The sequence below is a fragment of the Monodelphis domestica genome, chromosome 4 (assembly GCF_027887165.1).
Source record: "Monodelphis domestica isolate mMonDom1 chromosome 4, mMonDom1.pri, whole genome shotgun sequence".
In the NCBI taxonomy this organism is placed as follows: Eukaryota; Metazoa; Chordata; class Mammalia; order Didelphimorphia; family Didelphidae; genus Monodelphis; species Monodelphis domestica.
In genome coordinates this window covers 68,836,151-69,124,484 of record NC_077230.1, presented here as the reverse complement: position 1 = coordinate 69,124,484, position 288,334 = coordinate 68,836,151, and the positions used below count along the sequence as shown (strand labels likewise).

Here is a 288,334-nt window from a genome sequence, read left to right as displayed (position 1 = left end):
TAGGTTTTTTTAAAATAATAGAGAATGCTATTGATATATTTTATTTAAATTTTAGCAGAAAATTTGATAAAGCATCTCACATTATTGTAAAGGAAATGGAGATATTTGGACTAGGTGATAATACATTGAGGTAAATCCAGAACCAATTCAATGGTTCAATTGAGAGATTAGACATTTATGTTTCCAGCTCACTAGGCAAGAGGTCTTCAGTAGAGTGCCTTCTGGGTCTTACATCATTCAACATTTTTAGCAGTAACTAAGATAGAAACATAGAAGGCATGCCTTTCAAATGTATAGATAATGCAAAAACAGGCACCAACAGACCAGAAGAAACTGGATGACAGAGTCAGGAACCAAGAAGATTTTACTAAGCAGAAGCATTGAGCTGAATCTAAAAAGATGAAAATCAGCAGGTTTAATTATAAAGATTTGCATTTAAGTTAAAAAAATCAGTCTCGTGTATTGAATGAGGGAAGAATGATTAGACAATGGATCATTAGATTATCTTGAAAATATCTGGCAATTTGAGTGCACTACCAACTTAATGTGTCCGCAATGTGCTGTGCCAGCCAGAATAAGCTAATGTGATCTTAGGACATGTTAAGAGAGTCATAATTTCCAGGAATAAGGGAAAGATAGTCCTCTTGTATTCTGTCCTAGTCTGACTATATCTAGAATTCTGTGTTCAGTTTTAGTTGTCATTGTTTAAAAGGGACATTGATAAACTGGAGAGTGCTTAAAGGAGAGGAATCAGAATGGTGGAGTATTTTCAGATTTAGGGGGGGGGAATATTTTGCTGATTCTTCTTTACTGAGCTCTTTAAGTAAATGCCTTTGTTTTCAGTTAATTATATCTTCTGAGTAATTATTGAAAGGTACATCAGTAGAAGCTTGTAAGCTTATAATTTTAGTAATTTGGATCCATAGAATACTTTGAACCTTTTAAAATTGTTCTTCCCCTACCCCCAGGAAACTCAACCTATAAATATAAGTCAAAAGGAGTATCCCTAGGGGACACTACTCATATCAAGTTAAATTCACCTCTTCAACCCCTACCTATGTTGTTCTTACTTCTGCCCTTAGGAATCAATTCTTCATTAATTTCATATGGTAGCTTTTGAAAAACTGAAAGGCATATTACATCCCCCATGAATCATCTTTTCTCCATGAAAGACATCCTCAGTTCCTTCTGTGAATCCCCAAATGGCATGTCTATAGTCCTTGTGAATAACATCTGGGTTGTCCTCTTCTACAGACAGTTCAACTTTTCAACGTCCTCTCTAAAATAAGACAAAAAGAATCGGAGACAATAATTATTGATGAAAAGAATCCTCTGAATTTCCACATTTGTAACAAAAATGGCTCTCATGTTATTAATATGATGTGTGAGCTTGTCTTTTAGAGCAAAGCTCTTTAGAATAAGGTATTATTGATGAGATAACTCTTATCGATCCTTTTTACAGCATTAACCAAGCATTTTGAATTTATAGCAACTATAGCAGAAAACATTTTATGAAAACAAAAATGTTATATAGAAGTAAAATTTGGATCCTTTTTTTCAAATGAATCACATTATATTATTCCCTACTAGTCAAAGCATAATACTATTTTCAATTCCAAAGTATACTATCACAAGACAAACTTATTAACTAATTTTATTCAGATATAGATAGATTGCATGCATCATGCTTTTTCCATAACAAATGGATTCTATATACATTCATATTTGGAAATATGTAGGTCAAAAAATGAGAATTACTTCCATAAAATGGGTTTTAATAAACTGATTAATAACAGAATTTATTTATATTTCATTTCTGAGGCATATCTTTCTATACTGAAAAATAGACAAAATCTTGGTTTTAAATCATTTTTTTACCCATTGCTCAAACTTTTCATAAAGGAAGACACATTTTATATATCAAGATATAATTTTAGGGCATTTAATTGATTTAGAATACTCAAAATTTTTAAAATATCTATCAAATATTCAAGTTGCAGGAAAAAATAACTGTTTTTAAATTAATTTTCTTCCTTTTATCTTTAAGGAAAATGGTAATTTCTTCTTATGGTTCAAATACTCTCTAAAAGTCTCTAGCATAAGAAAGTCTGTTTGTTTCTCAATAACATAGAAGTGTGTTATATCTACTTTCATATTACATAATTTTGCCAAGAGTTTTCCTTTTATTGGACTTGTTTACTATTGTAACCATTTAAGAACTCTATGAGACTCCCTCACTTATATTTCTCAATAAAAATGACTGCCTATAATATGTCCAACTGAGCAGGGGGGCCATAATTTTGACCAATATTTATAAGCTTGCATTTTGTCCTGATATCACAGATATCACAATAGTGCAGAATCCAAAAATAATGCTCCCACATTATTTTATTTTCATTTTTAAAATCTGCCAAATATATAACATTTTCTCTTGATGTGGCAGTCATCAATAGATGTTCCAAATAACAAATCTTCATTATATTGGTTTCAGGAAATAACCAAATGAGTTCTTAAAATGTTTTATTAGTCTCATCCTCTTGCAATGCAGAAAATAAAAATTTTATTTTTTAATTACTTGACCAAAAAAGTCTTTAGACATATGAGCAATGCTTCTCACCAAAGCATATGCAAGTGGGCTTATTTAAGTGCTGCTTTTCATATAATATCCTAAATATGATCTTGATCATACCAATAGCTATAGGAGGCATTGATGCTTAGCCACTAAATGAGATATTTTACTTTTAAAATTCTGTAAGAGCCTTCCACAATGCAAGAATTACTTTTGATGTCACAAACATGGTTTTGAAACAATTTGGTTTGGCTCATCAAAACCACATGATTTTCTTTTTAAAAAATTACTTTGGCTTATCAATGTCCACTTTCACAATGTCATTTTGGTTTATTAGCTTTTTCTCCCCTACAGTTAAAGTATTTGCAGAAAACTAACACAGTGGTCCTTCCTCTTCATTATGTATTTGGACATCACAATGACAAACATAGTGGATGGTATTTTCTTAGTGGAGCTTTATTTTTCCTTTTGCTTTTCTATATTTCCCCTACAGTAGATGGTCTCTAATATCTATGCTTGTACAATGTTTAGCTTTTTCAGCAAACTTTCTTCTCAAATTAGTCATGCATTTATCCATTATGAAAAAAGATTATTATAGAGAGAGTGAAGGATGCCCATGAAAGACAACAGCACGCAACCCAAGCAGAGTTTTTATCCATCCTACAAACTATAGTTCTGGGACTTATAGTTTGCATCTGGGGAGCACAGATGTTTCAGGCCTGGATAATTCAGACCAGCCTACAGAGGGAGGTATAGTCATGGCCAATGTAGTCATGACCTCACCATAGACTAGAAGAAGGGTTTTGCTTTGTGAAAGGAGATTGTTATTCAGGAAAAGAGATTAACAGAAATCTTCATGAATAGGTCTTTTCTGGAAATCTGGCAAAAAGTTTGAAGTGAGGAAAAATGTTACCTTGTACAAAAGTCACAAAAACAAGCAGAGAATTGAAGCTATTAGAAGGGGGTATGGAAGGGTCTGAAATGTGGTCAAGAAAGCTAGAAAATCTGTCAGAACTCATTGAATCTCAGAGATCTCAAATCTAAAATATATAGAGAACTTTATCAAATATATAAGAATATAAACCACTCTCCAATTGATACATGATCAAAAGATACAAACATAGTTTTTGGATAAAGAAATCAAAGCTATATATATGCATATATTAAACTATGAAAATGCTCTAATTCATTACTGATAACAGAAATGCAAATCAAAACAATTCTGAGAAACCTTATCATACCTAACAGATTGTCTAAAATAATCAAAGGGTAAAATGACAGATGTTGGGGGGATGTTGAAAAATAGGGACACTAACACATTGTTGATGGAACTGTGAACTGACCCAATCATTTTGGAGAGCAATCTGGAATTATATTAAAGGAATATCATTAAATAAATTAAAAATAAATAAATATAAATAAAAATGTGTATATCTTTTGACCCAGTAATGTCGTGATTAGATTCATTTCCCAAGGTGATCAGGGAAAAAGGAAATGAAACTCTATGTTCTAAAATATTTATAGCAGCTCTCTTTGTGGTGGCAAAGAACTGGAAACTGAAGGGAGGTCTATCAGTTGGAGGATGGCTAAACAAGTTGTGATATATGTTTGTTATGGAATCCTATTATTCCATAATAAATTACAAACAAGATGAGCCATAAAAAACCTAGAAAAGCTTACATGAAGTGATGCAAAGTGAAGTGAGCAGAACCAGTAACAATAATGTATGGTGATGATCTGTGAATGACCTAACTATTATCAACAAGGGAAGAATCCAGGACAACTCTAAGAGACTCATGATGGAAAAGGATATTCACCACCATAGAAGGAGTCCGAATGCTGACTGAAATGTATCGTTCTTCACTTTATTTGCTCCATGAATTTTTCTCTAGTGTTAACAATATGTCTTGTTTTACATGATGAACATGAAAATGTATATTATATGATAATATGTATATCTTGCCTTCTTGGGGAGGGGGGAAGGGATTGAAAGGGGAGGAAAATAAAGGTCTCTGAGCTCCTTATCTTTAAAAAAAATTCTTATTGGGAACCAAGGAAGTAGGAGGCTGGGGTATCCAGTTCCAACAGGTCCAACCAATTCCGCTTTGAAAGGATGTAAATGCACATTGGATGCCTTTGGCGTGACTCAAAAGACATGCCCAGGACTTAGAAATAATGGCATCTTAAAATGAAATAGAACCATGAGGTAACCTCTTAGATACCAAGCTGATTTTTTTTCCCCAAAATGCCTAGGAGGAAGGTCATTTTTCTTTGTTTCTGATACCACCCAAACCATAGTCTCTGCTTCAGCAGTGAACCAATCATAGTTCTTCCAATGTTGTGCATTGTGGTCTTGGTTTGTATAGCCTATTTCTAGGATAGACTAAACTCACAAATTAAGAAGGTCTTCCTGACAGATTAAAAACTGAATGGGTCTTCCACATGGCTTCCTCCACTATAATCTTTGAAAGGATCCCAAATCCCCCAAGGTAAAATTCATACTTAATAAAAAGTTTATATACTTTACAAAAATTTATATGTAAAATCTATGTCAGATTGTTTGCCATCTCAGGAAGGGGAGAGAGCAGGGAGAAGTGGTGGGAGAGTCAGAAGAAGGGAGAGAATTTGGAACTCAAACTTTTAAAAAAGGAATGTTAAAAAAATGTTTTTACATATAATAGAGGAAAAAGTAAAATGCTATTTTTTAAAGGACCCTTGCCATAGAGGATGCACACTTGAAATATGAGGAAAGTATACTTTGGAATAGTTCAGGCTGTTATAGTAAGGCTACATGAGACAGCAGGGAGCATGTTCTCAGAGCTACCATGGACCCTTCTCCACTGAAACTTATTGAGATTCAAAGGACATGTTGACTGCTTTCTTGGGACTTTGGGGATGATGAACTTTCTGAATGGTTATGGCCATGCAGCATTCCCAATCTGAAAGGAATTGATGTTTTGGAACAACATGGAGGATGTTGAATGGTTCGTTGGTCTTTGCTCCCCTCTCCTCCATTCCTGTGTAGAAAAGAGTCTTTTCTACCCCTCATAAGAATGGCATATTGCCATGTAAATAGCCTCAGAGGATCCAGTTAGATCCTGTTTCTTCTCTTTCTGTTTAATTCAATAAAATACATTGACATTGTACACATTCTCTATTGATACAGATGGCAACCAATTCCTGCTTGTCCATTTTGTGCAATTTTTGCTTATCTCCTTCCATAAATTCTCCATGAGAGCTTTAAGCAATGTGCTAAGGGCGTTCCTCTAGGTCCCTTGACATTCTATGTATACAAATGAATTAAGGAGACACCAAACCCAAGTTTATTTTAAGAAATAACTTACTAACCTGAATATGAGGTCTCTGAGGCAGGGCTGGCCTTCTAATTCTTATCATCTTACATAGCATAATATGTGACACCAAAGATCTGGGGTTTCTTGGTAAATCCTCTGATATAGAAACTTCTCCCTCCACCATAGATGATAAGCCATCTATAATGAGAAAAGTCCTAGGGAGCCATTGGAGGCAAATGGAAGCTAAGTGATTGGCCTAGTTTCAAACCACTAGTATCCATCAGAGACAGGATTTGTACCTCTATTTGCATTTACCTATCTTACCCTACAGAGAAGTACAAGGTGAATAAGAAACTAAGAAATGGGGTGGCAGGAAGGGGAGTAATATAAGGGAGGGAAAAGGGGGGAGTGATCAAAAGGCCCTATAGAGAAGTAGGAGAAGAATAAGAAGGGAGGTGGTGGGAAGGGCAGTAATATAAGGGAGGAGGAAGGGAGGGGACAAATTAAAAGCAAAAAACTGGAGAGGAGGGAAAGAGTGAAAGCAGAAAGGTCAGAATTAAAAGAGGAAGTAAAAATGGAGGGGAATACACAGATGATAATCATAACTGTGAATATAAACAGGATGAACTCACCCATAAAATGGAAACAGATAGCAAAATGAATTAAAAATCAGAATCCTGCCATATGCTGTTTACAAAAAACACATTTGAGACAGGAAGACACACACAGAGTAAAGGTAAGAAGTTAGAGCAGAGTCTACTAGGCTTTGAGACAAAGAAAAGAGGAGTAGCAATCATGATCTCTGACAAAGCTAAAGCAAAAATAGATCAGATTAAAAGAGATTGGGAAGAAAATTACATCTTTATAAAAGGCAGTATAGATAATGACGAAATATCATTACTCAACATATGTGCACCAAATGTTATAGCATCCAGATTTTTAAAGGAAAAACTAAAGGAGCGTTAGAAGGAAATATATAATAAAACTATACTAGTGGAGGATCCTCAACATTCTGCTATCAGTACCAGATAAATCAAATCAAAAAGTAAATAAGAAAGAAGTAAAGGAAGTAAGTTAAATTTTAGAAAAATTTGAGTTAATATATATCTGGAGAAAATTGAACAGGGAGTCACACTAATGGGATGCATCTGACGAGAAGAAAGTTCACATCTCTGGGAGGAAAGGGTTCCTTTACACATTCAATTTCTTTTGGCTACAACTTAAAGATACCATCTCTACATACCATCATCATTACTCCTCCTTCACCAGAAAAGTTCATATTGAAAGCAATGGTAAGCTAAAGAGAAGAACAGGCTTGTTATTTATTAGTATAAAGAACTCCCAGAGGAAGAGATTCCTTCTGCCAATGCAAATCTTCTCTACAACTTGGAGTCTTAAGAGTTGCTCACAGCACTTAGAAGTTAAATGGCATGACCAGAATGAAACATTCAGTATGGGTCAGTGGCAGGACTTAAGGTCAGATCTTCCTGGATTTGAGGCTAGCTGTCTAACTGCAAAACTATGCTACCTTTCAGGAAGGATTATGGAAAGAGTTTAGTGAAAACTTCCTTGAAAATCAAACAAAGCTGTTACATAATTTTTTTTTAAAAACCCTTACCTTCTGTCTTAGAATCAACACTAATTATTGGTTCCAAGGCAGAATGGTCAGAGCTAGGGTACAGGAGTTAGATGACTTGTTCAGGGGCACACACCTAGGAAATGTCTAAGACCAGATTTGATCCCAGGACCTCCCCTCTGTAGACCCAATCTTTCAATCCACTGAGTCACCTAGCCTCCTTTGTTGCATAAATTCTTAAATTAGATTGCTGATCACCCAGTTTTAACATTTAAAGAAAACTTCAACATTTTTCAAACTGTACAAATCTGATATTTGAGAAAATGAAGGAAAAGGGTCTAATGTCTACTACGTTCTCTGCACCAGATGAGATGAGATGATCTAGTTGATTCCCTGAAAGCTGTTACCAGCTGCATTGGCAAGTGTTATAAGGTAACTGGAAGAAAGGAAAAAATATATATGTATACATACACACTTAAATATATTTATGCTTCTAATTATATGGGATTATATCCTCAATAGTGAAGCATTAATGTCTTAGAAGTAACTAACAGATAGAGTACAGTACTTGGCACCTGGGAAAATTAGTTCAAATCTGGCCTCAAACACTCACTCTCAGTGAGACCCTGAATGAGTCTCTTAACATCCTTTGGATTCATCTGTAAAATGGAATAATAATAGCACCTGCCTCTATGTTTGTTATAAAGATAAAATAAGATGATATGTACACAATGCTTCAAAAACCTTAAAGAACTATATATATGATAGTGATGATGATAATGAAAAGAAGAGATCAAATCAAAACAAAACTGGATTCCAAATCTGAAGCTTTAACCAAAAAAATGGCCAAAAGGGAATAAGTTATAAAAAGACTATAAACCTTGAAGAGAATGTGGAATGCACTAATGTGGGAAGCCATCAAGCCCATGCTGTCTGACATGGTCACACATGAGTTCCAGAGTTGCAAAGCAACTTTCTGGAAAAATAAGGCAACCACAGAACCCCTCTCTGTGTGACCTCTCTCTAATGAAATTGTTGTGATTATTGTTCTCTCCCCAATACAGGAGAAATAATATGAGAGCAAATACTTATAGGTTGACACACATATATACCAACTTAATCCTCCAGATTATTACTCTAAAAGATTACATTCACAGAATTAAAATCTAAAGATCATTACCCATTATCCTCCTCCTTTCCCTCTCCACAGAGTTACATTCACTTCCATTATAAGCCAGGCAAGTCAAGAACATTAATCACCTTCAAGCCCAGATCTATGGGACACACTCCACTGATTTGTTACATAACAACAAAGCAACCTTGCCAGGTGTCTGAATCAAGCACAAGAAATATACAAGTTGGAAATTGAGGAAAATCCCAATTCTAGTCTGTCTTAAATTACCCTCTAACCCTGTACTTAGCTACGAAATGTTTTGTTACTCATCTCCTAAGTAATTGTGATTGAGTGTGAAAGCTGACCAAAAGTAAAAATGATTCTCCTAACTGGTCAACCCATAAGTCAGGGAGAACTAACCTCCACATCACCCTGTTTATGTCATTCATCAATTTGTGTCATAGCAACAATGTTTCTTGACTATCTCCTTAGGCTTCGTGTCTGTTGTTAGGTTCTATGGAAACACATGTGTTGAGAAATTATTGTGTGCTAAGAAAGTATGTACTCACTGAACCTATAAAATAAACTAACCCCTGTGCCATGGCAGAGGACTGTGTAATGCCTGTCACACAGGAATAAGCATTCAGTGCCTCTCACGCATTATTTGACCGAATCGTCACACTTAGACAGAAGGACCCTCCTCTCTGAGAGACTGCTGGAACAGCTCTCAAAGCACTAATAATTCTCAGAAAGCTGGCCAAGAAAGATGAAAACTTTGTTTTTCTTCCTCATTAGAGTATAAGCTGCTTGAGAACAGGGACCATTTCACTGATTTTATTTGTAGCCTCAGGACCTGGCACATAGTGGATGCCTGATAAATGCTTGTAAATTGGTTAAAACACAGCATGAAAATAATTTCAAATTGGCATTTGCTGATATACCTGAAAAGAGTAACTGCTATTATAAGTAATATTTTACCAAATGAGAGTCTTTTCTTATAGCTAAACAAAATTTTCTTCTCAGTTGGCCTGAGATATTCTGAAACTCCTCCCTCCCTCCTGTGATAGTCAGATAAAAAGAATGTTATCACAAGGGCCACTCTACTCCCTACCATCACCCCTTCTTGGATTGCCTGACTTTGCAGAGTTTGAATGGGATGGCAGTCAACTACCCCACTGCTTACAATGCATTGGAGAAGCACCAGGTCATAACTTATGCCCCATCACTGTCTTGTAAGATCCTCCACGCTTTGCCATGTACCCAGCTTCAATGCTCTGCAGTACCCTAGCAATGCCATATTAATTACCTCAGCAATTTAAGGATATCTGAACCCTGGAATATACTCCACCATAGAATCCTTGGGACAGCTAGGCTTTTCTATTTACTTGCAACTAAATCTTGTTTTATGTTCTTTTTTCCTTAGAAAAGTATGAGCTCTTTGAGAGCAGAGGTTGTCTAATTTCTTCTATTTGCATCCCTAGTACTTAGCACAGGGTTTGGCACACAGTAATCTCTTAATAAATTGCTTTTTTGCTCATTCATCCATTCATTTAAAGTAAACCAGGAATGTAAGCTTTCCAGCACACTGGTGTCCTCTCTGACTTCAGACCTTCCTAAAGACTTGTAAAACAAGAAAGAAGAAAACAAGAAAGGAAGGAAGGAAGGAAGGAAGGAAGGAAGGAAGGAAGGAAGGAAGGAAGGAAGGAAGGAAGGAAGGAAGGAAGGAAGGAAGGAAGGAAGGAAGGAAGGAAGGAAGGCCTATGACCACAAAGATTTTTTCCTTTTTTCGAAAATACTTATTTTTATGAGCATTTACTTATATCTCCCTCTCACTGCCTTCTCCGTTGAACAATTTAAAAAATCAAAATAAAAAATAAAATTCTTATAACAAATAGGCACAATTCAGCAAAACAAACAAATCACCACATTGGTCCTGTCCAGAACTGTCTCTCATTCTGAATCTTAAGCCTGGCAAGAGGTAGAGGGTTGGGAGGTGTTGTGACCACAAAGATCATAAATATTTAAACCAGGATTTGAATTCAAGTCCAAAACTGTCTATTAATGAACAATAGAATGGACAATTAAAATCTCTCCTCGAGACTCCTATATCAGTACTTTAACAGAAAATCTGGCTTGAATGCTTCCCCTAGCTATTTATTCTCTAAATTCACAAGTCCCAAAGTAAGGCTCCTTCCCTCTCCCATTTTTTGGGCACACATTTATCAGGAGGTAGAGAGAGGAGTTGCCATTTACTCTAATAACTGATATTACACTCAAATTAACCCACTCTTTTTCTTCCAAAATCACAGGCATTTACTTGGCTTTCTCCTTTATAATCCAGGGGCAGGGAGTGATGAAAATAACCTCACAGGACATATTTCCCCAGATCATAAATTATAGGTATGGGACATTTTTAAGCCCTTTTTAAACCTTTATCTTCTGTCTTAGAATCAATTCTGTTTTGGTTCCAAGGCAGAAGAGTGGTAAGGGCTAGGCAAAGGGGAGTCAAGTGACTTGCCCAGAGTCAAACAGCTGGGAAGGGTCTGAGGCCATATTTGAACCCAGGACCTCCTATCTCTGGGCCTGGCTCTCAACACAATGAGTCACCCAGCTGCCCCCATTTTTGTGTTGTTTTGTTTTAAGATTTTTTTTAAAGATTCATACCAATTGTTTTTGGGATTGGAGCTACATATACTCTCTGCTGATTGGGAAATAAGAAGCTACTCAACCTGGTAATTTTAGCTTTTCTGATAATGGCATTTGTGTGGTACATCCCAGCGTGATGTCTGGTTTCATGCCACATGACCATCCTTTGCCACATTTGCAGGCATATTTGGTGGTAATCACACAAACCAGGGACCTGATTTCTTGCTGGGTTTGCCACCTTCCCCATGCCAATATCAGGTCAAAGGCCCTGTGAGCCTGCATAGCCCACCACATACTTTGGGAGGGAAATACTTGCTGTGGCTGTCATGTCCAACTCTTCAGGTGCCATTTTGGGGTTTTCTTGGCAAAGATATTGGAGTGGTTTGTCATTTTCTTCTCCAGTTCATTTTTACAAGTGAGGAACTGAGGCGGAGTTAAGTGACTTGCCCAGGGTGGCACAGCTGGTAAGTGTCTGATGCCAGATTTTAGCTCAGGAGGAGGAATCATTCTGACTCCATGCCTGGCACTCTCTACCCTGCATCACCTTGGCTGCCCCAAGGGATGGACTGTCACCCTGGGCAAAATCTGTCTGTCCTACTAACCCACCCCAGGATGAACTAGAACTCCTCCAATAAGAAGAAGATACAAGAGTTAGGCTTTATCACCAAAGTGTACATGGGAATCAAAGATCTCACAAGGAGCAATGGATGCACACGTCTGGCCTTGTATATTATTGCTACAGAATGTGATGATGAAAGACAGCTGGGTGGCTCAGTGGATTCCAGGCCAGGCCTGGAAATGGGAGATCCTGAGTTCCAGTCTGACCTCAGACACTTCCTAGCTGTATGACCCTGGGCAAGTCACTTAATCCCTATTGCCTAACCCTCACCACTCTTCTGTTTTGGAACCAACGCTTAGTATTAATTCTAAGACAGAAATTAAGGGTTTAAAAAACTAAAAATGTGGAGGGACTGAGGTACTTCCCCCTGGTGTAATGTTTATTTATTTTTAAAGAAGTCTCCTACGACAATTCAGGTTGTGGGGCTTAATTCTCAGACCCTTCTCCATCCATCCAGTCAGCCATTTGAATCTCTGCTGTCCTGGCCTTCATTTTCCCTGGGCCCCCAACATTCAAACCCTTGGTCATGATCCACAGTCTTTCCATAACTTTAGACGTAATAGCAAAGGAAACTGGCCTAGGCCATAGAGGAAAAATTCACCAGCATTCATTAATTCATTGTCCTGACTGAATGGTCAATCACTAAATATTTAAGTGCCCACTTTGTGCCAGGCACTATTTTAAGCCCTAAAAATACAAAAAAACCATCCCTAACCTCCAGGAACTTCCAGTCTAGTGGAGAGACATCTTGCAAACAAATACAACTGGACCTCATTTTACACAAACTCAACACATGGCAATTGAGGTATACGCAGTTGGTAACTAAAATAAAAATAAAGTCAGAAAAATATATAAAATAAAAAAATTTAATTATGCACTAAATCTGCACCATTTCCCCAGGAATCGTAAAGTCTCCATGCAGCTCTGAGAAGCATTGGTGTTAGTCATTCCATTGTTTGTGTGCCAAACATTAGCTCACACATCCGTCTTTGTCCAGAGTTCATGTTTGTAATAAGTCGTGTCTGCATCAGAGCAGTGCTTTTCTTTGTTTCATTAATGCTATTGAGTTATTAATATTGGCCCAAAGTACAACAGTAACGAGGCTGGCAGCTCTGATAAGCCTAAGAAAAGCCCTAAAGTGTCTAGGTATGTTCACATAAAAAACACTTATTAAATAATGAGATTTTCTATTATGTGTGATTTGCAACTTACACAAAAGGTCTTGGAATGAATTGGTCACATAAAAACAAGGTCCTACTGTATATCCAAAGCAAGCTGTATACAAGATAAATAGGAAATAATTAACAGATTATATATGTAATGTAACACATTATACATAATATAACAGAATAATAAACAGGAAATAATTAAAGATTATATATATAATGTAATATATTTTATATAATGTAACAATAATAAACAGGAAATAATTACAATTAAGAGGGGCTGGAGATAGCTTCCATTAAAGATGGGATTTTAGTTGGAACTTAAAGGGTTTTTTGTGTCATTAGACTATATGTTAAATGAGGGAAAGGAGACTTAAAGGAAATGGGAATGCCTCCTTGCCAAGACCTCAAATTACCTTTGGATTAATACCCCTAGGAAGATAGATCAGAATATGAGAATAAGCTACCAAGTCCAAGGTTTGCAGATCCCACCATCTATTTGGCCTTTTCTCCTGGTTGTGGTTTGGTTATGGAGCAGAATGGCTCAGAACAGTCTTTCAAAGCATGGTAATAATTTCAGCAGGAACTCTCCCCTCCTGCCCATGCCTTCGGTGCACCATCCCTGGATGCTCAACCACTCAACGAGCCAACCTCTTGAGTGTTTGTCTCATAGGTGTTCATTCCCAACATGGAAAAATGGTGACCCATAAACTCAGCATCCGTAGTGATGAGAAGAGTCAAAAGGGTGGGTATTTTGAGGACTAGGTTCTTTAGACAAAGCCCTAAGAAAGATAGATAGCCTATCACATTTACCTGTGTACTGAGACATTTTGAAGCAACTAGTTTAGCAAGTCTCAATTGTGCAAGATGTATAAGGATTAAGCATAACTACCTGATCATGGAGCATCTCTTCTTCATGCTCTCTCCCAACCCACTGGACCATACAAAGAGTTCATGAGGCCCCTAAGGGTCAGGAGTAGGAAAATTGTGGTTGTCCATTGGTTTCAGATGGAGAAATCCCTGTTAGTTTACCCAGATACTCCAAATGTTTCAAAGTTGCCCTATGTCAGGATCTCGCATCTCATTTAGAGTTTCTCACTGGACACCACCATTTGCTGTCGGTAGGGCTGGGGAACCACAAGCCTGAAAAATAACAAAGCACTTGTCTTACCTCTCTTTTAGTGCTCTCTCTGTCTCTTGGCTTCAGTCTTGTTTCCTTGATAGAAGTATTTCTTTGATAAAAGAGGAAGGGATCCTGGGAGAAATTATTTGATGTAAAAAAAATTGCATAGATATATTTTCTATATATGCACAGATATCTATGTGTATATACATATATGTATGTATTTAACTATTCTTATTATAATATATTGTTATTAATATAATTTAACATATTGACACTATGTATAAACATATAAAATAAATATTTTAAATAATTATTAAATTAAACCATTTTATTATGTGATTATTTGTTATTTTAATATTGATTGTTAAATAATTGCTAAATTTAGATGATATATAAGATTGCTATATGATACTAGATGATATTAAAAATTCTATTAAATATATCATTTTTAAATAGTTCTACATAATCTGGCTCCTTCCTATTTTTCCAGTCTTCATACAATATATTCCTTTCTACCTACTCCCTGAGCCAACTACACTCAATTACTTGCTATGCCTTTACGTATTGATCTAAGTCTTGCCTGTGATGCTTTTGACATTGGGCATGCAGTAAGCCTGGAATTCTCTCCCTCTTTGATGCCATCTCTTGATCTCCCTGGCTTCTTTCAAGACTCACTCCAAATCCCACTTTCTTCAGGGAATCCTCCAGACACCAGAACTGCTAGTCCCTTTCCCATATCACCTTCCATCTACTCAGGATATCTTTGGAATGTACTTAGTTGTTCAAATGGTAGCTCCCTCATTTGAATGCAGTCTTCTTGAGGGCAGGACTTTGCACTGTCTGATATATAATAAGAGCCTTATAAATGCCTATTACTTGGTTGACCACCACCCCTCTGCTTCCCAAATACACACTCCTGCCTCCAATAAAATTCCTCAACTGCCTAGTCACAAGACTTCCCAAAATGTGTCAAATTGCCCGAGACCTGAAAGTAGGAAACCTGAAGCCCAGGAAGCAAACAGCAGGAATATAAGGGTCAAAGGAACTGGTTCTCATAGCAGAAAGGAATATGAAGCCTTATACTTTCTCTAATTCTCTGTACGATAAGTGTGGCTGCTGCCTTTCCCAGAACCACACACTCCCTGGATGTTTACTCTGTTCTTGCCCCAAAGTAGCTTATCACAGCTGGTTGACTATTGCTTTGAAATGAAGAATTATTGAAGAGGAAGGAAATGAGGGTGTTATTCCTCTGGTCACTCTGGACACTCCTTTGGACACTTACCTTATGGTCTTGCCCCTGAGAGGCTCATCACAGCTACTTTAAGTTCTTTTGAAAGTAGAGTAGATCAACAAGGAAGAAATGGGGATATTATTTCCTTGGCCATAAGGTGATCTGTTTCATTGTGTATTTAGTTGAGCCAGGGTGGACTGAACAACAAATTCCATGACCCATATAAACCTCCTGCCCATCAGACTCTACCCAGCTTTGCTCAGGTGATTGAGAGGATTCTCCAAGCTTTCTCCATTCACCTTCATCGAAGACTGGCATTCTGGAATTAAGAGCACCTATTTATTCTTCACTTTTGCAGTCCCTGCTATCTTCTGAGGGAAACAAGGAGGCACCTTCTTCACTTTCATCAGCTTTTGTCTTTCTCCCTGCAGAACACAGCCTTCTAACAAGATGAAACCTGCCTTCTTTCTCCTGCTCATCCTCATCCCCCTTCTAGCACTGATGTCCCCTGGCCATGCTGACTGCGCCTTAGACTCCATTGTGGACAAGAAAATAAAGGAATCTCTTACCTCATTAGGTAATAGACTTTGCAGGAATCAGAGTATGGAAGCCCAAACTCTTGATCCTAGATCCCAATCCCATCCCCAAACCCAAATCCTTCAGTCCAAGATGACCTTCCTGTTGGTCCTAGGGTACAATGTAAAACCCCGAGGGTCCCTGGGGCCAAGATCCAGTGTCCAGTGTGGGGAAACAAGAGAATGAATGAGACTTGTAGAGGGAGGTTAAGCAAGGAACATCCTAACCTCTCTTTGCCTGCCTTTCAGAGCTTGGATTTCAGGCTCTCCTTTCTTGTACAAGTGTGACCACTAGAGGCACACTGGCCACTTGCCCAGCAGGTAAGTGACTAGAGTAAAGATACTCTTTTTTCATCCTCACTTCCTGAGAGCCTTCCTCTGCTCCAATTGTTCTAATGCACTGGGATTTGGGATTGATTTATTCCTCCTCACCAAATACCTTTGCTGGCTATCTCCATTTTGTCTTGGAGGTTGATGCTGGGGATGTTTGCTCTACACTTGCCCTCTCACTCTCCTGTTTGTCCTCTCTTATATCTCTTTATAATTCTTCTCTTTTCTCAAACCCCCTCTCCTAGCTTCTTCAGCTTCTCTGGTCCCTTCTTTCTACCTGGCTCCCCACTCCATTCCTTCACCCACTGGTGCAGTTTGGCTCTCAATGAGGGAGAAGGGTAGCAGGGACCTATGCCAGGTGGAGAGAGAGCTCTCCCTTCTCCTGGACTCTAGGAGCTCACAGTGTTTCTGTCTCCTTTTAGGGTTTATAGTCACTGGCTGTGCCTGTGGTTATGGCTGTGGCTCCTGGAATGTTCGAGGGGACAACGTATGCCATTGTCAGTGCTCAGGCATGGACTGGACCAGTGCTCGTTGCTGCCAATTTTCCAAATGAGAGGAAAGTGGGAACATGGCCAGGCTTGACCTTGATTTGCTGACCTTGAATAAAATCATGATCCCACAATTCAACCCTGATATTGTCTTCATTACTGACCACATGACCCCAAACTCTCCTTAGAGCCAAGCATGTCTGCTTCCCCAGTTTAGAATTATAGTCTCTGTTCCTCAGTCTGTCTAGGATCCTTTCCAGGGCAGGAGTTATGATGAAAGAAGATAATAAAGAAACTGAGACTCATTATGCTAAAGGGAAGCTTGCAATAGGAGGAAGAATTACAAAACCCCTGTGGGGGGCCACTGAGCAGAAGGCAATCCAGGTTACTTCTGGGGCTACCATCTGAGTAACCCACTAAAGATTTCTCCCCACCTCACTCCACCCTGACAATTTAAACTTGCCTGACCTCGTATTCCCATACTATACATTCCTAATGTGATCCAGGATATCTTTGGTAGAGGTCCATTTTGCTATAGCTTGGAAAATGTGGTTATACAGAATATTAAGCAAAAGGATGACTAGCTCTTGAAAACCCAGTCCTACCTGGATCCTTCCCTTTTATTTGCTCTCTTCTTTAAGAAGAAAGGATCTTCCAAATGAACTGGAGATTGAGAAGGAGTTCTGTCTCCTGTGGAAAGATAGCAACTGTCCATCTTGGAACCACCTGGCTAGATACTAGGGACAAAAATTACCCCAGGAAGCTGTGCCACTTTCAGATTGCTTTAGGGTAGGATTTCAAAGCCTGATTCTATAGTTCATAAGTTCTATACTCTCAAATTCTTTCATTTTACTTTCTCTTAGCTTCTAATAAAATGATTTTATGAAAATCTTGCTTTGTTCTCAGGTGAACTAAGGGGAAAGATAAGGAGCAAGAGGCTAAGATTTGGGGGGAGCACTGAGGGAAGGGTTTGGGGTACAGCCACTGGAATGGCCAGATGGAATGGTCATGGAACAGAAGAAGGAGGCAAGAATTAGAAAAAGGCATTACCTCAGCAGCTCTGGTCTATGGCATACATATGAGAACCCAAGTGAGACTGTGCCTAAAAGGTGCCTATAAAGGCTTGAAATCATCCTGCTTGTGGCATTTTTCTTTTGCAAATATTTATGGAAAGCTGTGAAAGTCTATACTTTAAGACGGGTAAATTAAAGGTACTCAGCTAAGTTAAGAGAGTTTGCTTGGCCCAGCTGAATTCTTTCAATTCTAGCCCATTACACTCTCAAGCTCACTTCTTTATCTCCCCTGGGGCTGATCCTTGGGAATACAGACTTATTTCTTGAGGGAAATGTTGGAAGCCACTCTACTCTAAGCAAGTTAGTTACACATTTCCCTAAATTCCATGACTGGATTTCTCTGATAGCCTGTCACTGGCCCAGCCTAAAATCCGACTTCCAAAGGGCTCCTCTTCCAAAGGCTTTTCCAAATTTTTGTCCCCAAACTTGGTTCTTCAGGAGAAGCTGACTCTCAAGAAAACAATTCTTTTGTAGTCTGCAAGTTATTTGAGGTCAGTATAAATTAACGTTCCAAAACATATTCATATTATTAAGAACAGGTGGTACAGCAGATAGAGTATAGAGATTGGAGTCAGGAAGATTAGTTCAAATCTGGCCTTAGATGCTCACTAATGGTGTGACTCTGGGTGAATCATGTCATCCTCATGCCTCAGTTTCCTCATGTGTGAAATGAGCTGGAAAAGGAAATGGCAAAACACTCAAGTCACTTTGTAAAGAAAACCCCAAAGAGGGTCATGAAAAATTTGCCATGACTGAAAAAAGACTGAACAGTACCTGAATGCTTCCTCAAGGTGTTTGTAGAAGATCTTAAAGGACTTGGTGGAAAATAGAACTTTATCCATGGAGGCTCTTGAGACTACAGATATCCCTGAGAATGTAGTAACATAAATAGTCAACCAAGGCCCTCCGTTAAGAGTTCAGGTTTAGGAATAAGGAAATCTAGTTCTTATAAAGTCTATGATCAGCCCTTATTACTCAGATCAGAGTTAATTAATCAGGTAGACAGGTCAACAGATCATTAGAGAACTGGGTTATTTGCACTGTCATCCTACTAATTTCTGAAGTTCCATAAGAAATTGACAAGGTGGAAAAAAAAAAGAAAGAAATTGAAGAAGTGGTTACATAATTAGTCAAGTATATATAGTATTAATTATTAATCATGACATATTGGTTAATAGTCATGTATTTATATTATATGTGATAAATAGCAATGTTGATTATTAATATTACTAGCTGTACTTAGTGATTTTAACAACATGCTATATATAATAGTCCTTGGTCATATTAATTATTAATAGTACTTGTAAACCTTAAAATTCCTTAGACTTATAAATGTTGGAAATTTCACCATTGGGAAATTTTATACTTGGAAAATTTCTTACTGATAGTCTATTGGAATGTGAACCCCACTGGCATGGGAGGTTCCTCCTCCTCCCTTCTTAAGATTACTTTAGGACAGAAACCTTTTGCTGAACAATGGAAAGGACTTTGACCTAGGCTTAAGCATAGAACAGGAATTTCTTTGAGTCATGATTGATTTTAGAATTGATACAATGGAGATACTTGGAATCAATCTCCACCCTACTCAGTCCTAACAGGATTGAGGAAGGGCTGTAGCAAAGGATCAAAGATTTAATTATTTGAAAATATGACCTTCAACAGACATGTGCAAAGCCACAGACCTCTGGGCGGTCCTGGGTTAAGCTAGAGCCTCCATTGGCACAGGGAAATTGATGGACAGTGATTGGTAGATGTGAGAACTGAGGGGAGGCAACTTGGATGGTTTCCTTAAAGATAGAGGGGTCTGAAGACTGAAGGTGGTGGTTGAGGAGTTGGTCTGAGTGGTTGGAGTGTGCTCTGAGAAGCTTGCTCTGAAGGAAGCTGAAGGTGGGGGCCTCTGAGACTGTTTCTCCATTTTGGTCACGTGAGTAATAGGGACTGATCTCTTTTCTTTGCCCCAGCTATCTAAGGGCTTGGGCCTTTTGCCCAGCCTAAACAGAAGGGGTATTTAAGCCCTATTCCCTTCTCTCCCCTTTCTCTCTCCCTCTCTCTCTCTCTCTCTCTAATTCCTTTCTTCCTCCTGTTTGTAATTAAACTCTATAAAGGTTGACGGCTGACTTGAGTTTTCATTTAGGAATTACATAGCTGAATTCCTTGGCGACCTTAAATTAATATATATCAGTCTTTTAAAGTGATTTCCTTGTCACATACTGTAATCTAATGTAATGGACTTCTCTACTAGCAGCAATGCAATGATCCAGGACAATTTTGAGGGACTTATGTAAAAGAATGCTATCCACATCCAGGGAAAGAACTGTGGGAGCAGAAACACGGAAGAAAAACATGATTGACCACATGGGTCAATGGGGATATGACTGGGGACGTAGACTCTAAACGATCACTTTAATGCAATTATCAATAATATGGAAATAGGTCTTGATCAATTACACATGTAAAACCCAGTGGAATTACACATTGGCTATGGCAGGGGGGAGGACTGGGGAGGAGGGGAGGGGAGGGAAAGAAAATGAATTATGTAACCATAGAAAAATATTCTAAATTAATTAATTAAATAAAATGTCAATTCTCAAAAAAATTATTAATAGTGTTGGCTATCATTGCTATCAATAACATTGCTATCACTGCTATTAATAACTACTTATAATAATTAATAGTAACATTAATTTTATTAATACTATAATTATGATTACTATATATTTATTAACTATGCATAGCTTTACTGTTTATATACGTATATGCAGCTGTTTATGCATGTCTCATCATTATATAGGTGCATATTATTTTATTTTACTATTATGCTTATTTGTTTGGATATCCATGAATTACCTGGAGCTTTGCATGTAATATGATGCACATGTAGTTAAGAAATGTAGTCATAAAAATATTTTATGGAGTAGAGTGGAGTAATTGGTTGATTTAATCCACTTCTACCCTGATAATAGCATTATTTGGACATGTATCACATAATCTTTTTTTTTTTAACCCTTAACTTCTGTCCTAGTATTAATTCTAAGACAGAAGAGGAGCAAGGGATAGGCATTTGGGGTTGTGACTTACCCAGGGACACACAGCTAGGAAGTACCTAAAGTCATATTTGAACCCAGGTCCTCCAGACTCCAGACCTGACTCTATTCACTGTGCTACCTAGCTGCCCCTTCTTCCCACATCCTTTCCCAAATTATAAACCATTGAGTTTATATTGAGATCTTTTTCTTTTCAGAATTTTTTTCTTGCTAATATTCACACTTCTAGCAATCAGTCTACAAACACTTATTAAGCATCTACTACCTGCCAGATATCATGCTAGATGAGGAGACAAAGGCAAAAATTGAAGCAGGTCCTATCCTCGAGAAGCTAGGAAATCATTGTGCATAGACAACAGCAAGATAGAAATCATGATCAACTGTGAAAGACTTAGAGGCTCTGATCAGTACAATGATCCATGCAATTCCAAAGGCTCATGATAAAAAAAATTTTTTTTTAATTAAAAAAAAAATTTTAAGCCATCCACCTCCTAAGAGAGAACTAATGAACTCTGGGTGCAAATTAAAGTAAAAATTTCTCACTTTCTTTATTTTTCTTGCTCTTTTTTTAAATATAGCTAATGTGGAGGCAGCTACACAGCACATGTCTGGGGTTAGAAAGACTTGGGTTCAAATTTGAATTCAGTACTTAGCAGTGTGACCCTGACCAAGTCATTCAACCATGATTGTTTGGCCCTTGCCATTCTTCTGTCCTGGAGTTTATACTAAGACAAAAGATAAAGTATTTTTTAATAAAATTATCTATTTTACATCTTACAATGATTTCTATTTCTTGTTGATTCATAAATTCATCTCTAATCCAAAGATCCAAGAAGTAATATGTTCTCTGTTCTTCTAATTTGCTTATAATTCCTCCCTTTGTGCCTAAGTCCTGTATGCATTTGGATCTTATCTTGGTAAATGGTTCAAGATAATGTTCTATATCTAGTTTTTATCACACTGCTTGCTAGTTTTCCCAACAATTTTTACCATTTAGTAAATTCTTATTCCAAAAACTTGGATCTTTATTTTTTATCAAGTACAAAGTTATTATAATTTTTTCTGCTGTTTGTTGCATGTCTGTTCTGTTCCACTGATCTAATTTTCTTTTTCTTAGCCAGTACCAGACAGTTTTGACCATTACTGCTTTATAATATAGTTCAAAATCTGGTACTACTAGATCTCCTCCCTTTATATTTTTTCATTAATTCCTTTGAAATTCTTTTTTTTAAACCTTTACCTTCTGTCTTAGAATAAATACTGTGCTTTGGTTCTTAGGCAGAAGAGTGGTAAGACTAGGCATTGGGGGGTTAAGTGACTTGCCCAGGGAAGAGTCTGAGGTCAGATTTGAACCCAGGACCTTCTGTCTCCATGTCTGGCTCCTGATCCACTGAGCCACCCAGCTGCCCCCTCCTTCGATATTCTTGACCTTTTGTTTTTCCAAATGAATTTTATTTTTTCTAGTTCAATAAAATCATTTTTGATCATATAATTGGGATGGCATTGAATATGTAGGATTGTGATTTTAATTATAATGCCTATGACCAGCCACAAACAATTAATATTTCTCCAATTATTTAAATCTGACTTTATATAATTCATATAGTTCATATAGTTTCTGGGATACTAAGATATTTTATTCCATCTATACTTAGTTTAAATGGATTATCCCTTATTATTTCTTTCTGCAGGGCATTGGTGATACATAGAAATGATGATGACTTATTTATGTGGATTTATTTTATAACCTGCTACTTTGTTAAAATTATTGATAGTTTCAACTAATTTTCAGTTGAAACCTTAGGATTTAAAAAAGATATGTGTCATCATATTGTCTGTGAAATACATAATTTTATCATCTCTTTGTCCGTTCTGATTCCTTTAATTTCTTTTTCTTCTCTTATTGCTAGCATTTCTAATACAATATTAAATGATTTGGTGATAATGGGTAGCCACGATATTAAAGAGGCAACTGGGGTTCAGTGGTTAAGAGCATCAGGCCCAGAGTCAGGAAAACCTGAGTTCAAATCTAGCCTCAGATACTTACTAGCTGTAGGTAAGCTGGAAAGTAAGAATTTTAAAATAATAATAATAACAGTGTAAAAAAAAACCCAAACTTCGGAAAGACTTAAGAACTCCAATCAATAGAGTAACCAACCATGATTCCAAAGGGCTAGTGTTGAAGCATGCTACCCATCTCCCACAGGAAGGCGACAGACTCAAGATGTAGAAGTGGGCATACCATTTTGGACCCAGCCAATGTATGAAAATAAATGCTTGTCAATTGAAACAAAATAAAATCAAACTATTTTAAAGGGTGCCTTCTGCTGAGCACTGGGCTGTGAAAAAAGGGAATCTCTGATCTCCCAAAACACACTCAGAAATTCACTGCATCTGAATCTTGAAGAGGGAACACCAGTTTACAACAAAGGAAGTGTGCAAATGCAAACCAAGACCATTATGAATACAGGAGCTCTTTAATTCTCCTTAGCTCTGTAAACTTGTTATAATTTACTATATATAACATGCCCCAAAGGAACTGCAAGCTTGCTCTGACTCTTCCAGGATAATTAAGACCATCAGATCACGATCACTAGCATTACTGAGTGATTGAATAAAATATTGGGGCAGCTAAGTGACATAATAGAAAGAGTGTTGGGTCTCAAGACAGGAAGACTTATCTTCATGAGTTCAAAACTGGCCTCAGATACTTACTGTATTACTCTGGACAAGTCACTTCATCCTGTTTTCCTCAGTTTCTTCATCTTTAAAGGAATCTGGAAAAGGAAATGGAGAGCCATTCCAATATCTTGGCAAACAAAAAAAATCACTAAGAAGCAGACAAACCTGAAAATAACTGAACAAAGTAATATATAGGTTTTTATTTAATCATTGCCATTGGCGATTAAAGAGAAGCAGCTAGCTGGAACCCCAGGGCTGCCTGGGCCACTTGGTCTTGCATTGTTTCATTTATATGATGATGTTGCCACCTCTACCTTTCTCAGCCAAGATCATTCAACACTCTGGCTGTTTGTTATGTCAATATGAGATTATATCATCCCTGTCCCTCATAAAAACCCAGAGAAATTTGAGCAAAAAGGGCCTTAGAAATTCACTAATCCATTTTTACAGATGACGAAACCAGGGCCCACAAAGAAGAAGCAATTTGACCAAGGTAATTGTCCTATCTCACCTGACCTAGGTTAAGTGTCCAGCCAGAGATGAAACTGGTTAGAAAAGAATTGTGGATATCTTCCATGGCCATATTGAGTCTAGAAGTCATTTATGGCAATAATCATTGTCCATAAAACAAGTTCGTGGATCATTTAAACAGGCGAGTAAATAAAGTTGGTACACAGAGTATTCGATCATAAAAACGGGTAGGCAAACATATTGGTGTAAAGAACTAAAGGGAAATTTGAACTACTCTATCTACACTACCCACTATAAAAATTAAAATTATATCTCAAATAATAAAAATATTATAGTTTAGGAGGTTTATTAAATGATCATTAGAAATCAAGGAATAAAGAGGATACAAAATAAAAACCACGTGCCCATAGCTGGTTAGCCATTTTCAAAATCCCCACTCACCACCATCACTGCTGATTGCTGTATCATGCCCAAAGAGAAGACATGGGAGGAGTTACCTCCAGTTAAATACCAATAATGTGATCCCACCAATGTGGAGACGCAGGAGAGATTATAGGGAATTTGGGGAAATACTAAGGACTTCTGGGGAATGAAGTCAAAGGTTCAAAATCTCCATTTATACACCACTACATATATAGTTTAAGACAGGGATCAAAGGACTGGTCATATTTCCCCACTGACGGGTCACACAACTCCCCATTGCCTAGCTCTTACAACTCTTCTGCCTTGGAACCAATATACAGCATTGATTCTAAGGGGAAAGGTAAAGGCTCAAAAATATTGTAATGTTTATTGAACCAAAGCTTTGCTAACAGTTATTATTTGGATATAAAAAAGCCTTACTTTGACATTCAAGGTCCTCTACAATTGGTCTCCAATATAGCATTGTAGTCTTAACCCATAAAACAATGTAATTCAGTGGATGAAAAGCTGATTTGGAAGTCAGTGTAAGAATGTAGCTAAGGAATAAAATAAATTTCAGGGATTAGCTTTAAAAGGAAAAGAGGTGAATTTGGCTATAAGCCCTGTGAGGACATTCTGAGGAGAGAAGGACTGTGGGAGTTTGTACTGGCATTAACAGTCACTCTCTCCCCTGTTTTTGACTGAGCTGGAAGAAGGTTTCATTCTGGCAAATTTTCCCTTGGTAGTCCTAATCTCATGGAAAGATTAGTGATACCTTGGTTTGAGAATCTGCCTTGGAGTGGAATGTTTTTCCTGAGGTACAGAGAGCATCTGCCTGTAATCCATCTGCCAAAAATCCACTTGGCCATGGTAATCCTAAAAGGCTTGTCACCTGGGACTTTGGATTATCTAGTGAAGCCAACCCCAGGCTTTAGGTAAGGGCTCAAATACACCTGTGAGTCCTTTCCTCTTCCTCTTTTTGTTCATTCATATTAAGTAGGTTAGTTTATAGTAATATGGCTTTTGGGTCTTAGATAATAGCAGGGAGATATAAAAAGGGAGATATAAAAAAAAAAGATGAACCCCATGGGGAGGGGGGTGTAGATTGAGGGGAGGAGCTATAGCTGGATAGATGTAGAACTGTATTTATCTATTTCCCTAACCTTAATAAATTTGTTTTTAATAATTTTCAAGGGTTGTGCTTTACTGGCCCTGGAGATGTTCCTAGGTGGATTTTATCATCTCCCATCCATCTAGGAAGGATTTTTATATCAGTCAAAAAGATCTAGATTTAAAACCGGCTTCTGATACATACTGGCTATGTCACCTCGAATAAATTGTTTACTTTCTGAATGCTCTAGGAAGAACTTTAAGAATACAAGTTGTAGAGAAGGCGCCAATCAATACTGGTGTAAGAGGTGTCCTCATCTGGAAATTCCCTATGCCAATAAAATCATGCATATTTGCAAATAAGAAATATATTGAGGGAGCAATAAATTATTTAGATGGATCATAGAGTATACTAAAGGGAGTTTTTATGGGATAGGAAGAGGGACTGGCCCTGTGATTTTATTGGCAAAAGGCAATGTGTACTGATAGCTGTGCAATCCTTCCATCTTAGCCATGCCCAGCATCTTCTTGCCTTCAGGGATCTGTTCAATTTATGGTTGGACTGAATATATTTAATTAGTCACCAGGGATTTAATTATTAAATCCAAAAAATGAATCACTAAAGTCAGAATGGAATTTATGGTAGTTTATTTTACAGTAGAGGGAAGATATTAAGGAAGAAAAAAGGAGAAGAAAAGGAGAGAGAGAGAGAGAGAGAGAGAGAGAGAGAGAGAGAGAGAGAGAGAGAGAGAGAGAGAGAGAGAGAGAGAGAGAGAGAAGTGAGATCTGGCTTCCTCTGAGCCAGGTAGCAATTCAAAGGCCCCAGTCAAGGGAAAGGAGTCTCAGGATGATGAGTCTTTCCAGAGGCTGATGCCTCCAGAAAGGCCAAGGAAAGGAAGTCAGCCTTTACACTCACTACATGTCAGTTCAATCAACAGATTCTTTATCAGCCTCAACTCCAGTAGAACTGCTTCTTACAGGAGGTTCCACTCCAAGTGTCTCTTCAGTCGAAGTGTCCCTTCACTCCAAGTGTCTCTCTTCACTCCAAGTATCTCTATGTGACTGTGTTTCCACTTTTAAAGACCTTTTTCTCTTGTGTCACTTCCCCTAAATTTTTACATCTACCAATCACTGCCAATGCTCCTCTCCAGGACTGCCCACTCTTTCACACATGGGTCACAGACCACCCACTCAATGTATGAAATGGGTGTTCATACCTTTTTATGGTTAAAATCCAAAATGGGTAGATCTCCATACTCAACTTTAAGTACTGTGCTTACATTTTGGAGGATTAAAATCTAAAAATAGACAGGGGATTACAATTTAATCTTCACAATCAAGGAAGAGCTAAGTACCTTCATTGTTACAATCAGGGGAGAGCCAAATCCAATCTTCACAGATATCAATCCAATGACAGTGCCCCCTACTTGGAATGCACTATGCTACAGGTATAACTGGTATGCCTCTTTATATACCACATGTTCACTTGCTACCCAGTCTATAAGATCTACTTTAAATACATCCTCTTCTATCAGAAATGATCTTTTACCAAAATTCTCATAGCACTTTGTTTGAGCCTTTGTGTTACATATTATATTTATTTATGTCCATGAACAAGCTTTGGGAGGGACATAGAATCATAGATTCAGAGCTGAAAGGGATTTCCAAGGTCATCTTAATCCACCATTTTCATTTACATATGAAGCAAGTGAGACCCAAAAAGAGATATATCATAACCATTTTTATATCTCTGGTTGTTGTTACAACTTCTTTCATGACAGAAGCTTAATAAGTAATTGCCGAGTTTTTATGTTTATTTTTTTATCTATCAGTTTTTAGACAAAATACTGTGCATAGAATAGGCACTGAATAAATATCTGTCATATTGAAATAAATTCATTAGAAACAAGTTCATATTGAGATTAGTTACCAAAGGCCACTCTGTATAACAGAAGGTCCTATTTTCATCAATTGCTCCACTGGTATCCTAGCCTGCATTTCTCACTTTAAATCACATTTTATGCTTTCCTTTAGCTTCTTTGCTCTTTGCTCATCCCTGCCCAAGATTTCTGCCTCCTTGCTCCTTATCAGGACAGGATGTTTTGTAGGGCAGCCACTTGGACCATGTTTTGAGACATATGCTTAAGAGTCTTCAAGAGCTTAATTAAGGAGGACTCTAATTTACCAGATTTAACCTCCCTTGAGGTGATGATAATTGCTTCTCTGGCTCTGACTAGAATATAAATTTATGTCTATTTTGTGATGAATGACCACTCCTTGAATACATCCTGATTTTTCAAAGAATTCTCCTCAAAAATTTCAAAGTAAGAAACATTGCTGATTTACATACATGTGTGTGATGCATAAAGTGAATTTTGTAAATCATTGTCATCCTCTCCCAATACCCCTCCAAAATGACCTCTAGACCTATTTAAAAGTCCCTGTGATATGGGGGCAGCTGGGTAGCTCAGTAGATTGAGAGTTAGGCCTAGAGACAGGAGGTCCTAGGTTCAAATATGGCCTCAGACACTTCCCAGCTGTGTGACCCTGGGCAAGTCACTTGACCCCCATTGCCTAGCCCTTACCACTCTTCTGCCTTGGAACCAATACACAGTATTTGACTCTAAGACGAAAGGTAAGAGTTTAAAAAAAAAAGAGGTTAAAAAAAAGTCCCTGAGATAAAGGACCTATTTCAGTGAATGGAAAGGACATAAAAACATCAGTACATCTGATGCAAAACAGATATGAATGACATGATAGAGTTTCACATAGAATCCAGGATCTTATTCATCAAAAAGATATTACTTTGCCAGATTCCTTGCTGTTGTAGTGGAGGGGAATACTGAGAGATGGAGACTGAATACATATTACCCCAAGAAGATTTGAATTTTCCATGTTGTATTATATAGGGTAAAACAATCTTAGCTTTTGGATTCAAGTTAGGTCTTTTTCCTAAGGGAGTATGCACCAAATAGCTTTTTGAACTTTCAATTAGTACAAGTGGGGATTTGTCCATGTCTGTGAGATTGTCTACATTGTATGTAGTTTTTTAAAGATACATCTGCAAAAGTAACCCTAGTCTGTGCATCACATAATTGCTTTGGTGCAGCGAATTGAAATTTTGTTTCTTTATTTTTGTCATCCACTTGTGATTTTGTTGATGTAAATTTCTATAAATTTCTCTTCTCTCTTGTTCAATCCCTGAACCCAATCTGCACTCAAAGAAATTTTCCAGATATGTTTTGATTTGTTCTTTACTCTTCTCTTGACTGATTACTATACTCCTTTTGTATGAATCTCTAATATCTTGTCTCATCTCTGCTACCATGTTTGATCTGTTTATCTTGTCTCATCTCTGCTACCATGTTTGATCTGTTTTTCTATCTTCTTAACTGTCTCTGCTTTTCAATTATATTTTGGTTTGATTCTTCATTGGAAACTCTCACAAACCCTATAAATTCATTTTTAGGCACCACCCATTTAATTTCTTCTCCCTTTTTGTCACTAGATTTCAATCCTGTTAGTCCCTTATTATGCCTTACACTCATTCATTCCTTTCTCTCATGCCCATTCTTTGCCTCAATTATTTTAAGGTCTTGGCTTCATGCTGAATATTTTCCCTTAGTTACTACATCTGGGTATCTCAGCTTAGCTCCAGATTGTATAGCCGATTGCATACTCTTAAGGTCTGGAGTTTCAGAGTTCCTTAGGGTACAATGATCAAAGCATCTGTTGGTATTGGATCTATAATAAGTTCTTCCTTGATTTCTGGTATTTTTGTTGTTTTGCTCATACTTTTTCTTTAGGTAACAATCTTATACTAAGTGGCCTACTCTGTGATAAAAGAAGCACTTCCTTGTCTCTTTTTGACCTCTCTGTTGTTGATAGGAGGGTCTAGAGTATGTCCTAATAGTTTGTAAATTTTTAATTTCTTCAATCTCTTTTTGCTTCAAAGATTCCTCAGTGTGGTATAATTTCTGCTTTAATTTCTGTTTTTCCTGTTCTTGTTCCTTTTGGTTATCAAATAGTCATGTTGCAGTGTCCCTCCACTCAGTTATTGATATGGTGACACATTTTGGGAAAAAATTCCTGAAAATTTTCTTTAAATGTGTATTGCAGCCCCTTAGAAATTGCCTTCTTATATGTGCCACAGATTCCTGAGAATCTTGATTTAATCCCATGATAGACTCAATGGTCTCAGATAGTCTATCAATAAAGGTGGCTGGATGTTCATCTTTCTCCTGGGTCATTCTACCAAATTTGCTCCAAGAATTAGGCTTGGAACAAAACGATTTAATAGCCTGCAGAAGGTCTTCTCTGCACTTTCTGAGATAGGCTAAGCTTGATGGACTAAAAATCAAAAATCCTCTCTCTCATCTGCTTTTGGCCAACTTGTCAGGGAATCATAGTCTTTTCTATGAATTGCTGGTGTTCATGAGGGCTAAAAACTTCAGACAGAATAAGATCTGTAACTTCAAAATCAAGCTTGAAAAATTTAAAGGCCCATTTCAGCTCTTTGAGACATGTGTAGGGCTCACATAGAAATTTTAGAAATCTACATTTCAGTGAGTCTAAGTCCTGTGTAGAAAATGACTTATGGACTCTAGAATGAAGAACACTAGCCCTGTCCATTATCTTAGCTATGTCTCTCAATGGTAGAATTTTCTGAGCTTCTGTAACTTTATCTGTTATTTTTGTCCATTTCATTTATCTCATTCTTAACTTTGTTGCTTTGTTATCTTTATGAATATTCCCTGTATTCTCATCCATTTTTGCCTTTTTCCTCAGACTTCCTTATTTCTGTCCTTTTTCCCTGTGTGCCAGATAGTCAGAGCACATTTTTTAGACCATTTGTTTGAATTTATTGTCAAGAACTAGGATTTGGGCAGCCTTCCTAGGTGTAACTAGTCTTAGGACATTCCTGAGGTAATAGAGAGTCTAAATCATCACCATTATGATCACATAGATTTGTGTGATCACTTGCCACATGATGGTGTGTTGGAGAAAGGCATCATCATAACAAATGAGGTAGAGCTGGCTATAAAACTCAACGTGTCCATCATAACTACTGTCACTGTGATATAAATAATGTTGTAGATCCAATATACTGCTATTATTGCTAGTACAGATGCCCAGAACATTATCTGTAGCATTAGTCTGGGGTAGGTTCAGGCTGTTTCTGGGTGCCAAATTGTAGTGGAGGGGAATACTGAGAGATGGGAACTTAATAGATGTTACCCCAGGAAGCAGGCTGAGGAAATGGGGACTTGATTCCAAGGCACACTTTCCTTTTTGTTCTCCCTGCTAGACAGCCTAATGAAGTCCTTGCCTACCAGATGGTGAGTCAGCCTCTCCCTCAATCTTCCTTTTGAATATTTAAATTCTCCCTCCTACTACAAAATTAAAGACAGCTTCTTATAGTAAAAGATCTAATTTATTCTCTTTTGGGAAAGAATGAATAGGGAAATTAACAGGAGAAAGGGAAAGGGATTTTCCTAAACTATAAATCCCCTATCTCTCATAGAAGGCTTCAGTTCAAAGTCCTTTCTATTCAGTTGAGCTCTTCAATGGGCAAGACTCTTTCAATTCATCCAGGTCAAAGAGAATAACAGCCAAGCACCTCTTCAGCCTTCCTCTTTCAGAGAGGTAGGCCAGAGAGAAGGGGTCAAGTGATGTAGGAAATAGACCACACCAAGAAATCCAAAAGTCATCTTGGACTAACTGCCCCTCCTTTCCAACCTTCTACAGAATCTCTCCCTTCCCCCACTGGGGTCTGTAATGTTCCATCATCTTTCTCTTGAGCTCTTCTGCTTTTGCATTTCATCTCTTCTGTCTGTGCCCATTTCTCTCAATCACACTGTGGATAATGATAAAATCGTCAGACTAGAGATATATCACACATTGTCATTCCCCATTAGCCCTGGGACTTAAAAACTATAGAAAAATTTTACTTTTCAAAAATTATGAATAATGAATTGAAAAATTAACTGTAATGAGTCGATTTTCCAGCTTAACACAAAAGTACAAAACTATACCAAGTAACAGATATCTTGAATATTAGAATCTACCACATAGAAATTGACTCCATATGACAATAAGAAATAGTAAAAACAAGTCAAAGAATGAAAAAGTAAGTATAAAAAAATAAAAAATAAGTGACCTAGAAAATAGATTGAGAAGTAATCATTTAAGATTCAGTGTGTAATATTAAACCCTGTTACAGACAAAAGAGTGGTTGCCATAAGCTGTGACCACAAAAATATGGGTTCAAGACTTTGAATTGCCAAAAGCATAAAGATGATTTTTAGTGTCTTGATTTAAATCAAAAATGAGTGGTCGCCATGGAAAAAATTCCCAAATGTGAAATACCCAAGTCAGCTGGGTTTTATGGAGATTCTAATTAATACAAATCAAGTAATTAAAGAAAGGGAGAGAGACAGAGTAAGAGGAAATAATAGGAAGGCTTGGGCCTAGGCCAATGGCCTAGGCCTTTCTTTTAAGAGAGAAAACTAAGTCAGTCTTTAATCACACACCACAAGATCTTTCCAAGCAAAACTCCAGTGTTCAGAGAGACCCTCCAATTCAGCTTTCAGAGCTCAACTAAGTTCAGCCACCAAGAGACTCCAGTTCAGCTTCCTAAGTTGCACTAAGTCCAGAGGCCTCTGACTTCCTTTTAAAGAGAATTTTCTCCTATGTCACCTCCCCTAAATTTTCACATCTACCAATCACAGTAGATGTTTTCCAAAGGACTGACCATTCTTAATTCACATCTTGTTATCACCTTCTCTGGGTAGACTAAAACTTCTGAGTAATTAACACCTCTTTGCTAAGGTTGTCCCTTGTAAGTTGCTTGACCTTTTAGTGATTAATTTAACCTTTATAGGTACTTAGCACCCTTTTGTATTAGATCTAAAAATAGACCTAGCTTAAGGGCTTGGCCTTATGGGTTGGGGACTTTTTTCATTGTTCAGTAAAGAGTTTTACAACTTTATCTTCCCCTTAAGGTATGCCTAAATATGGGTAGAGTAAGGTTAAGTTCTCAATACATTCCTGACCAAGTACCTGCATTGTTTAAAATGGGGAATAGCTTAATCAAATCTTCTGAAGTAGAGTCTGAGAAATTTTAAGATTCACAACCCTCACCTACCAAAGCAGAATAATCCTTTGGAAGTGAGTGGGATGAGAAGAATGAGAACAAACCTTAAATTAAATAGAAGACTCCAAAGAATTCCTGATGAAAAGATTGTTATGGAGTAGAAATTTTGAAACACAAACATGGGAATAAAGAGAAACACAAAAATAGTCAATATAAGCGAACAATTGGGAAAATTTTACAAGGATGAAATGTTTGCATTTTAATTCAGAGATTGATCATCTTATAACTATGATGTCAGTAAGGGTCACAAAAGGTGTCAAGATAGAAGACTGGAAGTTATTTTTCTTATGTTTTGATTATCTTCAAAGGAAAGGGAAAATAAAAACAAACAAAAGGATTAACTAGAGTTGAAAAAGGAAGGAATGGGGGAGCATATTTATTTCTTAAATGCAAATACAAGAAAGGAGGAAAAGGTGTGGGGAGCAGGCATCACTTGAATCTCTTAATTCACTTTGAATTAATGTAGTGCAGAATAAGATGAGTTAGGGAAATAATACTATAATAACAACATTATACAAACAAGAAATTTTGAAAGGCTTACAAATTTGTATTGATCAACCATAACTCCGGAGGACTGATAATTTAGAATGCTACCTGCTTCTTTTTTCCCCCCAGTTAGCCAAGGCTTTGTTGGTATAACATGGTTAGAATGTTTACCCATACAAAATCCAAGTTCTCCCTCAGGTATATATGCCATCAATGGGGAGAATGAACAAATCTAGAGTACAACACATGCAGAACACATGTGGAAGAGCAACTTGTATCTCCAATACCTCAGGCTCATTGATTTCTTCTCATGGCATTCTTGAGCTCTTCCTCAGTGGAAACAGTATGTGTCTTGGATTAGTCAAACTTTTGGGTTCCTTGGGCCTGTCCCTCATTGTACATAACATCATTAGTGGATGTATTTAGTGTATTTCCCACAAGGACATAGCATTTGTGTCAGGTGGCACATGAGGTTCCACCACTGTCATGGTGGAACTATCTTTAGCCTCAAGTTCATTTGAGATCCTAGCCTTTGGGACTGCCATGTACACTAATGTAGTATGCATGTGACTTCTAATCCAGATATATTATGAACAGCAAGCCAATCAACTGCTAAAATTATTGGAAAAATTAACTAGATTGTGGTAAGAGCAGGAATCTTTAACCTAGGACCAGCAAGAGCTTCCCCAGATTGGCTACCCACTTCTTAACAGTGTTGATGGGCTAGATACACAGTGAGACATGCATCTGGATATGGCCAATGGAAATGTGTTTGCTTGACAATGCATGCACATTTGTTGCCAATATTTCCAGGGCCACTTGGAAGCCAAAATCAACCTTGAAAGCAAAGGCAGGACCCCTGAGACATTCAGCTAAACATTTGATTCTTCTTAGCAAAAGGTTTATCAATCTGACCAAGAATGGTATCCAAGATTCAGTGGTCATCAACCAAAGGCTTCAATCATCTCACCTTACGCTAATTTCCACCCCCAAGCAATCTAATCTGCCAAATATAAATGGTAAAAAAGTAATTTATAAACCTTTAACACAGAAGGATAAGGAGGAGGCATGACAGTGATGAAGATAAGGATGGAAAATATCATGTCACTAGCATAGAAAACTCCCAGATCAAGCAATTCCCTTTACTAAGTCCATCCCTTCTGTGTAAGGTACAGTCTTAAAATGTTGGGATGGCTTAGTGGATAGAGTCAGACCTAGAGATGGGAAGTCTCGGGTTCAAATTTGTCTCAGATACTTCCTAGCTATGTTACCCTGGCCAAGTCATTTAACCCCAGTTGCCTAGCCCTTACCTCTTTTCTGCCTTGGAAACAATATTTAGTATTGGTTCTATGACAAAAGGTAAATTTTTTTTTAATATTGCCTAGAACACCAACAAGTTAAGCCATTTTTTGAGGGTCACACAGCTAAAATGTTTAGAGGTGGGGTTTAAACCCACAGTTCCTTATCCACTAAACTACTCTAACTCTACCAAGAGATCATATGCTAACACCATGATTCTTCTTCACCTCTTTATTATGAAGTATTTGTTGTAATCACTTTAGGATTCCTGGATTATAAATATCCTACAAAGCTGGCTAAGTGCCTTTAATAAGCTATAAATGTTATCAGGCTAGTTGTGAAGTGCTATTTCAAAGGTTATTATAATTCATCTCTTTTAATTTCTCTCCTTTATTTGTAAAGTTGTAAGAGTGTTTTAATGCCAACCAGAAATTATTGCTAGTTTATTACCTGCTCTATCAAAACAAATTGGGTTAAGTAAATATTTGAGGCCTTTCAAGGTCAAAATAATAGGATTCAAACCCTTCCCCTTTCCTATGATGACTGTGAAATTTTAGAAGGAATCATTCATAAAACATACTCTGCAAAATCAATGTCCTTCTGAAGTAATAAAGAAGGATGAGAACATTATTTGGGGTACATGCTGTTAATCTACTTTATACAATTTTAATGTATACATTTTAATACATTATTATATTATGTAGCTAATTTTTTAAGAGCCTCAAGAGAACTGGACCTGTGGCGAGGATGACAGCATCAGGGTGAGCCTTGGTGAATTTCATTAGTTAATATCTCTAGGTATAGGCAAGGATAAGGGAGAGAGTTTCTCTGGTCACCAGGCATCTCAAAATGTGTCAACTTGCTCCAAGCCCTGAAAATGGGAAACCTGGAGTCTAGTAAACAAATTCAGGGATGCTTTGAGTCTGGACGTGGAAGGAAACCAGTTCATATACCAAGGTTACCGAAGAAAGGATTAGAAGCTTTTGCTTTCTCTAATCCTGAGTACTTGTAAGGGTGGCCTTTCCCAGAACCAGACACTCCCTGGATGTTTGCCCTGGGTTCTTGCTCCAAAGTGGCTTATCGCAGCTAGTTAAATATTACTTTGAAATGAAGACTTATTGAAGGGGAGGAAAGTGGGGGTGTTACTCCTCTGGCTTTGAAATAACACTCTGAACACTCCCTGAATGTTTACCTTATATTCTTGCCCCTCAGTGACTCATTACAGTTGCTTTTGGTTCCTTTGAAAGTAGAGTAGGTCAACAGGGAAGAAATGGGAATGTTATCTACTTGGCCATAAGGTGATCTGTTTCATTGTGTATTTAGTTGAGCCAGGGTGGACTGAACAACAAATTCCATGACCCATATAAACCTCCTGCCCATCAGACTCTACCCAGCTTTGCCCAGGTGAGTGAGAGGATTCTCCAAGCTTTCTCCATTCACCTTCATCGAGGACTGGCATTCTGGAATTAAGAGCACCTATTTATTCTTCACTTTTGCAGTCCCTGCTATCTTCTGAGGGAAACAAGGAGGCACCTTCTTCACTTTCATCAGCTTTTGTCTTTCTCCCTGCAGAACACAGCCTTCTAACAAGATGAAACCTGCCTTCTTTCTCCTGCTCATCCTCATCCCCCTTCTAGCACTGATGTCCCCTGGCCATGCTGACTGCGCCTTAGACTCCATTGTGGACAAGAAAATAAAGGAATCTCTTACCTCATTAGGTAATGGACTTTGCAGGAATCAGAGTATGGAAGCCCAAACTCTTGATCTTAGATCCCAATCCCATCCCCAAACCTAATCTCAAACCCAAATCTTACTCCTTCAGTCCAAGATGACCTTCCTGTTGGTCCTAGGGTACAATGTAAAACCCCGAGGGTCCCTGGGGCCAAGATCCAGTGTCCAGTGTGGGGAAACAAGAGAATGAATGAGACTTGTAGAGGGAGGTTAAGCAAGGAACATCCTAACCTCTCTTTGCCTGCCTTTCAGAGCTTGGATTTCAGGCTCGCCTCACTTGTACAAGTGTGAAGTCCAGAGGCACACTGGCCACTTGCCCAGCAGGTAAGTGACTAGAGTAAAGATACTCTTTTTTCATCCTCACTTCCTGAGAGCCTTCCTCTGCTCCAATTGTTCTAATGCACTGGGATTTGGGATTGATTTATTCCTCCTCACCAAATACCTTTGCTGGCTATCTCCATTTTGTCTTGGAGGTTGATGCTGGGGATGTTTGCTCTACACTTGCCCTCTCACTCTCCTGTTTGTCCTCTCTTATATCTCTTTATAATTCTTCTCTTTTCTCAAACCCCCTCTCCTGGCTTCTTCAGCTTCTCTGGTCCCTTCTTTCTACCTGGCTCCCCACTCCATTCCTTCACCCACTGGTGCAGTTTGGCTATCAATGAGGGAGAAGGGTAGCAGGGACCTATGCCAGGTGGAGAGAGAGCTCTCCCTTCTCCTGGACTCTAGGAGCTCACAGTGTTTCTGTCTCCTTTTAGGGTTTATAGTCACTGGCTGTGCCTGTGGTTATGGCTGTGGCTCCTGGGATGTTCGAGGGGACAACGTATGCCATTGTCAGTGCTTGGGCATGGACTGGACCAGTGCTCGTTGCTGCCAATTTTCCAAATGAGAGGAAAGTGGGAACATGGCCAGGCTTGACCTTGATTTGCTGACCTTGAATAAAATCATGATCCCACAATTCAACCCTGATATTGTCTTCATTACTGACCACATGACCCCAAACTCTCCTTAGAGCCAAGCATGTCTGCTTCCTCAGTTTAGAATTATAGTCTCTGTTCTTCAGTCTGTCTCTCTCTTGTTAGTCATCTCTTCTCCCTTTTGGATGATCACTATTTATTCCCCTGAGTGAACCTACCTGGAGCAAGATCTTTGCTGGGCAAAGGGAATAAAGTAATTCAGGCTAGGACACAGGAATCCAAAGTCTCTCATTATGGCTAGAGGGAAATTTGTAATTGGGGGAATTTACAAAACCTTGAGAATAACACTGAGCAGAAGGCAATCCAAGTTTTCCTCTGGTTACTTCTGGGGCTACCATCTGAATAACCCATTTGTACCCCATCCCCTTAACTCAAAGTATTATCATAGGATTGATCCTATATTTCTATACTGCACCTAGGGCGATTCAAAATATTTTTGGTAAAAGTCCACTTTACTATAATTTGAAGAATTTGGTTATATGAAGAAAAAGGGAGATTAGTTCTTGAAAACTCTGTCCTACCTGTAGCCTTCTCCTTTATTTGCTCTCTAAAAAAAAAGGCCTTCTTTAAGAAGAAGAGATCTCCAAACTGAACTGGAGATTTGAGAGGGAATTGTGAAATGCAGTTCTGTCTCTTGAGGAAATAGACTGTCCAATTTGTGAACACCTAGCTAGATAGTAGGGACAAAAATTAGCTCAGGAAGCTTTGCCCCTTTTGGTGAACTAGATTAAGATTGTTTTAAGGTATAATTTCAAAGTTTAGTTCTTTAATTTATCTTCTCTGAATCTCAAATTGTTTTATTATACCTTCTCTCTTCTTGACTTCTAAACTGATTTTTTTAAAAATCTTGTCTTTGTCTCAGGCGAATTAAAGGAAAATATAAGGGGCAATAGGCTAAGAACTTGGGGGGAACTAGTGAGGGGAAAGATGGAGGTGCGGTCATTGGGATAGCCAAGTGGAATGGACCAGGTAAAGAAAGAGAAGACAAAAATTGGAAAAAGTCATTACTCCAATAACTCTGGTCTGTGGCAGATGGAGAATGAGAAAAGGAAAAACTTCCAGAGGGACTGAGTCTAGAGGATGGCTATAAAGGCTTGAAATCATCCTGCCTGTGGAGATTTCTTTATACAAGGAACATACATTTATGAAAAGCTGTGAAATCCTATACTCTAAGATAGGTAAAATAGAGGTACTCAGCTAAATTAAGAGAGTCTGCTTGGCCCAGCTGAATACTTTCAATTCTAGCCATTTCACTCTCAAGTTCACTTCTTTATCTCCCCTAGGGCTGATCCTTGGGAATACAGTGGAAATATAGCCCAGCTACAAACCCAAAGTTCTAAGTCAAAGCTACTTCTTGGAAGCCACTCAAGCCCTGGGCAAGTTATACACATTTCCCTAAACTCCATGACTGGTTTTCTCTGCACTCCTTACTCTGGACCACCCTAAAATCTGGCTTCCAAAAGGGCTACTTTTTCTAGGACTTTTTTAAAAATTCTGTCCCAAAACTTGTATTCTTTAGGAGATGCTAACTTTCAAGAAAACAATTCATTGTTCTGTAATCTAGGAGTCATTTGTCTAACATTCAAACTTCTTGCAATCAGTCAAGAATTATACATTAAGCACCCACTATCTGCTAGATAAATGAGGAAAGAAAGTCAAAAAATGAAGCCATTTCTGTCTTCAAGAAGCTGACATCCTGTCGGTGGAGGGGGAGAAACAATATCTACACAGAAAAGACTATAGGCGTATACATAAAGTGCTTTGCACACTTTCAAGGGCTAGTGTGTGTGTCTCTGGAGTAGAAGCCATGTGCAGAGTGGTGGCCAGAGTAGTCACTTAGCTTTTGAGTCCCCTGACCCACATCCGCCAAGTCTTGGGTAAGTCTTTTCCCTGCTTCATCATACTCTGCAGTTCAAAAAGAGGTAACCAGGATCCAAACATTTCCTGTGAAGGAAATATTTCATTTAAACACATAGCTTGCCAGGGTGATACTACAGAGAGTTCTTATGATGATGTTGCTCTCCTAATGGTGATTGTAAAATTACAGGGTTTTTATAAAACATGATACAACCCTGGAGACATGTTCTAAATTAACCTGAACAAAATGAGGTTGGGAAATAAAAGATTACCAACAGCTATACTTTTGCCCTTTGGAAAATATTGATTGGCTGCCATCAATGTTGATGTAACAGAAGACTGCAATTTGATTCTAGTCTGAGTAAAGGTCTCCCTATTCCAAATCTTGTTTAGCTTCTACATCGTCCAAGGAAACAAACTGGAAATCAGTTATTCAAGCCACAATCACAGTTTCTCTCAAAAATCCCAAAGACAGCCTCCAAGAAAATGCCATTGGCTAACCTCCCCATCAGTTCCTGGGGATCCATCCCAAGCTTATTCACTTTTATGATCCAACCTCCTTGGTTTTTAGCACTTTCAGGCTCTTGAAATTTATTTTGTATCACTTGGGTACATGTTGTATTCTGCCAGAACACAAACTCTTGAGGAAAGGGATTTCTTTGTTTTTGTCTTTTTATCTCCTTTGCTTAGCAGAGTGGCGTGCACCTTCTGGTTGTTTCGTTCAACAAAATTTGTTGAACTAAATTGAAAATTGTTTTGCCAGCCAATAGAATTTTGTAAAAATATCATCTTCAAAAAGAGGATCACTGTTCTTTACATAGATACCAATGGAAAGAGACACTTGGGAGATTGATTTAGATGTCTAGGCAGAAGACATAATAAGAATAACAGCTAACATTTACAAAGCACTTTTGTTATTGTTCAGTTGTATTGGACTCTTCGTGATTCCATTTGGAGTTTTCTTGGCAAGGATACTGAAGGGGTTTGCAATTTTCTTTTTTGGCTCATTTTACTGATGAGAAAACTGATGCAAACAGGGTTAAATGACTTGTTCAGAGTCACACAACTACTAAGTGTCTGAGGCTAGATTTGAACTCAAGAAGATAAATCTTCCTGGTTCTAAGTTCAGTGTTCTACCCATTGTGGCATCTAGCTGCCTCCATACTAAATGCTTTACAATTATCTTATTTGATATTAACAACCTTGGGAGACAGTTGTCTTCTTTTGGCAATGGAAGATACTGAGACAAATAGAGGTTAAATGATTTGCCCAGGTGAGATTTTCCATTGAGAAGACAAATGAGAGGACAGTGAAGCAACCTAGAGTTGGGGTTTAGCAAGGGAGCCTGGGAATAGCATGGAGTTAGATTAGGTAACTGTAGAGTCAAGACTTCAAAGGGCACAAAATATGAGTGATGAAAATAGAATGATTAAAATTGTGGTTAGGATGAGGAATGTTGTAAACTGAGGCACAGACTAGACTTTGGAAGGGGAGCTACACCTTAAAGCTCTGTGTCAAGCACAGGCTTTGTAATCAAGGGTTAAGTCTCTAAGTATAGAAAGAGAAAAAGAGTGGAGACCTCCCTTCTCAAAGCAGGGTTCGGGGGAGACAGCTGATGTAATGGAGAAAGGATTGGAGATGGTAAAGGGAACAGGATCTAGGAGAGGACAGCTGATGTTTAGGGTTGGCTCAGAGAGAGGAGAGGGGGTTTGAAGATTTTTCCCCTTCTGCCTCCCCCCCCCCCCCAGCTATGGCTGCTTTCCCAGATTTGCTCTTATCCCTCTTGTCCCCCCCCCCCCTCCTCCACTACTCAAGACCAAAGTATTTCTTCTTAGGAAAATGTCTCTCCTCTTGATCTGCTCACTCACACTTGATTCACAGCTTGAGGAAAAGATAACTACTTTAATGTCAATTAACTCAATCAGGGTAATACAAAGGAATAACTGGCAGGGGAAAGAAGAGAAAAGTAAAGTGGGGAAAGGGGGGGCCCTGCCTCTATCTAAAACCCTTTTCCCCCCTTCTCAAGTTTGGGAGGCTTTGGCAGCCTGAGCCCTCTGAGAGATAGGTTGGCTGACCCTGGGTTTGGCCCCTTGGCCACAGTTCAGACCCAGGGCAACAGGAGCTGAGGTAAAGTCTGACAGAGATTCAAAATGCCTTTTCTCAAGTCTTTTCAATTGGGAAGTGTTGGGGGGAAGGATTTCTAGTCTCAAGCAGGAAAAAATGGGTAACCCTCAGGAGAAAGTCTTCTTCAACCTTCTCTCTTCTGCTTCTCCAGGCTGAGAGAGCAACTGCTTTTCCAGGCAGAATCTTCTGCTCCTCAGGATTCCAATCTCCTGGGGGCGCTCCCCCGTCGAGGTGATCAGATCCACACACTCTTCAGCCTAGCACTTTTTTTTATGTGCCAGCTTCTGTCACAGCTTTGAACAAGTTCTTTCTCCCACTTTCCGGGAACAATAAGAAAAACAAGAGATATCAAGTGCCTGAAAAACAGTATTAAGCAAGGGCATATGTATGTATGGGAGCAAATTGATCTAAAATAAAAGAGCCCAAAGTAGAGTTGACCAGCAGGTACTTTTATAATTCTTAAGAAGGGAGAGAAAGGGGCTAGAAAGGGCTGATCCAGGGAGGGTTTGGGTAGCATGGGCACAGAGTTGCCAGGGACAGCGGTGCCATATTACCAGGTACAAGGGGAACAAAGACATCTTTGACACATATTTTTGGGATGCAGTAGTACATTCTTTAATATGAAAACAAACATGAACTAATCCATTCCCATACTTGGGAATACAATACGGTATAGATTGGCAATACCAGCAAATGACTCATCATCAAGATTAAATGTGACCATGAATAATACTGCAATAGCCCAGTCTGAGATGAGTGTGGGACCAAAGAGAGTTTTGTGACCAGATACCAGGTTTGAAACTAGACATGTTGATGTGAAGCCCAAGAACTCTTGGCTAGTTCCTCCCAGAGAAGGTGAGACCTAGTCCAGAATGAGCCAAAAGAGATGGAAACACAACTCAGTCTACTCCCATGGCCACTGTGGCCAGGCTGTAATTTTCAGACAGCTAGTTTCTTCAGGTTACTTCAGTTCATAAAGGCAGTCCTTTTCTCCAAACCACCATGAGTCCCAGGGAGAGTCAATCTTCTTCACACAAAGAAGGGCAACTCTAGCTTATCAAGAGTTATTGAGATCATTTACATATGGCTTACCAGATAGAAGGGAAACTGAGAGATGAAAAAAAAATAGGTTTGATCAATAGAAAAATTTCAGTTTGGGGTCATGGAGATGGAGCTCTTAGGGGAGATACTTGTGGCCAACATAGAGTGATAGTATTTATTTTTGGAATGGATGAACTCAAAGGCTAGTGTTTGAGGGGATATCAGTATGCATATTAAGTTCCTAGGAATGAGGGCTGGGGTTGGAATGGAGGAGACTGTGATCCAAGTACCAAACCCCTTGAGAAAGAAGGAATTAGTCAGGAGCTATTAGGTATCAACAATCAATATCCAGATAAGGGAACAGAAGTGCGACAGAACCTCAAAAAAAAAAGGAGATTCTCCGTTAAGGAAGGTCTGGAAGAGGCCAGGAAAAGGAAGGTGTATTTTCCCTAGGCATTGGGAAGCATGCGAAAAAATAAAACCAAAATTGTTTTTGGTTTTATTTTATCCTAGAATGTAATGTCTTCTGGAGGGGAAGGGAGAATGGAAAATAGAGAATAGAATAGAGAATAGGAGAATAGAAAGTCAGGTTCTAATGAGTAAGAAGATGGGAGTTTGTGAGATAAAGCAGCCTTTGTTAACATAAGAACAGAAGCTTTGGAAGGAATAATGTCAGGCTAGAGGAGAGAAGGGCAGAGGGGAATGGGGTACACACAATTCTAAGGGATGGAGGTTTTCACAAGACTGAAAACCAACTAAAAGTGACAGAAATGAGAAGAGGAAGTAGTGGTTTGCTAGACATAGGAAGGGAAAGGTAAGTATCCTTTGAAGCTCAGTTCACCGAGGGTGATGTCAATTCTTACTCAAGCATCAGGGTAGAAGGGAGAGAGGGCAGGGCATCGTTTTATAAATTCAGGGTATTCTGAAACTCTTAGTGACTTAAACAAATGGCAGGGAATGCAGTGGGATTTCCTGTGGCATGGAGCATATACTCACTCAGTTCCCAGTTAAAGGCATTAAAGACTGTAATATATGGCCAAATGGGAACACCCACCCACACAAACACACAAGGGAAATGGAGGGAGAAAGGACAGAGATTTGAGAGGATGAAGAGGACATTCTCCTCTCATCCCCTTTGGGGAAGGTAGCCCGGGCTTGCCTCCCTGAGGGAAGGAATATGTCTCCTCAAAGAATGGTTTGGGAGATGGGGATAACAGCCAGAGGGATAAGCTATGGTAAGATGCCACACTGCCTCCCCTTTGGTCCCAATTATTGCCAGATTACAAGGCCCTTCTCAGATGAGGTCCTGGTGGCCAGAGGTCTACAAGTTGAAGTTCAGCCTTCAGAAAAGGTCATGGTGAAGACAAAAGAGTTATCTGAAGTTCTCATCCCGGGTAAATCAGTGACAACAGAGCTGGTGTTCAGACATCCGATGGTTATGGAAAGCTAATGGGTTGCTTTTCTCATATGATCTGATTGACCAAGGCTGAATGGCCAGCGCAAGGTCCAATTCGGCTGTGATGAAGGGCTGGAACATGGTCACAGTGATTTGGACAGAGATGTAGTGAACTGAGCAGTGTTCCTCCGTGGAAGAGGAAGTCGGAGAGTGGAGCTTGACCTAGGGCAGTGATGGGCAACCTTTTGAGCTTGGTGTGTCAAAATTCACCAAAAAACCAAGCATAACTCGGGTGGTGTGTCACTTCAAGAAAAAAACCATAATTTCATGATATAGTTTAAATAACAAAAATGTATATCTGTATTTAATAAACCAAAAACTAGTTATTTAACTTACCTGCTTTGTGACTTCTGTGTTCATCTGTCAGTTGGTTGCTTTTGTTGGTCTTGATATTATTTAACTTGTGTGGGGTGCCATGAACTAAGATAGGGGTACTAAGATAAGGAACTAAGAGGGGGAGGGGCAATTCTTTAACTAACCTGCCTATTTGTGACTTTTTTGTTGCTGAATTTCATTGGCTAAATCTTCAATGGAAGGTTGGCATTTTGTACCCTTCAAGCCCAAGCAAGCACTACTAACTTCATCTGTCAATCTGTTTCTTTTGCTGCTTTTGATGTTATTTAACTGCTCCTTCCTCACATGTGCTTCTCCTCTCTGCCCTTGCGGGAGCCCCATATGCCCCAGCCACCTGGCACATGTGACCCACCACTTGCCCCCCTCGCCCCCTTGGCCAGTGGGTGGAGCAGCACACACACACACACACACACACCTCCTCCATTGGGACAGGGCATGGCCATGGCTGTGTGGCAGCTCCCAGGCCCCTGAGGCACACTGAGCCTGCATGTGGCCACGTGTCATCGAAAATGGATACGCGTGTCAGTGCTGACATGCGTGGCATAGGTTCGCCATCATGGACGTAGAGTATCCATCCTCACCAGTTCTGGGATGAACATAGAGCATGGATCTGACTCCCAGTGTCTAGGCTCAACCTTAGGGATATTTCCTTGGAGCTCATCTAACCCAACCCCATCATTTTTTAGATTAGGAAACTAAGGCCCAGAATGCTAAGAGACTTGTTCAAGTTCCACAGGTACTTGTGGACTAAGCTAGGGTTTGAGTCCAGGCCCTCTGATTCCCAATTCAATACTGATTCCAAATCCAATGTTCTCTCTCTTCTATCACCCATTTCCATCCCATCTGCATGTCTGTTCTCAGCAGCAAAATGGGAAAAATTAGAGCACTCACAGGACTGGAGATTCCCTCAGTGTTGTTTTTTGTTTTGTTTTCATTTCAAACCCTTGCCTGCTGTTTTAGTACCAATTCTAAGGCAGAAAAGTAGTGAAGTATAGGCAATTGGGGCTAAGTGTCTAAGGCCACATTTGAACCCAGGTCCTCCTGATTCTAGGCCCAGTGTGCTTACTACTGAGGCACCTAACTGCCCCATAGGTATTGTGAGAAAAATATACAATAATAGTAGAAACACAACATAAACGTCAACTATTATTACTCTGTAAGAATAGATGACTCGATTTCCTTTTGAAAATAAAAAATTCTGGTTGCAAATACTCATGCCAACACTTTAAAAGAAAGACTCAGAGAGAATTAAAAGTTTAATGACACATTTGGTCTAAAGCATACAAGAAAAACTGCTGACTTAAGGTCCACTGGTAAATAAAATTAAGACTATGACACAAGAAACATTCATCTCACAAAGGAACTGAATTTTTGTTATTCTGGAGCTGGTACAAAGGACCAGGCCTTAACACTATCTTCACTTTAATAGGAACAGAGCTCTCAGTTACAATTATAACAGTTTTCAATGTTAAGATTTGGGTGATGAGGCTTAGCCCAGGTATCCATTGTTATAAGAGTATAACAATACAATGAATAGTTAGATTCTCCATAAGGGTCAAATAGGTGAAATTTGGAGATTTTTTTAAGGGAGGAAAAAAGACTCAGTGAAGGCAGGTCTATAAGTGAACATATTATCAATTATTCAACTATTTTCTCCTTTTTGGATTAATTTTGTGAGTCCCTCCTTCCACGAACTATCCCTCCTCTGCCTTATTTGATAGCATCTATTTGTGAAGTTATTTTCATGAAAGGCCCTGTTCTAGGGACTGTAGTTGATACAGAATGGAAGGAAACATGCCAGCTGTTGTCCTGACCAGATTTGTAACTAGAAATTCCACACCTAAGGTGGATTGTTGGGGAGCAGAGGGTTTTAGAGTTGGACCCTGACAGGTTGAACAGAGATCACTGGAGCTAAGGAAGTTAAGGAACTAGAAGGCATGGCTATCAGGAGAAGAGGAGTTGTTGGGGGTAGGGAAAGCAATAAGCTAGCTATGAAATGCACTATGGCCAAGGGAAAGCAACTAGAGTGATAACAAAGAAACAGCAGCAGCAACAACAACAAACACCCAGGACCTGGACAGCATAAAGTGAATTTTAAAAGAAGAGGAGCTAGGTCCTGCATGGTGGCCAAGAAAGGGTCTGAAAATGGCAGTGGAGAGCAAGAAATATACCAATTCCTCTTGTCCCTGTGCAAGAGGGAGTATGGGAGAAGCTAACTTTGTAGTGGATGTCAAGAAGTCTTCAGAACAGGGAAGAAATGCAAGGAGATGAGACTAGAATGAAGAAATTTGCTAACAAGAGTGGTTCCAAAGGGCAGAGGAGAAGTGGAACTAGGCAGAGTTAGAGCTGAGGTGGAGAGAGAATATTGGAGGGGGAAAGGAACTCAAAAGTGGGGAGAAGGAAAGTGGACTCAGTAGAGGTAGCCCTACTTTGAGTACTCATAGAAGAAAAGGGAGGACCTAGCCTCTTCAGTTCCAGCAGTCCCCCTTCTCATCCACCCAGTGCCCATGAGAACAAGTCAGTAGAGGACAACAAGGGGTGGAATTTATTCTAACCTATTCCAGTAAGAAGGAATGCATATCCCTAGGAAGGAAACAATGCCTCTTCTAAGGCTTTGCCAAAGAATTTATGGTCCAGTAGTAAGCATAAGAAAAGTTTAAAAACAAAAATAATACAAAGTGGAAGTACCACAGAAAAGTAATTTTAAAAAACCATGTTCAGGTTCAGATATGGGAGAAATCACAACTGACTGTTAAGAGGGTCAGGGAAATCTTATAAAGGGGTTGGCATTCGAACTGGGCCTTAAAGAATGCAGAAAACTTTGACAGGTACATAAGGTGCCTGGTGCTAAGGCATTCCAGGTAAGGGGAGTAATGTGCACATAAGTATAAAGGATAAGAAACATAAGAAATAATCATTAAACAGGGAGGGAATAGTCCAGTCTAGCCAGAAAAAGGAGGTTATGGCAGTAATACAAGCAAGAGATAACAGGGACATGAACTGGGGAGGTGGTAATGGAAACAGAGAGAGGGTGGAGGGTAAAGATATTGTGAATGAAGAAATGACAGGACTTGGTAACTGATTAGATGTAGGGAAAGAAAAAAAGACAGAAAGACAGGGAGAATAGTGAACCTATCAACAGAAACATCAAAATCAGGAAAATGATCTGATTTGGGGTAGAAAATGAGTTTTTGATGTAGAGTTTGAAGAGCTAATGGAACAATGAGCTGATGACCAGCTAACGGTAGTAAATACAGAAATGAGGTTTAGGAGAAAGATGAAGGTTGAAGGAAGGCACAGATTTCAGTTATCTATTTAGAATTATTTTTTTGTGAGAGTGGTTTAGGATATTAAAGGTGAACATCTAAGTAGCAAGAGAATGGGGTAAAGGGAAAAACCTGAAGAAACACCTATATCATGGGGAGTTAAAGGGAGCAGAGGAAAAAGAGATAAAGATCATTTTATTTTACCACTCTGTAATATATTTTTAAAATATTTTGTATTATAATTATCTGTGCTTATATTTTATTCATCCACTAAACTGTAAGAGCTATGAAAGGAGTGACAGTGTCTTATCTAAACCTGTTTTTAGTCTCCCCTAGAATCCAGCAAAGTGTTTGTTCTACACATAGTAGATGCCAAAAAAAAAATGTTGAATGAATTACTGAATGTATAGAAAAAGGTAGAGAACTAATGTCACAAAAGCCAAAGGGGGAGGAAGAGACTGGTGAATAGTGACAAATGCTGCAGAAAATTCAGACTCCTGGAAAGGATTTGATAATAAGGAGAATATTGATGGCCTTCAAGAGGGCAAGTTGTTAAAAATTAAGGAATTAGAGGGTGATGAGGCATTAGAAGTTGAAAGTGCAGACTTCCTCCTTACTCTGATTTTTGGTTCCAATTAATTCAGAACTTAAGAATCTCCAACAGAAGATGAAGCAAGGAGGAAAAGCAAAAACTCAAATAATTCGATTGTGCTTCTTGCTTTTTTTGCTATTAGTATTAGAGATTGAAATTAATGAGAGAGAATTTTTTAGATAATGTGTGAATTTCTTTCATTCACAGCTTCTGAATGTGCCCACTTCTTCACCTCTCATTTTCAATCTCCTGCCTAAGTTTATCTTCTTCATTTATAACTAGAAGGAAGATGGCAGTAAATTAAAGCAAAGAACTTAAGTTTGAAAAGCTGGCACATTACAAATTGTTGCATTTAGAGAGTGGAAAGGTATGCTTACTGAAGAAAGGGAAAGTATAGAGACAGCAATTTTAAAAGCCAAATTTTGCCTAGATATTATGAATGCAGACTGAAAACTTCGAAGATTTGATATCCTCTCTTTGGTTAGCTAGTTCCTCTGCATTGGAACTGCTGTGTGCATTACTTCACACCTCCTCATGACATCGGATAGTAAGGCAAAGCAGAATTCTGGAGTCTAGAAACTGATCTCCTTTGACACCATCCATTCCCTTGCATCAGATTTTGGGTATGTGTCGGCTAGGAAGACCCGGGAATTCTTCTGGCAGCACAACATAGAGTCTGCATGTAGGACATGTCCCTTGTTGTTTCAGCCACAGTTTAATGCACTACAAATGAAAAAAAGACAAGCCCATCAGTGATATTCAAATAACTCCTATACCAAAGGAAGCTTTATCTGTATTCCCCAAGTCTTACTTGACAAATTACTGAGATGGTTGTTCTTTCATATCCCCTTCTCTACTGCCATTAGCCTCATCCCACTCTGCATCCATGCCCCTCTCTTATCCTAGGGGGAAGGGAATGTAGTTGGCATCAGTGTCCCTACTTTCCCTGCTCAAGAAAATGTCAATATATTTCTACTTTTTTCCTCGCTCTAATTTCCAAGGAGATCTCAAGGCCACAAGCACGTTATATCTCTCAAATCCCGTTTAGGGTTTTCACTAGCCTGTCTGGAACAGCGAGGTTCAGCTGACAGAGCTCCAGGCCTGGAATCAGGAAGATGAGTTTAAATCCAGTCTGACACTTAACTGTGTGACCTGGGTAAGTTACCTAATTTCTATTTGCCTCAGTTTCCTCATCTGGAAAGTGGGGATAAAAATAACATCATCTACCTTTTGGGAATGTTGTAAGGATAAAATGAAATAATGTTTGCTAAATGCTTGGCACAGCAGCTGGTACACAGAAGGCTTTATATAAATAACACCGTCAGCCATCATCATCATCCAGCCGTATCTATCACTTTGAAAACTCTTACATATATACCATCAAGACATAGGTATAGATAACTATCGAATACACATCTTCTTTATGCTTTGATCAAAAAATACTTCATAAACTTACTCAATACCTATCAACAAAAAGGGCTAATGTTTTAATTAAAAATCCCCCGATGATGGATGTATTTCCAAGACTGGCTGTTCATTGGTGACAGTGACAGAATAGGCAAGTGGTGAAAAACCTTCCTTTAAGACTTCTTGGACATGAACTGGCTATTAGTCAAGTCAGCTTACTGGACTTATTGGCTATCTGTCTTATATTTATCAACAAGAGACAGAGAGAGAAGTAATGAGTACATATGTCAGAGAGAAGGGAGGAGGGAAATGGAAGGGCAAAGTAGAAAATATAGGGCCATTCATTCCACCCCTAAAAGGTAAACTGAATGACCTATATTCTACTCACTGAGGCAACAATATCTATTATACTAAGTTTGTATGAAAACTAATTTCCTAAGTTTCTAGGCTCTCTTAAAAATTCAAGTGATTGTTCAAGATTAGGAATCCTGTGTATCTCTCTTTATAGGAGTGCAGAGATGCAAATTGTAATTCCAGTCTGGGTATCTTATATCTTTGAAACAGTGTTTTATGGGTAGGACTTGAATGAGTTGGCTATTATTCACTTCCCTGAGAAAACTTCGTATAAGATGATCTTTTCCTGTGTCAAATTATATCTCTGCAACAGAAAGTCCAGATCACAAATTGTATTAGCAATAGTGCTTGTATAGCAACAGGGCTAAGAGTTAGATTAATCTATATAAATGCCAAGAATCCACAAAAGGCCTGCCTGCCTGCCTCATGTTTTTCTAACATCAAACACTCAGGTTCTGAACATCTTCAACGGCAAATATAAGCAGCACAGATACCATGCTCAGCTGCTCTTGTGTTCTGTAATCATAGGAGGCCATCATTAAGCTGGGGATGTGATCCTCTGGCTAAAGAATGATATAGAATATTTACATCCCAACTTCTGCCACTGAAATGTTGCTTCACCATACTTGCAGGGGCCTGCCCACTCTGACTCTTACTCCTGGAGCTGTCTTCATTGCAGTATTAGTTTTTCTTCAGAGTAAAGCATACGAGAATATGAAGAGAATGCTTGACAGCTGGTGCCTCAGAACAATGCAAGTAGGATACAATCATTAGAAAGATTTGTGAGTAATAGCACATGGCATAGTATATGCAGGCAATGGAGATCAGAGACATTAATGGATAAGGAGGAATAATCAAAAGCATTCTGAGAAGACGAAGTTTGGTTTGATAGAAAGAATGTGCGAGAATCAGGAGACCTGGGCTTGACTACCACCTCAGATACTTACTTAAGTAAGCTAGTTAACCTCTCTATAGCTCAGTTTCCTCATCTGTAACAAGGAAACAAGAGTAGCTCTTACAGCACAGGAAGGTTAAAAAGATGATGTAGGCTGAGTATTTTGCAAAGCTCTGTATAAATCTCTGCTACTCTAATGACTATCTTTCTACATCCGTAAGATGATTTAGGGGAACTAGTCAAGTCTCTAGCCACTCGTATTTTAGGAGCCATGCAAAATCCAGTTTCTTGTGTAATGGAGCATGGTGAATAGAACTTGTCATAGAGAACCCAAGGTGACTGGAGTAGTCTTGTGCAGAACTTAATGTAATTATATGAGGAAATGATATATCAGCTGATGGTGCTGAATGGAATGGTCCCCTAGTGTTCACAATCCTGCCGCAAGGATGGCATAAAAGGACAAGAAAATGACCTAAGAGTCATTGCTGTGCCCTGAATGAATGGCGTGTCTGTCCACTAAGAATCATAACATCTCAGACTTGGAAAAGATCTCAAAGATTATCTAATCCAACCCCTTCTTAAAGTGAGAATCTTCTTTATTTCATCTCTTCACATAATTTTCCAGAATCTTCTTTAAGACCTCTAGTATTGGAGAACTCATGACCTCCAAAAACGTTGCATTCCATTGTTGGACAGCTCTAATTTTTAGGAAGCTTTTTACTTTTTATTCATGTTTTGTTGCCACATTTCCCCCTCTTTCTTAAATCACTGTCACAATTTTTACATTATAGCAAGCTAAATTTGTCTCAGGACTTCTGTCTGAGTATTGGTTTAAGTCATCCTTGTGGAAGTGATAATTGGAGCCAGAAAAATGGGTGAAATTACAGAGAGGAGAAGAGATAAGAGTCAAAGTCAATGAGATACTGTGAAGAGCAAAATCTGAAGTAACTTAGGAACCAAAAATCTGAGCTTCCAAGCATATTGATTTATTAAGCAATGTGTGTCAACTGCCTAACAAATCGGGACCAGGCCTCTCAGCTTCACACTGGACACCAAATACAAAAGGAGATAGATTTTTATGCACTTAGAGAAAATAATTAACAGGATATAATCTAGGATACAAGATTAGGTAATATGATTTATAACTGGAAGAAAAATTAGGTCAAGAGTTGGGAGAGAAGAAAACAAGCAGGTAGATTTTCCCAGGTATGAAACAGGATGTCACTCAATTCTCACAATTAGCAAGAAGGTGGAATTTAAGGGAAACCAAAACTTTGGTCTCAAAGCAGAGTCAATTTTACAAGATATGGAGTCAGTCTAGTTGACACAATTCTAACAGTTCTCTAAATTCTCACTTTTAATAAGGAAAAGCACAAAGAGCTAGTGAAAGAGATGGAGAAAGAGCTGTCAGGGGGGCAGGGGAAGCACAAGAAAACAGTGCCATGAAAACCAAAGAATGAGAGTATCAAGAAGAGGATGGCCAACAGCATCAAATGCTGCAGAAAGGCCAATGTAATCAAAGAGGACAAACCTCAAAAAGACACACAAACACATACCTATATGTACTTCTGTCTGTGTATGTGTGTGTGTGTGTGTGTGTATATATATATATATATATATATATATATATATATATATATATATATATGCATTTGGTTTTCCTTTGTGGTATACTGCAAACTAGAGAGCTGATGGCAGCCTACCAGGTACCAAAATAGCAAACTGGAAAATTAAAACAACTTACCTGAGGATGAAATTTATGAGCACAAGCCAGCACAGATAGGTTTTCTGGAGTGAGATTATCATGGCAGATCACACAAGGCTCCTCTTCATCACCCTACATGAAATGCATGCCAGTATGTCTTAACTTTGTTATGCTATACCACCTAGGCCAATGTGTACAGAATCAGTGGTTCTAGATACTAATTCCTCTTCTTTTTTTCTGAGGATCCTACTCTATTATTCAATCCCTATTTCCCATATATCTTCAACTTTTCTGCTGATCCTTCCTTCCCACTGGCCTACAAACATACTTATCCTTTCTACTGAAGCTATTTTTGTCCTTGACTTACTTCTCTCTTAGTTTTGTTCTCTTCTGAAAACAAACTTTTAGAATATTCTATATTCCTTATCTCAACTCATTCTCTACCTGCTCTCTCCCCAGCCCCTTATGATCTAGTTTCCCATCTCTAACTCTAATGAAATTACTCTCCAAGATCAAGAATGACCTTCATTTTAACAAAATTCTTGGCCATTTTTCAGGACTCATTCTCTTTGATCCCTTGTATCTAACACTACTGACCATTCTCTATAAGTCACACTTTTATCTCTTAATTTCCATGGCATTGGACTAGAAAGTTTCTCCTCCAACCTCTTCAACCAAATTTTTTGTCTTCTTTATGGACTCTTCATTTTCTTATAACCTTGCCCACTGGTGACCCCCAAGATTTAATCCTCGGACCACATCTTTTCTCTCCCTAAATTCTGTTTCTCAGATACCATGTCCATTATCAATTCTTTAACAATCACTTCTATAAGGACAACTTCCAAATTTTAATCTCTATCCCCAAACTTTATTCTTACTTTATAAGTCAATCAATTAAATCAATCAACAATTATTTATTAATCACAAACTAAGTCAGGCATAGTCCTGTTTATAATTGCTGAATTTCTCTCCCTGGATGCCTCTTCAGGATCTCAAATTCACATGTCAAACTTATTTCATCCTTTTCCCCCATTTATTAACACATTTTTATTAACTGCCCCAATATCTTCATATCAATTACATGTGAAATAATCTTAGACTCTTTCATATTCCTCATCCTGAAATCCAATCAGGTGCCAAATCCTATCAATCTGCCTCTGAAATTTATCTTTCATCCATACACACTCAATCTATTCCCAATGCTACCACTCCGGTTAAAGCCTTCAATACCTCTCACTTGGCAAGTATAATGGCTTCAAGACTACTCTCTCTCTTCACATCAGTCCACTTTTCACATGGATGACTCTGTAATCTTTTTGCTCCAATTCCCTAGCCACATTACTCCTCTATTTAAAAAAGCAAACTTACTAACTAAATCATATATAAACTCTTTGTCCTAGCATTCAAAGCCTAGGATAATTTCTTTCTTACTTTTCTAGTCTCATCTCACACTAGTCTATATTCTGACTTAGTGGGACTTATCATCATCCCTCTTTCCTTATCTTGCCTTCTCCTATTTCCAAGCCTTTGCTCCTACCACTGGCCTTTCTTTCCCCAGCCCCCATTTCCCTGACTGCCATGCTTTAAGTGGACTCTCTTCCTAGCCTCCCTTCCTTCAAAGTTCAAATTATATATAACATTCCCCCATGAAGTCTTTGCTTCTTCCCCTAGCTTAAAGTGGTCTTTCTCACCTGACATTTCACATAACACCTTATCTGAATGTCTTCTTTAAGCTTATGACATCCTGCCTTGTTTTAAAATTAGTTCTGTATATTTTTAAACTACTCTCCCACTGTTAAACTTTATGCCCCTAGAAATTAGGAACAGTCTTGTATTCCCAGTGTCTAACACAGTGTAGGTACTTAAATAAAAATTTGTGGAATTGAACTGAGTTACCAAATTTTTGGTCCCTTCCCATGCCACAGGGACTTGTGGATTGAGTGGTCTCCAGGCAGGGCGTGGAGGTTGATCAATGTTGGGTTTAGACTGAGGGTGGCTAGAAGGAATAGAATCAGCGCTCTGTACTCCTTGTACTTGATTCTGAAAATTAAAATATCATTATGAATATTCTGTGTCTAAGATCCAAAAACATTTAGAATTTCTTGAGGTATATTGGCCCTATGGCATGCAGAAGATTAAGAGAGAAAGTATTTTTATTTTGGCCCATAGATTCCTGATAAATTCAGCCACAACATAGGGGTTCTTTTTGTATCTTCAGTGACAAATTTCAAAAAATAGTAAAGAAAACAGGAAAAACATGGAATTTGAATCTTCATATTCTATATAAAATGAGTTTTTCTAGAAAACCAGTAATTTTATTTTCCTTTAAGATAATGTAAATTTAACTGAGGATCAGCTGGTTTGGTTTTTCACGATGCCCAGTTGCCACAATCACTGTATCAAGAATAATGCTAAACTAGTTAATTTTTTAAAAACTATTAATGAATAGCCCAAAACTTCTAGGAAAAATGATTGATTTCCTGAGTTTCTGAAGTCAATGTGATTAAATCTATTAATATTCTTGGAGGTCGCATAGGGCCATGAGCTTCTTACCTGAGATCTTTTAGGTTCAACCATTTGGGACACTCTGCGAACTATTTCATCAAATGTCAGCCCAATCAAGGATCTACCATTGGCATCCTTTAGTTTTCTTAAGAGGTCTGTGAGTTCCTTCCTGAAAGAGATCAAAAAGAATGAGTTCCAAGGATTCTTATCATCCTGTAAGTATGTGCCCTCTAATCTTGACATGAAAACATCTCACAGCCTTCACATTCAGTGTCCAGAAGAGAGAGAAACATAGGTCTACCTGAAAACCTAAAAATAAACAGAATCTTTGATATCATACTACAAGAAATTACCCAAGAAAACTGCCCTGATATTCTTGAACAAGAGGGCAAAATAGACATTGAAAGAGTCCATAGATCATCCTCTACATTAAATCCTCAAAAGACAACCCCCAAGAATATAATTGCCAAATTCAAGAGCTTCCAAGCTAATGAGAAAATACTATAAGAAGCCAGAAAGAGACAATTCAGATACCAAGGGGCACCAGTCAGGATTATGCAGGATCTGGCAGCCTCCACACTAAAGGACCTCAAGGCTTGAATATGATATTCAGAAAGGCAAGAGAATTGGGTCTACAACCAAGGATCACCTACCCAACAAAACTGACTATATACTTCCATGGGAAAGCATAGGCATTTAACAAAATAGAAGATTTCCAAGTCTTTGTAAAGAAAAGATGAGAACTAAACAGATGTTTGAATATCAAACTCAAGAGAAACATGAAAAGGTAAACAAGAAAGGGGAAAAAACGGTTTTTAAGGGATTCAGTAAGGTCAAATTGTTTATATTCTCTATAAGGAAAAATTATATTCAGCATCATGGTAGTTAGAAGAATTTCTCAGTCGTAGGATTTAAATCAATGTCCAATACTCCAAGTATTATATTTTTTAAACTTTATTAATATAATCACTTGAAGTAAAGGAATAAAAAGGTAATTATCTAACAAAAGATAAGGTCACATGAGTTGATTCTCCTACCACTCACCTCATACCACCTCCACCAAATGGGATCACAGAAAGAGAGAGCAGGAGGTGCGGCTACACAAAATTTATATCCTGCCTATGTCAGCACATAACAGGAGGAGAGTGGGGGGCTAGGAATAGTTCTGGGGTTCATATTCCAATTGCAAAATTGGTAGAGGTTGGGGTACTAAGTGGTTTAAGATGATATGTAAAAAAAAGGGGGGGAATAAAAGATTGCATCAAGAGAAACTTGAAGGAATAAGAAAAATAGGATAAATGATACCACCTAAAAGAGGTGCATGGGAGGGGGAGGGGAAGAATACCATATAATAGTATTCATATATATAAAATACTTCTTATAAAGAAGAGAGTGCTAATAGGTAATACTTAAACCTTACTCTCAGTGGAATCAGCTCTGAGAGGAAAGAGCACCTGGATCCACTGGAGTATCAAATTCTATACCCTATGTAGAAGTTCAGAGAGAAAAACCAAAGGGGGGAATGGGGCAAGGAATACCAAAAGTGAGGGAAAGAGAGGGGGAAGGGGATTTAATAGACACTAAAGAAAAATAAGAGGGGAATAAGAAGGGAGTGGGTGGGAAGGAAAGTAAAACAAGGGTAGGGATTAGGGGAATTGATTAAAAGTAAAACATTGGTATAGAAGGAAAAAGTGAAAGAAGAAAGGGCAGGACTAGGATAGGAAATCAAAATACACAGGGCAATACACAGGTGGTAATCATAACTCTGAATGTCGATGAGATGAACTAACCCATAAAACAGAAACAAATAGCAGAGTGGATTAGAAATCAAAATCCTACCATATGTTGTCTACAAGAAACACACATAAGGCAGGTAGACACACACAGGGTATAAAGGTAAGAGGCTGGAGCAAAATCTATTGGGCATCAACTGAGAAAAAGAAGTCAGGAGTTGCAATCATGATATCTGACAAAGCAAAAGTAAAAATAGATATAGTTAAAAGAGATGGGGAAGGCAATTACATCCTGATAAAAGACAGTATAGACAATGAGGAAATATCAGTACTCAACCTGTACCAAATAGCATAGCATCCAAATTTCTAAAGGAGAAACTAGTGGAGCTCAAGGATGAAATAGATAGAAAAACTATACTAATGGGAGACCTGAACCTTCCTTTATCAGATATAGATAAATCAAACCAAAAATAAATAAGAAAGAGGTAAGAGATATGAATGAAATCTTAGAAGAATTAGTTAATAGATATGAGGGAAAAAAATAAATAGGGACAAAAAAGGAATACACCTTCTTTCAGCAGCACATGGTATATTCACAAAGATTGACCATGTACTAGGGCATAAAAACATGGCAAACAAGTGCAAAAGAACAGAAATAATAAATGCAACCTTTTCAGATCATAATGTAATAAAAATAATAATTTGTAAAGAATAACAGAAGAAGAAATAAAATACTTAAATAATCCCATATAAGAAAAAGAAACTGAACAAACCAAAGAACTCTCAAAAACAAAAATCCCAAGGGCCTGATGGATTCACAAGTGAATTCTATCAAACATTCAAAGAACAATTGATGTCTTAAGCCCAGGCCTCTGTTCCTCTCAGGACAGAACCTTTTTGTCCATGAGGTCATGCTGTTTCTCTTCTACGAGTTTCTTCTCAGACTCTTTTCTTCTCTAGGGGAAGCAAGCTAGGAGGCAGGTCAGAAAGTACTGGTCCTGGACCCAGAAAGACCTGAACTCAAATCTGACTTCAGACACTTACAAGATGTATGACCCTAGGAAAGTCACTTGCCCTTTGTCTGTCTAAGTTTCCTTGACTGTTTTGAAATGGGGAAAATAATAGCACCTACTTCCCAAGGTTATAAGGAGATAAGATTTGTAAAGCTCTTGACATGGTGCCTAGCACACAGTAGATACTTAATAAGAGCTTTTTAAAAATATTCTTTCCTTCTTAATATTTGGTAAATAAAAGGATAGGCTTCTCCAATAGCAAAAGAAATTTATTTTAAAATATGTCACCAAAGTAAACCAACATTTAACAGCAATTAGTATGATTTGTGTCTATACTACCTGCTATATTCTGGAAAGGCAGTTTTTAGCTTATCCATAATCCTCTCCCAGCTGATCTTGATGCGTTCATTTCCCATGACTGTCTCAGAAATTCTGGTTTCCAAAATTGGCACTTGTGTAGGTTGGGCCATACCTGTCACCTAAAAAGATGATATTGTCATTGGCATAGAAAATCTTCTAATTCACTACAACAAACATTTCTAACATACTTAAATACGTATATATGAGGAAAACTCTATGCCAAGGGCTGGGAGTACAAACAAAAATAGTTCTTGGCCTTGAAAATCTTACATTTGGTTGGGCTATTGGGGGGAGTACCACCAGTTATAGAAATCTGAAGAAAGTTAAGGACTCTAAGATGCAGAGGTAGAGAATGCACATGGACAGGAGAAAACATGTGCAAAGGTGTAGGAATGGGAGATGAACATCGAGCTAAGGGAACAAAAAATAGTGAGATGTCAACTTAACATCAAAAAATCATTTCCTGATAAATAGTTATTTTTAAAAATGCAGAATTGGGTCCCTCAAATGATAATGAGATCTCCATTTCTGGAAGGCTTAAATCAGAGGGTGGAGCTGAAGGACCAATTGTCAGGAAATGCTTCAGAATGAATTTTAATCTGGAATTAGGACAGGTTGGACTAGAACAGGAATTCATAACCTGAGGTCTGTGGATATATTTAAAAGGATCTAGTAACTAGGAAGGGGAAAAAATTATCTTTATTTCAATATAATTATTTTCCTTTGTCAAAGAGGTCCACAGCACAAGAAAAGCTTAAGGACTCCTGGATCAGATGATCTCTGGAGTCCCTTCACACTCTGAGACTCCATGATTTAATTTTTCAATTGTCTTTTGGAATTGGGTGAAATCATTTGATGAAAATAACAAATGTTGGGGCAACTAGGTGGCTCAGTGGATTGAGAGTCAGGCCTAAAGATGGGAGGTCCTAGGTTCAAATCTGGCCTCAGACACTTCCCAGCTGTGTGACCCTGGGCAAGTCACTTAAGCCCCACTGCCTAATCCTTAACACTCTTCTGTCCTGTAGCCAATACACAGTATTGACTCCAAGACAGAAGGTAAGGGTTTTAAAAATAAATAAATGATTAAAAAAAAGAAAATAACAAATGATTTTGTTCTCTAGTGCAACCCTTATTCCTCCATTTCCTAACAGTTGAAGAAAATGGAAGAGGAAACAAAACATAAGTCCTAAAAAGACCACAATAGCAACCACTCTAAAGGATTTCCCCAGAGCTTACCTCTGCTATAAAAAAGAAAATTTCCTATATATCTATTAAATAAAAAACTTCATTTACCAAAGGTGGTCTAGTCTGGTTAGTGGTAGAACCAACTCCAGGATATGATGAAGCAAACTGAGGAGAATTGGGGATCCCTCTCAAGGGATTTTCTTTCATGATGTGTTTTCCCAAGAAATGCTGCATCTGCAATGAGAGAGAGAGAGGGAGGGAGGGGAAGAGAGAGAGGGATAGTGAGAGACAGGGTGGTGGTGGGGAGAAAAGTGAACTATATTTTGGAGTAAATCTGCTTGATAGATACAAAACATGCAGCACATCAGAAATAAAATGTGTTTGTATAAGAAATGAAAAGGCAGATTAGAATATTAAATACCTACTATGTACTAGTTACTAGGCACTGTCAGGAACTTGAGAATACCAAAACATCTGTAAAAGCTCTGTGTGTGTGTGTGTGTGTGTGTGTGTGTATGTGTGTGTGTGTGCACGAGTGCATGTGTGCGCATGAGCGTATTGGATTAAATTTCTAAGATGTCTTCAGCTCTAATAGTCTTTCTTTGAAAAGGAAACCCTGATTACATCTCAGGATACCAACAGGATATTTTCAATAAGTCTGAAGCATCCATTGAATCACAGAATTTTAGAACTAGAAGAGATCTTAGAGATAGCCTGGTCCACCTCCTTCATTTCATAGCTGAATGCCAAGTCTATTAAAAGGTACCCATTTTTCTCGTGTGTGTTAGGGAGAAGTCACAAACACATGCGAGATCTCCAGTACCTATTGGCCTTTCACAGTTAGAATGGGAAGGTGGGAAAGGTAAAGCATGGGAAGAATGCTTCTGAAGCTTTCCTGCAGTGACTTTGAATGAAGAATGCTCACTGATTTCTCTGGTCTTCTCAGAGGCTAAATAGACTTCTAGGATAAAAAACTAATTCCTTTGCCAACAGTTGCTGGCTTAAGGTCTTGAGACTGACCCTACTGTAGTAACAAAGAAGGGGCCTAAAAAGGAAGTAGAAGAAACACTCAGGCTTTGGGGATGTTTGAGACTAGATGACTTACAGAAGGAATTCCAGTATTACATGAAATTAGACTAGATGACTAAGTTACTGTTATTCAAACCCCTAAATATTAAATGGTGTATAAGAAAAACAAAAATAAAAACAGTGAGTTTGGGCAATGATTAGCCAACACATCTAGCTGAAAACTAGCCTTGGATTGCTTGCTGTTAACAGCAATGTTAACAGACTTCCCAAGTGTATTACAGTCTACAGTCTGGGCATTATTTATTATTCCTCAATTTGCAACAAAAATACAACAAACCATATTATGTATGTAAGATAGATATGGGGAAGCTGGGCGGGACAGGCTTGTGATTTTAGTGTAGGGAACTCCTGTTGCGGAACCTCCCTCCATCAATGCAGGTCAGCAACCTGTCAGTAATGTAAACTCTTGAAGGCCTACCTACAACACTATGAAGTTAACCAATTTATTTGCAGTAATATAGTTCCAGGTGTATGGCAGTTAGTCAGAGGAGGCAGGTCTTTTTGATTCCAAAGGGTATCCTCTCTCCCCTACATCCCACTGCCTCTCCATAATAGCAACACTCTTTATGTCGGTATAGTGCTTTATAGCTTACAAAGCATTTTCCAAACAAATTAACTCATCTGATCTTTACTGTAGCCCTGCAATGTAGATACAGCCAGTACGCTTTTCATTATTTTATAAATAGTAAGAATGAGGCTAATTAAGGCCTTTGTAATTCACATAGTAAATTTGTAATAGAATAAAAACCTGAACCAAAATCTTCCAACTCCAAGCTCCTGGCTCCTTCTACTATACTTTTATAATAAAAACAAAAACAAAAACTCTTACCTTCCATCTTAGAATCAATACTATATATTGGTTCCAGGGCAGAAAGAGTGCGAAGAGCCAAGAAATGGGTTTAAGTGACTTACTTGCCTAGGGTCGCACAGCTAGGATATATCTGAATCCAGATTTGAACCCAGGACCTCCTATGTCCAGGCCTGAGTCACCTGGCTGCCCCCAATTTAATACAATTCTAAACAGGACAGAAGGCTGTACCAGACTAACCCAACTCCAACATTAGTAAGGAGGCACTGCTTAAAAGAGAGGTTCATGGCTGAGTCTTCATGGAATTTGCCACAGTAGCCTGAGCTATGGTAGATCCCACCGAGCCATGAATGCTGTCTGGGAACCCAGCTTTGCTAAGTTTAGAGTGTCATGGACACAGGGAGATGGCCTGTTTGGCCGTGGCAGCTCTCCAAGGCCATCTTCTATGTTGTAGAGGATCTGAAATCAGTTTTGGTGAGGGATGACTCACCTCTGAAATCATGATCTATTATAGTAATATTAAAAAGTGAAAAACACTTGTCAATAAGGACTTTAACTGACAATGTCAGCTAACAGAAAATAAGACTAGACGGGCAAGTGGTAAAAGGATGGGAAAGTCTTGATTAGAGGGGTAGTAATGTTAAAGAGTTAAGGAATATAGAAATATAGAATAGTCTGGGGTATAAGCTAAAATCCAACCTAGCATTGAAGTGGGAGGTATTTGACAAATAAGGAATACAAAAAATCTAGAAGTGTCTCCTAAAGGTAGATGTATAAGAGAAGTTGACTGAGAATGAGTGAATAAATAATTTTTTAAAAAAGGATTTATTAAGTGCCTGCTATATGCTATCCATTATGATAGGCACTTGGGTTACAAATGCAAAAGTCAGACACTTTTGCATTTCTACTTTAAGGAACCCATATGCTAATGGAAGGAAACACATATGAAGAACAGGAAAAGAAGTTGCAATTTAGAGAATCTCAGGAATTGTGAGTGGAACCAAAAGACAATCAATTTGTCAATCCTTTCTAGTAGCAATGATCTGACTGGAATTCCAACAATAAGAGGTAGAAAATTGGGTACGACGGGGAGGGGCGGGGGGTGTGTGGAGGGGGGGTGTCGGGTAAGCAGCAATGTTTAATTAAATTTTTTCAGATTCTCTAAATGATGAAGATATTTTATACAGATATAACCTAATGCATTATGATAGTTTAGTAGCATAAGTTTACTATCTTTAAGTGTAAATAGAGACTCTTTACCATCCCCTGATGTGTGTGGATATATTTCTCCCTAGAATTCACAACATGTGCATCTTCAGTTCTGGAGTACACAAAGTCTGCATTTTATAGCACTGCCATATTATGGCATTACATGCTTTATCAAGATGAAGATGACTGAAAAACCCAATATTTTTTTACCAATATATCAGGACTGGGTGGTGGTGGAGGAATCTGTACCAGAGGCAAGCAGTTTAGAGGAAAACCATTCTTCACCAGAGCAATTTGTTCATTATACTGTGTCTGGAGAAAGAAGAAAAACATAGTTCAGAGGATAATCTATTCTGAAAAAACAGGGTTTGAAATTAATTTTGAGTTAGTTTACATTCTTAAAAGTAGAATAAGACTATAAATATTATGTAAAGTGTGACAGTCTACTTTAAAAATTGCCTTCTGTTAGTGGAGGGAAAAATTAATATTAATTTAAACATCTCTACCAATATTATGTTCGAATCAATGGCTCTCAGTCACTCTCTGCTAAGGCATGAATTCTTAAATGTGACTCCAAAACCTGAAGTTTAACATAGTTTTCCTTTCTTGGTGACTTTGCTGATATCTCTGTTTATTCTGTATTATATTATTCCTCATGTTGGGAAAATGTGGTCTTTTAAAAGAAAACATTACATTATTGCTTCTGTCCCATCGAACAAACAACTCACATAAATTTATATAGCACATTTGGATTTACAAAGAACCTGCACCTCACAAGTTCACAGTACAAAAAAGCCAAGTAGTAATGAAAACTATTTTCCTACCAATATTATAGGTATGAGGATGGTGAACCTGAAAGAAAGCATGTTTGGAGAATAAATGGGATATATTAAATGATGATGTTGTTCATTCCCAGGATGGAGTGGGATTGACAGATCATAGATGGGGGGCGGGGGGGGAAAGATGAGGGAAGGTACAACAGGAAAAGCTTGACAAACTCAGCACTTCTAAGTCAGTTCTTCAAACAAAATAACCAAGATGTTCTATGAATTATTATAAATTTCTAGATGCATTTACCTTTTTCATGAAAATACATTTTGATCATCCATGATGCAGAATGAACTGACTGAAGAAATGGAAACTAATAAGCTTACTTGCTTTCACTTTATTTTTCTCCCCATTCATAGTAATACTAAAAGCCAAGTCAGTTGTTTATTTCTAGTTTATTTATTTATTTTTTTGGAGTTAAGATTTTAAATTCTATGGAACTAGATGTAAAGCACAGCATGTTATTTCATCATTTCCCAGAAGATAAGGAAAAAAATGAAAATTTAAGAGAGATTGAATGTGAGTATGGCATGTCTTCCATAGATCAATTCTAAGTCCAACCCCCCCCTCACTTATCCATTAAGTGAAATGATTTAATAAATACAATGCAAAATTTTACTTGTATATATTCTATAACCATTTCTAAAGAAACCAAATTTTACTTTAAGACCATCAAATATGAGTTACACAGTTTTTCCAAAAATATCCTTACCTTGCTAAATGCAATTTTGTTTCTGACGTCTGTCACAATGGTTTCCCAACTTTCTACAGCTGCTTTTAGCTGAAGTGATTCTGGATCTCTGGTACAGAAAACAAGTGATACATGATAAACCAGCCTCATTTCAAATACCATTTAAGTTTCCCTAAAACTGTCTATATGTTCTTAGGTGAAAATATCACTATTGAAGTCTGAGACATTATAATGATAATATGTAGCTGAGAATGCAGGACTCAGAGGCACATTTGTTCAGACTGCCAACACTTTCACAGATTTAAAACACTTCATTCTGGGATCTCAGATGAAATGGTCCACAATAATAAATGCAAACCAACAATGAAAACACCAGCCTAAAATCCCTTTTCGAGTGGACAAAAAGTTGCTCGGAAAGTTTTGCTACATTTTAAGAATGTAAAATATGGAGGCTTTTACTAGAGCAAAACTAATATGCTTCCAGGGATCCAAGGTGTGATGTTTTGTATTGTTTAATTCAGTCAAAGAATTCCTTTAGGGTAAATGGTCCTAGATACTTTTCTACCCATTACTATTCCATCACTGGGGAGAGGGAAGGCAGGGACTGCTACAGGGAGAAATGTCCTTGCTAAGGAATGAATGGGTGGATTCCTGACTGATGGATGATATGACTAACTGGTTATAGTCCACTTTCAGTGCTCAGCCTAGAGCCCACAAGTATTAAAGCAGTAGACAATTCAAATCTATCACTTCCTCTCACAGATGTAAAAGTAGCCTTGGAGAGAGCTCTCTTCTTATTCTTCAAAAGGCACTATGGAACTCTTTATATAACAGTTCTCCTTCAGTACCACCCAGCTTCCAGGAGGCAAGGGAAGGAGCCTGGCTACCTCTTTGAGCAATAAGTCATTAATAAGAGCATCCACTTAATGGAACCCAACATGATCTCAATTTCAATAGTTTTTTCTTTCCACCCTGTCTCAACTTTAGAGATTCCCCATGAAGGGATTAAACTATTTCCTAACCACCAAGGATGAATCTATCATCATAGCCCAGGGTGGACCAGACTTCCAAATGTGACCTTAGGTATGAGTGTTACCCTCTTAATGACAAGAAGGGAGTCAGCAGGCTTTCAAGCACAGACCTTAAAAGTAATAATCTTTAGAAGAAAGTTTTCCAATTAGCATGCATTCTGTTCTGAAAATGTTTAGTAGGCATGTACATCTAGAGCCTCTATTGCAGGCTCTTGATTTATTTCACTGGTCCTTCTAAGGGAGACCCTGCTGTTTCTCTGTCCATACTTATTGTTCTTGGCCGTCAGCTATTATTACACACCAGCGGACTTCTCAACACTCCAACAGAGACATTAGAACCGACAAGAAAGTGATTAAATGACTTGCTGGCAAAAATCACTTCCTCACTCCACTCGTATCTACATAAAAAAATTACATATGTGTGTATTTGTATATTTATGTAGCTATGTACACTTATATACTATATATGAATATGTATTTTATATATACATTCATTTTGTTGACATTGTCTGGAGTTAAGATGCCCTGAAGGAGGGAAAGGGTTACCTTGTTGCCATGTTTTTCACACGGATAAGCTGAAGCAGGCACTCCCTCTCAGTCTGTTCCAGCTGATGGAGGCCAAAATCTCTGCGACTCTGAAGGAAGCACACCTAAAAATTTTGAAGTTCAAAGGGAAGAATCTGAAGATAGCCTTTCATATCTCGAATGCCCCTTAGCCCCCTTCCTTTTAGCCACACACTCAATAGAACAGGGAGAGCCCACTTCCTGGATCTCCCTTTACACCTGGATCAATTTCTCAATCATTTCCGGGTCAAGTACCTAAGTCATTGTCCATCCCTGTAGCTTTAGCAGTGCAGAGACACAGGTAGGACCCCAATGCATGATGCCAGGAAAGGGTTCCCTTCACACACACACAATTCACTTGGAGTGCAGTTTTAGTGATTTTTCTACCTTTGCTTCTAATACTCTTAATATCACAACTCTTAAAACATTAATAAAACCTTAGTTTCTTGTCCATTGTGCACACCTGACATGAACAAACTTGTCCATGATGGAGTTTAAAGAATATAATCAATTCCATGCCATACTCTGATGATTACAATTTTACTGAATATCAAGTATGGTAGAGGCAACAGGGTATGATGTATGGAGAGTGGGCTTCAAAGTCAAGGAGGTTCTAGAGTTCAAATTCTGCCTCTGATAAAACATAGTAAATACTAGTTATGGGATCCTAGAAGAGTGATTTAACTTTTCTGTACTCTAAATATTCAGTGCTATCAACTACTGAGGACTAGAAGTTACAAAGGAGGTAAATTATAACAAAAATAATTTAATAAAAACTTGTCCAAGGAAGGGGGGATATTTCACCTAGAGAAGTCTTAGAAGAGGGGCATGACAATTGTTTTAAGTAATGAAGGTGCTGTCATCCGGGATAGGAATTAGATCTGTTCTGTCTGGCTCCAGAAATCATAACCATGAACAATACAGATATACATTGCAAAAAGGCAACCTTAGATTTGATGTGAGAGAAATAAAACTTCCTACCAGAACTATCCTAAAGGAAAATGTGCTACCTTGGGAGGTGGCAAGTAATTCTTATTGGAGTTCTTCAAGTAGAAGACTCATTGGGTATTTTGAGTAAAGAGTATCTTTCTAAATAAGGACTGAATTGACAGACTGAGGTTCTCTCCAACTCTGAAGTTTTGTGATAACTGTGATGTGTTTCCTTTAAGAAAACTCTATTCTCATTAGTGGCCCCTCTGCAAGATCAAGCTGTACTAGGCTTTGCTCATTAGGGTCTGAAAATGAAAACTGTACTCTGGAAGATGTAGCAGCAGGAAACTAGTTTCCCTGGAGGCTTTGTCCAGTTGCCTGACATGGAAATATTCCTAGTTTCTATCTGTATTCTTATATGTTGCAATACAATGAGAATCAGGTGACGACAGAGAAAGAACTTGGATTAATTTGAAAGACATTTATCAAGAATATCATTATCAGGAGTTTTTATTTTATTTTTTGTGAAGTAGAATGTCTTCAATAGCATTTACTAAAAAGGTAGAGTCTGCAAACTATCCAGACCCATAAGTTGGGGTTATAGCCCCAAAGTGGGTTTTTTAAAAATTGTATTAAGGACAGGGCAGCCATTATTTAACTTATTAGTGTGGCAATAAGCAAAGCTCAGTTAAAAACTTTATTTCCCATGCTTTTTTTACCTCTGCTGTTATAGCTCTATTGGCTTCAACATTCAGCTTGCTCAGGCACTTCTTTGCTTTGGCTTCTAGTTTATTTTTCTCTCTTTCCCATTGAGATCTAAAATATGAAAATACTTAAGAGTTAGTGATAGACTGAAGGGATAGTTTTCAGTATTGTTATTTCATTAGAAACATTGATGCAGTCAGTATGCCAACCAAGGGATGGCTTCTCAGAGGTGGTGGTGCTTGCATTCTCCTGACCCCATCTGGAGTGGAACAGCAGCAAAGCCATTAATTAGACTTGGGTACTCACTGTCAGGATCTTGGTAATTGTTTTCAAAAAGCTAATATCTTACTAAATTCACAGGCTGTTTCCCCAGAAAGCAAATGATCTCCTACAAAACCTGATTTCTAGAAATATTTTCCTTTTCAATGACAAAAGCAAGAGCAACAAAAGATTAGCCTGATTATTTCAGTGATATTATTCAGACTCTGTGTGTGTGTGTGTGTGTGTGTGTGTGTGTGTGTGTGCGTGTGCGCGCGCGTGCTTGGACATGTGCATGTGAAGGAACTCAATGGGACTGAATATCTGCAAATTTAACTATACTGGACTTTCCTAGAGGAAGCCCAGCTTTAACAGGTAAACCAAGCATGTCTCTAATGAAGACCTGAAATGAAAAGACTATCATTTTATCTCCTTGGTCTTAGGAGGAACCTTTAATGTATGAGATGGTCAAGAACCTGTTGCAATCAAATGAAGTTATCCTCTCTTTCTAGTTCTTTATAATTCTCTAGCCTCTTCCTTTGCAAAATATGAAACTGAGACTTTTAATGTACTTACCATACAATCTAAACATTTTACATATTATTTGACAAAGCTTTCAAAAACCCTTCCATTCTTTCCTACGATAAAACACTTGGACTCCTAGATATTTGGAGTAAAGTGATGGTTCTCTTAATGAAAATCAAAATACAACATGATGTAAAGTTTTTGGAATAAAATATGAACTATTTAACAGGATACAGTACATACAGGCTAGAGGAATAAATTCTTCATTGTATTACCATAATCACTTACTGGTTGTGAGACCCTGGGTAAGTCACTTAACATCTCTTTACTGCCAGCCAATTCCAAGGTGATAAATTGCCTGGAAATCGCTGAGCTGCATTGGTAAGAGAATCTTTCCTCACCTAGAGTCTATATGTTGAAATCATAGATATATACCAAAATGAAGCATAAATACTATATCTATCTATACACACACAAACACACACACACACAAATAACTTGTATGTATGTATATTTGTATGTGTTTACACATACACACAATAAAAAATAAAGTTTTCTAGAAGAAATATACCTATCAGATTAACACTTTTCACTCCCAGTTCTGGAAAGCATCAAAGTACCAAATGGACTTGACTTGGGATTGAGTTCCAATTCTTACAATCCTTTGCTGTGTGGGACTCAATAAACTAGTGTAATGGGATTGACCAATGAGAGCCCAGATCTTGTGAGCATAAGCAGCATGCTCAGTTGATGCACTTACCACACGGACTTTGAGCAGACATTGTCACTAGAAGAACAGGACCATTTACAGAAAGTCTGCACATCCTCCAAAATCCGTGTGGAGACTGCCATCAGCAAAGCGCACTGCACATGTGCATACGGACTGTCTATCACTGGCCAAGCTCAGTCACTTCTCTTATGATGATTTTATCTATCTATGTATCAATGTCCTATCACAAGTGTTTGACAGACTGAAGTTTCAAAGAATTTTATCATCATTCATAACAAAAAGTTAAGTAATAAAATATACCTTTCTGAAGCAAGTTTCTCTTTCAGCTTCCTGATTTCAGAATCTTTAGTCTGCATTTCCTGCTGTAATCTAGGCAAATAAGAGATAATGTCACCAAACAGCAATGATCATTCATTATCAAAGTTGGAATAGTTATGTCTTTCATCAAGAAGGAATAAAGTACATCCACTTGAGACTACAACATTCTTAATTTGAAATTTAAAGGGAAATGGTTCCTGTCTGAAATAACCCTTCTTAAACTAGTTTTTTCCCTTCTATTTTTTAAAAACTGCCCAGGAAAAAATGTCTTATGACCAAGGAGGTGGAAAAGTGTGGCATCTTCTCTTGTGTTCCTAAGTCAACAAATAATTCCTATAGGGACTGAGAAAGAACGACTGCCTTCCTTTCTGGACTTCAATTTGTCCATTACTAAAGTGAAAATAGCATCTCCTGATACTCCAAAGCTTCTCTGAAGATTGAGGACATTAAGCCCCTCAGGAGGAAGACACTATATCAAACCATGTAAATTAGTCAAGGTCCAGGGAAATCAGGTTGGACCTGAAAGGAACAGTATTGTAAGCAAGTAAGAATTTTAATTAAAAGTTAAAATATAGCCCCATGGCACTGGTACTGAAATAAAAGTCAATTCCATCAAATATTTATTTGAACCTTGGATGAACGTGCTGAAGAATCTGGACAAGTGATATGCTGACAAGTTTTTCAAAGTTTGTTTGCAAGAATATAACATAAAAATACAAAGTGATTAAAAACTTACTAACTGTTTGATTCAAAACCTATCATCATCCTAGACATTTTTCTCTCTCTATACTCTACATAAGTGATCTCACCAGATCCCATGGACTGACTTATGAAATGAGTTTCCCTTAGATTTCCAGATGCAGCCCTTGTCTTTCTCCTGGGCCCCAATCCCACATCACCAGTTACGTACTGGACATTTCAAATTTGATATCCTGCAAACAGCTAGAACTCATTGTGTTCAAAGAAGACCTCATTATCTTTCTCCCAAACCCACTTCTCTCCAAACTTCCTTATTTTGGTTGAAGGATCTCACAGTCTCTCATCATAGCCTAAGCAATGTCCCCAACTCATCCCTCTCCCTTACCCTAGCCAAACCCTGCTGATTCTACCTCGACAACATCTCTAGGGCTACATTCCCTTCATTCTATTTACATGGCCACCACTCTAGTTCAAGCTCTTGTCACCTCTTATCCAAACTCCTTTAGTGATCTTCCTAGATTTCTATGATTTAACTAAGGAGTCAAGCTAAAAGATCAAGCCCTGGATCCTGGCCATTAGCAATACTAAGAATCTTACTAGGTTATTGCCACCATCAGAGGGCTCTGCCAAGTTCAGCAAATCTCCCCATTTAAATCTAAGTGATTTGGTTTATAGCATCTCTGACACCAGAGGCTAAACCACTACCCATATACATGCACAAAACACAAAAACCTGATGTCAACGTTTTATTTAAGAGCACAAAGCCACGAGAAACTTCTACTTCTCACAACCCCCTTAACATTAATATGAAATGAAAGCACTGGTCTAAATTATATCAGACTATTTATCACTCTTGGGGACGGGGGGGAAGAGAGAAGGAGAGAATTTGGACCATGAAATGTCAGAAAACAATTGTCAAAAATTGTTTCTATATATAATTGAAAAAATTTTAAGTTAAATAATGAAACATTGAGAGAAAAGCTTCAAAGTTCATATCCTTCCCCAAGTTTTCTTCCAATACCATATGAAGTAATACAAATCTTGCATAAAAGGTCTGGCCCTAAAAAATGCAAAAAAACAGCAACAATCAATGTTGGAAATGTTGCACTAACTCTCTTATTCCTCGAGCCACTTATTAATTCAAGTCTTTTGCAAAATGATTTGGAGTCAAGTAAGAAAAGTCACTATATTGTTCACAACTTTTAATGTATAGCTCCTATATACCCATAGCAGGTATGAGACACCAAAAAAAAAAAGTATGAGACACCAAATGTTCATGGCAGTGTTTTTTTGTGGGGAAAAAAACCACGAACAAGGTGGGTGCCCTTCTATTTGAGAATGGCTGAAGAAACTATGATATATCAAGTAACAGAAAACTGCAGCAAAAAAATATAAGGAATTCAGAAAAGCATGGGAAGACATACATGAATTAATACCAACCAAAGTAGGCAGAACCAGGAAAGCAATATACATTGATACTATTGTGATATAAATGAAAAGAACAGTCAAACAAAGTTGAACAATATACAATTATGATAATCAATGTTAATCCAGAGAAGAAATAAGAAAATGCATCTTTCTCTTTTCCTGACACAGATGGAGGACTATGTATGTAGGCAGAACATAGCATACATTTTGGGATGCAACTGCTGTGTGGTTTGGTTTTGTTCAACTGGTGTTATTTTGTTTAAATTACAAAAAAGCATCAATAAAAAGTTATTTTTCTAAAAGTTATGCTCTAATCTTTTACTGTAATCTTTTACTGTACTCTCAGACATAGCTCTAGAAAAGACAACAGTTCTCAAATTATTGTCCAGTACTCGCTTTGGTAGCACAAATACTAAAGAAAATTATTGTCCATAGTTTGATATTGTGTGGTACTTCATGTGCCATAATTCAATTAATTTTGGTGAACTTTATTGTTTTGTTTGTTTCTAGCTGTTGTGAGGATGAAAGGACAGTTCATTTTGCCTGCTTTAGCTAGCCAGGGGCCAAAAATATTGGCAAAATAAAGGTTGAGGGTAGCATGAACTCAAAAGCAGAAAGCACAAAGAGATGATTAGTAGCTGGTCTTCCTGAATTTGCTTTTTAAAAAAAAATTTATTCATCGGTCTAAGCACTTGTTGCTCAACTGACTTTATGATGTCTGTGAGGAAAGCATCCAAATAAGAGAAACACATTATATTTGTTCCATCCTGTCCAACTCTTAGTGACCCTGTGGATCACTGCACACTAGTTCTATCCATAGAGTTCTCTTGAAGAGGATACAGGAATGGTTTGCCATTTCCTTCTCCAGTGGATTAAGGCAAACAGAAGTTAAGTGACTTGCAGAGGATTACATATCTATTAAGTGTCTGAGGCTGGGTTTGAACTCAGGTCTTCATGACTCCAGGCCCAGTGTTCTAGCCCCTGAGCCATCTAGCTGCCTCCCTGTATACTGACAGAATCAACCTACGATCAAGTCACATATAAGACAGAGCCACGAACTGAAAACTAATTAGCTCCCACAAATAAAGCTATTATCACTATGCTTTCCCTACACATGAAAAGCCAGATGCATAGAGAGATCAGTGACTATGAGCTCCTCATCCAGCTGGCTGCGCAAATTCTGTGATGATTTTTGCTTTGATGAGATCCCAGATCTGGTAGCAGGCTTACTAACATGTGGAGTCACAGCGCCACCTACGGGGCAGACGTGGCTTTTCTCTTCTACATCCTGTCCTGCAAGGAACCTTATTGCCCAGGCTTACCTGCAGCTGTCAGGCACTTACTTGGAAACCTTGTGGTTTCCGGAAGAAATCTGTTGGTTAAGACCGGCAATCATTTTCTCTTTCTCTTTAATCTGTACTTGCTTCTGTTGCCACTGGACAGCCATGGCTTCCAACTGTTTTTTGAAGTCCTATTAAAGGAAAGGTCATCAAGAAAAGGAAGAGATGGCAAATGCTATTTGAAATATTAGTAGTTGTTAACACTGCTAATAATAATTAATAGCAAACTAATGATAAATTATATAATTTCCAATAAGCAATATATATTGTTATAATAAATAACAATAACTTTTGTTGATAGGAAAAATGAAAGGAAGGGAAAAGGAAGCAGGAAAACATTTTATAGGCATGATCACATCTGAATCTCCTTTACCATCACTAGCCCCTTTCAGATAAGAAAACTGCCTCAAAGAGCTTAAGTGGCTTGACAATGAGATTCTCCGATTCCTCTCAGAAGTAAAGTTCTGTATAATTATAATTAATTATAAATAAGCTATAAATAAAAAACAGAGAAGAAGGAATTCTACTCACTGCACATTGCCTCCTTGCTTCCCAGAGTTGCTGCTGCAGATCCCTGGTTTCTTCTGGACTTTTTACATGTTTTATGGTTGGTTTGTTCCTTGAGCCCTGTGAGGGGAAAACTAGTTCAACTGAAACTATACATTTTTCTCCCTAGGAAAGAATTCTTACTTAAGTTCTTTAAAGTAGTGAGACAATGATGGGTCGACCAAAGGTGCTCTGACACACTGATTTGGTTTTGCGTTTGTTGTGGCTACTGAATGGGAAGCATATACATTTCATCATGTCACTGAAGACAGAGTCACCATTTAGTCTAAAGCGATAACCAAGGCTGGCAAAATTATACTCTACTTCTAATAGGTTTGTTCCGCTCTCACAAATGAAAAGGAAAGAAAAGTATGACAATTAGGTAACTGCCACTATCATTCGGGGGGGAATCAGTAGTTGTGTCTATTAACTATGATAGTTGTGTCTGTCGTAGTAGTTTTGTCTGTTATCCATGATAGTCTCAAGAACGTATTAATGTTTTCACATCCACAAATGCCATACCATTAATAACCAGGATTCTGGTTATTAATAGAATACTACAAGCACAGTCATCTCTCTATAGAGTCAGTACTCAATTATCCTTAGGAGGGACATTTCCACATTGCCTTCAAGGAAAAAGACTTATAATTATTTATTAATATTGTCATCTACTCTGCCTAATTAAGGCATTTGTTAACATAAATTTTCCTACCTGCTGAAGTACAACTAATACACAATCAGGTAATTTCATTATAAGCAGAGACTGTTGCCAAGCCAGGAACCAGAGAAAGCATCTGTTGTAAATATTACCCAGGATATAGATTGTAAGCTAAAAAGGACATCAAAAGCCATATAGTCCAACCCTTTCATTTCAGAGATGAAGAAACCGAGGCCCTGGAGGTTAAATGACTTGCTTAGGTCACCTAGGTGACCTAAGCTAAGTGGCCAATCTAGGAATGGAGCCCAGGTCCTCTGACTCATATGTAGTATGATTTGTACTGCCTCCCCACATCTCTACAATATGTTTTCTTAGAGATAAAAAACATACCATTATAATGGGTCTCCATAATGGAAATGACTTCTGTTTATAGTACCCTTAATGTTAATGGTATTTGCACTGATGGGATTTGGCTAGTTTTTCCTTTTAATGGATAGAGATCCTATTTAAACAATTAAGTTCTAATTACTTCTTCCTAACAGTAAATTACAACCATTTGGAATAAGAAACATTTTGTTCCTTATCTCTCCTATTGATAAACACCATACAGGTTATTTGAACTAAATACTTCCTAGAGGACCTAGATCTGTGTTGTCAAAGATGTGGCACACGTGCCCCTGTATGCCACAGGGGGCTGCTCCATTCCCACTCTACACTGGACCTGAGGATATTTTTTGCATGCCCCACTTCTCTGCCTAGCAGTCCAATACAAGCACTTCCTCCCTCTGCTATCTAGGGTAAAGCATGGGGCTCACAGGCAGCTTGAAATTGCAGTTTGGGTACATGATCTCTAAAAGGTTCACCAATACTGGCCATAATCTAAACTGGGGGGGGAGGAGGGGGCAGGGGTAGAAGCAGAGGTTACAATGTAAAATACATTTGTGACATAAATAAAATGCTATTGAACTGGATTGGCCTGGGTTGCCCCAGTCTAGGTTTTTAAATTATAGCTTTCTGCATTTGAAAACTATAACCCTTGTGCTATCATCTCCAAGAAACTCTGAGCCTTCATTAGATTTCCTGGCATTTAAAATATAATATACGAATTTTGAAAAGTAATACCAAGAAGCACTGCTCATTTGGTCCCTTTGTAATGCCCCAGAGTTTGTCTTCTTGCTCTGAGAAGTAACTTGACTAATATTGGCAGAGTTTAAAAAAAAAACTTCTTTCACAAGAAGGGAGGTAAAACCATGTCTTTACACAAGCAGACAGAGCTGGGCCAGTCAAGCTTACCTGATCTGGGAAATCTGGGGCATCTGATTGGGCTGGGCTACAGGCCTCTTTTTCAGCTGCAGGATCACGTTGAAGATCACATGGGTTCTTTTTCTCTGTTCCATTACTCAGCTGTGGATTTAACTCTTGAGCTTTTTCTGTCTGTTCTTCCTTTCTGAGAATATTTGGACTACGGAGAAATATAATTTTTAAAAATTTACATCAATGTTTTTCATCCAAATATTCCTGCTCATTTTACCATCACAATTTCCCTGAGAGGTAAGCTGGAGTATAGGAGAGACTGATACCCCAGTGTTCTGTTGGAGGAGTTGTGGATTGGTTCAGACATTCTAAAAAACAATTTTGACCCTGGCAAGAAAACTATATTTATCTGTGCATAACTTAAATCAGCAAAACCATTATTAGGCGTATACCCCAAAGAAACCAAAGAAGAAGAAAAGGACTTGTGTATATAAAAACATTTCTAATTACTCTTTTCATGGTAGCCCCAAAATTGCAAACTGAGTGTCCTCCTACTGGGAAAGATAAAATATACTATATGTACAAACGTAATATTATTGTGCCATAAGAAATTATGAAATGGACAATTTCAGAGAAAACTAAGGAACCTTTAGGAACTGGTACAGAGCAAAGGGAGCAGAAGTAGGAGAACAATTTATACAATAATAACAACATTATGAGGAAAAACAACTCTAAAAGGCTTCAGAACTGATCAATATGATGATAAACAAACCCAAAGAAATGAAGGTGAAACACACACTCACCTCTTTTTTATTTTTTAAACCCTTACCTTCCATCTTGGAGTCAATACTGTGTATTGGCTTCAAGGCAGAGGAGTGGTAAGGGATAGGCAATGGGGGTTAAGTGACTTACCCAGGGTCACACAGCTAGTAAGTGTCTGAGGCCAGATTTGAACCTAGGACCTCCTTTCTCTAGGCCTGGCTCTCAATCCACTGAGCTACCCAGCTGCCCCCTCACACTCACCTCTTGATAGAGATGTGATGAGACCTTAATTTCCAGCCATAATTAAGGAGGGATTTCTTTTGCTAGACTATGTAAATATGTAGATTTTAAGAATCTTTTTCTTTTTTAAATGCTCAGTGGGGAACAGGGCGTAGAAGGTAGGAAAGATTAATTTAAAATACTTGCTATTTAAAAAATAAAAATAACAAAGCTGAAAAAATAAAACATTATTTTGCTTGCACTGTGGATAGGGAAAATGAGACACCAAGGGATTAAAAGACTATGGTCACAGAATCAGTGGCAGAAATGACCCAGGTTTTGTGAAGCTTATCTTTATGCTGCCTCTATTCAACTACATTAATAATGTGCATTGAATAGAATCGTGACAGGTTAAAGCTAAAAGAAACTTTGTACTTTTAAATAAGAAATCTGAGGCCTAGAGTAGGCCCTAGGCTTCCCCTGCTATTAATTGTTCAGAGAACTCAAGGCAAGGCTTTTCTGCAGGCACATTCTGAAACATCAATATTCCAAATTCTGTTTGAAAAGCTTGGAGCAAGTTTAAGTCTGAGTCCCCTAACATTTAAAATCTACTCATAGTACACCAATCTACTTCCCAATGCAGTGGTTCCCAATTTCTAAAATGCATTCTCCTTTCTATTCCTATTCAGTTTTTCCAGAGGTCTATCATATGGAACTTTTCTAAAGTTCTATTTATCTCCTTAACACCTTTTAAATTTATTTTTTGGTTGGATTTATCTACTTCTGGGAGGAGAAGGTTGAAGTTGAAATTTATTCTCAACTTCTTTTTTTTTTAAACTTTGAACGACTAATTTATTTAACTTTTAATTTCGTGAAATTATAGGGTTTCCCTGACTTAAGAGTTATGATTTTTTTTAATTTTGTTAAAAAGATAGATTGATATTTGTCCCAAAAATTCAACTTCTTAATCACCAGAGACCTTCTCTTACTAATTACTCCGAAAGCTGCATTCCTATTTCATTTAACCTTCCTCTTCTCCAGGTATATTTCAGTCTAGCTTCACCTCCAAGACCTTACATTTTGCCCTTTGGAATCCCTGCTACAGTTCATCAAACACCTTTACATCCTTGAACTTTTTAACGTTCCTATTCCTGTCCCCTCACTTTGATTGAAACCTAGCTCTTTCCTTAGAAAATCATATCCCTTTCAATGCTCTCAAGTGGAGACCACACTTCTCTTATGATTCAACTCATAAAGCCAGAAGGAAGAGTAACCATATATACTCCTCATCCCCCACTTCCGCTCCAAGATTATTCATTTATCCTCCACCATCAATAGGAGTTCTTTCTAAATACAGGGAATGAGTTTCTAGCACCTACTCCCCATCCTTGTGTTGTCATCTACCACCATCTTCCAGGCAACTTTCTGAAATTGAACCTAAAACTCAAAGAGGTCAATTTGATTTTGATTATAGTGAGTCAGCGTACTAAGAGAAAAAGTTAAGAAACATATCAATTCATCCATTCAGTGATCAGATTATATCCACAGTGATATTTCTGGCATTGTTTGATACATCTTCTAAGTACATGATATAAGCCTTATTGGCTTAAATAATATCTGAAAAGGTCTAAACTGCTTCTTATATTTCTTTTGGCCAGATAACTTGAGGGTTTACAGTTTTGTGATCATATAACTGATAGTTTTTAAAAGCTAAATTATAGAATGTTTACATCTTTTTTATGAAATAGGCACTGTAGAGGAAGAACTAAGATTAGGGGTAACTTTTACTTGTACTTCTGAACTGCTGGGAAATTCAAGCAGCTTTTAGACTTAAAGTCTCTCCTTATTTCAGTACCTGCTGCATTCTGGCCCCCACACCTGACCACTCAATCACTCAACTCCCTCAATTCCAAGACAAATGAAACCTTTTTGTCCACCTCACATCAGTCATATATTATCATGGTTATTCCCTTACAATTCACTATCTTCTTATCTAGACTATTTAAATTCACATGTATCCCCTTAGCATTATTCTCTCTGCTATCATCTTCATACAAGCCCTTATTATAAACCACTTAGTGTCACTGCTATCTTGATGAAGTTTTAATAGCAAGATCTGCTTCCACATGTCAAGACAAAAGAATTGTTAAAAAATTTTTTTTAACTTGCTTAAGAATACTTTCACACTGTTCTCTCATTAAAAGGAAGCAATTGCTTCTTGAAAGGTCCTATACTTTCTCTGTTCTTTCTCAATACTAATTCATCCTTGGTATCCCTATTGAAAGAACCTTTCCCTTTCAAGGATCTGGTTATGCCATATACCAGCACTGGTGAAGACATGGCACCCGTGGAAAGCTGGCACAAGGAAGCTACTCCATTCCCCCTCTTCCCAGTGCCCGAGGACATTTTTTGCATGCCCTGCCCCTCTGTTCTTCCACCCAAAGCAAGCACTTCCTTCCTCAGCACTCTCTGGTAATTCAGGGGGTTCACAGAAAATTTGCATTTGCCCTCTGGGCACTAGAACTCAGAAGAGGTTCACCAATGCTGCTATACCCACTCAAGACACCTACAGTAGATTCTACTACCTATCAAATTAATTGAAAATCCATCATCTGGTATTTAAGATTCTCTACAATCTAGAATCACCCTACCTTTCCAGGGCAGCTTCTTCTCAGTTCTCTTCTATACATTCTACACATTTGTCCAATGGACTAATTTTGTCCTGTTGACATAGTCAGTTCTTTTCTGCCTCTGTGCTTCTGTTCAAACTGTTCCCAGTATCTGGTACGTTTTTCTCTTTTCACTAGTTTAATTCCTACTCATTCTTTTTCCAGATTACATGTTAATACAATTTTTAATAGTTGTTTTCTGACACTTTGCAATCTATGTTCTCTATGTCCCTCCCACCTACCTCTCTTCCCAAGAAGGCAGGTAATATGATATAGTATGTACATATATTATCATATAATACATATTTTCCTATTTGTCATTGTAAAATAGAGATTGTTTCCACTAGAGAAAAATTCAGGAGGAAATAAAGAATGATATGTTTCCATCTGCATTGACTCCATCTTTCCTTCTAAAGCAGTGGATAACCTTTCTTGTCATGAGTCCCTTGGAGTTGTCCTAGATTCCTGAATTGCTGATAATAGTCGTCATTCATAGCTGATCATTGATCAACATTCTCCTAGTTCTGCTCACTTCAATTTGCATCACTTCATAGATGTCTGTCTAGCTTTTGTGATTATCTTATTTGCCATTTCTTATGGCACAATAGTATTCCATTACAAACACATACAACTTGTTTAGTCATTTCTCAATTGACGGACATCCTTCAGTTTCCAGTTCTTTGCTACCACAATAAGAGCTGCTATAAATATTTTTGTACAGGTAGGTTCTTTTCCCCTATATTTAAATCTCTTTGGGATACAGGCCCAAAGGTCTGCACAATTTTATGGCCCTTTGGGCACAGTTGATACAATGGCTGTATCAGTTGTATCAGCTCCACCAACAGGGTATTAATATCCAATTTTTCCATATCCCCTCCAACATTTATCATTATCCTTTTTTATTATATTAGTATGATAGGTGTGAGGTAGTATCTCAAAGTTGTTTTAATTTGCATTTCTCTAATCAATAGTGATTTGGAACTTTTTTTCACATGAGGCAAAATAACAAAGTATATAACCATACTTAAATCTGTCGGGCATTTGTTCACCTGATGTATAGACAAAACTTGAATAAAACACTGCCACCATGTCCTAACTGGTACATTAATAAGAATTAATGTTGGGGGGCAGTTAGGGACTCAGAGTAGAGTGACAGGCCTAAAGACAAAAGGTCCTGAACTCAAGTCTGACCTCAGACACTTCCTAGGTGGGTGACCCTTGACATGTCACTTAATCCCCAATGTCTAGACCTTACCACTCTTCTATCATAGAATTGATACACAATATTAATTCTAAATGGAAAGTGTTTACAAAAAATCAATGTCCTTTGTGAAGAAGAATAATTTACTTTCTTTAAAAAAAAAAACTTTACCTTCCATCTTAAAATCAATACTGTGTATCTGTTCTAAGGAAGAAGAGAAGTAAAGGCTAGGCAATTGGGGTTAAGTGACTTGCCCAGGGTCACACAACGAGGAAGTGTCTGAAGCCAGATAAGAACCCAGGTCCTCCTACCTCCAAACCTGGCTCTCTAGCCAATGAGTCACCTAGCTGCCCCAGTTATTTATTTTTCTAGTCATCAAGTATTAAAGTCTTTCTAGTCAAAAGGCCCACTATGAGAAGTGAGAACACTACTGCTCAGGAAGGATGTATTTTCAGTTTGCAAAATTTCCACCAAAATCAAAAGCATGACACCACTAATAATGTTAAGTATGTTGTATGTTATGTCTTTAAAAGGAACTCTAAGGCCACTAAAGTCTAAGTATAACATTATTAATGAGGATAAAAAAGGATCATTTTTAAGACACTAATTACCATTATCACTGTCTCTTCACAAAGTTACTTTTTTCTTCCCTCTATAATTGAACTTCTAGCAAATGAAATGCAAAAGTGTTTATCATAGTTTTTATATTAAGTTATCCTTCAATAATTAACTTTATTAACAAATAACAAAGTGTCAAATAATATTTTACATTTCTACATTTTTCATAGTACTTTCATACCCATGTTTTCATTTAATTCTCAAAACTGCCCTATGGGCTATATAAAGAATAACCATTTATTTATACATGGGAAAATTAAGGCTCAGGGGTGTACTCTATTTGCTCAAATAGCTAATAAGTGGTGAAACCAGAACTAGAATCCAGGTTTCCTGGTTTCTAGTTCACTGCTCTATTCTCTAAATCATACTGCTTCTCCATCCAAAACAAAAATTCTTTGTTAACCATGGTAATAAAGTTCTCTTTATTGCAAAGGGGGCAGGGATATGTAAGCATTTGGGACTGGTAATAAGAACCGGTAAACTGAATCTCATTACCAGGATCCATTCTCTAAGAACAAGGGCCATGTCTTGTTCCTGTCCCCAACATCTACCCTAGTGGCACAGCCCCAGAGTCAGCTGCTCCATAAATACTCACAGAGTAGAAATGAACTGAATTGTGCTGAAAGGAATTCTTAACTGGAAGTTAAGTACTTGAATGTTAGCAATTAAGATTAGACTGCTCCTTAGTAGCTATGAAGAAAAAGCATTAGCAATTCCATTCTTCTAGAAATGATCAGCAATCCTCTTCTCCTAAGTCTCAGTGAAAAAGTTAAAAAGGCAGAAAAGAGTTAGAAAGACAGCTATTCTCTCCCCTGCCCTCAGTGGAAATACTTCCTAAGTCCAGGACAGTGGGACAGTGCCTAGGCATTCTTTGCATGCACTCAAAAACAATGAAGAAACTGAAACTTACCTATGTTCTTTATTCAGCTCTTTATTCTGGGGGGGGAAAAAAAGCACAAAGAATTAGGAAAAGATTCTCAGCTATGTCAGGATAGGATGATGTGTGATTCCAAAGGGTTATTGTTTGTCCCTCCTTTTTGAAGAGAGCCAATGACATCACAGGATGATGTGTTGATTTTGTATATGAATTGGATTTAAGTGAGGCAGAGCCACACAAAGTCATCAGCCTCACACCGTCTTCAGATACATCTAAGCCCAGTCGTGGAACAAAAGTCAGAATGATTGGTGATGGCCCAGGATGCCATGCTGACTCTGGCATCTTTGATATCTGATTAGGCTCTGGGTGCTCCACAGAGGCTGCTTCAGCTACCTTCATGGTCACTGGAACAAATTGTTTGTAGCCACCCATTCTGACAGGGGAGTCTCTACATACTTGAGGCAGACCCTTCAGTTCCCCCCAACTCGCTTTAGCCCATCTGCCTAGATGGGTGTATGGCCAATGCACATGCTATATATATAAAATAGGCCATCGTTAAATGTCAGGTAGGCAGCAAAGGTAGATGAGCAATTGTGGAAGGAGCTGGGCAAGTCCTCAAGCCAGGGGTTCTAGACCTCTCTGAACACCTATACAGCCTGACAGCTCTCTGTTGGTACGGGAAAGCTACATGCTAAGATTTAACTTTCAAAACTCCACTACCCCCAGAGAATGGGCGTGTAACATTAGCACACCTACAATATGAATAACTGTGTGAAAGAATCAGCATGCGGTAGTAAGTATCTACTATGTGCCAGGAATTGCGTTATACACTAAGGATGCAGATATAAAAGCAAGCCAGTACTTGCCCTGAAGGAGCTTCCATCCTAATAGGTAGATTCTTAAGACCTAGACGAATGGGAGCCAATGAAGAGAGTTTTGGTCCAAGAAAACCAGTGATTTCAAGTGGAATCAAAGAACAAAAATGAATAAAATGGATCTACACGAGGCAATTGTAGTCTACACAGTCAGAACATTTCGATATCAGTCATTTCCTCCATTTGGATAGGTAGAGTCATGTACCATGTGATCTTGAGACTAGAATCAACTTTACCTAATTTCCAATATGATCCTCTGCTAGGGTGAGTCATCATGTTCTAATAATATTGACCCTGATAGTATTCCTTTAAAATGAAAAATCTCAAAATTCTGAACAAACATTTTTTAAAAATTGTTTTTTGCAGAGGCAGCTGGGTGGCTCAATGGATTGAGAGCCAGGCTTAGAGATAGGAGGTCCTAGGTTCAAATCAGGCCTCAGATACTTCCTAGCTGTGTGACCCTGGGCAAGTCACTTAACCCCCAGTGCCTAGCCCTTACTACTCTTCTGCCTTAGAACCAATATTCTAAGACAAAAGGTAAATGTTTAAAAAAAATTTTTTTTAAACCTTCACCTTCCATCTTGGAGTCAATAACAAAGTAGAAGAATGGTAAGGGCTAGGCAGTGGGGGTTAAGTGACTTGCCCAGGGTCACACAGCTAGGAAGTATCTGAGGTCATATTAGAACCTAGGACCTCCTGTCTCTAGGCCTGACTCTCAATCCACTGAGCCACCCAGCTGTCCCCTTCCCTTTAATTTTTTTTAAGTGTTTTATAATATTTGTATTTTTAAATTTTATTTCTTCTCCTTTGTATTGCACTTCATCATATACTATTGATATCAATTTTACTATCGTATTCTGGGCTTGTGTGACTAGTGACAATGAGGCACAATCTGAATTTTTTTCCAGATGATAGAATAAGAAACAACCTGCATAATAGTCCTGCTTTTTGGAGGTAAAATGGCATGTTTAAATGTGCAAGTAAGTGGTATGTGTCCAAGTAGAATCATAAGCTTTACTGTAATCCTAGCTTAGCTTTTTTCAAAGAAAAGAACATTCCAAAAGGAAAATCTTAATTTAAGGCTTTTAAATCAATTACATTACTTTTAAGAGTTATTAGGTAAAACAGTTAACTTTGTAATATACTAAATTATGAAACAAAAAATATAATAGCAATTACAAAAAATGTTTTAGTCTGACTAGTCTATTAACACTTATTTATAATTTGCAGTTTAACTCAATAAAAGCAAATGATTTATTTTTAAATTGGCTTCACTTTTTTCTTAATCTCAATAGTAATGCTTGGGGCTATTCTATTTGTGTTTTTTACAAGAGTCTGGCCAGAGAGCAATTAAATACTCTCATTCACACTGTACTTTGACACATACGTGAATTTTAATAAGATCTCTATTTCTTTCTTATACAACCAGTCAGAAAACAATTTTTCTCATTTTCTCAGCCTTGAGTCACATTGTACTTCCTAAGAGTATATGAATCTGGATCTGATTACCTCCAAGCTCCAAGTTCCATTATCAAATCAGGTGCCTAAAAAGGAAAGAGGGCCCACTGAAGGGAGGCATACTTGAGGAGATGGGATGAAGGAAGGCTGTTTTTTCTTTCACACCTATAAGAGTAAATTCTTAGCACCCTCCCAGATATAAAAAAGAAAATCAAGGTTTCCTAAAGGTTTGAGATAATAAATATCTGAAGTGAAAAGTGCTAAATAAAAGATGTTGCTATAATGTACATTTTTAAGGGTTTAGGATTTTTAACTATCTCTAGAGAGGAAGGGATAAAACTTTCCAAGGGATTTTAACCTAAACACTACGAAGACTTAAGCATGACAATATACAAAGTTGGATATAATCAAAACATCCAGATTAAACCATTTAGGTCCCCGAAGGCCAAGACTGTTCAATAAATAGACAAAAGAATTCTTAAGCTGTTTTAGCTACCTATCTACCTGAATTGATTTTAAGATCAAAGAGTTGAAAAGATGTATTACGTTCAAGTGTTCAGTACAAATATAGAAAAAAATAGCTGTTTCAAATTCTCTTGGTTTTATAATCTTACTTGTTAAAAGTGACAGTCTAGGATTGGTTTTGCAATGACTGATCGTTATCTTGACAGAGTACCTCTAACTTGACAAATCTGACTTGGTAAATAATACTTTATTTTAACTGTGTATCATCAAGCCATAGGGCTTAAAATATTTTTATAGGTCAACTTATCACTTGAGGGAACTGTGAGATCTTGGCATATATAAAATAACAAATAAAATGTTTCTTTGTTAGGAATTGCCCATGCTAACAGTCTCTTCATACAGTATTTCACAGACACTACTTAAAATATGGCTACTATTGCTGCTTACCTTCTTAGTCTTATTCTTTTTCTTCTTCTTTGATTTATTGTTAACTCGAGCATTCTGTAACGGAATTGTAATTATAAACAAATCACTATAGCAAACATAAAACCACAAGGGAATATTTTGTTATACATGAAGAATTTTAGCCTTATACCACATCTCAGGCGTTTCACGGGAAATCAAATAATTGCAACCTCTGCTTTTCAATTTTTTTAAACCCTCACCTTCTGTCTTGGTTCCAAGGCAGAAAAGTGGCAAGGGCTAGGCAATGGGAGTCAAGTGACTTGCCCAGAGTCACATTGCTAGGGAGTATCTGAGGCCACACTTGAACCCAGGACCTCCCATATCTGGGCCTCTCAATCCACTGAGCCACCTTAGCTGCCCCCAACCTTTACTTTTCTTTTCTAATGTTCTACTGTGGCCATGTTGCTTTTCTAGATTGAGTGAAAGCTTCTATTGCTTATGTTGGAAATCCCATAATATCACCTGTTCCAGAGAACACAATGAAGAAAACAAAAGGAGTATTACTAAATATGTATGCCCTCTTATGTGTTTTTGGTCCTCACCTGCAACAACAGTTGCAAGTGCCACAAATGGGAAAGGTGCTTTGTGAATAATACTTGGATTTAACAAAGAATTCTGGGGACAGCTAGGTGTCTTAGTGGATTGAGAGCTAGGCCTTGAAATGGGAGGTCCTGGGTTCAAATCTGACCTCAGATACTTCCTAGTTATGTGACCCTGGGTAAATCACATAATCCCCATTACCTAGCTTTTACTGCCTTAGAATCAATACATAGCAATACACAGTAAGGGTTTTAAATAAATAACTACAAAGAGCAATTTAAAAACTTATGGCAGTACTTTCTGAACATAAAAGGCATTATCAAGTCTTTGGGCAAAAAAATAAAGAAAAGTTAATCCTTAGATTATTCCTTCAACACTTTTCCACTGAATGCAAAACACAAAGAAGCATTCCTCTTACCAGCACTCCTCACTCATTTTCTCTTCTTCTGTGCCTCCTTTGGCCTCTTTCCCTTTCTGCATTCTAGCTCCAATGAATGAGGAATTAGAGTTGACTACAGACATAAAGCTCAGGGGATAGGGGTACTGGAAATGGAATCTTTCTCATTTTTTTGCTTCCCTACCCACTGAAGGCAGGTTCACTTAAGATTCTGAAAACAAGATCTGTCTGGAATATTTTGGGCACAGTTGCACATGGTGGCAAAAAGAGAGGCTAATACTATTGCTGGGTTTGTAACCCAAAGAGATAATAAGGAAAAACATGTGTACAAAAATATTCATAGCTGCACTCTTTGTGGTGGCCAAAAATTGGGAAATGAGGGGATGCCCTTCAATTGGGGAATGGCTGAACAAACTGTGGTATATGTTGGTGATGGAATACTATTGTGCTAAAAGGAATATTAAAGTGGAGGAGTTCCATGGAGACTGGAACAACCTCCAGGAAGTGATGCAGAGCGAGAGGAGCAGAACCAGGAGAACATTATACACAGAGACTGATACACTGTGGTACAACTGAATGTAATGGATTTCTCTACTAGCAGCAATGCAATGATCCTGGAAAATTCTGAGGGACTTATGAGAAAGAATCTATCCACATTCAGAGAAAGAACTGTGGGAATAGAAATGCAGAAGAGAAACATATGATTGATCACATGGCTTGATGGGGATAAGATTGGGGATGTAGACTCTAAATGATCACTCTATTGCAAATATTAATTATATGGAAATCAGTCTTGATCAATGATACTTGTAAAACTCAGTTGAATTGCATGTTGGCTATGGGAGGAGGGAGGAAGGGGGAGAGAGAAAGAACATGAAACATGTAACCATGGAAAAAAATTCTTAATTAATTAATTAATTGATTGATTTTTTTAAGGGAGGCTAAATGACTTAAGACCCATCAAATCTCATGCTTCTATAATTAATAAGAATTCATACCTCCTGGACATCTTTAACGGATTCTATTGAAGATTCACTAGGTGCCGATTTTTCATGTTTAGGAATTTCTGCTGGCAGTTCTTCTAAGTCTGATTTCATATCTTTAATAGAGTCTACTGGAGATTCATTATGTTCTAATATCTCATCCTGAAGGATCTCTTCTGGATTATAACCTAAATATTAGAGACAAAGAACTAGAAATCTAGACACAAGTAAAAGGTCAATTTTCATAAGTTGAAAAAGTATTCGACAAGGTTTTTTGCTCTACTGACACTACTTACTAGATGGGAGACCTTAGACAAGTCATTTAAATTTTCTGAGCCTTGGTCTCTCCTCTTTAAAACAGAGATCATGGGGGCAGCTGGGTGGCTCAGTGGATTGAGAGTCAGGCCTGGAGATGGGAGGTCCTAGGTTCAAATCTGGCCTCAGATACTTCCCAGCTGTGTGACCCTGGGCAAGTCACTTGACCCCCATTGCCTAGCCCTTACCACTCTTCTGCCTTGGAGCCAATACATAGTATTGACTCTAAGATGGAAGGTAAGGGTTTTAAAAACAAAACAAAAACAAAAACAAAAAAAAAACAGAGATCATAATACAGGTATCCTTTCCACATCACAAGGGCTAGGCATGATTTGAAAAATCCTTGCAAAATTTTTTTGGCTCTCCTTTCATACCAGAGAAGAAGTGTGAATTTTTTTTCTTTTTCTTTCATAGTGTGTTTACAGTAAAAGTTGGGTTAAGTATTTGGTCAGAAACTATATGTAGGTCAATGTTAACATTACTAGCCTTTCTGTGTCATCTCCTGGTTTTCACATTCTTTTTGCAGTTTCTCTTTTTACATATTTTAACTTAAAAAAAAGAAATTGTATATTTATGGCATTAGAAGATAAAATATATTGATATATGATACTATACATATATCATGAATTTATGTTTCTAAACTGCATTGTCTACTGGCCTTCATATGTCACCTGCAGCTTCTGCAAAAGACCCTCAAAATCCCCATTTACTTTTTTTATGCTGACTGCCATATATCACAATCACAATGGGAAAAATTGCAATGTGGAAGGGGTTCCTATGTATGCCTTTCATCCCTCACACCATCATTGTGAAGACTGCAAAAGTGCTTTGTAAATTCTAAAGCAGTGCCTGCCACATAGGAATTACTTAATATTTATTGAATTGAAATGAATATTATGACAATAAACAAGCGCTATGTTATTGAATAGGGATGCAAAGACACAAATAAAACAGTCCCAGACCTTAAGAAGCTAATGATTCAGAGGGCAGAAGAGAGGCATATGTACCTAAAGTACAATATAAGGAAAACTGAGACGAGAGTACAGATAGCTGGAGAGTAGAAATGAAGGGGAATGAAGAAAGCTTTATAAAGAAGGTATTCATAAGGTAGCATCTCTGCTGAGCCTTGAATGAAGACAAAGATTTTCAAGACACAAATAAGGAAAGCATCTTTTCCAGGCACTGAAAATGGCTAATTCACATTTAGGAAATGGAGTACTGAGAGCAAACTGCTTGAGGAAAAAGTTAGAAAGTGGAGTGGCATGAAACAAGACTGGAAAAGGAGGTAGGAGAGCCAAATTACTTAGTCTCACATATTATGGAACTTATATTTTATATTATAAGTAATGGGGAGGCACTGAAAGATTTTTGAGCAGGTTAAACGGGTGCCTTTTAAAGAAAGATCTATTAAGATATATTAGTAGAGTAGGTGAGAGGCAAAGAAGGTCTAAAGTAGGATAGTGAGAAAGAAATGGATGCGAAATATATTATAAAGTTAGAATTAACAATGGTGATGATGAGGATGATGAAGCATCACAAAGAATAAGTAAATTCCTGATGATCAATTTATCAAGGAGAATAAAGTTTCCAATTAGGAGTTACTTTAAGTTCCTTGAAGGCAGGAACTGTGTTATATTTATCTTTCCATCTTCCCTAGTATCTATCACAATCCGTGTCAGATAGTGGCACTTAGTAATGCTTGTTCAATGAATAAATGAATAGTTCCTAAATATACTTACTATGAGAATTCAGTTCTGATTTCACAGCCACTCCTACAGTATTAAAAAAGAAAAAAAAAGTTCAGTTGGATATGCACAGAAACATAAACTGGAATAATGCCAAAGATGTCCATGTGTGCTTCATTCTGCAACTGGTAACACTCTGACTCTTTTTATTCACCCCCACTTTTGCCGAGGGGCTCTCTTTAGACTTAAATATCAAAGTCACACAAACACAATTAGAAAAGAAGACATGCAAAGAGTTTTGACCTGCTCCACATGACATAAAGCTTAAGGATACAAGGAACCAAGGGGCAAGCTGTTGGTTTATTGTTGCAGTTTATTTGGGGCTTTTTGGTACCATCATGTGCAAACTGACAGCCATAATGTAGAGACCAGGCTGTGAGGGGAAACAGGGCATTAGCAAGCACAGGCGCAGTGGGTCAAAGATCATGGTTCCCAGCCTAGTCCAACCCCCTGCATTAAGGAGCATGAAGGGGGTATGGGGGGGGGGGGACATTCCCTCCTCTCAGTGTCACTCAGACCCCACCCTTTTATTCCACTTGAAGGGGAACCCTGGGAATACTTGCCACAGCCAGTGAGATAAGACAAGGTTAAAGAAGGAAAATGGGTTTCCGATGATAAAAGTCGGAGGAGCAGATTAGAACGGAAGAGGTGAGGGGCCAGAAGAGATACACCGGAGGGCCGAGTTGATCCCAACCTGGCCACCTGGGGATCTTCTGGCAGAGGCTGGCCTCGCTGAGGGGAAGTGCTCCCCAGCCATTGGCTGAAAGAGCTACAAGCCCGCCCTCTTCTAGGGAGGGGCCTGCTCCCCACAATGGCCCTGATTGGTTAGAGGAACTGAGTGGCAAATGGCGCTAAGGGCTGTCCAAGATGTGAACAGAGCCTACCCGCCCAATATGCACAAGGAATAGTGTGTTGCATGTGGAAATATCCGGAGGCATGAAGGGGTTCATTCTTGGACCTCTTCTGAAATGAAACTTTTAAATGCATATAATAAAATACAAGGGGCAGCTGGGTGGCTCAGTGGATTGAAGGCCAGGCCTAGAGGCCCAAGGTCCTAGATTCAAAATCAATCTCATACCCTTCCAGCTGTGTGACCCTGGGCAAGTCACTTAACTAAAATAGCCTAAGTATTAAGGCTCTTCTGCCTGGGAAATTTCCTTGGTATCAATTCTAAGGCAGAAAGTAAAAGTTTAAATAATTAAAACTAAATACTTTGGATTATGAGGAAATTCTTATTAAAGTGAGCTAATGAAAAATACTATCCACCTCCAGAGTTGAAAACTGAGAGCAGAAAATGAATTATGCTTTTTTTTTCCACTTTACTTTTCTTAAGGGTTTTTTGGGAGGGCAACATGGCCAATATGAAAATGTTTTACATGCCAACATATGTATAATTGATAGCTTAATGTCTTTTCAAAGGTTGGGGGTGGGGGAGAATTTGGAACTCAAGTTTTAAAAAATGAATGTTAGGGGGCAGCTGGGTAGCTCAGTGGATTGAGTGTCAGGCCTAGAGATGGGAGGTCCTAGGTTCAAGTCTGGCCTCAGCCACTTCCCAGCTGTGTGACCCTGGGCAAGTCACTTGACCCCCATTGCCTAGCCCTTACCACTCTTTCTGCCTTGGAGCCAATACACAGTATTGACTCCAAGACAGAAGGTAAGGGTTTAAAAAAAATAAAAAATAAAATAAAAAAAAATGAATGTTAGATTCAAATCTGGCCCTGGAGCTGTATAACCCTGAGCCAATCACTTCACCACTATTGCCTAGCCTTTATTGCTCCTCTGCCTTAGAAATGATACTTAATATCAGTTAAGTAAGGGTTTTAAAACTAAAAATTAAATGTTAAAAAAAATTACATTCAAGTAATATTTAATAAACTAAATAAAAATATAGTAAAAAATAAAATTAGCCCTCCAAAAATTCCCTTTTTTTATATGTTCATAATCTCAAGGCTAAAAAGGTCCTACAACTAAAAGGAAGCTAAATTGTAAGTAATTACCAAACCATGAGGAGCCAACAAAGGACAGATAATGACACTTTATTATTTATTATTATTATGGGGGTAGGGGTGGGGTGGGAAATAGTAAAAGCTTAACAACTGGCTTTAAAAAAAAATTGTGCATGCAGGATACATTTTTTAACCTTGATTTACTCTATTAATGCTTAAGTCTCGATAATCAACAAAAACTAAACCAAGTCGGGCTATGCAGTCTATACCTTTTTTCAAAGGGGTAAATGCTCACATTAAAATTTAGCCATCAGCCTTTTCAAGGTGTTATGATCTGGCCCACACACACCCCTGCAAAACCTCCTTCTTCATAGCAGAGAAAAAAGGGTGTTCCAGGGCAGAGTGCTTTATGTGTTGTCAAATGTGGTCCTGTATTTGGGGTTTCTTCTTAATTACTGCCTTTGACAAGGAAGAGTATTGAAGATTTATGAGGGAAGGAGTTTCCAAAATTGACTAACATAATGTATAAAAGAATATGCAGTTATTGATCACAATGTGCTAGGCACTGTGCTAAACATTAGGGATAAAATCGAGCAAAGAAAGCCCACCATGTGTTTTAGAAATGCTCAGAATGTGAGCTACAGTCCTGGTTCTGAACAAAATCTGATGAAAACATGGTCCACGGGCCAGAGTCCAGCAGGAAGGAAATCAACCAGGAAAACAAGTACAGGTTACAGGGTTTACAAGTGACCAGGAAGTGGGTGATGTGGGGGGGTCTGTTTTGGGGCAAAGTAAGGGTAAAGCTGAGCTCTTGGGTGAAAAAAAGTATCAGTAAAAAATATTCCCCACTCTGCCCCCAGGCAGATAGACAAATCCATAAATAAAAGACTATAGGGAAGAAAAGTAGAATAATAAGAGAACTAAAAGAGGCCATGTAAAAGGCTGAGCCTGACAGCTGAAAGACGGCAGGGGATGGAGGCCTGAGGATGCTGAAAGCCAAAGAGAAGAAGCACTTGTGGTCCCTGTCCCAATCCAGGTCCCAGAGAAGTGCTAGCATCTGCAACAATAGGGTAGCAAGGTCTCTTCTTGGGCAAAGACCAAAGCATAGGCCAGAGAGTAATAACCAAGCCTCTCCCCAGATCACAGCACCTTAAAAGCCTTGAAAACTTGCCAACCTCCAGAATTAGCTCAGAAAATAGCAACATGCAAAATTCCAAGTGAGCAAGGACCGTCGTAAAGTTCAAAGCTAAAAAATAGGCAAGAAAAATGAGCCCCACCCCAACCCCAAAAAGGAACTTGACCATAAAAAGCTATTGAGGTGCCAGGGAAGAACAAGAAAAAAACTCAGAAGAAGGCACCATGAAAACAGCTATGAGCAAAGACTCAAAGAAAAATACTAACTGGACACAAGTCCAACTAAAAGAGTTAGATTTGCACAGGAAAAAATGGGAAAAGAAATGAGTGGCACAAGAAATTATAAAAAGATAATTAACAACTTGGTAAAAAAAAAAGAAAAAAAATTCGCAGAAGAAAAGAACTTCTTAAAAAGCACAACTGGCCAAATTGGAGGGGGGAGGGAGAGATGAGGATAAAAGCTCACTAAAGAAAATGATTCCTTAAAAATTAGAATTGGGAGTTGAGGGACAACTAGGTGGCTCAGTGATTAAGAGCCAGGCTCAGAGATAGAAGGTATTGGATTAAAATCTGGCCTAAGACACTTCCTAGCTATGTGTCCCTGGGCAAGTCATTTAACTCCCATTGCCTAGTCCTTACTGCTCTTCTAGCTTGGAACCAATACTCAATGTTGATTCTCAGGCATAAGGTAAGGATTTTTTTAAAAATTAGAAATGGGCAAGAGGAAGCTAATGAATCCATGAGACATCAAGAAACAATAAAACAAAAGTCAAAAGAATAAAAAATAGAAGAAAATGTAAAAATATCAAAAAACAACTGACATGTCAAATAGACCAAGGAGAGATAATTTAAAAATTATTGGATTACCTGAAAGCCATGCAAAAAAAATAAATAAAGAGCCTATACAATGTCTAAAGAAAGTATAATGGAAAACAGTCCTCATATTTTAGATGCAGAGAGTAAAATAAATAGAATAAAAGAATCCATAAATCACCTTCTAAATGAGACTCCAAAATGAAAATTACCAGGAACATTATACTCAAATTTCAGAACTCCCAGGTCAAGGAGAAAATATTGCAAGTAGCCATAAAGAAGTAATTCAAGTAGGGCAGAGTCACAGTCAGGGATCATGCAAGATTTAGTAGTCTCCACCTTAAAGGAGCAAAGAACTTAGAATACGATATTCAGGATGGCAAAGGAGTTAGGATTATAAGCAAAAATAACCTGAGTGTAACCATTCAGAGGGAGAAAATGGTAATAAAATAACAGACTTTCAGCAATACCTAATGAAAAGATTAGACCTGATTAGAAAAATCTAACTCAGATATGAGTCAAGACAAGCATAAAAAGAGAAATAGAAAGAGAAATCCTAAGGGACTCAATAACTTTATATTCCTATATGAGAAGATAATAGCTGTAACTCCTAAAAACTTTATCATTATTAGGAGAATAAAATGAGGAGGAGTCTATTTTAAAAGGAAAATGTGAGTTGATTAATCTGGGATGATCTCAAAAAGATGAAGGGAAGAGGGATGGTTGTACTGGAAGAACGGAGAAGGGCAAAAGAATTGGGGAAATAATCTTACCCAATAAGGAAGCAGGAAGGAAAGTGAATAAGATAATGAGAGAGGTGATAAAAGGGAAGGATGAATTAAGGGAGGCAAAGGCAAAACAGACTTTTGAGGAAGTACAGGGTAAAGAGAGAAAGAGAAATGGGAGAAAATAGGAGGGAGGGAAATACATATTAATAACCATTTACTGTGATTATGAATAGGATGAACTCACCCATAAAATAGAAGCAGATAGAAGAATATCTAAGAAACTAGAATCCAGAAATATGCTAATTAATTAGAGACACATTTGAAACAGAAAGACATACATAGAGAATAAAAATAAGGAGCTGGAACAGAAACAATTTTATACTTCAGTTGAAGGAACAAAGGCAAGAGTAACAATCATGATCTCAGACAAATCAAAAGCAAACATATTAAAAGAAATAATCAGGGAAACAACATTTTGCTAAAAGATACCATAGATAATGAAATTATATCAAAAAATATTGCAGCAGGTTTATTTGTTAAAGGTCTCATTTCTCAAACATATAGGGAAATGAACCAAATTTATAAAAATAAGAGCCATTTAAGAGCAGCTAGTTGGCTCCGTGGATAGAAAGCCAGACCCATAGATGGGAGGTTCTTAGATCAAGTCTGAGCTTAGGAATTTTACTGCTTTTCTGCTTTGGAACCAATAAATAGTATTGATTCTATAATGGAATCCTACAGATTAAAAAAAAAAAGCATATGGGTCATTCCCTTTGTTGATCAAAGGATATAAATAGGGTTTTCAGAAGAAGAAATCAAAGTTATCTGTAGTCATATGAAAAAATACTCTAAATCATTAATGATTAGAGAAAGTTAAACTAAACCAACTCTGAGGTATCATCTCACATCTATTAGAAATGACAGGGGGCAGCTGGGTAGCTCAGTGGATTGAGAGCCAGACCTAGAGATGGGAGGTCCTAGGTTCAAATCTGGCCTCAGACACTTCCCAGCTGTGTGACCCTGGGCAAGTCACTTGACCCCCATTGCCTAGCCCTTATCACTCTTCTGCCTTGGAGCCAATACACAGTATTTAAAGGGTTTAAAAAAAAAAAAGAAATGACAAATACTAGAGGGGATGTAGGAAAATAAATATGCTAGTGAACTAGTCTAGACATTCTACAGAACAATCATGAACTATGCTCAAAGCTATAAAACTGTACATACACTTTTGACTCTACTAGATAGATACTATCACTACTAGATCCATATTCAAAAGAGATAAAAGAAAAACGGAAAGGGCCTCAATGTACAAAAATGTTTATAGCAGCTCTTTTTATGGTGGCAAAGAATTGGAAACAGAGAGGATACTCATTAAGTGGAGAATGACTAAAAAAGTTGCGGTATATGACTGTGGTGGAATACTACTGTGCTATAAGAAACAAGAGATGGTTTTAGAAAAACATGGGAAGACCTCATATAAGACTTAAACTGAACCAGAAGATCATTGTACACAGTAACATCAATATTGTAATGATGATCAACTGTGAAACACTGCACTACTCTCATCAATACAATAATCAAAGATAATTCCAAAGGATTCTTAATACAAAATGCTATTCATCTCCTCAGGGAGAACTAATGAACTCTGGGTGAAAAGTGAAATATAATTTTCTCACTTTTGAAACTTTTCTTGCTCTTTTGTGACATGAGTAATATAGAAATATATTTTGCAGGATTTCACACATATAACTGATATATTACTTGCTTTCTCAGTGGGTAGAAGAGATATTGCAGGGAGGGAGAATTTTTAAAAGAAAAAATTGGACACAGGAAAGAGAAAAAGCTTAATTGGAAAATATGATTCTGTTTCAAGCAAAAGAAGAAATCAAAGTCTCTTAGGTTACTCTGAAATTTTATATATTTTAGTATTATACATATTTTTTCCAGGAGGGAGGTTAGCACAGCCTGATAAGTAGTCTGCCTGACAATATCATTACCAACTATAATAACTATGTCAAGCAAATGGAAAAAAAAATAATTATGAGTTCTTGAGGTTAGCATTTCATTAAAACAAAATTTTGAGAAGATAAGTCTGCATCTAATAAAAGAGAAGGATATTCAGCACTAATGCTATTTCACACATGTGATTTCCCCCTTTAGAGCTGTCACAGTTTTGGTCATGGGAACTCCAGAAATAAAAATACAAAATGGCCCTCATTCCTGTATAGGTCTCCTTGTATTTCTGCAAAGATGGGCAGTGGGGTGATTTAAAATATTGAATGATGGTGTTAAAGATATTTTTAGGGTTGTGACTGAAAATCTAAATTAAGTTGGTTGTCAAGTTTCCTGGGAATTTGGGTATTTCCTAACTAAAATACCCAAGTCAGCTGAGAGAGAGAGAGAGAGAGAGAGGGGGGGGGGGGGGGGGCAGAGAGAGAGAGAGAGAGAGAGAGAGAGAGAGAGAGAGAGAGAGAGAGAGAGGGAGAGGAAAAGAGTTAATTTAAACTGCTCCGGCTCAGGCTGAGCCAGGCAGGAGTTCAAGGCTTTGGCCAAGGGGGCCTCCCAAGAGCCAAGGGAAAAGGGAGTCAGTCTTATCACTCACTATGTGACCATCTCAAGGAAGCTGTCTGAGGGAGTTCCTCCAGGCTCGAGTTCCAGAATCGAACTGGCGCCATGGCCTGCTCACAGGAAGTGACCAGTCAGAGCCACCTCTTCGAGGAAAGAGACTGAAGAGGGGAAGTGACACACCCTATATAGACAGTTTTACATCATTCTCCTGCATCTCATCTGTACCAATGGTAGCTTCAGCTTGACTTAGAACAGCTCAGGGGTCTGCCACCTGTTTCTGCACATGTCTGTTGAAGGTCATCCTCCTAAATACTTAATCCTTAAGTATGAGTATAGACATTCCTGATTTTGTTAGACTAAGTATCTTCCTTGTTACAATCAGGAGATAGCTAAATCCGATCTTCACAATGGTCTTAAAATTTTGTGCCTCTCAGTTTTAAGACAAATAATAACATTTAAGTGATACTCTCATTGTTCAATCAACATCCAATATCCAGCTTGTTGATTTCCTACTAGAAGAACTGAACCATAGCAGTTATGACATTTTCACTATTAGTATGTAAAGAAGTTGTGACTAAATGGAAAGACAACTTGGAATTATGGAACCATAATATGCCCAATGATATTATTTGGAGGACATTCCATCTGACTTTGCATTGCTTAAAAGCATAAATAAGATGGGGCAATTATATCTTTGTGTGGAAGATAAAGCAATGGAGAAGTTTCAGTAAGAATTTGTAGACATTACAAATCTATATTTTGATGCTTGACAATTTCAATTCAAAGGTGGGCACAGGAGACAGCAAAAGATATGCTGAAACATATGGTTTGGTTTCAGGGAATGATAGAAAAACAAAGGATTATGGGTCATTCTGAAGACATATATATATATATATATATATATATATATATATATATATATATACTGTGTGTATTTTCCTCTAGGAGGGAGTTAGAAGGCACTAGAAGTGGTTAGTATTAAACAAGATAATTTTTAAATGAAATTTACTGAAATTTAGCAGAAAGCAAATGAGTTTTTAATAGATATAGTAGTCACTTCAAAATTAGCTGTCTGTGTATCATCAGATCACCCATCAGGTAACCAAAACAAAGTTTAAAATAAACAGCAAATAAAGATGAGAAGACACTATGAACACTTGCAACAGTTCACATTTGATCTGTTTAAGTAAGCAGCCAACTCAGAAACATGGAGAATGGGGATAAAAGTGAAGATGCTGATTCTGAAAATAATAGTTTCTAAAAAAAGTTAATCCACTGCAAAAAGTTGACAAAAACTCATGATGAAACATGCTTCCCACCTCCTGACAGGGAAGTGACGGACTCAAGAGAGCAGTAGAGAAGGTATGTGCAGGTATAGATCTGTGTATGTATGCATATGTGTGTAAGAAAGAAAACAAAGTCCCTGTAACAAACACGGATAGTCAGGAATAACAAGTCCTCACTTTGACCACATCCATGTGTGTATGTGTGCACATGCGTGTTCACTGTTGTCACTCAGTCATTTCAGTTGTGTCTCCTCAATTACCATTTTGAAAGAACTAGAGAAGAGTATGGTAGAAGGCTGTGAGCAAAATTATCTTTCAAGATAGGGTCTTTTTTAAGGAAGTTGAAGAGAAAACAAGTCTGAAAATTTGGGAAAAGATCCAGCTAGCCCAAATTACTCCAAGAAGATTTACAGATGAAGCTAGAATGTAAGATCCCTGAGAGTGGAGAAAGTCGTAGTCCTGATATCTGAGTCTTAGCACCTGGAACACTGTTTGGCACATAGTGGAAATTTAATAAAGGCTTGATGAGTGATTGTGGATAAGCACTACACTTGGGAGAGCCAGAAAGATCTAGGTTCAAATTTTACATTAGACATTATTAGCTGTGACCCTGAACAAGTCACTTAACATCCCTTGGTCTCTATTTCTTAATTTATAAAATGAAGAAGTTGGACTAGGTGGCCTCTTTCAGCTTTAAAACTATGTTCTTAAGATAAACTATACAAAATGGAGCTGATCTAAAAGTTTGTATGTCAGTAGTTCTCATTAGTAAAGATAATGTAACCAATGCATTGGTTTCTATCCCCTCTGTATCCGATGCATGATGGGAAGAAGTGGACATTGGCAAAGTTTGGAAAAATGTGTTAAGCCTGACCAAATACATATAAAAGAAATCTACACAGAAGATGACTTTTTTTTTAAAGAATTCAAAGATAATTTAAACATATATCTCTAAAAAGGCAAAATTTCCAAAGAATGGAAAAGATCACAAACAGTATTTTTGCTAAAAAAAGGCTGGTCAAGAAGACACTGGCCATCCATTTCCAGGTTTCTTATTTGTGTAAAATTCTAATAAAAAGAGCAGTGAAGAGGTACATCGTACACAAAACATTCTGGAGTATGCTACCAACAACTTGTGACTTGCCTAAAGACACAGATGGTGAGTGTTAGAGGCTGGATTTGATTTGAACAGAGATTTTCCTGACTCCAGGCCCAGCACTCTATCCACTGCACCTCCAGAAACTTAATAACTCAATAAGTTAAACATAAAAAATTAGGCCCTTTGCAAATTTAAAAATTGGAACAAATCAGTAATAAGAAATTATTACTCAAAAAGTTGCAATTTACATGGGCCTAGAAATATACATTGAACTGGCATTCTCTATATAGAATATCATGGCAGAGAAATGTCCCTCCATAGAAAATACACTGCAAATTAGCCCTCTCGTTTGAGATGCCATAGATAGATTAATCCAGAAAGAATTCTTTTGCTACTCCTCGTTTTCATGGCCTTTCCAAAGGAGAGCAATGAAAATAATATTAACTGCTGTAGCATGGGAAATCAATGAGGATTCTGTCTGTGGACTTGTTTTGCATGAAGTTTCAAAATCTGTGTCCTATTACAAGATGGAGTTTTAATTAATTTGGGATCACATATTAAAACAGCCTCACTACATCAACATTTTTGCATTATCTAGGTGTAAAACAAGCATAGGGCAACTTATCAGAAAAAAAATTAGATCAAAAATGAAACCTTTTCCTTTTAAATTTAACTTCAGGATTTTCATACCTTCAGTGACTGGTAGAGTCTTGAATTTTTTATAATAGCTGCAAGTAGAAAAGAAACTTATTTAATTTGCTATATGCAAAAAGAATCCCAAAGTTTCTGCCTGCACTAGAATGGGTAATGGCAAAGAATGGCAAAAGAATCATCCAGTTCTAGAATTGGCCCCCCCTCCCTTCACCTCAAGGGCACAGCAGGGTCAGAAATTAAACTACCTACTCACTTCCTACTCAAAGAGGAAACTTCAATTTTTTATTATAGTCCGTGAAGCCAGAGACTTTAAAGTATATTTCTATGGTTACAGCTCACCTAAGGGATTTCTTAAAGGCCTAAAATGCAGTGTAAATGAAAATAAAAGCCTCTTATGAGGATACACATGTCTATGGTTAAACAATGCTATTAACCTATTTCTTTGAGACACTATACTCATAATAAATCACTGCAAAGTTGGAATTTCTTGATATAGGACAGGCAATATGGTATAGTCAATAGAGAACTATCCTCAAAGTCAGAAAGCCCAGGATTCAAGTTTTGCCACTGCAAATTATAGGCTGTATGACCCTGGGCAAGTAATGTAACTTTAGTCTCTTAAGTTACAGAGAAGGCAACAACCTGCCTTAGCAGAGGGAGTTTCCTCATTTTGGAGTTCCCTTTACAAATGCAATTACAAGCCCATCCCCATTCTCATTTCATATATATCCAATAATCAATACTAGAGAATCTGAGAGACGGAAGGGACCTTAGAGACCATCTCTCCCATTTTCTTTAATTTACATTGTTTCATTCATTGTTCTACCCAATATCACAAAGGGAGAACAAAAACTTAGGCACTAGAGAAACCGGGAATTCTAGTATCCAGGGCAAATGCAGCAGAGGAGAAGAGAAGCAGTTGAAGAAAATGTGCCCTGAGAGATGGGTGGGATGATACAGGTTCCAGTACGGGTACAAAGTGTACTTCTAAGGCATTGGCACCTTTCGACCAAGCCCCAATATCACCCTGCCCACGTGCCAGTGAAATGCTCTTTCTTCTATACAGGCTGTCTCTCTCAATTTATTTTTATGTATAAATAGGAAGAGTCAGTGATGGGCTTCATGTCATTTTATATGCACATGAAAAACTTGCCAAACTTTAAAGTACTTTATAAAAAGCAACATTTATTATTGTGATGCAATTTTCTCTAACACATTTTTTTCCCCACTCAAATAGCATTTATACAGAACTTTAAAGGTTTGCAAAGCACTTTGTACATATTTGTTCATTTTATCCTCCCCACAACAGGAGCTATTATTATCCCCACTTTACATATAAGGAAATTGAGGCAGATAAATGTTAAGTGACTTACACAGGATCATACAGCTAATATCTGAACTTATCTTCCTGCATGGATGGGGTCTACTACTCTACCTACTGCACTGCCCACGTGCTGTATTTTTGCATAACTGATATTATTCTCTAAGTGAATATACTCTAAGGCCAGGTAGAGGAGGCCTATTCTGATCTGTGCCATTACTCGTGCCTTTTCCACTCCCCAGAAATTATTTGCAACTTTCTTTGTATATTGCATACATTTATTTTTTCTGTGTACATAGTTGCTCCCTCCCAATCAGATGAAAGCTTCTTGAAAGCACGGGCAGTCCAACTTTTACATTTGCATCCCTGGTACCTAGCACATAACAGACATTCCATAAATGCTTGCTGACCGCTGTATAAACTATCTCCAGAATGAGAGACAATTGCATATCCCTCCTAGATACATTCCTCTCCTTCTTCATTGTTTGCCTACTCTACTTTCTTATCAGGTTTCCGTCTCGGGACACAGAGGGTTGTGACTATAACTATGCTATACTCGGTATTTGAGTGATTTGTGAGAGCTCATGAGAAATTTAGCATCAGAGCGTTCCAATCTAGGGCAAAGTACACAGCATATATGCCAGGAAGCTCACACTAACTAATCAGAAGCCCTGAGTTGGAATTCTGATCAGAAACTTATTCTCCAAGTAACTTAAATCACTTCCTATCTGTTTCTCAATTTCTTTCTCGGTAAAATAAGAGGGTTAGAATAGACGGTGTCTCTCAAAATAAGGAAATGTTCTAATTCCAGGAAAAACTCTCCTAGCCTACTCTCAACAAAGGTAACTTTCATACTTAAGGAAAGGCCATTTCTAGATTTATCTTTTCCTTACTGAAGTATCTGAATGTTGTATAAGTAAATGGGAATTTCATTCGAATGGTCTCATAAAGAGAATCCCTGGTAAACTCCTAGAACTCTAACTATGGAAAAGATGTGGAAAGAAAAAATTAACTACGATAAATTCAAACCACAAATAGCTACAAAGATTCAGGGGATTGTGAGTACTTACCTTTGAATACATTCGTCCTTTTTCACACCTTCATACTACCCAGAGAAGGAAAAAAAAAAGGAAAAAAATTATTCACTTAGAGAATAATATCAGTTATGCAAAAATACAGCAGGTGGGCAGTGCAGTAGGTAGAATACTAGACCCCATCCATGCAGGAAATCAACAATAATATACAATTTTAAAAAATTTCTCCTGTAAAGAAAGAGAACATCAAATAAAAGGAGGAAAAAAGACACAAATAATTAGTGTATATACCCAGTGCTAGTTTTTTTCCTGAGATAAAATCCCATTTCACATCGTGAACATTTCCAACCAGAAGAGGCATTTTAAACTCAGCAAATCCAAGACAGAAATTATCTCCCACTTCCTTCTTCCTAACTTTCTTTTTTCTCATTTAGAGTCCTTCCATCTTCCCGATTCCCAGTGTCAGTGTGTTATCTTCAACTCTTCACCTTTTCTCCATCACTAAGTCTTATTGATTTTACTTTGACAATTCTCACTTCGGCCCCCTCCCTACTCACCAGGCCATTGCCTTACTTCACCTTGGGCTACTCATTTAATCTGTCTGCTCCTCTGCTTCCTCGTTTGTCAGGAAGGGTACTAAAGGGCCTCCCGATTCTAAATCTCTACCCACTCTGTTTCAGTCTGTGAGATCATCAGGGACAGGGCAGAGAGATCAGGAGAAACGAGTTACTTTCTCATGTCTTGTCTTCCCTATCAGTGTCCAAATGCTTTTAAAAAGTATAAAGATTGGGGGCAGCTGGGTAGCTCAGTGGATTGAGAGCCAGGCCTAGGTTCAAATCTGGCCTCAGACACTTCCCAGCTGGGTGACCCTGGGCAAGTCACTTAACCCCCATTGCCTAGCCCTCACCACTCTTCTGCCTTGGGGCCAATACACAATATTGACTCCAAGATGGAAGGTGAGGGTTTAAAAAAAAAATTCATGAGATGATCTCTAAGATTCTATTTAGCTTTAAAACTTATGATCCATTAAAGTCTCTCATTTAGGCCCCAAACCACAACACTGTGGCTAAAATCTGGATTTCTTCACTGATAATATCTGTGAAAGCCCAAGATTGAAAGAAAAACAGTGTTTCAGAACTCTGTATACTCACCAGATTATTAAAGACTCCGGGTTCTTCACATTTTTGCATCTTTACAATGTCACCAATACATCCTTTTTTCAAACATATTCCTCCAAGAAAGTTCTAAAAATATTTTTTAAATGAAAAAATAATTGATCAATGAATGTGTTCACCCCACCCCACCCCACCTCAGCATAGTATCTTGCATAACAAATGCATAATAAATGTTTCTTGAATGATGAATGAATGTCAGTGATTATCAGAGACTGTGCTAATAAATCTAGGTAGGCTTCAACTTTTCTATCCTAAAGACAAGATATGTCAGTTTACACTTCGGAAATGCATGGAGAGATGGATGGGCACCTTCTTCACTCAACTGTTTCATAACTGCCTCCAACTCCACATCCTTGAAACAAAACTCCTTAAATCTTCTCACTAGCCACACCTCATAATCGACTCCTCCTAACTTCCCTATTTTTGTGGAAAAAATTACCATTCTTCCCATCTCCCACTTTAGCAACCTTGGAGTCATCCTTCACTCTTCATTCTAACTACCGCCCATCTAGCCGATCAGTTGGCACATCTCCATCATCTCAAACTCTTCCCTTTTTTCCTCCTCCCGCAGCAATCTCTTTAGTTCAAGCCCTCACCACCTCTTGCCAGGAAATGCTCTGTAATGCGCTCTCCTCACCATCACTTCTTAGCCTCTCTGGCTGCCTTCAAGACTCCGCTCAAATCCCATCTCTCACCCAGGATGCCTGTCCTGGTTCCTCTCGTTGTCAGTGCCCTTGCCAAAATCACTGTACATTCATTAACTTTGTATATATCCTGCATTTCTCTAGCGTCACCCCGGGAGAATGTGAGAACAAAGATTGGCTCTCTTTTGTTAGTCGTCCCAAAACCTAGGACGGTGTCTAGGGATTTGCGTGGAGAGTAAGGTCTTAATAAATACTTGTAGTGAACTGATACATTCTCAGTGGACTGTTAAGATAATTTACATTACAGAAATCAGTGTCACTTCCTATAAAAAGGGAAAGGTAAGAGGAAAAGAACTGGGGGCCCTAAATTTGTTTCTGATGACTAACGTTCTTGGGTAATGCTATTTTCTCTCTCTTGATTTCTCTTTCCCCATTGGAAAAATGGGAAATATCTACCCTGTATCCTTGAGATATGCTAACCACTTTAAACTCCTTTAAAAAATGAAGTTCCATAAATCTGAAGTACTTTTGTTAAAACTCTTCAGGGTTTAAAATGTATTTTTCTTCTTCATGAACAACACAAATATTACAGGCTCCAAATTATGGTAATTAGCTCACTGAAGAGGATAACTGCTATGGGCTGGGGTTTTAGACTTCTAAATTAACTCCAATGGTAGAGAACTAATTTCAGGGTTGTATGATTTTCAATATGTGATTATGGATTTGCTTTTGAAGAATAAGTTAAATCAGAATTTACCACTGTGCTCCACTCACAGGGAATGTTAATATAGTTTTTCTCTATATATTTATCTAGGGACAAATGACTATTGTTGATGTGCCCTTGATGCTTTTGGCAAAAAAGTCATGGTGTATCTCCTAAACTATAATTTACTACAAGTCAGAATAGAACCATTGAATCACTCTGCAGAGCAACCAGCAAAGCAGCTCACACAAGGTAGTACTGAATGAATAGACATAAAGAGAAGCAAACTTTATTCAAGTTTTAACAATAATAACCAAATGAAATACCTGATCACTTTTCCCAGAATACTTTAAATCCTTGAGCTTTTCCCAACAAATTTTATGGAAGTAAATTCTGCAGTTTTCACTGCAACTGAGATGAACAAAACCCTACCAAAAAAAAATGTCAATATAAGTTTTAAATTATGGATGTCACCACTGGTGACAAATCTGGTTTACTTTTGTTCTGATTCCAATATTAACCAAAAAAAGCACTGCTAAGCATAGGATGATAAAGGGTTCAAACCAATTTGAGAAGTTGTAATTGAGTATGTATTGCTACATTTAGATAAAATGTCCAATAAATTAGTACAAAGAAAAAAAAGAAAGGTAGTCATTCATCAACAACTTTCTAAATGAGTTGGCATGCAGTATCTTATCTACAAGAAGAAAGCAGAAAAATATTGGAAGATGGTAATATTGATTTGCCATAGATAAGGGATGTCTTTATTTGATTTCAGAAGAGACTTGGTGATGCTCTCTCTCTCTCTCTCTCTCTCTCTCTCTCTCTCTCTCTCTCTCTCTCTCTGTCTCTCTCTCTCTCTCTCTCCTTCTCCCTCTCTCTCTCTCTCTCCTTCTCCCTCTCTCTCTCCCTCTCTGTCTCTCTCTCTCTCTCTCTCTCTCTCTCTCCCTCTCTCTCTCTCCCCCTCCCTCTCTCTCTCTCCCCTTCCCTCTCTCTCTCTCCTTCTCCCTCTCTATCTCCTCTCTCTCCCTCTCTCTATCTCTCTCTCTCTCCCTCTCCTTCTCCCTCTCTCTCTCCCCCTCCCTCTCTCTCTCCCCCTCCCTCCCTCTCTCTCTCTCTCTTTCTCTCTCTCTCCCCTTCCTTCTTTTTTCTTCTTCATCACTATTTTCTCTATTCTTCTCTCTTTCTCTCTATTCTTCTCTATTCTTTGCTCCCTCTCTCCTCATGATTTAAGGTACAGACTAAAGACATGGAATTGTTAAATGACTCATCTGGAAAATACATCCATAATTTTGACCTTTTTGCCTGATGTTTCACCAAAAATAAGTTCAATAGTTATAAACCTACTTTGAGAGGATCTACTAGCATATTTTATAAAATGGCCATTTTTTTGTCAAAATCAGAAAGAGTAAACTTCTTCAGTAGCAGGAATTCTGAAACATTTTTGGCATGGACCCCTATGGCAGTCTGGTGAAGTCTAAGGCCTTGTTTTCAGAATTAATTTTCAAATGCATAAAATACATAGGATTATTATCAAAACAGCATTTTTTTTAAAAAAAGACATAGACATCAGGTTATGAATAGAGAGCCAAGCCTGGATTTGGGAGAACCTGGGTTCAAATCTTATCTTAGACACTTTTCTACTAGCTGTGTGACCCTCAACAACTCACTTAGCCTCCACTGCTTAGCCCTTACCACTCTTCTGACTTAGAATTGGCACTAAGGCAGAAGGTAAGGGATTTTTTGGTTGTTTTTGTTTTTAAAGGAGAACCTCTGCTCAATTGGAAATAATAATTTAACTAATCCAGACAAGCCAGGGAAATAGATTTTCTTAAGCATCTCCAGAGATATCACCTAACATATGAAAACAAATAATCAGCATACAAAGATGCTAAAGGAATAGTTGTTGCACCTTTTCTTGAATATCCTGATACGGCAGCTTCCCTAAGCAAGGGGTCTGTAGACACATACAGTATTTTAAACATCTATCTCCATCTCTTTTAATCAATATAAAATACTGAGTCTGTAGGGCATTTGATTCATCATATTAACAAAAAATTCCAGATCTTGCCCATCTTAGAGAGGAATGGAGCTCTGGTTTAGAAATCTCATGTTCTATGTCTCCTGCTCCTAAAGGTTATGTGATGGGCCTCCTCTTGCGTCACTGACCTCGCTTAGCAACAAGGCTTCATCCCAAGGCTTGCTGCTGCTGTATTTCTGTCTTTTCTCTTCTCTGTCCTATTCTCTACCTCTTACAGTACCGACTTCATTCTGACTGTTGGCGTGCCAATTCATGATAAACTCATTGTACCAATGTGCTAATGAAAGAAGATTAAAGGAACTCTTGAAGGCCCTCACTCTAATTCTGTATTCTAAGATATTTCTGCAGATAATTATTTAGCCTTTCTCTTGTATTGAATTATGCACATAAAATATTAAAAATTAATAAGACATTTTAAAATTGAATATAATCCAAGCATGAAAACTAGTCTTGCCATGAGTCAGAGAAACATCAGGCATTTGATAAATACTTTTAAGGCTTGATGTAAGTTTTTTTTTTAATTATTGGGTCTATTCAAAGTCCTTTTCTTCAAAGAATGAGGAAGTGAGAATTTGCACCTATTTGGCAATATGGTTTCTGATAACATCTTGGCAATGTGATATAGCTCTAAAACCACATATATATAATTACATAGCCTATTTACCTATTTAATTACATGAGTTAATCATCTGTTTTCACAGATTTCTTGGGCCACTTTCACTAAATTTTGATCAGTAACTGATTTCTTTAAAAAAATGGAAATCTTAGCATGAAAACTTTGTCTACTGATATAGATCAGCAACTCATCCCTAACTTTATAATCTTAGAGAGCTTCCTGAGGAACTGAGAACGTAAGTGACTTGTTCAGAGTCAAGCAGTCAACAAATGTTTGAGCCAGGAAATGAATCCAACTTCTTCTTGTCCTGAGGCCAACCTCCATCTATATTGCCACATTTCCTATCGCTTTGTTAGTATTCTGTAGCTGAGATTACAGAAACACTAGAAGTTCATTCCCTGAGCACCATAGCAACAGACTCGAGCTTCAATCTGGCAGGACAGTAAAACAAAAAAGCCTAGCAGTAATATACTAAATCTAGACTTCTTTCCCTACCCTGCTGTTAATAGGTTACAATGATTCCTAACTTTCATTTGGAGTTTGAAAAAAATTATTTCAATATTTTAACATCTAGATTTCATCTCAGTTTCACCAACACGGAAAACTTCTTCCCTTAGAAATGGGTCTCCATATTTTGCAAAAACATTTTTACCACTTAAAAGGTCAACCCTAAAGTTTATGGTGATGAGCTTCTTCAAATTTAGTTAGGCTGGACCACCTGAAATAGATCATCAGTACAAAAATACAGGACAATCAGAAAAAAAAATTTATATATATAGCCATTATTTCAGCTTTTCTAAGGCATTTGTCATTCAAAGTTCTTCCAATGATGCTGTCTCCATGTCCACAAAGCTGAAGATTGGTAGACCTCAAATTACAAGTTCCTCAGAACTTTCTGATCATTGATCCTTTTAATAATTATCTTATTCTATTCTGGGCAAATTATCCAAGTTTCTTTTCATAATATGTACATTTTCTCACTAGTAAAGAAAATTAAATGTTATATATTTCATTGCTTTAAAATAACAGGTAGTAAATTTGAATTATGATGAAATCAAGGGTTTTAAAAATAATATTTTAACTAATATTTGTTTTTAACCTACTGTACTTAATTCCAAAATTTAATAAATTTCAAGTTTCCTCAATTTTATAAAAATGACAATACCTTATATTTGGATTTCTTTAAAATATCAGACTCGCAAGACCTCTCACAATCAGGAAAACGGCAAATAGTCCCCTGTTCTATGTGATTTTCATATTTTTTAATATAGTCATCAAGAAGATCCTGTTTTTAAAAAAAGAAAATTAATCCATTGACAATTATTTATAAAGGACAAGAGACAAAGAAGAAGAGTGGGATGAGGAAAAAGACAGTAAGAGGGAAAAGGGGATGGGGGAAGAGAAAAGGAGGATAATGAAATAAATTAATAAAATATTTTTAAAGGAAGAAAGGAGTAAGGGGAAGTAAGTAAAAGGTAGAGGCCAGAAAAATATTTCATAGTCTTAGATTTTACGGACTCAAAAATCTCAGTTGGAAAGGATCTCGGAGATTTATGTTTATTAACTAGTGTCTTATGTCTCCCCAATCTCTTTTCCAAATAACAATGCTAATTATTTTTTCATCCTGCCCCTAATCCATACAAAGCCTTCTTTCATTGGCTCTTTTCACTTGGGAAGTGTTTTACTTCTTCCTTCCTACTACTGAGTTTTCTTCTGAGCTCAAAGCAAATTATTTTAGCCAAATATAACTGAACATTCACTTTCTGTGTGAGTTAAATGACAGATGTTGGTCTGTACTTCAAAAGAGGTATATATTTGTTAAAAGTGCCATAGTGAGAGCAAAGCTTTAGGAGTAGCTTTTTGCATAACAATAGAGTAAAAATTACTAAAGCTCAAAAATGTTAATGTTACCTAGTGTTATCAACCTCTATCTCTAACGTAAATCAATTAAATTAACTTTGAACTGGTACTCTCGTGACTTGTGATTTAGGAATTTTAGTACATATACTCCCCTCCTACTACTTAGGATATATTCATAGATTGCCCTAAATTCCTAGATGGAGGTTTGGGTGATTGCCTATTTAAACAGCCCACATCTAACCTAGATATCTGTTTATAACAGAATTCAGCACAAAGTTTGTGTACCCCAACTTCATTTTTGGCAGATGATTTTAAACATTATGAAATTATAGATCTCTTGGACTTAAATATTTTCTTACTTGAAACGTTTCAGGTAAATCTTCATTTTTTATATGGTCTATATCATACCAGTTTTCATTATTATCTTGTATTTCTTGCTTGCTTTTCTGAAATTCTAGTAATCCTCCAATATACCTAAAAGAAATAATGTTAAAGTCTATTAGTTCAAATAGATGCTATATATTTATACATATGCATATGTATACCTAGTCACAGAGAAAATCTTCTAGAAATTAACTTTAAAGTCTTGTTATAAAATAAAATGTTAAAGGAAATAATTTTTATCAAAGAAGTATTTTAATAGCTTTATTGAAGAACCCCAAGTTTAATGCTATGCATCCTTTTCCAGTTACACTTAATCAATTGATTGATTAATTCAGGGGTAGCATTCTATTGAAGTGCAGACTGGCACAGCAGAAAGACTAGAGAGAGAACGTTGCTTCTGACCCTTTCTAGCTATCACTTAATCTCTCAGAGACTCCTACGTCACCTGTAAAATGGGACCCCTAATACCTGTATGTCTATACCTACCTGACAGTCCCGCTGTGAGGAAGGTGCTTTGCAAACTTTAAACTACAAATAAAGGTGAGCTATAGCTCTTAACAAACAGGTAAGCAACAACGATGTCTCTCCCTACAAAATACTACTGCTATTTTCTCTCAGCCATCCAATAAGTAGTTGTGAGAATACATGGAAGCCAGAGGACAGAGCAGTCTTCCTACTTTTTCCCTTGTGTTTTGCAAAGAGGAGAGATGAGCAGAGGGAAAGGGGGAAAGAAGCATCCATAGGACAAAAGCTCTTTCCATAAAGCTACAGACTCAGAGTATATGCCTGAAAAATACCAAGAACGGATTGGTCTGCCACAGAGCCATAGGGAATACCAAAGGACTTTTGGGAAGATGGCAGTGATGAAAGGAAGAACTGCAGCGTCTAGGAGATGGCAGCAATGAGGAGATTTAGGCTGTGGCAGTGGGCTGAGGTAATAACTGCCAGCAAATTTTCTAGGAGCTCCTAAGGACAAGTGAGGAGCTGCAGAAAAATTCTGGAAAAGATAGCCACAAACAGGAAAGCCTAAGACAAAATGAAAGTTCCTAATTAGGAGGATGACATCAGTAGCAACACGGAAGTCACCCCAAGGTCCACAGCAAGATTATCATTATAATGAGCAGGATGATTTCCAAAAAAGCTGGAAAAATCGCTTCTTGGACTTTTGGCCAAGATCAAATATAGAAAAAGCTGCAAAGATCTAAATGAACTAATGTAAGCCATTCTTGGAATCAATTAAGAATTATACTAAAAAAGTCATTCAATTGTGCATGCCATTTGACTCTGTGATAAGAGAAATTGATGAAGGAAAACTCTTTTGTACAGCAGTTTTTTTGTGGTGACAAAGAATTGGAAGTTGAGGAATTACCCATCAATTAGGAAATGGCTGAACATGATTGTAATAGAATATTATTGTGCTATAAAAAATGATTAGCTGGATGCTTTCAGAAAAACATGGAAAGACATACATGAACTGATGCAAAGTGAAGTGGGAAGAACCAGGAGAACACCGTACACAGTAACAACATCAATATAGGATGGTCAACTGTGAATGACTTAACTCTTCTCAGAAATACAAAAAATCCAAGCCAGTTCCAAAGAGCTATCAAAAATATTTATTAAAAACACTATCCACCTCCATTGAAAGAACTGAGGGAATCTGCAGTTCAAAGAAAACTTTTAAAATTTACTTTTTCATTTTTAAAAATCTGTTTTCTTTTACAACAGAACATATGAAAATATGCTTTGCATCAGTGCAAAAATATATAATCTATATCAAATTGTTTGCCTTCTTAATGACAGAGGGGAAAGAAGAAAGAGAAAGAATTTAGGGAACTTGTTAAAAAATTAATGTTAAAAATTAAATTTACACATAACTGGAAAAAATAAAATATTTTAAAGGAAAAAAATTGATATATAAAAAAAATATTTATAGTAGCTCTTTTGTGGAGGCCAAGAACATTGTCGTTACCTATATATAATTTTGTTTCAGGGAGAAGGACAGGGTCATTGAAAGCACAGCACAATTTCCCAAACTAAAACACTCTTCTTCCTTTCCAGTTAAGTCTAGTTTATCATTTATTTGCAGGATCCCTCCAGGATATATGTACTGATCGACCAATCCTAAAGTCTGTTGTGAATCTAACTACAAACTAACTACATGACAATACTGCCAAAATAATCAGCAAAATACTCTATTTTGGTATTATCTTTGTGTCTAGGAATAAAATTAGTTAAAACCTGTGACATGTATGCCAAAAAAAATTTTAAAGGCTTTGATATTATCATCAGAAATCAAACTTTAGATTTAGATGCCAAGGCAGGATCCAGGATAACAAAATTGGCATTTCTGACATGTTACTTTAAATGGTTATTTCAGAATTATCATTAGAAACTGCACATCCCAATGCTTAGCTAATGTTTTGCAAATTTGTAATACCCAATTGAATTAAGTCTGCATCAGTAGTTTTATACAAGATTGGCTCTTAAATTCAGTGAACCCATCTGGTTCTTAAATGAAATCATTGCTCTTCCAAATGAAAAGTCAGTTTGCATATGAACTTCCTGAGCCACTATGAACACTATACCTTAACAACATAAAATTCAGCAGACTAAGCAGCACACCAGTGTGAAATATATAATAACCTTTGACCTCTAAAGTTTCCATGGCATGATTGGCCTTTATGCTAAATATGATCTCATATTTTAAACTTCATTAGGTAATGCTATTTGGGGAATGATAATTTGAAAATAAGCAGCTGTGGCATAGTGGATAGAGCACCAGGCCAGGAGTCAGGAAGATTCCTCTTCCTGAGTTAAAATCTGGCCTCAGACACCTCCTAGCTGTGTGACCCTGGGCAAGTCACTTAACCCCCATTGCCTAGCCCCTACCATTCCTCTGCCTTGGAACCAGTACACAGTACTGATAATGGTTTTAAAAAAAAGATAAAGAACTGGAAGTCTAGAGCGGGATGATTTTAGAAAAACCTGGCAAGACTTAGATGAGGGAGAACCAGAATACTGTACATAGTAACAGCAATAGTGTATGATGAACAATTGGGAATGATTTAGCTATTCTCAGCAATAGTGATCCAACACAATCCCCAAGGATTCATGATGAAAAATGCCATCTACCTCTGGAAAAAGGCCTGAGGGAGTCTGAATGCAGAACGAAACATACTCTATTTCACTTTCTTTCTCCACTTTGTGGTTCTTATTGCGGTTCAAGTTCTCTTCTACAAAAGGACTAATATGAAAAAATGTTTATACATGTAAAATTTCTATCAGAATTTTTGTTATCTAAGAGAGGGAAAGAATTTGGAATTCAAAAAAATTTTAACAAATGTTAAAAATTATTTTTTGGTGTAATTAGGGAAAAAAAACAAAATATTAAAAGAAGAATCCCAAGTCTAAAGAAATGTTTCTGTTTTAAAGGTAATTAGGGAAAAATCAAATGTTTCTTTTAAAAATCTTGAAAAAAAACTTCAAGATTTCTTTTATTAAAAAAAAAAGAAAAAAGAGGGGGGAAAAATTCAAAGAGGCAGAAGTGAATCCTGACTGGGACTGTGAGGCTGGAGGGTGTTTGAGGCTCAGAGAGCAGGCAACAAAGAAGGATGTCTGAATACCTAGGGCCAAGTAAAAGGTGAAAGATCTTCTCATGTAGGAGTGAACTAGCCACTGTGAGACAGAAGTGACTTTCCTATGTATATTTCAAGAAATGATGACGTAAATCCACAGATGTCTTGGGGGAAGAGAATATCCAGTCAGGATCAGAGAAAAAAGAAGAGTGTTTGTGGTTCCTGATTCCCAGCTAAGGAATCAAAGTTGACAGGATAATAGAGCTCTAATGTCTACCTCATTTAAGTATCTGGGATACACTACAGAAGCTCCCAAGACTTGTTCCACATGATGACCACTTTGAGTAATTTATCTGGATTAAATTGGGACGATGACAGGTAGCTATAAATTACTCTGGATTATAAAGTCTAGGAACTTACAGCTAATATTTTCACAATTACAACTAAGAAAGCCAGATTTGGGAAATTTGATTAAGAAAATGTCTTGGAACAAAGTTTGGGTTTCTGGACCGTAACATAAAATAGAGGCACAGTGAGAACCTAATAATCTGCCTGGCATCTTGTCCTGTGGGAAATTCCCTGGGCCCTGTGCTTTTAAATATGTTTATTATTGATTTGGATGAAGGAACAGATGAAATGCAACACTTGCTCATTTGTAAGTAAAACAAAATCTGGAGGTATCACTAACATGGTAGATGACAGTTCATATCCAAATAGATCCCTTTAGGCTAGAATGAAAAATCAAATATAGTTCAGATAAAAGCAAACAGTAGCAAATGAAAACTTATAAAAATCAACTTCACTTGTACAGGATAGCAGAGATGTAGCTAGATAAGTTCCTGTGGAAAAACAAATCTAAGTGATTTTCTTGGACTTCAAGCTCAGTGAGTCAGTGGTAGAATATAGCCTCCCAAAAAACCCAAACGAATGCTATCTATATTAGGCTACATTGAGAGGCATAATCTTCAGGACAAGAAAGTAATAGCTCCAAAATACCCAGCCAACAATTCTGAAAAACTTGGGACAAAAAATGCTCTCTACCTCCGAAGAAAGAACTGTTGGAGTCCGAATGCAGATTAAAGCATACAATTTTTCACTTTAGTTTATTTGTGTTTTTATTTAGGTTTGGGTTTTATGAGTATTTTCTTAAAACAATGACCAATATGGAAGTATATTTTGCATGATAATGCATGTATAACCCAGATCAAATTGCTCACTATCTCTGGGAGGAAGGAAAGAAGGGAAGAGAGAGGCAATTTGGATCTTATCAGTTTGGAAAACTTCTGTTGAAAATTGTTATTACAGGGGGCAGTTGGGTGGCTCAGTGGATTGAGAGCCAGGCATAGAGATGGGAGGTTCTAGGCTCAAATGTGGCCTCAGACACTTCCCAGCTGTGTGACTCTGGGCAAGTCACTTAACCCCCATTGCCTAGCCCTTAGCACTCTTCTCCCTTGGAACCAATACACAATATGGATTCCAAGACGGAAGGTAAGGGTTTAAAAAAAAATAAGTGGTTGAACAAGATGGTGAAAAGAATAAAGAACAAGTCATACTAGTACTGGTTGAAGGAACTGGGGGTATTTATGTGGAAGAAAAGAATTTGAAAGGCATTTGAAGAGTTGCCAAATGAAAGAGGGATTAGAACTGTCCTCCTTGAGTAGTAAACAGAGTTAGGAGCAATGGGTGGAAATTGCAAAGAAATAATTTAAGTTTGACACAAGGAAATAATTCCTAACAAAAGCTGTCCAAAGTAGAATGGGTTGCCTTTAAATATGATGTGTTTGTTCTCACTGGAGGTCTTTCAGAAAAGGCTGAATTGTTACTTGTTGCTTAAGGTAAGATATGAGTCCAACTAAATTATCTCAAAAATCTGTTCCAACTCTGAGATTCTATTTTTCCCTGAAACAAAGCAAGACCTGAAGAGAAGGAAAGAACTATCTGACAATATGTACACCAAACTAGAAACCAGACAGAGGAAGTGTTATGGCATACATAAGAAGAAAAATAATCCTAGAAATGTTCAAAACTTTGCAGGAGACAAAATCCAAGAAGCAATCCAAGCTATGAAACCCCTTGGTCTCAGATATCTTAGACAGAACTGCATGAATCATAGGAAATAAGGTAAACTATAGCTCCTAACAAAAGGAAGCAAATTAAATCAGACAGTAATCAATAAGATGTGGAAGAATGTGATGCATGACTGGAATATGAATTTGGAAGGGTGTTCCTTAATGAAAATGAGCAGAATAGGCAAGAGCCTGAGCAGTATCATATATTAAAAAGATCTATTCGTGTGGAAATCCAAGAACTAAAAGAATCATGGTGGAGAATATTTAAGTAATCAATGCAATGAAAAACAGAGGGAATATTGTTATGGGAATATATTACAGAACACCTGAACAGAAGCAAAAAAAAGGTGAAAATTTTGTAAACTGGATCACAAGCCTATGACAAGAGGTATTATGCAATAGTCATTTTCAATTATTTGGAAATCAAATGAAGCTCTTCTCTATTCCAAAAAGAGAGATCCTGATAAATTATTGGCTTCCCCTGATGGTGATTTTATTCTTTAAAAGGCAGAGGAAAATATGATGGAAAAGTGGAAATGAGTAGATAATACATAGTAACCAATGTTGGTAATACTTGAATATTGGTAAACACAGAGATCTAAGCCTATGGCACAAGAACTCACCATACTGGGAGAACTGGAAAGCAATATGGCAGAAATTAGGTATAGATAAGTATCTCATACCATATACCAAGATAAGGTCAAAATCAGCACATGATTTAGACATATAGGGTGATAACAAAGCAAATTAGGGGAGTATGAAATAGTTTATCTGCGGGATCTATGGATTTGGGAAGAATTTATGGCCAAACAAGAAACAGAGAGCCATGCAGGATATAAAATGGATAATTTTGATTACGTTAAATTTTAAGGTTTTTGCATATACAAAACCAATTTAACCAAGATTAGAAGGAAGGCAAAAAACTGAGGGGAAAACTTCATAGCATATTCCTCTGATAAAAGCCTCATTTCTCAAATATATAAAGTGAGTCAAATTTATAAGAATACAAATCATTCCCCAATTAAAAGTCAACAGATATGAACAGGCAGTTTTCAGATAAGAAATCCTTAGGTATATGAAAACACTCCAAATCACTACTGATAGAGAAATGCACATTAAAATAATTCTGAGGAACCACCTCACACCTCCCAGATTGGCTAAAATATGATAGAAAAGGAAAATAATAAATATTGGAGGGAATGTGGGAAAATTGGAATATTAATACAGTGTTGGTGGAGTCATGTACCAATCCAACCATTCTGGAGAGCAATTTGGAGCTTTGTTCAAAAGGCTATAAAATTGTGCATACCCTTATACCACTACTGGGTCTGTACCCTAAAGAGAGCAAATAAAAATTAAAAAGGAGCTATATATACCAAAATAGTTATAGCAGTCCTTTTTGGGATGGCAAAGAATTTAAAATTGAGGGGATGGCCATCAATTGGGGAATAGCTGAGTACACTGTGGTATATGATTGTGATTGAATACTGGGTTATAAGAAATGATGAACAGGATGCTTTTAGAAAAACCTGGACTTACATAAACTGATGCAATGTAAAGTGATCAAACCAGGAGAACATTGTATACTGTAACAGCAATATTGTATGATGATTAGCTGTGAAAGACTCAGCTATTCTCAGAAGGAAAAAAAAAGATCCAGAACAATTCTTAAGGACTTACAATGAAAAATCCACCTTCAGAGAAAGAAATGAGGGAGTCTAAATGCAGACTGAAGCTTATTCTTTTTAATTTAATTTTTTGTGGGCAACATGACTAATATGGAAATATTTTGCATGACTGCAAATGTATGGCCTATATCAAGTGGTCTCCTCAAGGAGATGGGGAAGAAGGGAGGGAGATAATATGGAATTCAAAATGTTTAAAAACTAAGGTTAAAATTTGTTTTTACATGCAATTGAAAAACATTAAAATATTTCAGTTGTTCAACAACCCCCAAAAATGTGGAGGAAGTGACAAGAAATACAGCTATCCTGACCCCAAGTCTAACTAACACAAAAGAACTGGTTGTTGAATAATGGAGAAACAGAGTCAAGTGACCACTCCAACTCAGAATTTCTCAATAGAGAAGAATAGAGAAGTTTTTTAAACAAACCTTTACCTTCTGTCTTAGAATTGATACTAGATATCAGTTCCAAGGCAGAAGAGCAGGAAGAGATGATCAACGGGGGTTAAGTGACTTGCCCAGGATCACACAGCTAGGAAAGGTCTGAGGCTGGGTTTGAACTCAGGACTTCCCATCTCTAGGCCTGGTTCTCTGTCTACTGAGCCACCTAACTGCCCCCAACTCTAACTTTCCAAAGAGTGGATTTCAATGGTAGATAAAAATGTCCAATATGATCATATAGCCCAAATTCCTAGAGGGCAAGTCAGACTAAACAAGTGTAAGATGAGGAAGGCACAAGTGGATAATAATTCCTGTTACACCAAAAAAAAACAAACCATGCTAAATTAACTAAATAAATAAAATTTTCTCAAGATAAAAAATAAAAAATAAACATCTGAATTAATTAAAAAAAAGAAAAAGACCATGGAGTCTTTGTAGAGGCTGGGTTAGGAGACAAAAAAGATTGAAGGACTTTGAGATTATGCCATTTGAGAATCTGCTGAAAGAACTAGAGATAGCCTAGAAAAGACAATATTTAACAGTGATAAGAAGTCTGAATGATGCACAATTTCATCTAAAAATCAGGCATTTATTGGTAATTGGAAAAATTAGATTTGTTCTCGTTATCCCCAGCAGGCAGCTCAAGGATCAATGGGCAAAAGTTGTGGAGATGTAGGTTGCTTGAAATGAAGAAAAAATTTCTAAGAAGTAGAGCTTTCCAAAAGTAGAATGATCCACCATGGGAGATAACCAGTTAGTCCTCACAAAAGGCCTTCACGCCAAGGCAGGATGGTCACTTGTGGTGGATACAGCTGAGAGGATTCTTGTTCAGGTTGTTAACGACAGTCCTTTCAGTTCTCTTCCAGCTCCTACCATCTAGGATTCTGAATCTGACTCAGCTATTTGCCCCTGAATAATTGGGGTCAAAGTCACTACTCCATCTCCGGCCTCAACTTTCTCAGCTGAAAAATGAGAGGGCTAAAGGACTGCTTATCCCCCTTCCATATTTAAATCCCACCACCCTGGGAAATACTGGTATTGAAATGCCCCAAATTCTTATGGTGTAATAAGGCAACAAATCTAAATTCTTCTTCATCAAGAAGCACCCCAGAGATATACATTAACAAATTCATGAATTAGGCTCAGTTGTGTTGGACGGATTGTTAAGACTAAAATGCTTCCATCTGGAACATCTATTTATGGTAGGTACAGTTCAAAGTTTCATGAGTCATAGCAGGAGTACCAATATCTCCAATGTCATTGAGCATAATTTTAAAATGTGTCTGAAGTCAATGCAAAAAAAATGTAAAAAAGGTGATTTTACTATTAAAGTAGAAAAGAGCCTAAGGAAAAGAGGAAGAGGAAAACGATTTCTTGCAATGAAAAAAAATACTCTTTACAGAAATCAGAAATACAGCCTCAAAGTCAAAAGAGTTAAGTTGGTAGACCAGCTCTGGAGCTTACTCGACATGGGAACTTGGGTAAGTTACCAAATTCTGAGCTTCAGTCTCCCCACCTGTCAAATGGGGAAAATCATGCTTGGTCCACCTATGTCATGAGGATCAAATAAGAAACATCTGAAAAACTTTGTGAAATTACAAGTATAGGGTGTTCATTGTTATCCTGAATATTCGTTCTCACAGCAGGATCTTTTCTATCTTCTTATAGAATCACAGATCTGGAATATGAAGGGACCACAAAGGTCACCTAATCCAATCCTCTCATTTTATAGATGTCTCATAATTGTCTCAAACCTAACACATCAGGAAGACAGAATAAAGCAAAGGAAAGAACATGGAATTTAGTATTAGATACTCTAGATTCTATCATTCCTCACTCCCATGGGATCTTGTCCAAGTCACTTAATTTCCCTTGACTTTAGAAACAACTAGATGGCACCAAGGCAATTGGGTAGCACGGCAGATAGAACACCAGGCTGGCTGGCAAGAAGATTTGAGCTCAAATCCAGACTGAACAAATTACTTAACCCCTGTCTGCCTCAGTTTCCTCATCTCACAGATGAGGATAAAAGCATCAGCTTCCTGGGGATGTTACAAATGAGATTAGTAAATCCCTATGCAAACCTTAAACTATATAAATTAGGTGCTTAAAATTTTATGAAATTGTTTTTTTTAAAACCTATAAATAGGGGGAAGGTAGGTACCTCAGTAGATGAAAACCAGATCTAGAAACTGGCAGTCTTGGGTTCAAATCGAGCCTCAGACCCTTCCTAGCTGTGTGATCCTGGGCAAGTCACATAGCCCCCCACTGCCTGGCCCTTACCACTCTTCTGCCCTGAAACCAATAATTAGTATTTTTTTGTAAGGCAGAAGGTAAGGGCTATTTTTTTTTAAGCCAATAAATAAGGGTGTAGGTGACTTCTACTGTCCTTTCTATCTCTAAATCTATGATCCTGTGTCCAAATCCTAATTTATCTCTTTATTGTTTGCCCTACCTAGCATATTACCATATAGCAAGACTGGCTTAAAATGACTTTTGCTAGCTTAAACTAGCTAGAATACATTTTAGGAATTCATGAACATATATGAATAAATAGACAGAGGGTAAAGTAAGCATATAACTAGGTATATACAATTAAGTAACTTTTTTAAAAGCTCTAATAAAAATGACAATAGTTAGCATTTATTTAGCTTTTAGAAGTTTGCAAAATGCTTTACATGTCATCTTATCAACCACAGGAAATGGGTACAATTATTATCCCCAATTTACAGATGGGCAAACTGTAGGTGAAAATGTTAAATGACTTGCCCAGAGTCCCATGTCTAGAAAATGCTAGAGATAGGATTCAAATTTATATCTTCCTGACTCCAAACCATTTAGCTACCCCCTAAAAGGAAACTGAATAATTATAATGACTAATTTAGATTCCAAAGAAGGGATAATGGAATAGACCTCTCTCCTCTCATTAAAGTGGTATTTGGACTATGGTGACAAAATGTCACCTACACTGTTGAAAACAGTCATTATATTGAATAATTTTACTTAATTGTTTATCTTTGTTACAAAGAAAGATTCAGTGATGGGTTGGCAAGGGCTGGATTAGTCCATAAATAATTGGGATATGAGACTAAAGATACTAAAAAACTTTTTTTCCTTTTATAAACATGACCTATCAAATTGATGGAAATCCATAAATCTATCCTGCTTTCTCTCCATCTCCCTAAGTAACCTAGGTAGTTAATGTCATGTAAATCACTATGATTTCTCACATGATCCTACAAGTCATTGTTCTCTTCTGTTAAACTGACAGATTTAGAAGGGTGGCCATATTTAACATTTCCTTTTTATGCTTTAGAAATTTCCTTTTAGGAAAAAGACTTGTACAAGAATATTCATAGCTGCACTCTTTGTGGTGGCAAAAAATTAAAAAATGAGGGATTCCCCTTCAATTGGGGAATGGCTGAACAAACCATGATATATGATGGTGATGGAATATTATTGTGCTCAAAGGAATAATGAACTGGAGGAATTCCATGTGAACTGGAAAGACTTCCAGGAATTGATGCAGAGTGAAAGGAGCAGAACCAGAAGAACATTGCTTTGAGAGAACGGTCGCTCAGAGGAAAGGGTCTTTCTGTCTAGATGTGATGGTCCAGACATATAAATGATGAGAGACACTGTAAGCTCAATCCCATTTCAGGCATCACACAGTGTTCTGCCATGCACAGGGTTTGCGTTTATTTTATAGGTTCGTACTTTTCTGGCACACAATCATTTCTCAACATACATGTTTCCATAGAACCTAAGAACGGACATGAAGCCTAAGGAGATAAGTCAATGAAACATCGTTGCTATGACAGAAACATTTTGTAGCTAGGTACAGGGTTAGAGGGTAATTTAAGACAGACCAGAATTGGGATTTTCCTCAATTTCCAAGGTATATATTTCTTGTGCTTGATTCAGGCACCTGGCAAGGTTGCTTAGTTATGAACCAGTGAAGTATATCAGTAAATTGTGTTTCAAAGGAAAGATTAATTTACCTGTCATGCTTTGCCTGGAAGGGGTGTGGAGTGTTTAAGTGTGCCTTTGCTTAAGAGAGAAGGGAAGGGTAGTGGGTATTAGTCTTTAGGTTTTAATTCTGTGATTATAATCTTTTAGAGTAATAATCTGGAGGGATTATATATGTGTTAATCCTGTAAGTATTTTCTCTCATGTTATTTTTCCTGTATTGGGGAGAGAACAATAATCATAATAATTCCATTAGAGAGAGAAGTCACAAGGGGGTGGGGGTTCAGTGGGTGCCTTATTTTCTGGGAGCTGCTCTGCCACCCCCAATTTCCCAGACTCTAACTTTGTCAGACAGCAGAGGTATGATGGCTCCCCACAACATTGTACACAGAGACAGATACACTGTGGTACAATCGAATGTAATGGACTTCTCTATTGGTAGCAATTCAATAATCCAGGACAATTCTGAGAGACTCATGAGAAAGAACGCTATCCATGTCCATTGAAAGAACTGTATCCATTGAAAGAACTGTGGAGGTAAAAACGCAGAAGAAAAACAACTCATTGATCACATGGGTCAATGGAGATATGATTGGGGATATAGACTCTAAATGATCAATTTTAATTATCAACTAAATGCAAATATCAATAATATAGAAATAGGTCTTGTTCAAAGACACATGTAAAACCCAGTGGAATTGTGCGTCAACTATGGGAGGGGAGGGAAACAACATTATTCTTGTAACCATGGAAAAATACTCTAAATTAACTAATTAAATAAAATTTTCCAAAAAAAAACACAAATTTTCTTTTAACACCAAACAATGCTCATTTCTCCATTCTAGTGGGTCTCTTTCTTTCCTTTCTTCCCACCCTACTGAAGAAGTTTTTTTTAATTAAGTTTTTCTTTGGGCAGTGAAAAGAAATGTCCCTAGCTGAGTCTGTGAAAGAGGTAAGATACTCTTAATCCCCAGCACACTGAAGGTAAACTATGGTAACACATCACACAATGGCTGGGAGACACAGGTAACAGAAGATACCCTTTGACCAAGAGTTGGTGAAGCTTGAGTCTGGTTAGCTCTAGAATCTGGAAACTTAGAATCATATAATTTTCAAGCTGAGAAGGGTTTTAGAGAACACAAATGCTATGGTAGTATTATAAGAATAGCTTGGGACCCAGTCTGTAAGTAAAAGAGAATCACTCTTCCACAAGTGGACAGGCTTCCTTGCTCAATTTTATTTTATTTGTGTAAGGAAACAGGGTTCTATCAACCCCAAACCAAGATTCTTTTAGTATGGGAATGGACACCCTTTTATACCTCTAACATCTATCCTCCTCCAGCCCTTCACTGGCTACATTTAATCCTTCTTAATAAATTTAAATAAATCGACTCCGACAGGAAGGGATGATTTCTTCCAGATCTTCTTTGAGGAGGTGGGCATAAGATGGGGAAGAGTGGACCAGGAGAGAACTTCACAGAATGGACAATAGGTAACTATGTTTTTGGGCAACTTAAGCACCCTCTCTGGTCCTCAGATTTTTTTTTAGTAATAAAAGACCTCTGAGGTCTCTTGACCTGTAGGGAGTCTATATTTTATAAAAGAAGAAAGTAGATTAATGAGGCACAACAAACATGAAAAAACCCTAGCATCCTATATGTAATCTACCATATCCACACTATTTCTACCACATTAATAATGCTCCAACAAAAAAGTACTCATTAATTAGAATTCTTACCTTTTTTGAGTGCCTAGCAGTAAACCACACCCAAAATAAACTAAAGATAAAAAATTTCTACAATCTTCTTTCTTCTGAATTTCCATTTTCATGGTCATAAATTTACTTCTAGCTTTAGAATAATCCTGCAAGAATAAAAAAGCAGATCTAGCTGAAATGAAAGGCTACAGGAAATGTGGCAGTCTAGAAAAAATTTATTTCATTCATTTATTGTGTTTTCTGCAATCAGCTACTACTAGTGGTATCCCCACTTCTCTTTAGCCTGTGTTGCAAAATATAAGATGGCATTTTAATGTAAAGAACCACAGGGTAGCTAGGGAGCACAGTGCACACAGCGCCAGGCTTAGAGTCAAGAGGTCCTGGGTTCAAATGGAGCCTCGGACACTTCCCAGCCATGTGCCCTAGGCAAGACACTTGACCCCCAACTGCCTAGCCTTCGCCCTTCTGCCTAAAGAATTTGTCACTAGGACAGAAGGTAAGTGTTTAAAAAATAAATAGCTACAACAAAAATTTCAAGTGGCAACAGCCACTGCTCTGAAAACTGGCACATTTTACTCAGCACATTAGGTTTGTCATTCCTGATCAAAGCACTGTGTGACGTCCCTGGGGAGCGTGTCACTTTACTCAGCAGGGTTAGACCGACACCGGGGTGGGTGGCAGGAAAGACAGCATCACTATTTATAAAACGACAGGAGAGATGCTCCCCAACTTAAGCAGTAACTCATGAAATCTGATGTGACAATAAAAGGTAAGTTGCATTGGGAGAAATAGCAGCTTTAGACCTTACTGTTCATCTAGTTGGAATCCCTCACTTTCTGGAAAGGGAAACTGAGGCTGGAGAGGGTTAGAGACTTTCTCCATGTGATCCTGGGTCCTCAAATCTAGTGCCCTATCCACCTCACCACCCTTCCTCCATAATTTTAGAATTTGGTCCTGGCACGAAGGAAAAGTGAAAAAACATAATGCTATACAATATTTAGTTAAATAGTATATATTCTGGGGGATAGCTAGTGGATTGAGAGCCAAGTGTAGACAGGAGGTCCTGGATTTTAATCAAACTTCAGATAATTCTTAGGTGTGTGACCCTGGGCAAGTCATTTAACCCCATTGCCTAGCCCTAAGTGCTTTTCTGCCTTGGAACCAATACACAATACTGATTCTAAGATGGAAGATGAGGGGTTAAAAAATAAATACATACATATAAATATTTAAATTCATACACACATCATTTCAAATATTAACTAGTGTTCCATAGAGGCAGTGTGGCATGGGGTACAGTGCCAGGTAGAACTGGGATGTTCAAACCCTGCCTACCTCTCATGTACCTTGGACAAAGCACTTGAGATTTATGTGCCTCAAACAACTCCCGTGGGTTAATCTACTAAATTGTGGGCAGGTTATAGACCTGCACTGGTGGAGGGAGTCCTCAAACCATATTTAAGAAATCCCAGGTCTTTTGCAAATTGGTATTATGTTCAAATTCTTTATTCTGGAAGAAAGGGCTAATTTAGGCAAGATAAATTACTACAGGTCACTAATAAGTCAGATTTATATTAATACAGTACAAAATAGACACAAATAGATGGTTTTTTTTTAAAAGTCTCTATCTGATGCCTTAGATAATTGAAGAAAGACAGGAGAAAATAATGAAGAACCAGAAAAATAGAATCATAGACTTCTAAAGCAAGATACTGCAGTGGTCTTATCTTCTTATTTAAAAGATGAAGAAACTGAGTCTCAGAGCAATTAAACCTCAACATTAAAACATCAAGATATAATCCTAACATATGATCTAGATGTATCAATGACTTTCAGTTTCACTTAAAATTAGACATTAAAGAGTTTAAAATGTCACATTTGAATATAAACACAAGCCAAGCTTAGAATAAGCGGGATAATTAGCCAGTGTAAATTGCTTCCCATTATTTGTTTTACTTTCATAATCACAGTTACTGGTTCTGGATGTTCAGATTTAGAAGCATATGATAGAAGAGTCATCGAATAGTTCCAATTTTTAAAAACATTTTAAAAATCAGCAGTTCCATTTTCCAAAGCAGCTAAAAATAAGTGAATAAATGGCAAAGGATATTTACATGTTTCTATAGGTCAGATGATACATACCTGCTTTGTCCCCCTTTCAATGAGTGCTAATCCATATATAAATAGTAATGTCAGATAATAACCCATATTTAATTGATGTCCCTAAAAATAAAAAAAAAAAGATTTTTAAAAGATAATTTCCTGAGATTTATGAAATTTATTTAAGCTCTTTAGACTGAGAAATAGCTAAGAACTGTCAACCCATAATTTATGCAGTAAAAATGATTGTCAACCATTAATTACTGCAGAGAATTAATAAAATACCACTTGAGATGCATTTGACAACTTGACCTGGGGGTGGAGAAAATGATATTTATGCAAAGTAGAAGAGTCAAAAGTCTTGAAACAAAACATTCACTAGAAATAGAAAAAAAATTAAAAAGGAATACCAATGAGGTTTAATCATTATAACTCTAAACCCATGAATGGTTTGTTTGTCATTTAAACTATCTCCCCTTCTGAAATCTCTCCGCTTTAAACAAGGTTCATACCTTTTAGCAAGTAACTCCATGATACAATAAAGTCTACTTAGCTCACCCTGTTCTATAAAAGTGCTATTTCTTTCATTTAGGACAAGAAATGGAGTCATGTTTGCTCTATAATTAAAATTTAAGAATCTCAAATGTGCAGGGGATATTCCTCTTTCAAAATTGTTCCTCCAGGGCAGCTAGGGGACTCCGTGGACAGTTAAGACTAGAGATAGGAGGTTCTAGGTTCAAACTTGGCCCCAGAGACTTCCTAGCTGTGTGACCCTGAGTAAGTCACTGAACTTCCATCGCCTGGCCCTTATTTCTCTTCTACCTTGGAACCCATGTTCAGTATTGATTCTAAGAGAGAAGATAAGGGTTTTAAAAAGAATTCATTCCCCGCTCCTAGCAGGTATTGGATTGATGAGCTCTTTGGTTCTTTCCAATTTTAAAGAATAATAATTTTATTGATGTTTTGCATTCATCAGCTACGTTTTCTTTTTTTACTGCAATGTATTTAATCATTTGCATGGAACTTTAAAATATACATTTTCTAATGGATCTCTATTGAGTGGACTGTGTTTCGAGTCGCCTCCACATGCCCTGTTCTTTCCCACCTTAATGCCTTTGCTCACAGCATTCCAAAGAGTCCTCCCTTCCTGGATTCGCCGGATGGAGTCCTGCCTCTCCCCAGGCAGGAAGCCCAGCGAGGGGCCACCTCCTGCCTGAAGCTTTCTGTGGATTGCGGTCTAAGCCAACCACGAAACTGTCAAAGCTGCAATGGACAGCTGACGTCACGTGACAGACTATTGCTAATGCTTCCCCCGAGGTTCTGGGACTCCCGCGGGTGGTATCCGGGCCCTCCCCAGGCCTGCGGACCAAAGGTCACACGAACCTGGGGCTGGCCCTGGGCCGGCCATTGTCTCAGCCTCCTTGCCTGGCCCCTGCCGGTGGTGTGGCTGCGGGAGTTTGCTTCATGGTTCCCCTGGCCTGGGAGGCCTCTCCTGCCAGCAGAGGCAGGCCCAACGCCCGCTGAAACGGCCTGGCCTCTGCACCTCTGCCTGCTTAGGCCTGCCCCATCGAATCCCAGGCCGCAGCCCCCCTTCCAGGGGGCCGGCCCACCTTAGAGTACTCGGTAAGGGCGGGTCCATACCCGGCCAGCCTCCCTCCCAGGGCAGCCCAGGGCTGCGTCCTTCCCTTCTCAGGATAAGGAGGACGACTCCTGCCGTAGCCCAGCCCGTCAACCAAGGGGCTGGAGGCAGAGGGACCTCCGAGGCGATCTCCTGCAATCCCCCCATTTGACAGACGGGGACACAGGATCCAGTGACTCGGCCAGAGTCGCCCCATGCATGTCCCAAGCCCAACGGGAACTCCTCCTTCCTGACTCCAGAGCCACCCACTTCGCTACCTAGCTGCCCAGAGGAAGCCCTGGGTTCAGATCCCGCCTCCGTCACCAGATGGAGGACCATGAACAGGTCACGTAACTTAGGGGCCCCGGGCGATGCCCTAGCATTTCCTATGGAGTCCCTGCCCAGGGCAGCTGCCTCTAGTCTCTGACGAGCCCCCGTGGGCCCTGGCAGATGGCATCACTCCGGGGCATCCTTGCCCTAGCGGGGCAGTGTAAACCTCAAATTTCCTTAGACTTATAATTGTTGAAAATTTCACCACTGGGATATTTCACACTTGGAAAATTTCTTACTGATAGTCTATTGGAATGGGAACTCCATTGGCATGGGAGGTTCCTTCTCTTCCCTTCTTAAGATTACTTTAGGACAGAGACCCTTTGCTGAACAATGGAAAGGACTTTGACCTATGCTTAAGCATAGAACAGGAATTTCTTTGAGTCTTGATTGATTTTAGAATTGATACAATGGAGATACTCCACCCTATTCAGTCCTTAAAGGATTGAGTAAGGGCTGCAGCCTAGATCAAAATTTAATTATTTCTAAATCTCTACCATACTCAAGTTAACAGGATTTAGAAAGGGCTGTAGCAAAGGAGTAAAGATTTAATCATTTGAAAAATATGACCTTCAACAGACATGTGCAAAAGCCAGAAACCTCTGGGCGGTCCTGGGTTAAGTGAGAGCCTCCATTGACAGGGAAATTGATGAAGAGTGATTGGTAGATGTGAGGACTGAGGGGAGGCAACTTGGATGGTGTCCTGAAAGATAGGAGGGTCTGGAGACTGGAAGAGGGGGTTGGATTTTTTTGGTCGGGGTGGTTCCTGGGCGCTGGGGAAGCTTGCTCTGAAGGAAGCTGAAGGTGGGGGCCTCTGAGACTGTTTCTCCATTTTGGTCACGGGAGTAATAGGGACTGATCTCTTTTCTTTGCCCCAGCTATCTAAGGGCTTGGGCCTTTTGGCCCAGCCTAAACAGAAGGGGTATTTAAGCCCTATTCCCTTCTCTCCCCTTTCTCTCTCTCTCTCTATATCTCTAATTCCTTTCTTACTCCTATTGTAATTAAACTCCGAAAAAGGCTGACGGCTGACTTGAGTTTTTCATTTAGGAATTACATAGCTGATTCCTTGGCGACCTTAAATTTATATATATCAGTCTTTTAAAGTGATTCCCTTGTAACAGCGGCCAGCCTCTGGATGCCCGCCAGGCCCTAGAACGCTCCTCCAGAGGCAGCCGCTGACTAATAAAATGTCTGCCGAATGAAGGGGTTCAGGGAGTCCAGCTCCCCCTGGAGCCCCATCGGAGGGAGCCAAAGAGCAGAGCAAGAAGGTGGGAGAGGAGGCAAGCGGGGGCGCCCCTGGGCCCTCCCCACCCCCCCCCCCCGGGCGGAGAAGGCCGTCTGGCCCCCGGCGAGTCCAGAAGAGACTTACGTTCCAGTGGGCAGCCTGAATCTTCTCCAGCGTCGTGTCCAGCTGTGTGATGAGCGCCTCCAGAGAGAGGCCGGACACCGCCTGCCACACCTGGAGACCGTCCACTGCGCCGCCGTCCTGTGGAGAAAGCGGCACGGACAGGGTGAAGCCAGCGGCAGGGCCGGCCTCGGGTCTGTGCAGAGCTGTATCTGAAGGTGCTCTCTGGAGAGCGCCCCAATGCACGAGCAGTGCTTGCACCACCTCCAGGGTGCCTGCTTTCCGGCCTAGCCACGGTCTAAAGCTCAGCCTTCCAGGCTGTCCTTGCGGCGCGGGGTGCACGCAAGAGCTCAGCAGCTCGGCGGAAGGAGAGCCAGGCCTACGAAGGGGAGGTGCTGGGTGCGAAGCTTCCTAGCTGGGTCACTGCCCGACCCTGACTTCTCTTCTACCTTGGAACAAAACACAGTAGCGATTTTGACATAGACGGTAAGAGACAAACAATGGTCTACAAAGAACTGTGACTACGCAGGGAGGGAACGTGAGGGCAGCTAGGGAACGCCATGGGGCATACAGTGCTCAGTCTGGAATCAGCAGTCCCTTGGAGGCCTCAGATACTCGTTGTATGGGCGAGTCATTTCACTTTGTTTGCCTCCGTTTCTTGATCTGAGTTAAAGAAGGAAACGGCAAACCACTTTAAAATCTCTGCCAAGAAAACCTCCTATGGGCTCCAGAAGAGTCAGTCGTGACCAGAACTGCAGCGTAACAACAGAAGAATTTTTAAGAGTGATTTTCTGTGCTGAATACTTGACCAATTTCTTTAAAATAAATTTTATCTTCTACTGAAAAATACAAACATTGCACCCTAGAAAGAAAGCCACAGAGCCGCGATCCCATCCATACGGAGGGTGCAGGGTTATTTTTAATATTTAGATGACGGGTCCATTTGCAATTTGTTGTCATGAACAGTGTGCCTCACGGGTCTGCTCACAGGCTTCGCCAAGGCACCATCAAGTTTTCGGAGCAGATTATATTGAATAAGGAATATTTTCCCGCGTCTTAGACTCCGGTTTGTCAACCATCAGATCACTCTATATATCTGGTTCCAGCTCATTATGATGCAATCTATTCCACTGACTTCTTGTCTAGTTCCTGGACAGCACCAGAGTTCAACATGTGTATCCTTTTCTCCCAAAGATTTCATTTTTAGTGTTTTCTACAGAAAAAGCAACTCATTCACATTCCATATCTGAAAGATACATGGTTTTATTTCCTGCATCAATAAGCAGTTACATAATTAGAAAATGTGTAATGCTACATGACTGAATTTTTTCAAGCTATGTTCACCACATCAGCTTGCTCATTTTAAGACTACAATGGCCTACATTTTTTAAAATGGGAAAAACCTCCCCATTGGTGATATTTATCGTACTATTTCCACCTCGAGAGCATTGAAAACTATAAACTTTCAGATAAGAATATTTAAAATTCAACATCCCAACCCAATAATTTTGTAATCTACATCTAATTTCTGAGACAAGTGGGTGGGTAGGTGGATAGAAAGTCACAAAGACATGAGTTCAAACCCATCCTAACAGCCTCATTAATTGTGTGTCTCTAGACAAATCACTTAACCTCTGTCTGCCTCAATTTTCTCAACTGTAAAATGGGATTATAATAGCACCTACCTCAAAGGGTTGTTGTGAATATTAAATGAAATAATATCCACAAAGGATTTACCACGATACTTGCCACAAAATACATACTTAATACATGCTTGTCACCCACCCACGGTACTCTCATCAAATAATTAGTTACAAAGTCAAAGCACAATTAATGGCATTAATTGCAAGAGTCAGTCATCAGCCATTAAAGATAGAAGGATTGGAGGATGTACTTTATTTTTATTATAATTTGTATTTTTCAAGATTACACATCAATACAATATTTCCATGTTTGTCTTGTGAAAGAAGACACATATTGCCTACACTAGAGAAAAATTCATGGAAGAAATAAAGTGAAGAATAGGTTTCCGTCTGCATTCAGACTCCATCTATTCTATAGTGGTGGATAGCTTTTTTTTGTCCTGAATCTCTTGGAATTGGCCCCCTTATTTTTTAAATATATTTTGTGGCTCTTTTTTTGCTGTAGTTTTCATCTCCAGGATCCACATCACCCCCTTGTGCCTCAGACACCACACCCCTCCTCTCCAGGACCAGAATCTCCAACAACTGCCCTTTAGCTCAAGAACCCAGCCCAAGGCTCAAGGCTGCCAGGACCTCCCCTGCAAGAGGAGTCACGAAGGAAAGCTCAGGCTCCTTCATGGCCCTTGAAAGAGACTGACATACCCTCAGCAGGCAGAGAAAGCCAAAGAGTGCTAGCCATCGGCAAAAAGTATCCAATCCCTAAAGCTAGCCAAGCTCCACTCATTCTTCCAATTGCAGTTAGGCAGAAGCCCATGAGCCTGACATCATCCCTCACTTCACAAGGAAGTCAGCACGAGGTTCCATAGTCGTCTGCTCCATCCGAATACTTGGAGACTTCGACAGACTCGTTGCTTTTCCCTCAAACACTCTGAAATCCCGATTCCTCCACAACGGCCAACTCCTTCACTCGGATTTTTTATATTTTTATTTATATATATATACACATATTTATATTTTATATATTTATATAAAAATGATTTTTAAATTATTCCATTTTTCTTATGCCCCACGGCTCCCGACCCTGTTCTTTTTCCCTACCTCCGTTTACTCTCTGGGTCAATTTCCACGGGCCGCACTAGCTACCCGTAAGGAAGCCTCACTAAATCTTTTGATGAATCAACTCGCCTCTCCGCCGTCCACTCCCTTGCGTTCTCTGGCCGCCCCACCCCGTCCCAGAGCTGCTGGGCCTTGCCAAGCCCGCACCCTGAGGGACTCCCCCTCGGCCTCCTTCACTGCCATTCACAGGCTGCTGAATAAAGTCGGACCATCCCCAAACTGGATAGACTGGTTCTAGGACAATGGATAGCGCCTGATTCAACTGGAGCATGGCAAACACGCTCTTATTCCCCAAATTCTTCCCTCTCGACAGCAGCTGATCCAGACCCGTCCACTCTTTAAGCCTCCCAGCACAGGCCTTCTCGGCCTCTCAGATAAGGCACCTGGCCACAAAGAGGAGTCTGAGGCCCCCTTCTTTCATCTGCTCATTCATTTCTCGATTACTCTAGTCTGAGGAAAGGTAAAAAAGAGAGCTGCTCTCCTTGCTGTCATTCTTCTACGGGACCCACTGACCCAATGCCCCCCCCCCGCGGACTGTCTCCACTATACCCCCCCCCCCCCCCCCCCCGTCTATCTCTGTATCTTAAACAACTCCCTCGTCCTGTCATTTCCAGGAGATATTCCTCCACGTTTCTCTCGCCCTTCATGGAAATCAGTCTACACTTGGTGCCTCTGTTTCCCCTCCTCGTACACACCAATCTCCAGGCTACCTCCCTATGTGGTCTTTACGGCTATTTCTGTCTCCTTTGCTGGTTGAAAGGAAAATTGTTTTGTTGCCTTTATAGTCTTGATTACGAACCAAGTGATCACACATAACCCTTTGGCCCATAAGTGTCCAGGGTGACCTGACCTTTACTCTGACTAATGTTCATTCATCTCACCAGACACTCACTGGGAAACAAAAAGAGAGCCATGCAGGCGTTGCTTCCTCTGATTTTTAAAAATCAATCTTAGGGCAGCCCCGGTGGCTTAGTGACTGAGAGCCAGGCCTAGAGACAGGATGTCCTGGGTTCAAATCCTGCCTCTGACACTTCCAAGCAATGTGACTCCGGGCAAGACACTTAATCCATTTGTCTAGCCCTTACCACTCTTCTGCCTCAGACCTGATATTTAGTATTGATTCTGAGATGGAAGGTGATCAAAATCAGCTTGAACAAGAAAAGAGGAACTATTTATAAATAGCAAATATTCTCCTCCCCAACTCCAGCATTAATTAGTGTTGCATCCTTCTTTACTGAAGTTTTCTCCAAGGACCAGTTAAAATGGAACATAGCTCAGTATCCTCTGAAAAAGTTATTTAAGGGGGGCAGTGAGGAGGCTCAGTGGATTGAAAGTCAGGCCCAGAGGCAGAAGGTCTTGGATTCAAATCTAGCTTCAGATACTTCCTAGCTATGTGACCATAAGGCAAGTCACTTAACCCCCAACTAGGTAAGGTAAAGAAAGGTTTAAAAAAATAGTTATGTCCAGTTTGTTTAAGAAAAAAATAAGTTTTTGTTCAGTAGTTCAAGAAGGTCTAGTAACCACACTTATAAGATGCCCTTCAACTTTCTAAGAGACAATTTGAAAATAAGTGAACAATTGATTAAAAAAAAGAAAAAATGTGGCTGGAAATGGTGGCTTAAGCCTGTAATCCCAGATTCCCCCTCTCTCGTGATTTCAGGTGTTCTGAGCTATGCAATTAGGTCTGCGCATTGGGTTTGGCATGAATTTGATGAGTCTCTAGGATGGAGGATGAGGGGACTCTGAATTGGAAATGGAGCATGTCAAAGCTCCCATGCTAAACAGTAATGTTACTGAACACACCTCTAGCCTGGCAGCAGGATTGGGAGATCCAGTCTTTTAAGAAAAAGAAAGGAAGAAAAGGAAGAAAAGGAAGAAAAGGAAGAAAAGGAAGGAAGGAAGGAAGGAAAGAAAGGAAAGAAAGGAAAGAAAGGAAGAAAGAAAGAAAGAAAGAAAGAAAGAAAGAAAGAAAGAAAGAAAGAAAGAAAGAAAGAAAGAAAGAAAGAAAGAAAGAAAGAAAGAAAGAAAGAAAGAAAGAAAGAAAGAAAGAAAGAAAGAAAGAAAGAAAGAAAGAAAGAAAGAAAGAAAGAAAAAGAAAGAGAGACATTGCTGCTAAGCAAAAAAAGGAAGAATTTTTAAAAATTAAACTTTTTTAAAAAATAAAATAAATCGAAATGTGAAATAAAAGAACAGTGTGTTTATCAACTACAATTATGAGGGTTTTGTACAGATAAATGGACAAAACAGAATCTTTAAGAGGACACAGGAAGTGGTGGTCAATTTGCTAGGAAAATTTTATGTTCTGGTTTTAATAATGCAAATAGCTAGAAAGTTTAATTGCTTTCGGTGCTATTTAATGTTAATATAATAAACCACTTATTAAGAGGGGGAAGCCAATTATAATACTAGCTCATCTATATAATCATTTCATTCAAGCATAATATAGGCAAAGTGCTAAATTTAAATGGAGGGAAAAGGATACGGCTAGATTCTATCTTCACTTCCAGCTACTCTAGAGCTTGGCTGTTGTCAGTCATAACAGCAGACCAAGATGCTGCCCCATAGGCTTAGAGAAGTCAGTTTCCAGCAAGAGAACTTTAAAACCAGGTTGTTTGAAGTCCAAGGTTCCACCACTTTTTCTACTTCTAAATTAAAGAAAATGACTAGAGCAAAATAAGGACTGAGGAACGTTGGAGTAGAGATTAAGTGGGAGGCTAAAATAAACTCCAGGAAGGAACCACTCCACCTCTGCTGCTCAGCTTGTTTCAACTCCAGGGTACATGATGCCCCTTCCAGGCTAAGCCCATCACCTCTAATCTGATCACCATGGGAACAACTTGAGCCTTAGCTGATACAGCCTCCTGCCCCCTCAGGATAAAGGGCAAGACTGTACCAAACTCTGCCTGATGCTTTCCTTTATCAAGGGCAGAAACTGGATCTTTTAGGTTCACTCCAAGTCAGTATCTGCTGCTCTGGCTAGTTTCATTTCCACTGAACATTATCAGGCTACCCCCTCCTCCCAATTTTCCTCCTCTCCTACATTCCTTTATGTGCTGTCTCCTTCCAATACATTGTAAACTTTTTGAGAGCAATGACTTTCTTCTTACTAACTGTATCACCACTGCTTAGCACACTGTCTACCTTTATAAATATTCATTGGATTATATTGCAAAGAGAAAGTTTATGATTTTATTGGCATCCAATAAGGTGTGAAACTCAAAATCCAAAGTCTTTCTCAACATTGTGACACTATGATTTTGGTCCTGTGGATATTTCTTTCTAGAAACAACAGACTTAATGGATTGATGGAAATTATCCCCATTTGATTTCACAATCAGAGTGATTAGAGGCATGAGCATAGAAACACGTACAAAGTCACGCTAAAATACCTTCTGTTATTGTTTTTTTCATTTGCAAGGGTCAGTAATAGTGTTTCACAAAAAGCAGCAACATCATAATGTTTCACAAGAAAGGCACATGTGCTATTTCTAAGATAAATCTAGTAGTGGTCATTTTCCACTTCTAAATTAAAGTGACTAGTGCAAAAGACAAAACAGCACATTTCCTTTAAGGTGAAGAAAAACGTTCTTTTGAGATGTGACATATAGACTCTTCCTGCACAGTACATTATCGAAAACTTCAACTTACAAAATGGAAAATAGTATATTTTTTAGCCATTCATGTTTATTAAATCTAATAAACATAAATATATTTTCTCAAAGAAATTTCAACTATTAATTCTTAACAACATAGCATCTTTAAGGATTTATAATCACTCTCTTATAAGTAAAGAAACAAACCAAGAAGGAGAAAAAAAATTGGTAAATGTTAACAGAGGGACTTACTTGTAGAACTGGGAACAGAACGCTGGACCTTCTAATTTCCCTTTTGTTAGCTAACCTACCACATTCAGACAAGGTCCCTGAAGAATGATGGCCACTTAAATCTTCTAAATAACAAAAGCCTAATGATTAAAAAGGGCCCTTGGGACAGGAGAGATTACTGACCCCACCTGGATCTAGAAGTAATTCAATGCCTACTACATGCCAGGCACTGTGCTAAGTGTTTGACAAATATGATCCCATTTGATCCTCCCAACAACCCTGAGAGGAGGGCGCTATTATTATCCCTCTTTTACTGTTGAGGAAAATTGGCTAGATTTACTGAGAAGGAAAGATAAATAAAGCAATCACCCAAATAGAATTATACTTCTTCTAAGACACCCCCATAACCAAATGAATTATGCTTTCACCTGTATCACTTGCAATAACAAAGTTGTATGTATGAATTCCTTGATGTGAGGATTCAAGCCTCTGGGGACTGCTGAAATCACTTTCAAAATCCTTCTCAACTCCAATAGCTCTTCACCGGATATTAAATCTTCATCATGCATGTTTTTTTCCTATTCAATAGAAAAGAAATATGAATTAGTTATTTCATTGCACATATTCCAATTTTCCTTACTACCACTCACTATACTTAAGTAACAAACTGCAAATATCTTAGCACATAGTTGATTATTTCCAGTTCATCCTATGTCAACTGTATTTTTGGAACCCCAAGTTTGCCCCTGTGCCTCGAGAACCTGGTGCCTTGGGGGAAGGAAGTTCCTGACTGACCTTGTCTCTGACTGAACAATAAATCTTAAAGTACTTGTGACTGCATTTAGGTGGGACTAAGTAGACATAATCAAATCTTGAGACTTCTCCCAGATAGCCCAGGCCCTGACTGGAATCAATCCTTTTGTGTCCATTGTAAAGCATCAGCCTCTCCCTGATGATCCAGCCCTGGACTCCTCATTTCCTAGCGTCTATTGTAAAGCTCATCAATCATACTTCCCTGCCCTTTATTCCCCCAAAGGTATATGAGACCCCAAGTTCTATTGCTCTTAAATCATCTTTGGAGGTGAGTTTTTCCAGAGACACTGTGACACTGGTTCTGTGTGGTGGCCAAATATTGAGCACTGTCTCTTGTCCTGATTAAAAATTTGGTCTTTCTGACTACTTTAGTGGTTCTGTGTTTTTCCAACTTGACACCTATAACATAGCTTATTTGTACATATTGTTTATATAGTGCTTACAAATTAGACTGTGACCTCTTTGAAAATAGGAGCTGCTAGAGTAGCTAGGTAGCTCTGTGGATAGAGAGCCAGGCCTGGAGTCAGGAGAGAAGGACCTGGGTTCAAATTTGACCTCAGAAACTTTGTAGCTGTGTCACCTCTAGCAAGTACCTTAACCCCAATTACCTAGCCCTTACCACTCTTCTGCCAGAATTCTAAGACAGAAGATAAGAGAGGGAGGGAGGGAGAGAAGAAGAAAGGGAGGGAATAAAGGAAAGGAGGAAGGAACAAAGAAACAGAGGATGCCTTTTACCTTGCTTTTTATCTCTAGAGCTAAACAGTGCCTGGCATATATAAAACACAATAAATATTTGTCAACTGACTGCCATTGTAGATGCTTAGTGAATGTTTACTGATTAACACAATTGTAATAGTTAAAATTAAATCATGAGGCTGTTAGTAGTTTTAAAAATTTAATTTAATCAAAGTAGCGATAGGAAAAATAGGAAAATGTAGGAAAGAGGTAGAGAGTCACTTAGCTAAATACCCTAATTGCCATTCTGGTGGATTGAAGCTCACCACCACCAAGGGCTCCTTCAGGTTCCAATGTCCAATCAGAAGAGCTCAAGAGAGCTAAAGCAGCCTTGGTCTAGGCTTATAAGTAGTTTTCTCCACCCACTAGTTCTCTCACATCACATCTCAGGAACCAATCATAGTTTCTTCATTTGCCTGGCACTGCCTCAGGGGAGGGGCAGTGCCTGAGGGATTAGTTTCCCCTCTTGTTGGTTTCATCTTCCTTTCTGGGGTTTTGTCTATACTTATATATCTCACTGGTAAAGGATCTCCAGGTCCCTGATTAATTACATCAAACAAAGTGACATAATGGGGGAGGGGAATACCCTTTTCGTATGGTAATTTTTACATCCCTCCAAAATGCCAGTTATTCTTGAACATTTATATTTTGCCTTTGGATACATAAAGCTAGAATGAAAAATACTCCAATAGATCAAGGACTTGTAATTTTGTCAGTGTGGGAACTCTTGCCACAGATATAGATCATAGCTCTTGTATAGCTCATAAGATCTGAGATTAAGAGCCTTCAGACAAGTCATTTTAAACATGAAAAAACTGAGGCACAGAGTAATTTAAATGACTTGACCAAGGTCACAGTTAGTGTAAAGGTAGGCATATATGGCATGATTTGAATCCCAATCTTCCTGAGTCCAAATCCAGTACCCTAACCACTACACACTATGCTATCTCTGATCTTAGAGAATTGTCTGAAGCTCAACAAAATTAAATGCTTTGTTCATATTTTTAACAGCCCCAGTAAGTATAAATTACAAAGATTTGAACCCAGGCCTGCCTGACTCCAAGCCCCTCTATCCACTAGGTTATGCTGAGTTAAAAATATTTACTTTTGCAAAAAATGGAGCTATTGCTTATAAATACAGAACAGTTTAAAAAAAATCAATGGAGCTACATAATTGAAGTGTAAAATAAGGCATGTATACCAAATTGTTCTTTGGAGCAAACAAAGCCCCATTCAATTAGAAATGATGACAAAGCCAATGCTAATGGCCCACTGTCAGAAGGACATGCTCTCCAAATGACAGTTAAAAAACTCCTTCAGATATTGTCTTGGGATTGTCTGATGTTCACAAGTTGAATATTTATTAGTGACATGTCTGAAGTACTGCTAAAAGGAAAGCTAAGTTCAAACACGATATCCTGCAGGCCTCTTGCTACATACACTAAACTATTATTCATTGTAATGACAGGGAACATGGAGTATTATGCAAATCAAGGGTAACAAGTTTCGCAATAATACTTTACTTTCTTCTGTTGTAGAATTAAACAACGCGCCTTTTTTGACTGATCTATACAATAACTAACTTGGAAGACTCAGAACCTTGTGCTGTTTCCATTATTTGGACAAGCAACTATAACTGGAACCCAAATATCAGAGCACAACTGCACTTAATGATATGGAAAAATGGCCCACTTGGCCAGGGCTACCCCCCTGCCTTCACCAATGCTCTGAACCCACTGCCTCTTTCCCTAGATCTTGGCCTTCCTTTGCTCCTTTCTCCTCCCTCACTAGCTTTGTGAACTTCCCTTGGTTCATAGGGCCCTTCCCTTTTGCCTTAAAGAATGTTCCTCTCTCCTGACCCAACTGTCCTTCAAGAAATTGAGTACATACTGAAGTGCTTCCTGTGTGCAAAGCATTGCTACTATTCAGCAGATTAACTAATGTGACAAAAAAGAAAAATGATAAAATATTGGAGGGGAGGTAAGAAAACTGAGACACTGTTTCTGAATCCAGGAACTGAGCGGACTGTTCTAGAGAACAATTTGCAACAAAGTCCAGTGTCTGAGGGGTCACAAGCTGTTTATCCTTTGACCAAGCAATACCACCATTAAGTCTGTATCCCAAAGAAATCAAAGATAGGGGAAACATTTATGTACAAAAACATTTATAGGAGCTCTTTTTGTGGTGGCAAAGAACTGGAAGCCAAGGGGAGATCCATCAATTGGGGAATGGCTGACCAAGTTGTGGAATGATTGGAATGAAATATTATTATGCCACAAGAAATGACAAATAGGACAATTTCAGAAAAACCTGAAAAGACTTAAATTGATGCAAAGTGAAGTGAGCAGAACGAAGAAAACATTATACACAATAACAGCAATAATGTATGATCAACTGTGAATTACTTAACTATTATCAACAATGGAAGAATTCAAGACAATCCCCAAGAAACTCATGATGAAAAATGGTATCCACAGCCAAAAAAAGAATTGATAGAGACGCAGATCAAAGCATTCCATTTTTTACTTATATTCTGTACTTTTTTCTTGAATGTGTGATGTTTATGATAATGGATGATGGATATAGAAATATGTATTGTGTGGCAGCACATGTCTAACATATTGCTTGCCACCTTGGGAAGGGGGAAGAAAAAGAGAGCTTAGATCACAAAATGTCAGCAAATGAATGCTAAAAAGTTTTTTTCTATATGCAATCAGAAAAAGAAATACAATTAATAAAAGGCTAAGCATGGTGCTAGGTGGTAGGGACACAAAGGCAAAAAGGAAATCATTCCTGCAATCAAGGAGCTTATGTTCTACCATTCCCACACTTGATATTTTGAAAGCATCAAACCAAAATTTGCTTAGCAGCCAGAGGGACTATATTTTGGATGATTTCTGCAAAATGCAACTCACACTAAAGAGGTATGGTAAGTTCAAAAACAGGAAAGCAGAGCTGTCAGTTGACCTGATATCATTTTGTCATCGCTCAAGAATCCTGATACAAATAGCATCTCTTCACTAAAACTTCCTGATTTTCCTCAGTCCAAAGTGATGTCTTCTTCCAAATATCCACCGCATTCTGATCCTGTTTCCCTTAATACTCGCCACTTTCTGCCTCATAGGGTAGAGGGGTGTGTGTGTATTATTTTGAGAGCACATAGTAGGCCCTCAATCAATAGTTGGTAAGTAAGGTTGAAAAGAAGCTTCATTTATGGCATCAGTGCTTACCCTTTTTTTGAGACATGAGCCCCCATTGGAAGTCTGGTGAAATTTATTAGGCTCTGGAATCTTGTTGTTTAAATGCATAGGATTATAAATGAAACCCAAAGTTAGTGAAAATAAAGAGGCACATTTTTTTTCCCCATCCAAGTTCACAGAGTCCTTGAATTCTCCCAATGTACCCCTCCAAGTCCCAGGTTAAGAACCCTTATCCTATTGGTTGGGCTAGGTAGCTGTTATGGTCCTTTTCAATTCTCAAATTGTTTTATCAAATAATGCTATCCTGTAGTAAAGATGTATATTAATATTGTAGTGATTTGTCCTTGGAACAATAAAGAAGAGCTTATTAAATGTTGATTGATTGACTGAACAAAGTTTTTTTAAACCCACTTCACCCTACAATATTTCATTTTCTCAATTTAGCCAAAGACAAATGATAAATTAGCACATTGCTTTAACTGCTTCACTGTAATTCTCTTAATAATCATCATTTGAGGGGGCAGCTGGGTAGCTTAGTGGATGGAGAGCCTGGCCTAGAGACAGGAGGTCCTGAGTTCAAATCCGATCTCAGACACTTCCCAGCTGTGTGACCCTGGGCAAGTCACTTAACCCCCATTGCCTAGCTCTTACCACTCTTCTGCCTTGGAACCAATACACAGTATTAATTCCAAGACGGAAGGTAAGGGTTTAAAAAAAATAAAACAAAATAATCATCATTTGAAGTAGAATTCATACAGCAACTTACTTTCTTCTATGACATTATGTACTGCCAATAGACTTCGGTTGAAATATAACATATATGTATTCATCACGTTAGATTCATCCATCTTTGGAAAGCTGATGCCACAATGCAGAAGATGTCAATGTTGATAATTTATCCCTCTGCCCCAAATGGTTGTTTATAAAGTTTTTCTTTTCTTAATCTGATTCCTGTCATACTTGTTTTAGTCTAATTTGCTCATGCTTCTTATTTCAGGTGTAGCACGCTCTCTTTAGTAGTCACATACCTCGTGAATGCTAGATTTATTGCTATTTTACATTTAATCACTTAATAGCTATACACACACACAAACCATACGCATTGCTTCAGCTTTACAATCCATGTATTAACAATAAGATTATAAATGTGATTAAAATATGTAAGATCCACCAAATATTATATTGCCACCGACTCTAGGAGTTAATGAGCTATAAGTTAAGAAACTGTTTTGGGGGGCTCACTTTTCTCCCATGGAGATGGACAGAAATCATATTAATAAAGTTGTAGGGAAGCCACACATCTAAACTTTTAACAGCTACCCAATAATCCATCTATCCATCCATTAAACAAATACTTAAGAAGAATTTGTATCAGAACTGTTGAAATAGAAAGTTCAACTTATTTCTCATTCCAGGTAAAATTTTTTGCCATTTTCTGAAAAGCCCTTTAACAACTGCCTAAAATAATTAAATTTACTCTCACCATTTGATTATCTGCCGACTTCATTGGTCTCTCGGCTTTGCTCTTAGGGCGATTCTCCATAGTTGAACTCCCAGGTTCAATAGAAGCTGAAAGAGAAAAGTTTTTTTCAAAATACAGAATACAATCATCTTAGTTAACTTCACAGTCCCTAACTAGTTGAAAGTTTGTATCGGAGTCTCAAAAGTTGTTCAAAAGACAGTTGGAGTAAAGATGCCATATCTTTTAGGGAAATCAGGGAAGAAATCTTTGCCTTTCCATTACTGGGCATTAGTTGATATCATAAAAATAATACAAAAACCTAATATATTTAACAGTTATATAACAGCAAACAAGAAAAGAAAAAGATTACTCTGAGGCATAATTCCATAGAATAGTCCCAATAAAATTACTGGTTTTTGGTAGAAATAACCCATTCTGAAAAAAATGTATTTTAAGCAACCTGGTCTGTTTAAAAAAGTTGATCACTGGGTTTCTTCTCTCTCTCTTTTTTCCTTTTAAAAACCCCTTACCTTCTGTCTCAGAATCAATACTGTGTATTGGTTCCAACGTAGAACAATAGTAAGGGCTAGGCAATAGGTGTCAAGTGACTAGTCCAAGAATTGTCTGAGGACAAATTTGAACCCAGGACTGCTATCTCTAGGCCTAACTCTCAATTCACTGCTCTACCTAAAGTCCTTTGTCAGTAAAACTTTAAAGGACTCTATTCTGTTTGTACAGATCTCATATATGCATTGGTGGATTAATACAGGTATTTGAATTTTTTTGTAATTTTAATACTTAAGGTGTTTTTCTCTGATATTTCTCAGTGGTATATTAGTGGTACATAAAATGCAAATGATTTTCATATACTCTGCCCACTTACCTTGCTGAAAACTGAATGCCTTTTATTTTCTAAGTATACAGTCATTTGCAAATAATATTTTAACCCCTGGGTTTATCCTTGAACTTACTCTTCTTGTCTTATTCTGATTCCTTTAATAGCTGAGTCCTTTTTCCATAAATATTTTGCAGACTAGATAGCTGCAAATCCTCCCTCTCCTCCACTCTCAGATCATTTACTTCTGATTTCAGTTCACCTATCTGTTCACTCCAAATTCCAGTCATCATAACCCACTTTTTTCAACAGGAATTTCCTTCAAAACATATTGTGGCTACCCCTCTTTCCAAAGGCAGAAATAAATTTAGTAAAGCTGCTTTCTAATTATAGGGGAAAAAAATCACTATTATTCTTTTCACATGTCATTGCAGCCAATAAAAACAAATAATTTTGTTCTCTACAACCAGAAATCATTCGGATGGTCAGTCAATTGATCAATAAACATTTGTTAAGTGCCTACTATGTGCCAGGCAAAGTGCAAAAAAAGAAGAAAAAGACCGACCTTGTCCTCAAGGAGCTTACAATCTTACACACTCCTTGCAAGCTTGTTTAACTAGGATATTTTTCCACCAGGTGTCTTACCAAACACCCATTTTTGCCATCTATTTAGCCATTAGAAAGTAGTTAGTTGTGGTTGAGAGACAGGTCTAGAGCAAATCTGGCCTCAGACACTTCCCAGCTGTGTGACCCTGGGCAAGTCACTCAACCCCTACTGCCTAGCCCTTACTGCTCTTTTGCCTTGGGACCAATACACAGTATTGATTCTAAACCAGAAGATAAGGGTTTTTAAAAAATTAAATAATTAGTTATGTTGTATCTCCAGTGACCTGCATGAAACAGAATGAGAAAACTATCACTCCTGAGCACACCTTTTATCAGTCAAGTCTAGGATTCTGCCCATGGGTTTTAAAGCTGTTGCAGTGCATTAAAATGTAGTTCACATTTTGGAAGAAAATAATTCCTAGAGATAACTATAAAGTAAATTTCTGTAATTCAAACACCAAATATTATTGTAAATTAGACCAAGGAATGGAGGGCCAGAGCGATTTGCCTAAGATCACGCAGATAATAAAAAAGGAGCAGAATGAGGACTGGAATTCAGGTCTCCAAAAATCAGGGCCCTGTCCACGGTACCATCCTGCCTTACTTTATAGCAATTCAACAAGCATGGCCAGACTGAGCATCCATCCACTTTGCACCCACAGGAAGTGTTACTTTCTAGGAGAAAAAGGGGAAGGAAAAAGTCAGAATTTTAATGATTTGCCCCAGATCTCACATTTTCTGACCCCCAGGGGCCAGCTCAGTCTGGGTGCAGGTGGCTTACCAATCATATTCATGAAAACCAAAGTTCCTTAAGGCAATAAGGCATTCCTTTTTTTTTTATTTTATTTAATTCATTAATTTAGAATATTTTTCCATGGTTACAAGATTCATGTTTTTTTCCCTCCCCTCCCCCAACCCCCTCCCATAGTGGGCGCAATTCCTCTGGGTTTTACATGTGTAATTGATCAAGCCTAAGGGCTTCCTTTAAAAGAAAGTGACATCAAAACAGTTCAGCATCTGCCTGTCATGGCCACATGACAACCCAACACTACAGCAGGCTATGGAGAATATTACAATCAACAAGTATTTGTTAAGTCCCTACAAAATTGTCAAGCTCTGGGCTAATTGCTAGGGACACAAATGAAATAAATGAAACGCTCTTTACTTAGAGGAAGGCAGATGACATAATGAATGCAGCCTTGGACTTGCTGTCTGGAAAATCCGAGTTTAAATTCTGCCTTGAACAAAAATTCTGCTGTGTGATCCTGAAACCTCTTTTTACCTCAGTCTTCTCATCTACAAAATGGGAATGATGATAATACTACTGCAGTGAATGCAATTCTCAACAGTATTTCTTAACTATAAAATAACTTATTCTCTGACTGGTCAAAACATCCGAACTACGGTCAAGTGACTCTCTCAACCATCATAAGTAAATGGAAACTCCTGATCCTGATACGCATTTTGGGGGGAGCCCATTATTCAATTCCTCCCTTGAACATCCCAAGACATCTCTAATTGGTAATCAGGTGATCCGTCAGACCCTCAGTCCTTCCCCAAAATGAAAGGTGAAGTTCTGCAGGGAAGCAAGAAAAATGTCATTGCAAAATGTTCCAGTTAGCCAATTTGTAAAAGAATCACATTCCTCCAAAGAGAAGGCAAAAATCTATCGACTAAAAGTAGTCACCTGGCTCAGGAATTCTCCCTAATACACAGAACTGACTTGGGACCTTTATAATCCAGGAACCTGGTACAAAAATAGAGTACATGAAAAATAAATTCTCACAGCCCCTTCCTAACAGAATTGCTGAAGACCAAATAATATATATATATAAATATATGTTTTGTAGATATGCACATATATACACATAATGTGTATGTGTGAATGTGTGTATTACAAACTCTAGACTACTAATTCTAAACTATCATCATTAATATTGACAAGTTTGAAGAACTGAAGCCCCAGACCTCATTTTTCTTTTAAATGAACACGCCATCGGTTTGTGTCGTAAATGTCAATATGTCCATTGTTGGGGCGAGGGGCTTACCTAAGGAAGGCTCCTGAGTGTCTCTTATTTAGTTGAAACTCAGAAAGAGCTTTCATGCAGTGCCTTTAGAAATAGCACTTTAATGACTCCCCAAGGGGCAGATATGACAGTAAGGAGGAAACTTTATCTCCCTAAAAATTGGTTACCCAAAAAACCGCTCTGTCCTGGGAGAGGCCCAAACAGAGCATGCTCTGACCCATCTGACCATACCCTCCCCCAATAACTTGAATTTGTTGAATTGATCCAAGTCCTTCTCCAGTTTCCCAAATACAGTAAAAAAAATGTGTTTTCTAAATGCAGCAGATTTTGATCTGTTGTCCCATCTTCTTTTTCAACCTCCACAAATTGGCAAATTTCTAAGTCAATAGTACCAGAAAAGACATTACAGGTTATCTAGTTCCACATTTTATTTTGTTAAATTCAGTTTTATTTTTCGTTCCAATCAAGCAACATTTATTAAGTACTTATTACACGCTGGAAATACAAAGAGACAAGGACAGTCTCCGCCTTCAAAGAGATTACAATCTGAAGGGAGAGACAACTTGCAAACGTATACAAAGCAATCTATATACATGACAGAAACAATTCACACTTCTCTGAAAGTCTAGATGTCAAGAAGGCAAAATTCTGCCTTATTTCCAGATTTTGTCAATGAGGTTAAATAGCTTCTTTACTTCACTAGGCCTTCACTTTCTCTTTTGTTGTATTTTTTTTATTTTTCTCCAATTATATGTAAAAACAACTTCTAACATACATTGTTAAAAAATGTTTCACATTTGCTCCCTCCCTCTATCCACTGTCTCTGCACTGAGACAATAAGCATCTGATATAGATTTCACATGTACAATCATAAAAAAAAATGTCCATATTTGACCTTTAGTGGAAGAAAATTCAAAGAAAAAAAATAGAAGACAGAAAATGCAACATAGTATGCTCTGGTCTAGATTCAGACTCCATCAGTTCTTTCTCTAGAGGCTGATGGCATTTGTTATCATGAATCCTCCAGGATTATCTTGGATTATTGTACTGCTGAGGATAGTAAATCATTCACAGATGATACACCTGAATTCCAATAGCTATGTACATATAGGTCCTTTTCCTTTTTATTTTTTATCTCTTTGGGATAGAGATCTAGTAATAGTACTGCTGGGTCAAAGGGAATGTACAGTTTTGTAGCCTTTGGGGTACAGGTCCAAATTGTTCTCTAAAATGGTTGAATCAGTTCACAAACTCCCTTAACAATGCATTAGTGTCTCAATTTTCCCTCATCTCCTCCAATTTTTATCATTTTCCCCTTCTGTCATAATAACCAGTCTGATAGGTGGGAGATGGTACTTTACAGTTTTAATTTGTACTTCTCTAATTGATAGTGATTTTGAGGATTTTTTCAATATCATTACAGATATCTTTGATTACTTCATCTGAAAACTGCCTGTTCACATTCTTTGATCATTTATAAATTGAGGAATTGTATGTATTCTTACATATTTAAGTCATTTATGTATTTGAGAAAAGATGCCTTTAATAGAGAATTTGTAAAAATATCTTACTGTTATTACTGTATTGCCTTCCAACCTAGTTTCCCCATTTATCTACTCTCTTTTTACCCTGTCCTTACTAATAAATGTTTTGCTTCTGACCATCACCTGCCCCAATTTTGCTCTCCCTTCTATCACTCTCCCCCTTCTCTATCTCCTTCCTGTCTTACTTTCCTAGGGAGTAAGATAGATTTCTTTTTTTTTAAGCCCTTACTTTCTTAACAGTTCTAAGACAGAAGGGCAAGAGCTAGGCAATCAGGGTCAAGTGACTTGCCCAGGGTCACACAACCAGAAAGTATCTGAGACCAGATTTGAGCCCAGGTCCTCCCAACTCCAGAACTGGTACTCCACCCATTGTGCCACTTAGCTGCTCCAAGACAAATTTCTATACCTAAATGAGTATTCATGTTCTTCCTTCTTTGAAGCAATTCTGATAAAAGATTCAAGCACTCAATTACCTACTTCCACCATCTTACCCTCCAGTATAAGAACACTTTTAGGACTCTTTTATGGGAGATAATTTACCCAATTCTACCTCTCAACCATTTCTAAGTCTTTCTTTTTATTTTCCCCTTAACTTTTTTTTAGACATCATCCCATTATATTCAACACACACCCTTGCCCTCTATGTACACTTCTTCTAACTACCCTAATAATGACAAAAATTCTTAGGAGTAACAAGAATCATCTTCCCATGTAGGGATATGAACAGTGTAACCTTATTAAATCTCATATCATTTTTCTTTCCTGTTGATCTTTTTGTGATTCTTTTGAGTCGTATTTCAGAGTCAAATTTTCTATTCAACTCTGGTCTTTTCATAAAAAATACTTAAGAATTCTCTATTTTTGTTGAATGCCCATTTTTACCCCTACAGGATAACTCAGCTTTTCTGGGTGGTGATACTTGCTTACAATCCTAGCTTCTTTGCCCTCTAGAATATCATATTCTAGGTTCTACATTCCTTTCATGTAGAAGCTGCTAAGTCTTGGGTTTCCCTGACTATGGCAACATAATCTTTGAATTTATTTTCTCCTTGTCTTTGCAGTTCTGGAATCTGGCTAATAATTTCTTGGAAATATTCATTTTTTATCTCTTTCAGGTGATCAGTGGATTATTTTAATTTCTATTTTACCCTTTGATTCTGGAATATCAGAGCAGTTTTCTTTAATAATTTTTTTTTAATCCCTACCTTCTACCTTGAAATCAATACTGACAGAATCAATAAAGACAGAAGAGTGGTAAGGGCTATGCAATGGGGGTTAAGTGACTTGCCCAGGGTCACACAACTGGGATGTGTCTGAAGATAGATTTTAACCTAGGACCTCCTATCTCTAGGTCAGACTCTCAATCCACTGAGCTACCCAGCTGCCCCCTTGTTTATTGTTTCTTGATGCCCCATGGAACCATTAGATTCCACTTGCCCATCTAATTATTAAAATATGATTTTCTTGAGTAAGTTTTTATATATCCTTTTTCCATGTTCTAATTCTGCTTTTTAAAAATTCTTTTCAATGAATTTTTGTGCCTCTTTTACCAATTGGTCCAATCTGGTTTTTAAGATATGACTTTCTTCAATATTTCTTTGTACCTCCTTTACCAAGCTGGCAACTCTTTTTTTCATGATTTTCCTGCCATCACTTTCATTTTTTTCCCCAAGTTTTCTTCTACCTCTTTTACTTGATTTTTAAAATCCTTTCTAAACTCTCCCAGGAATTCTTTTTGGGCTTGAAACCAATTCCCATTGTTCTGAGGTTTCAGATATAGCAGAAATGACTTTATTGTCTTCTAAGTTTGTATTTCAGTCTTCCCTCTCAGAAAAATAACTTTTTATGTCAAATTCTCTTTTTTTTTTTTGTGATTTGCTAAACTTTCCAGTTTAACAACAAAAATTGTCCAAGTTGCAATCTGGTCCTGTGAAAGGGGCACTATCCCAAGCTTCAAGTTCTTTGCAGATTGTTTTATTATCAATAAGCTCTCAGTTCTTCCATGGTGGTATGATCTAAGGAAAGGTGTTTTTAATATTCTGTGAGTCACCCTAGGCACTTTTCTACCTTGGAACTAGGTGGAGCCCACTTTCCTTGTAGTCACAAACACAAGTGTGCTAGTGCTACTCCACCTGGGACTTTGGCCCAGGGCTGAAACTTGAATCGGCATGTGGACAATGCAACAGAGAGTTGCACCCAGAACCAGCAAACAGACCCTTGCAATCTTCAGACCAGTTGTCCTACCCCCTTATCATCTGTGGGAAAAGAGCTCTGGAAACTGTTGTTGCCAATTCAACAGCTCTCTAAGTCTGTGCAAGCTTGGCAAGGTGGAGCCTGCCTTGACATGCTGATCTGTGCTCCACTCCCTGGAGTGACTGACTTCAGTGGAGACCTTTAAATGGTCAAGGGCTGAAAATTGATTTTACCTTCATCCTTTTGTCCTGTGACTTCAAAATTAGTTTTATGGTATTATATCAAAGTTGTTTGGAGAGTAATTTGGGAGAGATCCAGAAGCTTCCAGTACTTTCTTTGTGATCTTGATTCTACCCATCATTTTCTCTTGGATCTGGGGGATAACATTTATCTTCAAGTTACACTTGCAACCAGGCAGCTCCATAGCACAGTGGAAAGAGCAACAGGCCTGGAGTGTTAGGACCTGGGTTCAAATCTGACCTCAAACACTGGGCAAATTGCTTAATTGGGATTGCTTACTCCCTGGTATTCTTCTGCCTAAGAATTGATACTAAGAAAGAAGATAAGGATTTGAAAAACAAAAATTATGCCTGCAGAATCTTTTCCACAGTTTGCCAAAAAAGAACTTCAATACATGAAATACTCAATTTATAAAGTTGTGTTCCAAAACAGAGCTGTTTGGAACTATGAAAACTTTTGTTCTCATATAAGCACTATTCAATATGGTGGTCTCATTCTCAAACCGATCCATGTCTATTTCTTCATTTACTGTCCTCCCAAGCCATGGCAGAGGGGTTCCCAATGAAGGAGCCTCCTCTGTCATTTTAGATCTGTAACTATTCTGCCTCTTAGCCGTGTCCCTGGAAAGAGTGTCCAGTAAATGGTAACTTTTAAGGCTTGAGTCCAAGCCTTGTGCAACTGCTAGCCTGGGCTGGGGTAGTGGGAAGAGCATATGAAAGGAAGCACTCCATTGGCATGAAACTCTAAATTGCTACTGAGGTCACATTTTCACAAACCAAAAGGGGAACAAAAAAATGCTATTTCTTCTACAGTCACATCAAAAATAAACTGTCTTCTCTTGGATTAGGATGTCCCCATGAGGCAGGCTCTACCGTCCGTACAGGTTAGTAATGAGTGCATAAGCAAAGCATCCCTATTGGATTTCCTCTAGGCACTATATCTGACTTTACACCTGTTGGGTATCACGCACCCAATCTGTAAGACAGGCTCATTCTCCAGCCCTGTGATGTCATCTGCGATGGCTCTCCCCTCCCTCCAACACACTTCCTAGTCTGTGTCTGGCTGGCTTTAAACTGCAAGTCTTCCAAAGTTCCCACCTTACTCTTTACTCCTAGACTGAAATACTGGCTCTTACTCACTCACCGGCGGGCGCGTGTGTGCGCGTGCGCGCACGCCCAAGTTTGCCGGGGAGCGGGAGGGGGGGGGAGGGGGGATTCCCCCTGCCTTTATTTCTGGGTACCGGCAGAAAGCCAGGAGGTGAGGCGAGTTTTGCTAGGACGGGGGATGAACTTTGATCATTCTCTCAGCTTCAGCCCATTCTAAAAGCCGGGTAAGACTGGGATACAAACCCTAGGGATTAATCAGGGTCATGTGATTAAAGAGTTTTCCTTGGGAAAACTTAAAAGGAGCTTGGGAAATTCCAAGCTACTTTTAAGAAGCAGAACAGCAGTAGTACCGAGATTCATCCATTGATCTATCGCTTACCTAGAGTGCGCTGACCAAGGAAAAGCAGAGTTTCCACGTGCAAAAAAGCAACTAGATCATTTCCTAAAATTTGTTAAGTGGAGGTTAAAACTTTCCCCTCTAAAAGCACCCTTTCGGTCGGCAGCTGTTTGTGACAGATCCCAGCAACTTGAAAAAGAAATAAGAATCTTCAGGAAATATGGAGGGGGCGGCGGGGGGGAGGAGAAGGTGGCGGCGCGGGAATCAATCTTTTAAAAAAAAAAAAAAGTTCCACAATAGGACGTAGAGGATTCCCCACTCCACTCCCAGCGGCCCCTCTCCCCTCCCCCATACTGTTAGACTGAACTTTTTAAAACAGTGGAGAAATGAATGAATATACAAAACTAAAGGGGGTGGGGGGTGGGATTGGAATGAGGAACAAAAGTAAGAGTATTTATTTTTAAGGCTACTTAAATAAATATCCCGAGGTGAAACTATTCAATAAAAAGCGCTCTAAGGGAAAATCTACTCCCCAACCAATCACTCCAAGATAAAGATCCGACAGGGTAAGTTATGGCCAGAAATTTGGGGCAGCAGCTGCATGGTGGGGATTATGTTCCTAGAAAATGGAAGGAATTAATTAGACAAATATTTTTAACAGGGTTGGGTTAAAATCACCAAGCTTTCTTACCTTTCTAAGTTTGAATGAGAGAAGGTCTTTGGACTCTTGAGCAGGGGCAAGATGTGGGTGAATCTGGGTTTCTTTGCTGTGGGTCACACCAGGAGGGACCAACTTTTCCAGCTGGTATGAAACTGAAAGCAACTCATTTGGTGTTATAACTGAGCCCTCCTTCCTGGAACTTGAAGGACCCGCCCCTTCCCAGCAACCTGTGCTCTCTCACTTTTCAGGCTTGCTACTGATGGATGTGTCATCATCTGAGGGTGGGGTTGCCTAAAGTTCCCCCTCCCCCCCTTTTAAAAATACAGAACCTCTACCTTTACCCACGTGGCCACCTAGCATAATAAACTGCGCTCAATTTATGTTATCAGTGCACCTGAGGGCACCACCTTCGCCTACTCTCAGAATGAGTTTCCCCAGAGAAAGTGACCCCAATTTCAAGATTCTCTAGGGGTGCTAAGCCCCTCAAAAACGGAGGTCATAGAACTCTCCTCCTGATGGGCTTCACCTTTATTAATCACCAAGAAAACACAATTCGAGTCAAAGGTATTTTGTGATACAGCAATGAAAAATTTCCCCTAGAAATCTGGAGCCCACTTTCCTATAGATACGTATTTATTTTCTTAAAAACCCTTCCCTTCTGTCTTAGTATCAGTTCTACGGCAGAAGAGCAAGGGCTAGACAGTTGGTGTTCAGTGACTTGCTCAATTACACAGCCAGGCAGGGTCAGAGGCCACATCTGAACCCAGGTCCTCCCAATGGCAGGCCTGGAGCTGTATCTGCTGCTACTTATCCTCTAGAAGCCCCAACACATACACAATGAATGAAGAGAGTAAATACACGTAGGTGCAACAGCTGATAAGTCACATATATGGGGCCAAGCCTGATGCTCTTGAATGGGGATCAGTTCATAATTCCTACACTAGTGAAGGGTTTTTGTTAATAACACTAACAGCAAGCATGCTGATTTTATTATTGTTCTGACGGGTCTCTTCCTTATTGACCTTACAAGAGCATGAAGTCTGTAGACCACCTGAATGTAGAGTCTCCTGGACACCAATTTGTGGAGCTCCTCTTTGCTTCTAGCTCTTTTAAGGAAAAAGAAATTTGACAAATCTAGTCAAGGGACTTAGGAAAAGAAATTTCCTGGGGGCAGGGAAGGCTGACTGTGTTCTCCCTCAAGGAAGACACTAAAAAACAACTCTCCAAAACTACTTGTCCCAGCCTCTACATTCTTTGAAATGCAATTGAAAAGAGATCATGCAAAAAGGGGTAGGAGGAGGAAACACTACAACTTAGTTTCTGCCCAAAATTACTTCCTCAATCAATAAATACCCATTTATTAAGCACCAACCATGGGCCAGACAGTGTGCTAAATGCTGGAGACATAAAAAGAAGAGAAATACAATCCCTGCCCTCAAAGAGTTTATAATACTATAATATATATAATATAATATATATATAATATAAAATATAAAAAGGGAGACAACATGCAAGCAAATAGATCCAAAGCCAGTTACATGTAAGGGAAATAGAAAATAATTAAAGGAGGGAAGGTAATAGAATAAGAAGGGTTGGAGAAGAAAAAGAACTGTTGGAGTCAAAATGCAAATGAAAGTGTACAATTTTTCAATTGTTTTTTGGGCTTATATTTTAGGGTTTGGGTTTTATAAGATTATTCACAAAAATGAACAATATGGAAATATGTTTTTTAAGATAATACATATATAACCCAGATTAAATTTCCTGATGGCACCAGGAGGGGGAAGGGAAGGGAGGGAGGGAATAATAAGTTCGATCATATAACTTAGGAAAACTTGTATGAAAGTTTATTACATGTAATTGGTAAAAAATTAAATTAAATTTAAAAAAAAAGAAGGAAAGGAGGGGCAGTTACATGGCTCAGTGGATAGATTGCCAGACTTGGAGACAGGAGGTCCTGGGTTTAAATATGCCCTCAGATATTTTTTGGACAAGTCAGTTAACCCCAACTGCCTATCCCTTACTGGCTTTTCTGTCTTGGAACTAATATTTCATCTTGATTCTAACAGAGGGTATAAATTTCTTGGTTTTGCTTTTTTTAAGTGGCTAGAGAATGCTTCAGATAAAAGAGAATAGAGAATTAAAGGAGGTAGGAGACCCAGAGAAAAAAAAAACAGAGAATTCCAGAAATGGAGAGACAGCCTGACAAAATGCCCAGAGTCCAGAGATGGAGGTCTCATTTATGGAATGAGGAGGTCGGTGTTACTGGAGGAGTACATGACCATCAAAGTGGTCATCAGGAAATCCAAAGAAAAAAGCGAATTTTTTTTCTAACTTAGGGAGCAGGAACAGGACTTGGAAAGGAACAAGGGTGGGGTGAGAAGCTAAGAATGAGGTCAACCTGAACCTGTATTTCTTTTCTTTTCTTTTTTTTTCCCACAAGTCATTCAGTTTATTGCTCACAGGCATGCAAACATGCAGCTCCCCAGCCAATGGATACACAGGTAGTGACTCAGGCACTCTGAGAGTATTATAGGATTCATAGCACCCCAGTCTTTCTGTCTGATTGCTGTACAGGGCTAGGTAGATTCCCAGGGACTGAATGGGAGGAGTCCCTCAAGGCATCAGTCAGCCCAGTGTAGACTGAAGTAGACCCACATAAGGACTTTAAGATTAGAAAAAACATTTTAGCCTTGCATACCTGGATCACAGAAAGTTGACTAAACAGATTGAGATCAGTGCTGTCTGGAATTCCAGGCTTAAATGTAGCTGATTCAGGCAGGCTTGGATATATAGGACCTTCCCAGTACAGAGGTGAGTCAATTAGCGGTTAACCAGTCCCATTTGTTGAACCTGTATTTCAAGACAAGTCACAGATCCACCAGGAATACCGAAGATGGCGAGATTAACCCAAGTTAGGATCATAAAGTGCCCCAGACAATTTAGGAGGGGATGTGCAGGTGGGAGAGACTTTCAGCTGAGATTAGGGGCTAGGAGGGAAGGAGAAGCTAGCAGATGCAACTCAAACAGCCTGAGCAAAGAGCAGGAACCAAATCTAGCCTTTACTGTTGGCTCAGCCCCTAGATCTTCGCCTCACAAGCAGCTTGCAACTCATCCTGAGAAAAAAGGAGTTCGGACCGCAGAGGAGCCTCAAGGGTAGCCTCTCTGAAGCTGCCGTTATGCAGCCAGCTAATGGATGCTATGGACAGTAGTAGTAGTCTACTGGAAGTCCAACCAGAGGCAAGCCTATAGTTTCACTACCCAGACTTAAGCTCAGACCAGAGGGGGAGTGACCAGACTTTACACTAGATCACACCGCTGAGAACTCCTTGAAAATCTGCAAGTTCTCCTCACAGCCTTGAAGAACAGACTCATTATCCAAGAAAAGAAGTAACAGAAAACACGAAAATGACCAAACAAGGCTCCAACAGCAGAGGCTGACCCTGATACAAAGTCCCAATCTGGGAAGTAAGTCTGGAAGAAGGAGTAAACAAATGAAGAATCCCCCTAAAAAAAGATGCATTTTGGTGCCAGAAACACCAACTACAAACCCAGAAAAGGATAGCTCCAAAATACCTACAAAGTCTCAAAGAAAAAGTTTGGCCTCAAGGCCAACTAGAATTGTTGAAACAAATGAAGAAAGAGTTGACTTGAGTTTTTTTTTGTTTTTTTGTTTTAGTTTTTAAATAATCATAAAATAAGTGTCCCCCTAAAGGAAAGTATTAGAAAAAGAAGTAAGAACTATGAAGGAGATCTGGGAGTTTTTGGTTTTTTTCCCCCACAAGATGTGTTTTGATGATCTTAAAAAGAAAAGGAACAGAAAAAGGTCTAATGCACTATGGAAGAGTTTGGTGAAGAAATACATTCACAACAGAGAAACAGGAGATGATAAGGAATGAGGGCAGGATTAATAAGAGAGAGAGTACAGGTTGAAAGGCATTAGTCATAAGCAAAACAAACTCTAACTTCCAAGAGATGTCAAGGAGAGTTTAAAAGGAAAGAAAGAAAAGATAAGAGCCTATGATTTCTGGTCTGGTAAAAGGACTGAGAAACAGTCAAGAGAACAGGAGACTGAAAGCCAGCTGCATCAAGCATAGAGTACTAGTGCTAAGCACAATCCTTTTCCCTCACTACCTTTTTCTTTGTAAAAAGGGGAATAGAAGGGCAGCAAGGTGGCTTAGTGGATAGAAAGGCAGGCCCAGAGACAGGAGGTCCTGGGTTCAAATATGACATCAGATACTTCCTAGCTGTGTGACCCTGGGCAAGTCACTTAACCCCAAATGCCTAGCCCTTACCATTATTCTGCCTTGGGAACTGATACTTAGTATGTTTCTAAGACAGAAGGGAAGGTTTTTTTAAAGGAGGGTGGGCAGAAAGTAAAAAAAAAAATTATAAGATAATGGAACAGTGGGAAATACATAATTAGCATATCTATGAATGAGATTCCCCAATCTCATTGGTCAAAGGCCAAAGGATACAAATAGTCTATTTCCAGATGAAGAAATCAAAACTATCAATAATCATATGAAAAAATGTTCTAAATCTCTCTTGATTAGAGAAATAAATTAAAACAACTGGAAGTAACACCTCACACCTATCAGACTGGCTAATATGACAGTAAAGGAAAGTGATAAATGTTGGAGGGAATGTGGCAAATTTGGGACACTAATGCATTGTTGGTGGAGCTGTGAACTGATCCAACCATCCTGGAGAGCAATTTGGAATTATACCCCAAAGGCTATAAAGAATGCTTGCCTTTTGAATCAGCAATACCACTATTAGATCTGTGTCCCAAAGAGGTTTTAAAAAATGGGAAAGGACCTGTTTTTATATAAATATTTATAGTTGCAGTTTTTGTGGTGGCATAGAATTGGAAACTAAAGGGATGTCCCTCAACTGGGGAATGACTGAACAAATTGTGGTATATGATGGTGATGGAATACTGCTATGCAATAAGGAATGATGCGCAGGATGATTTCAGAAAGAGCTGGAAAGACCTACATAACTGAATCAGAGTGAAATAAGAACCAGGAGAACATTGTACACAGTAATAGCAATATCGTGGAATGATCAAATGTGATAGACTTTGCTACTAACAGCAATACAATGATCCAGGACAATTCTGAGGACTTAACGAAAAAGAATGCTATCTACCTCCAGAGAAAAAACTGTTGGAGGAGGAATGCAGATGAAAACATATGATTTATCACTTATTTATTTGGGTGTAAGTTTTAGGGCTTTGGTTTTATAAGATTATTCACTTACAAAAATGAAAACTATGGAAACATGTTTTGTGTGATATAACCCAGATTGAATTGCTTATCAGCTCCAGAGGGGGAAGGAAGGAAGGAAAGGAAGGAGACATTTTGGATTTGGATTATATAATTTTGGAAAACTCATGTGGAAATGTGTTATTGAAATAAAAAATTTAAAATAAAAAAATGTAATGCCATGTCAATATGATTTTTTACTATTCATTTACTGAAAATTTGCAATCCGTGTTCTCTCTCCCTCTCATCCCTTCCCCTTCCCCAAAAAGGTAGGTAATATGATATGGGTTGTACATGTAAAATCATATAATACATATTTCCATATTTGTGAAATAAGACACATATTACTTTCACAAGAGAAAATAAAATAAAGAATAGTATGTTTCAATATAAAAAAATATGAATGTAAATGAGATGAGCTCACTCATAAAACAGGAAAGGATAGCAAAATATATTAGAAACCTGAGTCTAATAGCAGGTTGTTCTCAAGAAATCCTCTAGGAGCATAAAGACTCATAAAGTGTTAATATAAGATGATGGAGCAGAATCTAATGTTTCATTTGAACTAAAATAAGCACAGTAGCAATCATGATCTTGGACAAGGCAATAGTAAAAACTGATTTGAATAAAAAAAGATATACAAGAAAACTATAGAATGCTTAAAGATACCATAGATAATTAATTTCAATACTTAATATATATACACTGAATGGCATTACCTCTACATATTTAAATGAAAGCTATGCAAAGTATGGGGAAATTTATATAGTAAAAGAATGGAAGACCTCAATGTACCCCTTTCAGACCTATAAAAAAAGTTAGAGCCTTTAGTAAAAACTTGGAAACCTTACATTTAATAAACTCAAATCGACAGTACTCTAAGTCACCCAAATTAGTCCTGATGCTGAAACTCAATCAGTGATCTTCAATGAGGCTTGAATTATTCTCTATACCCATTAAAGAAATGTCCTTGGTCATCTAGTTAAAGTGTAATTAGGTACACTCTGGCCTTGCACTGGGCTACACTAGCAAAGTTCTTCACATCCACTTAATCCATGAAGACATTAAATAACATGGAGAGACTTAATAACTCCTTAGGGATGTTCAAATCTAGAAGTTATAATCAGGGTGTTTCAGCATATAGTCAAAATCTGAACAATAGCCTTATCCCTTTAACCTCAAGCTGACCATTGATGGTTCTCTGATAACAAATTTAGCAGCCAGAATAGAACACAATACAAATAATCTGATGGAAGCAGACTACAATTAGCCTATCACTTCTTTATTACTGTATAATCAGATTCCTTGTTTGGCATATCACATTATTGACATAATAAAGAGCTTGAAGTTTTCTAAAATTCTCAGATGTTTTTGTTCTCTCTACCTCTCCCATCTTGTATATATGAAGATTATTTGTTTTGAACTAGTATAAGATCTAATATTTATTCTTGTTGAATTTTATTTGATTCCATTTGGCCCAGTCCCTGACTTTATTTTTTATATTATGTTTCCTAACTACCATCCTTAATCCTATTTCAATTAGATGTGTAATCCTTTGAAAACTAATATTCAGATTTTCTTTTGCTCAACTATCTTTTAGCTGGAATATGACTCGTTCTTTGACATGTATTTATAATATATTAAAGAGATAAATCCTGATTCACTACAAATTTATATCAGAAATCTATAACTTGGTACACTTCCAGAGTCAGAATTTTGAGCCTATCACCACAATAAGCCCTGAAAGAAGAGTTGCAGAAATATCCCTGAAAGTAAGATGAGATTGCTGAAGAAGAGAGGTAAATGACTTCAAAAGCGAAGAACTTTTCAGTAAAGGAAAAAGTCAAGGAAATGAACAAACAGGAAAACAAAAACTCCCAAGTGATAAAGATAATTAATTAGAAACAAAAGTGAAAACACTCTAAGGAAAAAAATAATAAATAAGTATTTTTAAAATGTGCTCAGAAACAAAGTTGGAGCAGCTAGGAGGCTCAGTGGATAGAATTCCAGACCTGGAGGCTGGAGTCCTGGGTTCAAATATGGTCTCAGATACTTCCTAGCTGAGTGACCCCTGGCCAAATAATTTAATCCCAATTGCCTACCCCTTACCACTCTTCTGCCTTGGAACTGATTCTTGTACTGATTCTAAGAGAGAAGGTAAGGGTTTAAAAAAATTAAGTAAAAAAATAAAAGTGAAAAAATAAAAGTACCACAAGTCATATCACAATACCATAAATACCACACATATCACAAAACTACTTTAAATTTGGAGTTCTTAACTTACTGTCATAGCCCACTTTGGCAGTTTGATAATACTTATGGACCACTTTTCAAAATATTATTTTTAAAAGGAATCTAAATTAATATAAAGCAATTTTTCCTCATTCAAATTCACAGTTCTTTTGAATGTATCTTTGGACACCAGGAAAAGAACCCATTCTCAAAAAGAAAGAAACTTTTCTGATATAATTCCAAACTATTTTCCATATTTTTTTAAACCCTTACCTTCCATCTTGGAGTCAATACTCTGTGGCAAGATCTCTGCCAAGAAAATCCCAAATTGGATTATAAAGAGTTGAATGTGATTGAACAATACCAGAGGATCTCAGAGCTGGCTTCTCCATGGATTCCCAGGACTCCTGCCTGATAGAGACAATGTTTCTCCCAGGTGAGAGAGTCCCATTAAAGGATGCCATGGCCAAAGAAGATAGGAGAAAGAAATCTCCCCCCTCTCCCTTGACGTAAGGCAATTCCTTCATAACTGATTCTCTTCTTTCCTGCCAGAGGTCATGTTCCTTGCATATTTCTCTTGCTTCAAATCATTTCTTAGGCTGTCTCGGTTTTTAAAAGGCCATCAGAAGTGTGGCATATCCTAGAGTGGTGTCAGGAATAGAGATCACCTGGGATTCCAATAGTATAAGTACATCCCTCTAACAATGCAATTGAGCATCTTCTCTGTAATTCATAAACTTAGAGAGCTGCCAATAGCACTGAAATGTGTAGTGATTCACCCAGGGTCAAATGTATTCAGTCATTTTTCAGTCTGTGACCCATTTGGAATTTTCTTGGCAGAGATACTAGTGTGGTTTGGTGTTTCCTTCTTCATCTTAGTTGACAGATGAGGAAATTGAGGCAAACAGGATTAAGTGACTTACCTAGGATCACATAGCTGGGAAGTGTCTGAGGTCAGATGTGAATTCAGGAAAATGAATCTTCCTGATTCCAGACCTGGCACTCCATCCATCTACTTTGTGACATAGCAGATTGACATTATCTTGGAGGCAAACTCTCTAGATAACCACATTGTCTCCTATTTCTTTTTTTTTTCCCAATAGCATCTGATATTCTCAGATAGTCTCCTAAGTATATTCAGCCTACTGACCTGTAAATCTCAACTAAAATTTTTTCTTCTATTGGAAGTCTTTCCCAACTCTCTTAATTCTAGTGATTTCTTTCAGTTAATTATTTACTATATATCCTGTTAATATAGTTTTATATGTTTATATATTGTCTCCTCCATTAGATTGTCATTTCCTTCTGTGCAGGGGTTATTTTTTTTTTGGGGGGGGTGCCTCTTTTTGTATTTTGCACAGTCCTTGGCACATAGTAAGTGCTTAAAGATGTATATAGATTAATCAAAACTGACCTAGTCTAGCCATGCTTAGCTTCTGTGAAAGGGAATTTTTTTTTATCTTAACTTAATCAAGTACTTGGGGTGTTCCACCCTTTTAACTTAATCAGTCAGGAACTTGTGAATCATTTTATAAGAGTTCACATCCTCAGAGGATGGGAGGTGGATTCCACAGACACTGGCCCCTGGGCAATGCTAGGGAAATTGAGAGACTTTGATTGATTCCTGGGATGTGATAGACCAGTCCACAGTGAAAGGAAGGAGGAACCAGGGAGACAGGAAGTGACATGGAGAAAACTGCTTATAAAAGCCAGCTGAGAGCATTCTGAGGGCTTCTTCTGCTTCTACTGTGCTGATGGTTCTTGCTGAGGGAGGACCTCTGCATTGGTGTCTGCATGGGATTCTTCTGCATTGGAGGCTGAGACTCTCCCATTCCTCTAGCTTGAGATTGGAACTTTGTTGGGGAGGGAGCTAGATTTCTTCAGAGCAGACTTAGAGTGGTAGGCTAGACAATTTCCCTATCACCTTCCTACACTTCCCTCTTTACTATCTGCTCTACTGCAATAAAGCTACTAAAGCTGCTAACAGCCTCGTGACTTAAGAGTTAATTTTATAAACAGAAATCACAATAATTTTTTTTAAATTCTTATATTTGTAAAACACATTTTTAATTATTACACTGCGATCATAAGAGACTTGGACACTTTCGTATGCTGTCTGGCTACCTATCCATTTTGTAGAAAATATCTTCACAACTGGTAAAGAAGTAAATTAGTTTAGACACTCTTTATGCTTTCTCTAAGACTTCAACATCTTATTTTTTCTGCTACCTGCCTTTTATCTTTGGTGATTACAGCAATTGGGAGAAAGGAAAATCAGTTAGTCAGGAATGTTTGATCAAGTTCCCCCAATTTGTTCATTTTCTATGTTCCACTGGCCTACTATTTGGTTTCTTAGCAATACCATAAAGCTTTTATAATTACTATTTTGTATAATAGCCTGAACTCTAATAGAACCATATCCCATGAATTCCCACTTCTAAAAATTATATCTTGTTAATTTAACAAATGAATTTTGTTTAAATATTCCTTTAGTAATTTGATTTGTATAGCACTAAATACATAGAGGAATTTGGGGAGTAGCATAATTTTTACTATGTGAGCACAGCCATAAACACTATTTTCTACAATTATTTAGGTCTTTTATTTCTATAAAAATTATGTTATAGTTGTGCTTGTGTTAGTTCTTGGTTGAGTAAATTAATTTCCAGCTACTTAATGCATCTTTTGTTTTCTTAAATGGAATTTTTTCCTCCTCACTTTTGTTATTACTACAAAGAAAAACTAAAGATTTTTGCAGACTTTGTCCTCCTACTTTGCTTAATAATTAATTATTCTGATTAATTAACCTGATTAGTATTTTTATTTTGTAAGGTTCTCTAAAGTAAAACATTATAACAATTTCTTTTTTTTTAACCCTTTTGCCTTAGAATCAATACAAGTATCAGTTCCTAGATAGAAGAGAGGTAAGAGCCAAGCAATTGGAATTAAGTGACTCACTCAGGGTAACACAACTAGGAAGTGCCTGAGGCCATATTTGAGCCTGGGACTTTATATCTTAAATCCTGGCTCTCTAGCCACCTAGCTAAGCCACCTAGCTGCCCTTCATTATTTCAAAGAAAAGTATTTCCTTTCTTTTTTCCAGTGTTTATTTGATTACATCTGACAGACGCATATTAAAACTTCCTACAATTGTTATGTAAGGGTGGAAACTCCATCCTTACATTAACCTCAATTAATATAATCAAAGAAAACCCAGACAGCTTAACTGAATTAATCAATAAACATGTAAAACTATATGGTGCATAAATGGAGATTTTGAACCCTAGACTTCATTCCCCAGAAGTCCTTGGTATTTCCCAGAATTCCCTATAATCTCTCCTGCGTCTCCACGTTGGCGAGATCACATTATTGGTATTTAACTGGCGGTAATGCCTCCCATGCACTCTCTTCCTTTGCAATGATGCAGCAAATATAGTGGTAAGCTAAGAGGGGGTATTTTAAATGGGCTAATCAGCCATGGGCACATGGTATTTATTTTGTAATCTCTTTATTCCTTGATTTCTAATGATCCTTAATAAACCTCATGAAATATAATACTTGAATTATTAGAGATATAATTTAATTTTTACAACGGAATAAGTCCTTAATACATTTGAGAGGATTAAAGTGTTTTGATAAGAGATATTACCATGCCAGAAATGTCTTGTGATTGTCTGCAAGAATCAAGTTCAACTCTGTGCCTAAATATAACAGACCAGTTTGGAATGCTGTGGTCCAGGAACAGACCAGTAAGTGGTGGTCAAATCAAATGGGGAAGCGACTCCTTAGATATAATTACCCTTAAGGGAAGAGATAGAAGTGAATTTCTCTCTTTTCCCTCTCTCCCACTGAGCAGATAAACTTTTCAAAGAAGTTCTAAAGGTTAGAAATTTTAGATTTCTAGGTGTCAAAGCAATATCCTCAGAGTATCAGTGGTTGATGATAGCTTCCACATCAAGTACTAAGAGACACATTGAAGACAAAGCAGAAACATGGAAGAAAGGCAGCTCTAAGATTCTAGATGAGCACTAACTTTCAGAGCCCAAGAAAGAACTCCACCAAAGAGTAAATTCATTAGAACTCCACAAAGGAAGGAAGATACTTCCAGTGACTAGGAGCTATAAATTTGCCTTTTGAACATGTGTGCCTTATGTTTATTCAGTCTGAGCCCACTTCCTTCAGAATCTTGTGCATGAAGGAAAAGTGCATCTCCAGATTGAGGGGAATATTTTAATAACAACTGGCTTTTGTGTACCTATTTAGTAAATAATCTTACTGAAGGTTAATTATGCCTATATGATAATAAATAGGAAGTATACTGGTGGAGACTCCTAAGTAACAGTTTTAGAGATCCCAGCCCCTCAGAGATACTCCTAGAACCCTGTGGGAAGAAGCAGTTGATCATCTTCTGGAGATTCAGCCTGCCAATATAAGTGGAAAAGTTGGAAAAAAAAAGCCCAGGAGGGAATACTTAAATTACTTATTAGATCTTTTTTTTTTTAAACCCTTACCTTCTGTCTTAGAATCAATACTGTGTTTTGGTTCCAAAGCAGAAGAGTGGGAAGAGAATAATCTTATAAAACCAAACCCCAAAAACATATACTCAAATAAACAAGTGATAAATCATATATTTTCACCTTGAATGCTTACTTCTTAAAAAATTTGGTTGTGACATAAGTGTGACATAACCTCATGTTAGCATCATATGTCTCTATATTTTAAATGTGTTTCTTATATGCAATAAATTGCTACTTTTGCCTTCAAATCTAGTCTGTCATTGTCTCCCACATGATGGGAGAGTTCACATCATAATGTTCATAATTATAATTGGTGTTTATCTGTAAAGCTATATAGTTTTTTGCCATATAGTTATATTATAATTCTGTTATTTATGAGAACTAAATCAATCCTGTCTCTACAGCTTGTATTGCTTTGAATGATCTAATTCCAGGCTCTCTCCCTACTCCCATCTCAAATCACAGGTTCTTGCCTCCCTTACTGTAATTATCCTTACATGGCTATAGTTTGTTTTGCAAGAGACAATGTTTTCTTCCCTGTCCCATCCTACAGATTAGATCTTTCTTTCCCCTATCTATCCAATATACCTAATTACTTTATTTTTCTTCTGCCAGTCATTTGCTCTTCTATCCTTTGATTATGCAGCCCCATTATGTATGGTTAATGCACTTATTTTTTCCCCAACTCCATCTCTAATTTTTAATGACCTATTTGTATGACCAAATGTAATGACCAAATTTCAAGAAATACTAGGTCCCTTCTTGCCCTTCTATCTGGACTCCTCTATGTTACTTCTCTTTAAATATCCAAAATGGTGTCAAAGGCTCTTCTTCAACTTATTTCCCATAGATGTGTCAAAATGATAGAAGATTCTTTCAAAGATATAACAATAGAGATAGCACTGTTAGATGGTTCTCAGCATGCAAGACATAAAATTGTAAAAGTTTTTTAGGTTTATAAAACAAGGAGATAAAAATTCATTGTGGATGCTTGTCACTATCATAATGTTTAATGCAGAGCATAAATGAAACAGAGATTCTCTTTGTTGATAAAATTGTTCTGACTATATCAACGCCTTGAATATTTCAGAACCTTCTAAAGGAGAACTATAATTACTTAAAAAAAAAAAAAGCTCAGGCCATGTTCTATATTATATAGACCATGATATACACATAGAAAACCCAAGGTTGGTTCATCAATGCATACAAGTGCAATAACCCTCAACAGGAATAATGAACTTAGCCCAAAATTAAATAGGAAAAGATTGGGCATTTTGGAAATTGTATAGTGCTTTTAATTATCCTATGCTTTTTCCTAAAACAAAGACTCATTCTTTAATAATGATAGAGTATAAGTAATATTGAACATCAAGGCAATTATTAAATTTGATTTGCAACTACTTACTTTTATGAATTTTAGATTTATTCCACCCTGCTTAATCTAGCAACCAGGAATGCATATACCCCTACTTAAGGATTAAGTGTTGAGGAGGATGGCCTATGACAGACATGTGCTAGCAAGTGACAAATCAGAAACAACTGGCAGACCCCCATGGCTGTCCTAAGCCAAACTTAAGCTACCATTGGTACATGTGAGATACAGGAAGTGATGTAAAGAACTGTCTACATATTTTGTGTCACTTCCTCTCTCCAAGCTCTCTCGGAGATATTGGGCTCTCATGGTTCAGTGTTGGGAGCTTGTGGCAGCGTTCTTGGTGTGCTTGTGGGTTTTTGCTCTCTAGCATGGTTTAGGTGAAGCGTCTTCCCGGAGTGAGTCTGGTGAGTGGTTAGGCTGATTCCTCCTTTCCTTTACCTCCTGAAAGCACTATCCTCCAAGGAGACCCCTCATCTTGGAGGAGGCCTCATGGCTGGAAACCAAGCTAGATTAAATCTTGAAGAAGGCCTTGTGGCTGAGGTCTCTGAACTTCCCTTAGCTTAGGCTAGGCCGGAGAAATCTTATACCCTTTCCTCTCTCCCTTCCTCTTAATTTTTTCCCACTATTGTAATTAAACTACCATAAAAATCCCAAACTGACTTGAATATTTTATTGGGATTGAATTTAAATCCCTGGTGACCACTAAAATTATATATTCAGTCAACAACCCTAATTTTACTCTTAACAGTTTTAAATAAATCACTATTTACTGTCATCGTTTTTCTTTTATCTTCCTTAAGGCTCTATCAGGAATTTTTGGACATTCATTCCATTTGATTTTTCTTTTTTTTTTTTAAAGGAGAGGGGCTGAAGGTATGATTTCACTAGAGTAGGGTATTCTGAATGAAGAATCTCTTCTCACGGATTCATATCAGTAACTCAATTTATAATCTCAAGAAAGTGTGTAATGGGAGACGGACCAATGAGTCCCATTCCTAAAGACATGCATAGATTAATTAATCTGGAGGCTACAGCTTTATGAGTTGTAAAGATCAGAGCAATGTGCTGTCCTGGGATCTGGACATAAGGGAGCCTGGGATTCCATATGTGCCACATATGCTGGGTTTTGAAGCTGGTCCAGCATCAATGGCTTTAGGAGAAAGGCCAAAATTAGCTATAGCAAAGAAGACTTGTGAATTGTGATGATGTAAAATTAGTCTCATGGAGGGACTTTAAACCATGCACAGACAGATATTCTGTAACTGACTGCCAGGTTGCTAATTGTGAAGTGAATAACAGCCTCTTTGGCTACAGTTGCAGAACAAGAACTGGAGGCGTGCTCAGAAGGCCTTACTCAGCCTTGGCCTTCTCTCTTAGTTTGATAGTGGCCATCTAGTGAGGGACAGTGCTGTAAGGGGAGAGGCCTTGGGCCATTTCTCTCTGAGGCCAACATGTGTCCTTGTGAAAATAAGTCTCAGGCTTGGCATTTATTTTTTACGTTTTGGTAAAGGAGATTAATCTGGAGGCTATAGCCTTGTGAGTTTCAAAAGATAAAACCAGCAAACTGTCCTGGAGTCTGGGCTTCTGAGATCCTGGAAGTCTAGAAGTGGTGTCCATGTAGAGTTTTGAAGCCAGCCCAGCATTAATGCCCCTAAGAAATGTGGAGAAATCTTCCAGACCCTGCCTGAATGTGGCTGAAAGACTAATCTGGCAATTGTTCTAAATCTGGATGTGAACTTGGTGGGGCCAACGTTTTACAGAAAATGCTCCCTCTGAGCCTATTCTTCCAGGAATGTGCTCTGAACTGTTGGAGCATTGTATTTTTGTTCTTTCTCTATCTTTAAAGCAAATATCCCTGTGATAGGGATATTACTTAAGTGGAAATAAAGTGCTACTAGGACCTAAGGGATAGAGTGAGAAACACATCCAAATGGGAGTTTTAGCTGAGGGCAGTACATATGAGTTATTCCATTTTCTCAGGAATGAACTGTAAGGGGAAGGTGTAGAAAGCCTGAATCTGGAATAGTGAAACCAGAGCATAGTCACTGAATAAGACAGAGAGGTTATTTCCCGTGATAATATAGTATGGGTTAGGTTGGACTTGAATCCAGGTCTTCCTGTGTAAAAATTAAAATTAATATACAATAATTTAAAATATTATATTTTAAGAGATTTATTAGTAATCATTAGAAATAAAGGAATAAAAAGGTAATGAAAATAAAACCACATGCCCATGGCTAATCAGCCTGTTCAAAAACCCTGCTTACCACCAGAGTAGCAACCCAGGAAGCAAAGAGAGCAAGACCAGGAACCCCACTGATTTTATCTTTGTCTACAGGAAGTACATAACAACAGGAAATCAGTGGGCTCCTGGGAAATGCAGGTCTTAGGGTAAGAGATTTCCAATTACACATCTACCCCTGATGATCATTTGGGAGACTTGTGTCCCCAATTGATCATTTAACATGATCAACTTTTAAATGACAATAATTTGGAGATAAAAGGGAAAAAGAACAAACCAATGATTGCTAGGCCATTGACAAAAATCCAGTTAGAGGGAAGTCCCCTTCAGCATAAGAATATACATACAAAAACAAATGCATTCAACCCCACACAGTTCAAATTACCACAGTTTACTGTAAATCTTCTGATTCAGCATGTGGTCTATGTAGGCATCTTCATGGCACCTTCTCCAAACAGTTAACTTTCTGGATTTGGAGAGGTAGCATGTTTTTTTATCCTGAAATTTCTCTCAAAATAATTTAAACTTTGTATAATAGGATAATTACACATTCCCCCCTGAGGAGGATAGTGACAAACACAGGGATCACTCAGGGATGCATGGCTAAGTTATGAGGTATATGAATCAATTGGCAAGAGAAATCAAAAACATAAAAAATCCAAATAAAAGAAAAAAAATAACTTCTGGTTGAAATATAGAGTATCAAAGTCTTATGTGTAAAAATTCTAAGTAAAGGAAAAATCAACCTATAACAGGTCATTGAATCAGGGCCAATTAAAATGATTTATGTAATTATGCACTTACCCAATCAGTCAGGACTACAGAAAGTTTGCCACACCATGAAAGACAGAAAAGGGACTAGATTTTTGGAGCCAGGTAGTAGCCAAATTGAGATATTTGGTAGAATGTGGATCAGAGGAAGTCCATCCTCTGACATATGTCAAAAAAGCCGCAACCTCAAACCCCAAACAAGTTCAAGTCCTCTTGTATTGGCTTAGTAGTTCATCAATTCTACCTGGATTGGTTTGTTCCTTTTTGACCTTGTGCTTCTTGACACTATATAATGGCTCTTTTGTATTCCCTTCTTCTGGAATCAGACAGAATCATTAAGCAAAGTCCCATAATCTTAAACAATGAATGGCATCATTTTTATAGTCTAAAGCTTTTTGGGTATGCATTGACATTAGGACAAATGTATTTTAAACTTATATTACTGCAAAATCAAAAAAGTTAAAGAAAATCTCAATACTATTGATATGTGCTTCAAATGCAAAAGGAGAGAAAAAGTAAAATTCAAATACTATATTGCACATGCAAGGAAAAAATAATAAAAAAATCTTGTTATCAAAAATATATAGCTTACAATCAGTGACATACTGTTGCAGTCAAGGAAAGGTAGGATACAAAGGTTCTCCCTTTTTAACTTGTCCATGAACCACTGTGAGTGAAAATGATTTTCACAAAGTAATTGTTTTTATAAAGCAATAGTACAGTAGATAATGCACATTTAAAGAAAGTACTAGAAATTCCCAAAATTTACAATAGCCTAGTTAATTATAATAGCAAACAAACCCACTATCATATTTCACATGAGTTGCTGTGTGACATTAAAAAAAATACCTTAGAAGCTAATGGATACTTGTCACAAGTTTTTCAGGTGTAACAATCTTTCAATCTTTGCTGGGATATTTTTTTTTAATGTATTATTGCCATCATTACAAAATGTGGCAGAGGAGTCTAGAAAAGAAACAAACCTCTGTACTGTTGATGTTGGGTCTAAAAATATTACCAAGAATCTAGATCATTCTGGTGGAAGGGTAGAGTAAACTGAAGAGTTACAAATGGGACATAGTCCCTCTTGGGAGCCATCCAGAGGTACCACGCCATAGAAACAACTTCCCAACTCCTCTGGTATGAGACTGTTTTGTCTTGTCCATTTACATTTTTACAAATGCAGAGGTGGGGATTATAATTACACTTCACTTCAGCTACTAAATGGACTCCTTACTTCTTGTTACAAATAACTCAGAGGTAGGCAAGGTGATCAGTCAGAGATATTGAGAAAGAAAATCTAAAAATCACGTCTGAAGACTCCTTAAAATCATTTTGAGATATTTAGCTCATTAAATTCTCCAAAGGTGGTTAGCCAGGCTGATGGAGTCCATCCATCATCATCTATGTGACACTTAACAAAAGCAAAATGTAAGAAAAGGTATTTATGGGCTTTTACGATGATATTTGTTCAATAGTCATAGGGAAAAGGTAACAGGATATATCTAATAGCTAAAACACAGTAGATTAAAATGATTCAGTGTAACAGAATAGTATTAATCAGATTAATATATGAACTGAAAACAACAAAATTAAATCTTAAAGCAGACATTCAGCAAAATACAGTAAAATATAGAGACTTTCATAAAACAATGGAGTCTAAAAAGGCTTAAAAATTTCACCTCCAGACTCTTTAAAGTTCTTTCCCTATCTGTTCAGCTTCCTTTTGTCACACCTCTGGGATCTCCCATAGTGAGGAGGAATCCCAGATTGGATGAATCTTAGAGACTGGGCAGGCCCAAATGACAAGGGGTTGTAGGAAGATGAATTTCTCCCCTGAATTTCAGGCAAGATAATCAAAAGGACCAGTGCACCAAGGAATGGTAGGAAAAAGCATCCTAAAACTGGGAGCTATTTGAGATAGGTAATATACTGCTCTTTCAAAGAGTGAGCCATGCTTGCATTTTTATTTCTTGTTTGGAAGAGTAACCTTTCTTCCCCTTCCCCCTTGGGGAAAAACCCTAGGGAGCAGCTTGCTTCCCCTGCCCTGTGGACAGGGAATTAGGAGGCTAATTATTGCTTAAGGAAAACACACCTAGGCTTTTACCAGCTGCCTGGACTCCTAGCTTTGTGGTGGCAACGATCAGCAGCACAACAGGAACAGCAATAGCAGTTGGGGCTGGGCCCGGGGTTGTGACCAGGGCCAGGGAGGAAACAGGAGCAGGAGCAAGTGCCAGAGTCTTGCAAGCCCCCCCACCTTTTTTTAAACCCTTAGAATCTGTCTTAGAGTCAATTCCAAGAATTGGTTCCAAAGCAGAAGAGCAGTAAGGGCTAGGCAATGGGGGTTAAGTGATTTGCTCAGGGTTACACAGCTAGGATGTGTCTTTGTCAGATTTCAATCCAGCAACAACTGTCTCTAGGTCTGGATCTCTAACCACTGAGCCACCTACTTGTCCCTTGCTGACCCTTTTTCAGGGTGGATCATCCATCTTTTACCCAACTCTCACCTGTGGCTCTTAGAAGCTCTATTATGTGTGGCAGCCTCACCCTAGTAAAGGCAACTTGGCAGTGAATCATAGTAAGAGTAACTGACAGTCCTCAAACCTAAATTAGAGGGTTGCCTACCCCAAGCATGTGAAGACTTCCCCTGGTGGAATGGGTGGATGAGAGCAATGAGTTCAGTGCCTATTGTAACAGTTAAAATTTAGGGGAGATGGGGAGACTGAGGCAGGTAGAAATTAGTTTCTCTCTGCAAGGAGTATTATATTTTTTAGAGGTTTATTAAAGGTTAAAGATTAAAAAATATACAAGTAAGAAACATGTGCCTAGGCCAGAGGCCTAGACAAAATAACCTCACATCACGCAAGAGACCGCCTGCTCCAAAACGGAAGTCCAAAAAGCCCCCCAGCCTCTCAAAAGCCTTTGAATCAGCTTAAATACCTTCTTGAACTCGGCCCAGGTGAGATTACAAGGCATTCTGGGGAAGTGGAGCAAAGGCTGGTGGGGATTGTAGTCCTGTATTCGAGTCTATTTTTTACACTATGAAGGTATTTGAAGCAAGGCCTTTCAAGCACCTGGGGCTTAACTTTTAGCTATCTCCTGGCTCATCACTCTCATCCTATCTTTTGTCATGCTAGTAAAGTTGGATGACTCCTGAAGGGACAGTGATTCTGATGACTCTGCTTCCCTTAAATCCAAGTCATGCCTTAAGACAGACATCACTCCATGATGTCATTAGTCCTGTTCTAAAATGAGAGATGGACAACAAGGATCAGAGTATCTCTCTTTCCCTCCCTTTTTCCCTAAGCAGAAACAAAGCTTAACCCAGAACTCTCTGGTCCCTTCCCTCTCTTGACTGTAGCCTCTTGGCCACCTGAGAGTATAAAACTTCCCACTCTCCAACTTGATAGATGTCTGAAGTCCAGGGGAGTGACTATATTCAATCAGGTGGCATAGTGATTGGCCTGGAGTTAGGAAGACCTGAGTTCAGATCTAGCCTCAGATACTGACTAGCTTTGTGAAACTCTATTTTCCTCAGTTTCCTCAAATGTAAAATGGGAATAAAAATAACACTTACCTCACAGGATTGTTTTGTGGACCAAATGAGATAATTATAAAGCATTTAGCACAAGTGTTTGGCACATTTTAGGAACGATATAAATGCTTTTCCCTTCCCTTCCCTTCTGGCCAGACATGTTTCTATACTGAGGGGAAGCTAAATGCCACTGTGTCCTTGTTGCATATCTTTCTTGTGTTAGGAGAAAGTAAAAACTCTTTGAATTATTCAATGACTTATGAAAATCCCATTTCCTCTAAAAATCATATCTGAACTAACAATGTGCTAGCATTAAACTTGCCCCTAAGAAAAAGGATAATACTGAAGATGGTGAAGCGATGTTAGAGATAAGTCCATAATTTGTCAACAGAAGAGTGTATGCAATGTATCTTTCTACCTTCTCACTAGTTGATGACACACTTTACAGAGTTGAGCCATGGACACTGTGAAAGGGAATTCTTTTTTCTCTTTTTCTATTCTGAGTTTTTATTTTTATTCTCTTTGTTTAGTTAGAATTGACACTTTGGTTAAGTACCTCACTAGACTGAAGACAGGATTAACTCTCCTTTGTCTACCTTTTAAATTGAATCAACAAAAGATTGAATATTCTACTTAGTGCTAGGTGAGAAGCCAGCAAGATACTTGGAGAACTCCATTTTTTTTTTAACTCAATCAGTCAGAAACTTGTGAATTCTTTTAAGAGTTCACACAAGAGTTCACAATCTCAGAAACTGTTCAATCAGGAAACTTTGAAACTTTTTGATGAAAAATTGATCTTCAGAAGGTGAGAAGTTGATCCCACAGACACTGCCCCTTGGGCAGTGCTAGACATTTGGAAACTGTGATTGCCCCCTGTGAAGAGGGGGAGGAAACAAGACATCACCATAAAAGCAAGGCTGAACTCCCTCAGAGCAGATGGTCTTTGAGAAGATAGTCTGAAGACATTGTCTTCAGGAGATAGTCTTCTAATTGGGTAGAGTGTTAGAGGAAGCTTTGCTGGAGACTGCAGCTTGGATGGTGGGCTTGGAGCTCAGCTTCAATTTAGTGTCTGACTCCTGGACTACTTTGTTGGGTGAGTGAAAGGCTGACTACTTTCCTAATTTCCTAAGAGACTAGTTCCATCTTGGAGGAGGCCTTGTGGTTACTCATCACCAGCCTTCCTAGTTGAGAGCTAATTAATCTCCTGCCTATATTAAGCAGACCCAGGGCAAAACATTTAGGTTGATAGGATAGATAACTTGTCTATCCCACTCACATTTTTTTCTTTATTGTTTCCTCTCTATTTATAAATACTTGTAAATAAATTTCTGACTTGAGTTATAATAAATATTGATGACCACATAATTTTATAAAATTATTGTCCAACCACACCTTTACAATACCCTGGAGTCATTTTGTGTTACCCAGGGAACTATGGACCTTGCTTTGGTGAACACCAATCTCTCTATGTCATGCTGCCTATCATTTTTCTTATTATGTGGTTGTAATTAGTGGCTATACTATTCTGGTTCTGCTTTTACATTCTTCCAATTTCAATCAAAAGTCTTTATTTTTTCATTATATTGTTAAATTTATGTGTGGTTGGACTCTAAATATATAATATGTGGTTGCCAAGGATTTAAATTTCTAAATCTCAAATGAATTACTAAAGTAAAATGAATTTATGGTAGTTTATTTACAATAGAGGAAAGATATTAAGGAATGAGAGAGAGAAAACTCTGGCTTCCTCTGAGCCAGTTGGAAATTTCTAAGCCCCAGCCAGGGGAAGAACAATGGGCCTTTCCTGGAGGCTTCACACCTCCACAAAGGCAGGGACACTAAATCAGCCTTTCACTCACCAATGATGACCATATAAATGAAAAGAAGCCTGGGTGTCTGTCTTCTGGTCACTCCTCAAGTGTCTGTCTCCAGTCTCTCCTCTGAGTCCAACTCTGAGTCAGAGATCTTTCATCCAACTTGAAACTTGAATCTAATATCTCTCCTCTTCTGGCCTTTCATCTTCTTTTTAAAGAATCCTTTTCTTTTGTGTCACCTCCTCTAAATTTCACATCTACCAATCACAGAATATACTTTTCTCCAGGACTGCCCACTCACCTTCTTTGGTTAGATTATATTTTTTGGGTTACTTAACACCTTTCTTGGTAAATTCACCTTTTGTAGTTACTTAGCACCTTTTTGTGGTTAAAATGGGTAGATGTACTTAAAATACTGAGTTATCACCTTTTTGTAGATTAAAATCTAAAAATAGATTGTGGATTACAATTCTAGCTTTACTATAAAGGAATAGCTAAGTACCTTCATTGTTACAATCAGGAGATTACAATTTTATCTTTACAATGAAGGAAGAGCTAAGTATCTTCATTGTTTCAATCAGGAGATAGCTAAATCCAATCTTCACAATATCCTTCAAACTTTTCCATCTTAATTGCACCAAAGTACAGTATTAGAATAGTTTATTGTATTAATGAGTCTCATTTTTTGATCCAATATGTAATTTTTTTAATGGAAGTATTTATTACAAGTAATACATTTGATTTTTCTCTCATTCTCAAATTCTTCCTAAGGTGAGTAAAATCCATCTTTAACTTTTATATCTATTTTAAGTAACAAAGATAAATACCATATTATTAAAAATAAACACAATAGGTTCATGTGATCCTTGAGATTTAGCACCTTTATTATTAGAAACTGTACCTTTGTGATTTTCACCTCCTCTTTTTCTTTTATATTTATTTAATTTTAAATTATTTTCTAATGTGAATTAAACAATTTTTATTAGTATATATGGGCTATCATTGTTTTCTTTACCTTTATATGTCATTTGTAATACATATTTTATATCCAAATTAATATTGCTTCCATCATAGTTTTAAAGTATATGGCTTATTTTGTATGTATATGTGAATGCATAGGCATATTATAACAACTTAACTATAATTAGTAACAAATGAATGATATTATTTTTAAGAACTTGTCATTTAGTTGGTTTGGAATTTCCTTTTCTATTGCTGGTAGGGATGTCCTACATTCTGGAATTTTGTTGATGAATTGTTCTAGGTATTGTCAGTTTGATATCCATTTTGCTATTCTCAACCAATGCAGAAAATATCATGAAAGACATTGTGGCATAATGGATAAAGAGCCAGTCTCAGATTTAGTAAGATGTGGGTTTAAGCTTTGCATCTAACATATAGTTACTGTATGACCTAGGGCAAAATATTTAATATCTTGGTGCCTCTGGTAGCTTTCTAAGATTATAAGTTGCCAGCAAGAATAGAATTGAGCTGGTAGACTTCCGGGTAAGCATGGCGGCAGGCTAGATGCAGGACGCTTCCTCTCCCCAGTACCCACCAATATAGACTACCTCAAAAGACCATTAAAACCATTTTCATAAGAATGGAGGGACCCTACAGTAGGGTGCAGCATTGAAGTTACATAGGATTTGGGGATTTCCACACTATAAGAGGGTGAAAAAGCTCCCACCAAAATGTGAGCTGATCAGCCCTCCCCCACCCCACCTATGGAGCCAGAGTGCCTGCTATAGAATCAATGAGTGAGTGAGGGTTACCTCTAGAGAGAGCAAGGGGAACCTCTTGGTCCCTGGGAGCTTACTAAGACCACCAAAGACATACCCTGGGGAGCAAAGAAACCTGAAACTCAGGTGGGTGGGGGAGCGAAGACCTTGGGTGCTTAGAGCCAGCATTCACCAGAATCAGTGAGTGAGCGAGGGCCACTTCTAGAGTGAGCAAGGGGCACCTCTAGGTCCTTGGAAGCAAACTAAGACCACTAAAAACCTACCCCTGAGAGTAGCTACACCAGAAACCCTGACGGGTGGAGTAGCCCAGACCATGGGCACCCCTAGGAAGGTAGAGCAGAGCTGCGAATGGCTGTGGTGATTCAAGAGTTTACCTCAGGCAAAATCCTTGCTCCTTAACTCCATACACAGAGAACCTACCCAGCTCAATCAGATTTCTGACTTAAAAGGGAAGGTAAATTCCCCACAGTGATGGCTAATTGCACACAGGAGCCCCAGACTCCCTCCAAGAAAAGCAAAAAAAAAGGCAGTGACCCTCGAAAATTTTTACAGAGGAAAAACCCAGGCTATAGAGGAAACACAGGCGGAAATTCAAACAAAGATAAAAAAATTCTAAAAAAAAAAAAGGAAATTGTCCACAAGCTCTAAAAGAATTTAAATGGGAAATTATCAAAAATATGGAAGCCTTCTGGCAAGAGAAGTGGGAAATGTTTAAAAAAGAAAATCAAAAAAGTATAGTCGAAAATCAAAAGATTAAAGCAGAAAATCAGTCCTTAAGGACCAGAATTGAGCAACTGGAAACCAATGATATTGCAAAACAGCAAGAATTAATAAAGCAAAGTCAAAAGACTGACAAAATAGAAGAAAACATAAAATATCTCACTGACAAGGTGACAGATTAGGAAAACAGAGAAAGGAGAGACAATTTGAGAATACTTGGTCTACTTGAAAAGCTAGAAATAAACAGAAATCTTGACACCATACTACAAAAAGTCATCCAAGAAAACTGCCCTGATGTTCTTGAACAATGAGGCAAAAAAGACATTGAAAGAGTTCATAGGACACCCTTTACACTAAATCCCCAAAAGACAACTCCCAGGAACATAACTGCCAAATTCCAGACCTTTCAAGCTAAGGAGAAAATCCCACAAGAAGCCAAAAGGAGACAATTCAGATACCAAGGAGCACCAATCAGGATCACATAAGACATGGCAGCTTCCACACTAAAGGACTGCAAGGCCTGGAACATAATATTCAGAAAGGCAAGAGAACAGGGTCTTCAACCAAGGATCATCTATCAATCAAAACTGCCTATATATTTCAAGGGGGAAAGTATGGGTATTCAACAAAATAGAAGATTTTCAAGTATTTGTAAAGAAAAGACCAGAACTAAGTGGAAAGTTTGACATCCAAACAAAAAGATCAAGAGAAACATGAAAAGGTAAATAAAAAAAAGAGGGAAAAGGAGAAAAATGTTTTTTTTATTCAAACTCTCTTCTTTAAGGACTACAATTAGATCAAATTACATATATTAATATATGTGGAAAATGTTATTTATAACTCTCAAAATTGTATTGATTATCATAGTATTTAGAAGAATCACTCATAGGAAAAGATTGGGGCAGTAAGGGCTATAAGATGATATGCCAAAAAAAAGAAAAAGGGTGGGGGAAAGATGGTACCAAAAGATACTTGAAGAAATAAAATAAATAGAATAATCCTTTTCACACAAAGATACACATAGGAAGGGGAAGGAAAGAACACTCTTATAAGGAGAGGAAGAGAGTGCTAATAGGTAATACTTAAACCTTACTCTCTCTGAAATCAACTCTGAGCGGGAAGAGCATCTAGATCTATTGGGATCTTGAATTCTATCTTATCCTACAGGGTAAGAGAGAAGGGAAAACTAAGGGGGGGTGGAGGGGAGGGAGTACAGAAAGGGAGGGTAGAAGGGGGGGAAGGAACTTAACAGACCATAAAAAAATAAACACGAAGGGAACAAGAAGGGAGGGACATGAAAGGGGAGCATAACAAGGGAGGGGATTAGGGGGATTGATTAAAAATAAACCACCGGTTTAAAAGGATATAGCAAAAGATGAAAGGACAAAACAAGGAGACGATATCAAAATGCTAGGGAATTCACAAGTGACAATCATAATTTTGAACGTGAATGGGATGAACTCATCCATAAAATATAGATGAATAAGAGAGTGGATTAGAATCCAAAATCCTACCATATGTTGTCTACAAGAAACACACCTGAGGAGGGTAGATACTCACAAGGTCAGAGTTAAAGGTTGGAATGAGACCTATTGTGCCTGAAATGATAGAAAGAAGGCAGGTGTTGCAATCATGATATCTGACAAAGCCAAAGTAAAAATAGACCTGATAAAAAGGAATAGAGAAGGTAAGTACATCCAGATAAAAGGGAGTATAGACAATGAGGAAATATCACTAATTAACATCTGTACACCAAATGGTATAGCACCCAAATTTCTAATGGAAAAACTAGTAGAATTGAAGGAGGAAATAGATAGTAAAATTATAGTAGTGGGAGACCTGAACCTACCACTATGAAATTTAGATATATCAAATTAAAAAATAAATAAGAAAGAGGTAAAAGAGGTGAATGAAATCTTATAAAAATTAGAGTTAATAGATTATGTAGAAAAATAAATAGGGACTAAAAGGAATACACCTTTTCAGCAGTATATGGTACATTCACAAATATTGACCACATGCTAGGTCATAAAAACATGGCATACAAATGCAGAAAAGCAGATTTAATAAATGCAACCTTTTCAAATCATAAGGCAATAAAAATAATGAACAGTAAGGGTACATGGAGAGTTAAATCAAAAATTAATTGGAAATTACACAATATGATTCTCCAAAATCGACTAGTCAGAGAAAAAATCATAGAAACAATTAATAATTTCATTGAAGAAAATGACAATGATGAGACATCCTTTCAAACTCTATGGGATGCAATCAAAGCAGTACTGAGGGGAAATTTTATATCCTTGAGTTCATATATTAACAAATTAGGGAGGGCAGAGGTCAGTGATTTGGACATGCAAATCAAACAACTTGAAAGCGAACAAATTAAAAATCCCCATAAGAAAACCAAATTAGAAGATCCTAAAAATTAAGGGAGAAATTAATAAAATCAAAAGTGATAGAACTATTGAACTAATAAATAAGACTAGAAGCTGGTATTTTGAAAAAACCAACAACAAAAAACCAACAACAAAAAATAGACAAAGTACTGGTCAATCTAATAAAAAAAGGAAAGAAGAAAAGCAAATTAACAGTATCATAGATGAAAATGGAGAACTTACTTCCAATGAAGAGGAAATTAAGGCAATCATTAAAAAATATTTTGCCCAATTATGGCAATAAATATGCCAATCTAGGTGATATGGATGAATATCTACAAAAATATAAATTTCCTAGACTAACAGAAGAAGAAATAGAATTCTTAAATAATCCCATATCAGAAAAAGAATTTGAACAAGCCATCAAAGAACTCCCTAAGAAAAAATCCCCAGGGCCTGATGGATTCACAAGTGAATTCTATCAAACACTCAAAGAACAGCTAATCCCAATGCTATACAAACTATTTGACATAATAAGCAAAGAGGGACTTCTACCAAATTCCTTTTATGACATAAACATAGTACTGATTCCAAAGCCAGGCAGGTCAAAAACAGAGAAAGAAAACTACAGACCAAACTCCTTAATAAACACAGATAAAAAAAAAATCTTAAATAGAATACTAGCAAAAAGACTCCAGCAAGTCATCATGAGAGTTTTTCATTATGGTCAGGTGAGATTTATACCAGGAATACAAGGATGGTTCAATATTAGGAAAACCATCCACATAATTGACCATATCAACAAGCAAACCAACAAAAATCACATGATTAACTCAATGGACACAGAAAAGGCCTTTGGCAAAATACAACACTCATTCCTACGGGAAACACTAGAAAGCATAGGAATAGAAGGGCCTTTCCTAAAAATAATAAACAGTATTTATCTAAAACCATCAGCAAAAATCATCTGCAATGGGGATTAACTAGATGCATTCCCAATAAGATCAGGAGTGAAACAAGGATTCCCATTATCACCTCTATTATTTAAAATTGTACTAGAAACATTAGCAATAGCAACTAGAGAAGAAAAGGAAATTGAAGGTATTAAAATTGGCAATGAGGAGACCAAGCTATCACTCTTTGTGGATGATATGATGGTCTATGTAAAGCATCCTAGAGAATTAATTAAAAAGCTAGTGGAAATAATCAAGAACTTTAGCAAAGTTGCAGGATAAACCCACATAAGTCATCAGCATTTCTATTTATCTCCAATGCATGTCAGCAGCAGGAATTAGAAAGAGAAATTTCATTTAAAATCACCCTAGACAATATAAAATACTTAGGAATCTATCTGCCAAGATGAACATAGGAACTATATGAACACAACTACAAAACACTTTCCACACAACTAAAACTAGATCTGAGCTATTGGAAAAAACATTAATTGCTGATGGGTAGGATGAGCTAACAAAATAAAAATGACCATCCTACCCAAAGTTATCTATTTATTTAGTGTCATACCCATTGAACTTCCAAAAAACTTTTTTACTGAACTAGAAAAAACCATAACAAAGTTCATTTGGAAGAACAAAAGATCAAGGATATCCAGGGAAATAATGGGAAAAAAATAAAACAAAGGAAGGTGGCCTTGCAGTACCAGGTCTCAAATTATACTATAAAGCATTAATCATCAAAACAATTTGGTACTGGCAAAGAGACAGAAAGGAGGATCAATGGAATAGACTTGTGGTAAGTGACCTCAGCAAGACAGTCTATGATAAGCCCAAAGATCCCAGGTTTGGGGACAAAAATCCACTATTTGATAAAAACTGCTGGGAAAATTGGAAGACAGTGTAGGAAAGATTAGGCTTGGATCAACACCTCACACCCTACACCAAGATAAACTCAGAATGGGTGAATGACTCTAATATAAAGAAGGAAACTATAAGTAAATTATGTGAACACAGAACAGTATACATGTCAGACCTTTGGGAAGGGAAAAATTTTAAAACCAAGCAAGAGTTAGAAAGAATCACAAAATATAAAATAAATAATTTTGACTACATCAAATTAAAAAGTTTTTGTACAAACGAAACCAATTTAACCAAAATCAGAAGGGAAATAACAAACTGTAAACAATCTTCATAACAAAAACCTCTGAGAAAGGTCAAATTACTCAAATTTACAAAGAACTAAATCACTTGTACAAAAAATCAAGCCATTCTCCAATTGAAAAATGGGCAAGGGACATGAATAGGCAATTTTCAACCAAAGAAATAAAAACCATTAATAAGCACATGAAAAAGTGTTCTAAATCTCCTATAATCAGAGAGATGCAAATCAAAACAACTCTGAGGTATCACCTCACACCTAGCAGATTGGCTAACATGACAGCAAAGGAAAGTAATGAATGCTGGAGGGGATGTGGCAAAGTTGGGACATTAATGCATTGCTTGTGGAGTTGTGAATTGATCCAACTAGTCTGGAGGGCAATTTGGAACTATGCCCAAAGGGTGAAAAAAGACTGTCTGCCCTTTGATCCAGCCATAGCACTGCTGGGTCTGTACCCCAAAGAGATAATAAGGAAAAAGACTTGTACAAAAATATTCATTGCTGCACTCTTTGTGGTGGCCAAACATTGGAAAATGAGGGGATGCCCTTCAATTGGGGAATGGCTGAACAAATTGTGGTATATGTTGGTGATGGAATACTATTGTGCTCAAAGGAATAATAAAGTGGAGGAATTCCATGGGGACTGGAACAACCTCCAGGAAGTGATGCAGAGTGAAAGGAGCAGAACCAGGAAAACATCGTACACAGACCGACACACTGTGGTACAATCGAATGTAATGGACTTCTCCATTAGTGGCAAAGCAGTGATCCTGAACAACCCAGAGGGATATAGGAGAAAAAACACTATCCATATTTAGAGGAAAAAATGTGGGAGTTAAACCACCAAAAAAACCCAACTGCTTGATTACATGGGTAGAGGGGGATATGAATGGGGATGTAGACTCTAAATGAACACCCTAGTTCCAAATACCAACAATATGGAAATTTGATTCTGATCAAGGACACATGTAATACCCAGTGGAATTGTGCGTCAGCTTTGGGAGGGGAGGGAGGAATAGAAAATGCTTTTTGTAACCAAGGAATAATGTTTTAAATTGGCCAAATAAAAAAATAAATCAATAAAAATGAGCAGGTAGAAGAATGACTAGGGATTTTGACTGGGAATTTCTTATGCTAATAAAATCAAAATTCTAGTTTAAATAAAAACATTGACATATGTGCAAAGTATGTGTCTTTGGGGTTCAATCTAATTTTCTTTAACCCTTTCCTTCCATCTTAGAATCAATGCTATGCATTGGTTCTAAGGCAGAAGAGTAGTAAAGGCTAGGTAATGGAGTTAAGTGACTTGTCCAGGGTCACAAAGCTAGGAAGTATCTGAGGCCAGATTTGAACCTAGGACTTCCCATATTTAGTCCCAACTCTCCATCCACTGAGCCACTTAGCTGCTCCCCCCCCCGAAATTAATTTTTTAAAAATATTTATGGGGAGGCTAGAAAACTCAGTGAATAGAGAGAGCCAAGCCTGGAGTCAGGAGGACCTGGGTTTAAATTTGGCATCTAATACTTCCTAGCTGTGTGACCCAAGCAAGTTACTAAACCTTAATTGTCTTGCCCTTGTAGCTCTTCTGTCTTAGAAAATTTCTAAGACAAAAGGTAATGTTTTTTTTTTAAATTCAGTCTTCTAGTGATGTTGTTTGGCTGAAGATCCTGAAATGAATTTAAGCTAAGGGTTACCCACTGGCCAAAGAAGCAAATTATCATGGGCACACAGAATTATATTAATGACAAAGATTTAAAAAATTTTTTTATTTAATTAGTTAATTTAGAATATTTTTCCATGGTTACAAGATTCATGTTCTTTCCCTCCCCTTACCTAACCCCTCCCATAGCTGATTGCACTGGGTTTCCCATGTGTCATTGATCAAGACCTATTTCCATATTATTAATATTTGCACTAGGGTGACCATTTAGGCTTTATATCCCCAATCATATCCCCATGAACCCATGTGATCAGGAAGTTGTTTCTCTTCTGTGTTTCTACTTCCACAGTTTTTCCTCTGGATGTGGATAGATTCTTTCTCATAAGTCCCTCAGAATTGTTCTGGATCATTGCATTGCTGCTAGTAGAGGAGTCCATTACATTCAATTGTACCACAATGTATCCGTCTCTGTGTACAATGTTCTCCTGGCTCTGCTCCTTTCACTGTGCATCAATTCCTGGAGGTTGTTCCAGTTCCCATGGAATTCCTCCAGTTCATTAATGACAAAAATTAACACAAGAGAAGCAGTGAAAAAATATCAGACTTGGAAAGGGGGCCAGTGCCAGTCATGTAGTAGGAGTAAGGGATGATCAATGGACAATCTTCAGATTCTATTTATGCCCAGGTATTGTTAGAGAGTTGGAAGACTTCAGCAAGTTGTGTGATTCCCTGTGTAGGATTTATGGTAAGACATGGGTGCAAGACTAAAAATGAATGAATACTCCAAGTATTTAAATTTATAGGATTTAGTAACAACAAAGTTAGAGAGAGAAAGGGGTTCCTTCAGCTGAGTGAGCAGAGCAAAGAACCAGAGACCCACATCTGCCATGCTCAAGCCAAAGCCAAAGCTCAAAAGCCCCTTAGTGTGGATTTCAGCAAAATTTATACACAAACCCACACCAGGGCACAACACAGGAATGGAAGACAAGGGGACCCCTGGAAGAGTAAAGAATGCTGGGAAATGAAGTCCTCCGGCCACAATATTTTTTTAAAACCCACATGGGAAAAACTCATATAGGATGAGAAGGCATGGATTGATTGCCATCTACAGCACTGAAGGTGTACCATATTAATGAGATCATGTTATTTATAAAATCAATGCAAGTCACTTTTTCTTTATATGCTCAATAATTCCAATTTCAGCTACTTTTACTTTTCTGAGGGAATCCATACTAATTTTTCACATTTATCACAGCACTATAATAAATATTGTATATGGTTTATATCATCCTCTTATCAAAACATAGGTGTGAAGGGGAAAATAGTATTATCCCTTTGGTTGCAAATGAGGAAAGCAAGTCTAAGAAAAGTGAAGCAATTTGCCCACTTACACATTTTTTGTCAGAATCAGTTGAATCCAGATTTCTTCCCAAGTCTAGTATTCTTTACACTATACCACACTGTCTCTCTGATAAAATGACATTAAATTTTAAGATGTTATATCAAAAAAAAATTTCTGAAACCACAGAGGAATGGTTAAATTGTAATAAATTAACATTGTCTAGAAATATATTGAAGAAATTATGCAAAAAATAAAGAACACAAAGCTCAACATATAACAAAAGCCATATGCAAGGAAAAGCAAATTGGAATATATGGACAAAAAAAGCTGATGAGGACTCAGGGAGAGTTGCTTAAAGGTTATTATGAATATTGTTTTGAAGTGTTATGAACATTTTATGTTTATTAGCAATGTATTTCATTATAAATAGTTGCAAAGTTAATTTATTTTATTAATTTAAAGGGTTTGTAATCACTTTAAAAAAAACCCTCATCCTCCATCTTAGAATCAATTATTTGTATTGGTCTATGGCAGAAGAGTGGTAAGGACTAGGCAATGGGGTTTAAGTGACTTGCCCAGGGTCACACAGCTAGGAGGTCTCTGAGGCCATATTTGAACCCAGGACCTCCCATTTCTAGGCTTGGCTTTCCATCCATTGAGCCACTAACTGTCTCTAATTTTTTTTAAAGTAAAGAACACAAAAAAGGGGGTAGAAATTGCTTTTATTTCTCAAAAAGAGGAGTTGTACAGATAGTATACAGATGTGGAGGAAGGAGTGGGATGAGTGAGCATCCAATGAACCTCCTTAATCTGAAATGGACAAAGACAGTTAAAACACATATAGTGTGGTTTAGAAAAAGTCAAATTAAACAAGAAAACAAGTGAGGTAGGGCAGGGGGAGAGAAGGTGGGGGGACAATACAGTTCAGAGGGAGGATAATACTGGAGAGGGAATAGTCACAAGCAAAACAAACTTCCTGATGCAGAGTGGGGATTAGATGGGAGAGGAGAGGAGGGGAGAAAAAAAAAGAACTAGAATTCTGTTCTTCTCCTCCTCCTTTCCCTATCCCCAACCCCAAATCCTACTAAACTACTAGGTGGCCCTTCATCACATCCTGGCTGCTACACATACCTATCCCTGTCCATTTCCTTAGAACAAAATTCCCTTCTCTTGTCTCTACTACTCTATGAATTGTTTTTATTCATTAAAATGTAAACTCCTTGAGAGGAGAGATTGCCTTAAAAATGTATTTACAGGGCTTACTTAACACAATGTATGAACCAAAGTAACAGTTTAATTTTTTCTTCATTCTTTCATTGACTCAAGTCATGTAATACAACAGGTCATGTAAAACATGTATAACAGAATTCCTTTAATATGTAGGTTTGAGATCAGGAGGTTCATGACATGAACATGATGAATAGAAAGTTGTTATATTAAGGTAAAAAATTAAATTTAATAAGATTAATGGCTCTATGTTGGTGCCTCTGGAGGCTGTGGACTTTTTATACTTTCTTTGGGAATTATTAGACTCCATAGGTCTTGAAATATGTATCATAATAGAAGAATCTGGCTCTTTTGCTAAAACTGGCATTCTTCCCATATCTACCATTCCAGTTAGTCAATCAACTAGCATTTATTAAGTGGTCAACACTGCATTAATTCCATTGCAATTATTTATCCTATTCTTATTAATTTTTATTATAAGTCTAACTGTTAATGTCTTAAGTCTCCCAGATTTATATTTTTAAAATCTGGTGAAGCCAAACTCAGACCCAGGGGGGGAAAATCCTTTCAAATGGAAAAACAACGTCAAAAATAACAGAATCCAGAAGCCTGTGAGATTTTTTTTTATTTGGTCAATTTCAAACATTCCTTGGTTACAAAAATCATTTTCTATTCCTCCCTTCCCTCCCCTGACCCCTCCCATAGCCGACACACAGTTCCACTGGGTATTGCATGTGTTCTTGATCAGAACCCATTTCCATGTTGTTGGTATCTGTAATAGGATGTTCATTTAGAGTCTACATCCCCAATCATATCCCCTTCAACCCATGTCATTAAGCAGTTGTTTTTCTTTAGTGTTTTTACTCCCACTGTTTTTCCTCTGGTTGTGGATAGTGTTTTTTTTTTTCCTGTAACCCTTTGGGTTGTTCAGGATCAATGCATTACCACCAATGGAGAAGTCATTACATTCGATTGTACCACAGTGTATCAGTCTCTGTGTACAATGTTCTCCTGATTCTGCTCCTTTCACTTTGCATCACTTCTTGGAGGTTATTCCAGTCCCCATGGAATTCCTCCACTTTATTATTCTTTTGAGCACAATAGTATTCCATCACCAACATATACCACAGTTTGTTCAGCCATTCCCCAATTGAAGGGCATCCCCTCATATTCCAATTTTTTGTCACCACAAAGAGCGCAGCTATGAATATTCTTGTACATGTCTTTTTCCTTATTATCTCTTTGGGGTACAAGCCCAGCGGTGCTATGGCTGGATCAAAGGGCAGAAAGTCTTTTATAGCCCTTTGGGCATAGTTCCAAATTGCCCTCCAGAATGGTTGGATCAATTCACAATTCCACCAGCAATGAATTAATGTCCCAACTTTGCCTTCTGCGAGATTTTTAGGACAAGTCATTGTGTAGTTTGACATGAAATGCTTTACATTTACATGTATGTTTCCCATTATTCTGTCCCACATTCATTTTTCTTGATAAAACTTTATGACATCCTCAATTAGCCTTTTCTTGCATAAAATTTTTGTCACATTGCCATTGGGCAGTGTATCATAAAAGATTTTTCTTATATGGTATAATAAAATATTATTTGAAATTTATATAATGAATGAAAAGCATGTTTTTAAGCACTTACCAGATTGTAAGTAGCATGGAAAGGTCTGATGCTCCAAGAAATCAAGTCACATTAGACGTCGGTTCTGGCTAGACCTCCCTATGCCAGAGGGTTTGCTTCGTTTTGGTCTGTCCTTGGTGAGAGAAGGCAGAAGTAACAAAATAGTATCCTCCCCTTCCCCCATTACTCTGCAAGCCCAGTGCCTAGCAAATAGGCTCTTCAATTACCTTTTGATGATTCTCTTGAGTTCTGTGCTTGGGCATCAAATTTTCTGTTCAGGTCTGTTCTTTTCTTTACAAATGCTTGGAATTCTTCTATTCTGTTAAATGGCCATACTTTCCCCTGTAAGAATATAGTCAGTTTTGCTGAGTAATTGATTCTTGGTTGTAGACCTAGTTCCCTTGCTTTCCAGAATATCATATTTCATGCTTTTTGGTCCTTCAGTGTTTATGCAGCCAGATCCTGTGTTATCCTCACTGTGGTTCCATGGTATCTGAATGACTTCTTCTTGGCAGTTTATAATATTTTTTCTTTGCTCTGATAGTTCTTGAATTTGGCTATAACATTCCTGGGTGATGTCAGTTGGAGATTAAGTACAGGAGGTGATCTGTGATTCTTTCAATCTCCACTTTTCCCTCTTGTTCTAGAATATCAGGGCAGTTTTCTTGGATAATTTCCTGTAGTATTATGTCCAGGCTTTTTCTTTTGTCATGGTCTCCTGGTAGACCAATGATTCTTAAGTTGTCTCTCCTGGAACAATTTTCTAAATCTTCTGTTTTGTGAATAAGAAGTTTCATATTTTCCTCAATTTTTTCATTCTCTCTTTTTTTTTAATAGTGTCTTGCTCCCTTGTGAGGTCACTTGATTCTAGTTGTTGTATTCTGGTTCTTAAAGACTGGATTTTATCCCTGGATTTTTGGTCATCCTTCTCCTTCTGGTCTGATTTTCTTTGGGGGTCATCTTTCATTCTCTTTACCTCATCTTTCATCTCCTTTGCCTCATCTTTTCTCCTCTTTGTCTCATCTTTCATCTCCTTTGCCTCATTTTCAAGCTGGTTGTTTTTGGCTTTCAAGACACTATTTTCTATTTCCAGATGACTTATCTTAGTTTTTAAGTTCTTTTCCCAATTGTCTTCAGCCTCTCTTAATTGTGTTTTGAATTGCATTTTGAGTTCTTCCTAAGCCTGTATCTAATTCACTGGGATGATCCCTCCTCCTCTGTTCCATTTGCTCTTTGTTCATTGCCTGTATAGAAGCTGTTGATTGTAATTTCTTCTTTTTTGTTGTTGTTTGCTCATATTTACCCCTTCTTTACTCCCCACAGTTGTCTGTGCTCTTGTTCCTTTCATTTTTTTTTTTTTGGTTTTGTGGTTTTCTGTCAGTCTCCCCTCTTGGAGCTTTGTCAGCAAATCTTTCAGTGCAGTCTGTGGGGGAAGGGTATTTGAGCTTGACCTTCCCTGTCCTCGGTAGGCTTTTGATTGGATTAAAGTCAAGCAGTGTGTTGGGGGAGGGGATTTGGAGCTTGAGCCTCCCTGACCTCTGAAGACTTTTGATGGGATTAAATTCAGCTGGGTTGGGCTGGATGTGCTCTGAGGCCAAAACTTCCTTGAAGGTTGGAGCAATATGGAGGGTCTCCGCCTTTGTAACCAGGCTGCCCGCTCTGCTCTCACTCTCCAGCTCCTTCCCCACTGCCTGTTTTCAACTCTCTGAGCCTGGCATAGTCCTGCCCCCAAGGTACACCCTCCAGACCAGTGCCTCGCCCCCAACCCCCAGATGTTCCAACTGCCACTGGAGGCTTAGCGCTCTAGGTGTGTGTGGGTGAGGGGTCCTGGGACCTTTCTTCTTCCTTCCCCTTAAACCCGAGTGTTCTTGAATTCCGGCTTTTTTGGTGATGTACCTTTTGAATTGAGGCCAGCAGGAGGGTTCCTTGGCTCTGTCTTGTTGTTAGGTTTGATTTTCAGTCTCCTAGAAGAATATAGTTTTTAATTGGTAAGGAAGGGTATTCAGTGTTCTGATCTTTTGCTGCCTCTACGCTGCCTTCTTGACTCTGCCTCCATATAGGCTCTTCAAAAGCAAAGCAAAACCCTTTTCTTTTGACTTAGTATCATTTCTAAGACAGAAGAGCAGCAAAGGCTAGGCAGTTGGGGTTTAGTGACTTATCCAGGGTTACTCAGCTAGGAAGTGTCTGATGTTACATTTGAACCCGAGTCCTCCAGACATGTCACTCTATCCACTGTGCCACCTAGCTACCCCTACACAGGTGCTTAATGTTTATTTAATTTACTTATTATACATGTATAAAGTCTGAAGCTAGGAGTTTGAATAGGGTACTTCTATTTGAGGAAACTCCTTCTACTAATACAATACAGCACTTTCTCTGTGATTTACAGAATTAAGGTGCCTGGAGCACAGTGGAGTAACAACTGGTCTTCCTGGCACAATGGAACTTTTTATCTAATAAGTCAGGCTGCCACTTACAATGGTTTGGCATATTTTTATAGTTTTTTTTGTAACTTTCCACCCACTAGAATGTCTTGTCCCCTCCCTCCCCCTTTCCCCTAAGTAGGCTTAGAGTAGATAATAAATATTTGTCCTAAATGCCCTAAGGGAGTTTAGTTCTGTATATTAAACAACAGGCAGACAGTGAAGACTAGTAGTTAGGAATCCCAAGTTCACAATCCAGGTTAGGCACTTAACCAACTAAGCAAATAATTCAACTTTTCTAAGACTCTGTTTTCCTCATCATTAAAATGCCTATGATAACAATAGTTGGGACCTCACAGGGTTATTAAAAAGGATCAAATCAGATAATAAAGGTGTAGGTAACATACTATTACATTATTTTACATTTTATTATAATTATATGCCAATATAAATGCTTTTTGGGAACCTAATTTTGCATATAAATGGTATTCTTGTTGAAACTATAAGGTAACAAGAAGATTTTCTTACGATGAGCTGTGAGACTGGCCAAAAAACTTAACCTCTTGACCTCAATTCGTAAGGGGAGAAAACTGGGAAAAGCTACTTCAAGTGCTTAGTGCTGTAGAGCCTATGAAAATTAAACATTAGAGGTTATTTAGAATTTGCTGTTGTTTCGTCATTTTTCAGTTATGTCCGACTTTTCGAGATCCCAATTTAGGGATATTTGGATAAAGATACTGAAGTGGTTGGTCATTTCCTTCTCCAGCTCATTTTACAGATGAAGAAACTGAGGCTGACAGATTTAAGAGTTAACTAGTGTCATGGGCTGCATTACAACTTTCAGACCCAGTCGGCTATCCACTGCGCCACCTAGCTGTTGCATCTCGAATTTATTCTGCATTTATTTTGTTTTTACATAACCGGTGGTTCTGTGCCTCAATCCATCTTTTCTATTTAAAAACAAAACAAACCGTTGACAAGCTAAATTGTCTTTTCTTGCATAAATACAAGAAATTTATTGCACTTCGTTTCCCCATTAGGCTCTGAGAGCGGAGATTGTGCTTGTTTGTCTTGCTTCATAGTAGTGATGTCAGGCACACAAAGCTATCTCTGGGTCTGTTTGCGGGAGAGCCATGGAAGCTATTAATACTAAGGCTAGTCATTTTTGTCTTGGGCACTTCTTTAGTTCAGAGCCTGAGGGGCAGTAGCAGCTTCTGAGTTCAGACTGGGAACTCTCCGCCGCAGTTTCCAAATTACATTTAAGTAATCCTCAACTCCACACCCAGTCCGGGCAAGTGAGCGATCACCGTGAATTCCGTGAGTATCACAGCCAGGGCAAGCCTCTCAGACTTAATAGCTTCTGCTCCGCGGCTCTCGCTTTGCTCCTTGACGCTACAGCTTTCGCGAGACACGCCCAGAGGTGGGAACCTAGGTCCGAGGCTTAGCTAGAGGAACCGATAGGGAGGTGCAGTGGGAGAGGGTCTGAGAGCAATAGTTCCGGGGGCGGGAGGTGCACATCGACTCCACCTCCCCGGTCGCAAATCCTGCCCTATTTCCTCCACCGCTGAGGAATTTCCGGGCTCCAGCCCGGAACCGGATATTACTCGAAGAGTGAAGGGGCGGGGCTAAAAATCAAAAGCAAAAAGCGCGGCCCGAGCGCTGGGGGGAACGACTGTCTTGTCAGGCCAATTCACTCCTCCTTTTCACGGGGTCTCTGCTGCTATGGACATCACGGCCAATCTGAAGTCCTTGCTGCTGGCCATCAGTCAGTACAGGGCAGTCAAGTCTGAGGCAAACACAAGCCAGCTGCTGCGGCATTTGGAGGTGAGGTCAGAGGGGCGTTCCAGACCCTGGAGATCCGAAACCGCTCCCGCCCGGCTGGGCACCCGGGCACCGGCAGAGAAATCCCGGGACAGGGAGAGAGACGAAAAGCAACTTCTCTTTTCTTTCTCCCACCTTTCTCCGTGGAGCCTTCAGTTTCTCCTTCTGTAAAATGGAGATGGTGAAAATTTGCCCTACTTGCCTTCCGGGGTTGTTGTCAGAAAATGCCCTTTGTTTCGGGAAAGTGCTTAAAAAAATATGTTCTGCATAATTTCACAAACATAACTGATATGTTGCTAATTTTCTCAGTGGGTAATGGGAGGTCCCGGGATGGAGAGAATAGAGAACTCAAAAATTGAAAATAGTAAATTTATTTTTAAAAAAGTTTTTTAAAAGCCCGACTACTCTGTCACTGTCACTTATCAAAATACTTTTAAAAAACCAGTTGAAGAACTCTTGATCTAGTCAAATTCCTGGTTCATAGATGAAGAAACTAAGGGGGGGGGAGGAGGAAAGGGGTGTGTAAACGAACTTGCCTTTTTTTTTTTTAATCTTTCTTAGTATCAGTTCTGAGACATAAAAGCAGCAAGGGGGTTAGGGTAATAGGGATAGCTAGGATGTGTCAGAGGCCACATTTGAACACAGGGCCTCTGAACTCCAGGCCTGGTGCTCTGTCTAACCTCTGTGCTTCCCTTAGTTGCTTTTAGGGCTTTGTTCTCATTCCTCTAGTTGTCATGTGCAAACCTTCCCATGTTTTATTTCCAACCCTACAAGGATAATAATATAATGTTTTCTATTCCTTAGAACACTTCATTTACATCAAATCTATAAGAATATAAACTCTTTGAGAGCAGATATTGTTTTTATTTTTAAAATTTTCACGTTTGGCTTCAGTTCCTGGCAGGGTGATAAATACTAGTTAGAATGTATGGATGTGTATTTGGAAACCTGCCGACATAGTTGAGTAGTCTGGATCTCAGATGTAAAACTTCCTATTTGAGGTAACCCATTACCTATTTAACAAGCACTAATTGTTTATTTAGTGATTTTCTGGGATGGAAAACTTAATTAGGTAACCCATTACATTTTTTGGAGAGCTCCAATTGTTAGATTTAAGGATTAGTACTAGACCTTTTATTTCCCTGACTTAGGGAACTCCCAGATGAGGAAACTACCTCATTGCTAGCAAACCTATACTTTGTCTTGCAATTAATTTAGTCTTGCAAAATTACTTTGAGCACTGAGGGTTTAAGAGGCTTGCCCCCAGGTCTTCTTGGCTAGAGGGCTGCACTCAGTCCACTATTTCTTTCCACTTCTTATTGTTACTCATGTTGATATTGCATCCAATGAAACTTCCAATCTTTGTACCTTGTTTGAGCCTCTGCTGCCAAGTAAAATAAATTTAATCACTCTTTCAGAAAGACAATTCTTGGGGGCAGCTGGGTGGCTCAGTGTATTGAGAGCCAGGTCTAGAGAGGGAGGTCCTAGGTTCAAATCTGGCCTCAGACACTTCCTAGCTGTGTGACCCCACACAAGCCACTTAACCCCCATTGCCTGTCCCTTACTACTTGTCTGCCTTGGAGCCAATACACAGTAAGGTAAGGGTTTTAAAAAAGAAAAAAAAAGAAAGACAATTTTTCAAATATTTGAAGACTGATCCCCTAACTTAAAATTGAATATTGTTGTTGTTATTATTGTCAAAAATACTTTGTCCTGGAATGATCACTCTTTTTTTTTTTAATCTGCAAAACTCATCAAGAGACTCATTTATTTCTTTATTGATTATCCCTAGCCTACAAGTTACTTTGAAATCCTGTAGAATCTCTGTAATGCTTAGATGATATGCTTTCTTTACAATGTTTGCTGTTGTTTTTTGTTGTTTATTTTTCTTCCTTTCTAGATCTTATCCTTTGATTCAGTTTTCCAGACATTGACAGAGATTGTATTATGCGCATTGTATTGTATTAGATAATGAAGGGGATATCCCTGATGGAAAATAATTTGTGTAGTTCTTTACAGTTTCCAAATCCCTTAGTTTATATTAGGCCACTTGAACTTCTCACCAACCCTCTGAGGTTTTATGGTGAGGAAATGAAACTCTGAGAGTTAATACATTTTGTTTAGACTTAGAAAGCTAGTAACTTTGGAAAGTAGATTTTGAACTCAACTCTAAGTCCAGCAGTTCTTTACCATGCCGCATGCACTTAAATCTTACCATATCCTTAAAAGGGAACACAAATGAAGCCTCAGTTTCTTATCTGTGAAATGAGCCTGGGTTCCATCCAATTTATCATTCTAAAACTTAGTAGGTTATAGATCTAAATTTTGTATATAACTTTTTTTTTTTTTTTGTATATAACTTTTAATTGGGCATCTAGGGTGGTGCAATGGATATAGTACTGAGCCTGGAGTCAAGAACTCATCTTCCTGATTTCAACTAACTGTGTGACCCTGGGCAAGTCATTTAATCCTGTTTGCCTCACTTTCCTCATCCATCAAATGAGCTGGAGAAGGAAATGACAAACCATTCCAGTATTTTTGCCAAAAAACCAAAACAAACCCCAAAGGAGTGATGTAGAATTGGATACAACTAGAACATTTTAACAACAAATTTGATATAATAATAATAAATCATAATATTTATATATAGCGCTTACTATGTGCAGGTATTGTGTTTTACAATTATTATCTCATTTGATCCTAATTATAACCCTGGAAGATAGGTGATACTGTCTTCACTTTACAGATAAGGAAATTGAGGCAAATGGAGATTAAATGACTTTACCAAAGGTAACACAACTAGTCAGGTAGATTTAAACTCAATTCCTCCTGACTCCAGGCCTAGTACTCTAGCTACTGTACCACCTAGTTATCTCTAATTTGTTATATTCTTAAAGTTTACAAACTTATCTTTCATTTAATCTAAGCAGAATTTAATTGTAAAGGTAAATCTAGACTGACCAATAAGAAAACTGTTGTTCTTAATTAGTGTTAATCCAGTCAATATCTCTTGCTCTCTTTTTGTATAATGTGGTATATAGTGTTAATCCAACTATATATAGTAGTATATGCAGTGTTGCACATTTTTAACCCCTTCAATTTTGCTAAGAAGGGAAGAAAGTGAGTTTATTCATCTCTTCAGAGCCAAGCTTAGTCATTATAATTGCATAATATTCAATTGTGTGGTTTTGGTTTTTATATTTTTCCCATTTACTTTGTAGTAGTCATGCTATAGTATTTTGTGTTTGTTTCTTTTATTACTTGGCATATCTTCCTATGCTTCATTTTATTCACATTTATTGTTGTAAAGATACAGTAATACTTCCTTTTTTTAAACCTTTACCTTCTGTCTTAGTATCAATTATGAGAGTAACAAGGGCTACACTGTCAAGTTAAGTGACTTGCCCACGGTCACATAGCTAGGCAGTGTTGTCAAATTTGAATCTAGTTTCTCTAGATTCCAGGCTTGGTGCTTTATCTTACTGTGCTACCTAGCTACCATTCAATATTATATTCTTTTATATTTGTGTACCTTAGTTTGTTTAGCTATCTTTCAATCATAGACATCTATTTTGTTTTGGTATCACAAAAAGTGTTGCTATAAATATTTTGATGTATATACCTTTCTTTATTTGACTTCTTCAGAGTTTATGCCTACTAATAGGTTTTCTGAATCAAAAGGGTCTGAGTATTGCTCTTTGAGTTAGAGAGATTAGACCTTTAAGTTACTTTCTTGACAATTCTAGGATGGTTGATCATAGCCAATAGTATTTTGGTGTTTCTGCCTTTCTACAGTCTCTCCATTATTGATTCATCATATCTTTTGTTACCTTTCTCAATTTGGTGTGTGTGAGGCAAAACCCGAGTTAATTTTCATTTCTCTTATTTTAGAGATTTGGAACAATCTTTTGTATAATTAAGAGTTTGAAGTCCTTCTTTTGAGAACTATTTGTTCATATCCTTTGAACACTTATCCATAACTCATTGCTTATAATTGATTGTTTTCCAGGTCATTTCTGGACAGAAACTTACACGATGGTTTACATCAAACCAGATACTGCCAAGTGAATGCCTGAGCTGTCTTGTGGAACTTCTTGAAGACCCAAATTTAAGCACTTCACTAACTTTAAGCATCATAAATCTGTTATCTCAACTAAGTAAGGTCATTCATTTCACTTTCTAGAAGGAATGCTCCAAAGTAGTGCCATTTTAGATGCTTGTAATATAGTATCTCATGTGCAGAATATGATTCGGTTTCAAAATTAAATTACCAGAAACCAAACAGACCTAGATAATAATTGTGACATGTCAAATTTAGAAATATATCGATAAGGTTCAAAAATTAGGGTGGACAAAAATGAATTTTAAAATTGAAGCAGTTTAAAAAATATGAAATGTTTTAAAATAGTTATAATTTACAATCCTAAGATACAAACAATTTCTATTTAAGAATGATTACTTCTAATTAATTAATAGATTATGCAATGTTTTTAAATAACATTTAAAGAAAAAAATTATAATTCATTCACTGTCTTCAATTCATTTTCATGCCTTCCTTAGAGACAATTATGAAGATCTTATTCCAAATCAAGGCACTTGATAGCTTTGTCATCTTGAGCAAGCCACTTTATCTCTGTCTTCCTCATAATAACTGTCTTCCTCATAATAAGGGAGAGTAATAACTCCCACCTCCCATGTTGTTGTGAGGATCAAATGAAATAATATTTGTAAAGTGTTTTGCAAACTTTAAAGCACCATATTAATTGCAGTTGTGATTATTATTGTTGTCTGCATAGTATTGGAACTAGCTGAAAAAGTTGCCAATGATATGCACAGCTAGCAGTCAAGCAGCATTAATTCTTATAGGTTTTATCTGAGGGTTCTTTTAAATTTCTCAGAGATTACATAGGTCTTGAACTGAAAGGCACCATACCAGGCCATTTCCTCTAAATCTTTACTTTATTCATAAGAAAAAAGACTCAGACAATTTCAGGGATTTGCTGAGCCTGGCCTCTGGCATCTTTCACCATCGTGTCTCACTGCCCCAGCAAAGTGAATTGGCTCAGAAAATGGAAGGAGAAAATAGTTTGCTGAATAAACCAGTATTTTCACCTGACTGAATAATCAGCTTTCTTTAACCCAATTTAAATGTTGCTTCTCTTTGCTGATGGTAGGGTTTTTTTGAAATACAATAGGATCAGTATATTCATATTAAAGCTTATAGGGGCTATGATCTAAATTGATAGAAGTGCCTATTACAATGAAATTATGTAGTCTTGAAATATAGTTAGATAAATCTTAACATAATAAAGGTCATAACTGTGACATTTTTAAACATTTAATCTATATGATATTTATTTTACATTTCAGCTCTAGATAGTGATATGAGAGATTGGCTCCAGAATACTTATAATCTGAATAGCGTCTTGGCGGGAGTGATATATCGGAGCAGCACTGTCCACAATGACTCAGTATCATTGCAGGTACAAAGATGCATTATTTTTACCTACATTCTTTTACTATTCTTATTAATTAAATGATAAGAATTGAGTTAAAACAGCAAATTTTCTGTTGTCATCATTTAACCTTGCCCTTGAGAAATTTAAAATCTGGTTGAACATGCCACTGTCATATAAAAACTTTCAGTAGGTAATAATTATATCTTTCTCTATATATAATTTAGAATAGTGCCAAATAAAAATAATTCTTGAATAAATTAATTTTGAACTTCATAGTGGATAGTCATTTTAAGATGTCTAGAGTTAATAAGCTTCAGGAAAATTCAGGTGGAATAATAGTCTTAAATAGTTCATGTTTATATTCACAAATTTGCAGAGAATAGTACTTTTCTTATAATAATGTGAGATAAGTATTACAAATGTTAATCCACATTTTTACAAGTAAAAGTGAGTTTCATAGAGATTACTATTTGTTTATAGCTAGTAATTGATCAAGCCAGAATTCATGCCTGTGTCTTCTGATTCCGTGTTCACTAATCTTTCCACTATATAACTCTTTTAAAGAGTATTATTTGGCAAATTAGAAAATAAAAATAGACCTCTGAGAGGGATGGTAATAAAAATTAAGAGGGATGGGGATAAGATGTTTTAATTGGAATAGGATGTATAAGGAAGGGCAAATTAGGAGATGGGCAGTTAGGTGGGTTTAATTTCAATGTTTACTCAAAATGACTTGTTACATTTCATAAAACCCCAACACTTTTCTTTACCAAATAGAGATAAGGATTAGATCTGTTATTTCATTGGTATAAGTAATTCCTAAGGTGAAGAAACTGTTGCTACCAATATGGGCTGCCACCCCTCTGCATCTCTCTTTCTTCCTCCATCTCCCTCCCCCTCCTGTTTCCTTCTCCTTCTATCCCCCTAGAAGTGCAGGGGCTTCTCACAGTCTCATTGCTCATCAGAATGGGAGCTTTGACCTGTTATGTTTCCAACCTGGGCTGGTTTGCCCCTCTTTAGTCAATCTAGTAGCCAATTGCTTCCAGGGGTTCACCAGATCAATGCTGAACTTAGTGTAGACATCTATCTGATTACAGGGTCCTATAACAACTCATGATAAAATTATGAGATCTGCTAGCTTTAGCCGAGATTATAATAATACTCTGCAATTTAATTTTTAAAGAGTAACCTTAAGCAGATTGAGCTTGAACTAGATTACAGTGGAATTGGAAATATTTGAGAAAATAAAAAATATAACAAAGCTTAGACATATGTTGTAATATGTAAATTTCCTAAGTTGATATGTGACCCCTGCAGAAATTTTCATGTATTGGTTAGTGGCCTCTTTTTTATTTTAATTTGATACCACTGACCTACAGCACTAAAAAGGTAACTTTCCTAGGGTCACAGAGCCAGGATGTGTCAGAAGTAGGACTTGAACCTAGGACAGAACATTTTAAAATTTTAATCTCAGTCTCTATCAGTATTTGATGAATGGTGACATGTGTGGAATATACCATATAATATACTTCTTGTGATGTGAGAAGTGAGATTGGGGTCTTGTCCAAAGAATTAATGACTCAGGCAGTCTCTCTGGCAAAAGAACAAGCTTTATTGAGAGAGCGAAGAAGAAGGTGGTGGAATGGCCATGGTGATGGAGTGGCCATGGTGACAGAAAGTCCATGGCAATGGAAAAACCTGGCAGTGGAAAGGCCCTGAAAGGTTTTCAGGAATGCATTTTATTTTGATTAGCTACTAAGGAAGGGTTTATTTGTTTGGGCCTTTGTTGCCCTGAGGTTTCTAAGGAACTGATGTCACTTTACTCATAAATACACTTTGGTCTATATGGCTACCCACTGTGCGGGAAGCAAATTGCAAGTAAATGTGATGTTAATTATCTGTTAAATATTCCAGGGCAACTTTTGGTCAAATTTTGCTCTTTTCTGTGCAGACCCTAAAGAAGGCAGTGATTATGGAAATTGAGCATTATTTGAGTCTGTGTGTCTAGGAATCTGAACCACTTGTACCTGCTGTTCAGAGACTCCCAAGAACATTGATTATGTCATCTAAGCAACTCATATGTCTTATCTGAAAAGTGGCCTCATATTAATTAATTAGCTATTGTTTCTGTGCTCTTTTTATTGTTTACAGCTACTTGGCAGGGTTTGTGGGACCTTTCAACCCATATCACTTTGAGTAGTAAATATATTTTGTATGTTTATAACCATTTTGTTACTTTTCCAGGGCCTTCAACTTCTACAGAAGTTGACCTACAATGTCAAAGTCTTCCATTCTGGTGCTAATTTTGATGAATTAATTACATTCCTAATAAGTCATATGTAAGTAATATGTGAATACACTTTTATTTATCCTTTCTCTGGAAGAAAATCTGTAGGTCATTTAGGTTCTTTGAAACCAAAAAAATGTAATATTAAGTAGTTTTTCAGACAAATCATCTTTTTATAGGGCCACATTTTAGTTGTGATCCTGAGTTCTTGATGGACCCACATTCTCAAAAAGTTTTGCCAACGCTGCTCTAGAAGGTCATACCAAGATTCAAGTAATTTAGTTACAGACTTAGAAATGGACTATATGTCTATTATCCAAGGATTAAGCTACCAACATTGGATGGAGCTTATTGCCAGAAAGCTGATCATCAGATGGTGATTTTTTGTGTGTATGTGTTTGTCAGTAACTCCACAGATTGTGTAAGATTGTGATCTGCCTCAAGTATGGTACTTCCATACTTGAGAAGTGCCATGGATTCAATGAATATTTTTGGAGAATGATTAAAGAGAAATATAAAGTCATAAAAATTTCTACATGGATTTAGTTTAACTGTGAATGAATGAATGAATGAAACCTTTATTAAGCATTTACAGTGCACAAAGCATTGTGCTAAATTCTGGGGATATGAATAGAAAAGTAAGATATCTATGTTTGCAATGAGCTCACATTTTAATTAGGAAGGTTTCAAATATAAATTATTCAGAAAGGCCACATAATGCTTAGAATACAGCAGCAAAATAGATGAAATGTTTCTTCTATGTCATTTCCTCTTAAAATCATATCAGTTACCAATATACAAGGCAACATATAGCACATAGTCTTACATGCTTTATTTGCCATTTTTTCATGTTGAGGTGGAATAATTTGGTTTCAAAACCTGTATTAAATGATTACTATAGTCATGTTTGACTTTTAAGAGTAGCAAATGTTCACATTAAATGCTATAGCTAGTAGAAATCAAACCTTTAAAATGTTTATTATCATGCTTTATTTTAATGCAGTATTTTTTTCCTTATTCTCCTAAAACAAAACATAGTCAGTCTCCTGAAGATGAATTAACAATGTCTTGTCTAGGACTTTTGGCAAATCTTTGTCGGCACAACCTATCTGTTCAAACCCACATAAAGTCCTTGGTAAGAGATCTTTTAATGCAATTTAAAAAATCTTACAGCTCTTCTGTGTGTGTGTGTGTGTGTGTGTGTGTGTGTGTGTGTATGTGTTTGGTGATCTTTGACTCAAGGAAGTCTTAGTATTTTGTTATTTAATGTGAAATGTGCCCATACCTATTCCATCTGATACTTCAGAACTTAGAAGTGGTTTGAAAATTAAGTGGAGCAACTAAAGTTTTTTTTTATCTTTGAGTTATATTTCTAAAGACTAGCACAAGTATAAAACACTGATTTTTTTCAACACAATATTATATTGAGATCCCAAAGAAAGCCTGGTTTATTAGTATGCACAAGAAATATTAGATTTTTTTCAAGGGTGAGACATTATTTTATGGCTCTTAAAGAATTCACTTCTAGGTATTTACTTAATAACCTAGAATCTTGAATTTTAAAAAACTCATGGAGGCAGTTAAATGGCTCAGTGGATTGAGAGCCAGGCCCAGAGACGTGAGGTTCTGGGTCTAAATCTGGCCTCAGACACTTCCTAGCTGTGTGACCCTGGGCAAGTCACTTAACCCCCATTGCCTAGCCTTTACCACTCTTCTCTCTTCTGTCAATATCCATTATTAATTCCAAGATGGAAGGTTTTTAAAAATAATAAATAAAAAGACCTTATAAATCATTTAGTCCTATTCTTTCATTTTAAGGATGAAAATCTGAGATCTGGAGAGTTTAAGTCACTTAACTTATGTCATAGGCAGAGCAAGGACTAGAACCCAAATTTCCTTACTCTGACTTATTCATTCATTAAGCATTTATTAAGTACTTGCTCTGTACTAGGTGCTAGGAATATAAAGACAAAAAAAAATAGAAACATCCTTTGAGCATCCATTCTATTATATGTATGGGAGATGAGGTACAGAGGAGATAAATAAAAAGTATTTCTTGGGGGAGGGCACTGGCAGTTGTAAGGGTTAAATTTAATGGTTGGACAATAATTTTATGAAATTATGTGATCCCCAATATTTATTATATCTAAGTCAGAATTTTATTTACAAATATATACAAATACAATAGAGGTGATGGGTGGATAGTAAGTATACTTAAATGAATATGATAGATCATAGGTAATAAAAAGAGCCACAAAGGAGAGATCTCACTCTAGGAATATTTGAAAAAGGGAAGAATACTTTCATCTATTAGGAGTAGGGTAGTGGGAAGGAATCAGGAAAGACTTTTGTAAGGGGAAAAAGGGTTTATTTATAAAAAGGTTGGACTGGATTATATTTAAAATAGTGTCAACAGGAATTTATATTAATTCCAAAGAGATTTATTTACAAAACATAGAAAGAGTGAAGTAAGAAAATCTGAGAGAGGATAGGGTAAGATATCTAGCCTAAGCACTAAGTAATTTACTCCCAGCCACTGGCACAACCTGAGCAGGGAGAGTTAGTCCTTAGGCCTTAGAAAAGCCGAGGACCTGGTGAAATCTCTCCTAAAGCTAGTCTCTTTAGAAAATCCAATATGAAAAGTGTCAGTCTTTCACTCACCACCTCTTGGGTCCACTCAGAAGATTCTCCACCAGCCTCCACTCCAAAGAATGAAGAACTCTCAGTAGAACTGCCCTCAGGAAGTTGTCATTCCCTTTTAAAGACACTTTCTCTTGCGTCACTTCCTGTGCCTTCCCCTAATTCTACATCAACCAATCACAGTTGAAGTCCTGCTTTAGGACTGCCCAGGAGGCAGTCAGTTGATTCTGATTTGTAACCCACTATTGCACACATGGGTCTGTCTCCCCCACTCTAGTGTGAATGGGGTGTTTACACCTTTGGTGATTAAATCTAAAAATGGGCAGATCTTCCGACTCTTCCCACTCAACTTTAAGTAGGGTGTTTATACTTTTGGATTAAATAAAAACATAGGTAGGGGTTACAATTTAATCTTCACAATCAGGGGAGAGTTAATTTTAATCTTCATACTATGCAGGGGGCAGTGATGTCTGAGTAGGGTCTTAAAAAGAATATAAAGATTTTTTTTTTAAAACCCTTATCTTCCATCTTGGAATCAATACTTTGTATTGGTTCCAAGGCAGAAGAGTGGTAAGGGCTAGGCAATGGGGGTCAAGTGACTTGCACAGCTAGCAAGTGTCTGAGACCAGATTTGAACCTAGAACCTCCCATCTCTAGACCTGGCTCTCAATCCACTAAGCCACCCAGCTTTCCCCTAAAAATTCTTAAAGGCAAACATGAAGATGAAGGGTATTCTAGGCCTCTGCAAAGGTGTGGAGGAGGTGAATAGAATTCCAGTTTCAAAGAATAGCCTATTGGCTGTTTAGCTAGGAGGAACTACTTGTAAAAGTGAAATTATTCTTGAACAAGGTGGATCCCAATTCAGAAAACCCTAAATACTAATTTAAGGCATTTCTATTTAATCTTAAAGGCAGTAGAGAGCCACTGAAAGGTGTCAAGCAGAGAAATGACATAATCTATGACTCAGGAAGATTATTTTGGTACCTTTAAGAAAGATCATTTAGAAAAAGGTATAAGATCAATTAGGAGGTGATATCCATTGTTCCATATGGTGCCTGATAAGCCCTCAGTTAGGGTGGCAACCAGGTGAATGGAGAGAAAGGAATCTGCGACTATTTTAAATTTTACCTTCTGCCAAGATAATAGATTGGGTAGAAAAAGAAATAAATGCAAGATAATTTGAGCAGAGAGAAAGCCCTTAACAAATTAGGACAATCAGAAAAGGTTGCATATATGAGAAGAAAGGTTTTGAATGCTAGGTTGAGAATTAAAGGTTATAGGGAAACACTCAAGATTTTTGATCAGAATGACATAATTGAACTGTTTAAAGAATATTCATTTGGTAACAAAAGCACTTTGGAAAGAAAGATTGGAGAGAGATAAAACTATATCTAGAATGATAGACTGATCAATTGTATAAAAAGTTGCAGAAGTCCAGGTCAGTTGATAATTGAGAAAAGGCTATCAGATTTAACAGTTCCAAAATCATTGGTAACCTTAAAAAAATGGTTTGATTCTATTGGGGTTGGAAGTCATGTAGTAATCACTGAGAAGTGAGTTTGAGGTGGGGAAATGGAGATGAAAATTGTAGATAACTTTTTAGTAGTTTGACTATGAAAAGGAAGCTAGATTACTATTGCTTGGGGAGATGGCAAGATTTAGTAGGGATTTTTATTAAAGATTGAGTAGGACTGAATTTGTTTATAAAGCAGTAGGAAACAAGTTAGTAATTATGCAGAGATTGTAGATAAGAAAGAGACTAATCCCAGAGGGCTGACTTCCAGAGTGCATAAGAGGAGGTGGAACTAGGGCAAAAGTAGAGAATTTTGCATTTGACAAGGAAGAATACCGCCCTTTCCTCAGGGATGAAAGCAAGAAAGAGAGAAGGGAGGAATAATATAAGAAAATTTTGAAGTGTGATATTGTAGACAAGTGCTGTTTTGGAAGCTTCATTTCATTAAGTTAGAAAATGAGGGTCTCTGCTGAGAGGAAGGAGTTTGTATAAAGGACTTGAGAAGAGAAGGTTTGGAATAGCTTACTATCATTTTCATGATAGAGTCAATTGTGGAAGAAAAAAAAGAAATGCTGTGTGACATGTAGTATCTAGTTGAGATCAGATAACTTAAATTTGTAGTTGCTGCCATTACTTTTTCCACTAGTGCTCACCAGCACCTAAGAAGGATCAGAGGATATAGATGATGAGAATAACTCTGGCTTATGGGAGTAGGAATTGGAATATATGAATGATGATAAGACAAGCAAAGAATAAGAGACATCATGGCAAAAGTCCAGGAGGCAAGACAGTAAAAAGTAGAAGACAGTATAGTTGAACTGATCATGGGTCAGAACTGAAGAGAATAAAGTTAGGTCAACAGAGTTGATTAATGGAAAGAATAGGCAATGTATATAGTTACTTGAGATCCCCGTAAAGGTAAAAAATAATTTTGGGAGCAGTGAGATAGAAGAAGATCTGAAAAGCATAGGGAGTTATGATCAGAGAAAATCTGGGTCAAGGCTGTGGAGATAGTAGCATAGTCTTAAGTGATGGCACTTTGACCGAGGGTGTATTTATCTCTGTGGTTTGCTGAGGTGAAGATAGAAATCATGAGTTAAAAAAGCTGGTGATGTGGGTATTTGAGGGGGATATCAATGCATATATTAGAGATAGTGTATTGTACTGGCTAGAGTTGTAATCAAAAACACCACATCAGATATTTAATAGGCTTTATGACTTGAACAAGTCATATAATTTCTAACAACTTCAGTTGCCTCATCTGAAAAGGAGGTGGCTTTTGGAGAAATCAGGTTTCTTAGGGACATTATTAATATGGAAGCTGAAATTGCTGAACAGGTTGACTAGAAAAAAATAGGTCTATAGGAAAAGTTAGTCAACTTCTGAAGTCGACAAGGATGGTAAGAATGGAAAAGAATAATATAATTGGATGATGAAGACTAGAACGAAGGGGGAAATTAAAACGTTTCATGGAATATTTATATGAAGAGATGAATAGTGATAGTTGGTAACTCTGCTGAAGAGTATTGATCTCAATAGTACAAAAGTTTTCCATCTCCAAGAGTATTTAAGAAATGATAGTTATTTGCATGGGGCCATGTAGGAAAAGCATTAGACATCTGATAACATTTGGCTGGGCAGAAAGGAAAACTGGCAAACTCTTTTTGTTGCTAGTGTTTCATATTTTACATAGCTGCTTATTTTTATCAACAAAGTTTCTTGTCTATGGAGGGTTTATAAGTGAAAGTTCTCATGAAGGATTATTTCTAAGGGCTTTTCCACATATGGTTCTCTAAACTACAGTCCTCTGTATTGGAATTTAGGGGAAATGAACTTGGCCTTTTTTATAAAAGTCGTGATGTATTGCAATTGGGCTTCAAATGAACACAGATATTTGGGTAACTTCTGCCTTTATTCATTCGATACCTGTTTATAGAGTACCTGCTGTATCTAACTTATGTTCTTAGTAAGAGTAAAATACCCTTTTTTAATGAAATTTTTTTCCATGGTTACATGATTCTTGTCTCCCTCCACTCTTTCATTCCCCCTCTTGGAACTGACAAGCAATTTCACTGAGTTACACATATTTTATCATTAAAATCCTATTTCCATATTATTCATTTTTGTAATGGAGCAATCTTTTAAAACCAAAACCCCAAATCATATGCCCATATAAACAAGTGATAAGTCATGTTTTCTTCTGGATTTCTATTCCTATAGTTCTTTCTCTAGATGTTGATAACATTCTTTCTCATAAGTTTCTCAGAGTTGTTCTGGATCATTGCATTGATTTTAGTAGCAAAGCCTATTACATTTGATCGTCCCACAGTGTTTCAGTTATTGTGTATGATGTTCTCCTGGTTCTAATTATTTCATTCTGCATTAGTTCGTGGAGGTCTTTGCAGTTCTAATAGAAATTAAGCAATTCATTATTCCTTATTGCACAATGGTATTCCATCACCACTGTAAAGGTTAAATTTATGGTTGAGACTGAATATAAATATTATTGGTTGCCAAGGATTTAATTTCTTAAATCCTAAATGAAACACTCAAATCAGAATGGAGTTTTATGGTGATTTAATTACAATAGGAGGAAGAAATTAAGAAGAGAGGGAGAGAGAGAAAGAGTTAATTTAAACTGCTCCAGCTCAGGCTGAGCCAGGCAGGAGTTCAAGGCTTTGGCCAAGGGTGGCCTTCCCCTGAGAGCCAAGGGAAAGGGGAGTCAGTCCTTTCATTCACATGACCGATTGGAGGAAAGCTGTCTGTGGGAGCTCCTCCAAGCTCGAGTTCCAGGATTGAACTCTCATCTAGCCCTCCCCACAGGAAGTGATGAGAACTCTAAAGGCAGTTCTCTACCTCACTTCCTACATCTCACATGTGCCAATGGTGGCTCAAGCTTGGCTTAGGACAGCCCAGGAGACAGTCAGTTTCTGATTTGTCATTTGCTATCACATGCCAGTGTATTGTGGGTGTGCACATTCCTGGGTGCTAGACTAAGCAAGATGGAGAAAATGTAAAAATCACACCACCATATATTACAATTTGGTCAACCATTCCTCAATTGAGGGGCATTCCCTCTTTTTCCAATTTTTTGCCACCAAAAAAAAAGTATAGCTATAAATATTTTTGTACAAATAGAACCTTTCCCATTTTTTAAAATCTCTTTGTGATACAAACCCAGGAGTGGTATTACTAGATCAAAGGGCATGAATTCTTTTAAAGACCTTTGGGCATTATTCCAAATTGCTTTCCAGAATGCTTGGATCAATTCACAACTCCACCAGCAATGCATTAGTGTCCCAGTTTTGCCATATTCCCTCCAACATTTATTATTTTCCTTTACTGTCATATTGGCCATTGTCTTAGATCTACGGTGGTACCTCAGAGTTGTTTTGATTTGCATTTTTCTAATCTGGAGGGATTTAGAACATTTTTTATATGATTATTGATAGTTTTGATTTCATCTGAAAACTGCCTATTCATATCCCTTGACCATTTGTCAACTGGGGAATGATTTGATTTCTTTTAAATTTGACTTAATTCTTCGTATATTTGAGAAATTAGACCTTTGTCAGAGAATTTTGTTATAAAATTTCTTCCCAGTTTGTTGCTTCCCTTCTAATTTTGGTTTCATTGGTTGTTTTGTTTGCAAAAATTTAATTTAATATAATCAAGATTCTTCATTTTATCTCTTATAATGTTCTCTCTCTTGCTTTGTCTTAAAATATTTCCTTCCCTGTAGATCTGACAGGTATGCTATTCCATGTTTACCTAATTACTTATAATATCACTCTTTATGTTTAAATCATATGCCTATTTTGAACTTATCTTGGCATAGGGTATGCAATATTGATCTAATCCTAATTTTTTCCATCAAATAGTGGGTTTTTATCCCCAAAGCTTGGATCTTTGGATTTATTGAACACAAGATTGCTGAGGTTATTTACTAAAATACACTTTTAAATTATATCTAATTTATGCTAAATATTTTTCTTTTTTAGAGTAATGTAAAGGCATTGTATCGTACTCTCATAAGCTTCTTAGCCCACAGTAGTTTAACTGTGGTTGTGTTTGCACTCTCGATATTATCAAGTCTAACATTAAATGAAGAGGTTGGAGAAAAGGTAAATATTGAGTGAGTTTAAAAAAATTATAAACATAATTTTTAAAAATTTTATTATTTGGTTTTAACAAATCTTTCTTGCTTTTATTGATTTTTTTTGACATGTTGAACACCAATCTCTGGTTTCAGTTTTGTATTCATTATATTTTTTCTATTTTATTTCCTTGTTTTTAAGCTATTCCATTCGCGAAACATTCATCAGACTTTTCAATTAATATTTAATATTCTTGTAAATGGTGATGGTACATTAACCAGAAAGTATTCAGTTGATCTTCTGATGGATCTTCTCAAGAACCCTAAAATCGCAGATTGTCTCACCAGGTACATTTATGTTCTCGTAGAGCTTTTTTCTGTACAGGGATATATTGAGAGCACTTCATTGCTAAAAAACATACTATTGTCTTATCAATCTCAGTGAAATTCAGTGAATCACTGAAGACAATAAGCAAGAATGTTTTAAATTTTTTCATTACCACTTATGTTTCATATTTCCCTTGAAATACAAAAAGGCAATGTGTGGTTCATGTCCTAGATCAGGGCTGTCAAACATGTGGCCCACAAAACTCTCAAATGCATCTGAACCAAATTAAAATATAATTGTTAAATGTAAAAAAAAATGTTAAAACTCAGGTAATGTTAATGAGATTTTCTAAGTCAATATGTACCTATAAGAATCTTTATTTAGTGGCTTCTGTTTCTATTTGAGTTTAGCACCATTGCCTTAAATGACTGGACATCTCTTTTTTTTATCTTCTGAAATGCAGTCATCTAGAGTACCTTTATTTAAAAACTAATTTGAGAACAAAAATTGATTTTGTATATCAAGACAGTATTTTTTATATTAGTGGATAATATTATTTATTATAACTAAGGTTTACCACTGACTATATAAGCAACACTTTTAACTTTTCTATACTTCTACTATCTATAAAATAGGAATGAGATTCTACTCTTTGTTATTTTTCCCAGCTATATGTTTCATTATACTTAATTTATGTATCTTAGTATCTTAAATTAACTTTCTTTATAATTACTCTAACCAGAAGTGTCAAACTCATAGAGGAGAAACAAATGTAATTGGGAAGTGATTATTATTAACAAGATAAAATTACAATATAAAATATATAATATTAATTTGTGATTTTCTAAGTCAATGTACAGCCTGCACTGTTTCTATTTATTTTTGATACCACTGGTCTAAACCATTCTCTGTAGTAGAGACTTCTTTTTTTAAGTAGTAGTAGTAGTAGAGACTTCTTGATGTGAACTAAGGGATCATTATAAGAATGGGTACTATATCTCAGGTATTTAGACAAAATTGTCCATTTAGCATTTGGCCAATTGCTATTCTCTATAGTTAAACAGATTTTTTGACTTTTCCAAGCAGGCTAGTGTCTTTCCCAAGTTGTTCTTCCATTTTAGCATCATACCTTTTTCCAACCACTACCTATGATTTATCAGTTCGCATTCTCTTGATGAGATAGCAGATGGTATTCAGTCTACTTTATTATGAATACCAAAACCCTATTGGTCACCACACCAATGAGATAATCTTCCTCAGTATCACATTCATTGTGAAGAATACCCTTTTGATGGTAAGCTTGGAGGTAAATGTTATGATTTGAATATAGGGGAACTGAAGTACATAATAAATGGTTCACAAAAACATGATTGTCTTGATTACTAGGATCATAGGATTTAGAGCTGGAAAAGACCTTAAATATAGTCTAATGCAATCTTGTCATTATATAGATAGTGAAACTGAGAACTACAAGATTAAAGTGACTTGCCCAAGCTCACAAAAGTGTAAGTAGATGATCTAGGATTCTAAACTAGGTTCTGATTCTAAATTCCACTGTGCCATGCTGTTGTATCAAGTAGATTATATAATCTACACATTTTTATACTCTTGATAATATTTGATGATATTTGAAGTTAAAATTCACATTTAAAAAAGCACATTCAAGGCAGGTAGGTGGCTCAGTGGATAGAGAGCCAGGCCTGGAAATGGGAGGTCCTAGGTTCAAATCTGTCCCAAGACCCTTCTCAGCTATGTGACCCTGGGCAAGTCACTTAACCCTCCCGCGCACGCGTTTGCCCCCTTCCCCCCTCCCCTTGCTTAGGCTTTATCTGTCTTTTGCCTTGGAATCAATACACATTACTGATTTTAAGATAGAAGGTAAGGATTTTTAAAAGAAATAATTTTTTTACTTAAAACAGGCAAACCATAAAATACCAACTAGATTTTTTTCCTCTAAGTACAAAATAATACTTTTATCTCAGATCTTCTAGTCATTACATTGTTTAAAATTCCCTAAATCAGATGATAAGCAGCCAGCGTTCCAATGTGTAAAACCTACTTTGCTACTTAACAAGTTCCTCCATTTAATCTGATTCTCTTTTATTTACCTGACTTCATTGAACATCTTAAGTTTGACCCTAGGCAACTCACAACCTCTATTACCAAACTCTTCCTGGTCTTCTGCCTTGGAACTGATACTTAGTGTTGATTTTAAGGCAGAACATAAGGGCTATTTATTTTTTTAAAGGTACTTTTATTTCAGGAGCAAAAAAGAGATGTGTGAGCTATTTTGTTGTTACAATTTTATAATTGCGATTGATGCCATTTATGTTGGTTTATACTTAGATATGAGCACTTCAACTCATGCCTTAATCAAGTACTAGGTCTTCTTCATGGGAAAGATCCTGATTCTTCTTCAAAGGTATGCTAAAACTTGATCTTTTGAGATTGTCAATTGCAATTCTTGCAAACCACATCAAATAAAACAGAAGTCCTTAATTTTTTATACTATCAGTTTTAAAAGGGGATTTGATGTTAAATTTGATGTGTTCACGAAAACATGACTAACTTTTAACTTCAGCATTTGATTTCATGTGTTAATGATCATTCACATTGGAATTTAATAAGATCTTTTATGTTTATACTGCATAGGTTTTAGAATTACTTCTTGCCTTCTGTTCAGTGACACAGTTACGCCATGTCCTCAGTCAAGTGGTATTCGAATCATCTGCTTCTGGTAACACAAGACTGGGAAACCATCCTAAATCTTTAGAGCCAACAGTTGCTCTGTTGCGTTGGTCAAGCCAACCCCTGGAAGGATCAGAAAACTGTTCTATTCTAGCACTAGAATTATTCAAGGAAATATTTGAGGTAATGTAATGGAAATTATATTGTAATGTTATTTTTGTTTTTATGACATTGTGTGATGATGACCTTTTTCAAAAGAAGTGTCTATCTAGGGAATTAAAAAAAAAATGACAGCTAGATTCCCTTTTGCTCAGGTAGGTAGAAACATCCATAACTATTAGTGCTGAAGTGTACCCCTGCATTAGTTTTTTTTTAAACTTGCTTTTAACATAACTCATTAAAGAAACAGTGGGAGCTTTATCGATTTGATATCACTTTTTTGTAACCAGTATATCTAGTAAGTATTGCCTACTAACTTTATGATTATTAGTTTGCTTAATCTTATCAACTGTGATTGCACAGCTGGCATTCCTCACTTTGATGGTTTCTTCTCCCAGTCATTGTCTTCCTGGTGGGCTTCAATTATAATTTATCTGAGTCTTGGGTAGAAGAGTGCTGTACATATTTGGAGGATAATAGTAATATAACTGTTTTGGTTTATTTTTTGGTTTTATTTTGTTTTATTTGTTTTTTTTTGTTTTTGTTTATTTGTTTATTTGGTTTTATTTGTATTACTGATCTTTTCTCTTGGTCCTTAATCAGTGTGTTTTAGAAAGTATTTTGAGTGTTGAAAGCTATATACAATTAGTTGTAAGTTTATTTGCAAAGTATTAGGCCAGCCAACTAACCTCCTTCTACTTCACATTTGGAATTCTTTTCTCCTTCTCATTCCTTTGTGCAGGCTGACCCCAATACCTAGAATGCTTTCTGTCTTAAAATCCCTAATTTCTTTAAAAGTTCACCTTAAACAATACTTTACAAATGAAACTTTTGCTGATCCTGCCCTTTCTCAGGTGCTAGTGTCTCTTTTTATCTAAGTTACTGTGTATTTACTTTTTATACATTTTATATTTGCTAATATAAAATTAAATAAAATTAAAATAAAATCTGTTTCATTTTTGTCTTCATATTCCCCATTGTGGTGTGTGGCACATAGTAGGCACTTAATAAAGGTGCACCAATTAAATAAATCTAATTCTTGGCTTTATTTTTTGCATGTCATTTTTAATCATTTGTAGGAAAGACCTGGGTTCCAATATAACATCTAGACAATGATGGCTGTGTGACATGGGCAAATAATTTAGCCTCAGTGCTCTGGGCAATTCTTTAAGATTATAAATTGCAAAAAAGGTCCTTAACTGCATTGGTCATGTTAGTTTACTCTACTGCCAAGAGCTCCCTGTGTCAATGAAATAATATGTATAGTCCATTTCCTTATCCCTTATTAGAGTAAGAGGTTCTGAGTTTTAAATAAAATATTTTTTTTAAACCTTATCTTCTGTCTTAGAATCCATACAAAGTATTGATTCCAAGTTCAAAGAGTGGTAAGGGCTAGGTAATTGAGGTTAAATAATTTGCCCAGGGCCACACAGCTAAGGAAATGTCTGTGGCCAGATTTGAACCCAGAACCTCCCATCTCCAGGCCAAACTTTCTATCCACTGAGCTACCTTGCTGCTTATTTTAAATAAAATCTTATGTTTTAGAGCAACTAATATACCAGAACACAAAAACTGAGTAAAGCAAATTATCTAAATAAAAATAAGTAATAATCAATTACAAAAGCATTGTGAGTATAGCTAACATTTTTGTTTTTAATTTGTGGTGTTAATGTAACCTCTAGGATGTCATAGATTCTGCCAACTGTGCTTCTACTGATCGTTTTCTGGTCCTACTGCTACCCAGCATTCTCGATCAACTTCAATTCACAGAACAGAATCTTGATGACCAACTGACAAGGAAAAAATGTGAAAGAATGGCTAAGGCCATTGATGTTTTGTTGAATATCCTTTGAAATGTTGCAGAGTAAATGTGATATTCATCCACTGAATTTTCCTAGGAAAGCATTAAATTAAATTGAATTTTTAGTTATCTCTTATCACTGTTGATGCTATTGTCTGTTCAGACTTACTGGGTAGGAATTTTAAAATCCCAGAATGATATATTTTAGTGAAGATGGTCTAGTAAAGTTATCCCCTAATTTTCTTTTTTTAAATGAAAAGTAAAAGTTACATTTTTATGCCAACATACACTTCAGTTGGTGCTTTTAAAAACTGTAGCTGACATTCCCATTAGAATCTTAGAGCAGGTTTTAAAGTGACTGTTCATTTTCTTCTCTAGGCTATACTTTTACTTCTGGTTGTTGCCATGAAGTAATTCTTTTCCTCAAGTTCCACAGCAAGTAAAACATTTAAGACATGAGAAAGCAAGAAAGCCAGTACTTAAGACATGGGATCTTATGTTTAATAGGTACTTGGAAGTTTGGGTAATTGAATTAATAACTTCTTTGAAGCTGAGCTCACTTGATTCTTCCTACCAACAGCTTTTCTTTTTCTCCTAGTTGTGCTTTCTAATCATCAGCTTTTCTTGTGATGGAATCATATCCACTATGCATTTAATTTACATTTTGTCTTTTTGCCAGAAAAAGAGGAAAGAAAAATAGCAATTTAGATAGTATAGATTGCTTCAGTGAGCATACTAGAGTGAGAGAGGGAGTTGAGAGATATGAATTTGCTGTTCCTAGAGCTAAGTCTCAGTTCCTCCAGACCTCTTGTAATGAGAGCATCTTGTCTAATGAATATGATTGTAGAATCTTTCTTCATCATATCCACAGTCTATTTGTTCTGATGAAGCTAGTAGAACTAGTCAAAGAAAAAGCCCTAACTGGTGAACTAGAAGATTTCTACTGTGTTTCTTTTGACTTGTATCTTCTCTTGATTGATGGTCAGCAGGAAAAAATATTTACATGTGATCACCCTCTAATACAATTGTACTTATGTATAAAGTACTTTCAAGAGTATTTTTTCTACAAGAATTTTCTATAAAATTTTTTTTCTTCTATTTAAATTTGAAATCTCTGTTGCCCCAAGACTTTCCTAATCATGGCTTAACTGAACAATGTAAAAAAAAATTTTTTTTCCATTCATTTGTTTCCATAGAAACCATCTTAACTCCATCTGCTATCTGATACAGATTGCCTTCTTCTAAAGATATCTTAGCCTCTTTCCAGCCACAACTGTTGAAAGTCACTGTACTCTATTAATGGATGTCTTAAGGAAAATTCAAGGGTAGTTTTGAAAATACTACATTTTTGACTTAGGTACTGTTTTTAGAATATACCCTTTGCAATTAGATTAGTTCACCATATTTATTTACATGTTTTAGTCCCCTAGTAAAAGGAAGCCCTTCTTGAGAATGGGGATTGTTTTTCCCATTTACTCTTTGTATTGTTAGTGCTTAGTACTTTTTTTTGGAGCACAGTAGATGTTTAATAAGATTTTGCTGAATTAAATTGAAATGAATTAATGAATATATTGGCACATTTTGTCATTATGTATTTCAGTTCAGGATGTATTTGTTAAGCTCTTGGTACACATCTAGTATGATGCTTGGTGATGGGGCTACAAAGATGAAAATGAAACCATCCCTCTTTTCTAGTAGTTTATATCTTGCCATAAAGAACTATGATTACCATTAAACAAGTGCTTAAATGATTCTTTGACTAGGAGGCAACTAGATGGCTCAGTGGATTGAGAGCCAGGTCTAGAGATGAGAGGTCCTATGTTTAAATCTGGTCTGAGACACTTCCTCATTGTATGACCCTGGGCAAAGTCACTTAACACCCATTGACTAGCCCTTACCACTCTCCTGCCTTGGAACCAATACAGAGTACTGATTTTAAGACAGAAGATAAGGGTTTTTAAAAAAATAAAATTTTTTACTTAAAAGAGGCAAACCATAAAATACCAACTAGATATTTTCCCTCTAAGTACAAAGTAATACTGTTGTCTCAGACCTTCTAGTCATTACATTGTTTAAACTTCTTTAAATCAGATGATAAGCAGTTAGCATTCCAATGTGTAAACCTACTTTGCTATTTAACAAGTACCTCTATTTAAACTGATTCTCTTATTTACTTGACTTCTTTGAAAGGCTTCTTTCCTTAAGTTTGTCTTATTTTCTAGAATATTCTCCTTTTTTTGGTTTCTGCTCTTCCTTTTTCTAAATAGTAGGGACATGGTTTCTTTCTTACTACTTAAAAAACTTCAACTATATAGATTAATTACTCATCATAGCTCAGAAGTGTGACTTAAACACATTAGGAGAGTCTTAACAAAATAGACCAATAAGTTAAAATTAGGTCATTTTGTATCTTAGAGGAGACAAATAGATTTATTAGCTACCCTTCTCTTTAATAGCTTATTAATAAGGCAATATGCTATGATTGAGAGAAATTTTTAAAATTCTCTCATTTTTTATTGTTCCTTAACTAAACCTACCTTTGTGTGGAGATGATACATTAAAAATGCATATTGCTAAACTTTTGACGACCCTCAGATGTACAACTCTAATAGAGCAACAGTTTTCATGTAGCAAGATTGACATAGAATTTGGAACAAAGGTAGCAGATTCTGAACTTTGGTGAGTATATTAAAATAAATATTTTAAGAATTCATGTATATAAGAAAAAAATCAAGGCTGTTATTCCCAGACATGTTTTGTAATAATAGTGTATTTCACAGAGTGACAGAAAACCTATGTAAAAACTCTGTAAAATTTAAAATTAAATCTTAATAGTAAAAATATTATATTTTAGGAGGTTTATTAAATGATCAGTAGAAATCAAGGAATAAAGAGGATACAAAATTAAAACTATGTGCCCATGACTGGTTAGCCATTTTCAGCCATCCCCCATGCTTAACTTACCACCATACTTGCTGCATCATGCAAGAAGACAGGATGTGGGAGGCATCACTACCAGTTAAATACCAATAACGTGATCTCGCCAATGTGGAGACGCAGGAGAGATTATAGGGAATTATGGGAAATACTAAGGTGTTTTGGGAAATGAAGTCTAAGGTTCAAAATCTCCATTTATACATTCCCCCATGAGACCTGTGGAAGACTAGTTTCTCCAGTGGGTCTTGTAAACATACCAGCAATGAAATTACAATAATTTGAGGATAAGAGGAAAAGAAAACAAAACCAATAATTGCTAGGCACATTGACAAAAAGCCAATTAGGGGGCAGTCCCCCTTGTCATAAAAGTATGTAATGTAATTGTAATTATACATACTCCCCTGAAGAGGGTGATTGAAATACACAGGGATCACTTAGGGATGCATGGCTGAGTTATGAGGTGTATGAATCAATTGGCAAGAGAAATAAAAAATATTAAAAAAATAATTTCTGGATGAAATATAGATTATCAAAGTCTTGTGTGTAAAAATTCTAAGTAAAGGAAAAATAAATCTATAACAGGTCCTTGACTCAGGGTCCAATTAAAATGATTTAAGCAATTAAGCATTTACCCAATCAATAGCCAGGACTACAGAAAATTGCCACATTATGAAAGACAAAATAGGGACTAGATTTTTGTGTGATGGGGAAGTGTCATTCCTTGGTCTGATTTTACCTTTACTCTCAGGGATAGGGGGAGCCAGGATAATAGCCAAACCTCAGTACTTGTCTGTGAGTATTTCACAAAGAGTGTGGATACAAGGAGTCCTGCATCTGAACATATGTCAAGTGTCGCAACCTCGAGTCTCACACTAGGTTCTAGTCCTTTTGTATTTGCTTATAAGTTCATCAATCCTACCTGGATTGGTTTGGTCTTTTTTGACCTTGTACACAATTGGCACTAAGCAAGTAGCTTTGTGCTTCTTTGGCACTTTGTAATGGCTCTTTATTCCCTTCTCCTGGAATCAGACAGAATCGTTAAGCAAAGTCTCATAAATTTTTTTTAAACAATCAATTGCATAATTTTTTATAGTATGAGGCTTTTGGGGTATTCACAGATATTATAGCAAATATATTTTAAATTTATATTACTGCAAAATAAAAAAAATTAAAGAAAATCTCAGTACTGGTGACATGTGTTTCAAATACAAAAAGGAGAGAAAAAAATAATACTGAAATAGTATATTGCACATGAAAGCAAAAACAATAATAAAAAAGTTTTTAAAATCAAAAACATAGCTTATAATCATTGACACACTGTGTCAGCTAAGGAAATGTGGAATACAAAGGTTTCTCACCAAAAATGAGATCCATTTCCTCTTCAAATCTGACCATGATCCACTGTGAGTACAAAGCAAACGATTTTCACAAAGTAACAGTTTTTTATAAAGAACAATACTATAACATGTAATGTACATTCAAAAAGTATCAAAATCCCCAAAGTTATAATAGCCCATTTAATGCCAATAGCAAACAAACCCACTATCATATTTTACATGAGTCTGCTTTATGACATATAAAGAAAAAAACCTTAGAAGCTAATGGACACTTGTCACAAGTTTTCAGGTGTAGTAATGGTTTGATCTTGGCTGAGATATTTTTTAAAAATTCTATTACTGCCATCATTACAAAAATGTGGCAGGAGTCTAGAAAAAAACCAAACCTCTGTACTGTTGATGTTTGGGCACATGGTTTTTATTTTGCATCCTTGTATTGTATATTATTGTATTGTAATATTTTTTATTATTGAGATTACAATTTTTACAACTCAAATTAAGTTTGTTTTAGTTTAAAAAGTAAATATTTATCATTTAGCCCTTTGATATTGGGTGGTAGGAGAACAGAAGTGATAAGAGATTGTGAGAGCAAAACAATGGTAGTTACAAATATCAACTCCTGAAAAAGTTGAGCATCTTTAGGCTCTGATGAACTACCAGAAGAAGTATGTATATGTTTTACATAAATACAAACAAGTGATAGTAATTTACATTAGTCAAGTAATCTACATTATTAGAAACAATGCTTTCAAAGTCAAAAGAAGTTATGCTTTAAAAAATATTTTTAACTGTTCTTTCCCCTAAAATATGAAGGATTCTTATTAAGAATGTAGTTTTGTCTTCTTTTCTCCCTTTTTAAGCATTAATATAGACAAGGTCACTGGAAAAAGTAAAAGTTTATTTTTATTATATTTTTGTGATACATAATGTATGTGATTCCAAAACATTAATAAGATTTTTTGAGATTATATATAACATGAATGCTGAAATACAAAGGAGCTGGTAAGGGAGATTTTGGCCTCTAGAGGGCTCTTACTAACACAATCACTATATAATCTTTGGCTGTTTGGTAGAGAGGTGTGTTAAAATTTGAGAGTCTTTCAGAGATTTTTTTTCCTCCCTCTGGAGCCTCTTCTAATATTTTTTCAATGCTAAAAAAAGGGGAATTTTATTGCAGGGAATACCATCACTACTAAGAATTCCATATTACTATTAAGAGACACCTTTCCTGCATCATGATATCAAGAAATAAACTTTTGCTTATGTGGAAATTTGTTATTAAAATAAAAAAATAAGGTTAAAAAAGAAATTGGTGATATTTGGAATTTTCATTTAGACATTTCTATATCCATTTGACAGTAAGATTTTCTTTCTTTTCTTTTTTTTTTTAAGTTACCTTCTGTTTTAGAATTGATAATACATATCAGTTCCAAGGCAGAAGAGCAGTAAAGTCTAAGCAGTTGGAATTAAGTGACCTGCCCAGGGCCATATAGCTAGGAAGTGTTTGAGGCCAGATTTGAACCCAGGACTGGCTCTTCATTCCTTAGTGACCCAGCTCCCCCCAGGAATACATTCTTAACATATATCTGATAGAGTCGTAGTAGCCCTATTCAGAAATTTTCTACAGGTTATTTTAAATGATAATAAACTCCCCTTAGACTGGTATCATTTTTTGGTACCTTCTTCCACGTATAGGACAGAGCATAATACAAAGTAGAAGCCTAGTTAAATGACTTTGTACTGATCACTATAACTAACCATTTCTGTCCTGTTGATATATTCTAAAGAAAGAAGCCAATAATTCAATGAGGCATATTGACAATACTCCTAGCATTTGTATAGAAAGTTATGTTCTGTAAATTTATATATAAATTTATGAGTATAGTTATGGTAAAGGGTCAGGAGAAAAAAGACCTTTAAAGATATTCTATTGATATTGCCATTAATTACTATTTGAACTGTGATTGTAAGGATTTGATTTATACAGCATTATCATTTAATACCTTCTATTAGCAACAACTCATCTTTTCCATGGTTTAAAAGGAAGTAAATATGATTTATCAGCTTCTTCAGAGATATTTTGAGAAAATAAGCTTATATGCCTTATTCTAATTTATATATACTTTACCATTTTTGAAGCAAACTTGCTGCAGATGTCATTTTGAAAACACTTGAACTTATGAGTAGACTTAAACAATTGATTCCTGGCATGGAAGTCACTTTCTACAAAGTGCTTCAGGTAGGTTTTATTTTTTATGTATTAATAGGAGTGTTTAATCATAATTTAATGTGTACCCCAAAGTTTTTCCAGTTCTCTTTTTATAAACTTATGTCTACGTGTGAAGTGTTGAAGGCCTGTAATAGGGTAGAAACAGTCTTAGAGATAAGGGTGCATATATGAGAGATGTTATGACAATAAAAATGACAAGTAGGAACAGATTGTAGGAAGGGGAGATAAGAGAGTGAGGATTCAAAGGAGACACCTAGGTTTTAAATCTGAGTAACTGGGAGAATGGTTGTACTCTTCACAAGAATAAGGAAGTCATGAGAGAGAGAAATATTTTGAAGAAAAGAACGAATTTGTTTTTTGTTTATGAGACATCCAGTTTGAGATGATTGCTAGGCTGTTGGAAATGTAAGCCTAAAGGTCAGGAGAGAGGTTAGAACTAGTTAAATAAAGCTAAGACTCTTCTTATATTAAAGTATGATAGTTGAATCCATAGGGACTGATGAAAAGCTAAAGTAGGGTGGAGTTAATTCCATTTTCATATGTGAAATTCTGAAGAGAAAAAAGTGTTAAGAAGACAGTAACCTACATTGATAAAGGCTACAAAAGGTCCAGAAGACTAAAGATTGAGAAAAGGCCTTTAGATTTGATGATTAAAAAATCATTGGGAATTTTGGGAGATAGCAGTTTCAGTTGAATGATGAGATATGACATCAAACTGAAGAAAAGTAAAGGATTTAGAAAAAGTGAGTAGAGGCATTGATTATAAATAGATTTATCAAGAAGTTTAGCCAGAAAAGGGAGAAGAAATATAGGAGGATAACTAGTAGGGATGGATGGGTCAAGTGAAGGTTTATTTTTGAGAATAGGGGAAGCATGAGCATGTTTGTAGACAGTAGGAAAGGAGCCCAGTAATAAGGAGAAACTGAAAATAGTGAGAGAATAGAGATGATAAAGTGGGTAATCTGTTAGAAAAGATAAGATGGAATGAAATCCCTTGTAGAAGAGTTTTGTTTTGTAAAGGAGAAGGGCTACCTCTTCACGTGACAGGTGAAGACAGAGAAAGTATCAGAAGACATATTAGTGATGTGAGATGAGAAGAAGGTATGAGGGAGCTCTCGGCAAACAGCCTCAGTTTTTTCAGTGAAGTTTGAGTCATGGTTCTCAGCAGAGTATATGCATGGGTGGGGGAGGGAGCAATGAGAGATTTGGGGTGGGATGAAAAGATTTGGAAAAGCAACTGTTTGGAGTAGAATAGTGTTATTTATGGATGGCCCAATTGAGATTATATGTCATAAATTTGTAGTGAACTAAGTCAGCAGAGTTGTATGATTTTGTTGAACTTCATTCAGGAGTGTGTGAGTAGAAATAAAGGCAGTAGGTGGTGATAGTGGTCCAGGACTGAGACTTGGGAGGGCAAGATCTTCAGTAGGACAAGGGGGATAAGGACTTGAGAGAAGAGGGCTGTAAAGAGTTGAACTGGTTCACCAAAGGATCAAGATGAGGAAAGAAGGAATATCTATAAGGAGTAATGGCCTGGGAAAGAGGTGAGAGGTGGAAGGATTAGAAGTTAAAGCTAGGACAAAGAATAGGTTTGGGGATTGTGTGGGGCAGAGAAAGGTGGAAAAACAACAGATTGTGATCAGATAAAGGAATTTCAGTTTATGAACATGAAAATTGCATTTGTGGATGTTAGCAAGATCAAGGGTATCACCATCTCTGTATGTAGCTGAAGTTGGAGTGGAGGTCATAGGAAATGAGTAAGTTGAGGAACCAAGAAGTTAGAGAATTAGCATATCATATGTATGTTGAACCCCTTAGTATGAGGGTCTTTAAAAGAATAATATAGAACCCGAAAATCAGAGTTTTGAAAATAATCTGGGGCTCTCCTCTAAAATCTTATCATTGTTACTTAATAGACTTTCTATCAACAAGTTCTCTCTTCTTTCTCTCTTCCTCTCTTCTCCTACCTTCCTCTTTCCCTCCCAGTTAACTTGATTTTTACTATTTGTGTTCGCTTTGTTTAGGATCAGCGTTTGGTTACTCCTTTAGCTTTTGCCTTAACATCAGAGAACAGGGAACAAGTACAGTGTGGACTTGGACTGTTGCTGGAAGCTGCACCATTACCTGACTTTCCTGCCATAGTGTAAATGACTTATTTGTATTACTAACTAAAATGCTATAATAACAACCTGAATCTCTTATATGCAAACTTTTGGCATATAATAAAAAAATTATGTAAACCTATAAGGGAAATATTGTATAACTTCATTAATCTAGAAAAATAAAGGGAAAGGCTAATCAATGTATAAATATTTAGAGAGATAGTAAGTTTTTATAATTTTTAAGGCATAAAATAATTAATGCTTAAGTAAAAGCCCTGATGTATCTGTCTTTTTTTTTTTTAACCCTTGCCTTCCACCTCAGAGTCTATATTGTGTAATTGTTCTCAGATAGGAGAGTGATATAGACTAGGCAAGGGGAGTTCAGCAACTTGCCCAGGGTCACACAAGTAGGGGGCGTCTGATCTGAACCCAGGACCTAGTCTCTAGGTATTGATCTCAATCCACTGAGCCACCTAGCTGCCTCTTGCATCTGTTTTAACAGAGAGAGAATAATAAAGTGAACTTACTTATATGCATATAAGTAGAATGATGCAAAAAGTGACTTTTGAAACCAGTTTATTTTCTTAAGCAGGTACAATTCATTCTAAACTTTTAACACTATTAATTTGCTTTGGTTTGTAAAGCTTTTGCTAGCACAAAAACCAGCTTTAAATCACCCAGTAGCAAAGTAGCCCATATTCTGAATTAGAAAAGTTCTAATTGATGCATGTTCTTATTACAACATTGATAATGATTCTGAGTGTATCTGATATGTATATATGTATATGAGAGAAAGCATAGAGAATTGGCCTCAGAGCCAGGAAAACCTAGGTTCAAATCCCAAATTTTAAATATATTTGCTTTGTCACCATAAACCTCTTTTAGGTGCCAGTTCTCTAAGATTGTAAGTTGCAAAGAACATTATGATCTGCATTGATAAAGTGAGTTTACTCATTAGGAGTTCTTTACACTAATGAAATTACAAGTCTGATCTCTTCCTTTCTCCTAATATAGATGCAAATAAGGACATGATCACCCATGACTTGTTATGGTATAATAGTTTAGGATTAATCTCTTGAGAGTTTCCTGGGTGTCCCCGTCATGATCATGCAAGTTTGAGCTAATTTAATATTGAAATAATATAGTAATATTTCTGTAATAAGTGCAGAAAAGAATTCATAGCATGAATTAAGTGATTCCTCAAAGTCTGTAGAGAAATATGACCCAAATGGGGGGAAAAGAAACAAACAGGAACCTAATATGATTCTGCAGTTACAGGGAAGGATTCTAGCCTCAGAGGAATTGCTTCCTTACCTCTGTGTAGTACTGGTCAACTTATGGTATCTATAAACTTAGATTTGTAAGTTGGGTTATTCTAATAAATTGTAGGTTGTCAATATAGGAAAATATTGTGAATGGGAAGGAGTTATGTTCTAGATTTGTTTACTGAAAGAATCATCACAGAAAACATTTGCATACTTGTACTATACAAAACAACTAGACTACTATGTAATCCTATATATATATATGTGATTAGGTTATCTTGCTTTTTGGCTTGCTTTTTACATTTATTTGTTTTCCATTTAGCCTTGGTGAAAGTATTGCAGCAAACAATGCATATAGACATCAGGAAGCAGAGTATATGCCCAAAAGAATTCATTTACAGTCAGTGACTCCAACTCTTTCAACATCTCTAAAGGGCTCAACTTCTCACCTTTCAAATGATAGCTTCCCTTGTTTAAATATTCAGGAGCTAATACAGAAACTTCAGACTGGAATGGAGGTGAATAATACTTGCTAATTTTCATGTGATTAAAATAGTGACTTCATATTTCTGATGTCAGAGTTTATTTATTTTAAACCGTTACCTTCTGTCTTTGAATCAATATTGTGTATTGGTTCCAGAGAAGAAGAGTGATAAGGGCTAGGCAGTGGGGGTGTGGGGGTATGGGTTAAATGACTTCCCAGGGTCAGGTACCTAAGGAAATATTTGAGGTCTAATTTTTAACCTAGTATCTCCCATCTCCAGATGTGGCTCTCAATCCATCAAGTCACCTAGCTGCCCCTATAATTTATTCTTAAAAACCTATACAAGAATAAAAATCTAAACTAGATATATATGAAAAACTGAAAAAACTCTTACAATTCTTGATTTCATGTAAAATAGTCTCCTATAGTAGCCAGAATTGTAGTGATCCCTGCTTAAAAGAAACTGGTTGATTTGTTATATATTATTTTATGATAGATTTATAGCTATGTTTAACTTATTTGATTTTTTCCCCCTGTGTTAATTCTCATATAGATGAAGGATCAGATATCTGATGTAAGAATATCTGACATAATGGATGTCTATGAAATGAAATTGTCTACATTAGCAGTAAGTAATTGCCATGTTTTATCTTGGATAAGTAAGGATATCATTTTAGTTTTGTTTGATATTCTTCTTCACTATTCATACTTGTTCTTGCTTTTATAGTCCAAAGAAAGTAGGTTACAGGATCTTTTGGAAGCGAAAGCATTAGCCCTTGCACAGGCCGATAGACTGATTGCTCAGTACCGTTGTCAAAGAACCCAGGCTGAATCAGAGGTGAGTACATTTTATAGATGTCAATCTGATGTTGGTATAAGGAAAATAAGGTAAGGTAAAAAAGAAAATTTCGCTTTTTAAGAGTATTACAGATGTTTAAAGACAAGCTTATGCACATGAAATGTTTGAATAAATTATGGAAGCCATAGAATGATCAAATCAGATAAAAATGGTATTTAAGTAATTTGGAGTCATTCCTTTTGAAGTACAAATGCATTTACTGATTTTAGAAGATGCATTAATGTCAAGTAATTCTGTTTTTATAAATTCCATTTTTAAATAGAGTTCTATTTAGGAAAGCTATTTTGATATACCATGGGTTGGCCTAAAATTAACAGTACATTACTTTTCAGGTTTTGGTGAATTCTTTTAAAACAAAAAGTATTGTGGAAAGATTTATTTACAGTGCCCTGTCAACATAGCAATCAATTGCTTAATGAAAATAATATTGTTTTGATTCAGTATTTATACTTTCATCTGTAGTTATTTGTGTGAAGGCAAGGGAAGATGGAAGCTGTTACCAAGGGCAGGATCTAAGAACAAGGTCTGGATCTCTTTGTATTCCCAGAGCTTTGTATTTGATTGACATTTTGTTGTGGTGGGTTTTTAGTTGTGTCTGACTCTTTGTGATCCCATTTAGGATTTATTGGCAAAGATACTAGAGTGGTTTGTCATTTCTTTCTCTAGATTATTTTATAAAGAGAAAACTCAGGTAGAGTTGAGTTCCAGGATCACATAGTTAGTAAGTGCCATAGGCCAGATTTGAACTCAGTTCTTCCTGATTCCAGGCTTAGTGATCTATCCACTCTTCCACCTAGCTCTCCTGCTTGACACTTATCAAATCTTTAAATTGAATTGTGATAATAAAATGGGGTGAAATCTAAAATAATTATTAAGTATTTATCTCGTGCTACCTAGGTCTTGTGCTAGCTATCAATATAGCATAGTGGATGAAATGGCTAGGATTGAAGTTAGTGAAATAAGGTATAAGTACTAGTGGTTCTCTGATCTTATCAATGAGTACTCCCACTATAAATTTCTCCCTTTTTTAGTCATATACCACTGTTAACATCCATTATAGCTCCTAATTTTATTTGTTCAATAGGTTTTTTTTTTTAATTTTCAGTGTTATCAATCTCAACTTTTATTTTCATGATTTCCAATTTGGTGTTTAATTAGGGATTTTTAATTTGTTCTTTTTTTATCACTTTAAACATTATTTTATTTGGTCATTTCCAAACATTATTCATTGGAAACAAAGATCATTTTCTTTTCCTCCCCCTCACCCCCTTCCCACCACCTCTCCCATAGCCGACGCATGATTCCACTGGGTATCACATGTGTTCTTGGTTCGAACCCATTTCCATGTTGTTGGTATTTGCATTAGAGTGTTCATTTAGAGTCTCTCCTCAGTCGTATCCCCTTCCCCTCTGTAGTCAAGCAGTTGCTTTTCCTCGGTGTTTTTACTCCCATAGTTTATCCTCTGCTTGTGGATAGTGTTTTTTAGATCCCTGCAGATTGTTCAGGGACATTGCATTGACACTAATGGAGAAGTCCATTACCTTAGATTGTACCACAGTGTATCAGTCTCTGTGTATAATGATTTCCTGGTTCTGCTTCTTTCGCTCTGCAACAATTCCTGGAGGTTGTTCCAGACTCCATGGAATTCCTCCACTTTATTATTCCTTTTAGCACAATAGTATTCCATCACCAACATATACCACAGTTTGTTCAGCCATTCCCCAATTGATGGGCATCCCCTCGTTTTCCAATTTGTGGCCACCACAAAGAGCGCAGCTATGAATATTCTTGTACAAGTCTTTTTCCTTATTATCTCTTTGGGGTACAAACCCAGCAGTGCTATAGCTGGATCAAAGGGCAGACAGTCTTTTATCACCCTTTGGGCATAGTTCCAAATTGCTCTCCAGAATGGTTGGATCAATTCACAACCCCACCAGCAATGCATTAATGTCCCAACTTTGCCACATCCCCTCCAGCATTCATTAATTTCCTTTGCTGTCATGTTAGCCAATCTGCTAGGTGTGAGGTGATACCTCAGAGTTGTTTTGATTTGCATCTCTCTGATTATAAGAGATGTAGAACACTTTTTCATGTGCTTATTAATAGTTTTGATTTCTTTGGCTGAGAACTGCCTGTTCATGTACCTTGCCCATTTATCAATTGGAGAGTGGCTTGATTTTTCGTACAATTGATGTAGCTCTTTGTAAATTTGAGTAATTAAACCTTTGTCAGAGGTTTTTATGAAGATTGTTTCCGAATTTGTTGCTTCCCTTCTGATTTTAGTTACATTGGTTTTGTTTGTACAAAAACTTTTTAATTTGATGTATTCCAGATTATTTATTTCACATTTTGTGACTCTTTCTAAGTCTTGCTTGGTTTTAAAGCCTCTCCCTTCCCAAAGGTCTGACATGTATACTATTCTGTGTTTGCCTAATTTTCTTATAGTTTCCTTCTTTATGTTCAAGTCATTCACCCATTTTGAATTTATCTTGGTGTAGGGTGTGAGGTGTTGATCTAAACCTAATCTTTCCCACACTGTCCTCCAATTTTCCCAGCAGTTTTTATGAAATAGTGGATTTTTGTCCCAAAATCTGGGATCTTTGGGTTTCTCATATACTGTCTTACTGAGGTCACTTACCCCAAGTCTATTCCACTGAACCTCCTTTCTATCTCTTAGCCAGTACCAAATTGTTTTGATGACTGCTGCTTTATAATATAGCCTGAGATCGGGACTGCAAGGCCCCCTTCCTTTGTATTTTTTTTTTTCATTATTTCCCTGTATATCCTTGATCCTTTGTTCTTCCAAATGAACTTTGTTATGGTTTTTTCTAGATCAGTAAAAAATTTTTTGGAAGTTCCATGGGTATGGCACTAAATAGATAGATGAGTTTGGGTAGGATGGTCATTTTTATTATATTGGCTCATCCTACCCATAAGCAGTTAATGTTTTTCCAATTGTTCAAGTCTAGTTTCAGTTGTGTGGAGAGTGTTTTATAGTTGTGTTCATAAAGTTCCTGTGTTTGTCTCGGAAGATAGATTCCTAAGTATTTTATTTTGTCTAAGGTGATTTTGAATGGGATTTCTCTTTCTAGTTCTTGCTGCTGAGCTGTGTTGGAAATATATAGAAATGCTGATGACTTATGTAGGTTTATTTTGTATCCTGCAACTTTGCTAAAGTTGTTGATTATTTCGATTAGCTTTTTGGTTGAATCTCTAGGATTCTTTAAGTAGACCATCATATCATCCTCAAAGAGTGATAACTTGGTCTCCTCATTGCCAATTTTAATGCCTTCAATTTTTTTTCTTCTCTAATTGCTAATGCTAGTGTTTCTAGTACAATGTCAAATAATAGGGGTGATAATGGGCATCTTTGTTTCACTCCTGATCTTAATGGGAATGCATCTAGTTCATCCCCATTGCAGATGATATTAGTTGATGGTTTTAGATATATACTGTTTATTATTTTTAGGAACGACCCTTCTATTCCTATACTTTCTAGTGTTTTTAATAGGAATGGGTGTTGTATTTTATCAAAGGCTTTTTCTGCGTCTATTAAAATAATCATGTGATTTTTGTTGGTTTGCTTGTTGATGTAGTCAATTATGTGGATGGTTTTCCTAATATTGAACCAGCCCTGCATCCCTGGTATAAATCCTACTTGATCATGGTGAATGACTCTTCTGATCACTTGCTGGAGTCTTTTTGCTATTATCCTATTTAAGATTTTTGCATCTATATTCATTAGGGAGATTGGTCTATAATTTTCTTTCTCTGTTTTTGGCCTGACTCGTTTTGGAATTAGTACCATGTTTGTGTCATAAAAGGAATTTGGTAGAACTCCCTCTTTGCTTATTATGTCAAATAGTTTGCATAGTATTGGGGTTAGTTGTTCTTTGAATGTTTGATAGAATTCACTGGTGAATCCGTCAGGCCCTGGGGATTTTTTCTTAGGAAATTCTTTGATGGCCTGTTGGATTTCTGTTTCTGATATGGGATTATTTAAGAAATTGATTTCTTCTTCTGTTAGTCTAGGTAATTTATATTTTTGTAAATAACCTAGATTGGTATATTTATTGCCATATAGTTGGGCAAAGTAGTTTTTAATGATTGCCTTAATTTCCTCTTCATTGGAGGTGAGGTCTCCCTTTTCATCCTTGATGCTGTTAATTTGCCTTTCTTCTTCCTTTTTTAAATTAGATTGACCAGTACTTTGTCTATTTTGTCTGTTTTTTCAAAGTACCAGCTTCTAGTCTTGTTTATTAGCTCAATAGTTCTGTCACTTTCGATTTTATTAATTTCTCCCTTAATTTTTAGGATCTCTAGTTTGGTTTTCTTCTGGGGGTTTTTAATTTGTTCGTTCTCAAGTTTTTTGATTTGCATTTCCAATTCCTTGATCTCTGTCCTCCCTAATTTGTTAATATATGCACTCATGGATATGAATTTTCCTCTTAAGTACTGCTTTGGCTGCATCCCATAAGGTTTGAAAAGATGTCTCACCATTGTCATTTTCCTCAACGAAATTATTAATTGTTTCTATGATTTCTTCTCTAACTATCCTATTTTGGAGTATCATATTATTTAATTTCCAATTAATTTTTGATTTGGCTCTCCATGTACCCTTACCAATCAACATTTTTATTGCCTTGTGATCTGAAAAGGCTGCATTTATTATTTTTGCTTTTCTGCATTTGAGTGCCATGTTTCTGTGACCTAGTGTATGATCTATTTTTGTGAATGTGCCATGTGGTGCTGAAAAGAAGGTGTATTCCTTTTTGTCCCTATTTATTTTTCTCCATATGTCTATTAACTCTAATTTTTCTAAAATTTGATTCACCTCTTTTACCTCTTTCTTGTTTATTTTTTGGTTTGATTTATCTACATTTGATAGTGGTTGGTTCAAGTCTCCCACTAATATGGTTTTACTGTCTATATCCTCCTTCAATTCTCCTAGTTTCTCTATTAAAAATTTGGATGCTATACCATTTGATGCATACATGTTGATTAGTGATATTTCCTCATTGTCTATATTCCCTTTTAACAGAATATATTTACCTTCCCTATCCCTTTTGATCAGGTCTATTTCTGCTTTGGCTTTGTCAGATATCATGATTGCAACTCCTGCCTTCTTTCTATCAGTTGAGGCCCAAAAGGTCTTACTCCAACCTCTAATTCTAACCTTGTGAGTGTCAACCCACCTCATATGTGTTTCTTGAAGACAACAAATGGTAGCGTTTTGGGTTCTAATCCAATCTGCTATTTGTCTACATTTTATGGGTGAGTTCATCCCATTCACGTTCAAAGTTATGATTGTCATTTGTGGATTCGCTGGCATTTTGATATCTTCCCCTAGTTCTGACCTTTCTTCTTTAGCTATCTCCTTTTGAACCAGTGATTTACTTTAGGTCAGTCCCCCTAGTCCCCTCCCTTGATATGCTTCCCTTTCTAGCCCCTCCCTTTTTGTGCTCCCTTCCCCTTCCCCCTGCTCTTCCCTCCCTTTTTATGCTCCCTCCCCCCTCCTCTTCCCTCCTTTTTTATGCTCCCCCCTCCCTTAATTTTCCTTTCTTTCTTGCCCTAATGGATAAGATAGAATTCAGGATCCCACTGGATCTAGATGTTCTTCCCTCTCAGATTTAATTTCACTGAGAGTAAGGTTTAAGTAATTCCACTTCACGCTCTCTTCCTCTCCTTCTCATATGAGAGTTCTTCCCCTCCCCTTCCCATGTGTATCTTTATATGGGAAAGATTATTCTATTAAGTCCCCCCCTATTTCTTGAAGTAAGTCTTAGTATTATTGATGGTTCCCCCCTCCCTTTTCCTTTCTTTGCCTCCACTTTCCCCAAATCTTCTTGATGCCCCAATCTTTCCCTATGCATGTTTCTTCTAACTACTCTTATGATGCTACAATTTTTGAGACTTACACAAAACATTTCCCACACATATTAATATATATAATTTGATGTAAATGTAGTCCTTATAGAAGAGAGTTTGACTCTCTTCTATAAAAGATAAGATTTAACTCCTTTTCCCTTTCTTTCATATTTACCTTTTCATGTTTCTCTTGCTTTCTGTGCTTGGATATCGAACTTTCCACTAAGCTCTGGTCTTTTCTTAGCAAATATGCTTCCCTTTCTAGCCCCTCTCTTTTTATGCTCCCTTCCCATCCCCTCTCTCCTTCCCTCCCTTTATATATTCCCTCCCCCTCCACCTCCTTAATTTTCCTTTCTTTCTTGCCCTAATGGATAAGATAGAATTCAGGATCCCACTGGATCTAGATGTTCTTCCCTCTCAGATTTGCTTTCACTGAGAGTAAGGTTTAAGTAATTCCACTTCACGCTCTCTTCCTCTCCTTCTCATATGAGAGTTCTTCTCCTCCCCTTCCCATGTGTATCTTTATATGGGAAAGATTATTCTATTGAGTCCCCCCCTATTTCTTGAAGTAAATCTTAGTATTATCGACGATTCCCCCCCCTCCCTTTTTCTTTCTTTGCCCCACCTTTCACCAAATCTTCTTGATGCCCCAATCTTTCCCTATGTATGATTCTTCTAACTATTCTTATGATGCATACAATTTTTGAGAGTTAAACAATACATTTTCCCCACATAATAATATATATAATTTGATATAAATGTAGTCCTTATAGAAGAGAGTTTAACTTAAAGAAAAAGATAAGATTTATCTCCTTTTCCCTTTCTTTCATATTTACCTTTTCACGTTTCTCTTGCTTTCTGTGATTGGATGTCAAATTTTCCACTAAGCTCTGGTCTTTTCTTAGCAAATGCTTGGAAATCTATTTTGTTGAATGCCCATTCTTTCCCCTGGAAGTATATAGTCAGTTTTGCTGGGTAATTGATTCTTGGTTGGAGACCCAGCTCTCTTGCCTTTCTAAATATCGTGTTCCATGCTTTGGGGTCTCTTAGTGTGTTAGCCGCTAAGTTCTGTGTGATCCTTATGGGAGCCCCCCTATATCTGAAGCTCCTCTTCTTGGCTTCTTGTAGGATTTTCTCCTTTTCTTGGAAGCTCTTGAATTTGGCGATTACATTCCTCGGGGTTGTCTTTTGGGGATTTAGTATAGAGGGTGTTCTATGTACCCTTTCTATTTTTTTCCCCCTTGCTCCAGAACATGTGGGCAATTTTCTTCTATAATCTCCTGTAGAATAGCATTGATGTTTTTGTTTATCTCTGGTTTTTCGGGGAGACCAATAATTCTCACCTTGTCTCTTCTTCCTCTGTTTTCCAAGTCTGTGACCTTTTCAGTGAGATATTTCATGTTTTCTTCTAATTTATTAATTTTTTGGCTTTGCTTTATTGATTCTTGATGTTTTGTAATCTCGTTGTCTTCCATTTGCTTAATTCTGGTCGTTAGGGACTCGTTTTCCTTTTCAGCTTTGTCTGCCCTTCTATTAGATGCTTCCAGCTCTTTCTTCAATTGTGAAGTCTTGTCTATCAGACTGCTGATCTCTTTCTCCCATTTTTCTTGGGCATGCTCGCTGTCTTCTAGTTGCTTAATTCTGGTCATTAGGGACTGGTTTTGCTTTTCAGCTTTGTCTGCCCTTCTATTAGATGCTTCCAGCTCTTTCTCCAATTGTGAAGTCTTATCTATCAGACTGCTGATCTTTTTCTCCCATTTTTTTTTCCAAAAGGTTTCCATCTTTTGGGTAAGCTCCAGTTTGAGATCTTCCAGCGTTTGTGGATAGTTTCCATTTTGGGAGGCATATTCTGATTTTGTTTGGATTTCATCCTCATTCTCTTCTTTTCCTTGGGTACTCCCTCCATAAACGTTTTCAATAGTCACTCCCCCCCGCCCCTTTTTTCTTGGAGGTTTGATTTTGGGACATGTGAGCCATCCCTTTGGTGGTTTTATTCCACTTTCTTTTTTGGTCTGGGGTCTGGGTGATATGGGCGGGTTTTCTGTGAATTTAGGTTGCCTCAGACTAGTTTTTCCCAGCCTCTGAGGTTTCTTAGAGTGCGAGTCCCTGTACTTAGCATGGCAGCCCCTTTGCTCAGCGCGGCCTCTTAGCGCAGCCGTCCCTTTCCCAGTGCAGCCTCTCAGAGCCCCTTTGCTCAGCGCACCCTCTCAGCACGGCTGCTCCTTTGCTCAGCGCAGGATTTTCCCGTGAAACCGCCCTGAGAGGTCGTTTCCTTGAAGTCTTTAGATCCCAAGGACCCTGGTGTGCCCCCCCCATCCCCCGCCCCCAGACAGAGATGTTCCTCACTCAGTTGCTGTCCCAGTGAGCGCTCTGATAGCTTACTCTGGTTTGGTTGGGGGGGGGAGGGGTGGCTCAGTTCACGTTTTTGTGCCAGCTTTTCCTCCTCCTTATAGTGTGGAAATGTTCAAATCCCATGTACCTTCATTTCTGTGGGTTACTAGGGAGTCCCTCCGTTCTTCCAAAGGTGATTTTTATGCTCTTTTGAGGTAGTCTATTTTGTTCGGTGCCGGGGAGGGGAAGCGAGTCATGTCGAGATTGCAGCCCTGTTTACCCGGAAGTCTTAATTTGTTCTTTTTCTAGTTTTTATTTTTAGTTGCTTGCCCAATTAATTGTCTGTTCTTTCTCCATTTTATTGATATAAGTAAAAATTTCTCCTAAGTATTGCTTTGTCTGCATCTGACAAATTTTGGTAGGTTGTCTCATTGTTGTCATTCTCTTTAACGAAACTATTGATTGTGTGTATAATTTGTTTTTTGACCCCTCATTCTTTAGGATTAGATTTTCAAATTTCCAATTAATTTTAAATTTCTGTTTCTTAGCCCTTTATTAAATATAATTTTTATTGCATTATGATCTGAAAATGATGCATTTGCTATTTCTGCTCTTCTGAATTTGGTTGTGAGGTTTTCATGCTGCAATAATGGTCAATTTTTGTGAAGGTGCCATGTACAGCTAAGAAAAATGTATATACTCCTTTTTATTTCCATTCAGTTTTTGCTAGATATCTAGCATATCTAACTTCCAAAAATCTATTCATCTCTGTAACTTCTTTCTTGTTTATTTTGTGGTTAGATTTATCTAATTCTTAGAAGGGAAAGTCAAGGTCCCCAACTAGAATAGCTTTACAATCTGTTTTTATTTTACAACTTATTTAACAACTTCTTTAATAATTTGTATGCTACACCATTTGGTGCATATATTTAATATTGATATTATTTAATTGTTTATGGCACCTTTTAGCAAAATGAAGTTTCCTCGATTATCTTTTAATTAGGTCGGATTTTGCTTCTATTTTGTCTAAGATCATGATTGCTACTCTTGTTTTTTTTTTCATTTTTTCTATGATAAATCCTGTTCTAGCCCCCTTTTACTCTATGTATATCTCTCTTCAAGTGTTTTTTGTAAACAGCATATTTCTGGATTCTGATTTTTAACCCATTATGTTATTTGCTTCTGTTTTAAGAGCAAGTTCATCACATTAACATTCAGTCTTAATTGCTAACTGTGTTAATATTTTTCCCCTTTTTTTTCCCATTTCTCCCTAAAAATCTGTTTTGCATTCTGCCCCACCCCCTGGGCTTTTCTCTTTTCCTTCTTTATTTCCCTGTAGGGCAAGATAGATTTTTATATCCAACTGAGTGTATATGTTGTTTCCTCTTTGAGCTTTTTCTGTTGAGATTAATGTTTAAGCATTGCCCCTCCCTTTAGAGAGCCATTCAGAAGTCTCTCTGAGGGTCTAGAGTCCATTCTGTCTAGGTGTGACGATTTCAGTCGAATAATAGAGTGAGAAACATTACGTACTCAGTCCCACATGCGTAGGCATCACATAGTATTCTGCCATGGCACAGAGGTTTGTTTATTATATAGGCTTAGTGAGTACATACTTCTTTGGCACACAATCAATTTTCTACATACATGATATTCTACATTTAATTGGTTATGTCACACATTAACAAATCACTTAATCATCATTCCTGTGATGTTGTTACAACAAAAACTTTTGTGATGGAGATAAGTGATATGGATAGTGCATTCTAGAAGTTTGTTCCTCTTGACCTGCTGAGAGAATCATTGTGCTTTTGATCAGCTTTCACAATCAATCATAATTACTTAGGAGATGAATAACAAAATATTTTGTATCTAAGTACAGGGTTACAAGGTAACTTAAAGCAGACCAGATTTGGGGTTTTCCTCAATTTACAAGTTCTGTTTTTCTTGTGTTACTTTAAAGTACCTGGCAATGTTGCCTGGTTTCTGTCCACCATCAAATTCATTGGAGTGTGTTAACTGTGAGCAAAGATTTATTATGGTGCTTGAGCATTTGGCCAGTGTTGGTGTGGGACCTTGGAGCCGGTCTCTGCTTGAGAGAGAAAGGAGGGGTAATGGGTAGTGATCTTTAGACTCTGATTCTGTGAATGCAATCTTTTAGGGTAATAATTTAGGGGGATTAAAGTGAGATATGTGTGTGTTAACCCTATAAGTATTTGCTCTTATATTATTTCTCCTGTACTGGGGAGAGAACAATAATCATAACAATTCCATTAGTAAGGGAAATTGGAGAGAGAGAGAGAGAAGTCACAGAGGGGGATCAGTAGGGGCCTTGTTTTCATCTCCCAAACTGTGGCTTTGTCAGCCAGTGGGGATTTGTGGGCTCCCAGCACCTTTCCTCATCTTTCCTTCCATTGTAAAAGTTCTTCTTTCCATGGTTCTTTTATTCAGGAGAAGTTTTCCTGTTCTTCCTCTCCCTCTTTCTCTCAATGCATCCCTCTTACTCCTTTCCTTAATATTTTTGGGAGCCTTTCATCATTAGTTTATACTCATGCCCTCTCTTGTCTGTGTAACTGCCATAATAATGAGAAAAAGTATGATCTTTCTTCTTTGACCCAATTCTTTGTATTGTCAAAGCAACAGGTTCCTGAACCCAGAGCCATCAAGGGGCTTAGAGCTCCTCAAACTGCTGCTGCTGCCAGTGCAGCCATCTCCAAACATATCCCTTTTTGGATTCCTGGGGCCCACCAACATATCAGTGACAGAACTTTCTTGCCAATCCCGTTTGGACTAGAAATTTTTTTCACTTGACCTTTTTGTTTGTTCTGCCTCTACAGAATTTGATTTGAGGTGCTATTTTAGAGTTGGTTGGAGGGAGTTTGGAAGAGCTAGGATAAGAGTTTCTTTATTCCCTCATCTTTTAATAAATCCTTGTTGATTGATTTTTTTCCCTGTTTAACTAATATATATGTCTATACTTTATATCAGTCATACATATAATCTAGCCTGGATTTATCTTGCATATAATATTAAGTAGTTCATATTTCATCCATCCTACAAGCAAAGCAATTAATAAGAAGAGTTCACAAAATTAAAAAAAGAGTCTGTGAAATAAAATTTTATCAGGGGTTCTTAACATGGGGTCCATAAACTTTTGAAGAACATGATAAATATATCTAAATATAATTGACTTTCTTTATAGTTGTATGTATATTTTATGCATTTAAAATTATTACTTTGAGAAAGGGATACATGAGACAAAAGGTTAAGAACCCCTGAATTAGATGAAAGCATCAGGGTTTTAATTTTGTTTTTATTTGTTTTACTTTTTCAGAGCTCTACAAATAATAATTATTGTCAGACCTAAAACCAGTCATTCTAACCACTATTCTTTCTCCACTATTTCTTGTCATAAACACTTTTCCTTTTAGAATGGAAAATGATTTCCGCCCCACCCCCCTTATCATTATGCTCACTTACCTTTATATTTTTGCTGCGCCTCCATATTGAATGTAGATTGTTTCAGAGTCTTATACTTATGTTGAATGCTTTGGTATGAAAAGGCTTCTTTAAATATAAGATTTATGTAAAGTTTTTTTCTTTTAATGTTTAACTTTGGAAACTAAGTTTAATTCCTTTACTGTGTCTAAAATATGAAAACTAAGTGCTATCATTGCTATTCACTCTCTGGGTCAAAAGATAATTGTTAGAAAATAAAGTCAGTGAGACCAGCAAAGCAGACTTGCATAAAAAGGGATCTGAATGAGTCCGAATTGCATATCATTTTTTGTGTATCATTTGGAATTGAAGTGCCTCAATTTTTGTACTCCTTAATTGGTGCTTATTTTGAGAAATGTCAGCAGAATTATTTGCTCATCCTTGGTTCAAAAAAGTAAATAAAACCCAACAAAAACCAAAGACAGATACTGATGTCTTTTGGAGATGGAAAAGGAAAGTTTGAAGACCATTTTTGGATCATATCCCACCTATTCTCATACCAAAGACATTCTCCCTAGGGGATCTTATTTATTTGTTTATAAAGGAATTCTAAATTGCTAAACAGAGGAATCAGAGACATTAAATGGAGGAGCCAAGTCTCCATAGAGTGAATAGTGTGGTATGGTTAACTGTAGTTTATTTTTAAATAAACGTAGCTGTGTCCAAATAGAAATTGGATATCTTTTAGTTGTACTGTATTGCATCTTTTACATATATGTCATAATATTCAGCCAATTTTGCAAATAATTCTCTGCTAATCTTTTTCTTTAAGTTGCTTATGGATAAGCTGTTAAGAAAATTATAAAGCACCAATATACATATTTTAGAGTAACTATTTAAAAATGCTTTCCCCCCAGGTGTTCTAAGCAGTATGGCTTATATTCAGATTTGATTTGTTTATGATGATTTTAAAAGTCCATTTTGATAATTATGACAAAAACTGTTAATTTTTTAAAGTCCTTAGTTTAAGGCAGTCAGTTGCATTTCAGAAGAAAAGTTTCAGATTCATCAGAAGTCACTGAGCATGTGTGACATTCTTGATTTAGCATATAATTCCATGAAGTAGATCACAAAATACATCTGTTTTGAATCATTAGGGTAAATCATGGTAATACATAGCAATTTAATAGTTTATATTCTTGAATTTTGTTTCAAGGCAAGGACTCTTGCTTCTATGTTGAGAGAAGTTGAGAGAAAAAATGAAGAGCTTGGTGTGTTACTGAAATCTCAGCAAGTTGAATCAGAACGGGTTCAGAGTGATATTGAGCATCTCTTTCAACATAATAGGAAATTACAGTCTGTGGCTGAAGAACATGAAGTGCTGAAAAAATCCTATATGGAACTTATTCAGAGGTTTGGCAAAATAGTTCTCTATAACATCAATATTTTATAACGTAAAAGATAGACATCCCCAAATTTACAACTAGGCTATATTTGTAACATTTATTTATAAGTCAATTAATTGACACTCAGAACTCAATTTTCCAAAGAAATCATGTTATTAATGGTAGTTAGGTTCCTGAATTAGCCTACAGAAGCCTTTTAAGTTTGTAATATATCTGGTATGTAGCACTCTGTCGTACTTTGGGACATGTTCGAGGAGAGATATGGCTGATAATTTGGAATGTTTTGGAGGGAATTCATCCATTAGGCAGAGGAGTAACAAGCTTTCATTCTAAAACCTAACCACTACATGCAACCCACATTTCTAGAGGAAAATGCATTCTGAAATTGAAACTGAAATGCCAGCAACATCTTCCCCCAACTTCTGAGTAGGAGTAGGGATTACTACTACCTCAATTTCTGCTGGGCAATGAGAATAAGTAATGTTGCCAGATGAGCCCAGGATGAAAACTTTACTGGGACTTAAGAGAAGTACATTAAAATCCCCTCTGGACTAGCCTTTGAGTAAAGTGAGAATCAGAACAGGATGGAAGATGATCCTAGAAAATAGCAGCCAGAGGTGGTGGGCAATCCCAAAATATCAATGAGATTTCTTGGCTTGATCCAGGCTATACCTCATGGGATAATTAATTGTTTATGCATTAAACATGTATATAAGTTGGAGATTACCTACATTGCATTTGTTCTCTGAAAAATACTTCACTGTTAACACTCAAACCTATGTCATAGACATGCCTTCTATTTACCACATGCTATAAATTATATGGCATAGAAGATAAGAGGTCACGGGGTAATATATCTTCATTATATCTTATGAGGCCGAATTTGAACTCACATCTTCCTGACTCCAGGCTTAGCAATCTCTCTGCCATGCCACTTATTTTATGGCCATTGTTTTTCTCAGTGAAAATATTGGATCAGAGCTTTTGTAATTTAAGGGACTTTAGAGAGCAAGATGAAGACACAGACCTGGAGAGGTTAAATGAGTTGCACTAGTATTTAGTTATAGATCCAGGGAATGAATCCAGATCCTGACTCTTAACTCTAGTAGTCATTCTGCTTCCAAAGTGAGTTATTCTAAATTATTTTAGAGATTGGGATGGAAGGATGGATATGGGTTTTATGGGTATAATTTCCATTGCCCCAACTAACACAGCCCTCAGGTCTCTATAAAAACTGATTTTAATCTTTCATAGTCTAAATTTTGCCCATCCATAGTTCCCTAACCTCCTCAGCACTCATGAAATAGCCACAAACCTGATAAATTGTTAGCCAAAATTAGGTGAGGAATGTTTGTATTATATCTTTTACATACTTTCAAATACATTTTTTAAAAACCTATTTTCGAATGGGGAAGGTCTGAGGGGATCCTAACCCATGCTTTCATTGGGAAAGTTAAGTGACTTGCCTAAGGATCCTATTGCTAGTAAATATCAGGGGAACTTGAACCCAGGTTTTCCCGAGTTCTAGGTGGGTTTTCTATGGCTATGCTGTGTTTTTCTTAAAGGAACTTAAACCAGTAACAATCTTAAAATATATTTGAGTTGGTATTTTTAGTTAGTAAGAACTGATAATTATTTTGAAACTTGAAATGTTAGCATTATATTTTAAAATACCTATGGAAATACTGGACAGGATTTATGTATTCTGTGAATAAGGAAATTTGGAAAAGAATAGGGAGCAAGAGGTGTGTGGTAACAATGTAATTCTGGAAATGTATATTTTTTCTTCACCTATAATGTAACTTTTATACAAAAGCTGAGCATTAAGCATACTCCCATTTTTAGTCAAGGATATCTCTAGAAGCTATTGGTGGGGGTCAACTGGGTAGCTCAGTGGATGGAGAACCAGGCCTAGAGATGGGAGGTCGTAGGTTCAAATTTGACCTCAGACACTTCCCAGCTGTGTGACCCTGGGCAAGACACTTAATCCCCATTGCTTAGCCCTGATCACTCTTCTGCCTTGGAATGAATACACAGTATTGATTCCAAGATGGAGGGTAAGGGTTTAAAAAAAAAAAAGAGAAGGAGCTATTGGTGTTTCTTCATGTATATTGAGGGCCAAAAAAGACAGATACTAGTTGACGTGAAAAAGTCTATAGGAAGTGATTGAATTTGCATTAACTGGCAAAACTTTAGGTCATTTCAGTAGTTTTCTGTAGCTAAGGATTAGAATCTTCCATTCACTTCCTTGCCAAAAAAGAAAAAAGAAAAATTGGAGAAAAAAGAAAAATTGGAGCAGGGGCAAAATAACTCTTTAATCTTAAACTTATTGGTAACTAAAGACAGAAATAGTAATCACCATTTGCAGTGTTAACTTGTAATAATTTTAATTTAAAAAAAGCCTCATTTTGTATGGAAAACAAAATAAACTTGTAGAAGTGTGAAGAAAAAATAAAATGTTTTTTTTTTTCTTTAATGAAAATTTACATATGTCCCTGGCCTAAACCTATTATGTTTCATAACATATTCCATCCTGGACAGTTTAGTAAAAGATCTAAAATGTGTCCATTTTGCTGTCATCTTGAAATTGAAATTCTTTGTTGCCATGTGTATGGCACAGTCACTCAAGGCTTAGTTGTCTCCATGTACTAACTTAGAAAACTATAGGGGGAGTGCTGTGTTTTATGATCTCTTCTCTTTTCAGGAGTGAAGCTTTGGAAAGGAAGAGTAAAGATTTACAGATCACATGTGATTCTCTAAACAAACAAATTGAGACAGTGAAAAAATTGAATGAATCACTCAAACAACAAAATGACAGGTAAACTTAATGTTTTTTTAAAAATTCTTTTTGAGCTACTCTAAGTTATTTAATTTCAGAGAAGCTTATGTGATTATTTATTTTTAATCACCATACTTGGTAGATAAACTGCTGGTTGGTTGCTTACTCTTACCATATAGTACAGTTGTTAGGATTTCAGGTAAATGTTCTTTCCATAGGACTTCTTCTTAAATTAGATTATTGAAAAGAAACTGTAAAATAGGAAACCATTGACTATTTGAGAATTTTTTGCAATACTATTTTTTTTTAAATTTCAGAACTATTGCTCAATTAATGGAAACAGAAGAGCAAAGAAAAGAAATACAGAATCAGCTAGTGGAGAGAGAATGTGTAATAGCAAGTAAGTAACTTTTTAATATATAGACTTTGTAGAATTAAAATTCAGAAAGCATTCACAAGTCAGCACAAATGCTTCCTATGATTGTTGTCAGGTTGAAAATTTAAATTATTATTTGGGGTCCTTCCCCTCAATAAAGTCAGGAATTATTTTATTCTACTTTTCTATTAACTTCAGTTTTGTCATTGACTGTCCATTAACCTTAAATCATATACCCCATAGTTTCTTCAATGGATTCTTTGTATTAGAAACTGATTGAAGTTGGCCAGTGCAAATGTTCCATTCTTTGAATATCGAAAAAAAGTCTAATACTTTGCATAAACATTCAATTTTGCTTACATACATATCTATGGTGTCTTTGGTAAATTTGAAGCAAAATAGATACATACATATACAAAGAGGGACATTGCTTGCTGATTCAAGGTATACACAGTTTAATATCCCCTTGAGCATGGTTTAAATTGTTTTCCAGAGTGTTTAAATCAGTTTACAACTTTACCAACAATGCAGTAATGTCTCAATTTTCTTACATCCCTTTCAGTATTTGTCACTTCTCCTTTTCTGTCGTTAGTCAATCTGATAGGTGTGAAGAGTTGTTTTAATTTTCATTTCACTAATCAGATTATAATTTAGAGCATTTTTTTGGCATGACTATCGATAGCTTTGATTTCTTCTGAAAATTGCCTGTTCTTATCCTTTGACCATTAATCAGCAGGGGAATGACTTGGTTTCTTATAAATTTGACTCATTTCTCTTTATATTTCTGCAGTGAGGCCTGTATCCAAGAAACCTGCTATCAAATTTTTTTTGTTAGTTTTCTGCTTTCCTTCTAATCTTGGTTGCATTGGTTATGTTTATTCAAAATCTTTTTAATTTATCAAAATTATCTATTTTAATCCTGTAATGCCCTCTTTCCCTTGTTTGGTCATAAACTCTTCCTTTATCCACAAATCTGACAGGTAAAATATTCCATTCAGTCCTAATTTCCATTATATCTAAATCACATACCCATTTTGGCCATATCTTGGTATACAGTATGAGATCTTGGTCTATATTGGATTTTTGCCAAATCATTTTCCAGTTTTCCTAGCAGTTTTTTTCAAATAATTCTCCCAGAAGCTTGGATCTTTGTGTTTTCAAATACCAGGTGACTATGGTCATTATCTACTGTTTATGAACACAATCTATTTCACTGATCCACCTCTGTTTCTTAGCCCAGTACCAGATTGTTTTGATGATTACTGCTTTCTAATACAGTTTGAAATCTTATATGACTGAGCCACCTTCAGTTTTTTCCCCATTAATTCTCTTGTTATTCTTGACCTTCATGAATTTTATTATTATTTTTTCTAGTTCTATAAAACAATTTTTAGTAGTTTGATCGGTATGGCACTGAATAAGTCAATTAACTTAGGCGGAATAGCCATTTTTATTATATTGGCTCAGCCTACCCCTTACTATACTTTCACAGTAGTTAGGGGTGAAAAACTTCTTACAGTATGATCCTTAGCAGAAAGTAACAGCAGGTGGCAGCACTAGGTAACATTTAGTTACAACTATATAATAGTTTCTATAAATCAGTCACAAAAATAGCAATGAATAAACATTGAAGCAATAAAAAGATCTGAAATTCCCTGAAAAGGGAATTTAGAAAATCATTTTTTCACATCTCCCCACGTTGGATATGAGGAAATCTCACCAAACAGGATTAGGTGATCTGCCCAGGCTGGTACAAGGTAATAAGTAGCACTATGTATTCACAATCTAGTTGTCTGACTACAGCTCTGCTGCTCTTGCATTGCTTGCCCAATACCCTTGAAATAAAGCATCTTGAATTCCTTTCTGAAATTGTCTTTTCTTCTCTCCCATCACTCCCCTCACCCTCATATTCCTACGTCAAAACATTCTAGTAATTTTTCCTTTTGTCGTATCTTGACTGTGAGGGGGAGGGAGGTAAGAGCGAAGAGATGTGGCATTAACAATGACACAGTGTCAAAATGGCTACTTTAACCTCAGAGGGAAAGTCCTGAACCAAACCAATCTCCACAGTCAAAAGTCAAATTAAATTTAGGGCTTTTTTAGTTACCTATAACATGCCTATCAAATAATCATGGCAGTTGAACTTTGACCCTTTAGTGGAACAATGATTAGTGGTTGAATTATAGAGAATATTGTAGTTGTTTTTTAAATTGAAGCCTTAATAGTTGAAGGGTACACATTTTATGACAAGGAATGATGAATATACTAGTTTTTCTTCTTTCAGCTATAAACTATCTCCAAATCTTCTCCATAGGGTTACTTTTGATCATTCTGATTCTGCGGTACTAACCTTCTTAAGTCAGGTCTACCTTCTAGATGTTTATTCTTATACATTTATGACAGGTAGACATATACTTTCATGCTTGATAAGCCCATAATAACTTTTTAAAAACTCTTTGTGTTAATTCTAAGACAGAAGAGTAGCAAGAGCTAGGCAATTGGGGTAAAGTGATTTTCCATAGGGTCACAAAACGAAGTGTGAGACAAGATTTGAACCTAGTTCTTTTGAATTCCAGGCCTGATATTTTATCTACTATACTACCTAGTTATCCCCATAATCACTTTTAATAGCCATTATTATAATACCATTGTTGATAAACCTGGACATAAAACAAATTAATGTTTCTACAAATTTTTCTAAAGACTTAGAACAAAAAACAAAAGTACATGAGGACAAATTGAGAGCTCTGCAGAAAGAAAGAGAAGATATGGAAGAAACTATTGAATTTCTGAAAAAAGAATTAAATAGAACAGAGCAGACAAGAAAAGAGTTAAGCATTAAGGTAAGGATTTATTGGGGTTATCATTTATAGTATACTGGAGAAAAAGTAGAGTGAAGTAAGGCGATTTGGTTGTAATAATCATATTCCTTTAGTAATATGATTCTACAAAGTGATAAAATCTTGAAATGATTAGAACTTGCTAAGAAAGGATTTCTTGAAAGGAATGCCTTTATGATATTATTTCAACACTTGTATTTTTTTATTTTTTTTAAACCCTTACCTTCCGTCTTGGAGTCAATACTGTGTATTGGCTCCAAGGCAGAAGATTAGTTAGGGCTAGGCAATGGGGATTAAGTGACTTGCCCAGGGTCACACAGCTGGGAAGTGTCTGAGGCCAGATTTGAACCCAGTACCTCCCGTCTCTAGGCCTGGCTCTCAAGCCACTGAGCCACCCAGCTGCCCCATAAATCAACACTTTTAATTTTTCAGTAAAGCATAATATTTATAATTATATTATTTTGCATGATTTGCTTGTCCAAACTAGTTATCTGAATTACTAAATTAGAGGAAATAATATGAGGGGAGAATATGTAAATAAGAAAGGCTAAGAGGCAGTTGACCATTTAGAGAAGAACGTCCATATTTTATTTTGGCTCCATCTGTCACTGATAATCCTTAATGAGTAAGGGACAGGTTGATGTACATGGGGAGATAGCATAAAGTGAAGTGGTGAAAAACTAAGTCAGATACAAGTGATTTCAGCTTATGAAATTGTTATATGGTTCTTTTATTCTAATTGTGAGTGAGGATGTGTGTGTTAAAAAAAACTAAGTTTATTACATTGACTCAATTAATGACTTGCTGATTCCTAAAGTTGCCAATTATGTGAAAAAGATGAGGTGGTACCTGCAGCCTGGAGCTCTTTAACATCACTCTCCCATTAGAGTTCTGCTTCCTGGCCTGCCCACTGCCTCAGAGCAAAACAGGCCAGGCCTGGCCAGGCTGTAGTCCTATTTCAGCTACAGCTACTGCAGTCATGTTTCAGTACAGCAGATGAGCAAAGGTACAAAATTCAAGGTACCATTTGTGGTCACATTTTTTTTTTTGGATAATGCTTCAATTCTCCTATATCCAATAGTAATTTATATAATGTGTATTCATGTATACTTTTCAATAGAAAATTCATTTTTTAAACATTGCCAACCTATGACAGGTTTGAGTTTTCATTAACAATGCAATAAAAAGATTGATTATATGGTAAAATTGATAATCATATGGTCAGACTATATAATCAGTATTTAATTAGCACCTTAAGGTTTGCAAAGCACTTAACAAGTATTATCTCCTTTGATTCTTACAATAATCCTGGAAGGGAGGTGCAATTGTTTTCCACATTTTGTGGATGAGGAAACTGAAGCAGGCTAAGGTTAAATGACTTGTCAGAGTCACATAGCTAGAAAGTTTGTGAAGCTCAATTTGAATGCAGACTTCTGGACTCCAAGTCCAGTGCTTTATTCACATTATTAATCTAGCTGCCCTTCTCTTACAGAGCCTGTCATTATTCTGTGTTCAAGCAGGCACAGCAATTCTAAAATATCCATTTGGAAAAAGATGCTAAAGCTGTATTTCTTTTTATCCCATAGGCTTCCTCCCTGGAAGTTCAAAAGGCACAACTAGAAAGTCGTTTGGAAGAGAGAGAGACTCTGGTAAAACAGCAACAAGAGGAGCTGAACAAGCATTCTCACATGATAGCGATGATCCACAGTTTGAGCGGTGGGAAAATGAGTCCAGAGACAGTCAACCTCAGCCTCTAAAGCTTTGGCTGAAAACGTGTGGTCTCGTGTGTGTGTGTGTGTGTGTGTGTGTGTGTGTGTGTGTGTGTGTGTGTGTGTATGTATGCATGGGTGTATGTGTGTATTTATCTCTTGTCCCCCCAAAAGGTCAGTAATGACTTTAAAATGACAAGGAAAATCATTAACTATTTTCAGTCTAGTAAAGAACCTGACATGATTCATGTGTATAATATTTGACCTTTTGAATGGAACAAATTAAAATACTTCTCAGATGATTCTATTCTGATCAAACTGAGAGGCAGCGTGACATAGTGGATAGAGGATTAGCCTTGGAGTTGGGAAGACCTGAGTTCAAGTTTTGCCCTTGACTCAGGGCAAGTTACCTAACCTCTCAGGGCCTTCCCTTAGATCAAAGATTATAAATCTTAGACAAGTTGCTGATGTACAACAACTTTCCAGAAACAGACCTGGAGCAAACAAACAAATTGGTTGACCTTTTGGATGCAGTAACTGATGTTTTGACTCAGGGAACTTTTATCTTCTTCCCTTTCTACATTAAAAAAATAGATTGTTCTTAATGCAATTTAAACATACATTTTAATGTCTATTCAAAATAAATTTAAAATATCTTAAAAATTTAACCAAATTAAATGCATTTGAACAGTTCATAAATTATAAAATGTTGTCCTAGAAACAAGTATTTTAAAATATAAGGATTATTTTTGTATATATAAATAGACACATATGCACATATATGTACAGTTTTACAATTTATAGGCATCGACATCCACAAGATACTTTGAAAAATAATCATTCTATATATGTATGCTTTATTGTCCTTGGTAAATACATATAGCTATTTTAATTATATATTTTTTATTTATTACACAAAAATAAAATAGAATCATTCTTGACCAAGGTTTTGCCTAAGGTATAGGTGCAAAAGAAGCCCAAGGCATAAAGAAGAATCAATCATTGACCTTTCCCAGAATTTAAAGGATTATCTAGCCCAATACCCTCCACTACCCTGGGTTTAATTCTTATGATATACTTTTAATTCTTAAACTCATTACTATTTTCCCCTAGTTTTTCCCATTATAGATATATATCTAAACCATATGAGACATTTGGTAGTTTCTTATTTCTTTAAATTTTCAGGAGCAGTCACCACATCTTTTGGTTTGGTAGGCTATAAGTCTAGGTGCCACAATTTCAGCCCATTTTCTTCTAGTTGTCTTTTCATTAGGTGGAAGTAAACTTTTAATAGATGTAATATTAGTCATGTCTTATCTTTCTGTCTTTCTTATTTATCTATCCTTTGTTAGGATCCTCTGTTTTATTTTGTTTTTTCCAAATAGACCCCTCCAGCCCCCTTAAAAAACAAAAATCTAAACATGTGTTGTTTTTGTGTTACGATTTTTGGTTAATTCTAGATCTAAAGGTGGCATCAGCCAAGCCAAACATTGGTTTTAGCTGAAAACTGTTTTGTTTTTAAAGCTCAGATTTCATTTTGTAAATATTTTACTATTTTTAATATTTTGAGCAAATAGTCAAAAATGATATTTTAACTAAAGTTTCTTGTTGTATCTCTTTACTAATAACTATGAATTCTTGTACGTTTTCAATGGTTACTTGAAAAGTATGCAAAAAATATTAGCGGATTATCATGGCCCAAATGGTTTCAAAAGTGTTTCCTGACAAAACAAAAAACAAAAGACAAACCTCACTAATGACTTCCTTGTTAATATTTGAACTAATATCAACACAACTCCCTTTACCTTCTAATAATTTAGTCAGTGTTAAAGCAACTTTATTTTGGTCTTTAACGAATGAGTTTTTATTTTACATGATACTATTTCTTTGTTGGACTTCTGACTCCTATTCTTTTGGTATGTGTGTTAGAAGTCAAGAAGTACCCATTAAAGACATTATAACAAGGAAGAGTAATGATTGAATTTATGCCTTATAATTCTATTTGCTTGACTATCATGAAGGCTCATTATATTTTTAGAAAACAGGTTCTGTCTTTGTTAGAAGCCCTATAAAAAAACAGAAGGTAACTAATAAACCCAGAAGGCTAATAGGAGAACTCAAGTGGATAGATGTAGTTTCTACTTAGAGAACTCCCTAAATACCCAACCATGGTCTCTGGGTATTCTAACCCCCTGTTAGTGAGAGTAAAGCAGAATCACTTTCTCTCATTGAGTTTGTTGCGCAAAACACCTTGGAGACAATGTTATATAAAATCAGTATTTCTGTATTCAAAGAGAGGGTACAAACTGAGGATCAGAACAAGGTGTCCCTTACTCTAAGGGATCTAGCTATCCAATCCACTACAATCTACATCCCTCACAAGAGGGAGTCTTCTGTTCTTCAAGCTCATCTACCAGCTCCCTATTTTTACCTAGGTGTTCCCCAAAAAGAGCTGGCTAAGCTGCCTATCTATGACCCTCAGTAGTTGGTATGATTGTGTTCAAAAGCTGTCTCCATAACCCATTATGATTGCTCTCAAAATGGCTAAGTCCACTCCAGTGGGTCTGACCCCTGAGGTAAAACCTCAAAGCCAAACTGACAGGACTTTAGACAAAAATTTCTGGAAAGTTAATAAAAACGCAGTAGGTATAGTCAGATCCTTTGCCAAACAGAACCTCCCCAGATGATTTTAGGGTTTTTCCTTCTCCACAGACAGGCTGAAGTAGCCAAGCTCTGACAAGCCAGCCTTTCCTCCTCCCTTCAAAACAGGAAGAGCACCTTCCCTTCCATAGGACGTCACTCACTAATGGTTGTCGCTTCCAAACTGTTCCTCCTCTGCCCCCTGCCTGTTACAATCCTTTCTCTAGAGTTCCTAGCATGTACCTTAAAGATAACCTTCCACTTCTCTTAAATCTTATCCATATCTCTATCCTTTTCCCATTACTTTTCCTTCCTCTGATCACTTGAGTAAATTTGTGGAAGACAAATTCTCATATGATAATTAGTAAATATATAAATCCTCCTTATTGTAAACTTATTATACTTACCCAAAATAACAAACAGACAGTCCTATTCTAAGCTTATCTATCTTTCGTACTTATATTCACTACCTTAATCTAGGGATATAATATAGGGAAAAAAGGGAAATAGAGAGTTATAATAAACCTTTTTACAGAAAACAGAAACAAAATGCAAACATTTGCAAAAAAAAACAACCAATAGTAGATAATTCAAAATACTAAATTCTAAAGAATAAAATCCCAAAAATGCAACTTTTACAAAAATAGTTGTTACAAAGAATATTTTGTCATTTTAAAACTAATACAGAAAACCAAATTTGCCTAAAAATCTTATACTAATCTAGCATAATTGCAAAGAGGAAATTCCAACAAACTCAATGTAGCTTATGCTTTTACAAAAACAATATCTATCTAATTATGCAAAAAAATTATTCCAAAACTTGTGCAAAAAAACTTATACATCTAAAAATCTTGTTTGAACAATTCAAATTTTCTCTATGCTAAGCCTTATCCTAGTACAGAAAACAAAATTGATTACAGATAACTTAAAACTGAGTTTACTATCTTCAAAATCTAAATTTTTTTATAACATTATAACTGAACATAGCTAATTTACAGAAATCTGTACATATGTATATCTGTGCACAAATGACTTCCTGTACAAATCTACAAATATATACAGAACTAATAAAAAAATTTAAGTCTTGCAACTTTGTAACTATTCACAATGTAATATATAGAACCTGTACATTAGTTACATTTTTACACATTTTGCTATTTTATGTATGCTGAATAAAGAAAAACAAATCCTTTCTTTGATCTAACTAAAACTTTACTTAAAAGGAAAAAATAACTGGAGCTCTAGCTGCTTGACATTTACTAAACCCCTGCTACTCTGAATCTTCTCAAATTCCAAGTCCCTCCTCGGAATGGGATTGGTCCTCATATAGACCAATCCCGTGTCCAGAAGTAGGGGTTGTGGCCACTCCCTAGCATAGGATTGGTCCAATCAAAGGCCAATCTCATGCTAGGAAGTAGGGAATTTGGTTCCTCCCCCAGCATGAGATTGGTCCATTCAAGACAAATCCCACGCCAGGAAGTAGGGGGCATGGACCCCTGGGGTACGCTAGGGGATGCAGTTCCCCTGACCACAATAATTTAAAACTCACAATTCCCTCTGTAATCCTTTGGGAGACTAGTCTCTCCAATCAATCATATCAAACATAAACTAGAGATACATACATTTTTTTTATAAGGGAACATACAATAATCTGGGGAGTATGAAACAAAAGGAAACAAGAACAAAACCAATTAGGGGACAACCCCATTTTGCATAACAAAGAACTTACAAAACAAACGCATTTTAACTAAATGAATTTGACCCCCCAACTTTCAATTCTGCATTTGTCAGAAGGTTTGCTCAGGATCTCCTGGAGCAGTGTGTGGTCTCCACGGGCACTTTCATGGCATCTTCTGCAAAGAGTTCAGTCTGGATTCCAGGAGGCAACAAATTTTTTACCCTCAAAACTATTTAAACTTTTCATATAAAATAAAAACACATTCCCCCCTGAGTCAGATATAAAGAAACATTGAAATTACGTAGGGATACACGGGTGAGGTATGAGGCATGTGAATCATTGCCAAATAAAATTTTTAAAAATCACAAAGATGCCAAATATTATATAAAAAAATTCTAAATAAGGAAAAATAAAATCACGACAGGTCTTTGAATAATGGCCTGATTAAAGTTATGTCCTATGATTCCGTAGCAGCAATCATGAGGTTAACCCACTTAGCAGTCAGGACCACAGTCAACTGTAACAGCTTGAAAGATGGAAAAGGGACTAGATTTTTAGCAGGAAATGGGAAATAGCATTCCCTGGTCTGATCTTTAGTCGTCTTTCAGGGATAGGAGAGCCAGAACAGTCAATTGTTAGGTACTTGATAGAAAGTATTTCACAAGGAGTCCAAGGAGTCTTGTGTCGTAACATATGTCAAGCACCTCAATCTTGAGGATCACACATGGTTAAAGTCCTTTTGAATTGGAACAGAATTTCATTAGTCCTACCTAGATTAGTTTCTTTTTGACCTGCATGCTCTTCTGGCACTATTCAAGTTAAGTCCATGCTTCCTTGGCACTGTATAGGTGAAGTCTGTGCTCTATTTTGATCCCCTTTCTTTGAATCAGACATTTACGAAGCAAAGTCCCATGATAGTTAAAGAGTCAGTGGCAGTTTTAACAGTCTAAGACTGTTGGGCAGGTAATTTCAGTCAGAACTAATGGACATTCTATATCTACACGTGTAAAATCAAAAAATTCTCCAAATATTGGTGACGTGCTTTAGAAAACTCAAATTGCACATGCAATTATTAAAAAAAGTTCTAAAAATCAAAATTATATATCTTACAATCAGTGACACTCAAGGAGATGTAGAATATAAAGGTTTCTTACCAAGAACTGAGATCCATTTCCTTCTTAACTTAGCCATGATTCACAGTGTGAGTGCAAATGGTTTTTACAAAATAACAATAGGGAATGAGTAAGACACATTCAAAGACAGATATCAAATCTCAAAATTCACAATATAAGTTTTCTGTCCAACTAGGTCATGGACTGCTCAGAGTCAAATATAGGATGGTACAAAAAAAATACATATCCAATAGCAAAAGTTACAATAGATGAAAATGCAGAATATATATATATATATGTGTGTACTTAAAAAACAGAATGAAATCTCAAAGCAAAAAATTACTCCAATACAATAGGATCAATACAATTAGTCATCATTGGTAGAAGGTACTCTCTTGACATGGGAACAATATTATAGATTAACCAACACAAACAATTTAAATATGGAGCCATAAATTTTCCCTTCAAAAGATTTACATCAATCACAATGTAGTGTTTGTTGTAAAGGTTCCAAATACTGTAAGTCATTTTAAGGTGCTTTTTGTAATTCAAGAAAAATCTACCTTTGCAAAATTGGGTTAATTTTAATAATAATCCAAATTAATGTATTATGCTTATTATCCAGTGTTTAACTTTCTAAGAGAATCTTTTCAATCTCTTATATGTACTTGCAATATTTTGTTGGAAGGGAAATATTCCATTACAATTTCTGGCATTAAGACATCAGGGCCTGGGAAATCAAAGACTGTACCCTCTGATTCCAGGGCCCTAATCCCCTTTACACCTTCATAAAGATCTTTGGGTATTTGGTGTATTTTGGGCATTTCCTTGGGCTCCTCTAGGCTGAGGGGCAGTTACACATTTAGTTATAGCATGACAAGCTCCACTTTGGATATATTATTGTTGGTGTCAGTTATTGTTTGCCTGATTTGGATTTGGATGTGGAATATTATTGCCATAATTGTTAGGATTTGTATAATTACAAGCATTTCCAAAGGTGTTATTCCTGAAATTATTATTTCTAAAGTTAATATTCTGAATTGCTTGTTTGCAATTCCAACAATTCATCATCATGTGACCCCTTTTTGCACAGAAGTGGCATATTAATGATTGATGTGTGGATTCCTGCAAAGGGGAAATGGGCACTGGTTGACCTTTTTTTCTCTTGTTTATCATCTTTCCATTAAACTTTTTAGTTTTTTTTCCTTAATTCTGCTACCAAATAATTTGTTTCCACTTTTTTTTTTGTCATCATGGCCTTTAGATATGTACACTGAGACCCTACACAATTCCTCAAAGTTCATATTTGGCCAGTTTGGGCAGTTAGTTTTAAAATATGCCTGGACCACTTTGGAACAATTGTTCACAAATTGTCTCCTTATTTGCTGTACATCCCTTTCTCTAGTGAGGTCAAGGACTATGTATGTTTCTCCTAGTTCAATTAGTCTGACCATAAATTGAGAGGGTGACTCATCCTCCAATTGTTTAAGGTTTTCAAATTTGGTCCATGTGCCTGGCCTGTTGGAGCTTGCATTGTCTTTATCAATGCCTCCCTTTCCACGGCATAGCTGCAAATATTTGTCTTCACCATTTATATTCCATTTTGGGTCGTGTTTTGGCCAATGAACTATTCATTCCTCTAGCTCTATTAAAAGTGGAAATAATTTTGCCTTTCTCGCATCCAGTCAAAACGGCCTAGAGCAAGTGTTGTACATCCTGATATGCAGGATCATATGTGCAGAATATGTTGTCCAGGGTCTTGATGTTGTGACAAGGAAATCACTTTAAAAGACTGATATATATTAATTTAAGGTCGCCAAGGAATTCAGCTATGTAATTCCTAAATGAAAACTCAAGTCAGCAGTCAACCTTTTATGGAGTTTAATTACAAACAGGAGGAAGAAAGGTATTAGCGAGAGAGAGAGAGGGAAAGAGAAAAGGGAGAGAAGGGAATAGGGCTTAAATACCCCCTCTGTTTAGGCTGGGCCAAAAGGCCCAAGCCCTTAGATAGCTGAGGCAAAGAAAAGAGATCAGTCCCTATCACTCACATGACCAAAATGGAGAAACAGTCTCAGGGGCCTCCACCTCCAGCTTCCTTCCGAGCAAGCTTCTCAGAGCACCACCTCTCAGAGCAAAAACTCTCCAACCAAAAAAACCCTCCTAGTCCTCAGATCCCACTATCTTTAAGGAAACCATCGAAGTTCCCTCCCCTCAGTCCTCACATCTACCAATCACTGTCCATGTCTTCCCTGTGCCAATGGTGGCTCTAGCTTAACCCAGGACCGCCCAGAGGTCTGTGGCTTTGCACATGTCTGTTGAAGGTCATATTCTCAAATAATTAAATTTTGATCTATGCTGCAGCCCTTCCTAAATCCTGTTACCCTGAGTAGGGTGGAGATTGGAATAATTAAATTTTGATCTATGCTGCAGCCCTTCCTAAATCCTGTTACCCTGAGTAGGGTGGAGATTGGAATAATTAAATTTTGATCTATGCTGCAGCCCTTTCCATTGTTCAGCAAAAGGTTTCTGTCCTAAAGTAATCTTAAGAAGGGAGGAGGAGGAACCTCCCTTGCCAATAGGGTTCACATTCCAATGGTGAAATTTCCAACATTCACAAGTCTAAGAAATTTTAAGGTTTACAATGTCAACAATAGGTTCATCATCTGAGGGGATATTTTGTTTGTATTTTTTAATATCCTGTGGAGTAAAAGGTGTGTGGTGCCTTCAGGTCACAGTGTTTCCATTTGTCCATAATGTGGGCACTTCCCTTAAAGAGAAACAGCCTTTGTATGATTCATTTGCGGTCCTAGTCTTTTTTGTGGATGTTTGCATCAATACGAAAAAAGTAAGGGAAGGGGTGGAAAGAGGGGTAGGGAGAGGAACTGGGTTCGGGAATGGGCAAGGCTGGGGGCTTGAACAAGGGGCAGGAGATGGTGGGGCACTGGGAGAAGGGGAAGACATGACAGGGGCTGTACTACCCATGAGAGGAGAAATTACACTTGAGGTACAGGTGGGGAAGGATTTTCCCTGTGAAGTATAGGTGGAGAGGAATCGTCTATCTGAGGTAGAGGTGGAGAGGGATTGTCCTGTTGTATCTGGAGACCAGACAAGGATCTCTTTACAACCTCCATTTGGACTTGCATTTGAATCTGCATGTTAAGGAGGCAGGCCTTTTGTTGTTTATGGTTGAGGTGTAGAAAAACAAAACCTCCCAAGATTATCAAAAGATTTATAGAAAGGAAAAGCCAGTATGAGCTCCTAAGGTTTTCAAAAACCCTAGGGGACAAAAGGCTGTTCATCAAGGTTTCCAACATAGTGTGCAACATTGTGTTGTACTTTTAGTTGTGCTGAACAAAACAACAAGAAAAGAAAACAGCAGGTACACAGGGTTGGGCAGCAAATTGGAGGTTGCAGAGAGGTGGGGGAGGAAAGAAATGAATATAAACACTTGATTGGGCTTCTGTTAAACCCAGCCAGGTAAGCTGATCTCCTTGGGGTCAGAGAGCAAAAATGGATGCTCACTGATTCGGGCCAGTAGTTAACAAAATCTGACTGCACTTCTCAAAGGTAACACAATTTATTCAAAGTAACAAAGATTTATTAAAGGTTGTATATGAGGATTGGATTAGGAATGTGGGCTAAGGAAGTACCCTAACACTAATAAAACTATTCCCCCTCCCTCCCCCAATCTGACCCTTCACAGGATTTATTCTGTCCCTAGCTGAACTGGGGCTATACTGACTGACCTCTCTGCTTCATTGTCTCCTTTCTATGACATAATCCTAGGCTAAGCCCACAAAGGTAATAGTCTCTAGAATAAGAACAAAGTAGTGATGGAGACAGACATTGGGTTTTGCCAAGTCCACTTTGGTGAGTCCAATGCCTCCTCAAAGGTAAATTAATAAATTCTGGCCAACCCTTTCCTGAGATTCAGTTTCCTCAGAGTAGCAGCAGAGCCAAAGATTTAATTGTCTTCAAGCTGTAGCTGAATTTTCTATTGGAACAAGTTGGAGGTCCACATTAGGTCAGAGCTGGGATCTGAAGATGATTTTTGTTTCATAGTCCTCTCCCAACTCCTAGATGGCAGTTGCTCCCAGCATTCTCATCCTCAGATTCTAAGGGTGTCCCCTGCCTCTCCTGCCTCACAGCACTCTTCTGAACTCTGCATGTCTACACTGTTATTTGTTTATATAGTTTATAACTTGTTGAGTTCAGTTTTGTGAATCTTAATACTTACTTTTAAAGTCTATTCTATTAACTAGTCCCTCAAAACAACAAACCCCCTCTACAGTATGTTATGCTATTTGCTTTCCCACTATTCCTAATCTTGGACTTCCCCAGGAAAGACATAGGGTAAGATTAAGGTTTATAAAATGATTACAGTTTCAACACAATAAATCTATTAGTATTACAAATTGCAACTCATAGAACACTAGATAAACTATTTCTAAATCAATTGTCAACTATTCCTAGAATATGAATCCAATGCACTAATCTTTCTATCTATGACTACTTATATACTAGAACTACATTTAAACCTTAAAATTTTCTGCTAAAACCAATTTTAGCCAAAGATTTTATGAGGAACTTCATTTAAGGAAAAAACTTCTGATAGTGCAGTTTAAAATCTCTACTCTGAACCATTTTAATTGCCTTATCTTAGGTTCTATACTAATTCTTAAACCTATAGTTAAATTGTTACATTAATTTTATAACTAACTTCTATATCCTATTGTGTACATGGTCTTTCTACAAACATGATACATACTTCCAAGAAATACATAATTACAAGGATTTTATTTTGTGGATATATACAGATTTATATACAAAGTATATCTCACTATCATTTTTCCAATCCTATCTATGCCCTATGACTATTTACACATTTTGGATCATGTTTTCCATCAAAAAGATTCACATTTATGTACATGGGGTCAACAAAACATATACATCATTTTGTGAATTGTGTAGTCTATTTTGTGTAGTGTTGTATGTGATACAGATGCTCTTTGGACATCCACTTACGTTGACTGATGGAAAGCTCTTCTCTCTTCCTGGTTATATATGTGTTGTGTGTCCTAACATGTGACTGTGTGTATCTGATTTTTGACATATTATTTCTTACAACTGTCCTGGTCATCTGTCTGCTTCATGTTTACAAATTTACATCATCAGTGTTGTTTCTAGTGTCTTTTCAGCTTTAAAGTCTCTGTTCTTTTTCTGTTCTTGCAGATTTCCTTCAAGCTTTCCAGAGGTAGTACTAGAGGTAGTATTTCAACTAATTTAAAATGAGTCTCTGAAAAGACCTTCCCAATCAAACTTTTGATTTTTCTGTTTAGTCTTTCTACCTGTCCAGAGCTCTGTGGATGGTAAAACATATAAAAACTGGCTTTGATACCTAAATTTTCATATATTTGTTTCAAAATAGACTGTGAGAAATGTGATCCACAGTTTCAATACACACAAGATGGTATTCCAAACCTGGGTATGATCTCTTTCAACAGTACTTTTACTAAAAAATGCTGCATTGTTCTTTCTGGCAGGAAACACTTCTGGCACCTTGTGAGTCTGTCAAATATTACCAGACAATATCTGAAGCCTTTAGCTTTAGGCATGCTGATGAAATTCATTTGAATGCTTTCAAAAGGAGTAAATGCTAATGGTCGACCTCCAGGACCTTTCTTTTAAAATACTCCTTGATTGTACTTCATACAAATGGCATCTTCCACAGACTTTAATAGCAGTTGATGAAATTCTGGTCACCAGCCAAAATCTCCATACTGTATCAATCATAGCTTGGGTCCTAAAATGCCCTTTCTCATGTGTTGAGTTGCAAACATGATAGAAACATTTTTTAGGGAAGATAGGTTTCCCTGTGCCTGCAAACCAAATTCCTCCAATCTCCTTGGCACCAAAGTTCTTTATCCATATCTGGACTTTCAAATCATTGTAAACATTTGTTATATCTGCTTCATCAATGATTGAAAGGCTCAGAACATGCATTGGTCCTTTCTGGGCAGCATATTTTGCAGTCATGTTAGTTCATTGGTTTTCCTTAGACATAGAGTCTGTCCCAAAGTTATGATTCCAACAGTGGATCATAGCAACTTCTTTAGGCAGTTGTATTATTTTCAGAAGTTCTGCAATGATTTTGGCATAGTGTTGAAAGGTGGGAAACCCCTGGGATGCTGTTATAAATGGCTAGTCAGAATGGTTTGATGAGCTGACCTTCAGGGATATCTCTCCCTTCTAGACAGAGAGAAAATGGCTACCCTCTGTCCCTGATTGAGTAGAATGGAGATAAGAGGGATGCAGAAGTCTGTACCAGAATAGGAAACACCACAGGAGTGAAGTATTGATGGTTGGCTAGGGAATTTTGCTTTACCCAACCCTCCTTGGGATTCCTTCTGGTCTTTCCAGGCAGGATTTCCCTGCCAGAGAGAGAGCAATCATGTCTGATCCAGGTTTTGGCTTGATTTGGGCCTAAGAGAGCTCTCCTTCCAAATAACCCTTCACCATTAGTCCTCCTTTGTCCCTCTTATTAATAGATCTGACTGCTTTGCTCTAAAGTTGAATGATGATTTAATAAATTAATAACAAGGTTGAAATTGGGAGAGAGGGATATGGGGATCCCTAGCTGAAATTGTTGATCAAGCAGTTCAACCCTTTTGGACTTTGGCTAAAAGCTGAGGTTTGTCTGACTCGATCTAATGATGGAAATTTTTTCTGCTCTCCTAAGATATCTATGAGAAAAGATTGTAGTCTTTAGGTTGGCAGGCATAAGAGAGACCTGTCCTCAGGCTCCTCTCAAGGTAAACCCTATTGAGATAAATGGCTGTTGATCACTTTCACACAGATCCCCTCAGTTCAGAAACAGGATGGTTCCAGGCTGGTGATTTCTTTGAGATTTTGGGAAACATGGCTATGGGAATATCTGGTGTTCCAGAAATCCTCTCTGGGAGCTCCTGCTCAATCAGGAGCCAAGACCAAACTCCCCTTCAAATCCATTAGGGTTCCCCAACTATCCAACTGTGTCAGGATTCAAAATGACCTTTGGCCATTGTCACTGTCCTCTTGCTTTCATGACTTCTGTTTGAATTTCATTCCTTCAATAGACTATCTCCTTTCCTGCACTGGTTAAAAATCCATGGTGCTTCTAGATTTCTCTAGTTGCATGTATCACAACAAATGCATATCTGAAGTGAAAATGTTTACCCTCATGCTTTTGTCTATCTTACAGGCTTGGGTCAGAGTTACTAACTCAGCTTCTTGCACCCTAACATCGCTTGGCAATGATCCATACCATAGCATTTTTCTTTCTGTCACCATTTCTGCCCCTATAACTCCTCCCACCATGCATATAACTGGAACCATCAGTAAAAATTTCTAGATCTGGATTTGTCAATGGAGTATCTTTCAAATCCATCCTACCTTTTTTCTACCAGTGAAATCACTTCTATACATTTATGGATTGGGTCTCCCTGGAGTGGTAAATCAGGAAGGATTGTTGCAGGGTTGAACACACTGGTGATGTTCTCATTTCTCAGAACACGATTTCATATTGTAAAAGTCTTTGCTGGGTGAAAGCTTGCAAGTTGCATCTTTTTAAGATTTCTTCCAGCTGGTGAGCAGAATAGACACTTAGTTTGGATCCTAGCACTAGTTCTATTGACTTTTGGATCAACAGAGTAGCTGCTGCCACTGCTCTGTGACAAGGTACCATGCCTTTTGCCACAGCATCCAGTTGTGCACTGTAATATGCCATTAGTCTAAAATTGAGTCCTAAAGATTGTACTAAGACTCCTGAAGCTATCCCTGGTGCTTTATGGACAAAAAGGTGAAATTTCTTGTCATAGTCAGGTATAATCAAAGCTTGAACTGTTAAGATTGACTCTTTGAGTTTAGCTAAAGCCTGTAAGTGTTCTGCATCCATCCTTAATGGTTCTATTACATTTTTTTTTGTAAGATCTGTCAAACATTTTGTTATAGTTCTATAGCCTGGAATCCATTGCCTATAGAACCCTGTGATGCCCCAAAATCATTCTCAGTTGCCTTCTGGTCTTTGGCACACTGAGTTTTTGTATGTCGCTGATTCTTTTTTTAGGTATCTGCCTTATCCCCCTTTCCAATATGAAGCATAGATATTGTATTAGGTGGTTGTTCTGTAAGGATTTTGGTAATGAGGAATCAGATCTGCCTTCCTCCTCCCTTTGTCTCCCTCCTCCCTTCTCCCTCCCACTTCAGTTAATCTCTTCAGTTGATGACAAACTGGGATTCAGTTCTGAGTCAGTTTCCTGATATATCTAATAGATAACTCACTCTTTGAATGGTTGGAAAAAGGGGTTTATTTAAGGAAGGGGAAGGAAAAGGAAATTGGATAGGAGAGAGGGTTTAGGGTTTCCCTGATCTTAAATAATCCTAAATTGAGAATAATATTGTAGAGTCTTGAATGAGGGATTTGGCCAACAGATTTGAGGATCTTTGAGTCACTTCCTGATACAATAGGGAGAAAAATCAGTAAGTAAAGGATATTCTCAGTCCTTACTCCTTCCTATCTCAGTAGAGAGATCTCCCAACAGTTTGGATGTTTCTTTTCACAGTCTTCTCCCATTCACATTCACCTCCCAAATACTCCTTGATTGACTGCTTCTACAAACCTTCATCCATTGCCTCTGTTTGCAGGTTTTCTTCAATTTACTCATCCATAGTATTCAACCTTGGGCAAACACCACTGCAATTTTTATCTTGATACTTTGTGCCCTCTTTTAAAGAGTTCACATAGAAGTCTTGTACTGTCTTTGAGACAAGTCTTTGCATTCGGGCTTGCTAATAAGATGTAATCGACAAAATGAACTATTGCATTTTCTTTAAACACAATAGTTTTGAGATCTTGTAAAATTTGGCAAAAGAGATTTGCAGACTCGCACCACCCCTAAGGCAAACCACTCAAGGTGAACTGATTCCCTTCCCAAGTAAATGCAAAGATCTTCTGGCTATCTTCATGGATGGGATTTGAAAAATAAGCAGAACATAAATCCACAACTATATAGTATCTGGCTTTGCTAGATATTGCAGCCAGAATGCTTGCAGGGCTTGGCACAATAGGGTGTGACTTTACTAGGAAATTATTTATTGCTCTTAAATCTTGTATGAATTTCCATAATGTTTTTTTTTTAACCCATAGCATCAGTCTTGGAATCAATACTGTGTATTGGTTCCAAGGCAGAAGAGTGGCAAAGGCTAGGCAATGGGGGTCAAGTGACTTGCCCAGGGTCACATAGCTAGAAAGTGGCTGAGGACAGATTTGAACCTAGGACCTTCTGTCTCTAGGCCTGACTCTCAATCCACTAAGCCACCCAGCTGCCCCCTCCATGATGTTTTGACTTGACTATCTGATTTTGCTTTCTTGATAGGCATTATGTGTGTATTATATTAAGAAACTGTTGGAACTATTATTTTTTGGCTTAGGAGGCTCTTGATGATTGGTTTTATGACCAACACAGCTTCTTTGCTAAGTTTATATTGAGGTATTCTTGGTGGAGTTCCCTGCTTTGTTTTTACTCTTACTGGGGTTGCTGATTTTAATAGCCCAATGTCTGTTCAATGTTTAGCCCATACCCCAACTGGTATTTCACTAAGGATTGCATAGATTGAATTCATTTTCTCTCCATCTGCCATTGCATCTAAAAATAACAATGGATAGACTTTCAATGCATCCTTTGGAAGATGTAGCATAATTTTTCCAGAAGGATCACATTGGATTGTGGCACCAAGTTTACAAAATAGGTCTCTGCCCATGAGATTGGATGGACATTCTGGAATGAGTAGGAAAGTGTGGTCTACTCTTAGAGGACCAACGGTAACCATTTTAGATTGTAATTTTGGAATCCTTTGTGTTTTTCCTCTAGGTCTCATCACTTGCACTGACCCTTGTAACGATTGAGGTACAGGGGATAAGGAAGGGTTTGTACTAAGGACTGGAGGAGGTGAAGGTACAGAGAGGGAATATGAAGGGCTGGTGAGGTAAAGGAATAGGTAACCCCTGGGCTGAGAGATGATCTTTGTAATTCCCTTACACTCAACCCAAAAGAGAGGTATCCTTGGGTAATGTTAGGTTAAGGATGACAGGACCAGTGTCTTTGAGTGGACTTCTGGGGAATAAAGAAGTTTACTTCTTTAAGGTTTGACTGGTAGTTGAAACCCCAGAAGTCCCCCTTGTCTGGGAGACTGACTGTCACTGTTGTCTTTCATTGTTTAGCCAAGGCTAATGACTAACCTAGCTCACCACCCTCTATTTCTGTGTTCTTCCTTCAATTTGAATCTGGCTGTGAGTTTACATTTTTCAAAGTGGTTTAATAATTCCAGTAATAGAAGAAAGGAGAGAGGTTTGTGGAAGTAGGAGACCCTACAGGTTTTCTTGAGTTCTTCTTCAGCTGAGCCCAAATGGCTTTACCTTATTTATCTTCTTCTCTAGTCACTGTCTCTATCTAACTAAGCAAATGGCAAGTGTCCTTCTTGGGAAGATCAAGGGATTGAAAGGATCTTCAGGGTGATCCCCTGAAGTTAATGAATCAGTTCCTTTCATCATCAGCAGGAGTTGTTTTGTTCTTCCTCTAGCTGATACTCTCAAACATTCAGGAATCTTCTCTCTCCTTCTGGGTAAGGGAAATGGAGGCAAGCCTCTTCCCACAGGTTGGGATCAAGAGCTCAAGGTCCTGGTTCCTCACTCAATAGTGTTCAAAGGGCAAAGACCCTTCATTTTTAGCAGTTTCTCCCAGAGTCCTCTTCTCTCACTCCAACTGTCACTCCCCTCCCATCACATTCCAAACAATGGCTGCTTAATCTCAGTGGGCAGAAATAAAAAAGCTTGATTCTTAGTTTTCCTTTCCATACTGTACTATCTATCCTTCTGGGGGAATGCAGTTTCCCTGGCCACAATATTTTAAAACTCACAATGTTATCTATAAACTATGGTACAACATTTATATACAAAGTATGTTACAGATTTATGTACAAAGTATATTAAAATATGTATATGTATGTGTCAGGAAGATAAATGTCTTCCCTCTGACAATACTAAAATCTGTATAAGGACCTGTATGTTTTCTGATGTTACCTGAACAAAATGTTATAAAACCAAAATTTTTCATTTAGGTAAGACCTCATAAAACTAAAGTGAATCTTGATTATAGTCAGTACCATTTTTTCTTTCAGTGATCCATATGAATCCATTTATTAACATGAATGCAACTATCTAGGAAAGATTTTTATAACAGTTCTATGAACAGTGCATCTTAAATGTGTGTGGGATGCAAAGAGATACTAAATCTTCACATTCTCCTCTTGTTGACTGATGTCTCTGTCTTCATACTTTGTAGTACTATGTGTAGTGTTTTTTGGAATTATAGTGGATAATGTGCAGTGTTCAATGACATGTTATCTTACAATTTATTTTTTAAAACCCTTATCTTCCATCTTGGAGTCAATACCATGTATTGGCTCCAAGGCAGAAGAGTGGTAAGGGCTAGGCAATGGGGGTCAAGTGACTTGCCCAGGATCACAGCTGGGAAGTGTCTGAGGCCAGATTTGAATCTAGGACCTCCCATCTCTAGGCCTGACTCTCAATCCACTGAGTCACCTATCTTACAATTTATGTCCATATCATTTTTCTTTCTTCTTCTGTATTGGATTCTTTTGCAGAGTCTGTTATCCTTATCAGTGATTTCTGCTACATTGTCTTCTATCTTGAGTTCTCTTCTTCTAATTCCATTTCCTCTTCTCTGGACTTTTTGTTTGTAGTCATCGTCATCTTCTTCTTCTTCTTCCTCCTCCTCCTCCTTCTTCTTCTTTACTTCCTCTTCCTTTTTCTTTCTTCTTCCTTTTTCTCTATTATCCTTAGAAACTAATTTAACATGCTAGCAATGAAATCAAGTGTCTTTTTCTAAGATTTTTATCATGGAAGGTGAAACTAGAATTACTGTGTAAGGGCCCAGCCAAGATTGTTTTGTGACTGATATTTTGCCAAAAAATTTTATGTAGACTGAGTCACCTGGCTTTATTTTGTGTAATTAATAATTGAGAGGACCACTTTGAACTGAAATTTCCATATCCTGTAGTTCTCTTAATCTGGTAGTAATATAAAATGAAATTTGGCTGTCTCCTCCTAACATGGAAGCATAGACAGTTTTGCAAGTTTTGGGTTGTAGTGGTAGGTGGCCATACAAAATTTCACAAGGAGAAATATGTATGTCTGCACAGGGTTTTGTATGGATAAAGAATAGTGCTAAGGGTAGGATGTCTGGCATTTTAAATGTGCCTCAGTAAAAAGTTTTCCATTCATTGTTTTGAGTTCCTTATTCATTCTTTCCATTTGGCCTGAACTTTGTGGATGGTACAGTTGTTGATATTTTGCAGAGATTTCTAAATTTGTATAGATTTGTTTTAATATATTATCAGTGAAATGAGAACCTTTGTCCAAGTCAGTCTTAACAGGCAAATCAAATCTTGGTATAATCTTCCTTAATTTCTTTTTTTTTAAACATTATTTTATTTGGTCATTTCCAAACATTATTCATTGGAGACAAAGATAATTTTCTTTGCCTCCCCCCACCCCCACCTCTCCCATAGCCAATGCATGCTTCCACTGGGTATCACATGTGTCCTTGATTCAAACCCATTTCCATGTTGTTGGTATTTGCATTAGAGTGTTCATTTAGAGTCTCTCCTCAGACATGTCCCCTCAACCCCTGTAGTGAAGCAGTTGCTTTTCATCAGTGTTTTTACTCCCACAGTTTGTCCTCTGCTTGTGGATAGTGGTTTATCTCGTAGATTCCTCCTAGTTGTTGAGGAACACGGCATTGCCAATAATGGAGAAGTCCATTACATTCAATTGTACCACAGTGTATCAGTCTCTGTGTACAATGTTTTCCTGGTTCTGCGCCTTTCGCTCTGCATCACTTCCTGGAGGTTGTTCCAGTCTCTATGGAATTCTTCCACTTTATTATTCCTTTGAGCACAATAGTATTCCATCACCAACATATACCACAATTTGTTCAGCCATTCCCCAATTGAAGGGCATCCCCTCATTTTCCAATTTTTGGCCACCACAAAGAGCGCAGCCATGAATATTTTTGTACAAGTCTTTTTCCTTATTATCTCTTTGGGGTACAAACCCAGCAGTGCTATGGCTGGATCAAAGGGCAGACAGTCTTTTAGTGCCCTTTGGGCATAGTTCCAAATTGCCCTCCAGAATGGCTGGATCAATTCACAACCCCACCAGCAATGAATTAATGTCCCTACTTTGCCACATCCCCTCCAGCATTCATTACTTTCCTTTGCTGTCATTTTAGCCAATATGCTAGGAGTGAGGAGATACCTCAGAGTTGTTTTGATTTGCATCTCTCTGATTATAAGAGATTTAGAACACTTTTTCCTGTGCTTATTAATGGTTTTGATTTCTTTATCTGAAAACTGCCTATTCATGTACCTTGCCCATTTATCAAGTGGAGAATGGCTTGATTTTTTGTACAATTGATGTAGCTCTTTGTAAATTTGAGTAATTAAACCTTTGTCAGAGGTTTCTATGAAGATTGTTTCCCAATTTGTTGCTTCCCTTCTGATTTTAGTTACATTGGTTTTGTTTGTACAAAACCTTTTTAATTTAATGTAGTCAAAATTATTTATTTTAAATTTTGTGACTGTTTCTAAGTCTTGCTTGGTTTTAAAGTCTTTCCCTTCCCAAAGGTCTGACATGTATATTATTCTGTGTTTGCCTAATTTACTTATAGTTTCCTTCTTTATGCTCAAGTCATTCACCCATTCTGAGTTTTTCTTGGTGTAGGGTGTGAGGTGCTGATCCAAACCTAATCTCTCCCACATTGTCTTCCAATTTTCCCAGCAGTTTTTACCAAATAGTGGATTTTTGTCCCAAAAGCTGGGATCTTTGGGTTTCTCATATACTGTCTTGCTGAGGTCACTTGCCCCGAGTCTATTCCACTGATCCTCCTTTCTGTCTCTTAGCCAGTACCAAATTGTTTTGATGATTGCTGCTTTATAATAGAGTTTGAGATCTGGGACTGCAAGGCCCCCTACCTTTGTATTTTTTTTTTCATTATTTCCCTCAATATCCTTGATCCTTTGTTCTTCCAAATTGAACTTTGTTATGTTTTTTTTCTAAATCAGTAAAAAAAATTTTTGGAAGTTCAATGGGTATGGCACTAAATAGATGAATAAGTTTGGGTAGGATGTTCATTTTTATTATATTGGCTCATCCTACCCATGAGTAGTTAATGTTTTTCCAATTGCTCAAGTCTAATTTTAGTTGTGTGGAGAGTGTTTTGTAATTGTGTTCATATAGTTCCTGTGTTTGTCTCGGGAGATAGATTCCTAAGTATTTTATTTTGTCTAAGGTGATTTTGAACTCTTTCTAGTTTTTGCTGCTGAGCTGTGTTGGAGATATATAGAAAAGCTGATGACTTATGTGGGTTTATTTTGTATCCTGCAACTTTGCTAAAGTTGTTGATTATTTCGATTAGCTTTTTGGTTGAATCTCTAGGATTCTTTAAGTAGACCATCATTTCATCCACTCTCCGCATTGCCAATTCTAATGCCTTCAATTTCTTTTTCTTCTCTAATTGCTACTGCTAGTGTTTCAAGTATAATGTCAAATAATAGAGGTGATAATGGGCATCCTTGTTTCACTCCTAATCTTATTGGGAATGCATCTAGTTTATCCCCATTGCAAATGATGTTTGCTGATGGTTTTAGATATATACTGTTTATTATTTTTAGGAATGACCCTTCTGTTCCTATGCTTTTTAGTGTTTTTAATAGGAATGGGTTTTGTATTTTATCAAAGGCTTTTTCTGCATCTATGGAAATAATCATGATTTTTGTTGGTTTGCTTGTTGATATGGTCAGTTATGTGGATGGTTTTCCTAACATTGAACCAACCCTGCATCCCTGGCATAAATCCTACTTGGTCATAGTGAATGACTCTCCTGATCACTTGCTGGAGTCTTTTTGCTAGTATCCTATTTAAGATTTTTGCATCTATATTCATTAGGGAGATAGGTCTATAGTTTTCTTTCTCTGTGTTTGACCTGCCTGGCTTTGGAATCAGTACCATGTTTTTGTCATAAAAGGAAGTTGGTAGAACTCCCTCTTTGCTTATTATGTCAAATAGTTTGTATAGTATTGGGGTTAGTTGTTCTTTGAATGTTTGATAGAATTCACTTGTGAATCCATCTGGCCCTGGGGATTTTTTCTTAGGGATTTCTTTGATGGCCTGTTAGATTTCATTTTCTGATATGGGATTATTTAAGAATTCTATTTCTTCTTCTGTTAGTCTAGGCAATTTGTATTTTTGTAAATATTCATCCATATTGCCTATATTGTTATATTTATTGCCATATAATTGGGTAAAGTAGTTTTTAATGATTGCCTTGATTTCCTCTTCATTGGAGGCGATGTCCCCCTTTTCATCTTTGATGCTGTTAATTTGCTTTTCTTCTTTCATTTTTTAAATTAGATTGATCAGTACTTTGTCTATTTTATTTTTTTTCAAAGTACCAGCTTCTAGTCTTATTTATAAGTTCAATAGTTCTACAGCTTTCGATTGTATTAATTTCTTCCTTAATTTTTAGGATCTCTAGTTTGGTTTTCTTCTGGGGGTTTTTAATTTGTTCGCTTTCAAGTTTTCAATTCATTGATCTCTGCCCACCCCAGTTTGTTAATATATCCACTCAGGGAAATGAATTTTTCCTCTGATTACTGCTTTGGCTGCATCCCATAAGGTTTGAAAGGATGTCTTACCATTGTCATTTTCCTCAACGAAATTATTAATTGTTTCTATGATTTGTTCTCTAACCGATTTTGTTGTATCATATTATTTAATTTCCAATTAATTTTTAATTTGGTTCTCCATGTACCCTTACTGATAATTATTTTTATTGCTTATGATCTGAAAAGGTTGCATTGATTATTTCTGCTTTTCTGCATTTGTATACCATGTTTCTGTGACCTAGTGTATGGTCAATCTTTTTGAATGTGCCATGTGATACTGAGAAGAAGGTATATTCCTTTTTGTCCCTACTTATTTTTCTCTATATGTCTATTGACTCTAATTTTTTTCAAGATTTCATTCAATTCTTTTGCCCCTTTCTTATTAATTTTTTGATTTGATTTATCTAAATTTGATAGTGGTTGGTTCAAATCTCCCACTAATATGATTTTACTGTTTATTTCCTCCTTCAATTATCCTAGTTTCTCCATTAGAAATTTGGGTGCTGTACTATTTGGTGCATACATGTTGATTACTTGATTAGTGGAAGTTATTGCATTTTGTACTGTGTATCTAGCTGTGAAATCAGTTTGATTTTTACCCTGAGATACTGGATCTCTGCTAAAAGAGATATATTTCAATGTATTACAGTCAATTCTTTTTTTTAAAATTTTATAGTATTTTATTTGATCATTTCCATGCATTTTTCATTAAAGACAAAGATCATTTTCTTTTCCTCCCTCCCACCCCCTGTGGCCGACGCGTGATTCCACTGGTATCACATGTGTTCTTGATTCGAACCCATTGCCATGTTGTTAGTATTTGCTTTAGAGTATTCGTTTAGAGTCTCTCCTCTGTCATATCCCCTCAGCCATTGTAGTCAGGCAGTTGCTTTTCCTCGGTGTTTCTACTCCCTCAGTTTGTCTTCTGCTTATGGATAGTGTTTTTTCTCCTTGATCCCTGCAGATTGTGCAGGGACATTACACTGCCACTAATGGAGAAGTCCATTATGTTCGATTATACCACAGTGTGTTTGTCTCTGTGTACAATGTTCTCCTGGTTCTGTTCCTCTCGCTCTGCATCACTTCCTGGAGGTCATTCTAGTCTCCGTGGAACTCCTCCACTTTATTATTCCCTTTTGCACAATAATATTCCATCACCAACATATACCACAGTTTGTTCAGCCATTCCCCAATTGATGGGCATCCCCTCATTTTCCAATTTTTGGCTACCACAAAGAGTGCAGCTATGAATATTCTTGAACATGTCTTTTTCTCCATTATCTCTTTGGGGTACAGACCCAGCAGTGCTATGGCTGCATCAAAGGGTAGACATTCTTTTATCGCCCTTTGTGCATAGTTCCAAATTGCCCTCCAGAATGGCTGGATCAGTTCACAAATCCACCAGCAATGAATTAATGTCCCTACTTGGCCACATCCCCTCCAGCATTCATTACTTTCCATAACTGTCATGTTAGCCAATCTGCTAGGTGTGAGGTGATACCTCAGAGTTGTTTTGATTTGCATCTCTCTGATTATAAGAGATGTGGAGCACTTCTTCATGTGCTTATTAATAGTTTTGATTTCTTTATCTGAAAACTGCCTATCCATGTCCCTTGCCCATTTATCAATTGGGGAATGGCTTGATTTTTTGTACAATTGATTTAGCTCTTTATAAATTTGAGTAATTAAACCTTTGTCAGAGGTTTTTATGAAGATTTTTTCCCAATTTGTTGTTTTCCTTCTGATTTTAGTTACATTGGTTTTGTTTGTACAAAAGCCTTTTAATTTGATGTAGTCGAAATTATTTATTTTACATTTTGTGACTCTTTCTATGTCTTGCTTGGTTTTAAAGTCTTTCCCTTCCCAAAGGTCTGACATGTATACTATTCTGTGTTTACCCAATTTACTTATGGTTTCCTTCTTTATGTTTAAGTCTTTCACCCATTTTGAATTTATCTTGGTGTAGGGTGTCAGGTGTTGATCAATTCCTAATCTCTCCCACACTGTCTTCCAATTTTCCCAGCAGTTCTTATCGAATAGTGGATTTTTGTCCCAATACCTGGAATCTCTGGGTTTATCATATACTATCTGGCTGAGGTCACTTGCCCCCAGTCCATTCCACTGATCCTCCTTTCTTACAGTCAATTCTTTAGGTTTTAGGATAGCTGTAAGTAACTCTGTTATAATCCTAGTATGAGCTATTTGTTTTCACGCAGATGTAATAAACCCTCTCTGTTTCCAAATTGATCCAGTTGTATGGCATATTGAGAATACATAACATTAGCTCTCTTGCTTTCAGCTATGTTATGTGTGTGTATCAGAACCACTAACTCTGCTCCTTGAGCACTCATATTCTTAGATAAGCAAGCACACCATAAGGTCTCAAATTCTATAACTACCCCTGTATCCGTGTATTGTATCCCATTTTGCATATGTGAAGAACTGTCAGTAAAATAACAAGATCAGGGTTTCAATTGGTCTACCTTTTAAATCTCTTCTTGGTTTGTTCTGCTAACTCTACAAACTGTTGTGCATTCATGCAATGGTTCTTCATTAGTTGGTAAATCAGGAAGAAGTGTTGCTGGGTTCAACACACTATACCTTTTAATTTGTATATTTTCATTCCCAAGAAGAATTATATCATATTTGGCTATATGTTGATCTGAGAAAGCCCAACTGCAATATTTAAGCATAAGGGCTTCTACTTGGTGAGGGCAAGAGATTGTTAAAGGACAACCAAGAATTGGATATGCAGACTTCCACACCAATAGCACTGTGACTGTAATGCCGCACAAGCATCAAGTGATGCCAGTTGTGATACGGTCTTGCTTTGCACTGTAATATGCTATGGGACAGTGGTTTAGTTATAGGGTTTGTACTAACACTTCAGAAGCTATGCCTTTATTATGCTCATTCACAAATAACATAAAATATTTTTTATAATCTGGTATCCCAAGGGCTTGTATGGAAAGAATTGCTTCCTTAAGTTTTATTATGGCTTATAAATGTTCTGATTTAAGTTTGAGTAGTTCTGGTTCTGTATTTTTGGTTAAATCAGTAAGAGATTTGGTTAATTCACTATACCCAGAGATCCACTGTCTATAGAAACCTATTGTCCCAAGTATGGCTCCTGTCTTTTGGTTCTTTTCACTAAGTTTTTGGATGTTGGCTAGATGTTTTTGGGAAATACTCCTAGAACCTCCAGAGAGAATGAATCCTAGGTATTCAACTCTTGGTAACACCATTGCAGCTTGGTTTTGGAAATCTTATATCCTCACTTATATAATTCACATAAAAGAAATTTGCTACCTCTAAGACAAATTTTTGTATTTGGAGAGGCTAAAAGAATGTCATCTACAAAATTTACTAATTTGCTGTTTTCAATATGGATAGTTTCTAAATATTTAGGATTTGCAAAGAGAGATGGACTTTCACATTACCCTTCAGGCAAACAGCTCTGACAGAAACTTATTCCCTACCAGGTGGAAGCAAAAATCTTTTGGGAGTCCTTATGTATGGGGATGAAAAAGAAAGCAGAACATGTCTACCATCATGACATATGCATAACTGGGTATGGAGGAGATGGGGATAGTACTATTGGGTGGGATTTTATAACAATCATTTATAGCCCTTAAATCTTGAACAAATCTGTAACACAGTTTCCTATTTTCATTGACGTTTGGTTTTTTAATTTGGAGTATAGGGGTATTAAATTCTGAAATTCATGGGACTATAATGCCTTGCTCTGAAAATGATTCTATAATTGGTTTTATGCCCTCTACTGCCTCTTTGCTTAAAGGATATTGGGGAATACAAGGTGGAGAACCCCTTCCAGTCTTTACTAACTGGTGTAAGCCTACATCTGTAGAATAGGAAGCCCATAGACCATTTGGAATTTCATCTGGGATTGGATAAATTGAACGCATTCTACCTCAATTATGTCTAAGAATAACATTGGAAAAATTTTCAGGGATTCTTCGGGAAGTGCCCTTAATTTATGTAAAAGATCCCTGCCAAGTAAATTCATCAGTGAGTTGGGCATTAAAAGAAATGAATGTTGCACAGATAAAGGACCCAAGGATACCATCTTGTGCTGTAACTTCTTTGGCCTTTGTGGTCTCCCAGTTACTCCCACTACTTTCAAACTCCCTACAGCCTTACATTCCTCAGAGGAAGTGTGCTAAATGCTTTTACTCACATCCATTTCCACTAAGCAATCATAAATATGTCCCCCAAACATTTAATGTAACATGTGGTCTGTGTTATTCAGTGGTGAATGTGTAGTTATAATAGGTGCTAAAATAGCAGGATCCAGGAATTGCATCTCTAATTCCTGACCATTACATTCCACCTCCCCATTTACTTCTGCATCACTATTTTGTGAGGGTTTAATAATTCTGTCATTTTGCCAGGATTTATGTTTTTCTCAACACCTTCCTTCATGATCTATTTCATTATTCTCACTTGTCATAGTATCCATGCCTTCCCACAATCTTTATTTTTGTTTCCTAAAGCTGTGCTATCCTGTGCACACCTTCATAATGCACATGCCCCCTTTTGCATATCCCCTTTCTGGCAATTGAGAATATTTATTTGACTTACATGTTACTTGAGAGTATTTAGGATGAGCTCTACATTTTACATATTCTTGCATTGTTTGCAAGTCTGGGGCTTATTGGGATCCATGGCAACAACCATGATGACAGCAGTTACTATCTTGCCTTTGGTATGTATTGTTAAACCTGTTGTTATATGAATTCTGCCTATAACCAATGTTGTTAAAGCTATTGCCTTGGTTTACACTAAATCCTTGCCCATAGAACTGTCCTCTAAAACAATACTCTCTCATGATGTGTCCAACACAATTACATAAATAACATATAGGGGGATTTTGCCTATTTGTTCTGGAATTGTAGTCACTTTTAGTAGGTCTGTAAGATTTTAAAGCTGCCACTGCTTTTATCTCTTTTATATTACTTTCTTTATGCTTTTGGTTTGCTTCTTTTAATTGCTTTCATAAGTCATCAATCAAGTCATTTTTGACCTCTGCCTATCTGTCTTTATTTGCTGGTTAAATATTGCTCACCATTCTTTTAAGTTCCTTTAGGCCCATAGTGTACCAGTTAGGCCAATTGTTTCTAAAATAGTTTCTTAAAGGGACAAGAATTCTTTACAAATTGTCTTCAAATGTGGCCTATGTTATCATCAGGTAAAATGTCCATTTCTAGCCATTTCTCCCCACAATCTATAAGTCTGTCCAAAAATGTTGCTGGTGTTTCCCTGCCTCCTACCTTAATCTTTCAAATTTTGACCATGTGCCAGGGTGCTTGGGATTTGATTTCATGACTTCTAGAATAGATTCCCTAGCCTTTCTCAAATATCTGTATGCTTCAGCAGAATTCACCTTAAGTTCCAGATTTTCCATGGGCCATGGAGTGAGATCATCATTATTATGTGTTTGTTCAATAAATTTTTTTCTCTCCTAGTTAATAATTCGTCTATAAGAATTTCAAAGTTCCAAAAATCTGGATCGAAAATTCTAATTACTCTCTTAAACTCCCTAATCACTCCCACTGGTTCATTGTTAAACTTTGGAATTGTCTTTTTAATTGCATCCAAATTGACTTGCATGAAGTGTTTATGGGATTTTAGATGCACAATTCCCAGGTTAGGTGACACATGCTATATCTCAGAGGGAAACATTGTTGCAGGAGAGTTTTCTACAGCTTTTTCCTCTAATTATAGCTTAGTAAGTGCTGGGAACCATCAAAGACCATACTGTTTGACATGGTCACATATGGAAACCAGGAACTGCAAAGCAGCCCCCAGGAAGGATGGGAACATCTGCTGAAACTCCCTTAAGTGACTTTCCTTATTAACATCCCCTTATTATTGGAATTTCTATGATTATTATTCTTAGCCCCAGGAAAAACAGATGAGAGAAACATGATTGCAGGGTTAATACAGATGTCCCACTCTGTCCCCCCAGAATATTACCAGGAGATCCCACTTATAAAATTAAACCTAAGCATTCTTATATACCCACTTATATAGAACCCTCTTTTCTATGCATTAAAAATTCTGGCAAATTTATGTTCTGAATTCCCCAGCCTATATCTGAGTCATGTTGTTTCTACCCTCTGACCCTGCACTTAGTAACAATGTTTTGTTGACTATCTCCTTAGGCTTTGTGTCTGTTGTTAGGTTCTATGGAAACATGTATGTTGAGAATGAAATTGTGTGCCAAGTAGATATGTGATCATGAGGGCGTAAAATAAAGCCAAGTCTCAGCCAAGGTGGAACAGTTTTTCCTGTGAAACCTGTGCTGTGGGTTGAATAGAAAGTTGTGTCCCATTCATCATTCTGCCGACACCGTCTCACCTCCAAGACCCTATCCCTTGTGGGAGGCTGGCCCACCCCATAGCAAGTAAGTACTTGTTTTTCAGCATCCCCTGCTCTAGTTCCTTCATGTGGTAGCATCCTGTACAATGCCCCTGTTAAAATATATGTGAGGGGTAAAAGGAGAACTCTGAAATGAGGAGTTTGAAGTTGTAAGAGAGAGCCAATGAACAAAACTCCTCCAGGGAACTTCCCCTCCATGACTGGGCAGAGAGCTGGTATTTGCTCTCAGTCCCAGATAGTTTTCCCAATAGGGAATGGAAATATTAAAAGGGTTGTTAGGGGGTTCTCCTAGAAAATGTTATTTGACCCTAGACCTGGTGGATTGACTTGTAGAGAAACCTCTTTCCTTCTGTTAGAGAGACAATTTCTGTCCTGACAGTGCTCAGTGTGATGGCAAGCTGGAGTCGTCTGGCCAGAGCAGAGACACTCAAGGAAATTAGGGTTTGACTGTTTTGACAGGTCTTGGCTTATGCCTGACTATTCTTCAATGTCATCCCTGGTCAACTCCAGCTAGGGTAAGAACCAATGGCTGCCACCCCAAGATTTGTCAAACACTTAGAGTTACAGAGCGATTCTCACCCTTAAGTAAATCCCTCACCCTAAAAGCCTTTTCCCTCCTGAAGGATTATCTGACTGCCTTTTGTCTCAAGAAAAGTGGTTTAATATGAACATGGTAGAAGTTGGGGATGGAGAGTGGGAGAGCCTTGTTCTAAATGTAATTTTAGTATGGAGTCTCTTTAGCCTAGACAAAGGCTATGGCTCCAGTCAAAGCATTCTTGATTTCTCTCTTCTTTCTATCTGTTAATATAATCTAAATTAATGGTTGCCAAGTCTTTCTTCAGCTATTACTGAGAGAGTAAATTGTATTTCAGGTTGACTCAGCAGGCTTTCAGGGTCCAACCCCTCAAACCACCATAAAATATTCAGATAACCCTTTTAGTTGGTTCCAGGAGAAACAGGTACAATCCCAGGTTTTTGAGGTTCAAGGGAAAGGTTGGGAAAGCCTCAGATATTCAAGGATTCAAATCCTGAGGCAGGGAAATGAGCTTTGTCCTTCTCTGAGTTCAGGAAATGAACTCCCCCTTCTTCTTGTTTCCCAGAGTTCTTTGCTGTTCCTTCCAACAACTAATCCTGTCCATCAAGTCTCCCTCTGTAACATTCCAAAAGCTTCTCTATGTATAAGGCTTACCTTATACCCCTTTAGCTTTGGTAATGAAATAAGTGAGTTACTTGACTGTACTGATGGTATATTGGTCAAGTGATCTTCTCTGTATCTATCAGGCTATAGGCTAGTCTGTCAGGCCTACTCACCCAAATGACAGGAAACACAATCTGACTGCATTCTTTATGAAAAGTATTGGGGTTTATTATATTCTTTCAAACAGGGAAAGGAAGGAGGGCCAGGGAATAGGTTTCCCTACTTCTAGATCTCTAAAAATTCTCCCTCCAAATCTAAGAGATACTCTTGGATCTATTCTTCTGTTCCTGATGCTAACTTACAATTAGACTCTCTATCTGTAACCCCACATTCCCTATCTTCCTTACTGTCTGACACTCCAAATATTTATGGTGGATGGGAAATAGTTCAGTAGGAGTAGATATGGGTGAGGTAATCACTGAATTTGCCCTGGAATGCTTTAGTCAAATATGGCTTCAACCACACCTATAGGCAGACAGGTCTCTTCGCTCTGGTTGACTTTTCTCAGCAAGATGAAATCTCTGAGTCAATTGGAATACAAGAACTGGTTGATATGTATAGGTTGATAGGCACAGGGAAATGAATTGAGGACTTATGTGGATAATTCAAGCTACATTCCACATTCTCATATGTGCATCTGAAAAAGCTTTCTAAGTGTCTCTTGACAAGGTCCTAGTCCATATCATTGCTTTCTTGTATCCCATTATTTGTCTCCTGTGCCCCAAATATTTTGTTTTTAATTTCTATGATATAGTTTTCCATTTCTCTTTCTACTTTCTCTTTTTTCTACTGCTCTAAGCTTTTTCCTTTGAGTTCTGTATCCCCATAATCTACTTCTTCCACTATGAATTCCACCAATAGTTTTTGTGCGCTAGGATATTTCTTGCATCCTTTTGCAATTTTCAATGTAGGTAATGCTATGTCCTGGCTTCATAAAGCATTATCCTTATTTCCATTTGCTACTACAGAGGAATATTTTGGTCTTGTTCCCTGGCTAATCATTCTCTTCATTGTCTCAAGATCAGGACTTTGAGTTCTCAATATACAATGATCACAACATTTTGTTTTGTAACCATTGTTATTGTTTCTCCTGTAATTATTTCTATTGCCTTTGTATTGATTGTAGTTGTTATATACTAGTCTTCTACCATTACTCTGATCATATTCTGTTTTCTTTGGTCAAGATCTGACTATGTGTCCTAACTTATTGCACAAGAAGCATCTTTTTTGGAGCTGCCTGCCTGCTCTGTTGGAATTGAGGTTTAGGCTGTTTGAAGGTTCTGACTATAGCTAGGTTTTTGACCTCTATTTCTTTTTGCCTGATTGTTTAATTCGCATCTTTTAGCTTCTGTTTCAATTCCTTCATTTGATCCTCCTTTTCCCTCTGTTGTTCCCTATTAGTGTCATGCAAGTAAGCTGCTGACTCCCTCAATTCTTCCAGAATCATAGTGTCATATCTAGGGCAGAATTGTTTGAAAAAGTTTTGATTCTGGGGGTGCAACCCTTTAGAAACTGTCTCCTAACATGCTGCAGTATCTGATCACTATTCTCACGGAACCCTAAGATGGTTTTGCCAGCTTTGAGGAGGCAGTCCAGATAGATTGAAGGATGCTCACCCATTTCTTGGGGGGTCCTTTCAAATTTGCTCCAGGAATTGGGCTGTGGACAAAATGTTCTTATTGTTTCTAAGAGGTATTCTCTAGCTTTTTTTAAATAAGAAAGACTCTGGGGGTTAGAAAGTTCAACGTCTGAATGAAATTCCAGCGAGCTTGTAAGTTGGGAATTTCCTCTGGTCTTCGTAATAAATTGGGCTTGCTCTGCAGGACTAAATAGCTCCCCTAAAAGAATTTCCATATCTGAAAAACTGGGTTCATAAAACCTAATTGCCCTTTTTAGCTCCTTCAGACATTTGTATGGCTTCAGGAAAAATTTTGGAATTTGTTGCCTCAGGCTTTCTAGGACCATGGCTATAGAGGCCTTGTGGATTTTTAAGTGAACCACCCCTGAATATGGGTTGAGCTTTGTGTAATCCTGGAGAGGTAAGATGTTTTGTACCCCTTCAGCACCCCCAGTGTTTGTGGACTCTGTTTGTTTCCTTGGCTGCAGTTACTTTGTCAGTGCAGACCCCAATGGTTAATGTTGGAGTGGTGTCCTTGCCATTGTCACAGCCATTGTTAGTGCCCTTGTCTTTATTTATGTCATTGCCAATTCCCATCTTTTCAAGTTTTGTCATCAGCCCCTGAAATAGTTCAGTCATAGTATTCATTTGCTTAAGAACCATCACTAGTTTGGAGTCATTGATGTTATTTGGTTTGCCCATAACTAGCTTTATTCCCTTCCTTAGGTTAGTAAGGATTTGACATACTAAATAGTTGTTCCATATATGGTAGGGAAGAGTGGCCATACACTTTTGACTTCCTTAGTTATCCAGTCCCATAGCTGTGTTATTTGGACTATTGCCCAGATATAGTTGGGAATAACATTATAAATTATATCATACAACCACCAGAACAACTATGCCACCATGATGAAAGATACACAGGCTAGTATAAACTTTTGCTACATGCTTGTTTGCTCTCACCCCTGTTTCTTTGCTCTCAACTCTAGAAACCTCTTCACAGGAAAAAAGTTGCTTTTATGTCTGGCCTTTTAAGAAAGTCCACCCTCCTGAAGTGAGAGGAATGACTGTCAGACTTTGTCTTCTATTCCAAGATTGCTACCTGTTAATTTTATGGTTGGACTGAATATATTTAATTGGTCGCCAGGGATTTAATTACTAAATCCCAAAAATGAATTTCTAAAGTCAGCCTTTATACTCACCATGTGTCAGTTCAATCAACAGATTATTTATCAGCCTTGACTCCAGTAAAACCGCCTCTTACAGGAGGTTCCACTCCAAATATGAGTCTCCACTCCAAGTGTCTCTTCACTCCAAATGTGTCTCTTCCCTCCAAGTCTGTCTCTGTTTCCACTTTTTTTTTTAATTTTGAACATTATTTTATTTGGTCATTTCCAAACATTATTCACGGGAAACAAATATCATTTTCTTTTCCTCCTCTCCCCCCCTCCGACCACTTTTCCCTCTCCCATAGCCGACGCACGATTCCACTGGTTATCACATGTGTTCTTGACTCAAACCCATTTCCCTGTTGTTGGTATTTGCATTAGAGTGTTCATTTAGAGTCTCTCCTCAGTCATATCCCCTCCACCGCTGTAGTCAGGCAGTTGCTTTTCATCGGTGTTTTTACTCCCACAGTTTATCCTCTGCTTGTGGATAGTATTTTTTAGATCCCTGCAGATTGTTCAGGGACATTGCATTGCCACTAATGGAGAAGTCCATCACCTTCGATTGTACCACAGTGTATCAGTCTCTGTGTACAATGTTTTCCTGGTTCTGCTCCTTTTGCTCTGCATCACTTCCTGGAGGTTGTTCCAGTCTCCATGGAATTCCTCTACTTTATTATTCCTTTTAGCACAATAGTATTCCATCACCAACATATACCACAGTTTGTTCAGCCATTCCCCAATTGATGGGCATCCCCTCATTTTCCAATTTTTGGCCACCACAAAGAGCGCAGCTATGAATATTCTTGTACAAGTCTTTTTCCTTATTATCTCTTTGGGGTACAAACCCAGCAGTGCTATAGCTGGATCAAAGGGCAGACAGTCCCTTATCACCCTTTGGGCATAGTTCCAAATTGCCCTCCAGAATGGCTGGATCAATTCACAACTCCACCAGCAATGAATTAGTGCCCCCACTTTGCCACATCCCCTCCAGCATTCATTACTTTCCTTTGCTGTCATTTTAGCCAATATGCTAGGTGTGAGGTGATACCTCAGTTGTTTTGATTTGCATCTCTCTGATTATAAGAGATGTAGAGCACTTTTTCATGTGCTTATTAATAGTTTTGATTTCTTTGGCTGAGAACTGCCTGTTCATGTCCTTTGCCCATTTGTCAATTGGAGAATGGCTTGATTTTTTGTACAATTGATTTAGTTCTTTGTAAATTTGAGTAATTAAACCTTTGTCAGAGGTTTTTATGAAGATTGTTTCCCAATTTGTTGCTACCCTTCTGATTTTGGTTACATTGGTTTTGTTTGTACAAAAACTTTTTAATTTGATGTATTCCAGATTATTTATTTTGCATTTTGTAACTCTTTCTAATTCTTGCTTGGTTTTGAAGTCTTTCCCTTCCCAAAGATCTGACATATATACTATTCTGTGTTCGCCTAATTTTCTTATAGTTTCCTTCTTTATGTTCAAGTCATTCACCCATTTTGAATTTATCTTGGTGTAGGGTGTGAGGTGTTGATCTAAACCTAATCTTTCCCACACTGTCCACCAATTTTCCCAGCAGTTTTTATGAAATAGTGGATTTTTGTCCCAAAAGCTGGGATCTTTGGGTTTGTCATATACTGTCTTGCTGATGTTGCTTGCCCCCAGTCTATTCCACTGATCCTCCTTTCTTTCTCTTAGCCAGTACCAAATTGTTTTGATGACTGCTGCTTTATAATATAGTCTGAGATCTGGGACTGCAAGGCCCCCTTCCTTTGTATTTTTTTTCATTATTTCCCTGGATATCCTTGATCTTTTGTTCTTCCAAATGAACTTTGTTATCATTTTTTCTAAATAAGTAAAAAAATTTTTTGGAAGTTCCATGGGTATGGCACTAAATAGATACATGAGTTTGGGTAGGATGGTCATTTTTATTATATTGGCTCATCCTACCCATGAGCAGTTAATGTTATTCTGATTGTTCAAGTCTAGTTTTAGTTGTGTGGAAAGTGTTTTGTAGTTGTGTTCATATAGATCCTGTGTTTGTCTCGGGAGATAGATTCCTAAGTATTTTATTTTGTCTAAGGTAATTTTGAATGGGATTTCTCTTTCTAGTTCTTGCTGCTGAGCTGTGTTGGAATTATATGGAAATGCTGATGACTTATGTGGGTTTATTTTGTATCCTGCAACTTTGCTAAAGTTGTTGATTATTTCGATTAGCTTTTTGGTTGAATCTCTAGGATTCTTTAAGTAGACCATCATGTCATCTGCAAAGAGAGATAATTTGGTCTCCTCCTTGTCTATTTTAATGCCTTCAATTTCTTTTTCTTTTCTAATTGCTACTGCTAGTGTTTCTAATACAATGTCAAATAGTAGAGGTGATAATGGGCATCCTTGTTTCACTCCTGATCTTAATGGGAATGGATTTAGTTTATCCCCATTGCAGATGATACTAGTTGATGGTTTTAGATATATACTGTTTATTATTTTTAGGAATAACCCTTCTATTCCTATGCTTTCTAGTGTTTTTAGTAGGAATGGGTGTTGTATTTTATCAAAGGCTTTTTCTGCATCTATTGAGATAGTCATGTGGTTCTTGTTGGTTTGCTTGTTGATGTGGTCAATTATGTGGATGGTTTTCCTAATATTGAACCAACCCTGCATCCCTGGTATAAATCCTACTTAATCATGGTGGATGACCCTTCTGATTACTTGCTGGAGTCTTTTTGCTAGTATCCTATTTAAGATTTTTGCATCTATATTCATTAGGGAGATTGGTCTATAATTTTCTTTCTCTGTTTTTGGCCTGCCTGGTTTTGGAATTAGTACCCTTTTTGTGTTATAAAAGGAGTTTGGTAGAACTCCCTCTTTGCTTATTATGTCAAATAGTTTGTATAGTATTGGGATTAACTGTTCTTTGAATGTTTGATAGAATTCACTGGTGAATCCGTCAGGCCCTGGGGATTTTTTCTTAGGAAGTTCTTTGATGGCCTGTTGGATTTCTTTTTCTGACATGGGATTATTTAAGAAATCTATTTCTTCTTCTGTTAGTCTAGGCAATTTGTATTTTTGTAAATATTCATCCATATCACTTAGGTTGGTATATTTATTGCCATATAGTTGGGCAAAGTAGTTTTTATGATTGCCTTAATTTCCTCTTCATTGGAGGTGAGATCCCCCTTTTCATCCTTGATGCTATTAATTTGCCTTTCTTCTTTCCTTTTTTTTAATTAGATTAACCAGTACTTTGTCTATTTTGTCTGTTTTTTCAAAGTACCAGCTTCTAGTCTTATTTATTAGGTCAATAGTTCTGTCACTTTCGATTTTATTAATTTCTCCCTTAATTTTTAGGATCTCTAGTTTGGTTTTCTTCTGGGGGTTTTTAATTTGTTCGTTCTCAAGTTTTTTAATTTGTATTTCCAATTCCTTGATCTCTGTCCTCCCTAACTTGTGAATATATGCACTCAGGGATATGAATTTTCCTCTAAGTACTGCCTTGGCTGCATCCCATAAGGTTTGAAAGGATGTCTCACCATTGTCATTTTCCTCAACGAAATTATTAATTGTTTTTATGATTTCTTCTCTAACTATCCGATTTTGGAGTATCATATTATTTAATTTCCAATTCATTTTTGATTTGGCTCTCCATGTACCCTTACCGATCAACATTTTTATTGCCTTGTGATCTGAAAAGGCTGCATTTATTATTTTTGCTTTTCTGCATTTGAGTGCCATGTTTCTGTGACCTAGTGTATGATCTATTTTTGTGAATGTGCCATGTGGTGCTGAAAAGAAGGTGTATTCCTTTTTGTCCCTATTTATTTTTCTCCATATGTCTATTAACTCTAATTTTTCTAAAATTTGATTCACCTCTTTTACCTCTTTCTTGTTTATTTTTTGGTTTGATTTATCTACATTTGATAGTGGTTGGTTCAAGTCTCCCACTAATATGGTTTTACTGTCTATATCCTCCTTCAATTCTCCTAGTTTCTCTATTAAAAATTTGGATGCTATACCATTTGATGCATACATGTTGATTAGTGATATTTCCTCATTGTCTATATTCCCTTTTAACAGAATATATTTACCTTCCCTATCCCTTTTGATCAGGTCTATTTCTGCTTTGGCTTTGTCAGATATCATGATTGCAACTCCTGCCTTCTTTCTATCAGTTGAGGCCCAAAAGGTCTTACTCCAACCTCTAATTCTAACCTTGTGAGTGTCAACCCACCTCATATGTGTTTCTTGAAGACAACAAATGGTAGCGTTTTGGGTTCTAATCCAATCTGCTATTTGTCTACATTTTATGGGTGAGTTCATCCCATTCACGTTCAAAGTTATGATTGTCATTTGTGGATTCGCTGGCATTTTGATATCTTCCCCTAGTTCTGACCTTTCTTCTTTAGCTATCTCCTTTTGAACCAGTGATTTACTTTAGGTCAGTCCCCCTAGTCCCCTCCCTTGATATGCTTCCCTTTCTAGCCCCTCCCTTTTTGTGCTCCCTTCCCCTTCCCCCTGCTCTTCCCTCCCTTTTTATGCTCCCTCCCCCCTCCTCTTCCCTCCTTTTTTATGCTCCCCCCTCCCTTAATTTTCCTTTCTTTCTTGCCCTAATGGATAAGATAGAATTCAGGATCCCACTGGATCTAGATGTTCTTCCCTCTCAGATTTAATTTCACTGAGAGTAAGGTTTAAGTAATTCCACTTCACGCTCTCTTCCTCTCCTTCTCATATGAGAGTTCTTCCCCTCCCCTTCCCATGTGTATCTTTATATGGGAAAGATTATTCTATTAAGTCCCCCCCTATTTCTTGAAGTAAGTCTTAGTATTATTGATGGTTCCCCCCTCCCTTTTCCTTTCTTTGCCTCCACTTTCCCCAAATCTTCTTGATGCCCCAATCTTTCCCTATGCATGTTTCTTCTAACTACTCTTATGATGCTACAATTTTTGAGACTTACACAAAACATTTCCCACACATATTAATATATATAATTTGATGTAAATGTAGTCCTTATAGAAGAGAGTTTGACTCTCTTCTATAAAAGATAAGATTTAACTCCTTTTCCCTTTCTTTCATATTTACCTTTTCATGTTTCTCTTGCTTTCTGTGCTTGGATATCGAACTTTCCACAGAGCTCTGGTCTTTTCTTAGCAAATGCTTGGAAATCTTCTATTTTGTTGAATGCCCATTCTTTCCCCTGGAAGTATATAGTCAGTTTTGCTGGGTAGTTGATTCTTGGTTGGAGACCCAGCTCTCTTGCCTTTCTAAATATCGTGTTCTGTGCTTTGTGGTCTCTTAGTGTGCTAGCCTCTAAGTCGTGTTTGATCCTTATGGGAGCCCCCTTATATGTGAAGCTCCTCTTCTTGGCTTCTTGTAGGATTTTCTCCTTTTCTTGGAATCTCTTGAATTTGGCAATTACATTCCTAGGGGTTGTCTTTTGGGGATTTAGTATAGAAGGTGTTCTATGAATCCTTTCTATTTCTATTTTGCCCCCTTGCTCCAGAACGTGGGGGAAATTTTCTTTTATAATCTCCTGTAGAATAATATCAAGTTTATTGTTTATCTCTGGTTTTTCTGGGAGACCGATAATTCGGAGGTTTTCTCTTCTCCCTTTGTTTTCCAGATCGGTGACCTTCTCAGTGAGATATTTTATGTTTTCTTCTAATTCATTAATTTTTTGGGTTTGATTTATTGATTTTTGCTGTTTTATGATCTCACTTCGAGTTGCTTGATTCTGGTCGTTAGGGACTGGTTTTGCTTTTCAGCTTTGTCTGGATGCTTCGAGCTCTTTTTTCAATTGAGCAGTCTTATCTGTCAGACTGCTGATCTCTTTCTCCCATTTTTCTTTCCAGGTTTCCATCTTTTGGGTAAGCTCCAGTTTGAGATCTTCCAGAGCTTGTTGATAGTTTCCATTTGGGAGGCATGTTCTGATTTTTTTTGGATTTCCTCCTCATTCTCTTCTTTTCCTTGGGTACTTCCACCATAAAAGTTTTCAATAGTCACCTTTTTCCCTTTCTTCCTGGAGGCTTGATTTTGGGGCATGTGAGCCATCCCTTTGGTGGTTTTATTCCCCTTTCCTTTTTGGACTGGGGTCTGGGTGATGTGGGCGGGTTTTCTGTGAATTTAGGTTGCCTCAGACTAGTTCTTTCCAGTCTCCGAGGTTTCTTAGAGTGCTGGGGCCCTGATCACAGCCACACTGCCCAGGTGTTCAGCTCCGCCCAGATAATCAGCACGTCGTCCACCCCTGGTGTTTAGCTCCGCTGAGATGTTCAGTGCAACTGCCCCAAGTACAGCTCCGCTGACCCCCATGCTCAGAGCTGGGTTCTCCAGTGAAACCGCCCTGAGATGTTTTTTCCTGGCAGTCCCCAGATCCCAAGGCCCCTGGAGTGCCCCCCCCCCCCAGACAGAGACGTTCCCCACTCACTCGCTGTCCCAGTGAGCGCTCAGGTAGCTCACTCTGGTTTGGTGGGGGAGGTGGAGGGGGAAGGGAGGCTCAGTTCACGTTTCTGTGCAAGCTTTTCCTCCTTCTTATTATAGTGTGGAAATGTTCAAACCCCACGTACCTTCACCTCTGTGGAGTACTGGGGTGTCCTTCTGTTCCTCCAAAGATGATTTTTATGCTCCTTTGATGTAGTCTGTTTCGTTCAGTGCCGGGGAGAGGAAGCGTGTGGCGTCTAGATTGCAGCCATGATAACACGGAAGTCTCTGTTTCCACTTTTAAAGAAATTTTTCTCTTCTGTCACTTCCCCTAAATTTTTAGGTCTACCAAGCACAACCGATGCTCCACTCCAGGACTGTCCACTCTTTCACACGTGGGTCACAGATCCTTAACTCAATGTATGAAATGGGTGTTCACACCTTTTTGTGGTTAAAATCCAAAATGGGTAGATCTCCATACTCAAGTTTAAGTACTGTGCTTACATTTTTGGGGATTAAAATTAAAAATAGACAGGGAATTACAATTTAATCTTCACAATCAAGGAAGAGCTAAGTACCTTCATTGTTACAATCAGGGGAGAGACAAATCCAATCTTCACATACCCCTCCCCCAGTCAGCCTTAATTACCAATAACTGAAAAGGTTCTGTCTTTGGCTTGTCAGCTGTTAAAAATGGATAGGGGAGGGACTTTCCCTTCCTTTTAAATAGAGAAGGATGAATGATTTGTCTCACTGAAAGATGTAGGCTACAGTGAAACAGTTGAGGGAAACTGGTGTGAATTTTAAAATCTCCATCTTGCTTGGTCTAGCACCCCAAATTGTGCACACCCATACTACATGGCCATGTGCTAGTCAATGACAAATCAGAAATAACTAACTGCCCACCTGGTCTGTCCTAAGCCAAGCTTGAGCCACCATTGGCACTTGTGAGGCACAGGAAGTGAGGTAGGGAACAGCCTCTGGAATTCACTCACTTCCTGTGGACAGGGCTAGGTGCCAGTTCATGCTAGGAGCTTGAGCAGGGAGGAGGCCCACAGACAGCTTTCCTTCAGATCGGTCACGTGAGTCAAGGACTAATTCTCTTTTCTACCTTGGCCTTTGGGCCTAAACTCCCTCTGGCTCTGCCAGAAGGTTGAGTTAACCTTTTTCTCTTTCCTCCTCTCTCCTTCTCTCTCTCTCTCCTTTTCTTACTCCCGTTGTGATTAAACCACCATAAACTCCGTTCTGACTTGAGTGTTTCATTTTAGGAATTTCATAAGTAAATTCCTTGGTGACCATAAATTAATATTATAACAATCTTTAAAGGTGATTTTTACCATAACAGTTTGGCAGACCTCAAAGGTTTATTGAGTTCCCTCAATAATTTTCCTGAATTTTCTTGCCTTTTCACCCCACTTCCTCCTCACTCAGTCAGTCCTTTTTACCACCTAACTCGGCTTAAAGACACAGCTGCCAGAACAGGTGAGTATAAAACACCTTTTCTCTCTTCTCTTTTCTCCTTAATTTAAATTGGGGTCAGCAGGTTTTTTTTTTCTTTTCCTCCCTTTAATCTTAAGGGGGCAGCTGGCTGGCTCACTGGATTGAGATCCAGGCCAGGCTTAGAGAAGGAAGATCCTAGGCTCAGATCTGACCTCAGATACTTCCCAGCTGTGTGACTCTGATAGCTAAATAGGTAGCTAAATCTAATCAATTGGTTAGCAGCGACAGAGCCCTTGCCTCGCAACAAAAACAGCTGAGTACAGCTAGGGAGCCAACTTAAAGCGCATTTTCCTGTTTCCCGGCCTCTCTAGTCTTAAAAATTTAAGTGGGCTTTGCTCAAGGAAGGTAGCACATGGTCCTAGCAGTTTTAGCCTGAGGACTAAAGAAAGATTGCTGGGGACCTTCCCATATAAACACTTTAAAAAAAGAAGTAGTTTTAGCTCTACCCTTTGTTTACATCCTATTCACTCATAATCAACCCCTTTTCATACAGCCTCTGCCTCCAGGCATACGGTTTTGTCTGGCTTTCTCTTTACTTGTGACCTATCCCAGACCTTTAAAATAAGCCTAGCCTAAGAAATAAGATAGGAGAATTTACAATAGTATAGGCCCTTGGCAGCAGGCATTAAAGAGAGCCACCTACTGACAAAAAGGAAAAGTTACAGGCAACTTAGTAATTGACTTAAAAACAATGTGGCTCCAGCCCTTACATGGTTTACTTAGGAAATGGCTTATAAGTTCAATAACCAAGTACATGGGATTCCTAATAGGTGTTCCTATAGGATGGCTCTTTTCAGAGACTATTAGTCTCTACATGACCTTTGCATTCCTCTTCCTTGGGATTGTAATTGTTGGAGTTGTAATAATATACCTAATTTCCTCTAAGAGAGAACAAGCACTTGTTCCTTCTATTACTCAACAAATTATGGAACAAAATACTTTTATTAATCAACAAATTACAGAACAAAATACTTTTATTAATCAACAAATTACGGAACAGAATACTTTTATTAATCAACGATTTGTGGAACAAGATGAACTTATGGAAGAAAGATGGGGAGAGATAAAAGCCTTCCTGCAAAATATTAAAAGAGAGTTAAGGGCATCCCACAATAGGAGAGATTTATCTCTCCATTATCCATCATTATCAGATTCCCTGACTCACCCTGCCCAAAACAATTTGGCTCCTAGTTCTCAAATAGCATCCCCCTCGGACTAACCAGCTCCTCTCCCTCCTGACTAACCAGCCCCTCCCCCTTCCCATGCCTCCTACCCTGTCCCTTCATCCCTGCTCCCTGTTCCGGCCCATCCCCCTCTGCCCCTCCCCCTGCCCATGCCTCCTTCCCTGCTCCTGCTGATCCTGCCCTTTTAGTCTAGGCCCATGCCTCCCACCCTGTCCCTTCAGCCCTGACCCCTGTTTCTGCCCATCCCCCCCTGCCCCTCCCCCTGCCCATGCCTCCTTCCCTGCTCCTGCTGATCCTGCCCTTTTAGTCTAGGCCCATGCCTCCCACCCTGTCCCTTCAGCCCTGACCCCTGTTTCTGCCCATCCCGCCCTGGCCCTTCCCTCCACCCATGCTCATGCTCCCATCCCCAACCCCCATGCCCCGACACCCAATATTCCTAACCCTTTCCCTTCTCTTACCTACCCCATTGAAAACAGAGCAAGAAGCCTAGAAACAGTAACACCAGATAATTTGGACACAAGTTTATTTCCATTGAAGGAAGTACCCACCTTTAATAAAGAGGGGAACTTGGTGTCTGTAAGACACTATACACCTTTTAAACCTGACAATTTAGAAAAATTCAAGGACAATATTCCATCATTTGAGGCAGAACCAATATTGGTCATAGAAAAATTAGAGAATATATTCAGGAACTTTGACCCTTCTTGGTTGGATGTGGAAAATTTGTTAGATACATTTCTGACAAAGAGAGAGAAAAATAATGTCATCTCTCTAGCTAGTCAGAAAAGAGGTAAAGGAGCACACCATTGGCCAATTGTAGATCCACACTGGAACCCCAATGTTGCACAAGATCACACAAAACAAGCCCTGGCCAGAGAAGCATTATTAAGAGCCATGAGAGATTGCTCTGATAGACCTGAAACATGGGAAAAATTTGAATGGTCCCAACAGGAAATTGATGAGACCCCTTCCCACTTTATGGACAGACTTATTGATGTAGGAAATACATATATGGACCTTGATTTGAGTAGAGAAAGGGATATTAAATATATACACAGGCAATTCATTAGGAATTGTTGTTCAGTAGTAAAAGACTACTTTGAAACTAGCTGTCCCAAATGGGAGTCTATGGACCTCAAAGAACTGAGGAAAGTAGCAACCTATGTTTATAAGGGTCATACAAAAAAAACCCGAGACACACAATATGTCAGTGGCAGACTTAAAAAAAAGAAATTGAAAGAATGATACAGGAACAATTGAAAAATAAGGGAGAGACCATGGCTCCTTTGCAGAAATCCACAGATAAATCATTAACATTACCCTTAATATGCTCTTTCTGTGGGAAGAGAGGCCATGCAATGATAGTCTGTAGGAGCTGGCTATAGAAAAATGGAAATAATAACAATGTTAGGAATAATAACTATAGGAACCACAATGCCAATCAAAATAATGACAGTGCAATGCTCCAAATGTGGAAAATGATAATACCCAACACAATGCCCAACAATAATATATAAGAAATGGAGCTTGACCACGCTACACTCAGGGTGAATACCCCCAACAGAGTGGATGGTTCCAAAAAACTGCCCAAGCATCTTTATGAAGGTGTGAAGGGGGAGGGGTGAGGGCCTTGGAATCACATAATGACACCTTTGATTTTCTAGACTCTGATATTTTAATGCCAATAATCCCTATACATTCCCCCCCAAATAGTAAGGAACCTCATGTCACTTTAAAGCTAGGAAATTCACACTATGACTGTCTTTTGGACACTGGAGCATTTAGGTCAGTTTTAGTAAGCAAACCAGATGGAAAATGTGATTCTATTGGCTCCCTAAATGTAGTAGGTGTATCAGGAAAACTGTTAAAGGTCCCAAAACTTTCTCCTCGCATAGTATGTGTGGGACCCCTAACTGTTGAACATTCTTTTCTTCTAATGCCTGGATCCCCCACAAAATTTCTGGGGAGAGATCTACTATGCAAATTACAAGGCACAATAATGTATGCCCCAGATGGCTCTCTCTCCTTAGAAGTGCCTGAGGAATCCTTAAATTTACTCCCTGTACTTCTCTCAGAGTGCCAGGAGGCAAAGGAGCATCCTACCTTTGAAATACCTACAGATATACCGGAGTCTCTTTGGACCACATCTTCTACTGATGTAGGCCTACTTAAATCAGCTGTTCCCATTCAAATAAAAACTAAATTCAGCCCACCTCCTTGCATTCCTCAGTATCCTCTCTCCAAGGAGGCAACAGAGGGCATTACCCCAATAATAAACTCATTAATTGACCAAGGAATAATTTTCCCTTGTAAATCTGAATACAACATGCCCATCCTGCCCGTTAAAAAACCAAAAAGGGGGCCTGATGGCAAACACCTCTATATATTCATACAGGATTTGAGGGCTGTGAACAATCACGTTATAAAGCGACACTCCGTAGTTTCCAATATCAATACTATTATTTCTTCTATTCCTAGCACAGCTACATACTTTACAGTAGCAGGCTTGTGCTCAGCCTTCTTTTCCATACCCATATATGAGAACTCGAGGCATACTTTGCTTTCACCTGGCAGAGGATTCAATACTCCCGGAATTGTTTGCCACAAGGTTTCATAGACATCCCGAGCTTATTTGCACAAATTTTGAGACAAGATACAGATAATATAAAATTTAAAAACTGCAAATTAATAAAATATGTAGATGATCTACTCTTGGCTTCCACAGATGCAGAAGAAGCATGTCAGGAAGATAGTAAACACCTTCTTTTGGAATTCCACAAAAGAGGACATAAGATCTTGAGGGATAAAGTTCAGTGATGTCTCCCCAAAGTAGAATACTTGGGGTTCATTCTGACAGCTGGTGCCCGTTTTATTTCTCCCAAGAGAATTGAGAATATTCACAAATTGAGTGGTCCTACCACTAAAAAATAGTTAAGAGAAATTCTGGGAGCAACAGAGTTTTGCAGTGGATTCCTTGCTATGGGGAAATTACTAAACCCCTTATAGCACTAACAAGGGATTTGGTTCCTGAGCCCCTAAAACTAAAGCCCGAACACTTGTCAGCTCTATCAGCTAAAAAAGGCTATCCTGTCTGCCCCTGCTCTAGGCATTCCAGATTACAACAAACCATTTACTTTGTATGTGCATGAGCGAAGAGGAGTAGCTTCTGGTGTTTTAACTCAGACTTTGGGACCTTCTCAGCACCCAATTGCTTACTATTCTGCCCAACTGGACCCAGTAGCAGCAGGAGCACCACCATGTCTTAGAGGAGTAGCTGCTACAGCCTTACTAGTGACAAAAACTGTCAATCTAGTATTGGGATGTCCATTAACAATTATGTGCCCACATGAGGTAGAAGCATTGTTGCTAAAGCATAGAACACAGGCACTCTTGGATCAGAGAATTACAAGGTATGAAATAACCTTATTAAATAGCGAAAACATTACCTTGAAATGCTGTACAACACTTAATCCTGCCACCTTGCTTCCAGATTTACCAACTTCAGGAGAACCATTTCACAGTTGTGAAACACTAGTGTCCATGGCAGAAAAGCCTCAGGATGATCTCTTGGACACTCCCTTAAAAAACTCAGACCTGATCTTATTTACTGATGGTTCTTTTATGATGTGATAAGGAAATCATTTTAAAACACTAATATATATTAATTTAAGTTCACCAAGGAATTCAGCTATGTAATTCCTAAATGAAAACTCAAGTCAGCTGTCAACCTTTTTATGGTGTTATTACAAACAGGAGGAAGAAAAGTATTAGAGGGAAAGAGAGAGGGGGGGAAAAGGGAGAGAAGGAAATAGGGCTTAAATACCCACTCTGCTTAAGCTGAGCCAAAGGCCCAAGGCCCTGGATAGCCGATGCAAAGAAAAGAGCTCAGTCCCTATCACTCATGTGACCAAAATGGAGAAACAGTCTGAGGGCTCCTCCACTCCAAACACCAGGCTCCAACAAACACCACCTTCTTCCCTCCACATAGCAAGTCCCCAGAACTCCTGAGCTGTCCTCTACCTCATTTCCTGTGTCTCCCTGTACCAATGGTGACTCTAGCTTAACCTAGGACCGCCCAGAGGTCTGTCCTTTTTGCACATGTCTGTTGAAGGCCATATTCTCAAATAATTAAATCTTGAGTTTTGCTGCAGCCCTTCCTAAATCTTGTTACCCTGAGTAGGGTGGAGATTGTAGTTTCCAAGACCTGATTCTGTTATTCCAAGTATCTCTATTGTTATTGATCAGGAAATAGCTAAATCCCATCTTCTAAAGAATGGTCTGAATAGGGTTGAGTAGTTTTGAAATTCACAATGAGGGATAGCATACGCTACAGTGGAGCTGCTGTAGTCACAGAATTTGCCACTGAGTGGTCAGCTTCACTGCCCTCTAACATTAGCATTCAAGGGGTAGAACTCATAGCTCTGAAACATGCCTGTATAATTGCCAAGGGCAAAAAGGCAACAATTTATGTGGATTTTAGATATGCTTTTGGCATTTGTCACTCAGTCAGGATACTATGGCTCCAGAGAGGATTTTTAACCTCAGCTAGAAAATCTATAGCTAATGCAGAAATTATTAATTAAGTCCTTTCTGCTCTTCAGCTGCCTGAAGCCCTAGCTTCATTGCTCTGCCCATACAGGTGGCTCTGACCCTGTCTCTAGGGGAAATGACCAAGCAGATGCTGATGCAAAGCTAGCAGCCATAGAAGGGCCTGAATTACTTTTAACATTAACAACCACTGATGACTTAAATTTATCACTTTCCTCTAATGAAAAGGAATTGGAAAAATGAAAACAAAAATTTAAAGCAAAACAGATCAATGGAGTTTGGGTGTCATCTGAAGGAAAACCCCTGCTCCCTAGAAGTTTCTATCACCAAATCTTCTAATCTGTTCATAATAATGGCCACTTTGGTACCCAGGGCATCGTGGACTCTGTTAAGAGAGTATGGATAGCCCCTGGTATAACTACCATAGCCTCTAAAGTGTGTTCATCCTGATCTACCTACCAGGCATAGAACCAACATGCCTTTCATTGAAAAGCCTCTGATGAGTGACCTTTGGCTTATACACCTTTTGAGCACCTGCAGATAGATTTCATAACGATGCCAACGGCTGGACAATATAAATTTTGTCTAGTCATAGTAGAGCAACTGACCAGATGGCCAGATGCATTTCCTACAGCCGAGCCACAGCAGCTTTTGTTGCTAAGGTGCTTTTAAAAGAAATTATTCCTCGCTTTGGCCTGCCAGCACATATTGATTCCAATAGGGGAAGTCATTTTACTGATTCTGTTCTAAATCAGATATATTCTTGATTGGGGATAACTCCAAAATTGCATGTTCCATATCATCCCCAGAGTTCAGGCCAAGTTGAAAGGATGAATAAAGAACTTAAAACTATGATTGTCAAATTATGCACTGAGACCCATTTAAAATGGCCTGAAATTCTCCCTCTGGCCCTATTTTATCTTAGAAGCAGGCCTAGAGGAGACCTGCATATTTCTCCATTTGAGAGGGTTTTTGGACATCCACCTATACAGTCTAAACCTTTTCCTCTTGCATATACATTGCTATTAGGGGGAGATGCTACTATTGCTTCCTATATCCAGGAATTACAGCACAAACTGCGTGAGCTACATGAATCTGGAGCTGCAGTACAGGCTGGACCACTAGACTTCTCACTTCACAACCTGAACCCAGGAGACAACGTGTATATAAAGAACTTCCAGTGTACAGGAGCAACCCATCCTTCCTGGGAAGGACCATTCCAAATATTGTTAACTACTCCAACATCTATAAAGGTTGGAGAAAAGGACTTTTGGATTCATTGCTCACATGTAAAGAGAGCATCTTCTATTGAGACTGATTGACTGTATCCTGTATATGCATTGGAGATAACTACCCATTCACAAGAGAAACTGTTTTATTTTGTTTTTGACACATTGAATTCCTGAATTTATTATTTTTTCTTTTTTCCTTTTTCTCTTTTCCTTATTTTGTTCTCATTTCTATGTACTCAAGGTACATATAATCAATATTAATTTTTATTCTACAATAATACTAGTTTAAATATATATACTTGATATATTATTAATACGTACCCAAACAGCTTTAGACTATGGGAACCTGCCATTTATTGATAATTGTTGTGGGACTATGATTAATGTTTGTGTCTGATTCTAGGAATGGGATACAAAAAAGGAGCACAGAGATAACCTGGATAATGCCAAAAGAGCTCACAGGTCTAAAAATCAAAAAACTAATCCAGGTAGGATTGATGCACTTCTAAGCCAATACTAAGGACTTGAACCTAGTGTGAGACTCGGGGTTGCAACACTTGACATACATTAAGATATAGGCCTTCCGTGTATCCACACTCTTTGTGAAAATACCTACAGACAAGTACCAAAGGTTGGTTACCATCCTGGCTCCCTCCATCCCTGAGAATGAAGGTAAAATAAGATGAGGGAATGACACTTCCCTATAAAAATAAGAATCTGGTC

At 37.5% G+C, this 288,334-nt stretch overlaps 4 protein-coding genes across 8 annotated transcripts; 3 read left to right on the top strand and 1 right to left on the bottom strand.

Moving 5' to 3' along the window:
* Nucleotides 1-15,606: 15,606 nt before the first annotated feature.
* Nucleotides 15,607-16,872, top strand: LOC100619643 (resistin-like beta). The gene is made up of 3 exons (XM_007493637.3): nt 15,607-15,917; nt 16,165-16,236; nt 16,668-16,872. The coding sequence occupies exons 1-3, from the start codon at nt 15,791-15,793 to the stop codon at nt 16,796-16,798; spliced, it is 330 nt and encodes a 109-aa protein (XP_007493699.2). The 5' UTR covers nt 15,607-15,790; the 3' UTR covers nt 16,799-16,872.
* Nucleotides 16,873-30,607: 13,735 nt separating this feature from the next.
* On the top strand, nt 30,608-37,147 carry LOC100010425 (resistin-like beta). Of its 3 annotated transcripts, none has more exons than XM_007493639.3 (4): nt 30,608-30,854; nt 36,029-36,174; nt 36,440-36,511; nt 36,943-37,147. In XM_007493639.3, exons 2-4 carry the CDS (start codon nt 36,048-36,050, stop codon nt 37,071-37,073), a joined length of 330 nt encoding a protein of 109 aa, XP_007493701.2. In that variant the 5' UTR covers nt 30,608-30,854; nt 36,029-36,047; the 3' UTR covers nt 37,074-37,147. The 3 variants fall into 3 exon arrangements, with proteins under 3 accessions (XP_007493701.2, XP_056649430.1, XP_001363505.4); XM_056793452.1 differs by lacking the exon at nt 30,608-30,854 and adding an exon at nt 31,623-31,645; XM_001363468.5 differs by lacking the exon at nt 30,608-30,854 and adding an exon at nt 35,774-35,860.
* Nucleotides 37,148-45,231: 8,084 nt separating this feature from the next.
* DZIP3 (DAZ interacting zinc finger protein 3) lies at nt 45,232-184,106 on the bottom strand. 3 transcript variants are annotated; one of them, XM_056793451.1, is made up of 30 exons: nt 183,993-184,106; nt 139,880-139,965; nt 134,077-134,226; nt 127,090-127,206; nt 123,815-123,895; nt 121,694-121,818; nt 108,190-108,304; nt 107,136-107,255; nt 103,640-103,741; nt 101,943-102,035; nt 100,828-100,862; nt 98,473-98,510; nt 88,203-88,235; nt 86,164-86,336; nt 84,211-84,264; nt 80,999-81,024; nt 74,659-74,827; nt 72,693-72,788; nt 72,165-72,292; nt 68,677-68,745; nt 66,878-66,974; nt 65,211-65,314; nt 63,655-63,742; nt 62,325-62,426; nt 59,117-59,242; nt 57,803-57,942; nt 54,766-54,886; nt 54,109-54,252; nt 52,252-52,344; nt 45,232-48,574 (listed from the first exon to the last, which is right to left on the bottom strand). In XM_056793451.1, exons 2-30 carry the CDS (start codon nt 139,937-139,939, stop codon nt 48,464-48,466), a joined length of 2,910 nt encoding a protein of 969 aa, XP_056649429.1. In that variant the 5' UTR covers nt 139,940-139,965; nt 183,993-184,106; the 3' UTR covers nt 45,232-48,463. The 3 variants fall into 3 exon arrangements, with proteins under 3 accessions (XP_056649429.1, XP_007493696.2, XP_007493698.2); XM_007493634.3 differs by lacking the exon at nt 183,993-184,106 and adding an exon at nt 149,438-149,611; XM_007493636.3 differs by lacking the exons at nt 88,203-88,235; nt 183,993-184,106 and adding an exon at nt 149,438-149,612.
* A 3,885-nt stretch (nt 184,107-187,991) lies between these two features.
* On the top strand, nt 187,992-244,983 carry CIP2A (cellular inhibitor of PP2A). The gene is made up of 21 exons (XM_001362164.4): nt 187,992-188,218; nt 192,225-192,372; nt 193,586-193,698; nt 195,919-196,013; nt 197,000-197,096; nt 204,116-204,238; nt 204,413-204,558; nt 206,885-206,960; nt 207,191-207,409; nt 209,068-209,227; nt 211,724-211,865; nt 215,600-215,699; nt 217,715-217,833; nt 219,380-219,575; nt 220,095-220,169; nt 220,269-220,379; nt 233,251-233,447; nt 236,145-236,258; nt 236,537-236,619; nt 239,299-239,438; nt 241,022-244,983. The coding sequence occupies exons 1-21, from the start codon at nt 188,117-188,119 to the stop codon at nt 241,190-241,192; spliced, it is 2,727 nt and encodes a 908-aa protein (XP_001362201.2). The 5' UTR covers nt 187,992-188,116; the 3' UTR covers nt 241,193-244,983.
* The last annotated feature ends 43,351 nt before the right edge of the window (nt 244,984-288,334 follow it).

Coding starts and splice junctions, on each gene's coding strand:
- LOC100619643 (XM_007493637.3), top strand. CDS start 15,791: ATGAAACCTGCCTTCTTTCTCCTGCTCATCCTCATCCCCCTTCTAGCA. Junction 15,918..16,164: donor GGAATCTCTTACCTCATTAG/GTAATAGACTTT, acceptor CCTGCCTTTCAG/AGCTTGGATTTCAGGCTCTC. Junction 16,237..16,667: donor ACTGGCCACTTGCCCAGCAG/GTAAGTGACTAG, acceptor GTCTCCTTTTAG/GGTTTATAGTCACTGGCTGT.
- DZIP3 (XM_056793451.1), bottom strand. CDS start 139,939: ATGGAGAATCGCCCTAAGAGCAAAGCCGAGAGACCAATGAAGTCGGCA. Junction 66,975..68,676: donor GAGAAACTTGCTTCAGAAAG/GTATATTTTATT, acceptor TTCATATTTTAG/ATCTCAATGGGAAAGAGAGA. Junction 65,315..66,877: donor ATAGAGCTATAACAGCAGAG/GTAAAAAAAGCA, acceptor CAAAATTTTTAG/GTGTGCTTCCTTCAGAGTCG.
- LOC100010425 (XM_001363468.5), top strand. CDS start 35,811: ATGACCCATATAAACCTCCTGCCCATCAGACTCTACCCAGCTTTGCCC. Junction 35,861..36,028: donor CTCTACCCAGCTTTGCCCAG/GTGAGTGAGAGG, acceptor TTCTCCCTGCAG/AACACAGCCTTCTAACAAGA. Junction 36,175..36,439: donor GGAATCTCTTACCTCATTAG/GTAATGGACTTT, acceptor CCTGCCTTTCAG/AGCTTGGATTTCAGGCTCGC.
- CIP2A (XM_001362164.4), top strand. CDS start 188,117: ATGGACATCACGGCCAATCTGAAGTCCTTGCTGCTGGCCATCAGTCAG. Junction 192,373..193,585: donor AAATCTGTTATCTCAACTAA/GTAAGGTCATTC, acceptor TTTACATTTCAG/CTCTAGATAGTGATATGAGA. Junction 236,620..239,298: donor GAGAGAATGTGTAATAGCAA/GTAAGTAACTTT, acceptor ATTTTTCTAAAG/ACTTAGAACAAAAAACAAAA.